Consider the following 288,358-nt stretch of genomic DNA (forward strand, 5'->3'; position numbering starts at 1 on the left):
TTCTGATTTATTCAGAAATTATTGTCTTTAGTAGATTAGCAAACCTACGACCAGGTTAGCATGGGGCACACTGACTGAGACTTTAGAGCTCCGACTAACAACTTGGCATTAGTTCAAGTTTACTTAGACTGTACAGGCTCGATATGGAATTTCCATTTAGGACTAAATTAAGTTGTCAACCAAGCTTAGATTGGGTGAAATCTAAACCTCTGGTTATTGTAATATTTTCTAGCTAAGTGTGCATAGGAAACTTATGGCATGATTATATAAAGCTATTTTAACTTAGGTATTGTTGGTCTATCTTTGTAAATGATGTCATCGGGAGTAGAAATACCTTTTAATTCCTTCTGAGCAGTGCTTCCAGTGACTTTGCTTGTCGTGCGTAGACGTAGTCATCGCTGCTCTCAGGTGTTGCCTCATTGCACAATTAAGTAACATACGACTTGAAACTGTGGCCATACAATCTCTATCTTGCTGGACGAGTTGAGATTACACTATGTTCCACCAAACACTTTAACGGATCAGAAGGAGACCACCAAGCAATCCGCATCTTCATCCGTTTGCCTGCAGAAGTGAAGAAAGAAGAAATCCCTTCCCTCTTTAATCAAGTTGACATCGCTGATTTCTCTGCCAGCCCACTGAGGATCAGCAGCCGTACTGCCCACCGACAGAACGAGGAAATGGCCTCCCGTCATCACCCGAGCCTCGAGGAACCAAGTCGGAGTCAAATGACGGATGAACACACGTTCTACATGCGTCCTCACACGATCCAAGTAAGAAGTTAACGTCTGGGCAGAGATAGAATATTTAGGTGTGTGTGGCAGGGCGGAGGGCGGGGCCGGGTCGTGATCCTACGCACCCGGTCCCGTATTAGGCTAATTATGCCTCCGTGAGGGTTAAAGGCTGACTACGGGGGACCATGCGGGAGAGAGAGATAGTTAGCGGACATGTCCGTCATGTGTGTGTTTATGTTGTCTTTTAAGATTCTCATTAAAATATTATTTATATCGTCAAGCCGGTTCTCGCCTCCTCCTTTACATTGAAACCTTTACACTGGTGCCGAAGCCCGGGAAGGAGGAGGGATACGCCATAGTAAAGTTCTCACCACTACCATCCACCCCAGCGGAGCAGCTGCGGCCATCTGCCGGGGGACGAGGAGCCCAGCCGCCTGAAAGAAGACGATGGCCGGCGACCGCGAGGGGAGAAGGGGCTCCTAGCCGACTGCCTGGAGCAGTCATTGCCTCTTCCAGGGGCGCAGGAGTCGCCTACCGGCCACTGAATCGCAGCGGGGTTTAAGACCGCCGACCGCGAGCGGGGAGGGGCTCACTGGCGGCCGCCTGGAGCGAGAGAACCGCTGCCAGGGGCGGGGGAGACCCCTTCTGTTCCCCGAGAACGCGGCGGGGTGTTCCGTCCGCCAGGGGCTGGAGGACTGCCTCGGATCAAATCAAATGTTAAACCAAATTTGATAATAATAATTAAGATTGGAACATTAATATATCCTTGGAAACTTTTATAACTGGAGTCAGATCAAACAAATGGGGATCATAAAATGAATAATATAGTTATCTAATTGGAATGAAATAACTTAAACTTAACATGCACGATAAGACAGAACACGCAGGAGACCTTCAACTACGCCATAGGATACCGTCCTTGGCCATTGGGTGGCCTCCCCCTTACAAAATTAAAATGTCTAATCATTTCATTCCAATATAAGCCTTATTTTCCCCACAATTTCACCAACAAGCTTCTTTTACCAAACTATTCTATTTACTTTTATACTCGTAACAGAACTACTGACCTAAATTATGGATCTAGCAGTTCAACAAGCAGCCTACAGACTTCTCTGCCTCAAGCAAGAGGACCGTCCAGTGGAGGATCACATTCGTGAGTTTCTGGAGCTGGCAAATTTAGCGGACTTCCCAGAGTATTCCTTGGTGGTGTTCTTCAGGGGAAATCTCAACAGTTTGTTAAGGGAGCTGTTGCCACCGGCGACTCTCGCTGGACGCTCCTAGAATTCGTGGAGGAGGCCCTGCGAGTTAGCAGCTCGTCGTTCACTGTGGGTGTTGTGGAAGAGGGTTTTACCTCTCCTCCCACAGTGGTCACCCCCCTCGACCGTCCCAGAGCCAGCGCCTGTAGCCTCGACCGTACCAGAGCCAGCGCCTGTAGCCTCGACCGTCCCAGAGCCAGCGCCTGTAGCCTCGACCATCCCAGAGCCAGAGCCAGCGCCTATAGCCTCGACCGTCCCAGAGTTCAACAAGCAGCCTACAGACTTCTCTGCCTCAAGCAAGAGGACCGTCCAGTGGAGGATCACATTCGTGAGTTTCTGGAGCTGGCAAATGTAGCGGACTTCCCAGAGCATTCCTTGGTGGTGTTCTTCAGGGGAAATCTCAACAGTTCGTTAAGGGTGCTGTTGCCAGCGCCTGTAGCCTCGACCATCCCAGAGCCAGCGCCTGTAGCCTCGACCGTCCCAGAGCCAGAGCCAGCGCCCGTAGCCTCGACCGTCCCCAGGACCACGCTCACTGCTGGCAAAAGAAGAAATAGAAGGAAGAGGGCACCTTCTCCCCAGTCAAAATGTATTTCTTTGTTTGGGTAAGAACAAAGAGTACAACTGAAAGATTTGTAACGATGGACAAGATTAAAGAAACCCATACATAAACCAAGTGTATCAATATACAGAGTTTAAAACCTATAGACAGATATGACATTCGACAGCAAACAGGTAGATGTTCATATTTTCATATGTCCAAGCATACATTATAACTATATTCACAGGTTAAGATATATTTGGTGTAAAGAGAACTGGTAAAGAAAGAAATGTGTTTAGCATTTATATTTAATGAATAGGACTGGACGTCTAAATAGTTTATGCCATAAGCCCACAAAATATAAACATTTTCCTCTGGAATTTCCTACAATGTGTGTTTATTATTGTGGCAGTTTTGGATTTATGAGTAAAATAGATTCTTCAGGTGTTTTGAGTAGGTTTAAGCTAATTGGCTGTAGATAGTCTAAGACAGGAATTTCAATTGATCACACACAGCCGTAGTCACGATTTGCGATGACTCTTCCTGCATGCGAGCACACATTGAAAGCAGCCATCAACAAGATAGCCCATGGGTTCTGAAATGTACTGAAGACGCTGCATTTGGTAAAATATATTTATATTTTAGTCTCAACTTGAATCCCAAGCAATTACAGTTTGAAATCACTACAAGATAAAAAAAAAAAAACTAAAAACGTTTAGGGCTTTACTGAAAATAGTCGGGGCTTTAACCCCACTAGCCCACCCTTAGCCACACCCATAATGGCACCGCTGCCCATCACTGTTTATGAGCTTTGTAATGTGCCCATAAAACTTCATAAATAACAATTACATAACTTGTACAATTGTAAATTTGTTTAAAATAGTTTAAAGGAATTAAACATGTTAGACCGCAGGAATTGCTTGAAATTTCACTTCAACTGTATACTTTCTGATCACTGTTTATAACAGTTTAAAAGCACAGAAGCTTGAAGCACTGCAACCAAACAGGACCAAAGAGGGTCAGAGTTGCTTGCTCCAGACTCCGCCACAACACCACCCTGCCATTGTGATGGCTTTTGATAGTAACATGCAGTGACATGGGTCTGGCTTTCTAATCCCGCTGCTCTAAATTTGAAAAATTGACCTTTCTTATGGAGGTGACTTTAGTTTGCTCTTTCTGACATTTCTAGGGCTTAGCAGAGTTTTTTTGGTTAGTAAACAAAGTCTAGAGGATGAGCAAATATTTCAAGAGTAATTTAATATCTGGAGCATGCACATGCTCCTCTGGTAATTAGGCTCTAGAAATAGCAGGGCAGTGTCGGTCAATGGCACCCCAGCTTTCAAGACTGGGAAAGGTCATCAAGGACAAGGCGTGCGACCAAAGAATATGTTGTGTGAAGAATATGTATGATTACGAAAATGACAAGATTAGAAATAAAATAGAGAAGTGGTTTTCAAATGCTTTAGGACTCAGATAAATCACACATCCAACACAGGACCTAAATTTCTTTTCTGTACAAAAGTAAACAAAAATATCCATAAAACTTATGCATGGAAATGTATTACTATTATAGTTTTGAGGATGAAGACATTTCATGCAACCTGTCCATGATGGTAATTGAAACATTTCAATGATATAAAAACATTAAACATAATCGCATAAACTCTTCCACCATACCCCTTCTTCTCCCTGAAAGGAAAGAATACTTCACCACATTAAATTTGTTTGTGACACAGAATTGATTTTGTCAAGTATAATTACCAGTTTGACACATGTTTATGCTATTAGATATGAGATGTTGTGGGCCATTTAAGTCCAGTACAGCAGGCATAGCTTTTACAGATGGGCTGATTGTATTGATCTCAGTTTTGGGTTAGACGTGGAGCCGGGGGGTATGAGTCTGGGGAGCAGCTCTCTGCCATGCTTCAAAACCAGAAGCACAAGATCAAATAAATAGTTCAGTCCAGCAAATGGTTACCAGCCAATAATTCTACTTTGTGGCACTTATATCCACTTTATGCCCGATTAATTTTTGAACTGGCTCCCAGGCATGTAAACAATACAGTAGGCATCTCAAAATTGTGCATCAACAATGCATGAATTGTATAGTGGCATATGTTAGCATTTAAACTTTGCTATATATATTAGAGAATAACATCATGCTAACAACTGTGAGTTGCATTTTGTCCTCTGATGGAGATTTGGGGACAAGAAAGAAAGAAAGAAAGAAAGAAAGAAAGAAAGAAAGAAAGAAAGAAAGAAAGAAAACATACAGAAGAATTTGCTGCCCTCTTGTGATAATAACACAACTGGAAAAATAATGTGTGATTATCTGAAAAGAATAATCGCACTGTTGCATGTGTTCCATGAAAAATGTATGCATTTTGCATGTAACACTTTTATTTATTTATTTTATTTTATTAAACTATTTGTAACAAAATGTGAAACTACTTCCTGAAAATAAGATATATTAATAATAATCGTTCATAAAGGTCAATGTTGTATTTTCATTTACATGTTGCATGGCATTTTACAGTACATAGTAATATAATACCATCTCATAGATATTTGTATGTATTAGCCTAAAAACATTTACTGTACAAAAATATTACAGTATATTGATGTAATGTTATTATTATATTATATAAGTATACGGTATAATATAATATAATATACAACAGTTTATTACAACTGATTGGACAACAGACGTTCCATGAGCAACGTCTCACACCATCAGCACTCAGAAACTTCACAGAGTGTGTATCACTCTGCTTGTGTTTGTGCTAAACTAAAGTGTAAGAGCAGTGCAGATGTTAAGAGCTTCTGTATGTGTGTCTCTTTACATGTATTTGTTTGACATAACATATGTTAGGCAGCAGGTGGTGGCAAAAGATTATTTTTGTGTGTAATATGAGCCAGTTAGGAGATGTGAAGTGAATCACGTCAGTCAGTGTTTACATACAACAGCTCTACATGATCGCTCATATTACTACTACACTACTAAAGCTAGGAAATAGCTTTAAACCGCTTTAAATGAACAACATCAGCATTAAGGCTCATCACAGCTGAGAGACACAACAGACTGATTAATTACACAAACTCAAGGCACTTACCTCGTTACCTCTTATTCTATAGTGAAAGACTTTTGTACACCGGCTACTGTGAAATATGAAGAAATACCCCCTGCTTGGATGGCTACTTTTCCACTGAGAAAGCTGACAGCATCTCTGCTTGGGACACACACACACACACACACACACACACACACACACACACACACACACACACACACATATCCATCCTTGTTTATCCAATAACTTGTTAGAAACAGCACAAGCCATGATACTTTTTCTAAAGTGACCTTTTTGAATTACTAATGAAGACTTGGACACATTATTTGGTTTGAACCAGCAACGGCAGATTCTGATCCGTCACGTAAAAAAGTAGTTCCATGCACAAATGTGTTTTTATGACCGTACTCAGTTTTCCCTAATTATTTGTATCTACTTTTTCATTGAACTGTTGTATATAAGTGATATCACACTCGCAATTTTGCTATATGGCCCTACATCAGCACTTCTGTGATTACCTACCGTGATATTGCTTAAATATTCTATTATATTGGCAATATACTGTGTATTAATTTGACTTCTGTAATTATTTAATAAAGTATGTAAAATGTATTTTTCTATATTATTTTACATGAATACAATATATTTTATCATTTTTATGTAATACATACACAAGGTCAGTATAAATGATATGTTATAACAATGTAATATATATATATGTGTGTGTGTGTGTGTGTGTGTGTGTATATATATATACATTGAAAAACAAACATTTTGAACAAACTATGCTTGAAGTGTAAAATTGCAATATTTACATAATCGTGATTTTTCACTTAGAGAATGTACTGTAGCTTGTGAAAAACCTATTAAACAAATATCATTCACTCGAAAGCCATGAAAGGCTAAAGTGAGCAGAGAGAATGGATGTGTAAAGATCAGGAGTGAGAAGATCTGGTGTGAGGCTTTAGAGCAGGATATCTTCAGATTATGACGTGCTGGCCTGCAGTTGGCTGAGAGCACATTGAGAAGTCAGTGAAAGGGTTATTGTAAGATTTGAGCATGGCTGGAGAGTTACTGCCAAGCGCTGGTAATGTTTTTATGTTGTAAGCTTCCATGCAATTCAAATTTTGAATGGTTTTTGGTTTATAAACTACGTGAGACATATGATGTGGCTGGAACATATGGAGCTTTGATTTTATGTCTCTGAAAGGAGTATATCTTGTGGTAAGATCTTTTATAATTTACTGAGAATTGTATATATTCATAAAATACATCTGAATCGATGTTATGTACAATGTTATTTCATTTTAAAATGTTAAATTGTGCAAACACATTGTTTTATTATTCATTTGAAAAATTATTAGAATTATAAGAATTATCAATTGGATTTATAGCACAGTTTTCTTTGAAATTCCCTTTAAAGCTAATCTCAAGTTACACAGCATTTTTAACATTTGACTGGGAATAAGAGGGTGACCAAGATTTTGCCAAGTAGCGCATGTTCCTGGGTCAACATCCTTCTCAGTCCAGAAAATATCCTATCAGATTTTTGGGACAGAGTTCAGTGTAGGATTGGGGTTTGGCTTAGGGACTCTTCTTACAAACTATAATTTATCTCTGCTTTTAGGAATAGTTAATGGTTAAGGGTTAGGTTCAGTTTTTTTTTTGAGTTAGGACTTTGACATTGAGGAATGTTGTTCCAGGACCACCAAAAGATGTTAATCCAGGAACACGTCCTACTTGGCAGAATCACAATGACTGAATAATTGGAGACATGTTACAAACAATGTGACTGTGATGATGGAGATCCAGACATTGCAGAGATATCTGAAACTCAGTTCCCTCTCTTTAAGCCTGCCAGACCTGCAGAGAACACCCCACTGCAAAGATGAAAGTGAAATGGACAAAGTTAGGAATGGTCTTCTTTCTGCTTCTCTCCCTTGTTATGACGGGCTGTTTTATTTGGCAGTACAGGCTTCCCAAAGTGAAATCAGGTAAAAATTACCAAAAAATTAAAAGGGCTACTGTATGAGGGTCATCAAGCATCAACGAATGGATGGTTAATGCGTATAAAGAATAAATGGTAGCATGCACTTTGCTCCAATGAATAGCAAATCAGGTTTTACTTAGCAGGTAGAAGTGATTAGACAGCACTTAAAGCATGTGGGAACATCCTTACATTTGGCTTTTTGATCTCCTTATGCTTAATTAATCGAATGGAGGGTAGGCTTTGGATTACCCAAAGCTCGACATAGTGGCTTGTAGCTTACCATTCTGTAAAGCCTGATTATCACTTGGGGGAAGGGAAAATAACTTTGTAAAATAAAATTGTTGTAAAATACATATTACGGCCTGAACACCATTCCCATGTTCTATTCCATATCAAATGCACTCTGTATTGCATAATGATGAATGTGATATGACTGAGGGTTTTCTATATTTGATAGATTCAGAAAAAAGTCCGAAAATATCAATCAAGTGGCATTCATTTAAAAGTAAAAGAGTTCTCTTTTCAAGCAAACCATTTCACAAAAAGAGTTTGTTAGCTTTTAAATAAATGTATATAAAATTATGTTTAAAATGACAATAATTGTTGGGACACTTTCTGCTTATCAAACCTAATGGAACATATTGAAGTGAAAAAGGACAACAGTGATTAATCCACTAGGACACCTGTTTAACCATGATTTCATACAGTATATTCACTAAATATTCCAGTTTTTAAGGCACCAACTGGTTTAAAGTAATTGCAAAATGCAAATTACTTGGCTGGTGCATGATAGCTGTGCAGTGTGTAAACCTCACTCTCTTGGCCTAAAGAGACACACAAGCAACCAAGGCAAGGGCCACAGCTTTTCTAGTCTCGCTAGAGGGTCTGCCTCCCATGCTGTGGAAATTTATTAAAAATAAAAAACGACTTCTATTGATTTTATATAACGCTATAGTGAATCCGGAAAGTATTCACAGCGCTTCACTTTTTCCACATTTTGTTATGTTACAGCCTTATTCCAAATTTGATTACATTTATTATTTTCCTAAAAATTCTACAAACAATACCCCATAATGACAATGTGAAAAGTTTGTTTGAAATCTTTGCAAATGTATTAAAAATGAAAAATAAATTCACATGTACATAAGTATTCACAGCCTTTGCTCAATACTTTTTTGAAGCACCTTTGGCACCAATTACAGCCTCAAGTCTGTTTGAGTATGATGCTACAAGCTTGGCACACCCATTTTTGGGTATTTTCTCCCATTCTTCTTTGCAGGACCTCTCAAGCTCCATCAGGTTGGATGGGGAGCGTTGGTGCACAGTCATTTTCAGATCTCTCCAGATATGTTCAATTGGGTTCAAGTCTGGGCTCTGGCTGGGCCACTCAAGGAGTTGTCCCGTAGCCACTCCTTTGTTATCTTGGCTGTGTGTTTAGGGTCATTGTCCTGTTGGAAGATGAACCTTCACCCCAGTCTGAGGTCCAGAGTGCTCTGGAGCAGGTTTTCATCATGGATGTCTCTGTACATTGCTGCATTCATCTTTCCCTCGATCCTGACTAGTCTCCCAGTTCCTTCCGCAGAAAAACATCCCCACAGCATGATGCTGCCACCACCATGCTTCACTGTAGGGATGGTATTGGCCGGTTGATGAGTGGTGCCTGGTTTCTGCCAGACATAACACTTGCAATTCAGGCCAATCTTTGTTTCATCAGACCAGAGAATTTTGTTTCTCATGGTCTGAGAGTCCTTCAGGTGCCTTTTGGCAAACTCCAGGCAGGCTGTCATGTGCCTTTTACTGAGGAGTGGATTCTGTCTGGCCACTCTACCATACAGGCCTGATTGGTGGAGTGTTGCAGAGATGGTTGTTCTTCTGGAAGGTTCTCCTCTCCTCTCTCCACAGAGAAACGTTGGAGCTCTGTCAGAGTGACCATCAGGTTCTTGGTCACCTCCCTGACTAAGGCCATTCTCCCCCGATAGCTCAGTTTGGCCAGGCGGCCAGCTCTAGGAAGAGTCCTGGTGGTTCCAGACTTCTTTCATTTACGGATGATGGAGGCCACTGTGCTCATTGGGACCTTCAATGCTGCAGAAATTTTTCTGTACCCTTCCCGAGATCTGTGCCTCGATACAATCCTGTCTCTGAGGTCTACAGAATATTCCTTGGATTTCATGGCTTGGTTTGTGCTCTGACATGCACTGTTAACTGTGGGACCTTATATAGACAGGTGTGTACCTTTCCAAATCATGTCCAATCAACTAAATCTACCACAGATTGACTCCAGTCAAGTTGTAGAAACATCTCAAGGATGATCAGTGGAAACAGGATGCACCTGAGCTCAATTTTGAGTGTCATGGAAAAGGCTGTGAATACTTCTGTACATGTGATTTGTTTATTTTTTTAATAAATTTGAATAAATATTTCAAACAAACTTCTTTCACATTGTCATTATGGGTTATTGTTTGTAGAATTTTGAGGAAAATAATTAATTTAATAAATTTTGTAATAAGGCTGTAACATAACATGTCGAAAAAGTGCTGTGAATACTTTCCGGATGCACTGTATACTGTCTTTTTACATCTATTTGGCTTACATATGATGTTTTTACTTCAGTGGATGAAACAGCAGCAGGAAAAACGAAAGAAGAGGAGATGTGCCCAAGGTTTCCTGAGCCTGTGCCATTGAAACACCCAATACCTGTCCTCATGGAGGCTTTGGAAAAGGTCAGACCTTTCAAATTAAACCTGAATTCATTAGTAGAAAATACAAGAATATTATTTTGTTTCCTACAAGTTCTCTCTATTAAGATTTCCCAAAATATTAAAAAAGAAGATCATACATAACTTTTATTATTTTCCCAAATGTGGAATTTGAATATCTATATGCCCAAATATAAATGTGTATATATATACGTATATAGTATAGCTACAATTCTAGAATTTATGACAACAAATCAGATTTGTGAATGGGCCAATTTGATAACCTTTAGAAATATGTTATTCTCCAGGTGGATGTGCTTTTGAGGACAAGCATTGACGCCACACGACTGCCAGCCATGTCTGCTATTGTTATATTTAATGACTCAGTATTGTGGAATGGTAACTTTGGCAGAAGGAATGGAAGTGACCCCACATCTCCACCACCAAACGAATACACAGTTTACAGGTGGGTTACAGTGGTTTTTTACATCTTTTTTTACTTGTCTTTTTGTTGTGAACACCTTGTTAAACGGTATATAGATGAAGAGGGATAACTTGTAAAAGTTTAGTATAAATTTTTCCCCCTCTATGTAGCATATTTGTTCATAAGCTGTTTAAATGGTATTGTGAGAGGGGTTATGCAATTTTGCATCTTATTTTAAAACTATGACAATTAAAAAATATAAGAATGTGTCCCTCTTTACCTGTATTTACCCTGCTTTCCCCCTTTTTTTCCTTTTCTTTTTTATCCCTCAAATCTGCGATTTAGATTAATTTAATTATGGGCTCCTTTTTGTAATTTGCTATTGCTTTTGATTACACTACCAAAGAATTGCAAGCCTATCCAAAATCTTCCCCTCCCTGATGCTGTATAAACTTTGGGAGGATGGAAAAGTGGATTCCCTGGATGACCCTTTGGGAAAGTATGAGAAGAATTTCACCATAAGGAACCCGTTTAGGAAAAGAAGGGATAATGACCACAAGTCGATCTATAATGGCATGCTCAACGGTAGAGAGGCTCAAGTCCAAACCTCATCCGTCACCCTGAGAAGGATGGCAAGTCAGCTGTCAGGTGAGACACAATGTTTCCATTAGGCCAGTAGGTGATTAGCATAGGTATAATTAGTGGATCCCAAAGTTGCTATAAAAAGAAAGAAGGTGTGAGGTGAAATCTGTAATTAGAAAACTGTTTTAAAACCAGGAGGTTCTACAGCTACCCTAATCAGCTCAGTTACCTGACATTAGATGAGTGGTATTGTCCCTGATCAGGGCCTCTAGCTTGCAATTAGTCAGGAAAGAATAGCTCTTACAGACAGTTTATATAAGATGCCAGAAATAGTGGTGCCAACCATTTTTTGTACCCATAATAGCAGCTAGATTACACACTGAAGCTCTTCTAAACAATGGCATATTGTTCTGCTATCACAATACTTATTACACTGTTAAATTACAACTAAATTATTGAAATATATCTTGAAATATTATTATTAGTATTTATATTATTATTATAATCATTGTTGATGCATTATAACCCCATATCAAAGAAATTAACTAACTATGGCCCCAAAAAGTAGCCTATTTTGATACCTGTGCAACTCTTTTAAATCTATAACATAACAAAATTTTAAAGACATATAGCAAAAACACATTTTCCTAGCAAGACATTTTATAAAATTATGCACACAATAAACATGGGTAGGTTTTGAATTATGTTTTCTAATTATAAAAATAAATAAATAACAATAACTGACATAATTTCACAATTAAGATAAAGTATTTGTACACTTTACGGTTGTCAAACTTAGTGGACTATGTCTAATCAATGATATTCAGACATTTTAAAGTGTGACAAATACATTTTGAGTAGAAGTAGTATGCACACATCCAAATATTAAGGCAGGTGCAGAACTGGAATTTTTTTTTATTAAAAAAAACAAGGAGAGAACGGCACAGGAGAGAATGGCACACTGCTATAAATGCTCCCATGTAATTTAATAGAAAAGACAAAAAACACTGTTGTCATAACATTGTTTTTTGTCATTAAATTACATGGGAGCATATATAGCACTGTGCTGTTCTTTCCTTGTTTTTCAAATAGTTTTTGGGGCCACCATAAATTAAAATTCTTGCAATATTTTTGCATTCATGATCATTTACAGGTTTACCAAGGCGACTCAGGGCGACTACATTACTCTGGAAAGGGAGCACTAAGGCTGCTGTTGATTTATTACAAGATGATGTTCTTGTGGCTGACCCTGGAACCAAGTAAGCTAGTCATTTTTTCCAAGAACTCTATTTTTCCCTCTTCAAATTTGTATTGAAAGGATGTTTTATGAATGAGAGGAGTAAATAATTCATGAAAGTAGATGCAATGAATGCACTTGTAGATTCTCTCTGGAGGAAGTAACTTTATTCCTCTTGTGTCCTTAGATGCCACTACAGCAACTTGGCCTTCTCCCTGTTGGCCCACGTGATGGCAGAGAAGGTAGCAGGGAAGGATTATCAGAGCTGGGTGTTTGAAAATATCCTGCAACCACTGGGAATGGAAGACACCGGCTTCGAAATCACCCCAGAGATTGAGAGCCAGATGGCAATAGGTGTTTACACAAGTGGGCTGCCTGCACCCTTATTTGACCTTGGCTGGTACAGACCATCAGGGCAAATGTACTCCACACTTGCCGACATGGCCAAACTGGTGATGTTGCTGCTTGGCACTTACTATCGACAGGTTCTACAGCCTGATACCCTCAAAACCATGCTGACTCCTCAATTTCGCTGTGAAAGCAGTTACTTTGCAAATCAAACCGGCACACCTTGGGAGGTAAATGAACAGTACGGCTACGACATCATCCGCAAAGATGGAGATCTAGATGGTTATTCGGCCACTATCTCCCTTGTTCCACGCCTGAAGCTGGGGTTGGTCATCCTTATGGCTGGTACCAAACCTGAGGATGAGGACCTTGTGGCCAAGGCCTACAGTTATCTAATCCCTGCCATGGAAAGTGCCTTCAGAGATGCGACTCGTATTCTCATCCCTCCTCCGGAGACCGTTCCCTATGTAGGGTACTTTACCTATAGCAACATAACGTTCTATGAGATCAAAGCTGGCACAAATGGAGTGCTGTCTATGGAGCAGTTTGGCCCACAAGTGGACACCATGGTTCCCATGAAGTACAGAATTTTGAAGCTCAGTTATTTGGAGGATAGGGTGTTCAGGGTGATGTTTGAAAAGGTGTACCCCTGTCAACTGAAGCTTAACGCTACATCTGTGTCTCTTGAGTCCCAGGACAGGCAGCTCTTTAACTTTTACACCTTTAACAAGAAAGGTCTCTCGCCAGGTTTTGATGTCCCAGGGTTAAACACTTATAAAGTTGTACGGATACCTCGCAAACCTATTTTCACTGGTTGAAGTTGGTTGGCTCACTCTTGGATTGGATTTTGTAAGAATAAAAGGTGATCCATTTAATGAAAGTGTCAAAATCAGATGAACTTTACATATGCGGAGAGCTTATTTTTTCTGAGATCTTTTAAATGAATGTATGCCTCTAAATAAAAGCAGAAAAGATTACAAATTACATATACTTTTATTTGTTTGTGTTTTTATCTTTTTTATATTGCATAGATGTGGTATGAATGTTTGTCCCTTTTATAGAGGAATCAGTAACCATTTGAGATGAACTAAACGAAAACTAAAATTCTCTCATCATTTACTCACCCTCAAACAAAGATTTGTTTAAGAATATTTCAGCTCTGTAGGTCCATACAATGCAAGTGAATGGTAGCCAAAACTTTAAAGCTCTAAGAAGCTTAGAAAGGCAGCATAAAAGTACTCCATACGACTCCAATGTTTAAATCCATATCTTCAGAAGGAGAAGTTGTGGGTGGGAAACAGATCAATATTTAAGTCCTTATTTACAATAAATCTCCACTTTCACTTATTTGTTTTTTTTTTTGCCTATTTGCATTCTTAATGCATATCAGCACCTACTGGTTGGGGCTGGAAAAAGGTGGAGATTTATATTAAAATAGAACTTAAATATTGAAACCTTTCTCATTCACACCTATTATATTGCTTCTGAAGACATGGATTTAACCACTGGAGTTTTATGGATTACATGTATACTGTGTGCGCGTGTGCATGTGTATAATAATATATATATATATATATATATATATATATATATATATATATATATATATATATATATATATATATATATATATATATATATTTGTGTTCTGCTGAAGACAGAAAGTCATACACATCCAGGATGGCATGAGGATGAGTAAATTATGAAAATGTACTTAATTAAAAGGAGTGTGCCTTTCCTTAGCATTTGCCCCATTTCCAAAGTACGTTTACATGTCACCTTGGTCCATACATTACCCATTATTCCTGTTTAGAACTGTTTAGCTATAGTTTAAAAAAAATTAAGCTATTCTTTGTTTTAAACATTTCACTTGGCATTAAATGCCAACCAGCCATGTATTGTTATATTCATCCTCTTGCTTTTAATTGGTCATGTAAATTCATGAACTGTATTTTCCCTTATATATAAATATATATATATATATATATAAATCTATATACTATTATACATAGTCAATGCTTACTACACACATACAATAAAAAAGTTACATACACAAAAAGAAAGTTTGCTAAACTTGATTCAATGAAGGATAGTGGTTCCACATGTTTGAAATTAGTTTTCTTAAATTAAAATGACCATGTCATTTCAACTTAAATACTTCAAGTATAGGGAAACTTAATCAAGTAAACCCAAAACCTTAATACAATTTAAAATGTCAAAATAACTCAAATGAAACTTTTGTAGTGATATGCTAGCTAGAGCAGGACATATTCGCGTGCTAAACACAAGCTGGTGGGAACTTGGTCACTATGTTAGAACAGGATTTGCTCAACGGATTAAGCATTATGTAGAATACTCAAAATGTATTGGTCCTCAACTAGGCTTTAACTAACTAGGCTTTAACTAATTATCTTAATAATTATGGTAACCTTCAAAACTACAACTCAACAGAAATTCTTCTAAATCTCAACACAAGAAAACAATAAACACTAACAAGTCTCCCCAATTATATTTAACTTGCACAAAAAATGTATACATACATAAATTAAAAATAAAAAAAATATATATAGCATAATAATTATATGAACATGGGAAAGTTAAACTTACAATAGTGAAAGTTCATTTTCTGAGTGTAAACATGTACATCCATTTTCATGATACCATTCGATTTGTATCCTCCAAAAAAAATTGTTGCTATTGTAAATTTAACATTTCATAAATGAAAGAATATTATAAAATGGTTTAATGAAACAATATATTGAATAGCCATGACACTACACTGACATTTACACTAATTTGGATTACAAAAGCAGAAGCTGACATAACCTATCCTTGTTGACTTGAAATAAAATGCACTTGCCACAAGAAAACACATGTAAAGTTGTACATGTACACACACAGCCCACCCAAAAGGTTGAACCTATGAAAACACTTGCAATATTTTAGCTTTAAACAAAAAGTTGGGGGTATACCCTTTTTTAGGAGAAAGACAAACTGTGTTGAATGTCTGTGTTGGATGATAAGAGGGCATTGTAACCCGCACACACACACACAAGATGAGACAGTCACAATGTCGGTGGAAACTGCTTTTATTTAATAGCAGTGCAGGCAAAAGTACAAACAAGGGGCAAATCCAGTGAAGAGTAATCAAGGGGAGCGAGAGGTCGAAGCCGGGGAATCGGAGAATATAAAAGGGGCAAATCCAAAGAGAGAGGTCGTGGAAAGCGTAGGGTCAAAGCCGGGGTAATCAGAATCAGCGAGACGGGACTAGTGGGAGCAAAAGACAGGGGAACAAGGGGAGCTGGCAAGCTAAGGGGTAAACGAGAGGAGTACTAAACTAGACGAGACTAGCGGGGGGCAAAGACACGGGAAACTAAATACAATAACCAACCAGCGGGAGACGAATGTGCTGTGATATTTATAGAGACGAGTGCAGGTGTAAACAATGACAGGTGATAGGGACGAGTGCAGGTGTATACAATGAACAGGAGTGCAGATGACGCGAGTGCAGGTGTACATAATGTTCTGGCAATAGAAGTGGGCATGTGAGCCCGAGGGGGGGAGATAGTGTATGAGCACGTGAGCTCGTAGGAGTAAAACGAGCGTGCAAGCTCGAGCGAGCAAAACGAGCGTAGAAGCTCGAGGGGGCGGAGCGAGGGATCGGGAAGCGAGCGAGTACGCTCGCGGAGTGCGTGTGTGTGCTCGGTGAAGCCAAGCGTGCGCGTGAGCTGGACGAAGGGGAGCGCGTGTGCGTGCTCGAGGAAGCGGGGATGGGGCAGAGGAGCGGGGTTCGTGACAGGCATTTTTTATTGCACTGAACTCTCTCTGTTTATGATGTACTGTTTTTTCTTTTACTGCAATTGATAAGATTGACTGTAATTGATAAAACTCTCTTTTGTTTTCTTTCGCTGTGATTGCAATGCAACCCATATTAATGCCTGTGAGATTTGTTCATTTGCTGCCTGCACAGGCTGCTGAATATCAATATTTGTACTATAGTTTGTTTTTTGTGTTTTTTTCTTTAATTTTAAGGTTTCTCTCTCAAATGTACATTTTAGTACACAATAATTTTATATTTATTTTAAAATATTTTTTGTTTATTAAATATCCGTAAGTCTATAATTATTCATTTAATGCCATTATTAAATGCTTTATTGTAAGCAAAGTTCAGTGTTATCAGCCATTATAACTTGTAAGGTATTTGTTTGATATATATATATATATATATATATATATATATATATATATATATATATATATATAAAGAGTTTGAACAACAGTGTTTGAACAACACTGACTTAAATAACACCAATCACAATAGAAATTCTTCTTCTTATTATTTTTTTTAGAATACTTGAGATGCTATGAAATGCCAAATGTGACTGAAATTACCAGGAAATGATGAACCCTTTTATGAAGAAGTTTTTTTGAGTAAGCATTATTTATATTAATTTGTAACATAAAAGCATGTTGCTGTCTCAATTTGTTTTGCATTAGTTGACAAATTATGGACAATAAATATTGCCCCTATATCTACACAATATCACAAGTGTGGGGTAAAACGCCCACTCACCACCTTTTTTAAAAACTGAATTTTAACAGAGAGTAATTAGCTGAGATGGGACACTTCTATTCAAATGTATGGGAGAAATTGGAACACCCAGCCAAGCAGCTCAAGGGCCCAACAGTCAACGGATGTAGAAAGGAAGTCCCACCTTGAAGTTAAAAGAGCCAATCACCTTTTAGATACAGACATCGCCTGTCAATCAACTCGAGCATGTGCATGCGCATTAGCTTTACAAGCCGGGGAAATAGCTTAGTTTTTTAGCTTAATCTGAGGTAAAAAAGAAAAATTTATCATACCAGTTATTATTGCTGATTTTAAATATGTTCTATGGTTGTAATCTTGACCAACAGTTTCTGAGATGTTGGTGTTTCCCCATTCAAATAGGTAGGAGCTGCACTGGCATGACTGGAAATAACCTCCTGAAAGCATTCCAAAGATGGCCGACAGTTTACTGACTTGCTAGAAAGACTATGATTTAATCAAAACAACCTTCTGTTTTTATTTATTTTCACAAAAATGATGTTGCTTCATCATTATATCTATATCTATATCTATATCTATATCTATATCTATATATATATATATATATATATATATATATATATATATATATATATATATATATATAAATAAAAAAAATTAATCTTGATACATTCAAATATTTTTTGTTTCTACTCAGTTCTTTTACTCACACTTTTGTTTTACTATTATATTTTTCCTTTTACTAGACACGTGCTTATTAAAATGTCAAACTTACAATACTTTCTCTATCAGTCTATTAAATTAATAGTTCACTGAAAAATGAAACTTCTCTCATTTAATCAGCCCTCATGCCATTCCAGATGTGTATGACTTTCTTTCTTCAGCAGAAGACAAACTAAAGATATATATATATATATATATATATATATATATATATATATATATATATATATATATATATATATATATATATCCATCCATCCATCGTCAACCGCTTATCCTGTGTACAGGGTCGCGGATATATATATATATATATATATATATATATATATATATATATATATCTGTAGGTCCATACAATGTACGTGAATGGTGGCAAGAACTTTGAATCTCCAATAATAAGACTGCAGTGGTTAAATATAAACTGTATTTTCAGAAGCGATTTGATAGGTGTGGGTGAGAAAATTATCAATATTTAAATAATTTTTTTTCTATTAATCTCCAACAGCCGCGACCAGTAGGTGGCAAAATGCACAAAGAATGCGAATAGCCAAAAAAACAATAAAAGAAGAATGTGAAAGTGAGAGTGGAGATCTATAGTAAATCTACAGGGTTTACCCACTTGAGTCATATGGATTACTTTTATGCTGCTTTTATGTACTTTTTGAAGATTCAAAGTTCTAGCTTCCACTGCATTTCCACTTGCATTGTACCTACAAAGCCAAGATATTCTTTTAAAAATCTGTATTTGTGTTATGCAGAAAAAAAAGTAATACACATCAGTAAATGATGAGAGAATTAAAATATTTGAGTGAACGATTCCTAGAAATACACGTTCAGCTGCGGACACAAGATGTCACTGTAGACAAGCTTTAGCTGAAGTAATTCTTTTTGACATTACATTGTTGCTAATTATTTCCTTGGCTGAGATCCAAGTAGCCTCTGCGTACATCCGTATTCACTCGTTGAAAATTCCACTCACCGAACACTCACGGAAACAACCGAAGTGAAACGAAAGGTCGGTCCAGAAAAACTGCTGGTGGCGGCCACAGCGCCATGTTGAACGGAATCATCACACTCCGAGGAGAGCCTCTCGTCAAAGAGCAGTTGTAAACAAAGTGATACTTATTTTCCGAAGGGGCACACCTGTCAAGATCGCCCTGGAAAAAAGAGGCGACCTAGATAATCGGAAACCCCGACCGGGGAGGGGGAACAGTCCCCCAAAGATTCAGCAATGAAAATAAACCACAATAAGCGCTAGCCGGCTAACTTTAGCCTGCTATTCTATCAATAGCCGGTTATCTCAAGCTTTTCTATCCGCTCGAACACCGGCAACTCGAACACCGGCAACCTGTTCCTACTACAAGCCCGGGTCTTGACATAACTCGACAGCAATATTTTTTCACCTGCATTGTTTTTGCGCGCCTAGCTAATTTATTACTGTAAATATCTGTATATCCGTGCGTTTGTTTGTTGTTTGTTTTGTTTTTTGCAATGAGTTTGCCGCCAAAAGCGGTGCCGAAACCCTCCGCTGGAACTGGATCCGGGCCGTCACCCTCGAATCAGCTGCGGGGCCCCCTTCCCCAAGTACCGTTTCCACCTGGGCCGCCGGTAGCTCAGCAGCCACCTCCGGTGCCGCATCCTCCGTATCCTTCTCTGAAAGCATCTTCTTCCATCACAAATCTCCATGTGTGGCGGTGTTTCCAAACCTAGTGGGATGCCTATCTAGACAGCACTTTCCAACATCACAGGCGCGCTCGAAAGAGCGATTTGATCCGCATGTGAAGCCTCAAACTGCTGTCGTTGTAGGCGGAACATTGGGGATTGAAACCGCCAGATTCGGAGTGTTTTTCTGTGCTGGCTAACTGAGTGTTAACACAACAGGAATATATGTTTGGTTTGGCTGTGGCGTTTTGGCTTAGGTTTTCAGGTTGTTTCTTGTCACGTAGGTGTTACTAACCTAATGTCAGCGGTGTAAGTAATTGTCAAAAGCCCAGATGCCGGTGCACAGCCGGTTGAGGTTGATCAAGCCGGGCCAGAGTGACGGCACCAAAGCTTTACGTTATTGACGTATCTGACTTGAAAAATACTTAAGATAGGTCGCCCCTTTAATTTAGTTTGTCGATAAATGTTACTGCATTGTCTTTATTAGGATCTCAGATGTGTTTTAGATATGCCAAGAATTTGTGTGAGCTATATCAATGTCGACAGCAGTCTGGACCTGTTGGAAATGTTCCTTACATTAAGAAGGGGTGAAATTACAATAACGTTTCTAAGAATATGTGTTCTCTGCTATGCTGCTACAATGTCTTTGTTCATGTGCTTTACGACTCAAATGTCCTTCTGTTATAACTACATGTCATTCTGTCAGTATCTTCAGTGTTCGAGCAGTTTTCTTCTGCACATGAAGCTCCATGTTTTCCGATCCACTGGCTTTGCAGCATTTAGTTGAAAGCAGTTGTAGACCTCAAATCTGCCCAATATGTCTTGTGGGTGGGTGGAGTAATAGGCTGATGTTTTCCTCTGTGGTGTAATAGACCAAACATTTTATATTTTTTGATAATGCAACTTCCCCTTGAGATGTATTAATGACACCATGTCTTGAGCAAAAAGTTTATTTATAGATTATAGGGATAGTTTACTCAACCTCATGATATCCCAGTTGTGTATGACTTTCTGTCTTCACCAGAACACATTTGAAGAATATAAAAATATCTTTGCTCAGTAGGTCCTTAAAATGAAAGTGAATGGAGATTTCTCTTTTGAAGCTCAGACAATCCAGACGATCAGTATAAATGTCATCCAAACAACTCCAGTGGTTAAATTAATGTCTTTTAACATGTTACGCTCACTTTTGGTGTGAAAAAGATCAATACTTAAGTACTTTTTAAATATTATCCAATGTAAGGTTAAGCTTCAGAAGAGGGTGGAGTCCAAGCAGCCTCTCATGTGATGTATTTGCGTTGCCATGATACAGAGGTAAACTCACGTTCTCCACTCGGTTGAGACATCCAATATAAGCACACAAACGCACCATTGTGAGTAAAGAAACAGATAATAACAGATCTAAACCAAAATCAACCAAGTTAGTGTACTGTGTTCCTCCTTTTCATTTGTAAACAGCGCTGCTCTTCCGGCTGACTCAAGTGTGTCTGTTCTCATGTGTTTCAAATGCGATTACCTCACACCTGCGTACCGCTGCAGAATGGAAGCATGATTTACAGTTAAAAAAGTACTTAAATATTTATCTTTTGCGCACCAAAAGCAATCGTGGTGCTTTAGAAGACATTAATTTAACCGCTGGTGTCGTATCAATGACGTTTATGCTGACTGTCTGTGATTTTAAAGAAAAATCTCCATTCACTTCAAATGTGTTCTGGTGAAGAAATAAAGTCATACACATCTAGGATTTCATGAGGGTGAATAAATAATGAGAGAATTATTTAGATTTTTGGATGAATTATCCCTTTAAGAAAATATGTATTTTTTTTCTCCTTATAGAAATTGTCTTATAGAAGAGTCCTGGTTGTTTTGGGAAGTTTTAAAGGTCAAAGCGTTAAATACAACATTTGATATTTTTACAGTGGAATAATAATGCAACCAGAGACAATGGCCTACTCTTTTGGTTTTATTTTCTTTCCTGGTGGGGATTCCCCAAACACATTTACAGTTAATGGTTTCTATTTCTTATCTAAAGCTAATTTTGCAACATTTCAACAGATGTTGACTTTACATGCAAAGTTTTTGACATTAAAGTTATATATACATTTCCATGCAGGTGTTAAAAAAAGCATAGGCCTACATTCATACAAGTTCAAATGAATGATTTAAATTGTACAGAATAGATACAAATATACACACATTTAACATACAAAGCTAATAGTTTTGAATTTTCCTCTTGATCACAGATTTTTCATGGTTACTTTTGTGAAACTCAATGGACGTGATTTACATTGAATTGGTTGTTGCCCTAAGGACAACTACATGTAAACATTTCCTAGTGGCTTGCTGAGAACTTAATCATCAGCTTATAACAACATGTCAGTTTTGAGTTTTTATTTGTATTTATCTCACCAATAGAAATCTGATCTGAAGCAGGGTCAGTATTTAGACCAAGATGCACTGAAAAACCAACATGGCAAGATGGAAATTTTTGAGTACCCAAATGGATTAAGGATTGATATGAATGTTTGCAAGGAGAGAGACAGAGAGAAAATGAGCAAACCTGCTGTCACTATGCTTTGTCACTGCAAACGTGTAGTTAAAAAAAACCTGTAACCTACAAACCAGTTTGAACTGCCTGTAAAAGGGTGACGTGTTTCAGGAGCACCAGGTTACTGTAACAGTTTCATTGCAGCACGCCAAGGAAAAGTTAAAATGGGTAGCTGACAGCTGTTGTTTAACCCCAGTTACAGTAAACATGACATTTTCTCTGTTTGAACTCTGAATGTTCCTGTGGTGCAGTGGAGGAGGAAGGGTTTCACCCTCTTAACAATAGCCTAGTTGTACAGGCCGAACCGAGGTGGCACTGCTCTGATGCGAGGATGGAGATGGAAGACCCATCTCCATCCTCAGCTACTGTACTCAAACAGCATGTTAATACACATAAGCAACTTGTGTCTGACAATATTGCTGCACCCTTTCACTCTTATCTTCTTGCAACAAGAATCACTTTTCCACCATCTAGTCTAATGGTATTATGTTGAATAACAGTACCAGTAGTATTTCCACTTGAGCACAGTTTGGTTCGGTATGATCACAAACCATTCCCAGCCCAGTTTTCTCAGCATGGTTGGCTTACTGTACTCAACTGTGCTTGGAATGTGCTACAGCCATACACATGCAGACGACATCCTTGGCCGATGCATCGTGTCTTGTGCTGTTTTTTAGGATCCTGTCTAGATCTGCATTCATGCCATTATACTCTGTTTTGAATAATGCGGCTCATGTAAATGCCCCCTAAGGCCAGAAATATACACAAGTATGCATACGCAAATGCTTAACGTGCCTTCTTGCACTACGGTGGCAGTAACAAACCTCAGTACTCAAGGGGGCGATTGAGTTACCTTTAAAAGTCTGTGCCATTAAACTGGATCTGTTGTTATTCAGGTAAGTTGCTATAAATATATTGACTTTTCTCTTGCTTACTCAGCAATTTTCTCTTCAAACTGTTGGTCCTCCATGACAGTAATTTGCTTGAGAGAGAAAACACAAAGGCAGATAGTCCGCTATAGCACCACTTGTGTCATCGTTGAGAAATGCAACGCGTACGTGCGTAGTGATTTGAATTGCGGTCTGACAAATTTTTTTACGTAATAGCACAGGAAATCAAGCTTGCATAACTAGAAGTGTCTTACTTGAGTGAGTTTCAGCCTATAGAATCGAGTCCAATTGGGTACAGGTGAACAGCCTGTCGGTAGAGACGGCACTTTGCGGAGGTCTGTCATGTATAGCATTTAAGAAATTTAATGCAAACGTAGAAATGGGTGTTAACCTAATTTGTATGTGCTAGCCTGTGACCTTTTTCATTGTGAAGTCATTGAGCTAAAAAGGTTTCCTTCATGCCTTTTGTGTTTTCCAACCTTTTTGCTGTGTTTGGTCTTAAGTACTTTCTGCTCCAGAATTTTCCATAATATCACCCCTAGGACTTCCAGACTGCCGCTTCCCCTGGAAGAACGAATCTTCTCCACACAACCCGTCGCGGCTGTCTACAGTGTGAGTTGAACTTCCTTTCTTCACTTGTCATTAGGCAAGTTTGCATTGATCTGATGTGGACCCTGCTTGCTGCAATCATTTTTGAAATAATTTGACAGGTTTTTTATAATATGCTTTATTGAATTAAGAACGCTTATACACTTGGTTTGATTGGTAGTAACATCCAAGTTAGGTGATCTGATGACAAGTTGACAAATACAGGTCTAGATGGGGTAAAAAATGTTTTGATCCGATCACTCATCACTGATGTATTGAGGTCGTAAGAAATGCATATGACCATTGTATATGTAGTTTAATTGCTATAGCATCCTGATGTGTCCCAGGCAAGAGCAAACTACTTCCTGCTCACCTATCAATCAACAATTGCACATTGCTGGTTAAAGATGGTCAAGACGTATACAGGGACAAGACTCCATGAATAAACTTCAGTAGGGTACATATAAAAATGCAGTCACCCAGATCATGTGCATTTAAGATACATGTTTATACCCGGAATAAATGCTAATATATTTCGCCTGACCACTTGAACCCGAGATGGATATTAATGGGATAGCTCACCAAAAATTTTTAATTCTCCCATAATTTACTCACCTTCGTACTATCCTAGATGTGTATGACTTTCTTTTTTCTGCAGAACACAAACAAATATTTTTAGAAGAATATCTCAGCTCTGTAGGTCCATACAATGCAAGTGAATGGTGATCAAACCTTTGTACCTCCAAAGTCACATAAAGGAAGCATAAAAGTAATCCATATGACTCCAGTGGTTAAATCCATGTTTTCAGAAGCAATATAGTAGGTGTGAGTTAGAAACAGATCAAAATGTAAGTAAGTTTCAATTTTACATTTGAAAGTCACACATGGTGCCTGTTTATTTTCACTTTCACATTTGAAAGTTAAAGTGGAGCTTTAGAGTAAAAAGGGCTTAAATATTGTTCTGTTTCTCACCCACACTGGTTATATCGCTTCTGAAGATATGGATTTAAACACTGTCATATGGATTACTTTTATGCTTGCTTTATGTAATTTTTGGAGCAACAAAGGTCTGATCACCATTCACTTGCATTGTATGGACCAACAGAGCACTTTTATTGTCTTCTGCAGAAGGAAGAAAGTCATAAACATCTGGTATGGCATGAGGGTGAGTAAATGAGGAGAGAATTTTCATGTTTGAGTGAACTATCCCATCAATACCAGTTGTAAACGGGGCCTAATTTGTTTCAGACCACCCCTGCCCCGTAGGTCTCTTTTCACATTGTATTAATTAGCATGTTCATAACAATATCAAGCAAAGTGCCTTTTTTTATTTTTTATTAAGCTAACCCAAGCACTCCTTATAAGCTAAACATTTCACAAAAATAAGTGTGTTATAGAGGTAGACAGATATATCTGTTTTACTGAATAATCAGTAAAAAAAAAATCTGATTGGCAAAATCTGGTTCGAACTCTAGTTTAAGTTTGAAATACTAAAATATAGACACTTCTTGCCAAATGTTAGTAGGATGTTTCCATAGATAATCTGATGAAGTACTCCTGTGGTTATTCTGCTAGGGCACCTGTGTGAACTTAAAAGGCAGCTGACTTCACACATCCATTAAAAATCACCTTGACACCAGTTGTGTAAAACTCATTGCAAAAATAGCTGAGATAAAAGGAATTTAGTGTAGGGGAAAGCTCCAGCATCATTTGTTTCCAGAATATGCTACAAGGTTTGGCTTAAATGTATTTAAGCCAAAAAAACTGTAGAGTTGGCAGAATGAGGAGCAACACAGAGAGAGAGAGAGGCTGGTGTGACCTGAGGTCTACAGAACCAGTCTAATGATGTTTGGACAGTGGTGAGGGAAGTTGAGGGGTGGGGTTCTTTTTCTGCTGAGCTGGTCTTTCCCATGTTCCTGATTCCTGAGTTGGGTCAGAGACCCCCCTCGATCTGGGAACTGTAGGGCTACGTGTGTGATCTCACGCCTGCTTACCCCACCCCCTCCTTAACACAGCAGCTCACCCTGGAAAGCCCAGGCTGCTGGATAAGCTGCGTAATCCCTGCACATAAGTGGGTCAGTTCCCACCTGCTGATGATGCCAGGAAAAGTGGGAATTTTATTTGAAAAACAGCAGTAGGGGAGAGTCAGTTGTTTGAAATTGCCGGTGTTCAGGTTAGCTGTCAGACTGAGTTCAGACCGAGATATAGTGTATGTTCCAAAACCCAGTGAGCTTCCTCTGTTGGGAGCATTTTTAGGAATCATAAATAGCTGGACACAAAGGCTGTTTCAAATGTTTGGAAAAATTATTGTGCTGCTTTAAGATAATGCATTTTGGACAGATTCTAACACCATGTGCTAACCAGACGCGATGCAGTAATATTTTATCGATACTAGGGCTGCATGTACACGGTACACGTATCCGAACCGAACTGTTACAGGGCCATCGGTATGGTACATGCAGTCAAACAAATTATTACATATCTTAGCATGTGTGAAACCAATATTAAAACAACATATAACGAACAACACAAACCGTGTAGAACTAAAATGAAAAAAGGTTGCAGAGAAACACGGGACTGCACAAAATCAAAACTGAACAGAACAGAGCAGAAGACGGTACACTAGAAAATGCGGATCAGACAAATGCATATGAAGTTTCTGCGGACATAATTTCTAAATAGTGCAGTCATTTATAAATGAGCCAACACAAAAAGAATTGTAGCCCATTAGCCTTTACATAAATAATAAAAAAACAGAAAGATTCTCAAAACTGTGGTACGTACCGAACCGTGAATTTTGTGTACCGTTGCAGTGCTAATCAAAACTGATCAACACCATCGTCAACTGACCACAGCACAATTACATCCAATCAGAACATATTTTATCTTTAAAGTAATGTTATGAGAAGATGGGGTATGGACCAGTGAGAGTGCAAAGTGGACGGGGCTACTCGGCACGGAGCTGCAGAAATAGGGTGTTTTCCAAACTACAGATTTTCTGCCTTGAAGGGTACTGCGGGAAGGGGATGCCACTCTAAGCATCGTTTCAAACAAAAGTAAGAAAAAAAATCCACATAAAGCCCTTTACATTCATACAACACTTTCATGCTCCCTTCAGAGTGCCTAGATCAAGAGATCTGTCCTTCGAATTGAGTAGGGCATAGGGATGATCACTTTCAAATGGAATTCGCCTATAAAAAGCAAGCGATCAACAGAATGTCCTTCGTCTTGTCACGGTCATTAGCTTAGCAACATGCTAACGTCAAACTCCATTGGAAACAATTGCAAATCAGGCCACGTCCATACCAATACATTTTCATTTGAAAACACATCAATTTTGCTATGTTTACTACTCTCATCCACACTGGAATCCTGTTTTCCTCCACTGAAAATTGAGAATTGAGGCCACGTCATGCATCATAGTTTTCAAAGTATGCTGTAATGGAGAGCGTTTTCGAAATGCTCAATTTTCGGTGGAGGGAAGCGCCATTCTATTGCATAAGCGGCATAAACTTATTGAAATCAATGAGTTTTCAGACAAAAATGGATTATTGTGGGTGTGGCCACTTATGAGGTTCCATCTCTGTTAGAATAGTACCTGAGGAGACAGCTGTTTTGCAACAGACCTATGGTAGAGGGATTTGTTTTAGCGTAGCTCTTTCCAGGCATGCAGGTCTGGCTTGCAGATGAATGCAATTTAACCATCACACATGCGGAAGCTGGGCACTCTCTATTTGAAGCCTCCTCCTTGCCTTTGATCTGTGAGGAAGAAGATAGTACAGCAGGTCTTCCTTTTTCTTTAATGATTTTTGGAGTTCAAAAGACTGAGCTCTCTCCCAGTTCAACCAGCAAGTTAATGTCATTATCAGTTTTGGGCTCGCATTTACAATTTGTAATTACTGCAGGGAATCCAGGGAGAACTCACTTTGACACTGCACTCTCTCATATGCCAGTATGCGTGATGATAAAGTACCGTAACCAGTATTCACTGTACCAGTTTCATGCTGTGGCTGGTTGCTACAGTATGCATGTAATGAAAGCATGCTGTAAGTGAGGCAGACAGCTGGTAGGTTTTTTTCCTCTTGACTTTGTTCTTTGTTCATTTGCTACAGACCATGGGGGAAAAGCTGCCTTAGACAGTGGGGTTAAAGTTAACATGAAGCCTTAATTGACCCTATTTACTTTCTCAATGCACATTCCTGGTTCATCTGTGCCTGTTGTTCCAAAGAGAGGAAATATTACTCGTCCTATTAAATAATTTAGGCTGATTTCACTGAAAAAAAAAAAAAACATTTGTTGGCTCAGCCATTATGTATAAAAAGAAATGTACATATTTTTAAAAAAACTTAATTTGCATTGTGTACAACACAAATATAAATTTTAAAGTGAATTTAGAGAGTTACATAAAGTAAATGACTTCGTGAATTCCTTTAAATTCTTTAGCTTACAAATCCATAGAATAAAGATTTTAAGTGCTACTTACTCAAACAATTAAGTCCTTACTGAGGTTGTGGGGAATACCCATAAGCCCTTGCGGTTGAATAATTTAAGTATATTTGTTAGGTAAAAATGAACTTATATAGGCTTTTAATTAGTTATTAATTATTATTGAGATTTTAGCTTTTTTTTTTTTTGTATTATTGATGTTGTTGTTTTACTGTAAATAGCTGTTTCTGTAACTGTGACTGTAAAGTCACCATTAGGGTGTTTTGTGTTCCATAAGTGGTCAACTTGGATCCTGTTCAATCCATCTTGCGCATGTGAAAACGTGTATGGCTGAAATGCAGCTTGATGTGCACTTTTTAAGGGAAAAATTTGTAATGCCTGACATCAGTCATTATTTTCTTTTTGAGCCAATTAAATTAAGTAGAAACATATCAATGTTTATTTGAAACACCTTGGTATGAGTTGCTAAATCATATTGATGTGACATAAATTTTTAAGTAAATAAAGTTGAATTAACTGATACAGTTGTGTATATCTAACAAAGGTTTTCTTGGTGTGCTGACATAAAATTAACTTAAGTTAAATTTACTTAAATAGCGTGATGCAGAAATGCTACATATATATTTTAAGTAAATCCAACACATAATTTTTTTTTTATTTTAGGCTGTATGGGTGGGGAAACAACAAAAAAACAATCAATAAACACATAGCTATTTAAGCAGTGTTTTAGGCACTGTTGTAGGTAATGCAACCTGCCTATAAATCTTGCTAGGGATTTTAGCAGTGACTCTGTTTACATTTTATATTTATGCATTTGGCTGACGATTTTATCCAAAGCGACTTACAGTGCACTTATAACAGGGACAATCCACCCGGAGCAACCTGGAGTTAAGTGCCTTGCTCAAATACACAATGGTGGTGACGGTGGGGATCGAACCAGCGACCTTCTGATTACCAGTTATGTGCTTTAACCCACTACGCCACCACCACTCTGTTTAACGCTAATGTCATTAAGGTTATGGTAAATAACATTGGATTTGAAAAAGAAGCTTTCCCATTGGAATGCGTCGATATGCTTTTTAACTTTTTGACCTTCAGCCTCTATGCCCCAGTCAAAAAGCTTTCTCAAACATGGGTGCCGGTGGTGTTTCCACAATCATCTGCAAACTTGCATTCAGGTTTGGCTCTGGTATGGATTGGCCACTTTTCACTCTCCGGTCAGTTCCTGGTGCATAAAATCATGTCTTGACCTACATTTCTGTCTTTCTTTGTATATTTAGTTTTACTCAGAAATCCGTCATATTATGAAACTAAAATGGGTTAAGAATGTCTCCTGTTGTCATTTAAAACAGTGATGGCTGCTCTGACTCTGAGTTTTCTTTGTTTTCTCAGGTACATAGAACCCCTGGCCCATATGACATCAGCAAGGGACACACTAACCTTGTGGGCACACCGCCGGGTCACGCATCCTCCCCTGGACTCTCTCAGGTATCAGTTTCAACAGTATCCTCTGCGCATCTGTATGGTCACCCTAAAGTCTGGGAGGCAGGAGGAGGGGTGAGTGCACCCGCAACTGCCTGAGTCTTTCTGTCTGTGTGTTTGTTAGTTTATGTGTGATTGTGTGCTTGCCAATGTTGATCAGGACATCACTGTTTTGTAGTGTTTTTTTCTCACGGAAATCACAGTATGAGTGGCTGTCTTCTCTTTATATCATGAAACTTTAAGTAGTTTTTCAATATAAATCTTGACGTCTCATGAGCGATATGAGAGAAGCATTTTCATGGAAAAACTTGCACTGTTTATAAATAAAAATCATTCAAAACGTTTATTGTACACAGGCATGATCACATTGAATAAGCCTCCAAAACGCCTTTAAAGGTGTTATATATGCAGTGAAATTGGCGTAATGGGCAAAAATCTGCCCACTGGGTTTTGCTTCAACAATTTATGACCATTGATTACTAAATAGAACACTGTTTGAAGTGTTTGTGACCTTAAAGAGTGTAAGGTTATTAAGAATAACCAGTGAAAGATCAGACATGTAAACACACATCCATTGCTTTGGTAACAAATTTTTGGTCTTTTACAACACTGATTTCTTGGACAGGACTTAAAGCCTAATGTTTTAGATAGGCTTATAAGATTGCATCATCTTTGGAAACCTGCCAAATGAAAACAGCGCAGGTTTCAGGTGTCTTAGTTTGACAGTTCTGTTTAATCATCACTGTAAACAGATAGTTGAAGTACAGTTGAAAGAGTTTATTAGACTCTTCTCTCTGCTGACATCGATCTGCTGTGATGTGTATTGTCTTTTGTTCATATTGTTAATATTTGATGGAAACCCAGCATATCTATTCTGAGTGTTCTCTATTGTAATGAGCCTATGGAAAAGTTTTAACCTGTGTGTCATCGTGTAAGTATGCTCATTACCAGTGTCTGTAGGTGTGTAATGGTCCGCCACACTCATGCCCTGTCACGCAAACACACACACTGCACCCAGCTGACTGTGCCACAGGAATAGAAAGTAAAAATCTGTCAGGGTGACTCAGCTGTTCTCAGGCTTGTTATCTGTCTGAGACCAGCGCTCACATTCCCACTCCACTCCTGCACCACACGCAACCTGACAGCGAGACTGGCTATTAATAGTGTCTGCACTAAAAATGCTCCAGAGGCTAAACTTTAATTACCCATTTAATCTCACCTCAACCAAAACATATGAATACAGAGAGCGAAAGAGAATCGGTGTGATTCATGGATGTCAGAGGTGGATGGAGATTTGGGCTGGTAACTAGGGATGCACAGTATTTTTGTGAACAGATTGGTATTGGCACATAGCAGCAGATCTTTAAAGGAATAGTTCACCCCAAAATGAAACTTCTATCATTAATTTCTCACACTAATGTTGCTTTAAACATGGATGACTTTCTTTTGTAGAACACAGTAAGGTGTGTTCCACAGGACTTTATTTGGCATAATGTAAATGTTTAGTAAGTATGGTCTGTCAAGTAAAAAAAAAAGTAATCGATAATATTCATGCATTGTATTCAAACCATACTGTGTTATCACTTTGCGATGAAAAGAACAAAATTGAAGTCTTTATTTACTCTCAAATAAAATAAAAACAATTGAGTAAATTGCTTTAGTCAAATATGGTGGCTACATCGATAACATCAAATCTCATTAGTTCTCATCACGTCTTGTGGCCAAACATGCAACGTCATGATGTTATCACCTTTTGTGTTTCATGGAAGACGGAAAGCCATACAAGTTTGGAGCGACATTTAGGGTGTGATTAGGGTGATATTAGAAGCAGAAGATGTCATGGCTAATAATTTTTGCCAATTCAAGCTGTATATTCTTTTTCTCTGCTGTGTTTCAAAAGTATGAAGCAGTTGTCCTTTTTCCTACCAGATATTTACAGTTGAAGTCAGAAGCTTACATACCCCTTAGCCAAATACATTTAAACTCAGTTTTTCACAATTCCTGACATTTAATCATAGAAAACATTCCCAGTCTTAGGTCAACTAACAAGGACTATTTTGAGATTATCGGCATCGGTGGATAACTGCATTGGCATGGCCGATTAACCTAAGTGCTACCTGCCCCTTGTGTCAGTTCCAAAATATACTTTTTTGCCTTTTGCCAATGAATATTGAAATTTGTTTAGCATTATCGGTAGGGATAGGTATTGATACAGATTTCCAGATACAATTCTGATTCACAAGCACTCGATTATATTAGATTCCGATAGGGCTGGGCGATAAAATGATATCAATATTTATTGTGATAAAAAAACTCCATGATATCGATGATAAGCTTTTGAGTAATTTTCGATATTTATCCTGTGTTCTACATCTAGACTTTCGTGTTGCTAAAAACGGTTTGGCTTTCTTATCGTATGTTTCCACTTGTGCGTAGTGAGCGAATGTGAGCAAGCGCTTTCAATTCCTTCCTATAGAAGCCGACCGTCAAGCTCGCAAGGTGGATTGTAAAATTGACAGCAGCGCGGGGCAAGCGGTTCGCTAGTGTTGGGTGTGATCACTGATGCCCTGTACCGGTCCGCACCCGCTTCCTCTTTTCCCCACATGTGAGTAAACTTGAGGTGTGTGATCCAGAGCGCCTTTAGACCATAAAGTTTCTTCTTTCTAAATTTTGTTTCATTAATCAGCCTGTTCCAAGCCTTTAATAATAAACAAATAGATTTCTGTTCTAATTTTGTGAAATTATTCAGATTTCATCATCTCTGACAAGGATGAAAGACAAAACAATTACTAGTTTGTAGTCTAGTCTTTCTCACTTTAATGAAAATAGAAAAATGGTCCATTCAGACTTTTACATTTTCAAAAGTTTCTCTGAACCCCCATACAGTATCATTCCTCAGTCACAAGGGCTTCTATATCTCCATACTTGGATATCTGTATGTAAAGAAATATAAAAATAATTTTAATGTAAAAAAAAATAAAATAAAATAATATATATATATATATATATATATATACCTTTATTATGATTCAAAATGAACAGATCATCTTATAACATTCATATCCAACTGCACTCAATTGATAAACTCTATAAAATATTTTAATATTTTCATCGAAGATCCCTCAGACACCACTACATTGGCAGTTTTGTAAAGACTATTTAGACTGCTTAGGATTTAGTTTTCTCTTCTTTTTTTGGAAATTCAAAAAAATTTGCAATGTGCAAATGTGATTGAATATCGTGATAAATATCGATATCGTATGATATGAAAAAGAATATCATGAAAATATTTTGTCGCCATATTGTCCAACCCTAGATTCCGATTTATATTGATATCGATACAGTATATTCTAGTTATAATGTCCCTTTTGTCCATATTAAATACATTCATTCTCAGCTAATTCTGTTACAGGGGACCTTCTAATTTGTTAAATTACAAAAAAAAATATTTTTATATATTCTATTTTTTGTCATTAGTTTTTCATAATTTCTCCATGTATTCCATCAATAAATCAGATTTTTTGAAAAAGCATATATTAAATCGCAGAATATTCCGAATAATAGGGGTGTAATGATTCACTCATCTCATGATTCGATGGACGATACTGATCTCACAGTTTGTTTTAGTTTACACAAAATTAAACTAAGCCTAAAGCAAGAAAATTAAGCTAAAATTACTGTTATTATAGGAACTAAATGATCCATCAGCGACTGGGACTAAAAATCACCCCTGAACAGTGCAATGGTGACACCAAATGGAAATATTAGCTAAAAATTCTGCTCGCTAAAAACACAATTATGTTTTTATACATATGCTGCTTACACACTGTCATTGATTAATTAAAATTACATTTAAAATTCTATTTTTATAAAATAATATTGTCTCTGATTACATCTACAGTAAATTTTATTTTCAAAAATGAAAATTTTTATGGACGTGCATTCCCTCATGCTGAAAATGCGCGTCTATCTCCTGTTCCTGGTGCTGCCTGTATTACATTTGCTTTTGTGTTTCAGTTTCCGCTTTCACAGTGTCAGGCGAACTCATCGTACAACACCTTTGGCTGCTAGTGGGCAATCATATTTTAGAGCTCCTTGTGTGCATTGAAGTGATTTCCATTTGTATACCAATCTCTAACCGCATATACATACTTTGTTACAGGTTTATTTTTAATATGCGTAATTTGTATTACAACCCAGATTCCGAAAAAGGTGGGAGAGAATGAAAAATGCTTATGAAAACAAAAAGGATTCATTTGTAATTATCTTCACCCTTTGCAATATTGAAAGCACCACAACTACACATAATATGTTTGTTTGTTTTTTTAATTGTACGGTAATTCAAATCAAATGATGCAACACGCTCCAAAAAAGTTGAAACGGGCAATTTATGACTAATACAAATTTGATGAGTTGAAATAACAAGTATGTTAAACAGGTGAGGCAATTGTGTCATTATACTGCATAAGGAGCCTCCAAAACAGCCTAGTCCTTCAAGAGCAAGGATCATTCAAGAGTTGTCAATTTGCCAACAGATTTTGGGCATTTCATCCTCTACAGTGCACAGTATAGTTAAAAGATTCAAGGAATCTGGTCAAATCTCTGTGCGTAAAGGGCAAGACGAAAACCACTTCTGATTGCACATGATATCTGATCCCTCAGACATCACTGTCTTAAAAAACGTCATTCATCTGTAATGGATATCATGAACATGGGTTTGGTATAACGTTAACCTTTGTTAGTCAACACCACTCGCCACAGCATCTACAGATGCAAGTTAAGACTTTACAATGCAAAGCAGAAGCCATACATCATCACTGTCCAGAAGCGCTGCTGACTTCTCTGGGCTCGGTCTCATCTAAGAGGGAAAGTAGAACCGTGGAACTGTGGTTGACGAGTCCACATTTCAAAAAGTTTTTGAAAAACTGGCCAAAGAGGAAAATGACCGTCCAAGCTGTTATTATCATCAGGTCCAAAAGCCAGTGTCTGTATGGGCCAGGGGTGTGTCAGTGCCCATGGCATGAGTAACTCGCACATCTGTGAGAAAACCATGAATGCTGACAGAAATGTAAACATTTTGGTGCAATATATACTGCCATCCAGCACTGCCTTTTCCAGGGATGTCCCTGCATTTTCCAGCACTTGTAATCCTACCTGAATTACAAGTGTATGGCTGTGTAAGCAGAGAGTGTGTGTGTGTTAGATTGGCCTGCCTGCAGTCTTGATCTGTCACCAATTGAGAATGTGTGGTGCATTATGAAGCACACTGTAAAGAAGTTCAATGAAATGGAGGGAAGAACCAGCTTAACAATATAAATAATATTCAATGGTTAACTTAAACAAAAAGACAAACACATACAGGGCAGCTGCCTATAGTTCTCTCTCTCTCTCTCTCTAACTGCTGACTCTGTTCGCCTTTATCTCTTTCGGGCTTGACACACACACACACCATCCGGCAATGAAGACCCCGAACAATTGTGCAACTAAAGCCCTACATAATGGATGAATGGGGGAAATTCCACTTTCTAAACATAACAAACTTGTGTCTTCAGTACCCAAATGCTTAATAAGTGTTATTAGAAGAAATGGTGATGTTTCACAGTGGTAAACATTCGACTGTCCCAGCTTTTTTGGAGCATGTTGCAATCATCTGATCTGAAATTACTGTAAATTAAAAAAAAATATATATGAAATTCACAAGGTAAAACATCATATAATGTGTAGTTGTAGTGCTTTTAATATAGCAGAGAGTGAATACAATTTACAAATCACTCCTTTTTGTATTTATTAGCATTTTCCATACTGTCCCATCTTTTTTTGTAATTGGGGTTGTATTTACAAGTAATTGCATTGATTTGTAGGACACATGCTAAAAAGGTACTCTCTTCAAAGCAGCAGTTCAACAAGTGTCTCACTGTGTTTTGTTTGAGAATTTAATATTTATTTTATGTTGTTTTTAATCAACAACTGAGTGTAAAGAACAGAAAGGGTATTAAAATGACAAATCAACTGCGTAGACACTCAAAGTTGTGTCGTCTTTGGACATTGGAATTACACGCAACGAATCAAACCAAACTTTTTCTCTCAACACAGAGTGAAAGAATCTCGGTACTGAACTTCTTCGGCACTGTACTACTCAATCATTGGGGTGTGAAATCTGGAAAATTACCAGTCAGTGGCGGCAAATTTGGTTGCATATGCCAGTGATTTACTAGCATTGTAGAAGGTTGCCACGTAGAGTAATAGATCAATCTTGGGATTTAAGAATTAATATTGAGATCGTTCAAATTAAGATTTGTTTTGTGCTCATATTATTTATTGCTATTAAATTGTATATATCGGCTACCGTGCCCTCTTGATATTAGTATCATCATCAGCCACTGAAAAAACCCATATAGTTTGGAGCAGCAACAAAAGATTTTTGGTATTGGCCATAATATCTCTATCAGGGCATCCTTTCAGAAAACAAAAATGCTGTAGGTTCGAAAGCCAAACTTGGCGACTCATGAGCCATCACCATTGTGCCCTTAAGTGAGGGGGACTCTCCTTGTAATACATTTACTCTTAAGTCACTTTAGTTTGGATAAAACTGTTTGCTAAACAACTACTTACTATGTTTATATCCTGCTCTGTTAGTTCTCTTTATAGTTCTATATTGCAGAGCCCAGTCACACGTAGACGCACACACATGTCTGCCCAGGACTACTCCTCTATTTATCAATTACAATTTTTCAATTTAAAAGTAATTTATTGGCATGATTGTGTTTACATACAATATTGCCAAAGCATTAATACACAAAACAGATAATGACAAGACAAATAATAATAAGATAGAATTAAAATAAGGTGCCAGGTAATGAAAAAAATAAAATAAAAACTATAATAACAATATACACTATACAATATAAAATAAAATAAGCATTTAACAGGACATTATGAACATAAGAAAATACAAGTACTGTGAATGAAGTACATTAAGGCAGTAATTGATTTCTGAGGATGTGCAGCTCAAAAATGAATTTAGCTGCAACTGATGCATGATGGTCCTCCCCCAGTAACACCAGCATCTGATTGGTTTCTGCCAAACTGGAAAACTGTGGCATGAGGTTTGAGAGTTTGTGGAGGTATCTCTCTCTCAACTCTGTAAATTTCTCACAGTGCTTATTTATTCTCTCTTTTTCTCTGCGTTGAAGGCAGCATTGAGGAGATGGCAGATTTGTAATTGTCAGCAGACCGCAGTGTTTGCAGTAGCAGGGAGTGGACACACTCTCTCTGTTACCCACACTTGTGCAGCACGCACTCACACAGCTGTAGAGATTTCAAAGGGATTTCACAAGGGAAGTAATCACAACCTTTCCTAACTGTTGTTGCTCCCTTTCTGTTGGTGGTTTTTCCTTCTCGGCCTCTTGGGGACCCTGAAACTCTACAGTCTCCGTACACACCTGGACAGAATGCCAGCACGACACCTCTTGTCTACTCTTCGCCAACACAGCCAATGAACACACAGCCTCAGAGCCGCCCCGTAAGTGCCCACAATTGTTTGCTTACTTAATCAATTCAGAATCCATTACTTTTTTGTTAACTTATTGAGTGTCACTGTAGCATCAGTGTGATCTAATTGAAATGCTAAGAAATTAATGTTACACAATACTGCTGTCAAAGGCAAAATGCAGCAACTACACACTTTTTCAGAGTCTCTTAGACTATGATTAGTCCTTTGACAAAAGAATTTGTCTAAACAAATGAAATTGATTACAAAATCCACACTAAAACCAATTTTGAAGCAGTTCCTCTTAGTTTCAGTGTTGGCATAGTTACTGCATTACATGGCAGATTATGGAGTTTTATTCATAGTGTGGTTTGTGGTGATTTTAATAGTCCTGTGTGTATATGATACAGAAAATGCCTTGCATCATTGCCACACTTCCTCTAAGGGAGTGTGCTTTTTAGTGACTGCCTGTCATGCACAGTTTGTAGTTTTACATGTTGGTGCATGATCATTCTCACCTCTCACTTTTCTCTCTAAATTTCTCTCTCACTGCCATGCCTCTCTTTGCCTTGATTCAGTTTGCCCCTGGACCACGTCCTACCCATCACCAGGTAATGTACGCAAATGTATGACCTCCTCTTTTCTCGCACATCATGTGCTCCAGTGTGTTTCTCTGACAAACATAACCCACTGATCCTGATTCTCATCCTGTGATAACTTACTGTAGCTGTCCAGTTCACTGCAATCATTCAGACTGTGTTTACACCAGGGTTTAGCTAAAGTCAGAATTTAAGAATTTGCCATTCAATTCATAGGTTGGATTTTGAAATGTAACTGATCACGCCTTACAGTATATTGAATATAAATTTGAATTGAGATAACAGGAAGAGGAATATACTGAATTGCAATTTTAAAGAAATTTGACACAGTCGCAAAACAGAATGTTTAAACTACACACTCGAATTGAAATTTCCATTCTGCATCTTGTTTGCTACTTCAATTCAGAATCATGAATGAAATTGTCATTTAAAGCTGTCACGTGTCATTTTCTTAATGCTAAAATTCATAATCGCATCTCAACCTAATCTCATGCAATTATAAATCAGTTAAAAGTAAGCCATTTGTAGGTTGATTGTTTCCTAAAATTGTAACCCTATGGCTCTGTGGCACTATTAAAACATTCCTCTATTTGTTTTAGCAGGCCATCCTGCCCAACAAAGCAACATTGGCCTGACCAATGGTGTCAGTTTGAGGCAAGACTTTTCTGTTTGTACAACTAATGGAATGTGGCGGGAGTTTTACAGTCTGTTTGAAAACAGTGATTATATTTGCAATTAATTTTGGTGATGCTAGTTGAACAGAAAGTACACACTTCAGCTTTAAAAGGCATTCTTGAATTAATTCCAAATGGATCACCAACCTGGTGTTTACATCTCTGAACTTAGGCTGTAGCTCAAATGAATGCATCCTTGAGTTAGGAAATAATAGCCAGGTATAGATAGCAGAGCAGGTAAACTGTCTGTAGATGTTCATTCTAAGCTTTCCTAAGTGATCTACTGCATTCAGGGATCATCCTGTCTAGTACTTGAAACTACCACACACACACATTCCACTTAAAGGGGTCATGATATACTCTTTATTTTATTTATTTATAGGCATGGTTGCCAGATTGCACAAAATAAGTATAATATGTTGCCCATGTCTGGCATAGATGATACAAAAATGGTTCAGGATGCCTTAAAAAAAATAAAAAATGGAAACACATGAAACACATTGGAGGTCTCCTTTTTAGATTAATAACTTTATATTGCATCTTTTAAAAGCAGCTCAAGATGCATAATAATGGCCAAAGCCGTTCATCTAGTGTAGAAAAATATTTAATTACAGATAGGCACATGAAGGTGTCCTGTGTAAGTCCAATTTGCTGTAGATGAATCTCCCATGACAGGCCCATCTCTCCTCTTCACCTGTGTGACTGATTGTGTCACTGAGTTCCAGTTGGCATGGCTAAAGGTGCAACTATGAAAAATATTTGGTGATGTCTTGCTAGAGGCAGCCATTATGTAGATGTATTTATTTTGTGACATCACAAGTTCCACAAATTCCAACCGCCCGTTTCTAGAGCCCGGTATAAATAAATGGCCTTTTTCGGTTTTGAAACTTACAGTATGTTTTTATAGTACAATGACCTCTTTTAGGTTCTAGGTGGAACTTCTAGTAATGCTTTACCATTGTAATCCCTAGATTACTGTCTTTACATGGTCATGACAGGAGTTGAAAGAATGGATAGAACTGATGCAACAGATGCTGTCGAGAGAGTTTAACTTGAACCCGGAACATTCCTTTATATAATTTTTGAATTTAAAGGTCAAAATGTAAGCATAGTTACAGTGATAATTGAAACTGTACTGTGTTCTGTAATGTAGAGCTCTTTGCATTTATAAGACCATCTAGCAATTTTTAATAAAAGAGGCTTCTTCTACCACTTTTATTACTTTGATATTCAGTTCTTTTGGTGTTCCCATCACTGTGTTTTTATCTGAGAGTCCACATTTCCTTCTCTGAAAAATAAGATTGTGATTAATATACTATTAATCTCATCTACAGTGAACTTTGAACTTCTGTCTCTTTAAATATTGTAGACCTTCAATAGTTCACAAAAACATGTTTTTCTCACATTGCTTTTTAACAGATCGTTGTGAGTGTTTGTCATGGTTAGTGGATTTCAGCATATGCTTTTTGTTTTTTGCCACATAAGGATGATGTCACTTGGCTACCTAAAAAGCAGAGCATAGTGCGCTCTTGTTTTGTAAATAGCTTTCCCTGAAGGAAAGGCTCTCTGCATGCTCTGTACTGCAGCTCTCTCCCTAAGTATGTGTGTATGTGTGTGTGTGTTGGTCTCTCTATCCCTCCATACCAATTAGTGTGTTATCCCATTAGCTTCTCTCTCTTTCCTGCTTCGCTATTCAAGGGAGGATTCAGACCCATTCAGGTAATTTGTAGTCTGAAGGAAAATGCATGACATGAAGTTCTCTGTTTCTCTCTCAACATCACCTTCTGCTTCCTGCACAGTCAACTGCATTGCAGCTACCAGTCCACCCCAAAGACAGCACAATCCTCCATTTTAGTTTACATCTTCCATATGTGTTCTTGTCGTTCTGAATGAGATTTCTTTAAAGTGCTTGCTCTATATTTGTTTAGTTTGCATGTTGACCAGTTTATGTGCCTTGACGGAATGTTGAACCTGGTTGTCGGGTAGATTTAATGCTCTAGGAAACATTACTAATAAAAGGCAGGTATTGATACTTGACTGCAAAAAAAAATCTTTGTCTTGTTTTCCAGTGATTTTTACGTTTTAAGCAAAACTTGTTTTCAGAGATTGTAACTTGTATGTAAGTGTATTTGGTGCTGTTCTGTTTGCTGATTTTACACTTAAAACAAGTGAAAAAAATCTGCTAGTGCACATGTATAGCTACAAAATTTAAACATTATACGTGTTTGGTGGGCCTGGGGAGCTCAGCAAGTAAAGACGCCGACTACCACCCCTGGAGTTGCGAGATTGAATCCAGGCTGTGCTGAGTGACTCCTAAGCAACCAAATTGGCCCGGTTGCTAGTGAGGGTAGAATCACATGGGGTAACCTCCTCATGTTTGCTATAATGTGTGGTTCTCGCTCTTTGTGGGGCACAAGGTGAGTTGTGCGTGGATGCCACAGAGAATTGCGTGACACACACTATGTCTCAGCAGTAACGCGCTATTAAAAAAAAGTGACTACTTCTAGTTTTTTAAAAGAGAAAAAGCTATTACACAGTATGTCTTCCAGCATATTTATTAAGAGGCTTAAGAGCTTTTTTCTGTAATTGTGTATTATTTTTAAGCCTATGCTCTGAAGCAATATATATATATATATATATATATATATATATATATATATATATATATATATATATATATATATATATATACTACACACACACACACACACACACACACATATGATTTTCAATATTTGCCGCAGACGTTTCAACTGTTTTTTGCATACTACTACTTTTAGTTTACCCATGTGGAAACAGAAATGAATTCTTTAACATCCTATAAGTAACACACAAAGTAAAGTTCAATTGAATAGAGACAGCACCTGCTCTATGGTTCTTTAGCACACGTGAAACATTACAGAGGCCTGATGAATGAATGAACATTACATTTATATAGCACTTTTCTGACACTACACTCAAAATCACTTTACACGGTGAACAGGGGACTCCCCTCAACCACCAACAGCATGCAGCATCCACCAGGATGATGCGATGGCAGCCATAGTGCGCCAGTAAGCTCACCACACACCAACTAGTGGTGGAGAGGAGAGAGTGGAGTGATACAGCCAATTAATGGATGATGTGTCAAAAGCAGTTCTACTGTAGAACCCTGCACTGATGCTTTGTGGAGCATTTAAGTAGGTATTATTTGTGAACCATAAACCATTACCAGCTTTGACTCATGACCCCCATAATTATTTAACCCCCTTTTAACAAGAAAGGAAAGTAGACAGTAGATAAATGTCTCATTGAGTCAATTCAGTGTTGTGATTTAAAGAGTATTTCAGTAATTGATCTTATTCGAAAACTAGACAGTTTTTAATTAAAACGTAATAAATGAAAACTGAATAATTAAAAAGTTATTCAGGCTTATCATTAAAAGTGTCATTGTTTCTACTTATGATAGAACAGGCAGCTTGTTCTAACAAGATAAACTGCACACCATCCTTAACATTTGTAAAAAATAAATAAATAATAATAAAAAAAGCCATCTTTAAGAGTGGTATTGAAATAATCTCTAGATTCCAAATGTTAACTTAACGTGCTGTGGTATTGAGACTCTCAGTAACCCATTCTGCTTGGATAAATTAAAAGGCTGGTCAATTTGAGTGCTCTGGAGCACTGTGCTGCGGTGTCTGTTACAGTTATTTGAAACCAGGGATAATTTTACAGTATTGTCAGGGTTCCTATGGTCATGGAAAACCTGGAAATATCAAGGAAGATTTAATTTGTGATTTCCAAGCATGGAAAAATCAATTGAATTGAATTTTTGTATTTTTTTCAGCTCTAAAATATTTCATTAATGTGGCAAGGAGGAGGGCGGGGCTGGGCTGTGATGACGCACGCCCAGCTTCTAATCAGGCTAATCAAGATGACGTAGAGAGAGCTACAGGCAGCTGCCCTGTATGCGTTTAAGTTTGTGTGAGGAGGCGAGAACCGGATGAAGCATCAAAGCAATATTTAATTAAACAAAAACACATAAACATATACAGGGCAGCTGCCAGTAGCTCTCTCCGTAGACTTGATTAGGGGCCGGGGGTGCGTCATCATGGCCTGGCCCCACCCTCCTCCTTTCTACAATAAGCTGTGCTCTTTATAAGTGCAATCTCTGTTAAATTATTTTTTAATTCCTTATACAGTAATCACAAATTAGAGATTTCATAGAGATTCATTGGTCAAAGATGTAATCCTTTCTTGTGTCTGTTCAAAGGCAGACAAAGGTTTAAAAGGCAAATTATGTTATGAAATGTAGTTATATTATCTGGTGTGAGCAGACTTCTTAGGTAGTTAGGAGTACTCAACAGAACAGACTCTTAAACTGGCTTGATTTGTCATCTGTGTGAATATGTAGTTCTCCCAGCCAATGAACAGGAAATCTCTCTAAAATTGACCTTGCTCTTTGCTATGAATGGAAACTTTTCTGTATTTCTCTGTTAAGAGTCATGCTCTCCTGGAAGCTCTAAACTTCCACTGCAGGGACACGAGTGCACTCAGTTTGCTAAATTTGAGCCCTTTATTTCACTCTTTTTGATCTGTATACGTACACACAACTTTTCAAAGTTTTAAAGAGTGTAAACACTGCCATTAAGTCATACTGTGTCTTGTTGCTGGCCCACAAACATTGGTGTCAATTAGAGTAGTGCCATATCTGCAGATAATGCATTTACTATCTGTGTGTTTAAAGAGCAATGTGCTGATGCATATGGTGACTGTCCATAAGTGAGCTCTGCTCGATTTGCCATTTGAGTGTCAAATTGCTTCTGGTTTACTTCCAGCACCTTCTCTTTGAGTTTCAGAGAGCTCTTGACTACTTACCTGAGGCAGGTTCCTTCCACCTGCTTTTATGATCTAAATCTTTGAGCTTAGTTGTTGGCCATTATCTCCATAATTCATTACATTTTAGGGTACACCGATTCAAATATTGCTTCAAGGCTTTTCTTTTTGGTATGTTTGTAAAAAGTTTCTGTGGCGTTGAAGTGATCTGTTTGTCATGTCAAATTCAAACTTGGGCACCTTCCATCTTAGGTTATGTTAATACTTTGTTTTTCAGTGTGTCGCTCCATCTCGCACACTGTCAAGCACCCAGCTTTTTAAAGTAGGGAAGAGCATGGTAACCATTTGTAAAAGGCTTTTCGGTTAACTGCGAGAGTTCAGGAATGATTAATGAGTTATTTGTTGGGACTTAAGAATAAAGAATGTTTTTTGCAATGGATATTCATCCATTACTCAAACACTACTCAAAATTGCAGGGAATAAAGTCCACAGTGAAGTCTGTGCCTAAGCGGCACAAAACATGGATTTTCAAATGATAAAAATAATAATATTGTTACCTCCTGCAACCAATGCAAAATACGTAATTTAAGTGCTAAAACTTAAATGTGCTCTGCCTGGATTGGTTCACATTTTTGTGAGGCAGCGAATGCTAGTATTGTCAAGTGCATGAAGTTACACTGGTGTGGTGTATTAGTTCCTCTTGGTGATGTTTTGATTTTAATGGTTTAACATTTAACTAGTGGAATTATTGTCTGCACACCAGAGCAAAATATAAAAATAAAAAAAACAACTTACTGTTTATCAAGCGCTGAAACTGTGCCAGGTAAAAAAATAATCTGTAATCATGTGTAAGAATATAACAGTCACATGTAGTCCTGAACTTGAACTGAACTACAGAATGTCAAATCTTTGTGACGCCTGCGCTAAAAAAGCTAGAATGGTGAAACAGAAGGCTGGTGTCTCAATGTATTTATAAATATTGAGGTTCTTTTTAACTTGACACAGTGTCTAAATAATGCAGCAGTCCTGCGCGATATGTTGGAAAAAAGTGAGATGTGGTGCAATGGTCAAAGATGTCTGTCCAGCGCATATTTAGATCCTGTTTTTGTATAGTACTGTGAGGCTCGGATGGGGTTGAGGAGGCATGCGTTGAATAACCGAATTGTGTTTTTGCTTTTTTTGCTTTTGCACGGTTTACTGAATAATGGCTATCTGTGCACATCCCTATTCTCTTTTCACCAAAGAACCATACAGACGCATTTGACTCAAGTGGACAGTGACTGTTTGTGAGGCACTTTTAGTCCAGTCAGCACCAGCAAACTTGACACGCAAAGACGTGAACTCTCCATGTATCTACAAAAACTAGACTGCATGCGGACAGTCCATGCGTACTGTGCTGGTGACAAAATTTGCTTTGCGCTCACTGTGTGCAAGATGTACCATCACGTGGAAAACTGAAGTGTACTTTAGACCCTTATAAATCCTTGGCAGTGTACTCATTACAAGGTTTTGGGAATGGCATTTATTTTATTGAGCCAATGGTTGAAGACACATTATTATCTAACAATTTTAAGTAAACCACCACTGACAATGGCACCTGTGTTTGTGTATGCTTGCTAAACCTATTGCTTTAAAATGACGTGCTCTCTCTGGAAAGCATTGTATGGGTTACCCCTTGACCACCAGGCTGGTGAAAGCAACTAGCAGAAAATAGAAAATGTTCAGATCAGTTCAGTGCATATTATGCAGATGTAATAACAATTTGGTTGTCACTACCTGATTTTGTAAGGGAGTGAGAATGATTTTAGATTACAATTGTATCTCATCGCTAAATAAGAATAGGTTACCTATTCTGTAACCCCAGTTCTCTGAAACATCGAGTGGAGAGATCCTCCTATGGGAAGTGGCATCCTTATCTGATCTCTGCAGAAGCATCCAATTACACCAAGTCTGGCTTGACAGACAGGAGCGTGTGTCCAATGCCATTGTAAGGCCCTGCCCTTACTTGAGTGCATAAAGGACCTACACATGCTACCTTTTCACCATAAGCAGATTCGTATCTCGGGCAGCAAGCAGTTATCCCTGATTTTTGCAGGGATAATATTTTTTTTTATTTTCAAGCACACACTGGCCAAAGCCTTTATTGGGAGTGTGTAAATGGTGTGATGTAGTGACACTGCTTGTGAACTTGACATTAAGTCTCCCTCCAGAATGAAAACTCTTTGAACTGTGCACTTGAACTGGTGCTTTCATGCATGAAATCTGAGGATGGGAACCCCTAGGTGAGGGTGGGCTGACCCCACCAACTGAGAGTTTCCTCCTTTTGGGAGTAAAGGTGGGGAAATCCGAACTCAAGTCCAGAGGGCTAGCAGCCCGGAAACCTGGACTTTGAATCCCGCTAACCTTTGCATCAGACAGGTCGCTTTCTTGTGGAGTCAGTATGGGTAGGGTTGGGGTTGGGTAGGGTTTCTTGGCCACGGTGGCAGCAAAGGACATTTTCCCCCAGGGATGAGAGGGGGATTGGGCTGCTGACCAGGTGGCTTGTTGCGAGGTGTAGGTCTACCAGCGTTGTGGTATGCAAGCCCTTTGGTCGGGGCCTTTGCAGCCGTTTAGTGGGTGCTAGGGGAGGTCCAATTTAAAAGCCTCTTCCACCTTTTTATTGTTGCAGCTAGGGCTGTAACTAACGATTATTTTTTGTAATCGACTAATCTACCGATTATTAGACTATTCTGGCGATTATTGCAACGATTAATTATTAGCTCTTAACCGACTGTTCAGCTTGTGCCCCGACTTAAATGGTTGTATTAAACATGCTTACTAAAAATAAAGAGGACACAATTAATTAAAGGGGAGTTTTTTTTTTTTAATTAATTAAAAACTCCACTGCAAAAACTACTAATGTTATCAAGTGTTTTTGTCTTGTTTTCCATTTAAAATGGTCTAAAAATCCTTAAAACAATGTACATTTACTTGAGAAGCAACATATAACATATTTAGACTTGCTTTAAGGCAATGTATCTTAAATATAAGTGTATTTTGATAAGTGTATTTTTTTACTTGTTCATACTTTCAAAAAATTTACTCATATTTAAGATATTTGCTCTAAAAACAAGTCTAAATATCTTATATGTTCCTTCTCAGGTAAATGTATTAAGGATTTTTTTATATTTAAAAATATTTAAATATTAAAATTAATTAAATATTATATCAAAAATTCTCCGATAACAATGTTTTCTTCTGCTGTATAGCTGCTGAATTAAATATACATAAGGAGTTTTAGATATTTATTTTGGAAAACAAACCAAAAAAGACAAATAAAAAAAATAGTGTTTTTGCATTGTATAATGGGCTAAGACTACACCCTCTAACCTTTTTGTTCACTTGATTTTGATCCATCTTTAATTTACAAAAAAACTAACTATTTCTTCTTTGTAGAGATGCGTATAGCTGATTTTCTTCACCATAAGATACACACTGTGACACTCATATTATAATTCACTATTTCACGAGCAATCACTATAAACAAAATCTAGCTGTAGCAAGCACGCGCCAGTGATGAGCGTCTCCGTGCAAGACAGTGTATCAGCTGGGAGAAGTTTTTTACGCGACACATATAAGCGCCTCTGACCACACAGACAAATGCCAGTTTCAGAGTTTGTGCAGAGTTTGTGCTTATTTATACAGCCCGCTTCCTTATTATTTGAACTTTAATAAAGGTTGCATTAAATACAGTATATAACGACGCACTGTTTCCTTTTTAGTCGCCCTGACAGGCAAGTTTGCTCAAGCGGAACACCAGGTACGGCTCCACTTTATTTCACAACGACATTGCTTCTGTATTTACTTATTTCGCATTTTTGAATTATAATACTCTGTGATCACCTTAATCTGTTTGGAAAGTTTGGCGTGCGTCTGGACTGTGAGCTGTTCTTTCTTCCTCACCTCAATCAAGTACGAGCTGAAGTGCTGCACTCACTCTTGGTGTAATTGGATGCTTCCGCAGAGGTCAGGTACAGATGCCCCTTCCCATAGGTGGATCTCAAACATGAGATGATAAAAGAGAACTGAACTCTGTGTACAGAACGGGATTGAGAATTGAGCATTTTTCACTTATGACTTGTAATGAGTTCAGTCAAAACAGTTACCCTTCTGCAACAGGTGATACAGTAATTCTGTGCGAAGCCAACTCACAGTTTGCTTGAATGAAAAATAGTGATTAATTGTAGTTGTTATGCATCGCTAGCCTTCATAGTCCAAAATGCTGCTGCCCGGCTCTTGACTGGTACCACTCAAGATTGTATTATATGTTTTTAAGGGGATCGATGGATTGTCTTCCATTTTGGAACAATCTATCAGGGTGGCTGTGGGCGGCTGTGGCTCAGGTGGTAGAGTGGGTTGACCACTAATCGCAGGGTTAGCGGTTCGAATCCTGGCCCGCATGACTCCACATGCTGAAGTGTCCTTGGGCAAGACACTGAACCCCAAGTTGCTCCCAATGGCAGGCTAGTGCCTTGCATGGCAGCTCTGCTGTCGTGTGTGTGTGTGTGTGTGTGTGTGTGTGTGTGTGTGTGTGTGTGTGTGTGTGTGTGTGTGTGTGTGTGTGTGTGTGTGTGTGAATTGGTGAATGAGTCACAGTGTAAAGTGCTATGGTTAAAAAGGCGCTATTTAAGGGTGCAGAGCATTTACCTATAGGGCTCTAAGGTCATTAAATGATATGCAACTGGTTATTCCTCTGACTCGTTTAAAATGTAAGGATGATTGTGCATTCTCAGTTGCTGGCCCATGACTCTGGAATTCTCTACCTCTGTATTAGGACATCTTAAATTTGGCCTTAAATCTTTTCTCCCTTGCCTATGAGATACTGTAAGTGAATCAGTTTTGAAGTTTATGAAACTGTGAATAATGTTTTTCATTTTTAAACGTGTTTTAGAAATAAATGTGTCAATGGTCTTAAGTGTGAGATGCTAGTATCATCAGGAATTTATTGCGACATGTCTTTCTATTTGAGGAATTTATTAATAGCAAGCGTAATAAGGAAATTGTCTTGGTTTTCTGGTAAGAACGTGTCCATGTTTGACAAGAAAAAGCCCTTTTCCTGAAACTCAACACCATGGGCTCTTACTGTGATTCATTCATGCATAACCTATTATAAAACCATTGTATCGGAACCCTTATTATCAGATGCTCAAACACAGCTACTTAGAGACCCTGTGAAACCAATTGATAAGTGGAGTTTTCTGTCCTCTGACAAATTTCCTATTGAAACCGCATATTGGCATATTTTTTACAAATTGTCAATAGGCTTTAGTTAAGTCATAGCCATGAATCATGGTTTGATACTTTCCAGTTGGTTGGAGTAGGTAGAACATTATCATTCTTGAGGGAATTTTAATTGGACAAAAATGTGTGTAGTCATCAACTCCTTTGGAAAAGAAAAACTGTAAATTTGAAATGCTTAAATCTGCTAAAAGTAAATTTGGTTAACATTTAGACGTAGACTAAATGCAACAAAACTCCAATTTTGACTTTATGGGGTCTTTAATTCTTAGACTAAGTATTACAGTGTAATATTTTAACTGCATGATGATGTGTTTTGTCTTTGTTTCTTGCATGCCTTTACATTAATAGTTGTTTAGATGCCTTGCCAAGTTAAAAAAGTGTTTACGTCTTCAACACTTCTTAAGGGGACTTCTTGGAAGTGCTGAAATGTGATCTTAGATACACTGCAGTACTGACATTTTACAGTAAGGAGTTCCCCAACATTTCCAAAGTTGAGCTCACCCCATTATCTTTCTCTCACAGTTTTTTCAGCGGACGCAGATGCAAACTGTTCGGCCCACCATTCAAAGCAACAACCCTCCTATTCGGCCCACGTCTCAGACCCCCACGGCAGCAGTTTACCCCCCAAATCAGCCCATCATGATGACCATGGCACCCATGCCCTTCCATTCACAGACAGCACAGTACTACATTCAGCAGGTCAGACAGCACAGTCATACTGCAGACTGGAATCACATTACACACCACTATATAAGGACCATATGTTTACATCAGGCTGTTTTAATCTCCTGACTATTTTTGCTGATTTGTATTTGCGAGAATTTGTCAGTGGGAAGTATCTCATTGGCCACACACAAATTTGTTTAAAGACAGGAGTTTGCTTAAAGATGGGAACCGGCTGAACATTCAACAAAGTTTAATGTAAAACTCAACAAACATAATCAAACACACACATGCAGCACGGCTGCGTGCGTCTCTCTCTCGAATCTCCAGCTCCCCTTTATCTCACTATCCTGCTGATCAGCTGATTCAGCGCCGGCCGTGCACCCTCACGGTTCAGCCACGCCCTCCACCTCGTCACAAACTGCATTCATAACTTTTAGAACTGTTACCATGTTTGATATTAGGAAAGAAACTGGCCTGGTTTGGCTTCAGATATTCCTAAAATCGCAATGATTCCTAAATCATTAAGAGTCTGATAAAAGAAAAACAATATCTGTTATGAAGTAGGAAACAAACATATTTTCTATAGAAGCACAGTGGTTAACTCATGAATATTATGACTAGTGTTAATAAGGTGTTAAGTTAGTTACCACAGCACCTTAAAATACAAAAAACTGCTCAGATGATCAAAAATAAATAATATTCATTACGAACATGAATTGTAACAACATATTTTAAACATTGAGTGCAATTATGTAAAAATAACCTGCATTGTGATGAACGTGTACGTCAGCTGCCACCAAAGACCATTTTTTACCCAGGAAAAACCATGGTTACTGCATTCTGCCTTTGTATGCAGAGTGGTTGAAGTCCTTAGATGTATCTCCACAAGTGCAGAATCTTCTATAACTTATTAGTGTCATGTGTGTTTCAACAGTACCGTCACAGTGCTTCACCATATGTGGGGCCTCCTCAACAGTACCCAGTTCAGCCCACTGGCCCCAGTACCTTCTATGCTGGACCAAGTCCAGGGGACTTCCCTGCACCTTATGGTGAGTTTACCACCCACAATTTATTTGCTTGGCTGAGATATGTACAGATCTGCTGCTCATATGTTTACATACAACTGTAAACAATAAAAGAGATCATAGAAATGTATTGTCTTTTTTATCCTGTTCATAAGTTTTCATTCAATATTTTGCCTCGACAAGCATCAATGACTGTTTGTAGACTTTTGTGGTAGTTGTGTATGAGTTTGTCCTTGGTGGTAAAGCTGCCCTCTGTTCTTGACATGAAGCCTCCATTATGGTTGCCTTGTATGCACTGCATTTATGAGTTATTCCCAAAGTGGCTTAAGGAATTTTTTTTTATTGTTAGAATAAAAAACAGTTAATTTCGGTAGCCAAAGGGGCTGGGCGATATGTAATTTTTTTTTAATCGATAATAGCCTTAAAAACATTTTTGCTCTATTGATTTTGCTTTTAAAATTGAATTAATTTATTGAAACATGAGAAACATAAACAAAAGACATTTCTAAACTCAAATGGCATTTTAAACGAAAAAAGCAATTAAAATAACTAGGGATGCACCGAAATTTTCAGCTGAAAATGGCATTTTTTGTTTTGGCCGAAAGATAAAATATGAGCCGATATATGTGCCTCCCTGCCCCTCAGTGCTCAGGTTTCACTCTCGATTTATCTAATCGTAATCACGGCGCTGCCAAGCAAATGCTGATGTCAGCTGTGTGATAAATACTATATAATACTAATAAGCAGTACCGCCGCAACCTATACGCATACTACGCAGTCTGCGTAGGGCACCAACTACCTAGGAGGGCACCAGAAAATCCACCGGGTGCCCTTCCTCGCACGTTATACGTTATTCAAGGACCCGAAAGCAGTTGCAGAACACAGACGATCGCTTCACGCTCATATTGCGAACGCGACAATCCACTTGACTACTGGTACATGAACAAAGGATCGCTTTCCATTGCTTGCACGGATTGCACGCAGTTATTTTTCTGCCCGAGAGAGAGAGAGAGAGAGAGAGAGAGAGAGAGACTATTCAGTGCAGCATCTCATGTTCTTGAGTTGCCTGAAAGCTGAGCAACTTTTGTTCTTGAAGAGAAACCTGCCACTTTTACTTAAATAGAAAACAGTCCAATTTGCTATGTGTATAGCAATTACATTATAATTTGTTTAGCCCTGCAAAACTTTGTTCTTCACTTGAGGCTACGTCTGTCATTTACAGTTGAGTTTGGTTTTAGTTCTGTTACTCCTGTTTTGCACAATAATTTTATATTAAAGTGGAAATAGGTTTACATAAACAGAATAGAGGCCCTCTGCTCTTCTGTGTTCTGCCTGTTGTTTTCATTAAAATGACTGTGTAGTATATTTAAACTTTTTGTATTTGCAAGATGCTAGCCTAGAGCTGCTAAATTCATTACTTGACTGCTGTTTTGCATATCATTAGAGTTTTCTAGAACGTTACATTTATTGGATAATTTGTAAAAAATTATCTGTTAAATTTGATTGTTAAGAACTGAATAAAGAATAATATATTTAATATTGTTATAATTTATTTTCTGTCCAATTTTGGTGTTACTTTCATGAAAAGTGTGATAATTTTATTGATTTGTAGTTTTTCAATTCAGATTAATTAAATTCATGAAATTAATTAAAAAGTATGATGTTAATAAAATAATATTTTTCGGTTTTCGGCCAAGTGCATCCTGAATTTTCGGTTTCGGCCCAGAATTTTCATTTCAGTGCATCACTAAAAATAACAAAGTGATCAAAAAATCTTATTTAACTACCTCGCAAATCCAAACATTTAGTATCTTCAATGGCCCCAATTGCAATCAAGCAAGTATCAGTCAACAACAACAGGTGGAAAATTACGAATAGCCTACAGATTAAGAACTGAAGACAATTATAAATATAAAGATACAAATAATCATAATAAAAAGCCTAATAAATTCATTTGTGTTCCCAAAATAATGTTGTCAAATGTGTTCTTATTGAATTTGTGTCTGTATTGCATTTTGGTAATAAAGTTAATGTTGCCCAAAGAAAAGAAAATAGTACTCAGTTTTAGGTTCAAGGTGAACGTGTCTTTTATTATTGTTTTATTTAATCCCATTCGTCTTTTGTTTCTTTAATACAAATATATATTAAACCTGCAGAGTTGCGTTCACAATGCATGTTAACCACGAACTGCTCAGTGGAAATAAAGCGAGCTAAACTCACTGCACCTCCTGAGATGATCGGAGATTATTTGCAGCATTCTCTTTGACAACATTATTCATGCAAACAGTTTTCAGATGAATGAAACAGAGAAAATAAAGAGTGAGCACTCTTGACATGCACTTGTTTCACAAGACAGGCTCGTGCTGCACGTCTCTGAACAAACAGCAAATCAGACACAAGCATTGACGGCTTTTCTTTTGTATGTTCTTAAAAATATAATAAAGTGTGTTTCTTCAAGCATGTCTTTATGAGTAACAGCATTTCTTGTCATGTGTCACTCCAAGACTTCTTACAGGTCACCGACCTGTTGCAGGTAGATGAGCAAAATTACCCACACATGAAATATATTTGGACAACAAGCTTGCAAACTGGATTCAGCCTCATTGCATTTGGCAGGTGGTGGGTGCTAGGTTCACACCCTGGCCACTGATTAATATATTTGCCGACTTCCCAGATCCATGGTTTTGCCATTTACCGATATCGTCAATCATCATCTCTTAATTAAGTGTTTCAATTGGCATCGGGATCTTTATAAGATATTGTCAATATCAAATAACCTTGTCCTATCACCCAGCCCTAGTAGACAAACGTTTTTGAGAGAATTGTGAAAATTTGGGGTCTATATGTGCTTTTGTGCTAAAAGAAAATAAGTTGGTATACTGTATTTTATGCTTTCATGTTGTTTAGTAGCATTGGACTTGGTATGAACAGACCTAATTAATTTGGACTTATTTTATTGTATGGTATGGGAGCAGCAGGACCTCCCTACTACCCTGGGCAGACCATGTACACACCATCTCCATCCATTATAGTGCCTACACCACAACAACCTCCACCTACTAAGAGGGAAAAGAAAACAGTGAGCATATACTGCTTGATCTGCATCATCTAGGATCTTAATATCTCTGTACATTTTAATATATTAAGTTTCATATAAAATGTGCTTTATCAGTTAATCCTGTGTCTGCTTATTATCCTCTAAGATCCGCATCCGAGACCCCAACCAGGGTGGTAAGGATGTTACAGACGAGATATTGTCGGGGGTGGGCAGTAGTCGCAACACAACCCCACCGGTGGGGCGGCCCTCCTCTACTCCTACACCTCCACAGGTAAGACAGCCAGTCTCACAGATCAAAAATTCTGTTTGTATCCCTATAAATGTATCTTGATATCGACCCCTTTCTAAGCTGCACCTGTTTTTCCTCTGCATCTATCTTTACTAATTCTAAAGAGACTATGTAGTAATAATAAAAGCCATTGTTACAATATTACACAAGGTTACGTAGAACCACTCAAAATAAACACCATTGAAATGCTATCTAAAAATCCCATGGACATTGAAGGAGGCACCAACACCATACAGTATCTAGGGACCAAAAAAATCTCAAAAACTTGGAGGGTGTTATCTTCTTGTGCCACAAAGCAACCACCTTAGCAACCTCCCAGAACACACTAGAACCGTGCAGAACACCTTTTAGCCTCATAGCCATGCCCTGTCATCAGCAAATGTAAAAATGCCAAGAATTTTTTTGTGAAAGTTGAAGATTTCAAGCAGGCAGTGTTTGAGCTTACTGCTCTTTTTCAGTCCTTACAATAAGTAGTTTATCTTCTTATCTAAAGCCTCAGCGTATGTGTGTGGGTCAGAGCCTTCACTGAGTGGTTTATTGATTAACAATTTGATCTCAAACTTTTACTCACTTGCCACTGATTTTGCATACTTTCATTGAACTCTGAATGTCATCTTGGAGGAGCTAAATATATGTTTCCACTAGAATATGTATAATATAAGTGTCACGATGTGGGAAATCAGGAGAAGGCAGACAGAAGGTAGGATCCAAACGCGGCTTTATTGAAACAATAAATAAACAAAACACGGGAACAAAAGAAAGGTCCACAATGGGAAAACAGAGACAGAACCTTGGAAGGACACGGGGACATCAACACGGGGAACAGGAACCACGAACGAGAGAGTAGTCACAGGGAACTGGGGCTGGAAACAGGGAGCTAACAAATACATCCATTACCAAACAACGACCGACAGAGACTGAACAAACAGACAGGGTTTAAATACATGGACATAGGACAAAGGGGCCAATGAACAAACAGAACACAAAACAAGATAACAAGGTGATAGACAGAAACCAATGGTAAATTAACGAGGGCAGGTGAAAACAATGAACGGAGAACACGAAAGCTAACAGGGAGACTATGGAGCGAAAAAAGGGACAAAAGTGAAAACTAAGGAATTACAAAAGTGACAAAAATGATAAACAAAGGGCAACAGTGAAACAAGACACGGTAATCGTGAGACAAGACACGGTAATCATTACAATAAGTATATGTATATATATTAGTATAAGTGTATACATTTTTATTTTCAGCATGTAGATAATTAAAAAAAAAATAATTAGTTTTGTGTTTTTTGATATGTCTGTTGTAGTTTTGCATCATGATTGTTCATGTCGTCCTGATCCCTGTGTTCCCTTTTATGTGACTCCTCATCTACATACTCTAATACAGCGTTTCCCAACCAGATTGTGTGAAAAATCCTTCAAACTCTTAAAAAAGTCAAAAAATGCATATAAAACATCTTAACCTGAATATCATACATTTCTAAATACATTTAATAATAATAAAATGATAATAATAATAATAATAATAATACACAACTCATTGGGCTCATTGGACGCTTGACAAATGCACAGTGTGCCAAGGAAGCAGATTACCATACCGAGTCTCTGCAAGCGAGCACCGCGATAAGCAATCTATCCTGTTTGTAATCAATGGAGTTGTCTCCAATGCAAGCACACGACGTCGGAGCGATCTTTCTTTTTGCCTTGTCACATCCTTGTGTTTGCTCATATTACAGCTGCTTTGATAACAAAGGCAGAAATAGCAAAAATGCTTTGTGTGTAATGCATCCAGAACAGTTGTAGGGTGAAGAGAAACACTTCAGACTACACGTGACACATCTCTCATCTCCATCTGACCTGTACAGGTATTTTCTGTGCTTGTGAATTAGTCATTTTAATAATAACTAGTTTAACGATTTACATAAAGTAACAACGATATTATTAATAAAATACATGTATAAAATTTAAAATATCATCTTATTATCTAGCTTTCTTATACATATTAATATCTGTTTTCAATAAACATCATAAGTGATTTAGCATCAAGGTCCCCTCTTTAAGGATTTCATCTGTACATTTTGTCAACTTTAAACTGGAGAGCATTTACTTATTAAAGGAATAACACCACTCTTAAAGGAGTAGTTGACCCCCAAATGAAAACTCTGTAATCTCTTATCTTCATGATTTGCTTACCCATATGGCTTTCTTTCATGCATGGAATTTAAAAGGAGATATTAGGCAATCTATTAGTCTCAGCCACCATTCCTTGTATGTAAAAAGATGAATGAAAGTGAATGGTGACTGGTACTAACATTCATCCAAACATCTCATTTTGTGTTTCACACAAGAGAGAAATTTCTATGGGCTTGTGGTTGAGCAATCATGACTGAATTTTCATTTTTGGGTGAACCATCTTTTTAACTACCTGTAAACATATTTGTTAAAGGTATTATTAAACAACATTATAAATGTAAAGCAGCACATGTTGACATGTCTCGCTGGAAAACAAATGACTGAATTGAAGGATCATAATGTATTTAGATGAGATTGTTGTTAAAATGGAGTGCCACAAGATTTTGTAAATTCTGAAAGGGTGCCGTGACTGGAAAATGTTTGGGAAACATGGCATCTAGTAGAATACATCTTATTCCCAGTGTGCCAGTGTAATTTACTGGGTCATGTTCACTAATAATTGCATAATGCATACCAGTCTTCTTGTGTCCGCAGAAAGGTTCTCATGCACATTTTCTGCGTGATTTACATGTTGATGAATCTGGATTATTCTTAATGAGCGAGCATGTGTCCGCAGTTGATAATTAGCATAAAACACCCCCAAACCACCTCCTTTTAAGGCTTTCTGCACAGCTTCAACTCTATGACCATTTGGCACTCTCTGCAAAAGTAACACACACTGTAAACAATTTATAACAAATGGGATGCAGGCCCTGGCCAGAGATTAGAAGACTTTGACATGCTTTTTGCCTCTAAATCATTCTGCATGTTTTTGCATTGTCCCTCTTGATGGAGCTTTCACTATGTTTTGACACTTCCTCTATATTATCTCCCTAAACGTTAACAGTGTTCGTCTCTCCTCTGCTCTCTTTCCCCCCTTTCCTCCCCATATTTCCTTATTTTCTCTTTCTTTCTTTGTTTGTTTCACCTTTCCTTTGTGTTTCTGTTTTTTCCCACTCTGTCTTTTTGCTGCATATGTGCGTGTGCCTTGTATCTCTCTGTTGCTAGTTTTTATGTCCACACCCTCATTATCCTCACATTTTCTACCTCAAATCCCAGCAGCTGAACAGCCAGGTAGCAGATCACAGGCACATCATGTTTAATGTGGACGTCACCCAGCTCCACCCTGCACACGTCGACTTGAAAGCAGGTCTGGCCACTCAGCTATTTCTTCCCATTCTCCTAACAGGTTCAGAGAGTAAATGTCTACAGTATTCTTCTGGGCTTTTAATGCTAAGCAGTGATGTCATGTAAAAGGTCAAATTAGAAGCTAATATGCTACTTAAATGCACAGATGTTTGTGTTTGTTTGTGTTTGTTTATATAGATGTTTTATTAATTGAGAACTGGCTAGTTATGAACCATTTAGGAAAAATATTAGATTTACATAATTAGATGTTTAATGTTCCATGTCATTACAGAGCAAAAGTAATGCACCAATAATAAGAAGACTTTCTTTCTTTAGCAGAACACAAACAAAGATTTTTAGAATATCTCGGCTCTGTAGGTCCAAACAATCCAAGTTAATGGGGATTTGACCTTTGTAGCTCCGAACATTACATAAGGGAAACATAGAAGTGACCCATAAGACTCCAGTGGTTAAATCCATGTTTTCAGAAGCAATATAATGGGAGTGGGTTAGAAGTAGATACAAATTTAAGTCCTTTTTTTTTCCTCCAAATCTCCACTTAAAGTTACATGTGGTGCCTGTTTAGTTTCAGTTTTACATATGAAAATGTAAGTTAAAGTGGAGATTTAGAGTAAAAGCACTTACATTTCTCATCCACACCTATTATATTTCTTCTGAAGATATGGATTTAACTGCTGGTGTCATATGAATCACTTTAGGTTTTCTTTATGTGATTTGTAGGGGTACAAAGTTGTTATCACTATTCATTTGCATTGTATGGACCTACAGAGCTGAGATATTCTTCTAAAAATCTTTGTTTGTGCTCTGCAGAAGAAAGTAAGTCATACACATCTGGGATGGCATCATTTTTGGGTGAACTATTCTTTAACATTCGGAAAGTTACCACAGATTCTTACTCTGGAATAGGGTTGTGCAGTTTACTGGTACTAGCTAAGTATCACGATACCAAAAAAATTTTAACTGTATGATATCATCATGATGCTAATTTTGGTACCATTTTACAGTATGCTGTCATTAGCAAAATGATATGAGATGTGACAAATTTGAGATTAAATTAATGGCAATTTGAAAATAAAATAAAAATGGGGATATGGCCAAGTGTGAAGGATGTAATTTAATTAAAAAATATACATTCGCATGTGCTGCACGCTACAGAATGACAAGAGGCACCGCTCTACTCTGTCATCTGCTTCACACGCAGGCATGCGCAAACACTCAAACACAGCACACACTTGTACTTAATTTTCATGCAGTGTGTTTAGAGTTTAAACGGCTGTTAACACTTAAATTAACTCCTCCGGAGATTTTGGTTTGAGAGTCGCGACGGGATTATCCCAGCATTAATCGGAAGCTTGATTTAACTAACCCATCAACTCAAAGGTCTGTCAAAATAGAAGTCCCACTAACATGAAAGCTTTATTCAAATGGATGTGTGAAATTGAAGACTATATAATACTAATATACTACTACTGTATAAAACTAATATAACTACTGTATAAAAATGTAAATTTCAAAAAGTAGCAATAATACTCATAATAACAATTATGTAGTATTAAATGGTGGTATTATTATTATTATTATTAACTGTAAGCAATATCACAAATACAAGTGTTTTATCAGCATGTTGTGATTCAGCTATAGCAGCCTTGTGCCACAGGTAATCTTATTTGTTCTTTTTCATTGATGTTTTCATTAATATTGTGAAGCTCTATTGTGCAGCATTTTATATGACCAAAAATAAAATAGCAATTAAAAAAAATATATAAATATATATAAATTATTATTATATTTGTATTTGATTAAAGCTGTATGTATCAATTTGATTAAATGCCAATTGATCATAAAATTTAATTAAAACATTTAACATGGAATCCAGAAAAATATAATGTGACTTTATGTAGTAATTTTCTGTGTAATTTCATAAAAAATCAGAGGCTTTTTATTTGTTGATTTTTGTATCGATATCAAGGTACCAGGGCTGGTATCATATCGAAGCCAAAGTTTTGATATCAGAGCATCCCTACTCTGGAATCCCTGACATGATAAAACATGATTTGTTCGCAGTGGTGACTTTATGACGTTGTATACCTTCCTTTTTCAATTAATGGGTCTAGATGACAAGCCAAAACTAGAGTTCGCTTTGAAGAGGTCAGCATCTCCGGGACTGCGGCATTCAGAGGCTCCTTTGGAAAGAAGAGATCCCTGCAGCTCAGTCCAAACGCCCTCTCCCCCACAGAAAACAGAGCTTCCCCCCTCAAGCCCAGAATTGGCCCCAAGTGTAGCTACAGCCTCCACTCCTTCCATGCCTGCCTCAACAGTGGAATCAGCTGAACCCTCAAGCCCCTCAGCTGAGCCCAGTCCTACTAAAGTTATCACGCCAGAACTAGAGAGCTCAGAGCCGGAGAAATCGTCAGAGCAACCCTCATCTCCGAGCCTGTCCACATCCCCAGCCCATTCTGAAAAGGCCATCAATGGTCTGGTGGATACAGATGCTGCTCCCTTGAGTGAGGACCTGGAATCCCATCCCAGGGAAGTCTCTCCCAGCGTTCCCCAGTCCAATTCGCCCAACACAGAGCACAGCCTCATCACACCAGAGCTGGAGGCAGAGTCTGCAGAGGTAAAGGCAGATAGCCCCTTGCCTTCTGTTGAAGACAGTGCTGGGTCTCCTGACGCCCCATCCCTTCCTGTCACAACCTCCATCACAACTGCTGCTATCTCCACCACAACTGCTCCACCTCCAGGCCTGACACATCCAGCCAGGAGATCCTCTACAGGGTTAGAGCTCAAAGAAGCAGGGATGGAGACCGAGGCCTTGTCTGACAAGAGAGGCGAGCTCTTCTTGCAGTCCAGAAAAAGTTCAATTCAAGGTGAGCACACAAAAAATAAAGGCTAAGATGAATTGCCAATTGTCATCATGTTATGATGGTCAATAAAATAACACAAGCCTTTACTCTGGTGGGTTGCTACAGCTACATCTAGTGCACCAAAGACCTGGAAGAAGCCAAAAGAGGACATGCCTGTCAGTCAAGATCAGTGTCCAGACAAAGAGGTAAAATAACATTAAAATCCTTTAATTGTCTTACTCTCCATTGTGCCACTCATACTTGCAGCTTTGTGGTGTTGAGATATCTCAGGATTTTTTTTTAAAATTTGACAAACCCTGTTGTGACTTTCTGTGCTAGTGTACATACTTTGCTATAGTTCGCGGACAAAATGTAGTTAATCTGACAAAAATTGTGTGTGTGTGTGTGTGTGGGGGGGTTCACTGTCAATTAGAGAAATCGGTTTATCCATCCATCCATCCATCGTCAACCGCTTATCCTGTGTACAGGGTCGCGGGGGGCTGGAGCCTATCCCAGCTAACATTGGGCGAAAGGCGGGGAGAAATCGGTTTATAAATAAAGAAAATAATTTTTTTAAGATCCCTTGAAATTACTTGACAGGTTCAAGATTTCTGTCCTTGATTGACATATTTTTTTTGTACTGGAAACATTGAAGAGGTTGTCCTGTTTTTAAAAAACAGCTAACGTGTTAAATCACAGCCATGAACCACAATTTGTTACTTACAGATTAGTGGCATTGGGCGTGGTTTAGGGGGAGGGACATTCTCATTCTAGAGAATATTTAACTGAACAAAAATCTGTGTAGTCCAAGATTAATCATACTGTCTCTCTCCTCTCCAAAATACAAAAAGGTTTTTGCATAACATTTGTTTGTTTCCCACTTTTATGAGCTCAGCTTATGACACTTGCTAATAGATAGGGAGTAAAAGCCGCCAAACTCCAATTTTGACTTTTTAAAAGTTCTAAAAATGCAAAAAAAAAATGAAATAAAATAAATTGTTGGGCTTAGACTTAGGATTTAAACTAAGCCCAACAATTTATTTTCTTTGTTTTTTTTTTTTTTTTCATTTTTAGAACTTTTAAAACTAAGCCTATTATATTTATAATCTAATTATGTTTGTCTTTATATAACAACATTTGAAGTCTTTGTTATGCCTTCATTCAGATACAGCGCATCCGGAATGTATTCACAACGCTTTACTTTTTCCACATTTTGTTATGTTACAGCCTTATTCCAAAATGGATTCAATTCATTATTTTCCTCATAATGACAACGTGAAAGAAGTTAGTCTGAAATCTTTGCAAATTTATTAAAATAAAAAAAACGGAAAAAAAAAATCACATGTACATAAGTATTCACTGCCTTTGCCATGACACTCAAAATTGAGCTCAGGTGCATCCTGTTTCCACTGATCATCCTTGAGATGTTTCTACAACTTGATTGGAGTCCACCTGTGGTAAATTCAGTTGATTGTACAGAGACATCCTTGATGAAAACTTGCTCCACAGTGCTCTGAAGCTCAGACTGGGGCGAAGGTTCATCTTCCAACAGGACAATGACCCGAAGCACACAGACAAGATAACAAAGTAGTGCTACGGGACAACTCTGTGAATGTCCTTGAGTGGCCCAGATAGAGCCCAGACTTGAACCCGATTGAACATCTCTGGAGAGATCTGAAAATAGCTGTGCACCGACGCCCCCCCATCCAACCTGATGGAGCTCAAGAGGTCCTGCAAAGAAGAATGGGAGAAACTGCCCAAATATAGGTGTGCCAAGCTTGTAGCATCATACATAAAAAGACTTAAGGCTGTAATTGGTGCCAAAGGTGCTTCAAAAAAGTACTGAGCAAAGGTTGTGAATATTTATGTACATGTGAATTTATTTTTCATTTTTAATACATTTGCAAAGATTTCAAACAAACTTCTCTCATGTTGTCATTATGGGGTATTGTTTGTAGAATTTTGAGGAAAATAATTAATTGAATCCATTTTGGAATAAGGCTGTAACATAACAAAATGTGGAAAAAGTGAAGCGCTGTGAATACTTTCCGGATTCACTATAGCTTTATATAAAATCAATAGAAGTCTACGGTATGTCAACAATCATTTACATTGCTGAGTAAATGTTTCTGTATTTTGTAGGAGAACATGGATCGACCTGCTACAGAGCCTGCTGCAAAGAGCCCCAGTCCTCCTCCTGTGGAGGTGGAGAAGAGGCCATCAGCAGGAACCGTGCAAGAGGAGAATGGAGAACAGGAAGAAGAGCCTCTAAAAAATGGAGCGGAACATATCTCAGAAACAGAGAGCAGCGACAGCATCCACACGCCTGTAACGAAAGAACCACTGATCAAAGCAGTGCCACGTAAGGCCTTCTCTATATCTCTGTAATGTTCAGTACTTTCCCTTATGTATCTCTGACATGTTCTTTACACTGGTGATTCTCCTTTTCTGCAGAATTGGCAGAGAAGAATGGAAAGAGGCAGTACGAAAGAGACTTCCTGTTGGGCTTCCAGTTCATGGCTGCGTGTGTACAGAAACCTGAGGGGCTTCCTCCCATTTCTGATGTTGTTTTAGATAAGGTGAGCATCTGTTACATGGACTTGTGGTCCAAACTCTCTTGGTCATAAACACTAACAGTTAAAAGTATGGACAATGATATACTGGCCAAAAATGTAAATCAAATCATCTGCATCTATACTGAATATGTTAGTATCTTAGCCACCATTTGCCTAGATTACAGCTCTGCACACTCACATTTTCTCAACTGACATGCAACCACTTAATTTTGTGTCAAGTTGGCTGGGATGCTGTCTACATTTTTTCAGGGAAACCAACCGACATTTGGCTTAGTTGTCTCTGCCTGTTACCTCGTTAAACATTTTTGTGCTGCATTTGTTTTACACTCTAATTTAAAAGCTCACCATTCACACTCAATGTGGACTAAATGCAAAAAAAATGTGTCTATTTTATCAGAAAACCTCCGAAATAATAATAAAAAGACTCCAATTATTTATAAATAATATTGTATGTGTTCATAATGTTATGATAAACAGTTGTTTTTTTTTTTTTGTCCCAAATTTGTAAGCATGTAATTCTGGTTCTGTATATCGGTTTGGTATATGTCACTCATTTTGTTCCACTAGATCACAGCAAGTACTAGAAAAATTCTCCTCTATTACATTCCATCATAATAAACAGATCTGAAATGTAGGTGGCGCTAAAACGTATTTTAGCCCTCACAGATTTGCTCGTCCATAGACATTGTCTAATTTTCAGTTTAGGCACCACCCTCATTGTTTCAATGAATATCTCAGCCTCTGAGTGAACTAGAAGCTCAATCAGGTGTTATTAGAAAGCTGAGATCCTCATCTTTGCGATAATGTATAACATTTTATCTTCAAAATGATTTGTTTTGCATGCACGCTGGATGGCATATTTTGTTATGTACATCTATGATATAACATTAGATTATTCAGCCAATCAAACTCACAGACAAGTAAAATATGGGACATTTTTAAGACAAATTCCTAAGGGAAAAGCAAAAATAAAGTTTTTAGCTATTTGGGGCTTGCAACAGCAATAATCCGTGCATAAAATAATATTTCATTTTGTGATTCTTCTGAAAATTTTCAAACTGTGGTATTAGGGCAACAAAATAAACTGAACAGTCCCTTTCCTGAGAATGAGAGTTTTCATTTGATAAATTACTTGTTCATTTAAGTGCCATGAGCCAAGACTTTTATATTAAAATTAATATTACTACCCCATTAACTCTTGGGGTGCTAATTTGCAACATAAATGCAAAAGGAATGGTATTCTCTGATAAATTCAGATTTTAAGCTTTCAAATGTTACCTCACATGCCTGACCTTACTGTATGTACATTAAGCAGGGACTTTAAAATTTTAAGTGAAAAATCACATGTGGTTTGTGCTAAATACAGGTCTAGGTGGGGTTTAAAATGTTTTGTGATCGGATCACAAAAACCACATATGAATCTGGTAAAAAACACATTTGACCACATCACATTTGAGCTGTAAATGCTAATCTGTCCTGTATGTGTCCCGGAAGCAGTGATCCAGCTCGAAATGTGGATTTTTTTTTTTTTTTGCTTAGATTAAATTTCAGATGCATCTGGGAGAAATAGCGTGCCATTTATTTTTACTTTTCTGACTTTGTTGTGTTTAATGTCATCCAGTAGCACACTGACGTAGTGATTGATGTATGTCATCATGAAATAGAGTCCCTCCTCTTCAAATCTGATCAAGTGGTTAGATGAGACGCATTTAAGTATCCAGGTGTAAATAGTGATGTCTCAACTGACCACTAAGACGCATCTTAATACCAGGTGTAAACGGGGTAATTTTAGATAATGGCAAACAAATTCAGTCAAGTGTGTCCAGACTTTTGACTGTTAGTGTATTTCAGGGGTTTTAAAGCAATTTGAATAAAGCAATTTGAATAAAATTCCCTTAGAAGTTTCTCTTTTATTTGCAGTAATTTGTACCACACTGTTAAGTTGACTACTGTGGGAATATAAGGATACTGCAACCTAATTACCTAAATACCCTCTTTTTAATCCCTGTAAAACGTATTACCAGTCTTGTACGGAGTGGTTAGTTGTTCTAATATGTAGCTGTCTCACTTGACTGCCCGTTTGAACAGATTAACCAGAATAAGCTGCGGCCTTTAGACCCTCGCGCAATCTCCAGAGGCCCAGACTTCACACCAGCGTTTGCTGAGTTTGGCCGACAGATTCCAGGGGGCAGAGGAGCACCGGTTTGTTTTTCTCTTTTTTAAAAAAAACTCATACAAACAGTATGGAGAGTTTTAATAAAAATGTTTGCCTTAAACACTATGCTAACTAAATGACTAAATTACATAGTAGTGAATTGTCTTTAGAATCATCTAAGAAACACTCATTATATATTCCTAGTATAACATAATTATGTCTGTTCTCTCAGCTGCTGAATGTAAGCATGCGGCGACCTCCTGCACGCAAGATTATTACAAACATTTCAGTGAACGATGAGGTGCAGCTCAAGACAGCAGAAAACGCCTGGAAGCCTGGCCTGAAGCGGGAAAGCGTCATTGAAGATCCAGAGTCCCAGAAAACTCATGTATGCCCTGCACTCTCACTCTGACCTGAGCCAAATACACATTTCAAAAAGCCTTATTTTCAATTAGCAGAAAGGATGTTGTGGTGTCTAGATGATACCATTATGATTTAATGGTTTATTTTACACCATACCTGTAAAACAGAGAAAATGGAGCTTAGTATTGATTCTTGCCTTGGAGGACATTCACTAATCTGTTCATTGATGTTTCCTGCAGGAGCTTTTCCGAAAAGTGCGTAGTATCCTCAACAAATTGACCCCGCAGATGTTCAGCCAGCTGATGAAGCAGGTGACCGACCTCACCATTGACACAGAAGAGAGACTCAAGGGTGTTATAGACCTGGTCTTTGAGAAAGCCATCGATGAACCCAGCTTCTCTGTTGCCTATGGCAACATGTGCAGCTGTCTGGCAACGGTGAGTCAGACATCCATTTAAAGTGATAAAATTCTGCCATAATACACTCACCTTAATTTTGTTCCAAACCTGTATGATGGCAGAATGTTAACCTCAGTCACAATTCACTTTCATTGTATGGAAAAAAGGTGCAATGAAAATGAAGGGTAAGTGATGCTGAAATCTCCTTTTGTGTGGTATGGAAGAAAGAAACTCTACTAATATGAATAAAAAAAAATATATTTCCATCTGTTTAGCTTAGAATATTTTTTGGAGAATGGAGTTTCCACATCCCCAAGTCAGTAATTTATGCTGTATTTGTAGTTGAAAGTGCCCATGATGGACAAGCCCAACAGCACTGTGAATTTCCGGAAGCTGCTGCTGAACCGCTGTCAGAAGGAGTTTGAGAAAGACAAGGTGGATGATGACACCTTTGAGCGAAAACGCAAGGAGCTGGAGGAATCTACCTCAGTAAGTGCTTCAGATTTAAAGGTATTGTTAAAATCTATTGCTAAAATTCTCGGGCCATTAAAATGGGTTAGATGCTGAATATAAATGACATATGCTTTGATCAGGTTGAATTGTTGATGTAATCTGCCATCTGCATGCAAACTATGAGCAGTCATAGACATTATCTGCTATTTGTCAGTAACTTTAGTTCTCTAACTTAAGCTCTAAACATTATTGCACTTTGGTCACAATTACATATTCCAACATAAAGGTACATGTGCTTAAAATACATTATAAATATTATCTTTGTGTCTCAAATACTACACAAACTATGAATTACAGCATTTGTGAATAAATTGTACCAAATTAACACAACACTGAAAATAAAAATGAATATGTGTTTAATAATCATATGTGCTGAATAAAATAAATTGAAGGCACTTTGACAACAATGGCTTCTCTAGGATAATTCTGATGTCTCTGTCTTTCTCTGTGCCAGGCTAGCGAGCGGGATAGGCTGCAGGAGGAGCTGGAAGACGCAAAGGATAAGGCACGCAGACGCTCCATTGGCAACATCAAGTTCATCGGCGAGCTTTTCAAGCTGCGGATGCTGACAGAGGCCATTATGCATGACTGTGTAGTCAAGTTGCTGAAGAATCACGATGAGGAGTCACTCGAGTGCCTCTGTAGACTGCTCACCACTATTGGCAAGGACCTGGACTTTGAGAAAGCTAAGGTGAGCCCAGGGTCTTCTAAATTGTGATAGAAAAATTAAAACATGACTGTTTTTGCTCATTTAAACTTCACTATAAGTGGACCTAGAAAAAAGTGTGATATGCTCCCTTTAAATGAAAATATCCTTGTAATGCTGCTTTTGCAGTGCCAGCAGGTAAATGCTGCAACCTGTGTGCATGCAATGGGACATTTACGTAGTGTGTACAAATTTGCATGTCTTTTTCTGCCTGGGCTGATCAGCAAAAGAAAAAGTCTTGCACAGAAATCTGCGAGATATCCACACTCTGCAGTGGTGGAGCTATAAACTAATATTCTTTGGCATCTTTGACTTTTTCCTCTCTGGTCCATCCCTCCTGCTGTGTGCTGTTGTGTAAAATCAAGTCAAGTCTGTACAACTCTACAGAAAATATGGGTGCAATTCAAAGCCTACAAGTTTGCTTGGAAACAGTAGTCCCTTATGAGTCAGGCACACTGCTGGCCACAACTCAATCTGAGTTCAGCTGAGAACATGATTCTCAGAACATGATTCACATGATGATTTTTTTGCAGGGAGGTGCCTAATGCACTTAACCCTTCAAAGTCGACTGACGTACTAGAGCGTCAAAGTGCGCACCCCTGACATATCTATTAATAACTTCGGAATGGATCAAGGTATTAACTTACTTTTTTTTTTTTTATGAAAAAGCTGCCATTCGACTGCATAGACTGTTTTGACTTCCGCGAATGATAAGCCTTCCGTATTTTTGTGCAAATCTATAGCATTATTATTATAGATTTTACCACAAAACAAAGACATTGTACTTTATTTTATCTAATGATATAAAAGTGTGTGTGTGTGTGTGTGTGTGTCAGCCAATCACAGACCAAAAACAAAGAATGATGTTGTCAGATGTCATTGGAGTAAAAGGGGGGGAGGGGTGTGAAATTCCTACAGCCAGAGCCTGTGGCACCTAATGACTGATGAAAAGCACATCAATCATTCAAATGCAGTAAACAGTTCCATCTAGTGGTGTTTTTGCATATTACTCCATTTATACAGAATATTCCATTCAAATGAACAGTTTTGGTCCTTTTATATTTTCTCCTGTTTTTCAACCAAAAAAAAAAAGGTATGGTGACTATAGTCACAGAAATGTAAATAGTTGTTTTGTTTCTTTATATTTTTTCACTCAATTTCTTTTGAAGTTGTTCTAAAGCCTTTGAGGAATAAATATTTGTTGTAAAATTCATTATTCATTTATGTTTAATATTTTTTTATATAATAAAAACAACAAAATTGAATTTCCGTTTTTGTATTTTTTTGGTGATATATCACATCAGAACATGCACAAATGTCTCAAGAAGTGTATTTACAATGCACCCACATTGTAGATGAGAATCTATAGAATCCAGAAATATGACTCTCTTCACTCTGCTATGAAAATTGACCATTCCAGAAGCCAAAATATCAAAATAGTGGCAGGCGGACTTAAGACCCCTTAGACCAAGAAGGAGGCAGACATCAATTTCGAGATTTGCCAGTAGAATAGAAATACTTTATATTGTAGATAGTGGTCTGTTGATGTATTCAGGTCTCGCTTGAAGCTTGTACATCTCAAGGACTGCTCTGTTACCTTTTTACTTTCAGCCACGAATGAATCAGTACTTCAATCAAATGGAGAAGATAGTAAAGGAGAGAAAGACTTCATCTCGCATTCGCTTCATGCTGCAGGATGTTATTGACCTGCGATTGGTGAGTTGCATGGATTTTTGTTTATTTTCAATAGAGCTCAAAAGTGACCCCCTACTTTCATATTCATGAGTTACTGAAGAATATTTTTGTTCACTTTCTCCATTTACAACGCTAAAAAAAACGAACAAACATGTAATTTGGAAAAAATTTGGTACTTAGGGTTGCATGGTTTACTGGTACCACTGGTGAAGTATCACTATACCAGAAAAATTTAAACGGTACTATATGAAACTATACTTGTTGCTAATTTCTGTACCATATTACAGTATGCTGTCATTAGCAAAATTATATGAGATGTGACAGTTTTGAGATGAAATCAATTTGAAAATAAAAACCTCTGAATTTGGCCACGTGTGATCATTAAACAGCAGAAGGATGTAGTTTAATTAAATATTATACAGTCACATGTGGTGCACACTTCAGAAAGAGCAACAGGTGCTACTCTTCTGTGTCATCTGCTTCACGCGCACGCATGTGCACACACACAAATGCAGCACACACTACTGGTGCTTAATTTTCATGCTGCAGTGTGCTTGGAGTATAAACGGATGTTAACACTTATATGAACTCCTCCGGCGCAGCTCGGAGATTTCGGTTCGAGAGTCATGACGGGATTATCCCAGCATTAATCGATATAATTAACCCGTCAAAAACAGGAAGAACTCAAAAGGTCTGTCAAAATAAAAGTCCAGTCAAATGGTTGCGTTAAATTGAAGACAGAAAAATATAACTACTGCATCAAAATTGTATATTCAAAAAATAGCAATAATACTCATAACAATCTTTAATATTAAATGGTTGTTTTATTATTATTATTATTATTTGTTAGCAATATCACAAATGCAAGTGTTTTATCATGTTGTGATTCAGCCATAGCAGACTTGTGCCACAGGTAATACATTTTTTTTTTTTTTCAGAAATGTTCTCATTAATACTGTGCAGCTCTGTTGAGCAGCATTTTAGTTGACCAAAAATAGAATTATACAAAAACAATTATAATAACAATTGTATTTGTATTTGATTAAAACTGTATTTTTTCAATTTGATTAAACATCATTTAATCATAAAATTTAATTAAAAAATTGAACGTGGCTTTTTATTTATTGATTATAGTATCGATTTAGTATCAATACCAAGGTACCTGGGCTGGTATCATACTGAAGCCAACATTTTTATATCGGTGCAACCCTACCGGTACTTCATGTCTAGTATAAAGGAATTAATGTACTCAAACCAAAAAGCATTGTAAATTATGTCTTTAGTCAGTTTCTGTATTTTTGTTGGTTTGTTTTTTTGTTTGTAACACAAAAGGTCCTGCGACATCCACCAAAAATGAATTGTTACTAATTACTGTTTCTACGTGCACAGTGAGATTCGGGGGAGATAAAAGACGGCCCAGTCCACACAGAGACAGAGAGAGAGAGAGATCTGCACGGAGCAAGTGTTCCAGAGTGTGATTTGTGTTGCTGAAAAGCATTAATTTCAATGTGCCCACTGAAAAGTGGAATACATATAAACTGTGAAGCTGTCAGAAATAAAGCCCTTTTAGTTGGATCTTGCCATCTCCCGCATCCTCCCTTGTCACAAAAACGAAGAACTTTATTAAACGAATCCCGGGAAAAAGGAGGAAGGTACGCTGCTATGGAGTCATCTTCACCGCTGGAGGAAGTCTTCCGATCCCTCGCCAGCATCAACAACAGTGTTTCGAGGTGCTACTTCGAGGCCAAGAGGAGGACCGACGGGCGTTGCAGAGCTTGGTGCCTCACGCAGCGACCCCGGCAGCAGTGAACACCCATGTGTTGCTCACGAAGATGGGCGCAAGACAATCCGGAGGCCTTTCTGGAGCTCTTCAAGAGTACAACCCAAGCCCTGGAATGGGCATTCCACCTCTTACCGCTGCTGACCGGGGAGGCTCAACTCGTGGCCCAAAAGCTCTTGCGGGGAGCCAGGCCACGTCAGCGGACAGTGCCCGATGAAGGAGATGGGGACGTTGGTCCCCAACAATCCACGGGCCGCACCCTAGCGAGCTGGCGTACCAAATACCTGTGAGTATGGGGGGTCTTTTTTCGAAACCAAGCCTTGGTGAATTCTGGTTGTAACCAAACCTCTATTCATCGATGCTTAGTTAAAAATGGGGCATTGAGGTGTGTGTGTGCACAGGGATATTTACGATTATCCTGCCATGAAGTCACTATTCTATTTCAGGGTCAAAAGCATAACATTGAGGCTGTGGTTAGTTCTCATGGCCCGTTTCTATTGGCCGGGCATTCACGGGGATGTTAGCCGGTGGTGTGCGACATGTAGCGAATGTCATCTGGTGTATCCGCCTGCTACTCCAATGGCACCATTGCAAGGTTCCCTTGACAGAGTTGGCATTGACCTCGTTGGGCCATTAGAATGGTCAGCAGGCTGGCATCGCTTTGTGATGGTTCTGGTAGATTACGCAACGCGATACCCAGAAGCAGTGCCTCTTCGCAACATCTCAGCACGTAGTATTGTGGAGGCACTCTTCAGAATAATCTCCTGAGTGGGGATTCTGAAAGAAATCCTCACTGATCAGGTCATATCACGTACACTACATGAGCTGCACAAATTATTAGGTATTAAATAGATTCGGACAAGCTTGTACCATCCACAAACGGACGGCTTAGTTGAACGAGTCAATAAAACCTTAAAAAATGTGATTCATAAGTTTGTGCTAGAAGGTGCTCGGAATTGGGTTAGGTGGCTCAAACCCTTGTTATTTGCAGTGCAAGAGGTCCCACAAGCCTCCACAGGGTTTTCCCCTTTTTAATTATTATATTATTAAAATTGGGAGGAGGGACATTCACAAGGCTAAAATTTATTCAATATGTTCTTGACCTGAGAGCAAAACTCACACACTGATGCATCTATCACAGGAGAATTTACTACAGGTGAAAGAACGTCAGTCCCAGCTGTATAACGGGAGCTCGGCCACGGGAGTTTACACAGGGAGATGAAGTACTTTTATTGCTGCTCACATCAAGCTCGAAATTACTTGCGAAGTGTCAAGGGCCCTTTGAGGTCACACGGTGAGTTGGGGAAGTCGACTATGTTGTAGTGCTTACGGATAGGGGCGGGGCTTATCAAATTTACCACCTCAACCTCCTAAAACCAGGGAGAGAGGTAGTCCCTGTATCCTTGGTGATGGTAGTTCCGGAGAGGGAGGAGCTTGGTACGTAGGTGAGCCTAAAAGCCAATCAGTTCACTCCGGTCCCGTCTGGAGACCACCTCTCGCCATCACAATTTGTATAGGTTGCCAGATTGCATGTCTCTGACATCCTCTCACCTCACCCTGAGCCACACTAACCTCATAGAACACCACATCGAGACAACCCCAAGGGTAGTGGTACGTAGCCATCCCTACCACTTACCCGAACACAAGAAACAGTAGTACAGGAAGAATTAAAGGCCATGCTCTATATGGGGGTTATAAAATAATCCTACAGTGATTGGGCCAGCCAGGTAGTTCTGGTACCTAAGAGCAATGGCTCTTTCTGGTTCTATTTGGATTATAGAAAAGTCAACGCGGTGTCGAAATTTGATGCGTATCCAATGTCTAGTATTGACTAACTGCTCAATCAGTTGGGCACGGCTTGACCGTGGACTTAACAAGGGTTATGGGGTTATGGATTACACCAATATGTGACCCTTCTGTTCATTTTGTTTGGGGCCCGGCTACGTTTCAGCATCTTATGGACTGTGTCCTCAGACCACATGCTGCGTATGCTGCTGCTTATTTGGATGATATCATTATTTACAGTAATGTCTGGCTGCAGCACATGCAGCATCTGGGGGCCTTTCTGAGGTCGCTGCGATGAGTGAGACTCACAGCAAACCCGAAGAAGTTTGCAATTGGATGGGTGGGGGTACGGTATCTGGGGTTCCACTTGGGGCATGGGCAGGTGCGACCCCAAATTGATAAAACCGCAGCGATTGCAACCTGCTCGAGTCCTAAGACCAAAAAGGAGGTGAGACAGTTCTTGTGGCTGGCTATTATCGAAGATTTGTGCCTAATTATTTGTACGTCACCAGCCAACTGAATGATCTAAATAAAAAGGGAGCTCCAGACCCGGTCCAGTGGACGGAGTCCTGCCAACAGGCTTTCAGACAGGTAAAAGCTGCACTTTGAGGTGGGCTGCAATAGAGAAGGCATGTTTGGCCATCAAGTGGGCGGTCTAGCGCATGCAACCTCTGACAGGCTATTAGTGCGACTTATAAATCAGTGCAACTTACCTGTTTTATTTCTCTCGACAATGCAAATTTGACCAGATGTGAATTTATTTCTGGAAAATATGTTACATAGTCTTATAGCTAGGGATGTGCAAGATTAGTCGATTAAATGGTACTGATGCCACTAGTCGACACTGGAATTACTAGTCGGTCAGTATCTTTCCCCATTAAACTGTTCAACGTTTGTACGCATTTACATTTACACAAAAGCAAATAAAAAAAAAAAAAGATTGAGCTTCAATTTGTGTCAAGTTAATGTTACATTTTAAATGTAATTAATAATACAATTATTAAAAACTGGAAATCTAGAGCAGATACATGAATCAAACAAAGTTTCAGTTCACCTCAGGCTGCGCATGCTTCATCCCTCTCTCACTTGCGGCGCAAACAGGAAAATGGCCTCTCGCAAGACGAGCAAAATACATATGGAAAGCACTTTGGTGGTGGTTCAGGAAGCAGATTTCTGAAACGTTGGCTTGTAAGTCGCTATGGATGTTTTCACATATGAGTCTTCTTTAAATCTGTGCATGTTTGCAAGTTATTTTCCTGCTGAGCGGGCTTTTTCAATTTCAGGATAATCGCCTTAGATGTGCCTTAAATTTTGCTATTAAAAATGCTCCAAGTAGCCTAGAAAATGAAAATTTTAGGTTATGTATGCCAATTCTTTTTATTTTTATTAATTTTACCTTGCTGATCAAGAAGGCTATTTTCGACAATGTGCCGACTGCTTAACTTGTAAAAATTTATTTTATTCTCTATGCAAGTCATGTTTAGAACAATACATTAGGTTTAATGAACATTTCTCACAGGCCTATTTTTTTTTTTTTATATATATATTCTAGCTCTCTTATTTTCATCGTAACTGTCATTGGTTAACGTTCTTAACCGAACAGCTGTCATATTAAAACAGGCTAATGCTTGTGAAATATGCATAACTTTTCAGCATGCTTATTTTTCTCGATGATTTTGCTTTCCTGTTAATTATTTTAACAATGTCCTGACTGTTTTAATATGTTAAGTAACTTTTACTTGGTGAATTCCGTTTAGAAGAGGATATTAGGGTTGCTTTATTGGTCCTGCACTATTCACTCAATTGTTTAATAAATACTGTATGTTGGGGGCCTGGGTAGCTCAGCAAGTAAAGACACTGACTACCACTCCTGGAGTCACGAGTTTCAATCCAGGGCATGTTGAGTGACACCAGGTCTCCTAAGCAACCAAATTGGCCCAGTTGCTAGGGAGGGTAGAGTTACTTTGGGTAACCTCCTCATGGTCGCTATAATGTGTGGTTCTTGCTCTTGGCGTGGTGAGTTGTGCGTGGATGCCGCAGAGAATAGCGTGGGCCTCCACACACGCTCTGCGGTAATGCGCTCAACAAGTGATAAGATGAATGGATTGACGGTCTCAGACACAGGGGCAACTGAGATTAGTCCTCCGCCACCCAAATTTAGGCGAGTCACTACGGAACCACAATGACTTGGAGCGCATTGGGAATTGGGCATTCCAAATTTGGGAGAAATGGGGAGCAAAAAAATAAATAAATACAGTATGCCTGTATTTGCTAACATTGAATACGTGTCATGATGTGTATACAATATGTATCATGATCATAATGCAAGGCAAGCAAGTTGCAGATGAATGCCCATTTTCAGCAGAATTTAGTGTTGGATTTGGCTGTTGGAATAGATTAAATATTTTAAATGGCTTACATAAATACAATGTTTTTTTTTTACTGCTTTCTGAGGGTTTCTTACTTTTTAGACTAGTCGACTAGTTGACTCCAAAATTTACCTTTAAACGTTAGTTGTTCCACACGTCACTACTGCTAACCTACAAAAACTCACCTCTATTCCATTTTAATGATATGGTAATGGAAACTTATCTGATTGGTGGATTTCACTTGATTGACTTCTACAGAAGACATATACCACTATTTAACAAACTTGGAGCTCATTATTTCCATGGAGCTCATTTAATATATCATATTTAACAACCTTCGATTTGTCTTGAAAGTTTTATGTTATCGCTAAAAGATTTTCTTCAACATTTTTCTTTCTGAACCCTATTGTTGAGCTCTATATAGAAAATGTTTTTTTGGAACTCAAGGAAAACTTTCATATTTTTGCCGGTCGTGCTGGGATTTCAGTTTTTTTTTTTCTCTTTCTCAGCACAATTGGGTGTCTCGGAGGGCTGACCAGGGACCCAAGACCATTGAGCAGATCCACAAGGCGGCAAAGTTGGAGGAGCAGGAGGAACAGAGGAAGGTCCACCAGCAACTGCTGTCCAAGGACAACAAGAGGAGACCAGGTCAGAAAGAGAGTTCAGCTATAGGCTAATCCTCTTATGCTTGTTTGCTCTCCTCCTTTCTCTATTGTTCTCTCTGATGAAGCAGCTATACTATGTACCACTGTGATAACTCCAAGCATTCATTCTCTTCTCTTCTCTTCATGTTGCAGTGGTGCAGAGAGAGGAGACCTGGAGCACTGTGCCAATGACTAAGAACAGCAGGACAATAGACCCCACTAAGATTCTCAAATTTTCCAAGGTAGAGTCCAGTCCATTTTATCTTTCTGGTCTGGTAATGAGATGTGTTTCACAGCTGTGGTTGTGTTTTTAGTAAAGGAGATTCTTAGATCATCGTACAGCATGTCAATATTGAGCAATATAAAAAATATTTTGATAGCACCACAGAGCCAGTGTTCACACTTTTTTGGAAAATTAACCTACCTATAATTTACTTTAAGTTTTCTGCGCATATTAAGCTGGTGTTGGGGAAAGTGTTTTTAATGTAGTCAAAATTCGACACTTTTGGCATTAAGGAAGCTGTTCAAACCACACCTTGTCATGGATTATGTACTTTGCAGTCTGCTGCTTCCAAAGCTCTTTGACCTAAAATGATTTGGTAAATATAGAAATTAAATATGTTACTCAACATCAGTCAGTGTATCTTCTGTTCATTCCATATCCGTCTTGAAATAAATAAAACGGAAAACAAAAAAACAACTTGTCATATGCCTAAAACAGGTTTTCCCTTTTTTTTTTAAATGCATTATGCAGGGCTAGACCAAAAAAATTACCAAGGAGCCATTGGTTCCTAAATTGAAACATTTAGGAGCCAAATGGCTATTTTAGTTGTCACATCACAGAACTGCTCGATTTAGATTGTTGATTAAATAGATTTTATGTATTATACATACATACGTGTGTGTGTGTGTGTGTGTGTGTGTATATATATATATGTATAATTTAGAAAAATAAATCTTAGTCTTTCTTTACTGTGACTAGATGGTCCAGACACAAATACTACAAGAGTGCAAATTGAATAAAATCCCAGATGCAGTTTGTTGTGCTACTGCAATCCCAATCAGGAAAAAAAAAAAGATTTGGTACATAACACGGGACTTGTAATTATAAACAAGCCTGAAATACACATTGGACTCTTATTTTGAAATGTCAAAGACCCCAATCAGTGAACACATTCCATTTTACCACATACAGGCATCTCGTGGGTGGCACTCTGGCCTGTAAAATGGTGTTCATGACTGAATGCATCAGTTCCGGCAGGATTAGCGCACACCGTTCAGGGGACACACATGCAGGTTCCACAGCTTGGACTGGGGATGCCAGATTGTTTCTTGCGCCTTAGTCAGGAGAGCCCTCCTCAGTGGTATTTCCCATGGCAAGCTGTATAACATCTCTATCATTTCTGGAAACCATAGCTGATTGAGACTTTTTCAGTGCAATTAACAGAACTGTATCCATGTCCACTCTGATTTTGCTGATGATAGAATCGCTGTATGAGACGAGGCCGTGAGTCACGCACATATTGTATAGGCATAGACGCTTTACATGGGGCTTGTGGAGCATGTGCCGGCACAAGGTCCTCCTCAAATTCATCCTGCTCAACCTCGCGGCCGTGCCTCTTCTTGTGATCGCTTTGGGTATCATAGAAGATGCAGTTGGGAGGGCAGGGAGGCTGAATCATCCCTCAGAATGAGAGCGATTCACGAGCGCAGCATCTTGAGGCTCATGTCCTCGCAGTGAGGGCAGTCTGTCTCCATGTGAGCTGACTCTGCATGGGCACTGCCGAGGATGCAGCTCATGCTGATCTGAGGGTGGGATGTTTCTCTCGCACAATGAACATTTGCGGAGCGACATCTTAAAAAAGAAGCTTATATTTGTAGATTTTATATAAAGAGTGATGTTCGTCAGAACACTGTAGGGGAGGAGAGAGTCTTCTCGTTGCCGTGAAGATTCCGCCCGATGACTTGGTAGTCGATGGCGAAGCAGTAGAGGGCTTCTAGATGAGAGATGAATCGCTGTCTTGAAGGAAGAAAATTCTGAGGAATGGTTTTTGCACGAGTGCTAGATTTATCGGTTGGCCGATATTAGCCTTTCACAGATACAGTACTGTGGAAGTTTTAGGCACATGTGAAAATTGTAGCATAGTGAGGATATCTTCAAAAACAATGCCATAAATAGTTTTCATTTATCAATTAACATCATACAAAGTCCAGTAAACAAAGCTAAATCAATATTTTGTGTGGCCACCTTTACCTTTAAAACAGCCCCAATTCTCCTAGGTACACCTGGACACAGTTTTTCACGGTTGTTGGCAGATAGGATGTTCCAAGCTTCTTGGAGAATTCACCACAGTTCTTCTATCTATTTAGGCTTTCTCAATTGCTTCTATCTCTTCATTTAATCTCAGACTGACTCAATGTTCAGTGGGGGGCTCTGTGGGGGAAATGCTGTACCCTGCTGGTGACTTTTGTAAGTGTAAATTAAAAATAGAAGATTTTTGCTTTAATTTTCTTCAATTTTAGTTTTGATAAGGGAGAATTGGGAACAAAAATACCAAAAGAAAATATAAATAGAAAAGGGCTAGAATTCTACTTTTTAAGAAATGAATCAATTTGGTCAATTTGTGTGTTTGTTTTTTACTTTTGCAGAAAAATAAAAAATAAAATACCTGTTTTTTGTTATCCAATTTTGAAATGAAATGAATGGAAGATACACAGATTAACATCTCCACCTGATGGTTGTTGCTTTTCTAGTAACATCTTTATCAGTATGTAAGCAATGGTGAAATATAATGTGATTGTACTGAAACCAGTTTTGCTTGTGAACCTTCTTTAGCCAACAATAGATGAGACGATTCAACTGGGACCAAGAGCTCAGCTGAACTGGATGAAGGGCAGCAGTGGAGGGGCTGGAGCCAAGGCCAATGAGTCAGGTAAAGAAAGAGTGATTGAGTAACACGTGGGCTGCTGGCCTTGTCATTGTCATGTTGTTTATGCAGGATTTTCTGCCTGTATACATAGCTACAGTGATGCAGACTCTTTTCTCCTGCTAATGCAAACTCTCTCCCATTGTTGCACCCTCCTTTCAGATGTCTCTCACCCCAGTGCCACCAGTTTGAACCGTTACTCAGCCCTGCAACCTACAGCACCACCGGCCTCCTCTTTATCCTCTACATCCCCCGACTTTGATGCCAGGAGAGTTCTCAGCAGGTTCTGTACACATGTAAAATGCAGCAATAATGGAAAGGAAGCTTTTTTTTTTTGTTATGCTACAATGAAACTCAGTACCAGTTTTTTTTTTTTAGGCGGTCATGCTTGGTTCATAATTTTCAGGAGAAAACAAACAATTTTTAAATAATAATCAACAGAAAATAATATGTTTTAATTTAGTTCAGAGATGTCCACACATTGTTATTAAAACTCCCAAAATGTTGATTTGAAAAACACATTTATTATTATTATTATTATAATATTTAGTTTTGCTTGATAAAGCCATAATTGGCCAAAATGCTTTTTGTTGTTGTGTTTCAACAATCATGTTGGAGCTTTAATAACAGATGGACATGTATTTCCTATTTTTCTTTTTTTTTTTTTTTTTACATTTTGTCTAGCAAATGTATCCAACTTGGGTTTAAATGTGAACACTACCACAGATTGTTTACTTTTAATATTACAAGTTGTTTTCCCCCAATAATTGTTTTTTAAATCACTTTGAGCTACAAAGAAAGGTGCTCTGTAACAAATTAGGGGTGGCCGATAAGACCAAAATCATGATATTAAAGGAATTGTTCACCCAAAAATGAAAATTCTCTCAAATTCAAAAATGATCAAAAATGTATATCACGATAAGAATATCACAATATAGATACTTTTTCTAAAAAAAAAAAAATAATTCTATAAAAAATATAAAATAACCATATTGTAATGCTTATTTTTGAATAATCCAGTCAGTGAATTAAATACCTTATAAAAGCTACTTCCTCTTAATTTTTCTCTTCACTTGGAACTTGACAAACATTCAAAGAAAATAAAAAGGTTTATATCCATTATATCCACCATAATGCTACATTTCACATTATGCCACATTTCAGTCTGATGTTGTTGATTAGTATTATTGTAAACTTTCCTTAAGAAATGCAGTATCTTCTCAGCGCAGTGCAACAAAGGAAATAATACATAAGTAAAAAAATGAATGGAAATAAACACTTCATTAGGCTCTTAATGATTAAAGTCATCTCTGAAGAGAATATTTGAAGGCAAGCATGGCCGGTTTGTTTCCTAATATGTAACATCATTTGAACAGAACTGTCTAGCCATTCGAGATGTTTGACTTCCTACTTTGCACTTTAAGGTAAAAAACTAAAATGGGTCACGTAAATGTTATGGTGTGTGAACCGGGTTGAGTAGCGTGAATTACCCCACTCTGCGCTCTCCTGTCTCTTGAGTACTAATGGAAAGCCTGATTAACTTGCGACAATCACGTGAAATACTGCTGTGCTTAAATGAGAAACCTATTTAGAACGCGAGATGAATGTCATTGAATTTACTTCGGTTGGCCGAAAAATTGTCAGTGCCTGAAAAACCCGGTCCATGTTTCTTCAACTGACTTTTTAAAGTCTCGCATGAAGCCGCTTCACCTTTTTCCTCTATTTCTCAGACAGAATGTGTACTGCGTTTGTGTAATGTGAATAGAAGAGGTACATATTTATTGCCACGTGGAGGTGATTTTGTGTTACTGCGATAGAGACGATAATCCAAAATGTGTACCGGTTGTCAAATTTATACCGGTTTATCATGCCTTCCAGTATATCGCCCAACCCATTACAAATTATTGTTAAATTGTATATCTATGTTATGGAGATTCCTCTAATGAATTGATAGTTTTGTTGTTCTGCTCTGTCTACTTTAAAATATTTAATTGGCTAAATATTGCTTTTAGAGTAAAACTTACTCGCCAGCCATAAGCATTTTCGGATTTCTGAGCAAACCGTTCATTTGAATCAGTTGTTTTCAATGAATAGGTCAAAATGGTTCACAAATTGGTCTGAATCGGAATGAATCAGTCCGGTTTAAAAATCCTTATCCAGTCATAACAAACTAATCGCAATAAAGGCTGCAGAAAAGTAATTGAAGTTAATTTGTCAACAATTGTGGGAAGTCTTTGGAGATTCATGTATGTACATATGTGTTTTTCTGAATTTCTCAGTCATGGAAGCTCAGGGCAGGAACACAGTGACAAGCCATTGAGTTCAGATCCCACTCAGTCAGGGCCCCTCTCATTGGGTTGCGGCAATAAGGAGAGTCCTGAAGAGGCAATGCAGGAGCTGTTCCGCAGAGACTCAAATACCTCAGACACGCCCAAACTGCCCGCCAGCGCTGCGGACCAGAGCAGACTGGAGCGTAGCCAATCCAGGGATTCTGGTGAGACACACAGATACTTATACACCCACTATAAAGATATGAAAGCTCTAGAGTTTGTGTTGTTGGTTACATTAGAGTGCAAAACATGGGTAAAAGGGCTGTCATGCATAAACTGGTGTATTATTGAAATGATTAACATTAGTTATTCCAAACTAAAGACTATTTCTCATTGCTTGAAGCACCGTCAGGTGCCTCTCCAGACAAGCCTGCATTAACCGAAGAGGAGATGGAGAGGCGGTCCAAGACAATTATTGATGAGTTTTTGCACATTAATGATTATAAGGTTTGTACTATAGGTTTGTATTCCTTTAAACACGTGCGTCTGCACTATTTATGCCTATTTATGTGTTTTCTTTGTAAGGTGGACATGCATAAATATTTAAAGTGTGTGTGTATAATGCAGGAGGCAATGCAGTGTGTTGAGGAACTGGAGCAGCCTGCCATGCTCTACGTGTTCGTGCGGGTGGGTGTGGATTCAACGGTGGAGAGGAGTCAGATCACACGAGACCACATGGGTCAGCTGCTCTACCAGCTGCTGCAGGCTGGAAGCCTTTTGAAGCCTCAGTTCTTTAAAGGGTGAGACTGCAGCACTCGCACGGCCTGACACAAGAACTGTAGGAAGCTAATAGCTTCTCATGATCTCCAGGGTTCCACAGTCAAAGGAAACCTAGAAATATCTGGGAATTTTAAAATTCTGATTTCCATGTCTGAAAACGTAATTGGAAAATCATGAACATTTCTATAGTGGGTGTAAAATATTCACGTTACCCTTAACTCTAAAATATTTGATCTGCTAGAAATGTATCTTTGAAATAGCAGCCCCATGACTCAGCTCTCTAGTTTTGTAGCAGAGCTAATATTTCTCTAATCTCTTATTGCTCTTACTATTGCTGCCTGTGGCTTCAGATATCATGCTGCAGTACAGTGCACCAATACAGAAGCATTTTATTTGTTACTGATAAATTATGTTTTATGTGTTTTGCCATTCTCTCTGCAGGTTCTCTGAAACTCTTGAATTTGCAGATGATATGGCCATTGATGTTCCTCATATATGGTTGTACCTTGCGGAGCTGGTGACCCCTGTGCTTCGAGAGGGGGGAATCTCTATGAGAGAATTATTTAGGTGAGGTTTGTTTCCCCAGCGGAGACTTACTGCAGTGTTATTGGATTCTGGCTGAACAAATCAGTGTTAGTAATTGCCTGTACACCAGTGTGGCGCTTTATTTATTTGTTTTTTATTTGTGTTTGCAGTGAATTTAGTAAACCATTACTCCCTGTGGGAAGAGCTGGGATATTATTTTCTGAAATATTGCACCTTCTATGCAAACATATGGTAAGCTGAAGTGCTTGAGGAAAACATGCATATGATTACTGTGTTTTTTCTATAATTATTACTATTTAAGTTAAAACATTCAATTTTAATGTATTTCCATTCCCTTGATCATCTTCATTTGTTATTGCAAGGTCACAGGTATTGCCATATTTGTATTGAGTAGTAATAGACTGATATATCGGCCAGTCCGATATTTGGCCATTTTGTGATTATCAGCATTGGCCAATAAACGTGTTCGCTTGGCCGCTTAACAAAGGTATTAACTTTCCCTTGTGTCAGTTCCAAAATCTAATGAATTTGTTAATTAATTCACAACACTTTCTGTTTTCAAGGTTCAAGGTTCTTTTCAAGCAAATTTGAGTAAATATTGCATAAATAAGGGTTTGATTCACTTTTTGTGTACATCTGGTTTGCTGTTGTTAAATTGTATTGTGTTAATTGGCATTTATATCTGCCTGCTGCCATCCTGCTGTCTAGATATCGGCATCAGTAATAAAAAAAACATTAGTATTAAGCATGTATTTGCAAGCATAAGGATGGTGGAATTGAATGGATTGTGTGCATGTATGTCTTGTAGAGCCATAGGAAAGTGGGATCATTATGGAGGGACTCTGGGTTGAGCTGGGTAAATGTTATACCTGAAACCGAGGATGTGCACAGCTTCATCACAGAACATGTGAGTCTTCCCTTACCATACTTCACCTACTTCAGTCGAATATGAGATAACCTTCAAGGACAATGTAAAAGACCAGTACTCATCTACAATAGGCTATTGAATTCTGAAGAAATTGCATTTGTTTAAAGAAAAGATAAAAGGTATGAATAAGCTACTCCATACTGATTGTGTTCCATTTAAAAATTTATCCCTCAACAGAAACTCGACTTCACTCTTTCTGATTGCTCAAACCCAAATGAGGCTGCCTCTAAGAGATCACTCTCACCTGAGGAATTAAACAAGCAACTTGAAAAACTATTACTTGAGGACCTGGCTGGCGATGAACAAATCTTCGACTGGGTTGAGGTACAGATTTACATGAGGCTTTTCCAACTCATTTCATTAAAGGTTGTCAGACTCTGTGAATGATTCTCATGTCACTGATATATGATAATTTATTACAGGCCAATCTAGATGAATCAGAAATTAGTTCACCTCCTTTCCTCAGAGCTTTAATGACTGCTGTGTGTAAAGCAGCAGTGAAAAGTAAGTGGCTCTATTTTGTCTCACAGAAACAACACATTTGTTTGGATAGTAGGGTGTATCATGGGTCATATTTCTCTTCAAATTCAAAGGAAAAATATAATAGGATATTATAGATATAATAGGATATTAAAGGAAATAACCCCTCTTTTTAGGAACATTCAGATTTTGCATAGTGACACACTTTTGCATATTTTCATTACAAGCACATTTTTCTCCCACTCCCTTAACTGTAATGTGAAAAGATACCATTCTCAACATTAATACAGTTGTGAAAATCATAATTTATTGTATTGATCAGCATAAGCAAAAGTTATGCTATACATAACCTTAAATGTACAAAAAACCTATGTATACAGCATATAGTAGTAGTAGTCCTTTATTGTCACACAGTCACAAGTACCAGTGAAATTGGCCATTGACCTCTTAAATGTGTCTCCTGTGACCACTTGTGTTCGGATTTCAAGGGCAGGGTCTCTGATTTCATGATGACATCCATCAGTCACTATGTCAGTGTGTTAATGCATGACATTTTAAGCACAACAAATCAGAAAGGAATGAAAGAAATGGTGCGCTGTTTCTCCCAGATGCATCTGAAATTAAATTAAGTACAAACGCAACATTTTGAGCAGAATTGTCAGTTATTTGAGTGGATTATCTGTATTAAAGGAGCTTCAGAAGTGTGTGCTCACTGCATGTTGATATGACACACATTGAAGGAGATCCACTACGTTTTTGTGTGTATGTATCTGCTTTTTTTTTTTTTTTTTGTTGTTTTTTTTGTTTTTACTGATTGGGTGGTTATTTACTTTTAAAAATGCTCGTAACCACCAAAGTTTAAACTCCTGTTTTAGCTTAGCGGTTGATTGACAGGTTAGATGAGGCACGTCACTGCTGCCAGGGTGCATTCAGGACAGATTAGCTTTTACACCTCAAATGAGATGTGGACGTGTCCATTTTTGACTACCTTCGTATGTGGTTTTGTGATCCGATCACAACTTTTTTGACCCCATTTAGACCTGAATGTAGGGCTAACCACATGCCTTAAAATCTTATTACCAAGAGTAAATGGAGTCATGAAGTCTCAGTTACTAAAAAGCTGTTGCACATTTTCACCGTTCTTGCCCAGGAAAAAAAGATAGTTCATTTGAACACATATTGACCTTTCGGAACAACAAATAAATCTTAATGGTCATCAAAATAGGCTTCATCTTTATGTAAATGTAACTTCTTTTTTCCTCTTGTTTTTTTAGGTAAATTATGACCTAGAAATTTGTGTGAAATGTTTGTGAGATTCACCCAGTAACATTTATTTGTCATTGGACAACATTACGCCTTATGATTATACTGCAAATTTTAGCACTTTACTTTGGCATTTAATGGAAGTTTTTAAGTGGGCATCAAATGTTGGCCTCATAAGATGTACGATTTCAAATGTTAAAGTGTCTAATGTCCAATCTTTGTGTCCCCTGTGTGCAGCCGAGGGCTCCTCCTGCAAAGTGGACACGTCCATAATCCAGAGGAGGTTGCCTGTATTACACAAGTACCTTAACTCTGACACAGAGAGACAGTTGCAAGCACTTTACGCACTTCAAGCATTGATACTAAAACTGGACCAGCCTCCTAGTGAGTATAACCTGTCACTTTCCACATCCCCACATAAATTAAAACCAAAGAAGCTATTCCTGTGTTAATATTAAGGAATGATTTAAAGTCAGCTGGCCATTTTCACAAAATAAACCTAGACAGGGTGAGTACATCTTGTGTAATCTTGTATAATCGTGAAAGGATTCATTTTGCAATATTTCAATGTATTTATATATATATATATATGCATATGCATAGGTCCTTCTCAAAAAATTAGCATATTGTGATAAAGTTCATTATTTTCCATAATGTAATGATAAAAATTTAACTTTCATATATTTTAGATTCATTGCACACCAACTGAAATATTTCAGGTCTTTTATTGTTTTAATACTGATTATTTTGGCATACAGCTCATGAAAACCCAAAATTCCTATCTCAAAAAATTAGCATATCATGAAAAGGGTCTCTAAACGAGCTATTAACCTAATCATCTGAATCAACTAATTAACTCTAAACACCTGCAAAAGATTCCTGAGGCTTTTAAAAACTCCCAGCCTGTTTCATTACTCAAAACCGCAATCATGGGTAAGACTGCCGACCTGACTGCTGTCCAGAAGGCCATCATTGACACCCTCAAGCAAGAGGGTAAGACACAGAAAGAAATTTCTGAACAAATAGGCTGTTCCCAGAGTGCTGTATCAAGGCACCTCAGTGGGAAGTCTGTGGGAAGGAAAAAGTGTGGCAAAAACGCTGCACAACGAGAAGAGGTGACCGGACCCTGAGGAAGATTGTGGAGAAGGACCGATTCCAGACCTTGGGGGACCTCGCGGAAGCAGTGGACTGAGTCTGGAGTAGAAACATCCAGAGCCACCGTGCACAGGCGTGTGCAGGAAATGGGCTACAGAGAAGCAGCACTGGACTGTTGCTCAGTGGTCCAAAGTACTTTTTCGGATGAAAGCAAATTTTGCATGTCATTCGAAATCAAGGTGCCAGAGTCTGGAGGAAGACTGGGGAGAAGAAAATGCCAAAATGCCTGAAGTCCAGTGTCAAGTACCCACAGTCAGTGATGGTCTGGGGTGCCATGTCAGCTGCTGGTGTTGGTCCACTGTGTTTTATCAAGGGCAGGGTCAATGCAGCTAGCTATCAGGAGATTTTGGAGCACTTCATGCTTCCATCTGCTGAAAAGCTTTATGGAGATGAAGATTTAATTTTTCAGCACGACCTGGCACCTGCTCACAGTGCCAAAACCACTGGTAAATGGTTTACTGACCATGGTATTACTGTGCTCAATTGGCCTACCAACTCTCCTGACCTGAACCCCATAGAGAATCTGTGGGATATTGTGAAGAGAAAGTTGAGACGCAAGACCCAACACTCTGGATGAGCTTAAGGCCGCTATCGAAGCATCCTGGGCCTCCATAACACCTCAGCAGTGCCACAGGCTGATTGCCTCCATGCCACGCTGCATTGAAGCAGTCATTTCTGCAAAAGGATTCCCGACCAAGTATTGAGTGCATAACTGAACATAATTATTTGAAGGTTGACTTTTTTTTGTATTAAAAACACTTCTTTTATTGGTCGGATGAAATATGCTAATTTTTTGAGATAGGAATTTTGGGTTTTCATGAGCTGTATGCCAAAATCATCAGTATTACAACAATAAAAGACCTGAAATATTTCAGTTGGTGTGCAATGAATCTAAAATATATGAAAGTTTAATTTTTATCATTACATTATGGAAAATAATGAACTTTATCACAATATGCTAATTTTTTGAGAAGGACCTATGCATATATATATATATATATATATATATATATATATGAGATTTGCTCTTACCATAGAGCAAATCTGTAAATTATTCCATACTTTTGGCCACAAGTACTTCATTGGTCATTTTAGTAAACCAAAGTGGCATTCAACTGATCACAATATATAGTCAGGACATTAATAAGCTGAAAAATTACTATTACAATTTGAAAAAAAAAAATTCAGAACTTCTTAAAACTACTTCAAAAAATCCTCCACATGCAACAATGCAGATCCTTGGCATTATAGCTGTTAGTTTGTCTAGATACTCAGGTGACATTTCACCCCACACTTCCTGGAACACTTACCATAGATGTGGCTGTCTTGTCGGGCACTTCTCACTCACCTTACAGTCTAGCTGACCCCACAAAAGCTCAATGGGGTTAAGATCAATAACACTCTTTTCTTATTATCTGTTGTCCAATGTCTGTGTTTCTTTGCCCATTCCATCCATTTCTTTTTGTTTTTCTGTTTCAAAAGTGGCTTTTTCTTTGCAGTTCTTCCCATTAGACCTGCAACCATGAGTCTTCTCTGTTGTAACTGTTGTACATGAAACTGGTGTTGAGCAGGTAGAATTCAATGAAGCTGACAGCTTAGGAAATGTGAGGCATCTATTGCTCAAACTAGAGACTCTGATGTACTTATCCTCTTGTTTAGTTGTACATCTGGCCTTCCACATGTCTTTCTGTCCTTGTTAGAGCCATTTGTCCTTTGTCTTTGAAGACTGTAGTGTACACCTTTTGTATGAAATCTTAATTTTTTTGACAATTTCAAGCATTTTATAGCCTTCATTCTTCAAAACAATGATTGACTGAGTACCTAGAGAAAGCTGTTTCTTTCTTTTTTTGTTGTTGTTGCCATTTTTGGCCTAATATTGACCTGTCTGTGTTTGTATCCAGCTATCTTTTTATTATTGCTTATCTATCAGTTTTCAGCTTTTAATCTTTAATATCTGCCATTTTTCAGCGCTCATCAGGATTCCCCCCGCATTGTTCTCTTATCGCAATTCAACTGCTTGCATTTTTCCCGCATGCATCCGCTTTCTATTTGTATCGCGATTAAACTGCTTACATTTTACAGCGCGCACCCGTTTTCTCCTCTTGTGTTACATGGATTATTGCATTGATCTCGAAGCACTGCTTATCAAGAACAACCATAAACAACAAACAAATGCATGAGGGATTCACATCGATCTCAAACCATCGCCGCACATGAACAACCAACAACAACAAACAATTGTGGTAAGTCATGGCGTCTGCTCATGTTATTGCTTCCTGCATTACATGCCACATGTTTACTATAGCTTATTTCATCAGCAGTGAGGGATTCACATGTGATAAATGTAAAGAATTGGTCAGGCTGACAGAGAAGGTTAATGAGTTAGAGACCAGCATCAGACAGAATGTAACAGGAACAACTCATTGCCATAATAATACGCTAGATTTAATTCTGTCATATGGAGTTGATGTTGATACTATAGAAATTCTACTGCAGAGTGTTGACATCTCAGATCATTACTTCGTTTACTCCACGCTATTGATCTATCTCATACACTCAGTAAGCCCCAAAGTTTAGAAGAACTTGATGAAATAACAGAAAATATAAATACAGTCTTCTCTAGCACTCTTAATAATGTCGCCCCTTTCGATTAAAGAAAAAAGCCCCGCACCATGGTACAATGATCACACTCATGCTCTCAAGAAAGCAGCTCTGAAAATGGAGTGCAAGTGGAAGAATAAAAAATTTGAGGTATTTCGCTGTGCATGTAAGGATAGCGCCTGTAGCTACAGACAGGCACTAAAAGCTGCCAGGTCAGCATATTTTAACCTTTTCGTAGAAAATAACCACAAATCATGGGTGTTTATTCAGTACTGTGGCAAAATTGGTTAGGAATAAAGCCTCAATTGAACCAGATATTCTGTCGCAGCACAATAGTAATGACTTCATGAATATCTTTACTGATAATATTGAAATAATCAGAAATAAAATTGGAATTATGCAATCATCTGTTGCACTACCTCAGAAAACAGTATCTCATAATTTTCCTCACGTGCAACTTCAATCCTTCACTGTCACAAAGAGCTAACAAAACTTATCGAAACATCAAAAGCCACAACATGTTTGTTAGATCCAATACCAACTAAGCTCTTAAAAGAGGTATTCCCTGTAATCTCAGAACCTCTTCTTAATATTATTAACTCCTTGCTATCCTTAGGACATGTCCCAAGAAACCTTAAAATGGCAGTTATCAAATTGCTTATTAAGAAGCCATAACTTAATCCTTGAGAATTGGCTAATTATAGACTGATTTCAAATGTCTAGAAAATGTTGTGTCCTCCGTATTATGTTCATTTCTACAGAGAAATGGTATATATGAAAAATTTCAGTCAGGATTTAGGCCACACCACAGTACAGAGACTTCACCCATCAGAGTTACAAATGACTTGCTCTTATCATCTGATCGCGGCTGCATTTCTCTTCTAGTGCTTTTAGATCTTAGTGCTGCCTTCGACACGATAGATCACTTTATTCTCTTGAATAGGCTAAATTATGTTGGCATTTCTGGACTTGCATTAGCATGGTTTAGGTCCTATTTAGCAGACCACTACCACTTTGTCTGTGTAAACAAGGAATTGCCTAATCAAACAAAAGTTAAGTATGGAGTGCCACAAGGATCAGATTTAGGGCCTTTGCTTGTCTCCTTATATATGCTTCCCCTGGGAGATATTATCAGTAATCTTGGAATAAGTTTCCACTTATTCAACTTTATATTTCTTCAAAACCTGACGAAATTTCACAATTCTCCAAATTAGCAGAGTTAATCAATGAAATCAAAGATTGAATGGCAGAAATTTCCTTCAACTGAATTCTGACAAAACCTCTAAAAATAAGCCTAACATTGTTCGGGATGCAGACACACTCACTGAGTTTAAGTCTAGACTAAAGACTAATCTATTTAGCCAGGCATACACCTCATTTAGTCTTCACCACACAATTAGGCTGCTTTAGTTAGGTCTCCTGGAACCTGAAACATTGATCATGATCTATAACTCTGCAAAAACTTTAAGGCATCTTCGCTAATATTATTCTATTTGTTTCCATGTTTCAACCTCGGGTCTCCTATACCGAGGTCACCAGAACCGGCCGGATCCAGCTCTATTCCTGCTTGGTATCGGACTCCACTCCTACATGATGACAACAAAACGCAGCCAGTGCCAGACAAACATCACTTCAGTCTATTACAATGGACCTCAGATGATGAACTAATGCGAACTCCACATAAGACATGGGATACTTCATATACTCATTGCCTGAACCTTGGATTAGGATAGACCTCACCGAAATTACCAGCCGGTTGAACTGCGAAGCACCTCACTGATCTCGGCCTGCAGCACATTGGTCTAATGATGGACTACACTCCTAAAATAGAATACATAGACTATCAATACATTGCCAACAAAAGCCTTCATCAGCCAACTAACAAAGGAAAATGCATCTATATGAACTTCTGCAGTTAATCCAGGATGGACTTCAAAGACATTAGTCATTAATCTTACAGTTCAAACAAAATCTTTGTTTAAACACTGGCCCTTAGCACTTACTTAGTTTACTCATTTTAAACCATGACTTGCACTGCACATAAATAAGTAATATTGGCATTATTATCATGCTGGTTAGCCAGAGGGGAACTGGCCCCCACAGTCAGTCTGGTTTCTCCCTATTTTTCTCCATTAACCAACATCTTATGGAGTTTTGTGTTCCTAGCCACAGTTGCCTTGCTCACTGGGTTTCTAAATACAATTATAATTCAATTATTTTTATACACACTTACAGTCATATTGTGTAGTTTGATTAAATATGAGTATAAGACTTTATAGATATTACGTTTTAATTTTCTGTTAATGCATGATTTTCTGAAAAGATGCTTTGAAACGATGTGTGTTGTGAAAGGCGCTATACAAATTAAAATGACTTGACTTGAACTTAAGACATGCCAGTCTATTTCATACTGTGGCAACTCAGAAACAAAGACAAAGTTAAGCTTCATATAATGAAACAAATAGTTTTTAACTGTGTTTGAAATAATGGCAAGTGATTTTCTAGTACCAAATTAGCAATTTAGCATGATTACTCAAGGATAAGGTGTTGGAGTGATTGCTTCTGGAAATGGGGCCTGTCTAGAGTTGATAAAAAATGACTCTTTTCAAATTGTGATGGTGCTGTTTTTTAACATCATTTTGTCCTGATTTTACTTTGTGATCAGTTAAATTCCACTTGTGTATTAAACTACCAATTTCCTTCCGAATCAGCAAAATCTGTACTTTATTCCAAATGTTTTGCTGCCTGTGTGTGTATGTATACATACATATTAGTGTTGCCACCTGTCCCGGTTTTACCGGGATTGTCCTTCATTTTAATAACCTGTCCGGGAAATTTATCCACTCTCCCGGGACACTAAATGTCCCGGTTTTCGAAAGGCTACAAGAATATGTATATTCAACTATCTATTTTCTCTCCACTTGAAATAGCCTATGCGTTGTGCACAGAGTGGTCCGTGTCTCTTGTGTGTAGAATCCGCTATCATTGGCTCTGGGACGTGTGACGTGACGTAGGCTACGTCATCTAGCGCGTCTGTCTTCTTGGCAGCTAGCCAGTTACTACAGGTGGCAATTTGAGAAGCAGTGTGAAGAAGATTGTACGTCAACGTCGTTCGTTAGCGTTAACATGGGTGGCGAGACGGAAGACGAAGATGACAGTGTGTTCACAAAGACGGACAGGCCAGTAAAAAAGAAAATGAAACGTTCGACATATTTTAATAATGACTGGTTGAAAAATTACAATTACTCCACATGGCTAAGCCAACACCAGGCGACCCACTTTATGCTACCTGCTCCGTATGCTCAGTTGAAATTCTGGTTAAACATGAAGGCAAAACTGCTTTGGATGACCATGCTAAAACAAAGAATTTTTTTAGCAAGGCAACTGAATCCACTGAGCTGTTGAAAGTAGTTGCTTTTGTTTTTTCCATACCAGTCAGTAATGCCTATGCAGAAAGAGTGTTCAGTCATATGGAGGATGTTTGGTCCGATAAAAGAAACAGACTGTTAGTTGCAATGGTGAAGTCTGAGCTTCAGGTCAGATTGAATTTCAAATTGTCATGCACTGAATTCAAGACATTCATTGAAGAACAGAAACCACTGATAGCTGCAGCAAAGGGAAACGCCAAGTATAGATGGAAGACTAGGTAAGCTAAGGCCCATTTATGTATGATTTTGTTATTCCAATGTCTGATTGAGACATACTAAATAAAAGTGGCTATAGATGTGGCTAAGGTATGGTAAATGCAAATCTAATTTCATCCCTCTACTTATTTCTTTAGCAAAGCAAAAGCAAGCACAAGCACCAGTATCTAAGCAACCAGGTAAGCTACAAGTTAAGATAAGTGAGAATACTTGAGATGTATAGCGGATATAGCATATTTAGCAGATCGAACTTTTTGTGTCAGCATAGGTGAATTTGTATCCTCCTCTGCTCCTCTCTTGTGTGGGGTCCCACAGGGCTCAGTCCTCGGCCCTCTACTTTTCTCTTTGTATTTGCTTCCACTTGGTTCCATACTTAGAAAGTACGGCATTTCATTCCACTGTTATGCAGATGACAGTCAGATTTATGTACCCCTTAAAAAGAAAAATGATAACTCTGTTGGACAACTACTCAATTGTCTCGACGACATAAAGGCCTGGATGGCTCTGAACTTTTTATATTTTAATGATAAAAAAACAGAAGTGATGGTTTTTGGAGGCACCACTGGGACCCCGCCTGTAGATCTGGGCTCCTTGGCACCCTATATTAAATCTAACATTACAAATCTAGGAGTTAAAGTGGACCCTGAGCTTAAATTTGACAGTCACATCAAAGCTGTTGTCAAATCAAGCTTCTTTCATTTGAGGCAGCTGGCCAAAATAAAGCCAATTCTGTCAAGACAACATTTTGAAACTGCAATCCACGCCTTTGTAACTACACGGCTGGACTATTGTAATTCCCTATATGTGGGGGTTAGTGGGTCCTCCATCACCCGTCTCCAGATGGTACAAAATGCAGCAGCACGTCTTTTAACAGGCACACGTAAACATGAGCACATTTCCCTATTTTAGCTTCATTACATTGGCTGCCTATTCAATTTAGGATCCATTTTAAAATTCTGTTATTTGCTTTTAAATCTTTAAATGGTCTTGCCCCGCCATACCTCTCTGAGCTTCTACACTCTTATAAACCAGTCCAGCTCTCAGGTCAGATGATCAGCTGCTCCTGACTGTGCCTAAAACTAAGCGTAAGCTCAGAGGGGACCGTGCCTTTGCTGTGTCTGCCCCTAGACTATGGAATGATCTGCCTTTGCATGTAAAGCAGGCCTCTTCTTTATCTGTTTTTAAAACCCTTCTTAAAACCCATCTTTTCTCTGTGGTTTTTAACACCTAGTAAGAGGTCGATTTTATTTACTCGATTTTATTTACTTGATTGTATTTGTTACTTTGTTTTTATTGTATGGTTATTAATTGTACATATGTTTATGTATATTTTTCTATATTTTTATGTACAGCACTTTGGTCAACTTTGGTTGTTGTAAAGTGCTTAACACCATGGAAATCTAGGCCCGCGGACGGGCCCTTAAATGTACAAAATAAAAGTATGCGATAAACAAAACAGCTGTGTGTTACATTGGTACACATGCCACATATCTTTGGAAAGCTACATTTCTTGATTTTCTATTGATATAAACCATTTTAAGATACAATCACAACAGCAGGTACAATCTATATCTTTGTCAGACCACCAACATATAAACAACCAATAACAAAATTTAGGCAACTCACCTATGATGCCTCATAGTTGTACACTGAGCCATAACTTCCCGACAAAAAGCGGTGTTGTTTCATTGTCAAATGTCCAAATGATCAAATCAAGTAAAATGTTTAGTCCAAATCACAGTATTACATCAATAAATATCCACAGACTCTTGTTGCATCATTTCAAAGCACCTGGCAGCTGTGCCTAATCTTTCACATATTACGGTAATAACTTCAGTTCAGATGTAAACATTTCCTATATCCGGTATCAAAATGGAAGCACGCACTCTGGCCTTTCGATTGACACCTCATTTGACCCAATAGGAGCTTCCATGTCCTGTCCACAGCCTTCAATACCCAACCACCATCTGTGTCGAGTGTAAGGGCATACCCACTTTCCTTTGTTTACTGATCAAACCAATTACATTGAAGAGTGGAAATGACTGGCGCATCGTATAGCCAATGAAATTCTGAAAACAGTGATATCGCGGCTTTAGTGGAACTATTAGATGGCGGCTCTGTTATTCCTGTGCGCAAAGTTTCCTCGAGTTTACCCCCTGCTGTGCGCCTCCGTGCGTAAATGCATGCAGAGCTGCTTTGGAACTGTTTACACATTTGGCGATTTAAATATGGTGAAAGCGGGCCTTGAAAAACAGGATTTTCACCCCAGGATGTGATATAAGAAGGCATTCATTGTCAAAATTCTGAGTTTGGAGATGAAATTTCTGAAAACAATACAGATGATTCAGAGGCAGATGGAGAGATGAGACACGGCTCTGGACAAGTAAGTGTTTTCTTGTGTTTATAACATATATTACTGTATATTCCGCATAAATAAGCTTTAGTTTGAATAATGAATACACATTTTGTAATTACCCTTTGTCGTGTGTTTCCTCAGTGAGTGTTTGAACCGTTTGTGCGTGTTTTTAGTTCATTGTTTGTTTCAGATCTATTGACATGCTATATAGATGTTTTGTATATTTACTGTAAAATATATATATATATATATATATATAGTAAATAAATCAATAAATATAAGTTGAAAATAAGAATATATGTTGTGTTTGAGAGTCTATTTGTTACAATGCTTGGGGAGGTGGGGGAGGTGTAGGGCCATCTATTTGTTACAGTGCTGAATTCATGGGGGAGGTGTAGGCCCATCTCTTTGTTCCATAGTACATTGGCAAAGTATACAGTATTTACAGTAAATATACATACAATAATACATTTTTACACACTCGAAAAGAAAAACTAATATATATATATATATATATATATATATATAGAATACAGAAAAGATGGAGAAGTTGTGTCTAGCTTTGTAAATTACATTTATTTATTATCCCCCACTCAGCAAGCGGCCACATAAAGTGGAGCAGCAGGACAGCACCTCATCAAGAGAGGAGGGCTTTCAGAGAGACCCTTGCTGAGGAGCATGGCAGAGTTGGGGTCTCAATCCACAGCCAGACCCGTATCTCCTGCTCCACGAAGAGCACATCACAGGCTGTTGCACATCACCAAATCTTGCACCGCTGGTGCGTCTGAAGTGCAGGCAGTGTCATGCAAAGACACCAGTGAAGTACTCTCCTGTGTTGTGCCTATGTGCTTTGTACACAAATGTGACTGCTACAATGACTGGCATGTTGCTAGAAACATGTACAATTTTATAATGGTTTGTAAATACTTTATGTAAAAATTAATGTAAATAGTTTGTTGTGTATTTTTTATATAAACAAATTGTCCACCATAGCACTAGTTTTGACTCTTTTATATGCACAACATTTAGTTTCAAGAAGGGAAAAGGCACTCTAATGTGTTTATGCATCAGTTACTCTGTGTCAGCAAAACTAATAGTGGATCTGGATATGGAATATGATAGCTCTAAGTGTCATCTTTCATTAGAGCCCACAATTATGACTGTACGTTGAAGCGTTCAAAAGTTGCAGCCTTTTTGTCCTAGGTTTCCAAAGTGACCTTTTGGAGTATCCAAAAGGCACTTTTATAAAACGCCTGGGTGTACCCTTAGAAAAACATGTGTAAAATATTCATTTTTTTATGATATTGTTATAACATTTGAACCTGGACTAGGTAAGGATTCATGCTGTGATCCCATTGTGTTCTCAAGCTAATAGCTACAAGTTATAGTCATCTGCAGGCATCTGTATGCAAAAAAAATTTCAGGCGGAAAAAGAAAATTCTATTTCATTGTGTTCAAACTTCTATTACTCAAAATCAGTAGCACTTACAGTAATTCTGACTGCTGGAGAAAAAACTTCAGAGTGTCCCCTTTCAAATGTGACCAAAACCATGCATGTACTCCAAACGGTTCAAGAACAGCTTTAAATTTACTTTGGGTATGCCTTGATTAGGCGTTTTAGGCTAATTTTACAGGATTGGGAAGAGGTTAACAAATAAAGTTGGTATGGTATGGTATGTTTAAAATATTCACGACTATGCACAATCTTACTGCACAACGACCAATTGTGTCTTCTGAGTCTAATGTCTAATGGACATTTTCACTTGTGAGCAAAGCGGTGGCCGGGTCATTGATTTGTCCAGGTTTTTATCAGACATAGGTGGCAACCCTAATACATATACATATATATATATATATATATATATATATACACAGTATCTCACAAAATTGAGTACACCCCTCACATTTTTGTAAATATTTGATTATAGCTTTTCATGTGACAACACTGAAGAAATGACACTTTGCTACAATGTAAAGTAGTGAGTGTACAGCTTGTATAACGGTGTATATTTGCTGTCCCCTCAAAATAACTCAACACACAGCCATTAATGTCTAAACCGCTGGCAACAAAAGTGAGTACACCCTTAAGTGGAAATGTCCAAATTGGGCCCAATTAGCCATTTTCCCTCCCCGCTGTCATGTGACTAATTAGTGTTACAAGTTCTCAGGTGTGAATGGGGAGCAGTTGTGTTCAATTTGGTGTCATCACTCTCACACTCACTCAAACTGGTCACTGGAACCCTGACACTGAGCTGCAGCACGGTGGCCAAGACCATACAGCGGTTTAACAGGACAGGTTCCACTCAGAACAGGCCTCGCCATGGTCAGCCAAAGAAGTTGAGTGCTCGTGCTCAGCGTCATATCCAGAGGTTGTCTTTGGGAAATAGACGTATGAGTGCTGCCAGCATTGCTGCAGAGGTTGAAGGTGTGGGGGGTCAGCCTGTCAGTGCTCAGACCATATGCCACACACTGCATCAAATTGGTCTGCATGGCTGTCGTCCCAGAAGGAAGCCTCTTCTAAAGATGATGCACAAGAAAGCCTGCAAACAGTTTGCTCAAGACAAGCAGACTAAGGACATGGATTAATGGACCATGTTCTGTCAACTTATTTGGTTCAGATGGTGTCAAGCGTGTGTGGTGGAAACCAGGTGAGGAGTACAAAGACAAGTGTGTTTTGCCTACAGTCAAGCATGGTGGTGGGAGTGTCATGGTCTGGGGCTGCATGAGTGCTGCCGGCACTGGGGAGCTACAGTTCATTGAGGGAACCATGAATGCCAACATGTACTGTGACATACTGAAGCAGAGCATGATCCCCTCCCTTCGGAGACTGGGCCGCAGGGAAGTATTCCAGCATGATAAAGACCCCAAACACAACTCCAAGATGACCACTGCCTTGCTAAAGAAGCTGAGGGTGAAGGTGATGGGCTGGCCAAGCATGTCTCCAGACCTAAACCCTATTAAGCATCTGTGGGGCATCCTCAAATGGAAGGTGGAGGAGCACAGGGTCTCTAACATCCACCAGCTCCATGATGTTGTCATGGAGGAGTGGAAGAGGACTCCAGTAGCAACCTGTGAAGCTCTGGTGAACTCCATGACCAAGAGGGTTAAAGCAGTGCTGGGAAATAATGGTGGCCACACAAAATATTGACACTTTGGGCCCAATTTGGACATTTTCATTTAGGGTTGTTCTCACTTTTGTTGCCAGAGGTTTATACATTAATGGCTGTGTGTTGAGTTATTTTTAGGGGACTGCAAATTATAACCCACACCCAATTCATTTCATCTTAATATTTTAAACTGTTCACTCAAGCTGCACCATAAACTATCACACAGTAATGACATGAAATATTCAAGAATGAAATTGTTTACTTATGGTTTTGTGGTCCAATATTGTTTTAACATCTCCATCTTTCAATAAATGTTCCTTTGCAAAGTTTGCAAGTGTTTTTCCCAGTCAGTGGCAGCAGCAGAATAAGACATGTATTTCAAAGTTGCACTTGTACTTCTAAAAGGTGACTCACATCGCTGGAAATGCATCAAAACGATCAAAGATGTCCATCTAGTGAATGTTTAAAAAAGACCAATAATTAAAAATAGCCTAGATGGTTGCAAACATTTTACAAAATGCCTTCAAAACAGCAAGAAACAGTGCAGCTGATTGAAACCGAATGGAGGTCTCCTTTTTAGAGTTATAACTTCACATTGCGCCTTTTAAAAGCGGCACGATATCCATGTTAACGGTCAAAGCCATTCATCTAGTGCATGTTTATATAGAAAAACATTTAAATCTAGATAGGCATATGAAGGTATCCCCTGCAAGTCCCCTTAAAAGTGTAGATGAATCTCCCATGACAGGCCCTCTCTACTCTTCACCTGTGTGACTGAGAACCAGTAGGCGGGGCCAGGGGTGCAATGATGCAAAATTTGAGTTGATGTAGTACTGAAGAGGCAGTCCTATGCAGATGTATTTAGTCCTTGTGACATCACAAGTTCCAAAAATTCCAAACGAGCCATTTCTGTAGCTTGGTTTAAATAAATGCTCTTTTCTATTAAGGATGATGTTTTCAGTTCTGAAATTTAAAGAATGTTTTTATATTACAGTGACCTCATATGTCAAAAGATCAAGGAAAATTTGATTCCTCATGTCACAACCCCTTTAAATAAACAAATACTGCTACATGTTTTTGTGTATTTGAAGTTGAAATTGAACTAATAGATTAAAATGATTATTATTATTTTTATTTTCCAGATTTGCTCCGGATGTTTTTTGACTGTTTGTATGATGAGGACGTGATAACTGAAGATGCATTTTATAAGTGGGAAAATAGTAAAGACCCCACTGAACAACAAGGCAAGGGTGTGGCTCTGAAGTCAGTCACTGCCTTCTTCACATGGCTGCGTGAGGCAGAAGAGGAGTCAGAGGACAATTGACGTGGGGACAAACAGACTAATTTGCCAACTAGTGCTGAAGAGACAATAAGTCGCTGAAACAATAACTGCATCAAATTAAAAAGTAACGGAACAAGCAACATGGATTGAGTGCAGCAAGTTGTCGAATGGTACGGTTCACTGACATGCAGCGACCTGATGACTTACAATTGCTGGAGCACTAAAAAAAAAAATTATTATTTATAGAAATGTTGCATTTAAGTTTTTTATTTTGTTATTTTTTAAGAGAAGGCTTTAATAATACAAATGTGCATCAATGAAGCAAAACAAGTTCAGACTTGTTAATTTATTTTTTGTAAGAGTTACGTACACAAAAGGGTATTTAACATTTGCAGACTGCAACAATAAGAGGTGAACGGTGGATAAGTAATAATTGTAATAATGTTATTATTAATATAATGACAATAAAAATGATTAAACAACCTCCATGATTTTCAAACTGTTCGATTAAGGACATTGACTGTTTTTTTGGGGTTGAAGATATACAAGGCCAGGTTTCAAAGGAAGATCTGCGGTTTTATTATGTCAGTACTAAGTAGCGTTTAAGGTTATTATTTTTAAAACCATACAAAATAATCCTCTGCTTTAGCTTGCTCTATGTGAAACATTTAATCTGGCAGAAGCTTGCAGAACTATGCATTCAGGGGCCTGCTGGAGTCACAGAAGAGCTCAGAATGAGCCAACAAGCAAATGGCAACGTGTACAAGACGTTTTATCCAAAGCGACTTAAAGTGCACTTATTACAGGGACGATTCCCCCGGAGCAACCTGGATTTAAGTGTCTTGCTCAAGGACACAATGGTGGTGGCTGTGGGGATCAAACCAGCAACCTTCTGATTACAAGCTATGTGCTTTAGTCCACTACGCCACCACAACTCAAATTCAAGACAAAAAGATTCATAAAAATACTAATGATGGAGTGCATTTCCTACAGTGAGGGCCTTGCTGATCACAAGCTTTCTCTTATCTTGGTAAATCAAGATATCTCTGTAAGCTATACTTTTTTTTGTTCTTTTTCATTAACAAATAAGGAGAATACTTACTAATAAGGAGTGACTTGACTTTTAAGTTACTCTGAGCCATACACATAATGCTCCAAACTGTTTTTGATAATAATTTAAAAGTTTGCTGATATAATCATATATTCTTTCCTTTTTAATTAGTGAATAAAAGTGTGTGACTCAAAGTATATCAATGTGATGGAGCAGGTCACATATGGCCCATTATCTTCATGGCAGGAAACTTAAGCTGTCTGAAATTCTCTGATGAATACACTGATTAGAAATAAAAGGAATGTGCACCACATTCAAAATACAGTTTGAGTTGGGGTTCAATACAAGTTGAGCTCTATGAACCATATCTGTAGCATGCTTTCACTTTAAGTACCTCATTCTTTTTAAACAACATACAGTATATATGTACTTACATTGGAAGTCAATGGAGCAAGATATTCCAGAGTATTAAAAAGCAGAAATCTCATATTTTTTTAAAAGCACTTATACTTCCACTGTAAGTGCATTATAAGGTGATATCCTGTTTTCAGGTACAAATATGCCATAATGACAAGCTTTATCCTGGTTCTCACTGATGGTCCTTCCAGGATGATTTAAAGAGTAGTTCCCCAAAAATGGAAAGTCTCATCATTTACTCACCCTCAGGCCATCCCAGATGTGTATGACTTTCTTTCTGCAGAACACAAATATTTTTAGAATTCAATGGTGGCTAGAACTTTTAAGCTCAAAAAAGTACATAAAGGTAGCATAAAAGTAATCCATATGACGCCAGTGGTTAAATCCATGCCTTCAGAAGCGTTATAATAGGTGTGGGTGAGAAATGATAAATATTTATGTCCTTTTAATACTTATGCTTTAATGTAGAGTTCCCACAATCATGGAAAACCTGGAAATATCAGGGCATTCTGAAATTGTAATTTCCAGGACAAGATAAGCAAAAATGTATGGAAATTCATATTGTGAATATAATTTTGGCCAAATATTTTTTGTGAGCATTTGTGTAGAGGAAAAACCTTCAAGTCTATGTGCCAATTTCATGGACCAAGTATAATCAGTTAAGTCTAATCTAAATACTTTGAACATACAAATGGAATTTTTCCCAGCAATCTCTTTAAAATTATTTCTTAAAAAACAAACTTGTTTAATAATCATGAACTACTGGAAAGAAAAAGGTGTTTTCTCAGGATTTATTTTCAAATATAAAACACAATCAGAGACTTGCTCTCAATAAATACAGAAATTTGATTTAAAAAATGAATGTAAAAATACAGAGACACAAGCTGCACTACATTTCCACACTGAAGTGATTTAGAAGAAAACAAACATCCGAGTTAACGGATCATACGGAGATGGGCTTAGATCTTAAATGTAGAATGCTTTTAGCAGTGGTTTTTAAATCTGAATACTGGTATGAAAAACTATAACTGGCAAATGGGGAATAAAAATGCTTGAATAGTTGTGTATAATCTTTGGGATATTTAGAGAAATATTAGGCACATCTTGGATAGTCATTTTGAGGACAAAATCTGAATTGTAATTGCATGCGAAATGAGGAATTTCTCCGAAAACGTCAGATGAACAAACTCGAACATGTTTACTACCTACGAACGATGGCACACTCCAAGGCTAATGGTTTATTCAATTAAATTTTCCTTGGCTATACAATAAAAAAAAATTGAGAACCAGAACTACAACACAATGTCTTTATGTCACTTGTAAGATAGAACAGTTCAAAACAGAATAGAAACTAAACCCATTTCCACACTACCATACAATTTCCCTGTCTGTAAATCAAGAGCCTTTGTTTGCACAAATGGTAAAGTACTTGTGCTTGTCTTCTTGTGGGATATCAGCAAAATGGATTGTTACCCTCTGGGCCTGGCACAGTAGAGTAAACCAGAGTTCCAGAATTAATCACAACATTATCCTTTAAGGATAAAACAAAATTCCAATTGTGACCAAAGGTATACACAAATTTCTATGGTTTTGAGGAGCAGCAATACTCAGGACCCACAGCCTTAATGAGATGAGGAAAACCAGTGCAGTGAAGTTTAGGGTGCCCTTTCCAGTTGTGAGGTTGATGGAGCAGTGGGAAACGCTACGAGTCCTTGAGCATATTGATGCGGGCAAAGATTTTCAGTGCAGGCCCCAGTTTGATGTTCATGGTGCTCATGAGATGGTCCTCTTTCAGCAGCAGCAATGCCTGCCCATCGATCTCCTGAGAGCGGAACTCTTCTGCAATCTCCTGGCAGCCTGACATAAACGGAACATTTTTAATTAACTAAACCAAAGAACAATTTATAAATTAAATGCTTAAAGTATTATTCCGGGTTCAGTACAAATGAAGCACAATCAACAGCATTTATGGCAAAATGTTGATTACCACAAAAGCATTATACAGTGCTATATAAATATTTGCCCCAATCCTGATTTCTTCTATTTCTGTGTACATCTCATACATATGTCAAAATAATAGTAGTGAGAATGATTTCTTTCATCACATTCCCAGTGGGTCAGAAGTTTACATACACTTTGTTAGTATTTGGTAGCATTGCCTTTTAATTGTTTAACTTGGGTCAAATGTTTTGGGTTGCCTTCCACAAGCTTCTCACAATAAGTTGCTGAAATTTTGGTCAGGTTTGTAGGCATCCTTACTTGTACATGCTTTTTCAGTTCTGCCCACAAATTTGAGCATTGAGGTCAGGGTTTTGTCATGGCCACTCCAATACCTTGACTTCGTTGTCCTTAAACCATTTTGCCACAACTTTAGAGGTATGCTTGGGGTCATTGTCCATTTGGAGGACCCATTTGCAACCAAGCTTTAACATCCTGGCTGTTGTCTTGAGATGTTGCTTTAATGTATCCACATTATTTTCTTTCCTCATGATGCCATCTATTTTGTGAAGTGCACCAGTCCCTCCTGCAGCAAAGCACCCCCACAACATAATGCTGCCACCCCCATGCTTCACGGTTGGGATGATGTTCCTCATCTTTCAAGCCTCACCCTTTTTCCTCCAAACATAACAATGGTTCCCCTTCTGTCGCTCTCTCCACGTTGTGTCGGAGAAGCGACACTAGGGGTCTCTCGAGCGCCGATATCCACCTCTGATCTATGTAAAAAGGCCAATGAGAGTTGGCAGCCAGTATTTGCATGTCCCGCCCCCGGACATACGGGTATTTAAGCGGCGCAAATACAGGAGTTCATTCAGAAAATTTCTTCGGAGCCAAATGGTCTGTCTGCAGTTTGCTGCGAGTTTACACACCACTACGTTCCTGTTTCCTCTGACGTTCTGCATGCTGTTGGATTTGACGGCGCACAACAGCGGCTTTCTCCTACTTGCACGGCGTGCATTGTTGCCCCTGAACGCTTCGACAGCGCAGACACACACACATACTGTGTATTAAAAGAGTTATTTCCCTTAAAAGAGTGAATTTCTCTAAAAGAGCAAAACACAGCGGCGTTGAACGTCCTTTTCAGGACGCGTCTTTTTCAAGATGCCCTTCCGCCCCTGTGTTGTTCCTGGATGCGGTGGAAGCCTCTCTGCTTCAGACGGCCACAGGCGCTGTCTCGTGTGTTTGGGCCGCGATCACACCGAGGCAGCGTTTGTGGATGGTTCATGTTCTCACTGCGAGAACATGACCATGACCACGTTAGCGATCGCGGCTTGCTTTCAACAGAAAGCAAGCCACCCCAGCTGCACCCGCATTGTTCCTTCTTCCCACGGGATTGAGGACGATGCGGTTGGCGCTGAGGGCGATTTGAGGCGGCAGCGGGTGCAGTTTCGCCAGGTAGCCCCCGCGAACCTCCCGTTCCCGACACGCTTCGCTGGTCCCGTCCACGCTTCGCGGCGATAGCGGCTCGCCTCACGGCCTGGCTGTCTATCCTCCTGAGCCCGAAGCAGATGAGCTTGCCGCCGCATCGGAGAGTGTGATGTCTGATGCCGAGGACTCCCCTGGACTGCCGCCTTTGGGCCAGCAGGCCCAGGCTGAGGCCGGCAGCTCAGATGTCTGACATGCTTTCCGGGCCGCCGTGGCGTGGGGTTGGATTGGAACCCTCCATCCTCCCCACAGCCTTCACGGTTGGATGACTGGTTCCTGGGGGCAGCGCGCCGTTCGCGCCACGCATCCCCCAGTCCCGTTTTTCCGGAGGTGCATGACGAGCTGGCGTCTACGTGGAGAGCCCGCTCTCCGCTCGTCTAGGTGCCACCCGCTCCACTCTCACCACCCTCGACGGCGGAGAGCGCCACGGATACGGGCGATTCCCCAGGTCGATAGGGCAGTTGTGTACCATCTATGCCCGGTAGCCCTACCTCCTGGCGTGGCCGCCCGTACTCCCATCCAAGCCCTGTAGGACAACATCCTCGCTCAACGCGAAGGCCTACAGTCGCGGCTGGACGCGCTGCCTCCGCCCTGCATGCGATGGCCCTCCTGCAAGTCCACCAGGCCAAAGCACTCAGAAACATGCACGGGGGTGGACCTGATCCCGATGTGCTGCAGGAACTGCGCTCAGCGACCGACCTCGCCCTGAGAGCGACGAAGGCCACAGCGCAGGCACTCGGACAGGCGATGGCCACCCTAGTGGTCCAGGAACGCCATCTCTGGCTCAACCTGGTCGAGATGCGTGAGGCCGACAAGAACCGCTTCCTAGACGCACCTGTCTCCCAGATTGGCTTTTTTGGCGACACTGTCGAGGACTTCGCCCAACAGTTCTCCGCGGTGAAGAAGCAGACGGAGGCCATATCTCACATCATGCCTCGCCGCACACCTGCCGCTATGGGCCCTGCCCCGTCTGCTCGCCGAGGGCGTCCCCCTGCGGCAAAGAAACCAGCTCCTGCTCCGCCTCAACCCGGGCCCAGCTCTCAGCCCCAGCGTCGAGCACCCCTTAGGCGGCGCACGCCCCCTGTCTCACGAACTCCCTCTAGGACCCGGAAGGCTCCCAAGCGTTCCTGAGACAGTCGACCCAGAGCCGAAGACGTTAGCTCCGAAGGTGGTAAGACCGCTCCGTCCCCCGGTGGAGGGCCGGGAGGAGAATCCTTTGTTTTTTCATTTGCCACACCCCCTGACGGGGGCTGTGGTACCCACATTCTCAATAAAAGAGCTATTTCCTTTGCCTCTGGGTCACCTGGCCCGCAAATGCCGTTCTCACGGCAATCTGCTTTCAGATTACGACAGTCCCGGTACACCGGACGTGGCGATCCCGCCTTCCGCCTGCCCACGACTGTCCCCCGGCCGGCCGGTTCAGACGAGTCCAGAGGACGCCAACATCAGACCTCCTCCTCAGTCACGAACCCGCACCCTGCCGGGCGCGCGGAGCAAGGTAAGTGCTTTGAGTCTATTCTCAGCACCTCAGCCTCAGGCCGCAACAAAGCCGCCCGACGCTGCATTACCTGTTCCGCCCCGCTGGGTACGTCCAAAATACTCGTCCCTTTGGTGCTCCTAGCGCAGAGCTGGGAAGCGTGGTTTTCGCTGAGACTCGGTTACGCAATTCAGTTTGCCCGGCTCCCGCCCCCCTTCAGGGGCGTCCGCTTTTCCGCAGTACACGGCGAGCATGCCAGTTCCCTGCGCACGGAAATCACGACCCTCTTAGCCAAGGGCACGGTAGAGCCCGTCCCTCCAACCGAAATGAGGAAGGGTTTCTACAGCCCTTACTTCATTGTACCCAAGAAAGGCGGCGGCTTACGACCAATCCTGAACCTGCGAGTTTTCAATCGGGCCTTGTTAAAACTCCCGTTTAAAATGCTCACGCAGAGAAATATTCTGGCTGGTGTTCAGCATCTAGATTGGTTCGCAGCGGTAGACCTGAAGGACGCATACTTCCACGTCTCAATTCTGCCATGACACCGACCCTTCTTACGGTTCGCGTTCGACGGCCAGGCGTTTCAGTACAAAGTCCTCCCCTTCGGCCTGTCTCTGTCCCCTCGCGTCTTCACGAAGGTCGCAGAGGCGGCCCTTGCCCCGCTACGAGTAGCCGGCATCCGCATTCTCAACTACCTCGACGACTGGCTCATCCTAGCACACTCTCGAGAGTTATTATGCACACACAGAGACCAGGTGCTCCGGCACCTCAGCCGCTTGGGGCTTCAGGTCAACTGGGAAAAGAGCAAGCTCACTCCGGTTCAGAGCATCTCTTTTCTCGGGTTGGAGTTAGACTCAGTCTCAATGACAGCACGTCTCACGAGCGAGCGTGCTCAGTCGGTGCTGGACTGCCTCGCTTCCTTCAAGCCAGGCACAGTGGTCCCTCTAAAACTTTTCCAGAGGCTCCTGGGGCATATGGCATCCTCCGCGGCGGTCACGCCGCTGCGGTTGATGTATATGAGACCACTCCAGCACTGGCTCCAGACTCGAGTCCCGAGACAAGCATGGCACCACGGCACGCATCGGGTAAGGATCACCCCCGCCTGCCTCAAAACACTCCGACCCTGGACAGACCTCTGCTTTTTACGGGCAGGAGTGCCCCTGCAGCAGGTGTCCCGATGCGTTCTTGTCACAACCGACGCCTCCCGGTCCGGGTGGGGTGCCGTGTGCAGCTGGCATGCAGCAGCGGGCCGTTGGAAAGGGGCCCCGCTGCGTTGGCACATCAACTGCCTGGAGTTGCTGACCGTCCTTCTTGCTCTCAGGAAGTTCCTCCCGTTAGTTCGGGACAAACACATCCTCGTGAGATCGGACAGCACCATGGTGGTGGCGTACATAAATCGCCAAGGCGGTGTACGCTCCCGCCACGTCACAACTCGCCCGCCGTCTCCTCCTATGGAGCCAGCAGCGACTCAAGTCGCTGCGTGCCACTCACATCCCCGGCAAGCTCAACGTCGTAGCGGACGCGCTATCACGACAACGCCTGCCCGGCAGGGAGTGGAGGCTTCACCCCAGTCGGTCCAGCTGATTTGGGAGCGGTTTGGCAAGGCCCAGGTAGACCTGTTAGCCTCCCAGGAAACCTCCCACTGCCCGCTCTGGTGCGCCCTAACAGAGGCTCCCCTCGGGACAGACGCGCTGGCACACAGCTGGCCCTCGGGGCTGCGCAAGTACACATTTCCCCCAGTGAGCCTTCTTGCACCGGTGCTGTGCAAGGTCAGGGAGGACGGGGAGCAAGTCACGCTAGTGGCCCCCTACTGGCCCACTCGGACTTGGTTCTCGGAACTCAGGCTTCTCGCGACAGCTCCTCCCTGGCGAATTCCCCTGAGAAAGGACCTCCTCTCTCAGGGACGGGGCACGCACTGGCACCCGCGCCCAGACCTCTGGAACCTCCACGGGATGCGGAAGAGCTAGCCGGCTTACCGGCGACCGTTGTGAATACAATCAACCAAGCCAGAGCCCCCTCTACCAGGCACCTTTACGCCCTAAAGTGGCGCTTGTTCGCAGATTGGTGTTCTTCCCGAACTGAAGACCCGCAGAGATGCGCGATCAAGTCAGTGCTCCGGTTCCTACAGGAGAGGCTGGACAGGAGGCTGTCCCCATCCACCCTCAAGGTGTATGTTGCCGCCATTGCCGCCCACCACGATCCTGTAGACGGCAAGTCTTTGGGTAAGCATGACCTGATCCTCAGGTTCCTGAGAGGCGCCCGGAGGTTGAATCCCTCCCGGACAGGCCTAGTTCCCTCCTGGAATCTCTCGGTAGTCTTGGCAGGACTCCAGAGACCTCCCTTCGAGCCGCTTGAATCAACTGGACTCAGGGCCATCTCTCTTAAGACAGCCCTGTTGATCGCGCTCGCCTCTATCAAGAGGGTCGGGGACCTGCAAGCGTTCTCTGTCAGCGACACTTGCCTGGAGTTCGGTCCGGCAGATACGTCTGTGATCCTAAGACCGCGACCGGGCTATGTGCCCAAGGTTCCTACCACACCATTCCGAGATCAGGTAGTGAACCTGCAAGCGCTGCCCCGGGAGGAGGCAGACCCAGCCCTTTCGTTGCTATGTCCAGTGCGCGCCCTGCGCATTTACCTGGACCGCACACAGAGCACCAGACGCTCTGAGCAGCTCTTTGTCTTCTTTGGGGGACGGCAGAAAGGGAATGCCGTCTCCAAACAGAGGCTCGCCAACTGGGTTGTCGACGCCATCACACTGGCTTATCACACCCAGGCCATGCCCCTACCCTTGCGGGTCCAAGCTCACTCAACAAGGGGTGTTGCGTCCTCATGGGCACTGGCCAAGGGCACCTCCCTAGCAGACATCTGTAGAGCCGCGGGTTGGGCAACACCCAACACCTTCGCGAGGTTTTACAAACTCCGCGTTGAGTCGGTTGCGTCTCGTGTTTTCTCAGTTCCGAGCTCGTAGAACTCGGTAACACGCAGACCGACCGGCCGGGTGGATCGCTTGCGCCCAGCGCCCTTTTCCTGACGTTAAGGTAAAGTAGTGCGCCTTCTTCCGAGGGCGCCCCACTCCGAGTCGGGCCCCTGGTTGATTCCTCCCCAGCCCTCCGGGTCCGCGGTTCAGCGGAGGAACTCGCCGACCCAAGCCACTGCGGGTACCCTGATGGCTACCCTGTTCTGGTATAGGTGCTCCACAGGTAAGGCCTCCTGCATGGACTCCCCCTGTGTGTAATTCCACGGTTCTGTCCCCTTACGAGCGGACCCCCGTGTCTCCCTTAGGCAGTTACAACTGCCCCGGTCGCCGTGCAGTAGCAACTCCCCCCTTTCGAGGCTGGATCTACCACCGCACCATACTTTCCACATGAGCCCTAAGACGGACGTGTGACGTGTCTACTACTTTTCCTCCCCAAGAAAAAGGGCAGGTGTGGTCTCCGCAGGGTCTGGGTAAGACCCGCTTCCCTATATGCGTGTAAGGGCCCCGGCCGTGATTGCTCTATGCGAGAAACATAGAGAGAAAAGAGGCCCAGCCAGGCTGGCCCGTTCCCATGTTGGCAAACATCGCCTTGTTCCCCTCCCAGGGTAACTAGAAGGATCCCGATGTTCTTATGGGGCATTGGGGAAGGGTACGTGCAGCCAGGTACAGACGATGCGCGGCACTGGATGAAATCCCTGCCCGCCTCTGTATCGGCGGTTCACGTACACGGTTCAGTGCATGGCAAGATTGGAATGGGTCCCCTAGTGTTGCTTCTCCGACACAACGTGGAGAGAGCGACAGAAGGGGAACGTTTGGTTACGTATGTAACCTCCGTTCCGCGAGGGAGGGAACGACACATTGTGTCTTTCCTCCGCCATGTCGCTGAACCGAGCCACTGTTGTGGCCGGACCATTTCTGGCTCAGAAAAATCCTGAATGAACTCCCGTATTTGCGCCACTTAAATACCCGTATGTCCGGGGGCGGGACATGCAAATACTGGCTGCCAACTTTCATTGGCCTTTTTTCATAGATCAGAGGTGGATATCGGCGCTCAAGAGAGACCCCTAGTGTCGCTTCTCCGACACAACATGTCGTTCCCTCCCTCGGGGAACGGAGGTTACATACATAACCAAACGACATTATGGCCAAACAGTTAAAGATTTGTTTTTTAATCAGACCAGAGGCCATTTCTCCAGAGGACAGACCAGAGGAGGATTTTTGTCCCCATGTGCACTTGCAAACTGTAGTCTGTTTTTTTTATGGTGGTTTTGGAGCAGTGGCCTCTTCCTTGCTCAGCAGCCTTTCAGGTTAAGTCGATATAGGACTTGTTTTTAATGTGGATATAGATACTTGTCTACATGTTTCCCCCAGCATCTTCACAAGGTCATTTGCTGTTGTTCTGGGATTGATTTGCATTTTTCTCACCAAACTATGTTAATCTCTAGGAGACAGAATGTGTCTCCTTCCTCAGTGGTATGATGGCTGCGTGGTTCCATGTGTTTATAATTGCATTTGTACAAATGAACGTGGTACCTTTAGGTGTTTGGAAATTTCTCCCAAGGATGAAGCAGACTTGTGGAGGTCTACAATGTTTTTTCTGAGGTCAAGCAAAGAGGCACTGAGATTGAAGGTAGGCCTTAAAATACATCTACAGGTACACCTCCAATTGACTCCAATTTTCCAAGGCACAGTTAACTTAGTGTATGTAAACTTCTGACCCACTGGAATTGTGATATAGTCAATTAAAAGTGAAACAATCTGTCTGTAAACAATTGTAAAAAATTACTTGTCATGCACAAAGTAGATGAGTGGTTAAAAAATGAGTTTAAGACTTCAACCTAAGTGCATGTAAACTGACTTCAACTGTATATTGTGTTTGCTCAGGTAGCCTTTGTTTTATGTAATCTTGTTTGAAGATCTAAAAGAGTTTAGTATGAAGAATACACAAAAATAGAAGAAGAAATCAGGAAGAGGGCAAATACTTTTTCACAGCACTGTATAATATACAAGAAATAAATATAATAATACTTTAACAATTAGGGATTGGCCCAATTCATTTCCATTGTAAGTGCCTAGCATTAACCCATATTTTTGCTTTAAAAATAAATTAAATCAACAATTTTTAGGTGTCGTCTAATGTTATGTTGTCATGGCAACAAAGTTGTAAAATTGGATAAAAATTGAAAGATTAGTAAGCAATTTTATCACATTAAAATCCTGTTAACACATATTGTTTCATACTGTACAGTATATGGGGGCTATTTTGAAACTGATCTACATTAAAGCTGCTTGAGTGGGAAACTATCCAATAATATATGGTATGAAATCACAACTGTATTTTCTGGCACAACACAATGAAGGGGCTCTGAATGAGTCAAATTTTCATAGAATTAAACTTGAACAGATAAACTTACCTCAAATACAATGACAAAACAGAAAACACTAGAATAAACTTCTCTAACATAGTGTGTGCAGGGATGCAGGTCTGTAACGATTTTTTTTTTTTTTTTTTTAAATCTGTTAATTTAAATGAACTGCCAGAACAAATCGATTCACTATAATGAATACATTTTTATAATGCTACATAGGGGAGATTAGAGTGCTTTTGATTATTGCCTCAGCTTGCTGGTCTGTAAAGCCGAGTAGAAGATATAAAATTCAGACATGTAGCATTTTGTTATGTTACACATGCAGCATGTTGGAAAAAGCAGCTTGTTACTGGAATATATATAAAAATTTAGCTAGTCACTCTACTAAATTTTTACAGCTCAAAGTTAATCCCATAAAATCACTAGGGTAGCTACCTGGAAGAGAGCTGATGAACTCATAAACATCCTCAACATTCCACTTGGCTGGATCACTGGCCAAGAAGTGCTGCGTAAGTAGAGGGAGCTCTCTACTGTGATCAGATCGGTTTTCATTTGGAAGCCTCTGGGCACCAGAGCTTGCTGCAGACTGTGGCGAAAGAGGCTCTTCATAGCTGGACATGTCTGAGCACTGGCTTGACTCGCCATAACTAGGATGTGAAGGGTGTGGGGACAAAATAGATGCTCCCATGGCTGTTTGAGAACTTGGATTCTGTGAAAGAACACGAGACAAAGCACATTTCTGCTCAAATCAACCAAATTGGACACTGACGTGATAAATCAGAGAACGGTAGACATAATGAATTACCTGTTTCTTGATATCTGTGGCTCTCTGTTTCTTTAGTTTCTCCAAGGTTGATTTTCTTGGGAAAAGTCCCATTCGCTTTGTGCATCCCACATTATACCTGGAAGTGAAAAACAAAAAAGTGTCAACCAACCACTCATTATCATTTGCAATAGTGTTTTAATAGTAATTATCAGAATATAGGTGAAATGTTGTTGATCATAAACTGATAAATCAGACGATATTTGGCCATTTTAAGATTATCAGCACTGGCTTTTAACTGTGCCAACCTAACAGAAGTTTCTTCCAATTCGACCCACAGCCTTGTCCAAAAGTAATGTCTAATTTCTGTTTTCAATTTTTTTTTGTGAATTTCACGAGGTACATTTTGTGCATACACAGTTACCTGTATATGTGTCTCAATTGTTATTACAAGTGTATTACATATATCACAATTTATTGCCATGCATATATATATATATATATATATATTAGGGCTGTCGAGTTAACAAGTTAATAACGCGCAATTAATTATACAAAAAAATAACGCGTTAAAATTATTAACGCATTTAATCGCATGCTTGTAGTACCACCTGTATACTCCAGAGGGCAGTAAGTGAAATGTCAGCTGTGTGAGCAACACACAGTTTGTACAGTGAAGAAAACAACACAGATATGCGTTACTAAGGGTTCAAATGCGAACTAAGGGATCTCAATGTGTTTAAAGATCGAGTATTAAACTATATTTAACTTGACACAGTGACCTAAACATTTTATTTTATGACGCAACACAAGCATGTCTGACGCAGGTCGTATAGTAGGGTGACCCAGTCCCGAAATTGGGAGCTTTGTTCCACATCCCGCAAGTCATAAGCAGTGTCCCACATTTCAATTTTGTATCTTTATTATTATTTCGGCATAATTTTATTTAATCGTCCTTTAATTACAAAATCACTATAAAAAATTGTTAATAAGAAAACACTGAACATGTGCAGCCTTTTTTCTTGCCAGAGCGGGAAAACACTGGGAAAAAAAACTGCAACAGAAAAATGGGTCTATCCGGAGCTCCCGAGAAGAAAAAGTGCCTTTGTTCGTATAATAAAGAATTGGAGAAAATATATACATGGTTAAAACCAGTTACAGGTGACCCTAAAAAAGGAGAGTGCAGGGTATGCCACCGAAGTTTCACGGACAGCTCTGCTGAAGCAGTTCAGTGCCCCAAACACGACAGCTCTGATATCTTTGGCTTTGAGCATTCCTGTCACCAACGCATTCGTGGAGAGGGTGTTTTTACTGATGACCGCTGTGTGAACCGAGACAAGGAACTGAGCATCTGTGGACCTCATCAAAAGTGAACTCCTGGTGAAAGTGAACACCTACACCTGCCAGGAGTTCTACAGTCATAATGAATGAGAAGGCCCTACTCGAAGCAGCCAGATCAGACAAAAAATTTTTAATTCAAGATGCACTAAATCCGGTAAGAACGCATTTAATCTTTCTAGTCTTTAATAATGGAATTGATGTGCTTATTTGGAAATGTGCTTTTTAACGATTAGATTATTATTTTCACTTCATTATATTTACATTGAGTAGGTCTGAGCTGTTAAAATTAGTTTGTATCGTAGACCTTATGTCATTAACATTTAACATCACTGCTAAAATACATCTAATATAAAATCAATATTTATTCACCTAGTACAAAAATAGTAAGTTATGTCTCCCTCGTGTCCCGCAAAATCAGGTCTGCTGACCTGCAACAGAGCAATAGCCAGGTGGTCACCCTATCGTATGGTCTTTACCTCACAAATATTTAATTACCGGTTAAGGATGTGTCCTTTAAACTGTTCCACCATTTTTACCCAGTCAATCTTTATTTAAGAAACATGCTCCCTGAAATAGATGCACTTTGCTCCTTCTGTAATGCTGTACATAAATCTGCCCCTCATCTTTTTTGGGGAATGTGTCCACGCAGTAGTATTTTGGATTATTTTAATTTTATATATTATTTAAATACTCTTGTACCTCCAACAACTCCAAAGCATTGAAAACCATTGCACTATGTAATGAATATAATGTCTTGGCATTATTGTAAAATATATCTGTAGTACTGTGTACTATGTATACCCCTGGCTTGTTTCTAAAAAAAAATGTCTGACGCAGGTGTTCATTGACGGGTTCTTGTGTACAAGCCCTCATAATAAATCTCCAACTGATTGACAAATTCACTTGTGAAATGGATTGCTGTGAACTGTATGCCAATGACTGACTTATGATCAATAATATGGTAGTAAACAATACATTGTATTCTAAATCCATTTTTTGTCTTATCAATGATGAACTATTCTGCTACAAGAATGTAATGCATTTTAATTATCTGATTATTTTTTTATTTGATATATATATATATATATATATATATATATATATATATATATATATATATATATATATATATATATATATATATATATATATATATATATATATATATATATAATTTTTTAATATTTAAAGATAACTATGTATAATTATTTCATCATAATGTATTGAATTATTGTTATATGAGGGGCTTTCTCAGCAAATATTTGTATATGCGATTAATCACAATTAATTAATCGGGACACCAAGTAATTAATTCTATTAAAAATGTTAATCGATTGACAGCCCTAATATAATATATATATATATATATATATATATATATATATATATATACATACATACATACATACATACACACACATCACATATATATTACGTATACATCCATCAGCCACAACATTAAAACCACCTGCTAAATATTGTGTAGGTCCCCCTCATGCCGCCAAAACATTGCCAACCCGCATCTCAGAATAGCTTTCTGAGATGATATTCTTCGCACCACAATTTTACAGAGCGGTTATCTGAGTTACCTTAGACTTTGTCAGTTCAAAATAGTCTGGCCATTCTCTGTTGATGAGAGAGGTCAACAAGGCATTTCCATCCACAGAATTCTAGATAGTTTCAATCTAGAATTTACTCAGAATGGTGCCAGAAACAAAAACATCCAATGAGTGGCAGTTCTGTGGATGGAAACGCCTCGTTGATGAGAGGTCAACAGAGAATGGCCAGACTGGTTAGAACTGACAAAGTCTACGGTAACTCAGATAATCACTCTGTACAATTGTGGTGAGAAGAGGCGCTGTTTTGGTGGCACGAGGGGAACCTACACAATATTAGACAGGTGGTTTTAATGTTGTGGCTTATCGGTGTATATGTATTATCATATACATCACAATTTATTGGCATTTTATCATCCATCAGCCACTCCACTCTAGTTATCGGCATTGGTCATTCAAAAACCCATATCTGTCTACCACTAAAATATTTTATTAAAGTAACATTATGTAACAAGTATAACTAGATAGGCATGTCTTTAAAGACAAACTTTGACATTGGCTTGACAAATCAGTGTCTGAAATGTACATGGGATTTACAATGTCTGCTGTGCAAAAAACATAAGTTTGGTCAGTTAGAAAAGACATAACACACTATTCCAGAACAGTTTGAAGGTCTATATAAAGTTTAGTGGATAGCTTAAAATCTCTAGGAGTTTGTGTTAGAAATGTTAGGCTTGGTTTAGGGATTTTGAAAGAAACTCTAAACAAAGTTTGTAGAATAAAAATATGTTGGCTTTGTCAAACCAATATAAATATGCTGTAAAAATGCAAAATCTTAAATAATGTATGGGCTGCAGAAGGATTTGTAATCCACATACCTCTTTGCACACACTGTAGAACAAAACCGCTTGGATCTCCTGAAGTTATAAGCAAAGTCTATATTTCCACAAAATTCACATGACAGCGTTGGCTCCTCATCCAGGTTCTTCAGCTCTATGAAGGAGTTTACATTACCAATTACAAATGCATGGCTGATTAACAGACAACAGTCTGTGCACTACTGATCCATCAAGTTGACCCTGTGCCAGTGTTTGCATGTGCCACTAAAGTAACCCTTACCTCGTTGTGAAAGGTCTTCCATCTCAGAATCTGCATTGTGAGAGGTTTGAGACTGAGGCTGCTTCTGCTTTAAATTCTCTATCAGCAAAGATGAACGTTCAAACTGCAATGATCAATAAGGTAGTTTAATTCTATTTATTTTCAATCACTTCAAGGACATTTTACTGCATTCTCAAATGTACCAGAGTATTCAATCAGCGTTTGCTCAAAGCTCACAGCTTTTAAAACTACTGAAATCTGTGCATATAACCCTGGTATATTGTCCACTAGAGGGAAGTGTGTCTCTTTCAATAAACAAAGACTTCAAACTGGAACAGATTTACCTTAACCTTACAAAAATCAGGAGTTCTGGCAAATCCCTGTGGCAAATTTGCAGCAAATGTGTCACTCATTTTTACACGCAAATGAGCTTTTGTGGCAAACTCTTCATTGTTGCCACAGGTTTGTCAGTAGTGAAAATTGTCCATTGTTGCCAAAGATTAGCTGCCAATCACAAGCTCATTTGCATGTGAAAATAGTGATTGGCAAATTTTCCAGAACTCTACATTTTTGTAAGTGAGGTCAACTCACAGCCATATCAGAGACTTGACAATGACATTTTTCACTGCATTTTCATAAATTGTAACTACCAAGACATTTTTTTTGTAATGTTTGCCAAGCAAAAATCCTTTCTGGCCATTTGTCGCACAAACACATACAAACTTCTACACACCCTTGCGAGGACCTCCCATTGACTTCTACAGTTAATAAATTATGCTAATTATAATAATTACACCCATAACACTTACAGACACCATGTGGCATTTTATTGCCATTATTTGGTCCTTAACAAGCATTTTCTACTTGTGAGGACTTTCACTATATTTGTGTCCCACAAAATTACAAAGAACTGTAGAAAGGACTATCCCTTTAAAGTATACTATAGTAAAAAAAAAAAAAAGTCTCATCATTTACTCGCCTCATGCCACCCCAGATGTGTATGACTATCTTCAGCAGAACACAAATATTTTAGAAGAATATCTCAACTCTAGAGATCCATACAATGCAAGTGAATGGTGGACAGAACGCCAAAGCTCAAAAAGGCAGCATAAAAGTAATCAATATTTATGTCATTTTTACTATATATTTTCCTCCCTGCCCAGTAGGCAGTGATATGCACAAATAATGCAAATTGCCAAAAACAAAAGAATGTGAAAGTGGAGATAATTATCATCTGTTTCTCACCCACACCTATTATATTGCTACTGAAGATATGGATATAAACACTGGAGTTGTATGGATTGTATTTATTCTGCTTTTATGTGCTTTTTTGTAGCTTCAAAGTTCTGACTACCATTCACTTGCATTATATGGACCAACAGAGCTGAGAGACTTGTGTGAAAATCTGTGTTCAGCAGAAGAAAGGAAGTCATACACATCTGGTTTGGCAAGAGGGTGCATTAATGATGAGAGAATCTTCATTTTTGGGTTGATTTGCCATTTGTAAATGTGTTCAGACTTACATTTTTCATGAACAACACCAAGGGCATAGATTTGGCTTGAATATTGGGGGGTTGCAGCGTGAAGCATCTACATGCTTCAATTCATGGTATAAATATGGGGGGGGGGGGGGGACTACACCCATGAACACCAGTTACATAAAACAAACCATGGCATTTGACCATCCAACAATTATCTTTTTACAGCAATGTTGGTTAAACTATTGTTATTACGAAAGAATAACCAAATACAAATAATCAGCGGAAATGGGCACTCACGGGGAAAGGCTCCGCTCCCTCCTGAATCACAAATCCCTCGATGACATGCGTGAGGATCTGGGGCTTTACTATGGCCTGTGGTGGTGGTTTGCTCTCGCCATTTTGCGGAGCGCTGCCGGTCACAGTGGGCGCATTGTTCCCGCTGCCCGAGGTCATGTCTGGAGGTGAGCTCACACCTGCCTTCACATTCACTCTGCCTGCTGGACACGAGGACAACAGCCCCATAAACACTTAACTATGATACAGCTTTGTTCATGTCTTCATAAACTGTGCTGATATTACAGTTAAATAAATGTCCCGGATCAAGTTAAACTCAATCAGCCAGCATTTGTGACATAATATTGATAACCACAAAAAAAAATCCAATAAATAAAAAAAACGACTCGTTATATAATTCGCGGGTACAGTAAGGCAGATGCAATGGAAGTGAACGGGGTCAGTGCAAAAACGTTAAAATACACACCATATATACAGTATAGCTACAAAAAGTAAACATTATACGCGTTGATATGGATTGAGTGTGATAAAATCGCTTGCTAATCATATCTGTGTAAATATATAGCCAATATTACAGTTTGTTTGTACTGACGACAACACCGTAATCTGGTAAAACCCCGGTAAATCGCTGATATTATCACACCAAAATCATATTTATACGTAAAATATTTACATACCGTGGCTATACTTTCCCAAAACTATGTATTTTATATATTTTCTTTTTTGACTGGCCCCATTAACTTCCGTTTAAAGTGGGTGAATGTGAATACAGTAACTTGTATAACACTCTCGCCCCATTGGTTCGCATACAGATTAATATAATTATGTATAAAAATACATGGACTTGCTCGTTTCACAAACTTGTAGCTAGTCCTATATGATCTGTAAGTCTGGCTAAAAGCACTCAGGAAACAGCTTTGTGAATAGGAGCCATGCACTACTATTTGCAAAGATCCAAGTCAGAAGTTTTTGTGAGCACTACCCATTTTGAAAAGCTGCCAAAAATGCAACGCCTGTACTGTAAGCAGCATTATTTCCATGCTTTCTCGAAACTGTGTGAAAGCACTCACAGTCGCGTGCAAACAACACTTCAACATCAGAAAGAATAACTAGTGTCGCATCTCTCCGTCCTGGAACAACTACCGATCACTGGGTACATTTGTAACTTTATATCCCGAACATTTAGCTGAGGTTACAAACAAACACTGCAGACAAACGCGCACGTACACGCGTTCTGTTGATTGTCAACAGCACACGCCTTTGTTCCGCTCCGATCACGCACTCTTTACTTACACTTTCAAGCGTCAACAGAGGAAAGCACGAAAGTGGATTTAGCATTCCAACGTTTCGGACAACTCTTCCATAAACCACCTGTTTTAGCCACAAAGCAGTACAACGAGTGATCCGATCCGTTGTGAACTTTTTGTATGCGTAGTTCCGTTTGTTCTAACCGATTCCCCCTATGTGAGCAGCGGGACCACACTTTCTAATCCTCTTTGTATGGGGGAACTGAATAGGAAACATTGCGCAGCTGCGATTGGTCCGCACCCTTGGAATTCCGTCCAATGGCAGACCGTATTTACAAAAACGCAGATCCGTGATTGGTTGAAAGACAGAGAAAGCGCATCTACTTCATTATATGGTCAAGTTCTTTGTACCCGTAAAATTGGCATATAGTAATAAAATTGAGTAAACATAAGTGTTCAAACTTTATTTGCAGGACAACATTACACGTTAAGACCTTATTCACAACGAGGCTGTGAGGGATAGATTTAGAGTCTCTTCAATGACACGAACGGTATAAAACTCCTAGATCACATCTGATTTTCCACAGCTCATGTTGTGTGGAGTTTTTCGTATACTGGCTGTTCTTGGACAGAATTTGTATAAATGTTTTGTCCGCGGAATGATCCAAAAACACGTTAAACTGCAGTACAGACTATTGAAGAGACTGTAAGTCTATCCCTCACAGCCTCGTTGTGATTCCCATAAAAAAAAAATCTAAGATTTTTCACAGCGCTACTGTGAATAAGGTATTTGCCACTCTTTTATGAATGCAATTTAAACTTGCCTATGGTTGCAGATGGTTATATTGTTGTGTTAGAATAAATCGCGCACACATAAGACTCCACCGTGAATTAGCCTACTCATTAAAAAATAAAACAAAATTAATTATTTCGTTAAATAATCCATCTACACTTGTATCCATCTTCAAGACTTTTTTAAAGGGACAGTTCACCCAAAAATGACAATTCTGTCATCAATTGCTCACTCTCATGTTGTTCCAAACTGGTTTGACTTAAGCTGCATCCCAAATCACATACCATTGTACACCATTTTGCCGTGTAAGTAGTGTGAGTAGTGTTTTCACGCTGAGAATGCAATGAATAGAACAGTACAATGAGTCCTTGGATGATGTTTTTAACTGTTCAACTTAAAACACACTTCATGCACTGAACGGATGCAGCTTGCTTTACGTAGCGGAAAGGGCAGGGTTACTACAACCTGATGCTGGCCTGAAAAAACAATTGCAATTAATGGATAATGTTGCAACTGAGTTAAATTCTTTACCATCATCCTACTCAGGGCCATTTCTGAACATTTTGGCACCCTAGGTGAGATTGCGATTATCGGTTGTGTAATAACATGGTGACCACCCCACTCTTTTATCTACTTAAATGGCTCAATGCATAAGAGCTCTTGAATCATAAACCATGATGTTCTTTATTGTCCCACACTGGCTCCAGATAATTTTGATTGATCCAGATAATTTATTGTGCCTTTTGTGTTAGATCAAACAAATATTAGCAGTCTGTCTTGTGTGGGCTTAAAAAGTATATACTGTAGCTATTTTCTAACCAACAGAGCTGAGTAGCTAGTTGTCTCACTGTATTGACTTAGTTCAAGTTTAAATCTAAGTGGATTGGAATAACTCTTCTTTTTTTAAACCAATAACAAAGCTAGCTGTTCGGTGTTGCCTGATCATGAAGAATGTGTAACTCGCTTGCATCAAATAAAATATAACAGCTCCAGACGTTGGTAGTTCAGTGTGAGAAAAGTGAGACAAACGCACATGTCTAGAAAAGGCCCCGATACTACTCTCTGAGAATATTTACATTATTTGAGATATAATGTAAGTGTTGGACTCAACCTGGAAATAATTCCACTAGTAGATCCACAAGGTGGCAACACTCACAATTGAGCTGATTCTGTAACAAAGAAGCACTAGAAGATGTAATCTCAGGTAAACAACAGGAGACAAAGGTGGAAACACCAACAGTGGATGTGCATGTGAAGAACATGTGTGTGAGGAGGTCAGAAGATACCTGCATTTGTATAACTCCAGTCTGAAGAACTATAAAAACATATTTATGGGTCTAAACTCCTGAAAAGAAATATGTCAGATTGATTTGGATTTTGCCGATACCGATAACTAAGGTGGTGGGGAAATGCTGATAACTGATAATCAGCTGATAGTTTTTAAAAGTGATTTATAGAATGTCAAAAACAATTCTTATTATTTTCTTACTATGACAGGCACAGGCAAAGAGTCCTAAATTAATAAAATCCCAGGTGCAGTTTATTGCTCAACCAAAATAACAAGAAAAAATTCAGATTTGGTGCATAACGTGGGACTTTTAAGTATAAACAAGCTCAAAACACACCGGTTATTTTGAAATGACGAAATTATGAAAAAACTATCTGCAACTATCGCCATAGATTTTTGCAGATTACAATAGTTCCAAGAAGCAACTATTGTCACAGTTTAATTGAAAAAACAATATAATGTTCTACTTCTAGTTTGGACAACATGAGAGTATGTAAATGATGACACCATTTAAATTATTTTAGTGTGCCTTTAAAGCTTTTAGCCATTTACTGCATTAGCCACACGATTCGCTTTTATTCAGAGCAGACACAAATGTTTCGATAAGAGGGTCTTGGGTTCCACAGGGACAAAGAGAGACTCTGTGTAACAAGGGGTGCATGTATAGAAAGTCTATCGCCCATAAGATATAGAACACCACTCAAGTGGCACCCTCATCAGCTGGGAGTCGCAACACAATGGAGTCTTAGTATTGTAGGATAAACTCACGTCTCACACTGAACTACCAATGTCTGGAGCAGTTATATTTTATTTGCTTCAAGCTAGTTAGACATTCTTCATGATCAGACAACACCACAGTTATTCCAATCCACTTAGATTTAAACTTGAACCAAGTCAATACTGTGAGACAACTAGCTACTCACCTCTGTGTTGATTAGAAAATAGCTACAGTAAATACTTTTTAAGCCCACACAAGACAGATGGCTAATATTTGTTTGATCTAACACAAAAGGAACAATAAATGATCTGGATCAAACAAAATTATCTGGAGCCAGTGTGGGACAGTTAAGAACATGACATGATTTATGATTCAAGAGCTCTAATGCCTTGAGCCATTTAAGTACATAAAAGAGTAGTTAATCATCTTTCATAATTTAATGTTTGAAAGGTTAGGCCTCCGCCACACCTGTCAGACAGCCAGAGTGTCCACCTTTATTCCCACATCCTACGGACGATGGAGTTCAGACCCTTGCCTCTAATTATCAGTCACATTCTTGCAAGTGTGTTGACCGGACAATAGACACTGGGGGTGTGATAGATCTGCTCTTCCGCTTGAGGGGAGAGATCACGTTGTTGGCCTTTGTGTTTTTGTGACTGGCAAGCCTATAGATGGCGGTTACATTGTAGACACGGTGTCTGGCAAGGCCAAGATTGCTGCTATTTGATTTGGGGTGCATAGCCTTTCCACTTGCTTTTTGTAATCTATATCAGTGGTTCCCATCTGGGTTTGCTTCAAGACCATGACATTACATGTATATTAATTGGTGACCCAACACCTTGTTTTTTTATCATATAATAAAAATGAAACAAATTTCCTCAAAATCAAACATTTAAAAGTTAGCTCCCCATCTGTCACTCACTTCGACGTTGTGTCGAAGAAGCGACACTAGGGGTCTCTCTTGAGCAACGAATATGCCTCTGATCTATGAAAAAAGGCCAACGAGAAGTTGGCAGACTGTATTTGCATACCCCGCCCCCGGACATACGGGTATAAAGGCGAGGAAATACGTCAAGTTCATTCAGAAATTTTCTTCGTAGCCAATGGTAGTGCATACATGCTGCGAGTCACACTTGTTCCTGCTTTGTTCCTCTGACGCTCTGCATGCTGTTGGATCGACGGCGCATTACAGCAGCTATTCTCCTTCCTTGCACGGAAGTGCAGTTTGCCCCTGGGCGCAAACTGCAAAATTTTAGAAACTCTAAAAGAGTTGTTTGAAAGAGTGATTTTCTTTGATTACAAGAGTATATTTCACTAAAAGAGCTATACACAGCTGCGTTGAACGTCCTTTTCAGGATGCGTCTTTTTAAAGAAGCCCTTCCGCCCCTGTGTTGTTCCTGGATGCGGTAGATTACTCTCTGCTTCAGACAGCCACAGGCGTTGTCTCGTGTCTGGGCAGCGATCACACCAAGGCTGCGTTTGTGTATGGCTCATGCTCTCACTACGAGGGCATGACCATGGCAACGTTGCGGTCGCGGCTTGCTTTCAACAGAAAGCTCGCCACTCCAGCCACCCCCCGCATTGCTCCTCCTTTCCACGGGATTGAGGATGATGCGGCTGGCGATGGAGGCAATCTGGGGATGGCAACGTGTGCAGCTCCGCCGGGTACAACCCTCGGACCACCCGCCCCCCCAGCATGCTCGTTGACTCCAGTCCATGCTCGAGGTAACAGCGGCTCGCCTCAAATCCAGCCTGCCTATCCTCTGCAGCTCGAGGTGGATGAGCTCGCCGCCGCATCGAGAGCGCGGCATCTGACGCTGACGACTCCCCTGGGTTGCCGCTTTCGGGCCAGCGTGCCCAGGCTGAGGCTGATGCGCAGATGACAGACATGCTTTCCTGGGCCGCCGCAAGCGTGGGGCTGGATTGGAACTCTCAATCCTCCCCACAGCCATCGCAGTTGGATGACTGGTTCCTGGGGTCCGGGCGCCGCTCACAGCCTCATCCTTGCTATACGGTTCGACCAAGAGCCCGAGATGTTAGCTCCGGAGCTGGTAAGACCACTCCGTCCCCCGGTGGAGGGCCGGGAGGAGAATCTTTTGTTGAATTAATTTCATTTGCCGCTCCCCCTAGACGGGCTGCGGTACCCAAATTCTCATTAACAGAGCCATTTCCTTTGTCTCTGGGTCACCTGGCCCGCAAATGCCATTCTCACAGCACTCAACAGATCCCAGCATGCTGGACGTGGATTCCCCGCCTTCAGCCCCACGACTGTCCCCCGGCCGGCCGGTTCCGACGAGTTCAGAGGACGCCTAAACCAGACCTCCTCCTCAGTCACTAACCCGCCCCTGCCGGGTGTGCGTAGCAAGGTAAGTTCTTTGAGTCTTTTCTCAGCACTAGAGCCTTGGGACGCACACTTGCCTCCCGAAGCCTTACTACCTGCTCCGCCCCGCTGCGAAGCCCCACCGGGTACGTCAAAATACTCGTCCATTTGGTGCCCCTAGCACGGAGTTTGGATTCGTGGCTTTCACTTCCCAACCCGTCACGCTGGCTGGCCCGGACCACTCGACTCGGTTACGCAATTCAGTTTGCCAGGCCCCACCCCCTTCGCGGGAGTCCGCTTTACCACAGTACACAGCGAATACCAAATCCCTGCGCGCAGAAACTGCTACTCTTTTACTCAGACGCGATAGAGCCTGTCCCTCCAACCAAAATGAAGAAAGGTTTCTACAGCCCTTACTTCATTGTACCCAAGAAAGGCGGCGACTTACGACTGATCTTGGACTTACGAGTTTTCAACAGGGCTTTGCTCAAACTCCCGTTTAAAATGCTCAAGCAAAAACACATCTTAACTTGCATCCGGCATCTAGATTGGTTCGCAGCAGTAGACCTGAAGGACGCGTACTTCCACGTCTCAATTTTGCCTCGACACCGACCCTTTCTACGGTTCGCGTTCGACGGCCAGGCATATCAGTACAAAGTCTCTGTCCCCTCGCGTCTTCACGAAAGTCGCAGAGGCAGCTCTTGCCCCGCTCCGAGAAGCCGACATTCGCATACTCAATTACCTCAAGGACTGGCTCATTCTGGCCCACTCACTAGAGTTACTATGCACTCACAGAGACCAGCAAGCTCGCCCCGGTTCAGACCATCCCTTTTCTCAGGATGGAGTTAGACTCAGTCTCAATGTCAGCACGCCTCACCAACGAGCATGCGCAGTCAGTGCGGAGATGCCTCGCCAGTTTCAGGCCAGGCACGACGGTCCCTTTAAAACTCTTCCAGAGGCTCCTAGGGCATATGGCATCCTCTGCGGCGGTTGCGCCGCTGGGGTTGATGCATATGAGACCGCTTCAGCACTAGCTTCAGACTCGAGTCCCAAGACGAGCATGGCGCCGCGGCACGCACTGTGTGACGATCACCCCCGCCTGCCGCCAGACATTCAAACCCTGGACAGACCTCTGCTTTCTACGGGCAGGACTACCCTTGCAGCAGGTGTTCTGATGTGTCTTGGTCACGACCGACGCCTCCAGATTGGGTTGAGGCACCGTATGCAATGGGCACGCAGCCGCAGACCGTTGGAGAGGGGCCCCGCTGCGCTGGCATATCAATTGCCTAGAGTTGCTGACTGTTTTCTTTGCCCTGCGGAAGTTCTCCCGTTAGTTAGGGACGAACTTGTCCTAGTCAGGTCAGACAGCACCACCGTGGTAGCGTATATAAATCTCCATTGCGGCGTACGCTCCCGCCACATGTCACGACTCGCCCATCGTCTCCTCCTTTGGAGCCAGCAGCGTGCCACTCACATCCCCGGCAACCTCAATGTGGTAGTGGACGTGCTGTCATGACAACGCTTGCCCAGTGGAGAGTGGAGGCTTCATCCCCAGTCGATCCAGCTGATTTGGGATTGGTTCGGCAAGGCCCAGGTAGACCTGTTTGCCTCCCAAGAAACCTCCCACTGCCCGCTCTGGTATGCCCGAACAGAGGCTCCCCTCGGGGTAGACGCACTGGCACACAGCTGGCCTGCGGGGCTGCGCAAGTACGCATTTCCCCCAGTGGGCCTTCTTGCACAGGTGCTGTGGAAGGTCAGGGAGGACGAGGAACAAGTCACCCTAGTGGCTCCCTATTGGCCCACCCGGGCCTGGTTCTCGGACCTCGTACTCCTCGCGACAGCCCCTCCCTGGCAAATTCCCCTGAGGAAAGACCTTCTTTCTCAGGGACGGGGCACGCTCTGGCATCCGCATCCAGACCTTTGGAACCTCCATGTCTGGCCCCTGGACGGGACGCAGAAGATCTAGCTGGTCTACCACCTACCGTCGTAGACACGATCATCCAAGCCAGAGCCCCTTTTACCAGGCATCTTTACGCCCTGAAGTGGCGCTCGTTCACAAATTGGTGTTCTTCCCGGGCCCAAGACCCACAGAGGTGCGCAGTTAGGTCAGTGCTATCGCGGCCCACCACGAGGCTGTCCCCTTCCACCCTAAAGGTGTATGTCGCTGCTATCGCGGCCCACCACATGCTTTGCATACCTATTTGGACTGCACGCAGAGCTTTAGATGTTCTGAGCAGCTCTTTGTCTGCTTTGGCGGACAGCGGAAAGGGAACACTGTCTCCAAACAGAGGCTTTCCCACTGGGTCGTGGACGCCATTTCATTGGCCTATCACACCCAGGCCGTGCCCCCCCCCCTTTGCGGGTCCGAGCCCACTCAACAAGGAGTGTGGCGTCTTCTTGGGCACTGGCCAGGGGCACCTCCCTAGCAGACATATATAGAGCAGCAGGTTGGGCAACACCTAATACCTTTGCAAGATTCTAGAATCTCCAGGTTGAGTCAGTTTCCTCCCGTGTTTTCTCAGATCCGAGCCGGTAGAACTCAGTAACACACTGACGGACTGACCGGGTGGATCTAAGCACCCTTTCCCTCGTCCGAGGTAAAATTGTGTGTCTTTTCTCTGTACAGGAATAGGTGCTCCACAGGACAGGACTCCTACGTGGACTACCCCTGTGTGTATTGTCCACGGTACGGTCCCCTTAAGAGTGGACCCGCTTCTCCCTTAGGCAGTCCCAGCTGCCCTCCAGCTGCCGTGTTGTAGCAACTCCCCCCTTCTAGTGAGGCTGGACCTACCACTGTGCCATTTCCACATGCCACATTAAAAACCCATGTGATGTATTCACCACTCTTACCTCCCCTTTAGGGCAGGGGTGGTCTCTGCCGGGTCTTTCTGGGTAAGACCCACTTCCCTGGATGAGTGTAAGGGCCCTGGCCGTTTATTGCTCTATGCGGAGAAACATAGAAAGAAAAGAGTCCCAGCCAGGCTCGGCCTGTTCGCAGGTTGGCAAGCGTCGCCTTGTTCCCTTTTTAGGGTAACCAGAAGGATTCCGACGACTGTTTTGGGCCATTGGGGAAGGGTACGTGCAGTCTGACACAGCTGGTCGCTTGTGCACGTCAAGTACCTGCCCGCTCCTGTATCAGCAGTACACGTACACGGCTCAGCACATGGCGTGATTTAAATTGGACCCCTAGTGTCGCTTCTTCGACACAACGTCGAAGTGACTGATGGAGGGAACGAGACGTTGTGTCCTCCCGACCACGTCGCTGAGCCACTGTAGTGGTCGGACCATTTCCGGCTCCTCAGAAAAATTCTGAATGAACTCTACGTATTTCCTCGCCTTTATACACGTATGTCTGGTGGCGGGGTATGCAAATACTGTCTGCCAACTTCTCAATGGTCTTTTTTCATAGATCAGAGGCATATTCGGCGCTCAAGAGAGACCCCTAGTGTCGCTTCTTCGACACAACGTCTCGTTCCCTCCATCAGGGAACGGAGGTTACATACGTAACCTAGATGTTATTATTCATTACATTAAGCCAATAATTAACTGCACTAAACATATTGTGGTTGGCACAAACCATGTCGATCCTCATTGCAAGTGAACCTGTCTTTAAATTAGTTTGGGAGTTTGTTTGTTTTTTAACTTGCATAGTTGTGTTCTTGGTTTACTGGATTGAGGGAATGTCACTCAACATGTACATGTTGGCATCTACCTATTTTGGCTAATTTGAGTTTGATAGGATGCACAAATTTTGATACCACCAACAAAAGATATGGGATGTGTTTTCAACTCAATTAAAAAATTGATGAGTGTATTAATTTTGCTATCTAAAGCTGTGCACAATTACATGGTTGGTTGTATATCAATATTTGCATTAAAGGGACAGTTCACCCAAACAAAAAGTAATCCAGTGGTTAAATTCATCTTATCAGAAGCCATATGATAAGTGTGGGTGAGAAACAGAAAAGTCCTGTTTTACTATAAATCTCCACTTTCACACTCTTCTTCTTCTGTTTTTGACAATTTGCATTCTTCTAAAGCATTCTTCTAAAAATCTTTGTTTGTGTTCAGCAGGAGAAAGAATGTCATTCACATCTGGGATGGCATGAGGGTGAGTAAATGATGAGAGAATTATCATTTTTGGGCGAATTATCCCTTTAAATGTGTTTTTTTCCTTGTTGTTCATGGCCCTATCTGAACAGACTTGCTGTCCATTTTTGTGTCACAACCCACAAGTTAAGAACCACTGGTCTGTGTTGTTGAATGTGATCATGCCTTTTTTTTAAATAGAAGGGCCTAAAGCTAACTAGTCTATCAACAGTCACTCTATTTATTGTTCAAACATATTGTATTTGAAAATCTTCAAAAGTAAAATCAACTGTTAAAGCTTTGTTGTAATTGCAGATCGGATGCAGTAAATGCATTCAGCAAAGTTACTGTTTACACTAACATTGTGTACATTTGACTGCTAGGACAAACACACATGCTGAGAGACAGAGGAAGCCAAATTGGCCTAGTTTAAAGATGTATAAACGAAAAGTGAAGCATTCTTGCAGGGATGAGTGAATTAAAACATCATTCAAAAATGCAACCCTTGCCCTTTTTGAACCAAATAAACGAAGTGTGAGTCACGAAGATGAAACAATGTAGAAATAAAGCAATACCTTCTCTGTTTTCTGTCACTCGGCTTTGATCAGACTGTTGGCATATTGGCACTAGTGTCTGTAGGGGTAGCAGCTGCTGTTGGCTCTTTACAGGGCAGAGCTCTCTGACTGGAGGAGGAATGGCACCGTCCATATCGGACCCATCCTCTTTGGCTACTCCCATCTGGAATTCATATCAGAACAGGACAAGGTCAGACTAGAAAAGAATGCCAGAACTTACAGAAATAGTTCTCCCAAAAATGAAATTGTGTAAATATAAATAAGGACTTATTCACCCTAATGTCGATACAGGTCTGTTATTTTTTTTATTTTTGTGGACTACAAAATGTGAAAAATTTTAAAAATCATTATGCAGTCCTTGCTATACAACAGCAGCTCATGACCATGTCTGTTTAGCTAAAAAGAGACTAAAAAAAAAAGCATCATGAAGGTGCTGTAAAAGTAGTCCATATAACTTGTGCACTATATTCCAATTCTTCCCAAGATCAGTCCGGATCATGAATGAATCGTTCTTTTCTATTAACCACTTGATCACAAAATGGAATGAGTGATTTGTTTACAAATCTGACTGATCTGGTTCTTAAATGCAACTCACTGACACAATGATCTGGTCAAAGTAGTTGTTGATTTAACAGCTCATTGGAAAGGATGATTATTAATGATAATGACTTAATTTTAGTCGGTTCCTCACAAAGCTATTCTATGACTTCACAAGACTTGAAATGTGGTATACAAGTAGTATGGACTACTTATATGGTGAATTTAGGGTGCTTTTTGTCCTTTTTGGAGCTTGACAGCCGCAGGACAAAATTAACTGTTGTTATATGGCAACTGCAATCCATGTAACCATTCTTAAAAAATTGTAACCTTTGTGTTCCATAGAAAAAGATAACATACAAAACAAAATAACTTGAGTAAATAATGTCAGAATACAATGAAGATTCAAAACACCTAGAAAGAAATGGAACAATGGCCATTGCATGATGTGCAACCTTTGTCCTTTCTTACTTGCGTTGGAGCTGGTTGGATCTGGAGGTTAACTGCTGTAAGTTGTAGAGGTGCTGCTTTGTTGTGGCTCAAAATGGGTGACTGTCCATTCTGGGTGAGTGCCTGCTGACTAACCATGGTGGAATGGAAGATGGTGGCTTGTTGGCAGGTAACAGGCACTTTGGGCAACACAGGAATATGGCACTGATGAGGCTGAGCTGCCAGGCCTGGCTGGATGGATACAGCTTGCACAGTGTGGGCGTGGGATTGGAGACTAGGTTGAATGGTTTCACCCTCTAAAAGCTGGGCTTGACCTCTTGGCATTATTTGGGGCTGCTGCTGTATTATAAACTGCTGCTTGTGTTGCTGGAGAAGCTGATGGGTCTGGATTTGAGTATATGCTGAAAACATAAGAACCACAGTGTTGATAGATGTTTGATGTGCGTTTCTTTCATCTGCTGAACTCAAATTAAGATTTTAAGAAGAATTTCTCAACTCTTTTGGTCCATACAATGCAAGTGAATAGGTGCCAAAACTACGAAGCTCCAAAATGCACACTAGTCAGCATAAAAGTAATCCATGAGACTCCAGTGGTTAAATCAATGTCTTCAAGAAGCGATATGATCTGGGTGAGAAACAGATCACTTTTACACTCTTCTTGTGTTTTTGGTGATTCACATTATTCATGCACATCGCCCCCTATTGGGCAGGGAGATGAATTCCAGCAAAAAATGACTTAAATATTGATCAGTTTCTCACCCACACCTATCATATCACTTCTGAAGTCATGGATTACGGAGTGGTGGTGGTGTAGTGGTCTAAGCACCATAACTGGTAATCTGGTAATCAGAAGCTGGTTCAAGCCCCACAGCCACCACCATTGTGTCCTTGAGCAAGGCACTTAACTCCAGGTTGCTCCAGGGGAACTGTCCCTGTAATTAGGGCTCTGTAAGTCGCTTTGGATAAAAGCATCTGCCAAATGCGTAAATGTAAATGTAAATGGATTATAACACTGGAGTCATATGAATTTGTTTTATGATGCCTTTATGTGCATTTTGGAGCATAGACATTTTGGCAACCATTCACTTGCATTGTAAGGATCTACAAAGCTTAATATTTTTCTAAAAATCATAATTCGTGTTCAGCAGAAGAAAGAAAGCGGGTGGGTGCGAAATGATGAGAGAATTTTCATTTTTGGGTGATCTATTCCTTTAAATCCATGTCTTCAGAAGCGATATGATGTGTCAGTGAGAAACAGGTTAATATTTAAGTCCTTTTTTACTATAAATCTTCATGTTCACGTTCACATTCACATTCTTTGTGTATAATTCCACCTACTGGGCAGGGAGGATAATTTATTGTTAAAAAGGACTTTAAAAATATTGATCTGTTTCTCACCCACATCTATCATATCGCTTCCGAAGACTTGGATTTAACCACTGGATTTACTTTTATGCTGCTTTTATGTGCTTTTGGATCATCAAAGTTTTGGCCATCAATCAGTTGCATTATGAGGGCCTATTGACCTGAGATATTCTTCAAAAAATCTTTGTTTGTGTTCAGCAGAAGAAAGAAAGTCATACATATCTGGGATATCATGAGGAATTAAATGAGAGAATTAATATTTTTGTGTTTACTATCCCTTTAACATCAACCATTGGTTTTTGATAATAAGGCATTTCCATTTAAGTAAATCCACTCAACAATAAACAGTGAATGCACATTTTCTCTCATCTACATTAACACCAATTCTGCTGCTCTATTTCTTTTATTCAAAATAAGACACTACCAAGGATGATTCAGTACACGCAGAGAGAACATGTCAGAACAGGGAAAGATTTAATGCCTTCCTCAGGCATAATGAGCACGATGTGATAGGATGTGATATGTTTTAGGATAAAAATATGTCCTTTATCTGCTGTTTTACAGAATACGAGTTACATTAATTACATCAAATGTAATTTTCAGGGTTTAACCTAGAATTAAGTGACAAAAATTAAGTTAAAATATAAATAAACTGAATTATTTATATATTCAGAGTTTATTTAACTTATAATTTATTTAATTATTTATATATTCGGCAATGTTCATGCCTTATGAAAATTATGCAACATACTGTCACCATAAATTTATAGGGTTAGTTCACACAAAAATTTAAAGGGTGAGGGTGAGAAAATGATGAGAAGTTTTATTTTTGGGTGAACTACCCATTTAAATGTCAAAAGAATCAAGGGCAATGATTTTGGTTCAGTCTTTATATTACCATCATATTTTGTAATAAATCAGAACACATATAACATATGATGGCTAGTTTAGCGCAACATCTTGATTCATTGTTCTTGCAGCTTTGTGTAGCTGATGTTAGATTAATGGGTTCAGCTCGAACAATGTCTGTAAGGGTTCTCCTCCACAATGTCTGTAAGGGGTCTAAAGCATAGTTCGGTTCATCCACACGTGAAGTACTACACAACCTGACTGAATCATATGACTCCAAGTAACCTTTAGTTGCTCAGACATACTCTGACATCTTGTGCAGTGGTAACTCCAATGTTAGCCTAACTTATGTATGACGTTAAAGGTGCTGTGTTGATGCTGTCTCCTTTCACAATTTAATGAGCAAAGACAACTATAAGATAGATATTCACAGGTTTCTTTCCCTGAAAAGTGTAAACACTGTGGTTCTTCAAACATTATATTTGCTTAGATGCCCAACATAGTAATATTGGTTCCACCAATGGCGCAACTTTGGGGTGGGACTATCTGTTTCACAAACAATAGAAGATGACACTACTTATTATTTGTGCAATTCAACTTGGCAGCGCAAGTTGTTGCAAGTTATTTGTAAACCTGATTCAAATCAATTGTATTTGAGTCTTTGAAGATGGTTGAGCTCAAGAAAATTTTATTTTCATGTCATGCTTCATCCTTAGGTGAAAAGAAACAACTTCAGTGATAAGCAAAGTGATCATGGTCTTGAAATCATCCTCCTACATTCTCAACAATGAGTCTGTGCAATGGACTGCTTGGAGGTTTTAGGAGTGTGTTTGCCTCTTGTATCTTCCTCATGCTGTTTTGTAGTGCCAAAATGAGCACAATATTAGATAGTGAGCAATATTCACTCCCTACCCTGACAGACTGCTAAATTCACAGAATAGCAACAACAAACACAGGCCTTTCTCGGCGCATTAAAGACCACATTCTGGTTTAAATTCCAACCATGTTAATAAATAATTAACTGCTGCCCTTCATGTTCTCAGGCCAGTTTAATATATCCCTATTTAAATGTCTGCAAGACTTCCTGGCCTTTGAGGGGAAAGTGCCCAAGAAATAGCATATACAATTTCTTAGTCTCAATACGGAGCACTGCTTAAGACAACAAGAACAGTCTAGAGTGGAACCAGAGACCTTCAATTTACATCTTTAGCAACATATTGTATATACTGTACAACATTGCAAGTGATATATTGTGAAACCTGAGGACCAAACTCTCTTGGGATTCACCATGTTGCGATTCCTTTGTTGATGTACTTTATTAAAAAAGAAAGTCTGGGTGGGACATATCAAATAGCTTGTCCCTTTGTTTTTAAATAGCCAACAGGCTTCAGTTACATCACAGCCAAAAATAATGATTTGCTCTTTACTAGTTAGTTGTAGGTGGTATTAGGGGAGGGATTTTCTTACTCTAGGTAGCATTTGATTAGACAATAATCTGTATAGTGCAGGATGAGTCATCAGTATTTTTGTTCCATTTCTCAACAGGAGAAAGACAGTAGGCTACATTTTAAATGTATATATATATCTGCTCAATTTTTATCAGGGTAGGGTTGGGGGGATAAATGGGGATAAAAGGGGGGGTTTGGAGTGGGGGGTTGGAGAAATTAAAAGTATAAAAATCAACAAACAAAGAGAAAAGAGAGAATTCCACAAAAGAACTGAATCTACAATTACTACCATAATTTTGTTTCTCTCCATGTGGTCCTCACTGAGAACCTTCCAGAAAGGACAAATACCTGTCCCATTTCTTACCAAACATGCCAATTCACTTCCATTCTCTATTAATTATTGTCTACGCTAGTTTGGATCCAGCTTTTAGTCAATTTGTCACCTAGTTTAATAAATTCCCCATCACCCAATTTACATAGTCTGGGGCAAATTTAAATGTATCTAAAACATCACAGATAAAATTCTGGACCCTTACCCAGAATTCATGAATCTTAACGCAGAAAAACAGAGCATGGGCTATGTCTCCATCCTCCAACTGACATCACCAGCAGGTAGGTGTGTCTTTTAAACAAAGCCTAAACAATCTAGAGGGAGTCCAGTAGAAACTTTGCAAAATCTTAAACTGAATAAGGTGTACCCTTTCATCCTTAGATATATTTTAAGCATTTTTTAAAATTCTTTCCCACTCCCCATCCTCCAATACCAAGTTAAAATCTCTTTAACAGAACCTCTTAAGAGCTGATATAGCCCTGTCACCAAGACTCTGAATCAACGAGGAATAATACAGTGACGCTTCATGCCACTTTCCAAAGACTGTGAACACCATACAGAGGGTGTCTGCAGCTTTAAGTGGCTGTGTACTACTATCAAAAATAGTACAAAATAAATGGCGCAACTGTAAATACACAAAAAATTGAGACCTAGAATTCCCAAATTGCTGTGTTATATTTTCAAATGATCTCAAAGCTCCATTGTCATAAAGGTCACCAAGTGTAGCAACACCCCCCTCCATCCATTCTTTCAGCAAAAGGGGGACATGTCAATACATAATTTGGGTTCAGCCATATGCTTGAGGAAACTTTTAGGTGAATATCAAAATTGAACAAATGGGAAACCATGTCAATTTTACAGAAAGACTTTGCAATGGTGAGATTGGGGCAAAGACCGCTTGTTCAATCGTGCACCAGGGAGGGGCTCAGGTGGAAGAGACCAATGGGTCAGGTGCCTAACAACATTTTGGGGAAGCCTAAACCTCCTTTATCAATTGGTGTGTGTAACTTAATGAAATGCAACCGAGGTTGTTTACTATTCCAAATAAAGGACTTAAATATTCCATCAAATTGTTTCAAATAAGAAAGAGGAATTCTAAAGGGAGAGACTGTAGTAGATAATTGAATTTGGGGATACAATAAATTTTTATAACACTGACCTTCCCTGCCATTGACAAATGTAAAGCTCACTTTTCCACATCACACAAGAACCGTTTTGTTAATGGGTCAAAATTAACTCTAAATATATTAAATTAGCTGAAAATAATATGGCTAAATGCTTCATGCCTTGCTTGGGCCATTGAAAGGTGCCAGGTTGGTAAGCCGTGGCAGGGCACCATGCTGTCAGAGCAAGAGCTTCCGATTTAGACCAATGGAGGGTAGGCATAGGTCTTCTTGGGTCGGAGACAAATAATAATATATCATCTGCGTAGAGTAGAAGTTTATGCACCACACATCCTGCTACATCACCAGAAAAATCATCCTCTTTTCTTATTGCGGCTGCTAATGGTTCCAGAGCAATACAGAACAATAATCCTTGCCGGGTTCCCCTAACAAGAGAAAAATAATGTGAAATGAATTCATTAGTTTGCACTGTTGCTAACAGTTGTTTATAAAGTAACATAATCCACCAAATAAAAGTGTTCCCAAACATTCACATTTCCAAAATCTTAAAAGATAGTCCCATTCCACCCTATCAAACGCCTTCTCGGCATCAAGTGAGATGGCATTAGGTCTGATCAATCACAACTGACCACATCATTTTTATAAAACTTATAATATTATCAGAAGAACTATGACCACGAATAAACCCCACTTGATCTATATGTATAAAAATTATTTGGCAAAACCATGTGGCCCCGGTGCCTTACCTGTTGTCAAGGCTTTAATTACCTCAACAAGCTCCTCTAAAGTAATATCTGAGTCAAGAAATTCTTTTTGATCACTCGTCAATTTAGGAAGTTCAAATGGCTCTACGAAGTTGCTAATAGCCTTATCGGTAGACGAAAACACGGACCTATAAAGATCTAAATAGAATTCTTTAAAGGCCTTATTAATATCTGTGGCAGAAGTAAATATATTGCCTCGCTTCACTGCAGGAATGGTGGGAAAAAACGTTCTCGGTTTTAAGTATCTGGCACGATGTTTCCCTGCTTTGCCGTCCAACTCAAAATATGTCTCTTGCCCTGAATAACAAAAACTCAACCTTCTGTGACAGAATAGCATTGTACCTATATTTTAGCTAGGTCAACCCTCTAAGACCATTGGATGACATTTGTCACTTCATCTCTGTTTCAGCACTTTAATCCTCTTTACCAATTCCCCTATTCTAGGCGGCTGTGGCTCAGGTGGTAGAGCGGGTTGGCCACTAATCGCAGGGTTCGCGGTTCGATTCCTGGCCCACATCACTCCACATGTTGAAGTGTCCTTGTGTAAGACACTGAAACCCAAGTTGCTCCCAATGGCAGGCTAGCACCTTGCATGGCAGCTCTGCCATCATTGGTGTGCGAGGGTGTGTGTGAGTGAATGGGTGAATGAGTCACAGTGTAAAGTGCTTTGAAAACCGCTAAGGTTAAAAAAATGCTATATATGTGCAGACCATTTACCATTCTATGAATTCTTGTGCTTTGATCTTTTTAATGAATAAGGCATATTGTATGATCCACTTCCTAAGAACTGCCTTAAATGCCTTCCATGCCACACCCACAGAGGACAGTAAGGACCAGTTGGTTTCAACATAACACTGGATTCTGTATTTAACATTTGTTGAAATGCTGGGTCCTGTAGAAGAGATGTATTAAAGCACCATCTATATGATTTACTTTTCTCTGTATGCGGCAACATCGCTAAACACCATGCATGATTTGAAACTAAAATGTTCCCAATTGAGCAGTCAGTGGTAGATGTAATATGTGACTTCATTCAGAAGTCTCCAAATGTCTGTAAGACCAAGATTTTTACACAAGTGTCAACGTTGCTCAAAAGGGTCAAAACACCTTTGCATCCCTATGATCAAGGACTGAATCGATTAAAAGATTGAAGTCTCTACCCAAAACCATATCATAAATGATCCCAGCTTCTTGTAGACCCACAAGATCAATAAAAAAGTTCTGATCAACAGTGTTGGGTGCATAAATATTGGCCAAAATGAGGGTTTGCCCCAGTTTTTCAGCCAAAATAATAATAACAATAACAACATTTGAATTGTAAATGCTTCCTTATCAATGTGATAACTCCCCTGCTCTTACTTGAACCAGCTTCCTGTGAAGAAAGGTGCATTTCTTGAAGGAACACTATATCATATTTTTTAAAGCTTAAGGAATTATACAACCTTCCTTCTTTTTTAGGGTGCCCCAGCCCATTAACATTCCACGTGGAGATAAACATTTGACCTATATTAAAGTGACATATTGACATGTAAATCTAAATAGTGTACCCAAGGCAAAATCATATAGACAACTTTCCAACATTGATTGTAACAATCAAATCCTGAAAAACCCACAGAACAGAAGACATTTTTTTTGCTTCAACCCCACGCACAACAGTCCCAACTGGTTTCCATCCCCCGGAAATCCGAAGGCCCATGCACGCTCACGAGATTTGCCGCAACACTATTGCTACCAGATTGCTCAAGTTCAGTGTTTTTTTTCTTTTCTTTTCCTTGTTTTGTTTTTGTTTTAACATAAACCGTGCCATTAAATTGCACAAAAATGTATTCCAGAAAATAAGCCCAAGAAAATAAATCACATCGAACCCACAAAATGAACAAATTATCTCAACAATAAGTCAATAAAGGGAGAACGAGAAAAAAGAAAAAAAGTGTTGTGCGAGAGTCAGTGGGCAGCCAACAGAATAACATACCCTCTCAGGCTGCATCTGTAAAATCCACGAAGTTTAGTCTGTATTGTTGACCGACTGCAGGCAAAATGACCCAGTCACACCATTGATTTAATGAAGGCCATAGCTTGTCGTGGGCATGTAAAAGTCTTGCGACCACCCTTGGTGCCAGTTCTCATCTTAACCGGAAAAAGCAGTGTGAAGCCGACCTTCTGTTGGTGAAGCGAATTTTTACACTCTTTGAATTCTTCGCACTTTGCTAGTGTTGCAATAACAAAGCTTGTTGTGTTGTGGTCCTCCCAGCACAACTTGTCTTTATTCCTCACGGCTCGTAGAAAAAAGTGTCTCTGTCAGCGGATCGAAAGAATCTTGCCAGTATAGATGGGGGTCTGTCACTTGCCACGGGAAGCTGACCGAAAATTTTGTGGGTGTGCTCAATTTCGAAATGGTGGTCCACAGTGTCGATCAAATTTGGAATGAGCCCATCCAAAAACGTCATATCTTGACCTTACTTTCCCTCTGGGATTCAAATGAAATGAACATTATTAAGCCTGCTCCGATTTTCCATATCCTCCAGTTTTTCCCAAACACGTTCCACATCAGCCTGGGTAGCAGGCAGGTTAGCCTGCAGCTCTCTTTTGGTCGACTTCAGAAACTTGACCCGTTTTTTCAACAATGTCCATTCTTGTGATCAGGGTGGAAAGTTTCGCCTCCATCGATGCGATCGCCTGATGTATTTCTGCGAGGTCCTCCAAGTCAGTCAAGATTTTCATCAGCGCTGCATGAATGTTGGAGATCTCCTGACCTACTTCACAAAACTTGCTGCCACCATCGACTGGACCTCTCCAATCCTGATCCTGCGAAGCGTCCGACAGATGGGAACGTATGTGTTTTTTAATGTCCCCACAGGCTGATGATTTCTAATTTTGCGACATCCTGCCCTCCCAGCACAGTTAGCAAACAAAGCTATTACAGTTCTCATGGATTAATATTGTTTTAAAGGATAATTGTTGCAAAGTTTATGTGGAGCTCGCTCAACCTTCGCATAGTGTCACGTGACTTCCGATTTTATGGAGTCTTTAAATAATAACTTTGCAAATGTCTTGTGTTAGCGAGATGTTTTCATCTAAATCTACAGATGGTTTTCTCTAAGAGGCTATTCATTTTAGTCCCAAAGTGATGGGGGTGGACTTCCTCTACTCGTGTACCGACATGATTGGTCTCTAAAGGAAAAGATCTCCTAACCCCAATTTCAGTTTTCATTGCAGCTTGTCAAAGAATCTATGGGTCCACAGTTTCAATCTTTATCAAAATGCTCTGAGGAGGCCCAAAACTTCACATATGCAGTGGTCACTCCAAGAAATGTCTGGTCCTACTTAGCATTCTCCCCAGTCGAAGTCCAAATTCTTTGTTGAGTTTCAATCTTCTGGCTATCTGCTTTTCAAGACTAATGATTTCCTTATGAAGAAAACATGGGAGATGGGAGGCAGAGCCGTTCAAACACACCATTCTCATTTACAAGTGTTAGTCTCTCCAAAGTCTATTTTTCCCCCTCTAAATATAGTACATCCACAAATATATAGCATAATAACAGATTTTCTTTTAGAAGCTACGGCCAAGGAAGCTACTACCCAAGGAACTGGGTAGATGTAAGAACGGAGAGTGCTGAGTTCAGATATCAAAGTGCCATTTGTGGGTTCGTGAAGCCACATGTGTGTAATGCAAAATGTATTGATGGATGGTGTTGCTAGTGAGTACTGACCATTTATTATGGCTCTCGTGGTTTCACTTACTTTGTCTCTAGCAGTTCTGTGTGTATATTGGTATCGGAGCTGTCGAATGAATGTTTGGTTTGTTCTAAGTGGCAGCTCGTTGCTATTAATATGACTGTGACAGATGATGCGTTATAAGATTAAATAACTATGTAAAGTTAGCAACGTGTCTTTTTAGGGTTCACACACAAGACACAGTCTTGCATTTGAAAACAGGTAGTTATATGCGGAACAGAATGCAGTGGTCTTGAGAAGCATTTTTAGAAATTGAACTGTTTTTAATTTGACATGCTGTATTAAAGGCTCGGGCATATTTACCTTTGCATGGTGAAATTCGGCAGGTGAAGTAGGCGTAGGTGGATGTTAAGCAATTGTGAAACTCTTAAAAACTTTTCCAAGCATCATCTTTCTGCACTATATACTCTGGAAGGGTACAGTTATAAAAGCTCACCATTAAATAATTTCCTCACCCATTGTGAATATTCAGTGTAACTATGTACAAATCAGTGCCTCTATGGAAGTCACAGACAAACCAATCAAATTCCTTTTGGTCAATGCTGCAAATCTGTGTGTCAAAGTTCACCAAAGCACATACAAAATGTGCTATTAGAAATCCTTTGCCACAGCAAGTCCATCAGGTGAATTACATATTGCGCTGATTCTTATTGAGATGAGTGCATTTCACCCATGGAATTTTATCATGCAAAGGAAAATGTGACCAAGCCTTAAGAACGTTACGCTCATGAAGTGAGACATTAATAAAACACTGAGACGAGATGCATGGCAAAAGACGTCCATCTGACCAACCATTTAAAAACTGCACAGGCCAAAGACAAGAAGACATCCTGTACAAGGATGCATTCTTGCGTTTAGAAAAACGAATGCAATAGAACTGAGCAGAATGCATGGGTCTCGATGATTTGCAAAGCTGAAATGTTTTTAATGTTATACTGTAATATATACTGTTATACTGTAAGTTATACTGCCGTCTTAAAAATGTGATGCTCTTCCAGCGATACACTAAAAAAACAATGAGAGGTGATGGCCAAAGATGTCTGTCTTAAGCATGAAACAACAATTACAAAATAGCACAGAAATAAGAAAGAACTGTGTAAATGTCCCCTTATAACAACTTTTAATGTGTTTTATAAATTTTATAAAAATGACCATATATGTGAAAATTGTTATGGTTTTCCTGTGATCCAACAGGAAAGAATCACTGAATCATTTGATTCAAGTAATACCCTTTTTTATTTTTTAGATAAGTATTACTTAATGAAAAAGTATTTGACATGACAAAAGACTTGAGACTAGACTGTGTGTAACATCGCAATAATTGCTCATCCAAAATGCCTTACCACACAATGACTATTTATAAAGTTATTAATGTTAATCCATAATTGTTTGCTGATAGTATTTGCCCGATTGGCAGCGCTTCAGGGGCAATTTGCTAATTTGAAGACTCTCACTTTACAAATAGCATGTGGATGAAATTGTGTGGTCAAGCTTCGCATAAGTATGTGCATCTGTCTCAGTGTTAACAGATATCCTTTCACAGAAAGGCCATGAGAGGCCTGGCTTTAGAGCAGACAAGCAAATAGAGGATTCCAGCACCCACAAATACACAGAGAGCAGGTGTGGTATTGTGAAACAGTGTGTTTCTCAAGACTAATGCCAAGGCAACCCGACCCTCTGTGTAATGCTCAAGGCCAGATGTCCTCCTCACTTGAGATCTCATTCCTGTGCTTTCACTTCTTCATTAATGAGACAAGAACACAATGTTCCATTTTTACTATCTGGATCCTCCCCTCTTCTTTATTTGCACGTAAAGACAGCACAGCAACTGGAAAGCATGTAATTCGCATGTAGGCCAGGGCTCAACAATAAATAAGGAAGGCCCAATGGCTTGGGCCAAGAGTGAGAAATTAAGGGCCAGTCGTTTTCATTACATCATCAGTTTCATTACATTACATAATTTGTTTATCATGGGTTTTTATTAGAGATTAGAAATATATTTTTCACAGATATTACATACTACAATACATACTACATTACATTATTATTATTATTAATGTCCTTATAATACATTGTGGCAGGGCGGAGGGCGGGGCCGTGTCGTGATCATACACACCCAGTCCAGTATTAGGCTAATCAAGCCTCCCGAGAGGGATAAAGGTCGACTGCAGGGGATCGTGCGGGAGTCATATCGATGTTGTTTATGCTGACTGTCTGTGATTTTTGCAGCTTCAAAAGTCTGATCACCATCCACTTCACTATTTTAATGACCAACTGAGAGAAGATATTTTCTATTTTTCTTCAAATGTGTTCTGCTAAAGAAAGAAAGTCATACACATCAGGCACATCATGAGGGTGAGTAACTGATGAGAGAATTTTCGTTTTGGGTGAACTATCCCTTTAAATAGCTTTCTGTTATCGGGGTAAGATTTAAGTAAAAAACGATCAACAAAGGCAGACTTTTGCCCATTACCCTGATTTTGCTCTGCATGGAAACACCTTTACCAGTGTTCTTATCGGCTTATTCAGTGTGCATAAGTGTTCAGTGCATGCCTATTTATGTTTTGACATCAAAAGCAGTGAATAACTTTATGGTTCCAAGTCTAATGTAAACATGTTTTTTTGTTGTTGTCTGTTTTATTTTTAATAAGCTAACTGTTGTTACAGTAGCCATCTGCGTATTGGTGTGCTTGTAAATACAGTCACTGTGAAGGCAAAAATCTTGCTGGCTTACATAGATGAGGTTATGTCAAAGTTGCGAGAATAAATAATAATAATCTTGGAAGCATCAGTTAAAATGTGTAGAAAATTATAAACAAATCAACATATTCAATTGTTCACCATAAAAACCATGTTTATAATATTATAGCTGTCATGGAGTTACATTGAAATCTAATGTTTAATAAATAATTATAAATATAGTCTATTTATTTATGACATATACATTATATACAAAAATATGTTGCTAAAAAGTTTAATTATATTTTTTTGTGGTGGGGCCAGTGAAAATATTGCCAGGCAAAAGTACAAATCTGGACCAGCTAAAAAAAAATCCTTATTATTAAGCCTTATTATTATTGCAGGCTATTGAAAAATGAGTTGAATCTGATGGGCCTACCTTTGCTGATGAGAGGATGGTCCGTCACATTGGGACACATGTTAAGCTCCTGTGTTTTGAGTTCAGTGGTTTTGTCATTGTTTCTCACTGTCTCAGAGGATATCTCTGCAGGATTGCCCTTTGCAGGAGCTCCCTTTGGATTTGGCTCTGCTCCAGGACACTTCAGTCGGGCCACTGGCTGACTGTTCACAGAGAGCTGCGCAGATGCCCCTGTTGACTGTTTCACACTCAGACTCTGTAACGGAGTCTGGGAGAGGGAGGAAGTTAACTGCCCCTGCTGGCTGCAGAGGGCCAAGTTCTGCACCTGAGCAGACACATACACAGATAGAATTTTAACACATGCACAAAGAGAGATTATTAAGGGGTACTGGTAATTAAGTAAAATGTCCTAGAAGTAATGCAACAGAAGTTGAGGTTAATAAACAAATGCCATGCTGTCACGTTCACTCAGAAATAAGAACTGGATAACATCAGAATCCAAAATACAACAAATATTATTGGTCTACAGGGTTGACAGATGTAGGTCAGGCTTACCTGTCCACTGGCTGGCGTTGTGTTGGTTGACAGTGCAGAGTTCACTGGTTGGACTGTTGTGACTGTGGCAGTTGGGGTAAAAATGAGCTGGGGGAACAAAGGAACAGCTCGTCCCAGGCTCCTAGCTACTTGCACAAGATTACTTTGTTGCGCCTGTAAGTCACACCAAAAATGGTTGATTTCTGAAATCTGAAAGTTTGATCCACAGAATAGCAATTATTAAAGGGATAGTTCACCCAAAAATTTTAATTCTCTCATAATTTACTCATCCTTATGGCATCCCATATGTGTATGACATTCTTCTTCTGCTGAACACAAACAAAGATTTTTAGAAGAATATTTCAGCTCTGTAGGTCCTCACAATGCAAGTGAATGGGAGGCAAAATTTTAAAACTCCAAAAAGCACATGAAGTCAGCAAGTCTCCAGTGGTTAAATCCATATCATCTGAAGCGATATAATGGGTGTGGGTGAGAACAGATACACTTTTAAGTCATTTTTTACCATAAATTCTCCTCCCTGCCCAGTAGGTGTTGATATGCAAAAAGAAATCCAAATCACCAAAAACAAAATAAGAAGAACGTTAAAGTAAAACGTAGAGTGATAGTAAAAAAGGACTTAAATATTGATCTGTTTCTCACCTACACCTGTCATTTCACTTCAGAAGAAATGGATTTAACCACTGGATTTTTAAGAATTACTTTTAGGCTGTGTTAATGTGCATTTTGGAGCTTCATAATTTTGACATCCATTCACTTGCATTATATGGACCTACAGCTGAAATATTCTCCTAAATATCTTTGTTTGTGTTCAGCAGAAGAAAGAAAGTCATACACATCTGGGATGGCATGAGGGTGAGTAAATGAGCAAATAATATTTGGGTGAACCATCCCTCGAGCCCTTTGGCAAATGCTTTACAGTATTTGGTAAATGCTATACTTGACACTGCACTCGTCAGAGAGAGAGCACTTGAGACATTACAGTATGCACACAGCTTAAGGGAATGTTTGATGGTCCTGCATTTTAAATACTGGAAAACCTCAAACAGTTCATTAACTCCTAATCAGTTCCTAAGCCAAAAACTGTTTTAGAGAAATAGAAGTTGATTTGCCAGTGAAAAAATGTCATAGTCTCATTGGGTTTTGAAATTGCTGCAGCTGTGCCACACAAGCCACAGCCAAATTAAAAAGATGTTGTAAAATGGCAAATATGAACACAGACAGACAATCTGTAAGAAGTAAAGCATGCCACTGTAAAATGAAGCCGTATGTCAATAATAAGTTCTCTTTTTTTTTCATTTTCAAGAAAAATACAATTTATTCATGAGGAAATCAGGGAGAAGATTGTCTAGTAGCCTTGCATTTTACAGTCTACTGGAAATATCTCCATAACCCACACCACAATGAACACTGCCATTAGGCAAACAAAATGGTCCATTTATACACAGGATTTGAAATAGAACCACTCTATGCTCTTACATACCACCAAGAGTCATGTGCTTTGTTGGGTTTATCAGTGTTTGTGTACGTAGTTATGGTTACTTAGCTGTACTTTGTGGACAAATTTGTCCCTAGATTTTGGCTAAATATGGAAAAAGTCTCGGTTACTGTCTTGTGTGCTTCTCCATAACCTTGAGGGAGCCAGACGTGACCTTTTGTCTCTAAGTTTTCTCTCTGTAGAAAAACAGATTCAGCCTAAAAAATCCACATAAAACATGCCTGGGAAGGCGTTCTTTTTCAGTTCCTATTCTTTCAGGGGGAAAAGACCCCACCGAGGCCACACCCTACCCTGAAGAGGAGAGGAGAGTAAAGAGTGGCAAATACACCATACGGGCCCAATGGACGGACATGGGAGAGGTAGTACTGCCTTTCGTAGGGGGGAGGGGGTTCTAAAACACAGCAACCGGGCAGAGAGGGCTCTGCCAAGGGAGACGCGGTTCTACCACAAGGGAGGGGGAGACCGTGCCACAGAAGATACATCACAGGAGGTCAACAAGGAAACCGAAAACTTGTGGAGCACTTACCCCGGTACAGGGCCTGTCCTCCACAGAATTCTTGAGTCGGAGGGCTAGAAGGAAGAACATCCAGGGTGCACAAGTCATGAACAGGCATGGGAGAGAAGAATGCACGGCTTCACCTTCTTGGAGGGGAAAGGCGCTATGCACAAGCGGTACACCCGGCCAGCTGTGTCCGTGTAACGGGAACCTTGGGCATGTAGCCCGGTCGGGGTCTCAGTATCAAGTGAGAGTCTTCCGGATCAAATTCTAGGCACTCTTCATTGACATATAATGTTTGCAGGTCCCCAACCCTCTTGATGGAAGTGAGCGCCATCAGGAGGGCAGTCTTCAGAGAGACTCAACTGACTCGAGGGGCTCGAAGGGGGCTCTCCGTAGGCCTGAGAGGACCACGGAGAGGTCCCATGAGCGAAAGATGTGCGGTCTAGGAGGGTTCAGCCTCCTGGCACCTCTCAGGAACCTGATGATAAGGTCGTGCTTACTGAGGGACTTACCTTGAACCACGTCGTGGTGTGCTGCGATGGAAGCTACCTAGACTTTGAGAGTGGAGGGGTACAGCTGCCCATCCAACTTCTCTTGCAGGAAGACAAGCACTGACCCGACTGCACAGCTCTGGGGTCTTCATTCCGGGAAGAACACCACTTAGCGAAGGTACACCACTTTAGGGAGTAGAGCTGCCTTGTAGAAGGGGCTCTGGCTTGAGTGATCGTGTTAACCACAGCGGGCGGTAGACAAGTTAGGTCCGCCATGTCCCATCTAGGGACCAGACATGGAGATTCCAGAGGTCTGGGCGTGGTTGCCAGAAGGAGCCCCGTTCCTGAGAAAGAGGGTCCTTCCTCTGGGGAATTCGCCAGGGAAGGATTGTGAGGTCTGAGAACCAGGTCTGAGTGGGCCAGTACAGAGCCACGGGGGTGACCTGCTCCTCGTCCTCCCTGACCTTGCACGGAACCTGTGTGAGTAGGCTCACTGGGGGGAATGCATATTTGTGCAGCCTTCGGGGCCAGCTGTGTGCCAGCGCGTCTGTGCTGAGGGGAGCTCCCGTCAAGGTATACCAGAGCGGGCAATGGGAGGAATCTTGGGAGGCAAACAGGTTTACCTGTGCCCTGCTGAATTGACTCAAAATCAGTTGGACCACCTGAGGTTGGAGTCTCCACTCTCCTCTGAGCATCACCTGCCATGACAGGGCATCTGCTGTGACATTGAGGTCGCCTGAAATGTGAGTGGTGCACAGCGACCTGAGTCCAGAGGAGGAGGTCACGGGCGAGTTGTGACATGAGACGGGAGCGTAAACCGCCTTGGCAGTTTATGTAGGCCACTGTCGAGGTGTTGTCCATCCGGATCAACATGTGCTTGCCCTGAATCAACGGCTGTAGCCTCCGCAGGGCATGCAGTACCGCCAGCAACGCAGGGGAGATCCTGTCCAGGAGCCCGCAGCTGCGTGCCAGTTGCACACGCCGCCTCAGCCGATCTTGGAGGTGACCGTTGTAACCATGACACACCTGGACACTTACTGTATGGGGACTCCTGCCCGCAAGAATGCAAGGTCGGTCCAAGGGCCGAAAAGGCGGCGAGCCATGGGCGTTAGAGCCACGTGATGTGTGCCGCGATGCCATGCATGCCTCGGGTCAACTCGCTTAGGATGCCATATGTGTCAGGAGCCTCTGAAAGTACTTCAGTGGGACTGACATTTGCCACCTGGATAAGTTCAGACAGTTCAGCACCAACTGCGTTCGTTCGTTCGACAGGCATGCCATCATTGACAAAGAGTCTAACTCCATGCCGAGAAAAGAACCGGGGAGAGCTTGCTCTTTTCCCAGTTGACCCGAAGCCCTAAACGGCTGAGGTGCGTGAGCATCAGGTCCCTGTGTGCACACAGGGACTCTCGAGAGTGTGCTATAAATCAGCCAGTCGTTGAGGTAGTTCAGTATGCGTATGCACACTTCCCTTAGCTGGGCAAGAGCAGCCTCCATGACCTTCGTGAAGACGTGGGGTGACAGGGACAAGCCAAAGGGGAGGACCTTGTACTGATACACCAGACCATCGAACACCAGACCATCGAACGCGGACCGTAGTAAGGGTCTGTGTCAAGGTAAAATCGAAACATGAAAGTACGCATCCTTCAGGTCTACTGCCGCAAACTAATCTTGATGCCGGCTGCATGACAAAATGTGCTTCTGTGACAGCATCTTGAACGTGAGTCTGTGCAATGCCCGTTTCAGGACTCGCAGGTCCAGGATTGGGCACAACCCACCGCCCTTCTTGGGAACAATGAAGTAAGGGCTGTAAAAGCCGCTCTTCATCTCGACTGGAGGGACAGGCTCTATCGCATCCTTCCATAGAAGAATGCCGATCTCCGCATGTAGAACGGCTGTGGATCCGGGGCGGACACCTGGCGAATTGAATCACATAGCCGAGTCGGACGGTTCTGGCCAGCCAGTGCGATGGGTTGGGAAGTGATAACCATGCACCCAAGCTCCGGGCGAGGGGCACTGAGGGAAGGATTGCATCCGACATTCCTGGGGGTGGGACCTCGCAGCAGGGGGAAGCATTGAGTGCCGTGTCGGGAAGCGGAGCTCCGACCCAAGGCAGGAGCATTGAGGGGACCCTCCAAGCACTTACCTTGCTTTGTGCGTCCGGCACAAGGTGAGCCAGTGACTGAGGAGGGCCTCTCCTGGCATCCTCGAAATTCATTACTGGCGGCCAGCCAGGGATGTGGTTTGTGTGGTCCAGCCGGGCACGAGAAGGCGGGGGGGCACGTTCAAGATGCCTGGACTGTAATCGCCCGGTGAACGATGGCCACATGGGCGGCAACCGGGAATGCCGGCGATCTAACCTGAGGAGAGAGGAGACTGCTCTTTTATTGACAATGTTGGTACCGCAACCCATGCGGGGTGTGGCGAACAGAAAAGAAGGGGACAAAAGATTTACCTCCCGGCACTCCACCGGGGGAGGGAGTGGTCTGTAAAACCAGCTCCTGGGTTCCTGCAGTCAGCTCCTTCCTCAGGTGGCCCATCTCAGGGACGCTTGGTAGCCCTTTTAGTGGTCTTGGCAGCTGGCCGAGAATCAGGGGCTGTCACTCTCCTGCAGGGGGCTCTACGCCAATGGCGAGTATTAGGCTCGAGCTGGGGCGGAGCCGGCAGGATCGCTGCAGGGGAACGCCCTCGGCGAACAAACAGGGTGTGCACTCTTGAGGTCGCTTGGACAAGATGTGCTGTATGGCCTCTGTATGTTGCTTAACCACCCAGAACTGCTGGGCGGAGTCCTCGAGGGTGTAACAACCACATCCAGGAACTGCACAGAGATGGAACGGCATCTTTAAAAAGACGTGTATTTAAAAAGACATTCAACGTCATTGTGCACACTTTTTTAGAGAATATATAAAACTCTTTCAGAAGCGCTGTCGAAGCACCCAGGGGTGTAGTCTGCAGCGGAATGCAGAGTGAAGAGAGACCACTGGAAAGTGCCGTAGATCCAACAGCAACGCTCTGAGAGTGAAGGTGAACGAGTGAGCAGACGACTTCAGCTTGCTGTAGCGTGACCGCTCGGCTCCGAAGAAGAAATCTGAATGAACTTGTCTGCTGACCTCACTTTTATACCCGTATGTCGGGGGAGTGGCATGCAAATTCAACTCGCAAATTCTCATTGGCCTTTTCTCAAAGATCTGAAGGCGTTTCGGGCTCTCAAATTAGACCCCTAGTGCCAATTCATCTACACAACGTTGAGTGAGGGACAGAAGGGGGGCATCCTCATTTGGAAAAAAGTTTTCTGTTAGGGTTTTGGTTAGTTAGACTGATGTTATTATAATAACACCTAAATATAATGTTATTAATAGCTTCATTAAAACAGTGTGTGTGTGTGTGTGTGTGTGTGTGTGTGTGTGTGTGTGTGTGTGTGTGTGTGTGTGCGTGTGCTTGTGTGTATGAGGTCTTACCATCTGAGCTTGTAAGTACATCTGTGCTTGGCTGGCAGTGAGAGTGGGTGTGGAGGAGTTTCCAAGCAGAATGGCCTGTTGGGCAATGCAAACAGGAGCAGAGCTCCCAATCTGGGCTCGACTGATCAAATGAGCTGCCGCTGGGGATGTGGCCAGGTTTATCTGAGTAAACATAAAAATTAAATTACATTTATTAAAGAAGATCAATTAATCTTAATCTTAATACATGGTTTTAACTTTTTTTAAAGTTCTGTTGTGAATCAGTAAATCACATTGTGTTTAATCTTAACACAAAACTTGGTTCCCAAAAAGACCCCTCATTCAGAATTAAATTAATTCAAAACTAAAGTCAACATGAAACTCCATTTACAAACCCTTTTTTCGCTCTAAAAGAAAAAAGAAGGATGGAACCTCATCCATTGGAAATTGATCGGATTGTGATGAGTAGACGTTCCATACCAGAATGGTGCCAGACCAGAATGCACGTTTTCTAAAACAATGGGTAACCTAAAAAGCTTTTTGCCTATTGGTTAACATTATCCAATAGCTGATGCTGATGTGAAGTTGTTTCAGTGATTTACAATGAGAACAGAAACAAACAATAAGATAGTAAATAGGGTCAATTTTGATTTCATGTTGACTTCAAAGTACAGTACAGGATCCAATATTGCCTGTAAAAATTTTATAAAAATTGGTTTAAAAATGGAAATTACGTAATAAGTAGTACCCACTGACATTAAGTAATACCCACTACCATTTTCTCTATTGCACTGGAGACCTGTTGAGTGAGATATAAATGTCAGATTGTATAATACTTACAGTGGTTTGGGAGGCCACAGTCTGCTGGGATGTAGTGCCATTCTGACTGCAGCTTTGTCTTCCTGCCACTATACTAGCCTGCGGGGAGCGAGTGAATGCCAGAGAGAGAGAGAGAGAGAGAGAGAGAGAGAGAAGGCAAGAGAGAGAGGTGGTAGAAAAGGGAAAGACAGAGAGATAGGTCACCAGTCAAACCCAAAACTCATTAATCAACAACAAAAGCACTCTACACCACACGAAAGAGAAAACACAGAGAGAGGGGCAGGAAACAGATTTCTCATTCCCACACCGCAATCTTAAAAGAGTTTTCCAGAAAAACATTTCTAATATACTGTGTTATTATTGTAACGAACCAGACGAGGAGTGAGGATCTACATGCAGTTTTTAATGGAAGAACAAAAGGTGAACAGGATAACTCAAAATAACAAAACAACACAGGGAACAAATAAAACATCCACAGGGGAAAACCAAAATATAAACAAGAGAAACATCCACGGAGGGCACAGGCAGGAACACAGTCAAGGACATACATTAAATGTAACAACCGACAACGAATGAACAAACAACAGGGCTCAAATACACAAGGATGATGATTAAATTAAACACAGGTGAGAACAATGAAACTGGCAGTGATGAGGGCAGGGAAATATGGGAAGTGTAGTCCGGGACAGATGACAAGTGAGAAACACAGGGCAGACAACAGGAGATCGTGACAATTATAGAGTCTACAGTGCCCCCAAAAGCCACTATGAAAATATATATATATATATATATATATATATATATATATATATATATATATATATATATATATATATATATATATATATATATATACTGTATATTGTGAGTCATTATTGACTCACTGTTTCCAAATAAAATATATTTGCAGATCAATGCACTACATCTATTCAGTGCAGTCTCAAATGTAAGTACAAATAGCTGAAGTGGTATTTCACATTAGCCAATATTGCAAAGCAAATCCCTCCTTTGATGTTAAGAAAGGATTGTTCCACTTGGTTTCCTCAAATATGCACAGGATGTGGCACACCATTGGTTAAATGGTGCAAAATGTGCCTCTGGCCATCGCAAAGACTCACACATCAATACTTGTCACAAAAGATGAATGACCCTGTCCAAGGTTTACTCACTGCACAATTAATAAAGAGCTTGTATGGTTTTCATCAGACCTTATTTGCTTTCAAATTATATGATGATCTGGATCATTTTATTATTTCTATTTGCTTGATCTTCACAAAGTATTGTTAGTCTTTTGAAAAACCTGTGCAATAGCATGCTCATGCATGCATGTTTTTTCTCTCTGTGTTTTGTTCTGAGTGAGAGTTCAGTGAGGCAGTGAATAAACTATTTCTTTCATCTGACCAAATTAAGCTCCTTAAGGACAAGACTTACTAACTCAAAAGACAAAAGCATGAATAACATGTAAAAGCTGGTCTGAGCCATGCAAATATTAAGACAAGAATTAGTGTGTTGGTTAGACCAGAGTCTTGCTTGTGGAGACAACTTTAAGGATAGGTACCAGCATTATATCTTGCTTTTTCAATTGGATTTTTCACTTAAATTGTATATCCAATGTAATTTTTTATATATAAGAAAAATGCAAAGCAGAAGCATTTTCACTAATGGACTCAGATTTTGGCCCCAACTTCTAGGTGGGTGTGCATGCCCACCTGCTGTACTGCGGCCAAACTGAGGTGCTGTTGCTGTAGTGCTGCGGTCTGGAGCATGAGGTGTTGTTGTTGAGCTGCATACATCTGCTGCAGGTACTGAGCTGCTGCTGTGCTGGGCTGCCTGTTCAAGGCCTGCTGAATCACCTGAGCAGACAGACAGAAGCAGATGAGGATTATTAAATAATAAAAGGCTTTTGTTGTTGATCTCAAAGGCTATATATACATCACACTTTCTGGTGTATGCATTTACAAAATCCATAAGTATACATTTTCTTATTCCATGTCATGTTAATAGTTTTGCATATTGTTGGGCCTGCATTACCATGGTAATATTAATGCATATCAATGTTTGATTTTAAGGACATAATTGTTTACTTCTGCATGATTAACAATTGTATATAGTTAATCTGGGTCCTGAAGCAAATCCAGTTGTTTATTTCACAGAACACTTCTTATTGTAAATCCTCACTCCTGCCTCTCTGTTTTCATCCATAAACAAAACCAGCACATAATGTACTATGCAGAAAGACAAGACAGTATTCTGTATAAACACACAGGGTCACTGGGTGTGCTTCAGCATGACTGCAAGCCTGAGTCATGACATGGCATGTGGGGTCACCGTCATCAGTCAAAGCAGCCTACAAAGTGAAAGCATAACTACATTCCCTTAAATCCCCCATAGAGATCAAAAATCCCACATAACATGATCAGTACACACTGTTCTCAGGGCAATCACTGGACTGACAACAACCTGTTACCTGAAAATGCACCTCAGGTACTGGCATTATCTTTCATTCATATTGTTTTTGTATTACTCTAGTACTCAATTGAACATTTGGTACATTTGCGCTATTTGTATTGTTTTCTATATTTGTTTGCTTACACTTGTATTATTCTCATATGTTAGCTGCTTTTGGATGTCTGCTGAATGAAAACATTTAAATGTACAAATCTTGACATACTGTATAGACAGAATACTATCTATATTTAATACATATAGTAAGTGATATTTTAGAGAATTGCTAGAGTTTAAGGGAAGGGCTCAATTCAATCATGCCTTACTCAGAAAATACACACTAAAAGCACATTAAGTTTGTATTCTTTAAATCAAATTGTGAACAGTTGTTCTTAAAAATGAATATCAGAACACAATCAAAGAATCAATGCTATATTCCATGGCAGCATGTTTCAGATTTAAATAAAACTAAAAACACATACTGGCATTATCACAGTCTACATACAGCCAAAAGACAATTGTGTTTACCCTATGAAGGACCAAATGTTGAGCTTTTCTGAATAAATCCAGCTGTGTCCTGAGACTTCTAATGCTCTGGTGCAGCTGATGAGTGTAAAATCTATTCTGACCAAATCTATTCACTCTCACTCACCTCATATATCATTCAAATGCAGCTGACATCAGAGTCCCTAATCTGTGCAGCCAATCACTGCTGTTGATTAGCTGTGGGCATTTGACTTATTCACATAGACATTCTGGACTATTAAGGATATCTAAGCATAGAGACTATATTGCACTAAAACTATTAAAGGGTTTTTCCACACTCTTGATAAACACATTACCATTACTTTATCATGCATTTGTTATAACTCACTGAAAAAATTAAAAAAGATTTTGTGGTCATGTAAATATAGCAGAAAAGATTACTGATAAATTGTCTACATTTTGCTGATTTAACTTCATTTAAATTGTAAATAAAAATGACTTTTTCAAGCTATTGGTGAGTTGTGTGTGGATGCCGCAGAGAATAGCATGAAGCCTCCACATCAGCTAGGTCTCCGCGGTAACGTGCTCAACAAGCCACATGATAAGTGGATTGACGGTCTCAGACATGGAGGCAACTGAGATTCATCCTCCGCCACCCGGATTGAGGCGAGTCACTACGCCACCACAAGAACTTAGAGCGCATTGGGAATTGGGTATTCCAAATTGGAGGGAAAAGGGGAGAAAATAAAAAAAATAAGATTGAATGGTAACACTGTTTGCCAGTTTAATTTATACTTTTGCTATTGTTGATTGTTGACATTTGGTAACTTGTTGTTTTTGTTATATATTTGTACATTTTTTTCTTTTAACGTTTTTTGTGCACATGTGTTGAGGTCTGTGTGCACGGATCTGTTTCTTGCTTCTTGTCTCACAAAAACTATGCAGCTTGCATTTTTTTTAAAGGAAAAAATATGAAACATCTGTATAATGTTTATTTAAATTTGAGTTATGTTAAACAACATCACATCAGATTTGTAAGTAAAAGTTACTGTATAAACTGAAATATTTTCATTAGATTTACTCACTGACTTCATTCAAAATAATGACATTAAATGAATGTTCAGGGTTCAATTCAAGTTAAGCTCAATCGACAAAAAATCCACAAAAATGTATTTTGACTTTTTTTTAAAGAAAAGGAGTCAAAATAAATGTTTTGGGTACTCAACATTATGCCAACATTATGTCGATTGAGCTTAACTTGTAATTGAGTGGTTTTTGCTTAATTGTCTTCCATTAAAATCTACCTAAAAAAAAAGGAAATCTTACTAGTCATTTTTTCAATTATTTTTCAAATGGGAATAAATATTCTATAACCTAGCATACTTATAAAGATTTGTTAATTGACATAACATTTCCTTGTCTAGAAATCACAATTCATTGATATTTCTATGTTTTCATTACCACGTGAACCCTGCTGTTATCTTTGATATCAAATGCTGTGTTACTTAATAAAGAACACTAAAACAAAACACACATGAATGCAAAATGAGATATTCCTTATGAGTGTTGATTGATTAAAGAAGTACTTGCAGCAAATGGCCAATAGATGTCAGTAGCGGATCATGCAATTTTATGGAGCATAGTGAAGCTTCCGCAATTGCCCAGTCATTATAAAGATAAACCTACCCAGTTAGCTTTTGTCATAATTAAAACAATAAACTGGCCATGTATGAGAGATTAATAAACTGGGTAATTAGGACTCTACCTGAACGGTCTGTCTGTCTGTAATTCCTCCAAAGACTGATATCTGAGGGACACTCTGCTGTCTGTTGGAGGAGCTTGATATGGTATTGTTGCCAGTGGAGGCTGAGGTGGTGCTGGGGATGGTGACGCTGGCACTGGAGGCCACGCTGCCCTGCTCCTTCTCCATGGGGGGCCTCCACCAGCCTGTGCCCGATCCACGGCTACTGTCAATCCTTCACGCTCCCCTCCAGCTGACACAGAAACAGCAGAAACATGACTATTGTTGAAAGAGTCTGCCTTTGAGGCACTGTTGACAATAGATTCTTCAATGTGTCATTTTGAAAAGGTTCTCTCTCATGCTTTAAGGTTGTAATACTTTTCCAATGAGTGTTTTAATAGAAGCAAGGAAATCTGACCTTTAACCTTGTGATAACTTGAAGTTAATTTATCAGTATAAGGAGTACAATCAGTTTGTTTAAATTCGATTAGTGACCTTGAAAAAAGTAAGTAATTGATACCTTAGGATCTGTTTCTACATGATCTAACCCATTAATTTACTTTTTGTTTTTCATACCCTAATTTGTCAGGTTGATTTAGTGAAAAATATTTATTTTTTTAACTTAACCTCAATAAAACATGAATCACATTTTTAGGTTACCTGACAAAATGTCTTTATAGTGTAGAACCTTAAATACTGCATTTCTTCTTCATTTCTTGTCATGATTTTTCTGTTTAAAATGATTCAAAATCCTAACACTTTCATTTAATTCCATGGTGTAAATGTGGTCTTAGACCTTTGGACTCCATTGTGCATGAATCATGTCCTGAGAAAGTGTACTGGTCCTCTAAACCTCTGCAAGGGTGTTAATTTCCATCTTTGTTTCCTCCATAACCCTGATCTTAAGCTACTCCCAAATATACAAACAGAACCACTTAGATTACCTGCAGATATCCAGCTGTCCACCACCCTGAGGAGAAACACGAGAAGTCTTAATCACTGCCTTGCACCTGTTTCCAATATAAATTTGAGAATTGCTGTGTTAAACATTCAGCATTATACATACAGTACATGTCACTCTATTCTAATTTAGTCCCAAATAGCTTGATCAGGTTTTAATCTTTGCAGACAAGTCTGCTATATTCATAAATCCTCTTATTTTTTCATTCTTACTGAATGTGACAGCTACACTGTTAGTTTGCTGGAGGTTTTGCAGTTCTTGCTTAATTGTAACACCTCACAGAATTGCAGGCTTCGGTTCATTTATGGTCCACATGCCCACACCAGCTCCAGTAGCTCTCAGCAAATGAGGGATTGAAACAACATAACACAGACACAACATCAGAACCAGAGGAAGTCCTGGCTTTGATCTGTCTGCAGATGTACCAACAGGCTCTATAGCCCAATCACAAATGCTGAAAAGTAAGATTAATGCTTTCATTTCCACTCAGGTAAATCTGCTTTTGTGTATTTGGAATGCATTTGACAACACTGCAATTGAGCTGGTAATTGTTTCATTTAGAGTCAGTCAAACATGTAACAAGCCTGTTAGCGAGCCAAATACGTTCAATATGAATGACTGAAAGATTACCTTATTTTTTTTAAATGTAAAAGAAAGAAAACGATTCTTAAAGGTGCAGTATGAAAGATTCAGATACACAAGTTGTTAATGATACCTGTGGCCATTAAGTGAACTGCAGCCAGCTGCCTGTTGCTCGTGCAAACACACCATAGGGACGCACGCGTGCATCGACCAAAACAATGACGCAGCATACAAAGAGACTGAACGTGATTCACTGACATCATGGTGACAGATGAGGTAGCATAATTAAAACTAAACTAAAACTACTTATCAGCTAACATAGCATATTGATACACACATACGGCTACATACTACCAAACTATACCAGACAGTTTAATGTTGCACTATTCAATGTTTTGTATGTCATATGTTGTACTACGATCAAGAAACCACTGTATATGTTTAAATTTATCCTGTATACCTGACTTTTAATTAGGGCTGTCGATTTAACGCGTTAATTCAGTGTGATTAATTTGATTAAAAATAACACGTTAAAAAAATATACGCAATTAATTGCAATGACCCCGGATTGTAAAAAGAAAGATTCCTGAAGAAATGCAAGCTTTTAGTATCACCTATTTACTCCAGAGGGCAGTAAATGAAATTTCAGCTGTGTGGCAACACACAGTTTATACAGTGAAGAAAACAACATTCAGCAGACACACAACACAGACATGTGTTACGTTCTTGCATTCAAAACACTTGATGGAGCGCAAATCCGAACTAAGGGATCTCAATATGTGTCTAAAGATCGAGTATTAAACTATTTTTAACTTGACACAGTGACCTAAAAATGTTATGTTTATGATGCAACACACCTGAGATGCTACACAAGCATGTCTGATGCTGGTGTAAATTGACGGGTCCTTAAACAAGCCCTCATAATAAATCTCCAACTGATTGACAAATTCATTTGTGAAATGGATATTTGTGAACTGTATGCCAATGATTGCTTATGATCAATAATATGGTAGTAAACGATACATTGTATTCTTGTAAAAAGACGTTTTTTTGTATGGCCTTATCAATGATTAACTCTTCTGTTACAGGAATGTAATGCATTGTAATTATCTGAATATTTTTTATTTTATATATACAGTATATATATAATTTTTTAATATTTAAAGATAACTATGTATAATTATATATTGATATAAATATGCTACAGGAATGTAATGCATTTTAATTATCTGAATTTATATATATATATATATATATATTTTAATATTTAAAGATAACTATGTATAATTATTTAATCAATATATATTGAATTATTGTTATACAAGGGGCTTCCTCAACAAATATTTGTATATGCGATTAATCACGATTAATTAATCGGGACATCATGTAATTAATTAGATAAAAAAATGTAATTGATTGGCAGCCCTACTTTTAATATAAAGAGAAGATCGTTGAAATTATTTGAAAGTTACGAAGCAAGGTAGCTTGTAATTCGTCAGCGTTAACAGGCAAGATCAAGTTACCTAAAATTACACAGATCAATCCTTATGGCACTATATTTCACATGCTTTGCAGTCATGTAAGCTTGCCTGTTCAATAAGAAGAACGATAATTCGGGGTCTGTTTTGATCCCCAAAAATGAACGAAGATCCCTCCAGGAATCAAAAGCCCTGCCGATGTTCACTCTAGTTTTCCCTCAAACATCATCACGTTCCTGCTTATTTTTTTTGGCTTACTCTGAGTTTGTGTAGGAGTCTGTGTTGTGCTGGGAGCCAGCCGTTAGCTGGATTCCATCTCTAAGATAACGTTAAGTAGTGTTGCAGTTTGTTGTCGCTGTTGAATAGCAGAAGAGACACTACTGTCTGAGGCAAGGCTCTCGGGAGTGCGCATAGATGTCACATACTTTGGATTTTCCCGGCAAAAGCGACCCGCTCCCTTCATATGAAAATCAGTCTACAGGCTTTAAAAGGAAGTCTGGGAAGGGCTAAATAAAGTGGCGTTACAAGCCGTTCACACACTGGCAAAAAAAAGGTGAATATTACATGACAATTGTTACATGTTGCAACTTTAATGTTAATATTTTTGCCTTGTTTTCCAGTAAAAAATGTTTTAAATATGTTTACATCAACAAGATATAGTGTATCTACCTGTGAAGCAAAATTTGCATGAGATATTAAAAGAACAGTTCATCCAAAAATGAAATTCTGACATAATTTACTCACCCTCATGTTGTTCGAAACAATCAGACTTTTAATGTTAAGAAGAATGGCATTAAAAGAATGTCTCCATCAACATCCACTTTCATTGTATTGAAGAAAAAAAAACATGCAATGAAAGTGAATGTTGATTAGGATGAATGCCATTCAGGTTTGGAACAACATGATAGTAAATGATGACAGATTTTTTTTTTCTAGGTGAACTTCCCCTTTAAGATTTGTTTTCAAAGAATGTCTCTTGAATGCAAGTATATTTTGTCTTGTTCCATTTGCAGTCGTCATTGTTTTTAAGCATAAACAAGTAACAAGAAATTTGCCAATGGAACAAGAACAAACACAATGATATATACATACACCCTCTGAAAACATATATTTTGCAGTTTTCTGTTCCAGGTGAAAGTATCTTGTTCTAGGGCTATTTCAATATTTTTAGAAGATAAGACAAAATACAGATTTATTTGCAGTGTGGAATGTAGAAATTAAAAAGTCTCCAGATGTGAAGTCTTCTAATCAAAATATGGATCAAATCATACCATACAACAACAATTCCCATGCTGCAAAAAGAGTTCACAACCCAAAACTAAATCACAGGTATGCACTGTACTCACTCAGATAGTCTGACAGCTTCCGCCACTACTTGTCACAGGAGAAAAACTACCAACAAGGAAAATCCAATCTCTCACATTTCTCTGGACAGGACTCCTCCCAAAACAAATGACTGGGATCCAATAATGTCATTAAACCAACAGACATCAAAGGCATCAAAGACTGCTGCAGGACAAATGGGGTGGATGTTTTGTTTTTGGGGGGTGAGAGGACACTTTGGTGGCCATGGCAGACCCAGCCCCACTTCCTAAACACAGATGAACAACTAGACCAACAGCGAAGCTGCTGATACACATTACACACCAAGCCAAATGGGAGAGTAGATCCTCTTCTATACAGCAATACACCTGCTATAACATGTCCATACCATGTATGAGAGATAGCATGCTTTAAAGGAATAATTCACACAAAAATGAATATTCTGTTATCATTTACTCACATTATGAGTCCGAACCTGTTTGATTTTGTTTCTTCCATGGAACACCAAAGGGGACATTTTGAAGAATTTACTGGTCACTCTTAAAAAACTAAAACAAACCAAACAAATTGTAGGCTATATTCCAAGTCTTCTGAAGTTATCTAATAGCTTTTGTGTAAGTCACATCTGATAAATGAGTCGTTCTTTCGAGTCAGATCTTTTCAATGAATCAATTTATCCAGTTCACAAAACTGGTTTGATTGATTCATTTACAAATAAGACTGATTCTTGAATTTCTCACTGATTTAGTGGTCCGGTAGCAGTTGTTCTTGAATTAAAAGCTCACTGGAGGGGAAGATAATCAGTGAATAATGAATTAACAAATGTTGACCTGTTTCTAACACAAATCTATCATATGACTTCAGATGACTTGGAATATAACATCAAGTCATATGGACCAGTGATTCCCAATATGAATATTATGCCATATATATTGGCATAATTATACATATATTATAGGTATACATATTTCAGGGGGTACATGAGCAGGTACGAGGTGGTACGCAAACAGAATTGCAATTTATGTTGAAATTATAAAAAAGTACGACATATATAAAATGGCTGGGTAAAAATTTATTTTCTATTTAATCTTAGTCTTCATTGAACGATCTCAATATCCAATCATCCTTAAAAACCCAAAATAGTTATTAGATAAAACGTTTGACTCATCAGTGTAATTTGTTCAAAGACGAGATCCACGCAATCCATTCGTCATTCATAATGTCTCTTTTAACATCCTTATTGTTCTTAACAGTTGTTGAGCAAAAACAACAAGAAGAAACATTAGTTATACTAAAGAAGCTGGGCTACTTCACTCTTGTTAAAATTAGCTTAATCAAAACAAAGCGTGAAACTGACACTGATATTGATCAGTGGGAACTGCCGGATTTCTTAAAGAGACAGTACCATTTTAGCATGTGTTCTGCATATCAGCATAAATTGTACAAATTGTGCATGCAAACACCATTTTGCATACATATATTTCATAAATTCAGCTGTAAATCAGTTCAATGGAAAGGAGGAGGCAAGAACCGGCTTGACAATATAAATAATATTTGAATGAAGAACTGAAACAAAAAGAGACACGCACACAAACACACACGGGGTAGCTGCCCGTAAATGCTGTCTCTCTCTAGCACCACCGTCCGCAGTCTGCCTTTATCCCTCTTGGAGGCTGATAAGGGACTGGGTGTGTAGAATCACGACCCAACCCTGTCACATTCCTCCCTCGTTCTCTCAGGCCGGTGAGCCCCTGGCATGACGTAACCCCCCTTTCCCTGGGGTAGGGCGTGCCTTACTCTGGGAGGGGGAGGGAAACAAAAATGATTAAAATAGAGGGTACTTCCTGTAACAGTGTAGTACCCCCAAAAAAATCACTGTAAAATTTAAGAGGGAAAAGGCCAACGTGGGGCAGCAGTGGGAGAGAGAGAGGAGCGAGAGAGAGAAAGAGAAAAATAAAAACACTTAACTCCCTGGTTCTCCGTTACGCCGTAGCTTGGTACTCGGCCACTCCTCCTCCCTCAAATGGAGGACATCCGTGACTCCCCAGGTGGATCGGATGCAGTCCTCCGGCCCCTGGCGGACGGAATGCCCCGCCGCATTCTCGGGAAAGAGAAGGGGTCTCCCCCGCCCCTGGCAGTGGTTCTCCCGCTCATGGTCGGTGGTCCTCTCTTGACCCCACCACATTTAACAACTGGTAGTGGTCACCCCCTGCCCCTGCCAGTGGCCTTGACCGCTCCAGGCAGTTGGCTAGGAGCCTCTTCTCCCCTCGTGGTCGGCAGCCGTTCCTTCGCTTCCAGGCAGCCGGGCTCCTCTATCCCCAGCAGATGGCTGAGGCTGCTCCACTAGGGTGGATTGTAGCAGCGAGAACTCCACTACGGTGTATCCCTCCTCCTTCCTGGCCAGGGCACAGCGGTGAGATTGCCTGTAATAACAACAAGCTCAGTCCGATGATGCTGTGACACACTGCCCCTGACCATGACAGACCCTCCACCTCCAAATCGATCCCATTCCAGAGTACAGGCCTCGCTATAATGCTCATTCCTTCGACAATAAATGCGAGTCCGATTCTCACCCCTGGTGAGACAAAACCATGACTTGTCAGTGAAGAGCACTTTTTGCCAATCTTGTCTGTTCCAGCGAATGTGGGTTTGTGCCCATGGGTGACGTTGTTGCTGGTGATGTCTGGTAAAGTCCTGCCTTACAACAGGGGAGGCGAGGATGATCAGCTGTCCTTCCTTTCTACCTTTAGCGCTGTCTTAGGCGTCTCACAGTACAGACATTGCAATTTATTGCCCTGGCCTCCATGCAGCATGCCTAAGGCATGTTCACGCAGATGAGCAGGGACCCTGGGCATCTTTCAGAGTCAGTAGAAAGGTCTCTTAGTGTCCTATATAACTGTGATCTTATTTGCCTACTGTTTGTAAACTGTTAGTGTCTTAACAACCGTTCCACAAGTGTATGTTCTTTAATTGTTTATGGTTCATTGAACAAGAATGGAAAACATTGTTTAAACAGTTTACAATAAAGATCTGTAAAGTTATTTGGATTTTTACAAAATAATCTATAAAATACAGTGTCCTGAAAAAGGACACTCAGCAAAAAAAAAAAGTTTTTGCATGTTAATGAACTGTCTACTACAATGACTAAAATGATGAAAACCTAATGAATATTAAATAAAATCAATAAAATAATATTTCCTAATGTACCAAGTTAGAAGATTCACTACCCTGTATAATTAACAGCATTAGACTGTTCTAATTGCGCATTAAATGGCTCGTTTGGTCTGGTTTTGTTTTTGTTATCTTTGATCAATAATCGTCATAAAAATACTGAAATATTTTTATAAATAAATTATATTTAGCTTTTGGTAGACATCTTTCATGGTGCTTTTGCATCCTTTTGAAGCATGAAAGCTTGAGTCCCTATTCATTGCAATTCCATGGAAATGAGTGACCATTACATTCATCAAAATGTAGAAAGAAACAACAGGAGGCTGGGTAAATGATGACAACATTTTAATTTTTGGGTGAACTATTCCTTTTAGAATGCACAATGTACAAGAGAGAAAGAGCTTTATTATGCTCAGAGCCCCCCCAGTCTACTCTTCTCTTGTTATTTCTCTGCCAAGCACAGCGCACTACACATTATTCCACTCAATTTGCCCTCTACCATGCATTAGAGAATGGCTCACCACACACCTTTGCATCTTACTGAATGTCTGGTGTCATCATCAGTCCTGGGTATCCTGCCCACAAAGCCCTCTCATGACTATCTAGACACCAAATTGCATTATGTACAATAAAGACAAAAGTGAATATCAGTTTAGCAACTAGAGTGAGGAGTATGCACTGAGTAAAGCAGATACTTTAGATAATGATGTTGTTATTGAGAGGATCGATCCTCACGTTAAAGTTTTTTTTACATGCTAATGAGTTTTGTTATTTATTTAGCATAAACATATTTGGATTTAGCTTTTGATGGAGGTAGAAACATTGAAATATTGAGTAATCCTGAGTATAGAGCTGATATTGGATGGTACTTTTTGGATCGAAAAGAGTAGAATTGTCAGTCCTTGTAAAGGCCAAGAAGTTAGGCCAAGGTGTCAAGATACAGATGGGTTATCAGGACAATGAACAGGCCACATCAAACATTCAGGGCTCACCCTCGGGCCGAACTGACAGCAGATGGATGAGACACCCTGTCACAGCATGTCTGTGCAAGTCAGAGCCAGGTTAAACCAGTCCACAAGGATCACAGCAAAATGGCCATCAAAAGATGTTGAGTAACAGCTAAAACCAGTTGTGTGCCTTGTCATTCATTTGTCATGTCATAACTCTTCCTTTGATTTTGCCTTAAATACTGCACATATGTGTATTTGGTTAATTGTCCTGTAGTGTGACATGCAACACTAAATCTAAAACTATTTATATTTTTTTAGGTAACACTTTGCAATAAGGTTCCATTTGTTAACATTAGGTAACAACATTAGTTAACATGAACTAACAATTAACAATACTTATTAAGCATTTATTAATCTTAGTTAATGTTACTTGCAACATTTTTAAAATCAAAAGTTGTATTAGTTAACATTAGTTAATGCACTATGAACTAACATGAACGAACAATGAACACTTGTATTTTATTATTTAACATTAACAAATATTATTAAACTGTGTAACAAATATACTGTATTGTTAATTGCTAGTTCATGATACCTAATGCATTTACTAATGTTAACGAATGGAACCTTATTTTTTATAAAGTTTTACCTTATTTTATCATTATTATTCATGTTGTGTTTATATATTAAAGAGATTACATGTATGTGTACTTAAAAATGTTTTGACATACCACAGGACAATTAAAAATGGACTATAGTAAAGAGAAAAAGGTGATTAAAATGGTAAAAGTGCAGAAAATATTAATGTTTCCTTATATATTCATATAACTTGTAACCTAAAATATTGATGTTGAAGTAAAAAAAAAAAGTTTTATGCATCAACTGAATAAAATTATTTGTTTTATTTTATCTATTTATAACTATAGAATGCATAGTGTTTTATTGTTTTAATATTACAGAACTGACTCACTTTTTGTGTTTCGATTGAATTAGACCAGAAATAAGCGTGTCATCCTCACCACACTGCTAGTTAAATTAGCACACTCTCAGGATATTAGCTTCATCACAGGATGCTTGCTGTTAGTTTTGACACTTTTGGCCAAGTGTGAATAAATAGTTCAGCAATTAAGAGCTCCTGCCCTTAATGGATCCGACAGACGTGGTGTCACTTAACAGGTCTGACAGTCCCAAGATCAACAGTGTTTTCATTCTGTCAGGTTCAATCATGAACATTTGCTCTCAGAAAGATTTCGGTGTAGTCCAAGATCTTGACACAACATGTTCACTTAACAATGTACCTTTTGAGCGCACATTAGAACTTGTTGTAAATCAGAAGTAATGAGAACTGGGAAAGAGACAGACAGATGGAAGGAGGGAGCCACCAGTCATATTAGCCCAAATCGAATGGTGGGGTCTATTTCTGTGACCGCGCTTGATGTTGCACGAAGTGTGATCAATTTTCTTAAGAGTGCTAATTCTAAGCACAATGTTTGTGCCAGCGCAAAGAGCAAATGGCAGTGGGTGGGAGTGTTTGCGCTATCTGTAGTTGTATTAGCGCAAACTGAAAATTAAGATTCTCTCATCATTTACTCATCCTAATGCCATCCCAGTTGTGTATGACTTTCTTCTCCAGAACACAAATTTCAGCTGTGTATGTTCATAAAATGCAAATGAATGGGTGGCAAAAATTTGAAGCTCCAATAATCACATAAGTCAGCATAAAAGTAATCCATAAGACTTTGATCCATAATCAATATCTTCAGAAGCGATATGATAGGTGTGGGTGAGAAAAAGATCTCACGTTCTTCTTCTTGTGTTTGTGGTGATTCACATTCTTCATGCACATAGCCCCCTACTGGGCAGGGAGAAAATTTTCAAGCAAAAAAGGACGTACATTTTCATCTATTACTCACCCACACCTATCATATCACTTCTCAAGATATGGATGAAAACACTGGAGTCGTATGGATTACTTTTATTCTGACTTCAAAAGCTTCAAAAGGTTGGCACCCATTCACTTGAATTGTATGGACCTACAGAGCTGAAATATTGTGTTCAGCAGTAGAAAGAAAGTCATACACATCTAGGATGGCATTAGGGTGAGTAAATTATTAGAACATTTTCAGTTTTGGGTGAACTTTTCCTTTAATAAATTGCAGCAAAGCACAATGTGCTATTTTCCCAAGAAATAGGTCATTGCACTAAGACATCTAATCTTGGAGCAAAGTCTAAAATCAGTTCCTGCATTTGCAGTTTGGGGGTTTCCAGAAGCAGATGACATCAAAGAGCTATTAATCACTTTTAATACTAGCCTTGATTTGTGTGTCAGTAGATTAATAATAACAATATTAGCAATAGTAATAACAATACGTTTATTTTGTGTAGAGCCTTTCCAAATTTCACAGGATTTTTAAATAAAACATTAAACAGAGAAACATATCATAAATATACATTAAAAAACAAACACTGGGAGAGAAGAAACACATATTTCAATGAGGTGAGACACGGGCGAGCAGGACAAGAGCCAACAGTCCCAGAGAGGCTGATAGAGGACATATACAACATAGGTAGCAGAGGTAACAAACAGAGCAGAAAATGCATTGTAGACAGCCCATTTAAACTTCAAAATTCTTATGAATGGGCTGTTTTTATTTATAACAACATTGCTTGACAGGAAATTAAATACTGTATATAATAATATTTATAATAGGATGTAGACAATGCAATAACGCGATAACAATTAAATTGCACTTGACTCCGCCCATAAGCGCTTTGTGCTCGCAGTTTCCTCAACCCATTTGCACCTAGACTTAGCGCATGCTTGCACGAAAATATCAAAACTTCATGGCCATGCTGACTGACTTTGCATGTATGACATATTGCAATGCGCAGCGCTTAAAGCATAGCGCTCTTAAAATAGGGCCCCTTATCTCTTTAATTTCTCAATTATTTCTACTAGACATCAATGACACTAAATAAAGAGCAAAGCCTAATTTATTAGAATAATTTTAACATTTTTCTTCTGAACAAACTAAAGCACACTTCTGTAGGACAAAGTCTACATTTATACTATATGCAGTGTTGTTTTAATATTAGTTTGTTGAGGAAAATAACTAATGGTCTCCACATTAATCTTAAAGCTCTCAACCATTATGACAACAATTGTCTCAATTGTATTTTCCAAAGCAATTTTAGAAGAAACATCTGAGACAAATTGATACTTACAGAGAAACCACTAAGCAATAAAAACTGTCCTCTGGATGACTCTGAGTCAGCAGAAACCAACATTCAGTGACAGGTTTACACATCCTGCTCACATGCTTATACTTCAGAGAGCCGAACTAGATGATCTTGAGTGATGGTTCTTTGTATCTTCTTTTAGCTCATACACATGTGTGAACAGGTTTGATTGGAGCAATGGAGGAGTCAGGAGACAATGAGGCAGGTTCAAGGTCAGTCCTTTAATTATCCTTTGTTAAACAATGAATCGACGGTAACCGTCGATAACCATTCAATATTATTTACAGTTATATTTATGTGAGCACTCTAGCTGGGACACACTCCCTCCGCTTTCGTGCTTTCTGGACACTCTCTCTCCCTCTCTCGACATTTGGCGTCCCTTTAAATGTCTCTCTCTGTATCTCTACAACAAGACACAGGTGTTAGAGATAATTACAAACCAGGTGACAAGCCTTACCGCGCTCTCTCTCTCTATCCCGCAGACCAACACACGACCACGCCCCCATGCCACAACATGCAATGTGTCATCAGAAAAAAATCTCCAGTACTTCAGGTGAAGTTCTCCTTCTTTCGAAGTTCTCAGCGATTGTCAACAGGTTACTTCACACATCAAAATTGTTGTTTGCCGTTTTCAAAGTGAGAAACTTATCTTGGCTTTGACAACCTATTGTGCAGTCCTGACAGAACTCTCTCTGTGCCTCTTCTCTGGTATCCATCAATCTCTATGTTAGCACATTCCCTCTATGTGGCAACCAGGCGGAGGGAGATTTGTGGCCCTCATTTCCTTAAGATTTACCATAAAAACTGATGGCTTTGTCTACTGGGGGAACATCATTGTTGAGCAGAGAAAGCATGAAATACGGCCCTCAGATATCACTTGAAGAGTGACAAGAACTATGGAGGGAGTGTATGGCTGAAGGGTGCAGGTGGGGGGTCTCTGACTGACTGCAATAACCTGTTTTTTTATGGCCAGTGACGCAAGACATGGAATCACACATTCATTGTATTCAACAAGCAGAGGGGATCTGAGGTTTCCAGTCAGACAGAATTCTGCACAAGCAAATACCCAGTTGGCAGAAACAAACTATTCTCAGTGATCTCTTTTCATGTAAATGGAGGACGAAATGAATATACAAACATCTGTGTTTTTGCATATTGAAAGGATCCAGGTTAAATATAGAGCTGCTTTATCGTGAGCCGCCCGACAGGAAGCATAAATGGCGTGCTGTGTAATTTCACATTGATTTGGGATACTGTGCCTTCAAAGCTACTGTTTATGATGGAAACATTAACATGTAAATTAGATGTGCAGAGCGAGATAAATTGTTCAGACTTAAAGGATAAAAGAGAAAGATAGCATGATTCTGGCCATTTTACTCTTGTTTGATACAGCCCAATGCTCACAAACAGAACGAGTATCATTTCTGATTGTCAGCTGGAGACCAAGCGTGAAATAACCTGAATTTAAACATCAGTAACATACTTTCTCACAATAACAACACAAGCCTCCCAGGCACACATTGATACTGTCATTAGCACAACAGCATTATTATGTCTCAATCACAATATAATGCCTGTATTTGTACAAAATTGCTTTAAAACATTTAAACAGCACTCTTAGGAGGCATACACTGTGCCTAAGGGATCTGAAAACTCAATGTTCGTTATGATAGCTGAAAGCAGCCCTTTTAATTCCTGATATCCTTAGGGATTATAAAGTGACATACAGTCCAGTCAGTGTGAAAATCTATGCTGCTGATACTGAAATAAAAAGAAATGTTGTCTTGAAATTAAACATGGTGCTATGGTTGATGCTCACACACTGGGATTATAAATTACTGTCGTCCAGCCAAAAGAGTTTGAACATTTCAGGCTGTATTCTTCCCCTTTGTTTCTGTGTAAAAGTCTGCAGCCAGCAGCACACATGGCCCTCAACTCTCATAGCCATAAAATTACCACAGGGAAGGAATCAGATACACAGACGCCCTAGACACCACTCAGTTTACAAAGAACCTCAAAGCCTTCCAGTCTGAGTTATTACTGGCACAACCTAAACAAACAGGTGAAAATCAGTTGTCAATGCAATGTTTGCACCTTTTCCACAATAAAAAAGCAATTGTTGAGAAAAGAAAAAAAGAAAAAAAAATCAAGGCAACACAATGCACTATATTTATGCCTTAATAATGGTCCCCAGTAACACTAATTTGTTGAGCAAAATTAAAGTTGTTCGTTCACTAAATGCAAAATGTCTCATTTAGCCAATAAACCTTTGTCAAGGCTGTTACAAATTAGCAATGCAATTAGCAATACAAAAATTCCATCATTGCATTCTTTTATATAGTATGGTTCAACATGACTCATTCACATGAAGTGAATCTTTGTCTCTGATTAAGTAAACGTCTTGCAAAGTAATGATACATCAGCAATGGAGCCTTCTCACCAGGGACTAAAAACGAAATGCTTTTCATTTCGGTTCGTTTTGAGCAAAAACTTTTCACCATGGACTAAAAACTAAATGTTTTTGTTTTTCGTTCCATTTAAGAAGTTCCATGGCCTCCTTTCCAAAACATTAGTTACCAGTTAGAACAAAATAAACGAGTGGTTAATAATGTTTTTTAAAATGAGAATACTTTGCTAATGGGTGGGTGAAATACCTGCAGTGTTGCCAGATCTCACAAGTCCAAAATAAGCCCAAAATAAGCCACTAATAGTGGAAAAGAAATAATTTTTTCTTGTGTGGTGAATTTATCAGCATAGTAATCATAACAAGCAATTAATTAACAGCTAAGTATAATTTTAATTACAGATCTGCTTCAGAGTCAAAACCTGGCATCAGCTAATCTGTATTAATGCATCATATCTAAGACTTGAAAACATCAATGAAATTTACTTTTTACCTCTAATAATGTTTTATAAATATAGTTATCATTATATATAGTTGTTATAAAAGTCTTCATTCACAGAATGCGACATCCACAACGGGCAATTAGGCAATGAAATTAGTTATAAAGCAGTTTCCATCAAGATCAAAGCACATGTTTAGTTTTTCGTGCAACATGAAGTGGTGTAGTACTGTGAGAAACCCTTTGGCCTTTAGTTTCATGAAAAAATTATTGGAATAAAATTAACCTGTTTAACCATTTACCAGCATTTAAAAAATACAGTTTTCACTGTGAAACAATTGAAAATCAATTTGTTCCGGTTTTCGGTTACGTTCTGCAAAAACGTACTTTTGGAGCAAGTCTCCCATTCACGACTACAAAAGTTTACCCCATTATAATTTACTTTCGCTTTCCAGACTGGGACATGTGAAAATGGTCCATAGCTCATGCAAACACACATAATCTCAATAATATACGTTTACTTAATCAACAAACATCATTAAATACAAATATGAACATCACAACACAATAAATAACTAACAGTGACAACATCAGACAAAAAAACAACATCAACAGCATTAAAATGATAGCAAAAAGTTATCAAACAGCAAACAATAATCATTTTGCCCAAACTTGGTGCTCATGTTTTATGTGGATTCAAATTAATTTACATTTCCTTGTATCTGTGACTTAAAAAGCTCTTTATGCTGGATAAAATGTCAATCTTTTTTTGTTTCAGTATCAAATTTGAATTTGTATTTCGTGAGCATAATTAAATCTTTAAAGTTGCTTCTTTATCTACTTACAAATACAGATTTAATAAATATCTTTTGGTCGGTGTTAACCTTCATAGCAAATGGTTAATGATAGCTTGCCAGACAGAGACAGTTGCATACATAGCTTAACACCTGAGCAAACCTTCTTGTGAAACACAGTCACCTGTCATATCCAAAGTCCTTAAGCGTGAATCTGTCAAGACCCTACTTAGCAAACGGGGATGGAGTGATGACAGATTTTCTAAGTCATTTAAGACCTCAGAGTCAAACACACTCAGATCTCTGATTTATTTCAGTACTAACATGGAAAGCCTAGTGTTACACAAGAAATGTAGAAATAACTGCAAATATTGTTGGTATGCTTTCATGTGTTATAAAAGCTCTGTCCCTCCAATTTTTCTGAAAAATATGTAATACAAAAATCTATTTGTTCTTTGAGTGTTAAAACCTCCACATCTGATAAGCACCGACAATAATGGGTTTAATTAAAGAACTTCCCTTCATTAACAAATGTTCCACTTCAGGAGTGACTTCCTTATTTGTGTGTCTCAGAGAAGTATGAATTAATATTATGTTATTCCGATTTACCCATTTATTGCTTTAATGCCTTTAAACATTCCTCAGGTTCTCTGCACTTGATTAGAAAATTATGCAAAACCTGACAATTAATTAATTTCTAAACAGGAAAAATGCATTATGTTAATGGTATAATAACTTTATACCTTTTATTTGCTCCTTAAGTATGTGACTCTTAACATAGGTGCTTATTTTATGCTAAACAACAATTAATTCCGGTCCTCTTATTCGATTGGACAAGCAGCATTCTAGGACAGCTGATATTTCATATACTGCCATATTTTAGATTTCTGGAATACTTGATTCCGATTGCTAAATCGTGCCGTTCGATCAAATTCAATTTGTGTGTGTAATGCTGACAAAAAACTGTATAATTGACCATTGTCCCAGGCAACCAATTTCCTACACAGCTGTGCTAATTTCATATCTCCCATATCTCTCGTCACTTCTCAGAAAAGACAAAAGAGAAAAATCTTGAAAACGTCATACTAATAAGCAACATTTACAGAAGCTTTTACATGTACTCTCAATGAAATGATGAACTAAGCATCCAAATCCTTGAGTTAAAACTAAACAGGTCAGAATATGCGCCAAACATCAGTGGTTGTTGCCTTTCGGTAAGGAACCATATAATTAATGCCCTAAGCGTTGCCTTTCCAAAAAAAAAAAAAAAAAAAGTAAAAGAAAGGGAGATTGATGTCAAGCAGCTGTGTGGCTGTCGGCTCCTGAGCCAGAGAGCTGAGTAAGAGGGAGAGGAGGACAGAGAACACCTGGGCATGAAGCTTAGAGGCAGGCAGGAATCACTTTCATCTGCCCAGGCAGCAGTCGAGCAGGGGTGAGAGAGAGACAGAGAGAGAGAGAGTTGTCTGCATAACACTCTCAAACAGTTACTACTGTCAGTAGCTCTCACACAGATGCTCTAAAACTGCAACAGGTTTTCATTCTCAAAAATAAGACTTACTATGTTAGGAGTGTGAGACCTGTTCACAAGAAAAAGTGAAAGGAATATTTAAATTCTGTTATAAAGTCTCTGACCGATGTCTCTAAAGTTATTCTTCGTTAAAAAAGAAGGTCAAAACAAAATTATACTGTCTTCGAACATTTAGACATAGGCCACGCCCCTAGGGGAGGTGTTTAGAGGAGCATTTAAATATGAGAGGCATGCTGCAGAGACTATTATCCCAAGATGGAGCATTGTATTATATTAAATTGGACAAATTGGAATGCCCAATATGGTAGATGTAGAAAAGGAAGTCCCGCCTTACAGCTAAAAGAGCCAATAACATTTAGATACAGGCATTGCCAATCAACACAATAACGCTCATGTGTATTAGCTGGACCAGTCTGAAAAATAGAGTTTTTTTAGCATGAACTGAGTTAAAGACGCATAATTTATGACACCACTGTAGTCAGATTTTACTGCTATATTTGAAATATGTTCTTTGATCGTAATTTTTAGAGAAATCGAGATTTCGGTCATTCAAGTAGATAGGAGCTTTAGAAAAATATTATTATATTAAGAAAAGATATCTCTCCAAACAAGAAATAATCCACTGAAATTGGCTGAAGACCTGTTTAAGATAACAGCGTGTCATCAAATGTTTTTGCCACAAATAGGCCAACTGCTTCACTTAGTACTGATCTTTTGAATTTCAAGACTAAACATTTTCAGCCTGATACAGCTCTTCAGTTGATCCATTACATCAGAAGGTTTTTGGTTCTTGAACCAGATCCTCACAAGCATACACAAGCACTCTGAAGAGATTTCTCTGAGGACAATATATGTCATTCTTCAGGCTGTGTACATATCTAAGCTTCAGATAAGTATCAGAAACTGTCAAAAATGAAAGATAGAACCCTGACACACTAGTCTGTTTTGAGTTTTTGTAAATGGGCAAGTCACACGGCAGAAAGCGTCATCAGTGATAGAAGAATGTCATGGTGAGCTTTGAGGTGAGCGCGTTCATTCTCAGAGTCTGCATTTCATCATCATGAGGCCTCAGACAGCGCAGTATGAAAACATCTTTGCTCATCTGTTACTGCTTCTCACAGCTTTCATCGATGAAGATGGATCTCCCCATTAGATGCCACATAACACTTATTCCTGAGTCCTGTATCTCTCATTAGGGATCAAGGGTTCACTGCCTGTGCTCAAACACATAGCCCCTCCCTCAAAAGAACCATCAGCAGCATGATATATGGCCTGAAATGAGCTGCTGTCTGTTAAAAGCAATTGTGTTTAGTGCTCTGTAAACTGTGCAGGACAGATTGGTGTCTTTATTTTCTTACACAAGTTCACTGGTTCATAAATTTCTGGAGCAAATTAAACTAAACAGATTTGGTGTGCTGTTCATAATGGAGGGGCTCAAACATGGGACTGAGCTTGAGCTCTGCGATCCACTGGTTGACCCAATGGTACTGTGTCAGTACGGTTGGGAACCTCAGACAAACAGAGCAGTGTTTTAAAAGAGCTACACAGCCAGCGTATTTACAGTTTTAGAGGAAATCAATCTACAAATTACTTGCTTATAGTCTATGCATATTAAGCTCTATTAGAGAGCAACAGTCTGGTTCCATATGTAAAAATCCCATTATTTACAATGATCAAATTTGCAATGCTTCATGGGATTGTAGTTCGTACCCTAGTGAAAGACGTGAAGTACACAGTCTTGAACCTTTGTCTTTTAATCAAAGTTTGTAAAGTTGTGATTCACCTCGGAGCTGATTGGTTTGGTTTATGGCTTAAAACTCTTTTATGGATAATTTTTTGAAAAGTCTATGCTAAAGATTAATGGGAAAAATACTTCCGGAACCCAGGCAGCTGAAAAAGTAGGCGGCACTCTTGCACTCTGTAGGAGAAAGTATTACACAATTCATCCTTAATCAAATGAATTACATATAGAATAACTCTACTAATACATGAACTGTTTTTGGAAGGGTACACAGATTCATATGAGCAAAATACTGCTTACCGTGCTATCATATATATCAGATACAAAATTGTGTGATATCAAACATTAATATTACTGTTATTAGCCTCGTGTAAATAGTTTAGGGACAAGGATTATCTTGAATTTACCTGTGTTTTCTCTTATCTCTTACATTGATGTGAATGCAAGCAACACAAAAAAATTTAGTTTGTTGAGTAGATCTCGAATCAAAGGCAATGCGTTTCTCAGTCACAATATTTTAGAAAGAACAAGATTCAATAAAGGGTTAAGATAGTTTAGCAGGTTTTTAGCTTAAACAACCAAAAGATATCTCTTATGTTTACAAAGCTGTCTTGTAATTAAGACCATTTGTAGTTCAGTTTAAATAATATATCCACTACAAAACTAGTTCAAAATGATTATCTTAACTTTACTTTTAAGTAGATTTTTATATTTAGGCCATGTCCACACATTTTCAGTTGAAATGCACTGACCTTGAGAGAGAATGATAAAGGAAAAAGTTTGCATATGTGTATACGTTTCAGTCTGTCTCTCTTGACTGAAGCCCATCCATGAATGCACTAGAATCTACAGGTGCTTTAAGGGGGAACCAGAGGTGTGGCCCTCCACACAGACCAGTTTGATTGATTATTTGAGTGACCCGAGGGTGAGTGACTCAAACTCATTTCGAGGCCCATGACACAGGAAAGGCAAGTGTAATACATGAGGGTCTTACTCCAATTAACATACAGAGGTGACATGCCCATTGGCGGTATGGGGCCGACAAGCTTTACTTGATTCTCAACACAAAAAAAAAAAAAAAAAGAAAAGAAAAGAAAAAGGTTGCAGAGATAATCTGGAGATGCTATAGTAGTGCAGCAATGGTCTCATGACATGTCAAATAATAGTATGCTTTTTTTATAATTAGCTTGTACAAAAAAAATAAATGAACCAACGAACAATGTTATTGCAATTTTTCATAAGTTTAAAGGAATAGTTCACCCAAAAATGAAAATTCTCGTATTATTCACCTGATGCCATCCCAGATGTGTATGACTGTCTTTCAAATTAAGATTTTTAGAAAAAATGTTACGTCCTTATAATGTAAGTAAACAGGTGCCATCAGGCTTCTGGCAATTTGATGGTCTAAAAGGCATATTTAGGCAGCATAAAAGTAATCCATACGACTGAAGCAAAAAGATAGGTTGGTTTAAGAAACAAATAGCTAATTAAATCTTTATCCTGCCAGCAGTCGATGCATCAGTGACGTGAGCGATATGGCGTATTTACAACAGAGGAATGAACGTCACGCAAGAGTTAGTTCATTTCAAACAGAAATACAGTGCTGGGCGGAAGTAACGATTTCAACTTAAAAGCATTTTAATTATCGATTTGTTTCTTACGCCAACCTATTGATTGGCTTCAGAAGACATTAATTGATCGACTGGGGTCATGTGTATTACATTTATGCTGCCTAAATATGCCTTTTGGAACATCAAATAGCTAGCAGCCTGATGGCACCCATTTACTTATATTATAAGGACTTACAGAGCTGCAACATTTTTCTAAAAATCTTAATTTGTATTCTGCTGAAGAAAGACAGTCATACACATCAGGGTAAGTGAATAATGAGAGAATTTTCATTTTTGGGTGAACTATTCTTTTAACACCCAACCCAAACCAAATAATAATGTATAACCCCATTCCCAAACCCTATACCTTACAATGACTTTAATAGTGAAATAACGTTTGTGTTTAAGATGAAAAAAAAAACATCAAAGTTTGGATCAAGACTTGGAAAGTGTATTACAGATTAATGACACACATCAGTCATTTGTTTTGCATTAATAAACATGGAATGAGTAACCAACATTACATTTTTGTATAGAGGCCAGCTAAAATGTTATGCTTGCATTGTATCGATTTGAAATTCTGTTTGTTGATTGGTCAGGTTGAACTCTATTGGAATAAAAGTCATACGATATCTTATGATTTCGCCATCATGTACAAATCATCATGAGTTGTCATGAGACTAGGTTGGAACTGCATGACACAAAACATAAAAAGGACTGAAAGACAAAACGAATAAACTATTATTTCTTACTATTCTATTGCTGTAATGAAATTACAGTTTTACAAAATAAAATGAATCACACTATTTATAGTATTCAAAATGAAACTTTTAGAAAATTACAATTCTATCATGTACTATAAAAGGAAATTTTCCTTTAATGATTCCTTTAAATAACAACTATATAAACACTAAATTGTAATTATGTTTATAAGAAGACACCAGCAAGATAACACACAGGTGCAAGGCAAGCATCACTCCTTTTTGCCTATGTTTACAGAGCATTGGGTCAAACTGGCGTGCACCAAAATAGTGCAGATGGTCATGTTATTTGAGGCGTTAGGTTAAATGCATTGTATCAGCTCTCTGGTTGTCACTCAGTCCACTTGCGCAACAATGCGCTGTCCGGGAATGCATTGTCCCCATTTGGTTTAAAAGCTTCTTGTGTACATGTGTGCTGAGCAATCTCATCAATAATCCTTAAAAACATTGCAAATGATGTGCCGTATGTCCACATTAATCACTCTCTCATTCAGCTTTGACAGAAATACTTGACGGTTGCTTCTGTCACAGTGATTGCATTGGCTATATTGAATTAAGTAATCCAGTTGGCACATCTAGGTAGGGTCTTAAATTCCTCAAGCCCACCTAGATGATGTCTGTTAATCTGTGTCCCACTCTATGAGCTCTGATGTTAGTAACCGTAGTGAAAACCAGTGCAGTGAAAACATGTGTTGGAATTCTCCAAAGTAAACACCTTTTCATTATGCCGAAACGGACATGCACAGGCAAACACACATGTGCACACATACAATTTACATAGAGACACACATTCAGACCACACATACTGTTGATATAACATACACAGCCTTCAATATCCACACACATACACAAGAAACATAGAAAAAGACAGACATACAGTCCCTCCTACAGGCTTCTGGATGAAGTGCCATTTTAATTCTCATGTAATGCAACAAACAAAAGCACATCTTAATAAATCTACATACCCTTGGCATAGGCCTTGTCTCCTTCCACAACTTTAATCGCTAGCTTCTTTCCTGATATCCAACACCATGACTGGGGTCTGCTCTATCCGACAGCCACAGACTACACCAAGCACAGAGGAGGAGTTGAGGAGAAAAAAATGCAGCATGAATTAGCATTCCTATAGCAATCATGTGACTTAACCTCACCAATAAGCTGCCTCAGATTCATTATGATCCACCTCTTGCTCTACCCTCCCTCTGAGCTTCTCCCTTGTTTCACTCTCTCATAGATAATAAAGGATAGAGAACTGTTTATGTCCATGGTGCTTTTATAATGCAATTACACTTCCAATATCCACAATCAATCACTCTCTCAAAGGAAATGTTAGAATATGTACAGAGTTGAGAATTGTGGAAATAGTGTAATGAAAAACAGACTTCTATAGAGATTGAATTACTGTAAATTGTGAATGGAGATGCACAGATGATGCAACAATTTGAGTGTAAATTAACTGAAATACAGTATATGAGAGCCGGATCCCACCACAGAATAAAATAAAATAGGTAATTCTGACTTTATATCTACCAATTGTGACTTTATAACAATTGTGAGATATAAACTGGCAATTGCATGCTATGTAGTCACAAATGTGTGATATAAACTGCAATTATGTGACATAAACGTGCAATTGCGACTTTGATATGTAGTGCAATTAAGAGAATAAAGTTCATTAATTGCAATTGGGAGATATAAACTAACAATTGGCAAGATGTAAAGTCGCAATTGCGAGATATAAACTTAAAATTGGCAAGATATAAAGTCGCAATTGTGTGACATAAACTCACAATAGTGAGTTTGATATAAAGTCGCAATTCCGATAAACAAAGTCAAAGTATTGCGAGATATAAAATCGTCATTCCAAAAAAAATTGAAAAAGCGAGTTTGAGATAGTCGCAATTCCAATACACAAAGTCACAATTGCGAGATATAAAATCACCATTCCAAAGATATTGCAATTTGCAAGTTTGAGATAGTCGCAATTCCAATAAACAAAGTCACAATTGCAAGAAATAAATTCGCGAATGGGATACATAAACTCACAATTGTGTGGCACAAACTCGCAACTGCAATTGCAAGAAATAAACTCAGAATTGTGAGAAATAGAGAATTATTTTTTTTTATTCCATTACGGGATAAAGCCAACGTACAAATGCAACAAGCAAAGAGTAAAAAAACAAAAACAAGCATAATTCACACACACATATACAGAGACTTTTGAAGCTATGTTTGCAATAGTCTCTTGAAGATGCAACGGCTTTCATAATATGATAACGCTATTTTTTAAAACTCTTAAAGCAAAAGTACACTTTGGTTATCCGCATTGCTGATCGGAGCACGTACCGTGTGCGAGATGCAAATTTCGTCATCAGCATAGTCTGCGCAGAATGTTCGCTTGGGCCCAGATTTTCTCAACATGTGAACAGTTCTTGTTTTCTGAGATTGTTTTCACTCGTGGTCAAAAGAATATACTTTATAAGGTGACGTGGTCAAACGAGCACAATTCAATCTGGTATACAAAGTATGGGCCTTGAGCCTAAACCTAAATCTCACAGAAAACTCTTGTTGGATTTAAATGTGCACTCAGTAATTTTTTGCTAATTGCTGAACTTCTAAACAGAAAACAATTTTTAGTAGAATAGTATTTTTTATTTTTTTATGTTTAATGTTTAAACGATGTACAATTACATGAGGTGAAGAATCTAGAAGATTCTAGTCACATCAGTCTCAGAGACAATTTGCTTTATTTTAGATATGGTTTAGGGTGCACTTTCATGAGTCATGTTCCTATGAGATCATATGACCAACCGAATATTGCTTGTTTTATCTTGATAGTACCCTATAATTGGACACTTTCACTCGAGAAATATATTAATCATGGCTGACAGTGAATTTTTAAAATGGCATCACAAATATGGATTTTCTGTTTATGCGTAATGCTGCATCCAAACCGCTAGGTGTCAGCGCAACATAATCATAAACATTACTGAGTGCATCTTTCAATGCAAAACATGATTTTGATGATTGACGAGCCTTTCAAATAGTCAAACAGCTTAAAATGTTGTAATAAGTTGGTTTTCGACATGTTTCATAATTTTTTAGGACATTTTGAAATATCTAGTCAAACTTGTACACACCCACACTCTGTCGTAGATGCTTTGAGAAAGCAGCTCAGCTACAGAATGAGCTGCTGCTGAGGTAGAAACTGTAGTCAAACAACAGAGTGGAAACGTTTTGTCTGCATGTGTGCTCTATCCTCCATCTTATTAAAGTCTCTGTGTCTCATTAAAGCCAGTGGGGGGTGGAAGCATAAAACACACCTCTTTCGCCTGACCCTGAATTTACGAGTCTACCTCAACAAAGGGCATTAAACAGCAATCATGCCTGAATGCTGAACGCATGAAGTACATGAATGCTTTGGAGGTGCATGTATCACTCAAGGGAGACTCAAATAGTAACGATAGGTTTTCAGTTGTAGCGTGAGGCAATAAATTGCTTGAATATGGTGCAGGATGCTTAGATACTAAAAGCTGTTAAGTGATGGGAGATGTAATAGCCTGGGACACACAGGTGCATAAGCGGTGTTGATATAATTAAACAGGTCAGAGGACAGCAAGGAGAATGAAGGAGGTGATTGTGTTATTTCCTGCTCTGATAATAAGTTCCTTATGCTTATGTTATGTGTGTGAGAAAGAAAATGAGAGAGACCATTTCCCTGTAATGAGCTTCTGCAGTGATTTAATTTTTTTTATGTTTTAAAGGAGTAGTTCACCCAAAAACGAAAATTCTCTCATCATTTACTCATCGTTACCCTCATACCATTCTAGATGTGTATGACTTTCTTTCATCAACAGAACACAAACAAAGATTTTCAGAAGAACATCTCAGCTCTGTAGGTATGCAGTGAATAGTGATCAGAGCTTTATAGCTCCAAATATCACAAAAAGGAACAAAAAAGTAATCCTTAAGACTCCCGTGCATGCTTAAATCATATATTCAGAAGCGATATATTAGGTGTGGGTTAGAAACAGTTAAAAATGTAAGACCTTTTTAACTCTAAATCTCGACTTTCACTTTTACATCTGAAAGTCAGATGTGGAGTTTGTTTAGTTTCAATTTTACATCTGAAAGTGAAAGTTATAGTGGAGATTTAGAGTGAAAAAGGACTTAAAGGACTCAGCCACATCTATGATATATATTATGAAGATATAGATATAAACTTTGAAGTCATATGGATACATTTTTATGTTTCCTTTAAGTGATGTTTGGAGCTACAAATGTCAGAACACCTTTCACAATTATATGGACCTACAGAGTTGAGATATTCTTCTAAAAATCTTTGTTTGTGTTCTGCTGAAGAAAGAAAGTCATACACATCTAGAATGGCATGAGGGTGAGTAAATGATGAGAGAATTTAAATTTTTGGGTGAACTAACCCCTTAATGAAAGCTATATATTAGTCTTGCACACAAGACTTTCAGTAGGTGAAAGTCTTGTGTGCAGTTCCAAGCAACATAGTCGTCACTGTCATGACTGCTATGTTGCTCAGAACTGCACACAAGATTTTCACCTACTGTTGCACTTGTGTACATGGTAGTGTGACAATAAAGTGATTTGATTTGATTAGATATTTAAACCATGATGAAGGTAGTGCATCAGTATTTTTCAGTTATCTCATATGAAATCTATGACAGGAGGTTGAATTTTTTGTTTGCTAAATTCCGTATCTACTTTCCAAATTTTCGATCTGCTTCCTTACTTATGCGATGCACTGCGCAAGACATGAGCAAACAATATCCGAATGATACACCTGAATTATTACATGAATATACTTATAAACAAAACCCTACACCTAACAATACCGAGACCAAAACTTTGAAAATATAGTATCCCTCTTGCCGGAAATCAAAATGGACTTGATTTTAAAGGCAAAGTACAGCTGATTTTCGAGCATGAACATTAGCCTCATGGTGGCTTGTACAAAACATTGGAGAAGTGTAAGTCACTCAAGTAAATCACATTTTTGTGACAATGCAGAGCAATAACTTTTCCGACACGTTTAATTTAAATGTAACTTGAACTTGTGTGATTTTACCATCTACTCTAGTAGCAGAGGGGAGTCTGTCAGGTGTCCCCACTTGGGATGGGCAATACCACTTTCTTTTCGATCCGAAACCAATAATTTAAAGTAAAATATCATTGATACTGATAACAATACCGATAATTCTATTACATTAATTTTTTTTAGCAATTTCTTGGGATAAAATGGGTAACTTAAAATATATATTTTTTTCATATTTGAAGTCATGTTCTTTTTTTTTTTTTTTACATTTGTGAGCCTATTTCTGTTTTCTTTACCCTTACAAAAATGAACCATTCACTATAATAACTATAGTTTAACCATGGGATTTAGTTAAACCTTAGTTACCACACAATTAACCATGGTTACTACTACAGTATTACTGTAGCAAAACCATGGTTTCAACAAAAAAACTAACAAAAAAACAACAACATGGTTACTACAATATTACTTAAGTAAAACCATGATTAACAATTTTTTTATTTACTTATTAACAACAATTACACATAAACTATTTTAAGAAATGTCACCTTTAGATATGGTCATTTTAGCATGAATTTACTCCAGAAGCAGTCTCTCTGATTTTCTATCATTACCTTCATAAAGCTCTGATCCCTCTTGTTTGAACGAGTCTTGTGATGGCGCAAACACTTGTCTACTTGTGTCTTTCAGCATTTATGCATGTTAAAATAAGCGGAAGAAGAAATAGTTCCCATCCTGCACAAGTATTTGCTAATATAGCCTAATCCTTTTTATTTAACTTTGAATGATTATTTTTCATATTCTTGGTAACAAAATAATAATATCCCAGTTACATCCCTAGTTTTTTTTTATAATCAATATTTTTTTTTTGAGGATTGAACATTTTGATACAACATCAGTAGTGAAAGTATCGATACATTAGGATCGATTCACCCATCGCTAGTGCTCACAATTGTATCTTATGTGTTATGCAGGGCTCCAGACTAAAAAAAATTACTGAAACATTAATGAGCCATAGGGCTGTTTTTAGTTACCAAATCATAGATTTTCTCAATTTAGATTGCTGTTCAGAAACCAGATAGAAAGCAGGAGGAAGTCAGCTGATAACCCATTAATCAGAGCCTTAATAAACAGTATATATAGATGAGATCCGTTTGCATTCCCTTTTGTCTCATAAATGTTCACAACCCTTTCATACAAATATAGGAGATAAACACATTTTTTATTTAGTACTACTCTTCAGAATCTACATTAGAGATATTTACTGAAAGTATAGTATGCATATAGTAGTTTGTTGTCTTCTTGAGCATCAATTAATGTTTCTCAAGTCCCTCAATTGTCCTAAGTGTCAAAGGCTTGATTATATATATATTGGATATAATAAGCCAACACACCCCTGTTAAAACAGCAGATTTTTGTGATGTAAAAAATAAAACAAAGATAATTCATATCAGACTTTTTGCACCTTTAATGTAAAAATTACAATGCCACTGTAAACCAAAGTGACACATTTCAGAGAAAAAACTTAATATAATTTAACTGCATAAGTGTGCACACCCTTTTATAATTGGGTATGTGGCTGTGTTCAGAATCAACCAATCATAAAGCTCATGTGAAATAGCACACACCTGTCTTCACCTGAAGTGACTCTGATTAACTCTAAATAAATCTCAGCTGTTCTTGAAGGAATTTTCCGACATCTTCTTGGTTGCATGCTACTACAAGTGCCATGGGCCACAAAGAGCTTACAGAGCATCAACGGGAGCTCGTTGTTAAACGGTATCGCTCAGGTGAGGGCTACAAATTGTTTTCCAAGGCATTGCCAAGATGTTCCTCCAAAATAGAGAAAACTGGTCAGGGAGGCTGTCAAGAGGCCTACAGCAACATTAAATGAGCTGCATCTCTTTCTGTCAAGTACAGGTTGCTCCCAACATATGACACTATCTCCCGTTATTCTTCATCTGCCTGGGCTATGGGATATGGTGGCAAGACGCAAGCCTTTTCTGATGAAAAAAAAAAAAAACATCCAAGCCCGCAAAAACCTATATCCAGTCTCCCAAAACCATGTGGAAAAATGTGTTATGGTCTGATAAGACCAAGATTGAACTTTTTGCCCAAAATTGTAAAAGGTATTTTTGGAGCAAAAACAACAAAGCACATAAGCAAAAGAACACCATACAGACAGTGAAGCATGGTGGTGGCAGCATCATGCTTTGGGGCTGATTTTCTTCAGCTGGAACTGGGGCTTTAGTGAAGGTGGTGGGAATCATGAATAGCTCCAAGTATCAGTCAATTTTGGCACAGAAACTTCTGGCACCTGCTAGAAAGCTGAAAATGAAGAGATCTTTCACCTTTCAGTATGACAATGATCCAAAGCAGGCATCCAAATCAACAAAAGAATGGCTTCAGCAAAATAAGATTAATGTTTTGGAATGGCCCAGCCAGAGACAGACCTGAATCCTATAGAAAACCTGTGGGGTACCTGAAGAGGGCCGTACACAGGAGATGCCCTCACAATTTGGCAGATCTGGAACGTTTTTTGCACAGAAGAGTGGGAAAATATTCCCAAGTCAAGATGTGCCAGGCTAATAGACTCTTATCCAAACAGACGGAGTGCTGTAATAAAATCAAAGGGTGCTTAATCTAAGTATTAGCTCAGGGAGGTGCACAGTTATGCAGTTAAGCTATTCTAAGATTTTAATTTTTTTTCTCTGAAATGTGTCACTTTGGTTTTCCTGTGGCATTGCGTAGGTTGTAATTTTTTACATTAAAGGTGCAAAAATTCTGATATGATTTATCTATGTTTAATTTTTTACATTACAAAAACCTGCTGTTTTAACAGGGGTGTGTAGACTTTTTATATCTACTGTATATATATATATTTTAATTGTTTTAAAATATTGCCATATTCGTTCTTTACTGCTACCGATGGACCAGACACTGAGACTACAAGAGTGCAAATTGAATGAAATCTCAAATTCAGTTTATTGTGCTACTCCAATCCCAATCAATAATACAAAAAATGGTACACAATACAGGACTTTTAATTATAAAGAAGTATGAAATATACATGGGACTCATATTTTGAAATGTCTGCACTCCCAGTTGTGAGCTCACTGATGGCTGATTCGCAGAGAAAGTGAATCTGATTCAAACTGCTTACCTGAGCTCCTGAGTTCAAAGTGATTCATGAAAAAGACCAGGTTCAAAAGTGTCATTTGTTCACGACTCTCTTGCACTGTGCTTGTTGTTGCATGCTGTGCAGCGAGCCTGTCATCACAACACACAGGTGGTGCGCGCTCTAAAGATGTATTCATGAGAGATCTGACGAAACCACATATGAACGCACACAACCCGACTGTCACCAGTGGCAACTAGATTATAAATTATTGTTGCAATATATTATTTTTGGTTGCATTTGTAACCATTTTAGTCGCAGGCTGGAGCCTTGCCATGCAGAAATCTGTGTTGTAACTCTTGTTACACTTATTACAAAGATTTTGGTAGGGTTATAGGCTACATATGGGCTGTCCATGTCTGTGGCGAAGCTCTCAGGAAACTATCCCTGGGTCAGCTACATTTTAACCATAAATATCACGTTTACAACTATAAAGACAAACTCCAACTAACTACAGTTTTAACCACCCGTTTTACAGTATATGTAAAAATTGCACACAAAAAATTAAATCAATGGCATTTCTTAAAAGCTATCAAAAGTTTGTCACAGAGGTTGAGCAGAAAGACTAAAGTTTAATTTCACTTCAGTTGTTCTGATTACCAATGGCAAACCGATGCTCAAACAAAATAAAATGCACTAGGATAAACACCTGATGTGTTATAGACAGTTTAGCACTGAGCTTATCATAGCATTTTATTTTAATAGACATCATCATTACCACAATCATAAGAAAATTAGGTTTCCATAAGTCTGGTATGGACAGAAGAGTGTGAGCCGAGACTTCAATCCACTTAAGCAGATATAAATATAACATGAGTGACTGGCACTACCCTGGCACATACCTTTCTGAAAAAAGTATAAACGTCTTTCCATGTACTGATGAATAATTGGTCATTTTCAGGAATTCACCACATCGGCCAAGCTCTTAAAATGTTTCATGATCACATCAGTTGTGATGAGCCTCTGTTTTTGCTGAAAAGAAAAAACAAATTGTGAAGGGTGCAAAAAATTGAGATACAGTTAAGTCACACCATCAACTTTTGGATATCTTGTTTCTGGTTACTCTTTCACAGACATCACATTACAATGTTCAGGATAGAAAAACTGTGATAGGGCTAGTTACCAAGTATCCATCACTCTTTATAGGGCTGTTGTCAGGGGTGAAAAAGGCTCACCCCCACTCAGTGCTGTTCCTTATCAGCCATAAATGCCCCAGCCTCACTGTAATTGCCCCCATATATATGAGAGACCTTCCCCTCTCCCATCTATCTCCGTTGTGCTGTGCTGTAAATCACTCACCGCCTCTCAATGGGGGAAGACTGCGCCTGTCCTCCGCACACATGCCATACATATGCCATGGACAGCTTACTATTCATTTTTCATGCCTGAAGACTTAAAAATTACATTGTAGGCCTACTTGCATTGAAATTTGCTTCACTGGGCAAAGAAGTTTAGATGTCTCGTCTAAAGTAATTGTGCATTCACATATGTTGTAATGAGAATCAAATCCATAAAATGTCTCTTCAGATGTTCGTAAAGGCTGAGCGTGATGTTTGTGACAGGACCCAACTGGTGCAGTGTGTTTTTCAATTTATCTGCGGTTCACGCTATTAATTTCACTGACAGTCTGGTTGGCCATGCGAAGAAAACTTTCCAGTTCCTACAGTGAATACCACAAAGGTTCAGAGTTCGTAATCAATGTTTACATGACAACAGGCGCAATTGCCTTCAAAACAATCCATTATGCAGGGCTTTCTATCGGAAATATTAATAATAAAACCTTCAGCTTCGTCTACATAATGTTAATACAGAAATATAGGGGTACGTGCTTAACATTTAAGAATACTATTTGGATTGGTTTTAAACCAAATATGTGTTGTATCTACATCTATAAAATGTAATAATTCAGTATTTTACCTGTTGAAAGATGTTTAAAATGAGCAATGGAGATAAACAGATGATAGCGACATGTCAACCTTAGTGTTTCACTGCTGCCATCTGCTGGTATTTATTTATTTATAAACATATCTTTATTACGAGGATTAACCCCTTGAGATGAAGCATCTCGTTTTCGAGGGGTCCTCCAATACATCAAAGCAAAAAAAACAAACAAACAAAAAAAAAACTTTCTCTTTGACTGTGACTGCCAAAACCTCTTCATTTAAAATGAAAGGGAGAGTTCACCCCAAAAATGTTCTCTCATCATATCCTCACCCACATGCCATTCAAATGTGTATGACTTTCTTCCTTCTGCTGAACACATACAAATATTATTTAAGAATATCTCAGCTCTGTTGGTCCTTACAGTGCAAGTTAATGGTGATCAGACCTTTGTACCTCCAACAATCACATAATGACAACATATAAGTAATCCATAAGACTCCAGTTGTTAAATCTATCTTCAACAATTATAGGGTACAACGGGGCTAAATGCTCTCTGGGGTAAAAGGCTCCTTTGATTTGATTTTCTCCAAAAACACTAAATCGCATCAAAAACTACCATAGTCATTTCCTAAACACCTGTTTGACACGATTAACTGTGTTCCTCTTTCAAGTGATAATTGCATGTCATGTCTAAAGGTTGATTTTGAGACAATTTGATCTAATATTTAATATTTTATAAATTGTTGTAAATTTATGTAGTTAATGAATATCCTGGAAAGTATCACATTTATTTGGAAACAAAAAAAATATTTTTCATTTTCAATTTTGTTCAAGGTGATTTTATATATATATATATATATATATATATATATATATATATATATATATATATATATATATATATATAATTTCAATAACTGTCCAATAAGTGAAAGGATAGTATTTAGGGTAAAATTGCTAGAGCTAAAGGCCCCTATTTGTATTTGCTGAAGCTAAAGGCCCCTATTAAACTCACTGTTTTTCTTAAGTGGGGGGAATAGATTTGTTATGGAGAATGTTTAAAGTGGGCTCACATTGACTGATCCAAATTCCAATCACAATGGAGATTAATTGGTTTATAGAATATTGAAGATGAAATGAAATGTCAAATGTGATTGAAATGAACAAAAAATTATGCAATCTTTTCTGAAGTGGTTATTTTGAATAATTATTATCTTAAATTTTACTAAACAAGCATCTTGTTGTCTCAAAATATTTGCATAAGTTGACAAATTGTCCCCTATATCTATTACCTATTGCCACTATTGTAACTACACTATACACTACACTATAACCCCTCTGGGGGCTTTTCACCCCAAGTGAGGGAACATTTTACCCCAGGTGTAGGGTAAAAGGTTTCCTCTACACTTAAAAAAGAATTGTATTCAAAACAACCTTCTGTTGTTATTTATTTTCATGCAAATTTTGTTGCTTCATCAATATTCAATAAAAATACATTTATTTCTTTAATCTTGAGACACTTTGTGACCAGAAAAAAAAGCCAATTTTCATAACATTATGTCTTTAGCCCCATTGTATCCTATAATAGGTGTGGGTGAAAAACAGATCAAAATGTAATAAATGTTTTAACTCTAAATCTACACTTTCACTTTTACATCTGAAAGTCACACATGGTGCCTGATTAGTTTCACTTTCACATCTGAAGGTGAAAGTAAAATTGGAGATTTAGGGTAAAACATTTCACCCACACCTATCATATTGTAATTTAGCAAATAAAACCTTTTTTATTAAAACAAGTGTGCTTGTGCTTTTTCTTTTTATTCTTGGATAGAGTTTTGCCACTTGGATAGATTTTTTTTTTTTGTCAAATTCAGTGACATTAATATATTATTATGATTGAATTTATTGTCAAAATTATTTTGGGGCCACAAATTGACTTTTCCCAAATATATTATTGGGCAGTTCTAGAGTTTGACACCCATTCTAAAGAAACAGATTTGGGCAGGTTCTCCCATTCTCTGAATTGAGTATGCTGAAGTGGTCTGGACAGAAGTGGTGCTCAAGATCTAATCAGATTATTAGATGGTCAAGCATGTGCTTTGCATCTCTCTCTCTCTCTCTCTCTCTCTCTCTCATTATGTTAAAATCTATTTGCTTCTAAATTCCACTGCAAATTATAGGCTACCCCAACCTGGTTAGTTATTATGATATCTCATTATATTTCCATGCAGCATTGAGAACTTTAGATCAATTCTGTGGCTTTAGAGTGGTCTTTTGGTAAGGCACTGTTTGTGCTTGGCTTCAGCTGATGATCAGTTTCTCATCCCAGATGATCTCACATCACATGATCCAAACCCTTTCAGGCATGCTCTCTCTAATGTGTGTGAGTAGTTATGTGGCAGTTTTTGGAACAAACTAATGGGACTTTTCCACAGCACAGTACAACTTGACTCGACTGCTCATTTTTTGGGGGTTTTTCCACTGTGGATATTACCGGGTACCTGATACTTTTTTAGTACCACCTCGGTCAAGAGGGGCTTTTCCACTGCACGGTACATTTCTACTCAACTCGACTCTGCTCGCTTTTTGGGGGTTTTCCACTGTAGATAGTACCTGGTACCTGATATTTTTTTTAGTACCACCTCGGTCGAGGTTCCAAACGAGCCGACCCGATACTAAATGTGACATCAAAATCCGGCAGATCACTGATTGGTCAGGGAGAATCTTCACTACCAGAGTCACTGGATTTCCGACATGCGACATCAACCCGCTAGTTTTAAAGAAGCAACAGCGATAACAGTATCATTTGTTCACGGGACTTTCGAATTGTGAAAAAGAAATGGCTGTGTGCAAAACCACACCGTGGTCAATAAACGAGGTGCAGCTGGTCCACTCGTTAGCGATGAGTGAAACGAAAAAGTCTCTCTGGAAGTGTCTCAGCTGTTGGCCACACATGGCTACCACCGGACTACCAACAGTGTAGGGAAAAGTAAAAAAAAATCAAGGAAAAGTGGAAGTGGTTCGACCAAATGGACGCTATCTAAATCGGCGAGCAATGGTAGGGAGATTGCCCTGGACTCAGCCACGATGGAGGATGGTATGTTTTGTTATGTTAACTCTAGACTCTGCTTGAAAGCTTCACTTTATGCAGTTGACCAGCTACTGGAAAGCTTGCTTCTAAAACAACCAGGCCAATTTAACTGTTACACTTGTGTAAAATCCCCATGTAACAACTGCTTTATGCAGCGAAATGAGCTAACAGCTAGCAGTCGTGTTAATGTTTATTGTTTTGTGTCACGTTTAAGATGATGTCACTGCAGTAGAGGTGCCGCAAATATGATGCTCAGCCTATAATCCCACCCACATTGAGGCAGCACTAAACAGCAGCAGAAAAGCAAGCTCAGAAAAGTAAAGCGAGCTGAGAGTGGAAAAGTGCCATAATGGGGCTGTTCTCTGTGTGTGAGCAGTACAGCATTGTGTAATGTAAGACCAGACAGAAAATTATGCCACAATGGCAACATTTGACTTTTAATAAAAAGTATTTTTTAAAAAAAAAAAAAATCCTATTTTTTTGGATAATGAACATCTTTCTCGGACTGGCGACCTGTCCAGGGTGTCCCCCGCCTTTCGCCCAATGTTAGCTGGGATAGGCTCCAGCCCCCCGTGACCCTGTACACAGGATAAGCGGTTGACGATGGATGGATGGATGGAACATCTTTCTCAAAATAGACAATTAGTTGAAAACAAAATTATGGAAAATGACACAAATGTCACAAAAAGACCAAAAAAACTAACATTATAAAATATACAACAAGTCACTATAACACAATAAAACATTATACTATAAATAAGAAATAAAAGATCTGAAAAAATATCTGAAACCTTTATCAAATCATCTATTTACAGCAGTTTTCTTTGTAAATGTGTATTTTGCAACAACAAACTATAAATAGTAGTTTAGGATTTTATAGATAATAAATATTGTAAAAATATCAGATAAAATAATAATTTAAGTAAAAAATACAATTATAAAGTCAAATTTGTTTTAAATGACATGTTTCAATGTAAAACAGAAAATAACTATTATTAGTATAAACACCACAATAAGTGCTGCAACCAAACCAATGTGCTTTGAAGAATTTTCATCAGCCAAACTTGAGGATCCATCTGTGTGAGACGGGAACAGATAGATCATATCACGTTGATGTCAGTCATAAAGAGCTGATAACTAAAAGTAATATATATTTAAATAGTGTTCCATAAAAGGAACAATTGTGAAATATTCTTACCCCATGTAAGAACCATCGGCTCTTGAAAACTGCTGTGCTCTTCTTGACAGGAGTAGTTGTGTACAGCAGAACACAATTGACATTTTAACTTGGTATGTATGGTCATGATTTGGCAGGAGATCTGTTGATGTCCCATCTAAGGTTTTCTTTCCATCAATTATCCACTTCACAGTGATTTATTTAGGGTAAAACCCCGTCACAACAAAGATGAGAGGACCAGTACATTGGCGCCTTATTGTAGCTTCAGGATGAACTGTGAACGCAGACAAAACAGACATAATCAGCGAAATATAAATGAAAAGTACAATAAGCTGAATATTATATGTTTGTAATTAAGGGATTACCACCCTGCATATAACCTGACTGGATGCACAGATACCTACAGAATAAACAACATTGGATTGATGTAAAAATGTACAAACGTATACTTGCCTTTTTGGTCAATTATTGCTTTACTGTGACTGTAGAACATCTTGAGGGGCGAGGAACACAATCACGGTGAATGTATATAAGATTATTGTGATTCCAGAGCTCAAACCTGTCAAGAATGTTCTTAATGTCAACCCTCTGGGGTCTGAGGGTGTTTTGGGCCCTGGAGAAGTTTTGACATGCCTTGACATTTGTGCTTTTTTCAGTTGCTTAATAACACATTAATGGCTGAAGTCAGATAACACTGTAATCAGCACAAACTGGGGTACAATAATATGTGAGCAACGTGTGTACATGTTTGTATTTTTGAGAAAATAACCTTTATGCATGGTTTTTGAAAAAACAAAAATTTTAAGTAATTGAAATAAGGCCATATAACACATACTAACACATCACTCATTCATACAAAACAATATAGTAACTGAACTTTTGTAAGACACTTTTAGTGTTAGAAAGGTCATATGCGAGGAGGTGTGAACTATCGTGAATATGGATTGTAATTCACACCTAAGGAGACAAAAGACCCCTCCCCTGGGCCTATCACTGAGTAATGTGACAGAAAGAGAATGAATGTGAGGAGACTTAATGATCAAAATCAAGTTTTAAGTTAAAAGAAGTAATCTGACTATACATATTCTTTACAATTTTAGACCTACACTACCATTTAAAAGAAGTCTCTTCTGCTCACCAAGGCTGCAATAATTTGATCCAAAATACAGTAAAAACAGTGATATTTTGAACTATTTTTACAATTTAAAAGAACAGTTTTCTATTTGAATATATTGTAAAATGCAATTTTTATCAAAGCTGAATTTTCAGCATCATTACTGCAGTCTTCATTGTCACATGATCCTTCAGAAATCATTATAAGATGGTGATTTTTAAGATAAGCGCATTTTACTAATTTACACCTGAACCCATATTTGCAAGTACAAGCTTTGTTGATGATAATGAGGCAGTATAAACACTAGATAAAATATAATCTAAACATTCATTATATTTTTATATCATATTACATATCATATTTATATCATATAGCAGACATGAAATATCTGAAATACCTGCTTTAGCTGAAACAGCATTTAAATGTAACTAAAACTTGCTTATTAGGACATATTTCAAATTTCAATACTCTGAATCTTGGCTGGCACAGTCCCACTAGTAAAAATATGTACATGTTTATACAAAATAGCATGTCAACTAATTAAAACTAAATTACTTGTCCGAAATTGTATCCTCGGCTGGATCAAGTCTCTCTTCAAAATACAAATGTTCATCGGAGTCCCGCTCTTCTTCTGAGGAAAATGTCAACTCTTCGTCACTATCCAGGAGTTTTACATTTACATTTATTCATTTGGCAGACGCTTTTATCCAAAGCGACTTACAAAAGAGGAAACAAGTTTTCATACTTGTGTATTGTGCTGTCTTTCAAACACGCAGAAAAATGAATGAACTTCTTGTTTTTAAGACAAAGTCGGGGGCGTTCACCATATGCATTGATCACCTCAGCACATTAGCGTATGAATGGCATGCTCTGCTGGTGGGTGTGATCACATTAGAGATAAATTAACTGAGCCAGGAAAACTGTACATCGCTTTGTTTCATACAGATTACATTGCAGGAGAATATTTGTTTTAAATTATATTTTTTTTATTTAAAAGTAGACATTTTAAGCTTTCTTTATACATATGTTTCATGTTTGTGTGATAAGTATTCGCTGAGTTTCAGTTCATATTTGTGACATGTTTCAGATATATGCTAGAGACTGCTTACAGCTCACCCTTTTTATTTTCTTTATTTTACAAAAGCACAAGGTTTTCTTGTTATTGTGAGTGTACACAAATAAAAGTAGACCCTTTATAGTCTCTAATGATGTCTTACACTTATCTGTATGCCCAAAAATGATGGAGAATTTTATGTTGTTTCCGCTGTAATGATGAAAAAATCCAGCAGGACGTGCCGGCTTTGTGGTTTTTGAGTTTGGAGCTGTTACGAACCCTTTTGTTAAAAGTGGCTACGTAAGGGTTTCACAACATAAAGAAGGACACGTGAGACTCGAGTACGCTGCGATAACATTTATTACTCACAAACATCCAAGAACACAAAAAACACGTATCACAAATAAAGAGAAATAACGAACTTCAAATAAGATGACGGTAACAAATATTAACATGACGACCAAAAAGTAATTTAAATAAAAGAAACGAAAAAACAAAAAAAAAAGGCTTGTTTGCTGGTTCTCTCTCCTCTCCCATACTCCGCTTCAGCGTCCTTATTATAGTGGATCAGAAACGACTCCAACGAGGCGCAGGTGTATAATGATACACAGGTGCAGACCCATCAGTAAACTCAGACACACAAAAAGAAACACAGAGTCATGACGTCATCACAAGTAGAGGAAAACACAAGATGCGAACCGTAACAGCAGCCATTTTTAAACTAGTTTCAAACCAGACATTCAATATCAAACCAACCCCAGGGTTAAATTTGCATATATTGAAAATAAGTTGAAATAACCAGTTTTAAAATTTGTGCAATCCCTAAGATCACTCCAGAGAGAAGAGATTCTTGTAGGCCAAAGGGATGTGAGAAAACATCAAAGCCACTTTTGTAAGTAAATTCTCTGTAATCATCAAGCATGCCATATGAATAGTATGTCTGCAAATAATCAAGTCCTGGAGCAAATGTCACATATATGACCAAGCAGTGATCCCCTGTTTGTCAAAAACACCAGAAACATTTATGCACATACAGTATATGACAGATGACACTTTCTATTACAGTTATTTTGTAACAATAAAGAAAGGGTTCTTGAAAAGTATTAATTGTCTCCCTAAAACAGGGTGTACAAATCTAGTATTATGCAACATGAAACTAACATGGAAAGTGTTACTAAGTTACTGTATCCAATGTACACTTTTACACTTACAATATTTCACAAATGAGAAATGAAAAGCAAAGGATAATTAGGCAACCCACCTGAATATTGAGTGTGTAATGCCACCATTGAGGACACCAACAAGAATATCATGGTTACTGTTGTAACCTCCGTTCCCCGAGGGAAGGAATGAGACGTTGTGTCGAATTAATTGAAACAAGGGGTCTTCCTGGGACGTACCTCTGAACCTGAGAAAAGGCCAATGTCAATTTGTCAGACAGAATTTGCATGCCCCGCCCCGGACATATGAGTATAAAGGGAAGCGGGGCAGCAAGTGCCAGTCAGAGTCCGCTGACAGGGGGACCATACCGCGGGAAATACATCACGTAGAGTTTGCCTGAAAAGGGAACTAAGCCCGTGGAGCCCGACCCCAGTATTGAGCACCTGTGACTCCTAGTGGGTCTGGCTTCGAATTGCTCCTCTTAGTGGCTAAACTGGGATAGAAGGCGCACTGGATCAACTTGGTGAAGGGCGCTATGTGCAAGCGAAACACCCGGTCGGTTGTGCCGCGTTACCGAGTTCTACCGGCTTGGATCTGACAAAACCGACTCAACCCTGAGATTGTAAAATCTGGCAAAGGTATTTGGTGTTGCCCAGCCCGCTGCTCTGCACATGTCTGCTAAGGAGGTGCCATGGGCCAGTGCTCACGAGGATGCCACACTTCTTGTAGAGTGTGCTCAAACCCGCAAGGGGGCGGGCACGGCCTGGGTGTGATAGGCTAAAGAAATAGCATCAACGACCCCCCCTTTCCGCCGTCTGCCGAAGCTGCCAAAGAGCTGTTCACACAGCAACGAAAGGGCTGGGTCTGCCTCCTCCCGGGGCAGCGCTTGCAGGTTCACGACCTGGTCCCTGAAGGGGGTCGTAGGATCCTTGGGCATGTAGTCCAGTCACAGCCTCAGGATAACATGAGAACGTGCTCAACTGAATCAAGCGGCTCGAAGGGGGGTCTCTGTAGGCCCGAGAGGACCACAGAGAGATTCCAGGAGGGGAATAGGCTAGGCCGGGGAGGGTGCCTTTCCAGAACCTGATAATCAAGTCATGCTTACCTAGGGACTTGCCATCTACTGCGTCGTGGTGGGCTGCGATAGCAGCTACATACACCTTCAAGGTGGAGGGGGACAGCCTCCTCTCCAGCCTCTATTGCAGGAATAAAAGCACTGAACGAACTGCGCACCTCTGCGAAGAAGGAAAGAAAGAAGGTCCTTCCTCAGGGGAATTTTCCAGGGAGGTGCTGTTGTGAGGCGTGTAAGACCCGAGAACCAGGCCAGGTGGCCAGTAAGGGGCCACCAGGATGACCTGTTCCTTGTCCTCCCTGAACTTGCACAGCACCGGTGCAAGAAGGCTCACTGGGGGAAATGCGTACTTGCGCAGCTAAGGAGGAGGAGGAGATGGCGGGCGAGTTGTGACATATGACAAGAGCGCACGCTGCCTAGGCAATTTATGTACGCTACCATCGCGGTGCTGTCTGAACGGATCAAGACGTACTTGCCCCGGATTATTGGGAGAAACCTCCGTAGGGCAAGAGATACAGCCAACAACTCTAGGCAGTTGATGTGCCAACGCTGCCGGGGTCCTTTACAGGGGCTAGCGGCAGCGTGTCCATTGCACACGGCCCCTCAACCCTGTCTGGACACCTGCTGCAGGGGGACTCCGGTCCACAGAAAGCAGAGGTCTGTCCAAGGGTTGAAAGTCTGATGGCAAAAAGGGGTGATTGTCACACGGTATGTGCCGTGGCACCATGCCCATCTTGGGACTCGAGTCTGCAGCCAGTGCTGAAGCGGTCTCATGCATCAACCCAAGTGGTGCGGTGGCGGCTGAGGATGCCATATGCCCCAGGAGCCTCTGGAATTGTTTTAGAGGAACCGCTGTGCCGGGCTCGAAGAGAGCGAGGCACCTGAGCACTGACTGGGTGCACTCGTTGGTGAGACGTGCTGTCATTGAGACTGAGTCTAACTCCACGCTGAGAAGAGATGCTCTGAACTGGGATGAGCTTGCTCTTTTCCCAGTTGACCTGAAGCCCTAGACAGCTGAGGTGCCTGAGCACCTGGTCCCTGTGAGCACACAATAACTCTCGAGAGTGAGCCAGGATGAGCCAGTCGTCGAGGTAGTTGAGTATGCGGATGCCCACTTCCCTTAGCAGGACAAGAGCTGCCTCTGCGATCTTCGTGAAGACGCGAGGGGACAGGGACAGGCCGAAAGGGAGGACCTTGTACTGATATGCCTGGCCATCGAACGCGAACCGTAGGAAGGGTCGTGTCGAGGCAGAATAGAGATGTGGAAGTATGCATTCTTCAGGTCTACCGCCGCAAACCAATCTAGCTGTCAAACGCAGGTAAGAATCTGTTTCTGCGTGAGCATTTTGAACGAGGCCCGGTTGAGAACTCGCAGGTCCAAGTTGGTCACAACCCGCCACTAGTAGGAGCTGTAGAAACCCTTCTCCATCTCAGCTGGAGGGACGGGCTCTATCGCATTCTTGAGGAGCAGGGTCGTGATCTCTGCTCGTAGGGTAGTTTAGTATGCGGATGGAAGTTGAGCGAATAACGCTGAAACGAGCAGGGAGTCGGGCAAACTGAATCGCGTAGTCGAGTCGGATGGTCCTGGCCAGCGTGACGGATTGGGAAGTGAAAGCTATGCATCCAAGCTCCGTGTGAGGGGCACTAATGGGACGATCGCTTTTGACGTACCGGGCTGGGCATCGCGGCGGTGGGGAGCAGGTAATAGCGTATCAGAAGGCAGAAGAGAGTCCCGAGGCTTGGGTGCTGAGAAAAGACTCAAAGCACGTAACTTGCTCCGCACACCCGGCAGGGGGCGGGTTGGAGACTGAGGAAGAGGTCCTAGGGAGGCGGGACCAGAGGCCAGGACTGTAGTGTTTTGGGGCCGGGGTGCCGTGAGAACGGTGCGCACCGGCGGATGACCCAGGGAGTGAGGAAATCACTCTTTTATTTAGAATGTGTGTACTGCAGCCCGAAGGCAGTGCAGCAAATGAAAGTAATGAAAACAAGGATTCTCCTCTCAGCCCTCCACCGGGGGACGGAGTGGTCTTGGTACCTGCAAGGTGCTCGACGCTGGGGCTGAGAGCTGGGCCCAGGTTGAGGCAGAGCTATCTGTTGTTTGGTCACAGAAGGACGCCCTCGGCGAGCAGGTGGGCCAAGCAGGGAGATGGGGGCGTTGAGAAAGCGTGCCATGTCAACGTTGCACATTTCGACCATGTTCAGCCAGAGGTTACACTCCTGGACCACGAGGGTGGCCATCGCCTGCCTGTGTGCTTGCTCTTTGACCTTCGTGGCTCTGACATTGAGGTTGGTGGCAGAGCACAGTTCCTGCAGCACGTCAGGGTTGGGACTACCCAGGTGCTGATCTTTAAGTGCCTTGGCTTGATGGACCTGCAGGAGAGCCATGGCATGCAGGGCAGAGGCGGCATGTCCGGTGGTGCTGTAGGCTTTGGAGGTCAATGATGACGTCATCCTACAGGCTCTGGAGGGGAGTACTGTGCGGCCCTGCCAGGTGTGCAACAAGGGAGAAATAACAGCCGTTCTCGGGACACAGGTGGATCACAACCGCCCTATCCACCTGGGGGACTTCCGTGTACCCATGGGCCGCACCGCCGTCCAGGGTAGTGAGAGCGGATGAGGGAAGGGTCGGTTACGGGCAGTATAAGGTGCCCTCCACAACAGCGTCAGCTCGTCATGCATTTCCGGGAAGAATGGTACCGGGGTGGGGGGGGGGCTTGGCTGTGAGCGGCGCCCGGAGCCGAGGTACCAGTCGTCAAGCTGCGAAGGCTGTGGGGAGGACGGAGGGTTCCAGTCCAAGCCCACTCTCACAGCAGCCCGGGCAAGCATGTCGGCCATCTGCACGTCCGCCTCAGTCTGGGCGGGCTGGCCCGAAGGCGGCAGCCCAGTCGAGTCTTCCATGTCAGACGCCTGGATGCTCTTCAATGCAGCAGCGATGTCATCATCCAAGTCCAGGGGCTCAAGGGAGAATGCCGGCTGGCTGTGAGGCGAGCCGCACTCATCCCGAGCTCGGATGGAAGTGAGCGAGCATGTCGGGGGCGGGTGGTTCGTGGGGATTTACCCAGCTAAACCGAGCCATCGTCATCCCCATATCGCCTTCATCGCCAGCAGGGACATCCTCAAACCCGTGGGAAGAAGTGGCATACACCTTAAGGAAGGAGAGCCGCGAAAGCAATGCTGCCATGGTCATGTTCGCGCAATGAGTAAATAAGCCATCCACAAACGCCGCCTCAGTGTGATTGCTGCCAAGGCACATGAGGCAGTGTCTGTAGCCATCGGTCTTGGATAGAAATCGACCGCATCCAGGAACAATACAGGGGCGGAAAGGCATCTTGAAAAAGATGCATCCTGAAAAGGACATTCAACTGTGTATTGTTTGAGTGGAAAACTCAAACTCTTTTAGAGAAATAAAACTCTTTTAGGAAGAGAACACTCTTTTAACAATGAAAGCACCCAGGGGCGTAGATTGCACAACGTGCAGAGAGAGAACGCCAGCTGGAAACGCACCGTAGATCCAACAGCAATGCTTCTCGCTGACAGAGGTGAGTGAAACAGTAGTGAACCTTCAGCTTGCTTGCTGCACAACCGTTTGGCTCCGAAGAAAAATTCTGACTGGCACTTGCTGCCCCACTTCCCTTTATACCCTTATGTCCGGGGCGGGGCATGCAAATTCTTTCTGCCAACTTGACATTGGCATCCCAGGAAGACCCCGTGTGTCACGTCATTTGACACAACGTCAAGTGAGTGACAGAAGGGGAACTGTAATTAAAAGAAAGTATGTAAATATAAGCCTTGCTTAGGATCAGCACCTTTGTCCTTTCTGTAATAGACAATTATATTCACGGATATGCAGTGATACTGCGGTATAGTGTTATTTTTGACATCTGAATTACAAGAGAACACACACTGATATTTGACCAGAATGTTGTGACAATCTTGTATAGATAAGACAACCCAACACTGGGTGAGCTGTCAGTGGTTTTCTTAGTTGTATTTTGCTTGATCGAGACGGCTATCACACCATCAGATACAAGCCCATCTTCAGATGTTTCTATTCGGTGTGATTAGCGACCCATGTCATTTCACCTGTTACAAACTGAAAGAAAAGTCACTCTTTGAAACAGAGACATTTATACAGTATGTTATGCATATACTGCAAGGCCAATCTCTCCTTAAAACAGTTTTTTTGGTATGTGGAAAAAGATATTCCACGAAGGAAAGCATTTTTTGCATTATAGACCCGACTTCGAAAACATGCTTGAGGCACATTTAACACATATGCCTTTGCTCTATAAATGTGACTGTTTGATAAAAAAAAATACTCACGGTTTATAGCACACAGACAAAACATTTGAAAGAACTTGTCTCGTGCCTCCAAGTGTTTCACACAGTTCTGGGAGTGCTATGTGTGTGCGTTCCTCCATCTTTGAATAACTTTACCTTGTGGATCAATAGTAAAGTACACTGGTAGTCAAAAGTTTGGAATAATGTACAGATGTTGCTGTTTCTGAAGGAAATTGGTACTTTAATTCACCAAAGTAGCATTCAACTGATCACAAAGTATAGTCAGGACATTACTGATGTAAAAAATGGCACCATCACTATTTGAAAAAAGTCATTTTTGATCAAATCTAGACAGGCCCCATTTCCAGCAGCCATCACTCCAACACCTTATCCTTGAGTAATCATGACAAATTGCTAATTTGGTACAAGAACTGATACTGGCCATTATATTGAACACAGCTGAAAGATATTTGGTTCGTTAAAAGATGCTTGACTTTGTCTTTGTGTTTGTTTTTGAGTTGCCACAGTATGCAATAGACTGGCATGTCTTAAGGTCAATATTAGGTCAAAAATTGCAAAAAAGAAACAGCTTTCATTGTTTTGAGGAATGAAGGCTATATAATGCTTGAAATTGACAAAAAAATGAAGTTTTCATACAAAGGTGTACTGTAGACTACAGTATACAGACAAAGGACAACTGGCTCTAACAAGGACCGACAGAGATGTGGAAGGCCAGATGAGGATAAGTACATCAGAGTCTCTAGTTTGAGAAATAGACACCTCCCATGTCCTCAGCTGACAGCTTCATTGAATTATACCCGCTCCACACCAGTTTCATGTACAACAGTAAAGAGAACACTCAGGGGTGCAGGCCTTATGGGAAGAATTGCAAAGAAAAAGTCAATTTTGAAACAGAAAAATGGGCGAAACACAGATATTGGACAACAGATATTTGGAAAAGAGTGTTCTGGATTTTTACCCCATTGAGCTTTTGTGGGATCAGCTAGACTGTAAGGTGCATGAGAAGTGCCTGATAAGACAGCTACATCTATGGCAATTGCTTTTTTTTGTGCATTTTTTTCAAATTGTAATAGTAATTTTTCACATTATTAATGTCCTGACTATATATTGTGATCAGCTGAATGCCACTTTGGTGAATAAAAGTACCAATTTCTTTCCATAAGTGCAAAATCTGTACATTATTTCAAACCTTTGGTGTACGTATTGTATGTATAATATATATTTTTCAAAAGTGTCAATAAACCTGCTCTTTGGCAGAGTTCAAGTTTCTATTCAACTTATTTGCTCTGCAAACTCTTTGCAGCCTTTGGATTTTCAGGACACTGGTATTACAGAATGACTAGAGCAACATTTCAGATGTGATGACTGGTCCACTGGTTCGAAAAATTTTAAATTACTTATTCAGTCACATACATTTTTTGAAGCATATGAGTTTATTCAGTTAATGTGTATCTATCATAGTTTGTGCGCATTTCTTTTAATCGAATAAAAAATGTACCACCTCATGCAAGCATATACATTTTTTATGTGCATTTAGGAGATTTTATACACATTTTGGTGTTACTATGGAGCCAAAATGATGACAAATGTATTGTGGTCATAGATAAAAAAATATATATATATATATATTATAAACGTGAATCACACATTTAATAATTTAATAATATTATAAACACACATTTAATAATATTGTCACGATTGCCTTGTTGTCTGCCCTGTGTTTCACTAGTCTTTGTTAAAAACTACACTTCCCACAATTCCCACAACTGCCAGCCCTGTGTCATTGCTCTCACCTGATCGTCGTTTGTTATCATCATGTCTCCTGTGTATTTAAACCCTGCTGTTTCTCCACTCCTTGTCGATTGTTGTATGTTTCAGATGTTTTGTATGTTTTGATCAATAGAGATGTTTTTATGTTACCTTTGCCTGTCGTGGATATTTCCCCAGCCTGTTTATTCTTTTGATGTTTTTCGTGTTTTGGTTTCCCACCGTGGATGTTTCATTTGTTCCTGTTTGTTTTGTCTTCACTCTAGTTAATAATAAAGAACCCGTATCTAGATCCTCACTCCTTGTCTGCCCTCGTCTGGAAACTTAACAGAACGATCGAACCACTATGGATCTAGCGGTTCTTCGGGCAAACTGTCGTTTGCTGAATTTGAGGCAGGAGGGCCGTCCGGTGGAGGACCATGTCCGTGATTTTCTTGAGCTGGCGAGTGCCACGGACTTCCCAGACTCCTCCCTGGTGGTTTTCTTCCGGGACAACCTGACCAGTTCGCTCAAGGAACTGTTGCCACCGGCGATGCGCGGCTGGACGCTCCGCGATTTCGTGGAGGAGACTCTGCTGGCATGCGGCTCGCCGTTCGCTGTGGGTGTTGTTGAGGTGGACCCTGCTGCATCTCCCACAGTGGTGACCCTCCAGTCGTCCATGGCTCATCCTTTCATGCCTGCCCCACCTGCCAGCGAGCCAACCCCCACGCCTGCCTTGGTCAACGAGCCAGCGCTGCCAACTTCGTCCGCCCAGGAGGAGGAGGAGGAGGAGGAGGAGGAGGAGAAAGCCCACGCCAGCCACGGTCAGCGAGCCTGAGCCCACGCCAGCCACGGTCAGCGAGCCTGAGCCCACGCCAGACATGGTCAGCAATCCAGCGTTGCCAGTCTCGTCCACCCGGAGGAGGAGAAGAAAAGGAAAGGCCTCTGCTCTCCAGCCTCCGCCTACCATGGCCAACCAGCCAATTCCTGCAGCCCCGAACGTCCCTGAGCCAGCGCCTGTAGCCTCGACCGTCCCTGAGCCAGCGCAAATTTTCCTTAAGGTGTGCCTTTAGCCTTTTTTTTTTTTTTTTATATATATATATATATATATATATATTTCACAAAAAAATGAAAATATGAGCAAAACATTTCGGAGAGAACAAACCTCTGAGTATTGTAAAAAAAAAAAAAAACATCATTTTGTTTGCAATTCTAGAGTACATTTTTTAATGTGTGTATAATTTGTGTAAAGTTAAGAAGTTCAAGCTTTTTATTATATCTGTGACAGCAATACATTTGGCATTATTTTGGTTCCATGTTTCCATCAAGCAGTTTTTATGCAATATCCCAAAATGCGCATAAAATTACGTGGATGACACATTCAGGAGTGCAAAGTGTTTTTTTTTTTTTTTTTTTTTTTTTTTTGGCTAGGTACACCTCAGACCAAACAATGTTTGATACCTATAAATACAACTGAGCTGCCATTGAATCCATTAGCCCCTAAATCTTTATTTTTCCTCGAAAGAAGGAACTATGTACACCTATAACAAGTTTTTTTATTGAAATGTTTCACCATAAAACACATGTATATATTTAAGGCATACACATAATATTAAAGCTAAATTATAGGCTACCTCAAACTGTTTACAAATCCATCACGCTAACAAACTGCTTCCAGTTCACTAGAGGGCAGCATTATACAACTCTTCCGAGTCCCACGAGGACTTGAACCCGGGATAAGTCCCGCCACACCTCATTTCATGCTTGGTCCTGTGTTTTGAGAGATACTGTCTTGTTTTTAGTTAGTCACATGAACGGTTGTTTACGCTGTTATAATGTTAATTACATAGTCAATTTTTTTTATTTGTGCGTACCAAGAGGAAAAACAACATTACCATCTTGTCACCGAGGATTTATTCCCCTATCTCGTGGGACGTTCTGACATCTGTGTTTTTTGTCGCTTTGTTCTTCATTCACTTCGCTCACCGGGGTTCTTATATAAAATATTATTCCTGATATGAGACTGTCTCTCAGTGCATAATGTTATTTCTCCCTTGTTGCAGGCTACTTCCTCTGTCAAACAGTCCCACCCAGAGGAAACAAAAAAATATATTTCACAAGTTTCTTCAAGAAGATTATGCAAAAAAATTTACATATTACCGTGTCATGTAGTTTTTTATTTATTTATTTATTTTTAACCACTTTTTGCTTTGTAACCAGCTTGTTAATCTGAAATATTTCTTATTCCTGTTTAATATATAAATGTCAGTGTAAAACTGATGCAAAATACATGCTTAATCAAGGTCTTAATCAAAGAAAAAGCATTCAACTACTACCATTAAAAATATATATTTCAAACTATTTGTAAGATTTACATACTTAAATTTCATAAAAGAAATTCCATCAAATAAAATTTGTTTTGGCCTATTCTTAAATTAGTTTTTATTATCATTGTTTAATTATGTTAAATATTACTCAATTCAATTTGATGGGATATTGTTCTGAAATTGAAATTCTTAAATCCTAAAAATATTGAATAGAAAATCCTTAAATAAATCTAAAACATCCAAAGTGGTATGAGGGCTCAGTTAATGAATCCTTGCAGACACTGTACAATATCTTTTTCAAATATTTATAAATTCCTTGAATTTCTGTGTCTTGGAAGTACATGATGAAATGCTTGTTGGTAGTGCCGTAAATGATAACATATGATCAGAAATGACCAGCTCTAAAGTGAAGTACAGTGATGATCAGGATATATACATGATCATATTTCAGGATACCAGGAAATATTATATTAAGTCATTTGTTTGGCCTTTATATACCCTGAAGCAGTAAACTGTCACCTGTTTGTTTATTTTTGTTCACTTTCATGTTTTGATTTCATGTCTTTTTTTTTTTTTATATATAGTTGCCATGTTTCCGGTTCCTGTTTATTTCCTATTCCCGCCATGTTTCAAGTGTTTTATTCTTATTGGTTCCTTTGTTTATTAGTTCTGTTTTTTTCATTGGTTCTTGTTTCGTTCTCATTATCTTGTTATCAGTTCTAGCTCATCATTTGTTGTCTTGTTATCTTTTTTGCCCCAGTCTCTGTATTTAAGCCCTCATGTTTGCCATTGTCATTTTTCCGGTATTGTTAATGGATCATTGCTTGTCCTGGTTAGTCTTAGTCTAGTTAAAGCTACACTATGTAACTTTTGGCCCTCTAGCAGTTAAATACAGCTGCATGTGTCTTGTGGAACAACATTGTTTTGGCTGTGGTTCGGCTTTGCTCCTCTGAGAATGTGGTTCAAGGCACAGGTGTACACAAGGATACAGGACATCTTATCAGAGCGAATGACAAATAAATAATGAAAGGAAAAGACGGATGTGAAAACATGTACTCTGGGCAGGTAAGTGCCATATCTTATGCTGTTGTGACTTATTGGAAACATTGATGTTTTGAAATAAATGTCATTACACAAGTTAGGCAACATTTGTTAACATTAGACAAAATGATTGCTTGTTTGATAAGGTCAAATGTTGTAAAGTTTTTATAACTGCTGGATATTCTGGCCAAATAGACCACAGTAGTAAATAATTTATAGATTGTCATTGTTGCCAACCAGTGGTCAACATCATTTCAAGACTCCCATGTCCTTGGCAAGCCTAAGACTAAAGGATTTATTTAAATAAATTATTGCCATTATAAAGAAATACACACATGAGCTTGCAAGTGAAGAGTTCTGCACTGATTACAGTATAATTATTGTATTTCACTACACACACAGATTTCTTACCTGTGTAAGAAAAAAATAATTTCTGGGTTGCTTTTATGTTCTCTCAGATCTTGGGGTTGTCGCCACCTCTGAAAAGCCAAGCCGATGTTGATTCCGGTTTTATTATTGACTGTACCACTTTCCCTTTTTGCTTGTAGACTCTGTCTCATCTTCGGAGTTTCTTTGTTTTTACAACCGGTGATTCCCTGCATGTTTGCCATTTTGAATGATCCATGGTACATTTTTCTCATTCATTGTGACAAACTTTCAGCTTCAGCTACTCCCACAAATGCGCTACAGTAGCCGCAGCTTATTTGTGAAATCTATGTAGCTCTAAACTATGTAATTATAATTTATCAAAGTGTATTTTGGTAAAAACATTGTTTGGAAGATGGTTTTGTTGCGCTCTCTCGGTAATGACATTTTTTTTGTTTTTAACAAAAGTTACATAATGTAGCTTTAAGTTCATGTTTATGCTTTGTTCAGTATACTTTCACATTGGATGTATATTGTAAATTAATGGCACTTGGATTTTTCCACATTTGTCATGTCTATATCTGCTACTGCTCTGCCAAAATCTTACATTAACAGACTCTAATTAATTTAACTGTTGACATACTGTAATAGAACCCAGAAAAAATTAACACTAAAATGTGTTAAATCGGTTGCAAATGACAGGTAAAATATTTCCTTCTGTTGTAATTTTGGTCTTCATAGTATTTTAATTCCAACAATGTATAGTCACAATTGCTACAAGTTTTTCTTGGTCATAGTACAAGGTCACAAATTTTGCCTTCAGTATATATTTACCACATTTACTGTAATCCTATTTTCAAAGGGATTAATGGGATGTTCTTACCATAATGCAAATCCTTCAATATTGAATCCAAATCAAAAAGCACTTTCATTTAGACTTACTATTGTGTCTGTGGTTGTCCACCAGGCTGGATTGCTTGACCAGGCCATCAAGAAAGTAATCCACAGTTTGGCAGAAGTGGGATTTCTGCCCATTGCACAGGGGTTTGGAGCGCTTTGTTGCCTTCGGTCTCCAAGTGAATGCTTTGTAAAAGGGCTCATTATCTCTTTCACAGATTTATATGGGTGGACAGGACAAGTCTCTAATTGGACCATGTGAAAGAGGGGGTACAGTATAACTTGAGGGGAAAAACACAAGGTCTCTCTCCTAGACTTGGAATGGGCCTCTCTATTAGTCTGTGTCCTAATGTTCCATCATTGTTAGTTTCCATTTAATCCACCAGAAGGTGCTCTTCCATTCAGTGCCATGGGGCTAAATGACCGTGTCAGCAAGGATAATGGAGATGACCGAGATGATGACACAAAGAGATGGTGGTATGGATGCTAGTCTGATCAGACTGGCCAAGCCTTGCTCAGGCCTGACTGTCTCTGTCTGAACTTTGTGAACTGGATGAGTACAAACCAACCCATTGTCTTACCCAGGGCTTTTCAAATCTGCTGGAGGGCCACCATCCAGTAGAATTTAGTTCCAACCTGGAATGTAATTTTCAAAAGCGCGGCTGAGTCTGAAAGCTAAGGCAGCTGCCTCATTGCCAGTCAGTCAAAGACTTCATAGGCAAAATGTTCCAATTTTGAATGTCCTGAATATATACATTGTGATCAGTTGAATGCCAGTTTGGTGAATAAAAGTACCAATTTCTTTCGTTAAGAGCTAAATCTGTACATTATTCCAAACTTTTGGCCCCCAGTGTACATGCATTGTTTTTTCTCCCCAATTTGGAATGCCCAATTACCATTGCACTCTAGGTAGGCTACTCATGGTGGCATAGTGACTCACCTCAATCGTTTTACCCATTAAAACCTTCAGTTTCACTCTGCTACTCACACAATGCCATTGTATGGTTTGGAATATTATAGTTTAAAATAAATGATCGTGAGTTATCTACTTGTCATTTCTAATGTTGAAAACTGGTTGGGTTTAGGCATAAATGTGCAGATGGGTGCTTTAAAATATTCATAAATAGTGTAATGTCAAATTATGAATATCTAAGTGTCTTTCATTATATTGTTGATTTATAGGTTCAGTTTAGTTGGGTTAGGGGATCTAAAATATAAATATATAGTGTGATATTACATTATACAATCATATTATATATTTTTATATATATATATTTAATAAAACATTCAGGTTAAACACAAAATAATACTCAAAGATCGATAACTGACGACAAAGTTCTCATTGAAAGCAATGGGGTTTCTCACTGCGTCAGTGAGAGGACGCCAGGGAGCACCTTTGGCGTTATCGTGCAGACGCAGACGGCTTCTGCGCAAGCATCAAAATTGGACGTTTGGGGATATGAGAGGTTTGGTCCTTAAAGCCTGATTAAAAATGCACAAAATGCTTTGATTTAAGCAAGTACTTAAATGCATAAAATGCTGTGAAGGATTTAAGCATGTGTATTAAGGTAATGTATGCTGAAGCATATGGGTAGGTTAATGCCTTGTTGGTATTTTCATTTAACATTAGCCTCTACTGTATTTCATTCCCATTTTTTTTTTTTTTTTTTGCATTTCTTTTGTTCCTTATTTAATTTGTGCATTTTTATTCTTTTTTTTTTTAAATACTTTGTTTTTTAAACAGTCGTCAGATAACCCCCTAATTATGTTGTAATATTTTATATGAAAATATGTGCCAGTTTTGTAGTATTTGAAGGACCTACAGCCTCACACATCATATCTCAATGTTGTAACTTGTGAGACAGTATTGTGATCTTACGAGGCCATTAAACTCAGGTGAGAGATAGGAGAATAATATAAATGAACACCGCTGATACAAGATTGAGTTTAGTCATGCCAAGGTGAGTCGGAGTAAGTGGTGCACTCAGCCACTTAGCTGCTGAATGCTCATAGGTCACATGACCAGAGGATTACAGTATCCTGTCCTTAAACCTTCTCATCCTTCGTCATGGCAACCATCTACAATACTATGAATTGTATAAAATGTATTAGTGTATTAGTTTTAAATCAAACTACAGATAAGCTCCATTTAATAACATTTAATTTGACTGACATTCAGTCACATTTTGATCAAAACACAAAACCAAACATTTCAGGATTATTTGCAGTTTTCATGTGCTTAAACTTGATGACTTTGTCATTCATTCTTCTCTGTTCCCATGCTGTCAGAGGTGTTGGCAATCATAGCCATGCACACAATAACGGCATTCATTAAGTCCCTCGTTCAGAAATAGCTGAGAGATCCAGTTAGAGTGTGTAGTGGACTGCAGGCACTTCAGTTGATTCAAACTTTTGCCTGCTCCGTCATGTTGTTCAGATTTTTTGTGTGCAAATTTTAATGATAAAAAGCATGCCTGTTTGAGGTGACTGCAGCAAAAGTGAGAGATTTTATTTTGAAGTTATGCTTCAGCCTCTTTCCAACATTTTCTCTGCATTCTACACTGCAAGATTTACTGTGTTTTTTGTTAATTGTAAATAATCGCACAAAGTTCTTAGAATTAAAATAAATAAATGAAAAGACATAGCAGTATAAACAAGCCATGGCATTGACATATCTTTGATTTACTGAACAATACCAACATACGGACACCCACCAATCCCACCCAGTCTTTGATCCATTATTTGTTTATTATTTATTTGCATATCAAAGATCATGTATTTAATCCTTAGGTGCCAAAGTATACAGAAATATCCCTCTCTTTTTGAACGGCGTACACATTTAGAATACAATTCAGGAGAATTTTTGCAAAAAAAAATTTCAACTGTGAGATACAAAAGTGAAGAATGTGGTGTCAGGATGAATTTATGAAACAACAATGACAAAGATTCATTACCAGACTGTGTCTTGGACATTGCAAAATGTTTTAAAGTTATTAGAATTTGTATTGTTTAACTTTATTTCAGATATAGCCTATTTTTAATTCTTCTCTCTTATAAACGGTGGTCCGCAAATCAAAGTTTTGGCAACATCAGCCAATTTTCATTCCAACATTAAACATTGTGCCCAATATGACAGAATGTCTCTGTTTCTTTACATACATTTACAGCCAACAGCTGTAACTTATGTGTGAATCAAACCATTTATATCCAAGTAGATATATCAACTTTTCTATATTTTATTTGCGTATTATCTATGCATAAGGCAATATCGGTGTTCTCACTCGTGCAAATCTAAAAACCCACTCTTGAGGATTTTCCAGATTACAACGATTGAAAATCGATAACATTTACGCGCTTCCATTGAATACTTGAAGCCAATCGGTGCGCCCATTTCCAAACATGCCTGCGTACACATCACCACACTGTCGGACGTAACCAAATAACAGCCAATCAGAGCCTATGTTGTGAGATTTATGTTGACCACTTTACTCCACTGATGGCAGTATCTTACTTGCACGCAGTTGAGGTGGAATGACAGAAAAAAAGAACAACTAACATTAGAGATTAAGTAGCCTATTATTTCAAGATGACAAGTGGAATGTTACATTGTGGATATTAAATGTATGCTTTTTTGTTAGGCGGACTATAAGAATTTTTACACGAAAACTAAAGGAAGAAATTAATTGTTTTATTTTTTTGAAAACTTTTTTAACCTGCCACCATGGAGTCCGAAAAAAGGTAGGCCTAATTCAGTGTCGCTGAGGTGGTTAGACTATACAGACTGTCTTAACAGTTTATGAATATATTTAATTATAAATGTTAATTTGTTATTTTATTTTGCATTACATTATCTAAATGGAATTGGAGGAAATTTTTACTGTTTAATGGCATATCCAAGTGTGGGGTATTGCTATTTGAACTTGTTGGACGATTTAAAAGCTAGATTTGAGATTTTATGTCTATGCATGGCAACAGCTGAGTGAACTAATTTTATTCAACTCTTTTTGTCTTTAATAAACTATTTTATTCAAGTTTTCTTCAGTATCAAATACTATTTAATACTAAATAAACCTGAATATATTAGATTAATAAAAAAATTTTTTAAGACCAAATCATGCAGGTAGGAAAAAGCAGCTTAAATTAACAACTGCACAGTTTCACTTTTTATAGAACAAAATGTCAATAAATCTGACTTCTGAAGCTCTTTAACTCACAAAGACGTCAGTTTGAGCGGAGGTTTGTGCATATTCACATAGACAGTTAGTGAACTTGGGATTGAATACTTATTTTGCATGTCTTGTGCACTGGTGTCTTTCTTTTACCAGGTTTCTTTCTTTTACCTTTTTCTTTTATTTTTTTTCTCCAGTGGCAAAAGTGTCATCAGATTAAACCCTTCTAAGTAAAGGAAATATGTGATAACATTTCTTTAAAGTGAGCTCTTTGGCCTGGCTTACACATAGATTTAGAGCAGAAACAGAATAATTAAATCAACCATTTATGTCATGCTGAAACAAATCTGCTTTATCTTGTTTATTTAGAAGTAAAGTGATGAAGAAGAGAAAGCTGTTCATAAAAGCATTCCCAGCTGTATTTGGACAGGGTTTGTTAAGGTCACAAAGAAAGAATATACATATTGTTTTGCAGAATTACAAGAAAGTGTTTACAGAATAAGAGAAAAACAATTTGTTGTATTAAATATTACTTTGAGATACTTGTTCAAATGTAAGATGTCACATACATGTGGATTGGTCACTTATTTGAGATCATCTCAATGGCCCATTATGAAGATTGACATGTCAAATTAATGTGTAACATTTAAATGGTATATGATTTTTATCTAAGAATATGATCACATATCAAAAAAGTTCATTTAGTTTAATAAAACAGTGCTTTGTACTTACAAAATATATATTGTAAACTGATCCATTTGTTAGAGCAATGAAACTGTGCTTATTAATGGTGTGTTAAAGCATGGCCACAGCTCCTTATTATTGAGCAAAGGTGCTGCTGTAAACCCTTTCAAGTCTGACCACATTTGCTTCAGTGGACTTAGTGGACCATACATTGCTCATTAATGTTCTGCATGTTCTAACATTCCCTGCATAGGGAATGTTAATCTCTTTGAAATGAATCTTAGTCACTATGATACATGGCTTGTTTTCAGGTTCAGTTTCTAAAGTTGAGGAGGCACTGTGGCCTGTATAGTTGTTTAGAAAGACTTCATGAAGTATTTATGATTCTCTATGATTAATATTTATTTGAGATGGTCAAACATTTATATTTTCAGATGAAAGTGTTATAATGAACATCTAATCCTAGTTAGATTTTCCTGTATCATAACCTCTCCATTCTGCATCATTTCAAAATAATTTTCATGAGTTTCTAAAAAAAATATATTTTTTTTATGTCTGTTACAACAGATTGGTATAAGGTTTATAGCACTTGAGGACACAGTTATCAAGTAAAACACAACTGCCGGCTCCTTTTATACCCTTATGTCTGGGGAAGTGGCATGCAAATTCCACTCACCAATTCCCATTGGCCTTTTCTCAAAGATCAGAGGTGTTTGGGGCTTCCAAGGGTGACCCCTAGTGTCACTACATTGACACAACGTTGAGTGAGTGACAGATAGGGAACACATTTTCGCCTGAATGCCCCTTTTCACCAATGGGCTGCATGAACTACTGGTCTCATGATGTCTCATGGGGGAATAGAATGCAACAGTGCCCGTCCACTTTTCAGCCATTTGGGTTCTGGGAGTACTTTTCCCATAATGTTTTGCATAGGCTTTTCATAAAACAATCTATAAATTAGTTGTAAGCCATGAAACAAACCAACCAGCTCTGAGGTGAATCACAACATAAGCTTTGTTTTGTAGAAAAAAAATATTTGAGAATCAGACAAAAAGACAAAGGTACAAGACTGTACTTACCGTCCCATGAAGCATTGCGAAAGATGTAATTGAATAAATAAACTATGGGAAAATATAAAGTTATTGATTTTAGGTTGTTGATAAGTATATAAACAATACAGTTTATTATAAAATATTCTGATATGTACAAATATATAAGTAGTTTAACCCTCCTATGGTATTGAAAACTGACACCTCCCTTTGGTATTCGTGGTCATTTTTGACCGAAAGGGTCAGTAACATTTAGTTTTTTTCTGATGATGATAATTAAACCATTTCATCTTCCCTGAAGTAAGAACATTAAAATTATGTATTTCTTTTGGGATTTTATGTATATTATTTACATATACATTTAAACATTTTACCAATTATATTAATATACAAATAAGCAAATAATAAAAAAAGCATAAATTCAGAATCTACACTTCTATAAATTGAAACATGAAAAAAATATGAGAATGTGACAAAAAATTGCAAGCAGATTGCTGCCATCTGGTGATTAAACTATAAATAACATGACTTAAATTCCATGTCATGCAAGTGACAGCCAATAGATGGCTGTAGACTTCTGTTTACTATAGTCTGATGGCTTGTTTAACCTAATTTGATATTTTATCACAAGATATGCATTTGGATATATATTTAGACATAAACTATCATTCGTAAAAGTGTATTATTTAAAAATTTATTTGAAGTGTCAGTTTTTAGCAGTTGATGTCATTATGCTTGCAATCAAAGCTGACCATGGTGTTACAAAGAAGAACCAGAATTAGCATTTTTCTACCAATAATTTATTTCAAACTAAAACATTTACGATATGGTATATAATAATGCCAAGGAAACGAACATCAAGAAATAAATGAACTACAAAATTCAGAAAATTCTATTACAGTATAAAACAGAGAATCAGAGTAAACATTTTAGCAATTTCAAACTTTCTGTGGTAAAAATGTATTGTGCAAACGTGTGTGTGTGTGTGTGTGTGTGTGTGTGTGTGTCAGATTGCTGTTATCTGCTGGAAAACCACAGATGACTTGTAATGCAAACACTGACTGTAGAGATGGCTGTATAGCTCCAGTTATTGATGCCCAGGTTCCAGATTCATGAAAGAAAAAATTAAGAATGTTCTTAGGATAACTTATAAGAAGTTCATAAGTATGTTCCTAAGTGCATATCTTGAAAAATTCATAAGAAGTCCTCAAATATTTTCTAAAGAACATCTTAATAATAAAAAAAAAAAAAGACAGGCTTTGATAATGTCGGATCAAGTAAAGCGCGAGATGTTAGTTTAACGACGTTAACCATCATAGGAGAACTTACTTGCTGCTAACCATTTGATAACTTTTAATTTGACATGGAGGGGCGCTTAATTGTGTCATGTGGTTAGATTTTTGCTGTTTAAATGTTTTAAGATGTCTTTAAAATTCCCAGTCTTTAAAATTGTGCAGTTAGGGGTTATCCTAATAATCAAGCAAAACGTCTAGGTTACGGATGTAACCTCCGTTCCCTGATGCAGGGAATGAGACGTTGTGTCGAAGAAGTGACACTAGGGGTCTCTCTTGAGAGCCTTTTGCATCTCTGATGTATGAGAAAAGGCCAATGAGAAATTGTCAGACAGAATTTGAAGGTCCCACCCCTGGACATACGGGTATAAATGGAGGGAAATGCATCTGTTTCATTCAGAATTTTTTTTTTGAGGAGCTGATAATGAGGTTCGGCCGCAACAGTGGCTTGGTTCAGCGACGTGGCCAGGAGGACACAATGTCTCGTTCCCTCCATCAGGGAACGGAGGTTACAACCGCAACCTAGACGTTCCCTGTCTGTCGCTCACTTCAACGTTGTGTCGAAGAAGCGACACTAGGGGTCCAATTTTAATCACCAGGGAGCCTAGTTCGTGGGATCTCCTGGGGTAAAGGCGCACGGTATTACCTCAGTGGAGGGAAAGGGTGCTATGTGCAAGCAGTCCACCCGGTCAGTTTGTCAGCGGGTACTGAGTTCTACCGGCTTGGACCTGAGAAAACACGGGACGAAACCGACTCAACCCTGAGATTGTAAAATCTCGCAAATGTATTGGGTGTTGCCCAACCTGCTGCTCTGCATATGTCTGCTAGGGAGGTGCCCCTGGCCAGTGCCCATGAGGATGCAACACTTCTCGTTGAGTGTGCTCGGACCCGCGGGGGTGGTGGCATGGCTTGGGAGCAATAGGTCAACGTAATTGCGTCCAGTACCCAGTGGGAAAGCCTCTGTTTGGAGACAGCGTTCCCTTTCCTCTGCCATCAAAGCAGACAAAGAGCTGCTCAGAACGTCCGGCACGTACCAGACACCGCAACGAAGGGGCTTGGCCTGCCTCCTCCCGGGGCAGCTCTTGCAGGTTCACTACCTGGTCCCTTGGGCACGTAGCCCGGTCACGGTCTTAGGATCACGGGAGTGTTTGCCGAACTCCAGGGAAGTGTCACTGACAGAGAACGCTTGCAGGTCCCCGAACCTTTTGATAGAGGCGAGCGTGATCAGGAGGGCCGTCTTCAAGGAGAGGGCCCTGAGTCCGACTGATTCTAGCAGCTCGAAGGGGGGGTCTCTGAAATCATGCTTGCCCAAAGACTTGCAGTCTACTGTCTCGTGGTGGGCCGCAATAGCAGCTACATACACCTTCAAGGTGGAGGGGGATAGTCTCCCCTCCAACCTCTCCTGCAGGAATGAAAGCACTGACCTAACTGTGCACCTCTGTGGGTCTTCAGCCCGGGAAGAACACCAATTTGTGAATAAGCACCACTTCAGGGCGTAAAGCTGCCTGGTAAAAGGGGCTCTGGCTTGGTTGATCGTGTCTATGACAGCAGGTGGTAGATCAGCTAGTCTTCCGCATCCCGTCCAGGGGCCAGACGTGCAGGTTCCAGAGGTCTGGGTGCGGATGCCAGAGAAGGTCCAAAGAAGGTCCTTCCTCAGGGGGATTTGCCAGGGAGGGACTGTCACGAGGAGTACGAGATCCGAGAACCAAGTCCGAGTGGGCCAATAGGGAGCCACTAGAATAACTTGTTCCTCGTCCTCCCTGACCTTGCATAGCACCTGGGCAAGCAGGCTCACTGGGGGAAATGCGTACTTGCGCAACCCCGCGGGCCAGATGTGTGCTAGCACGTCTGCCCCGAGGGGAGCCTCTGTTCAGCCGTACCAGAGCGGACAGTGTGAGGTTTCCGGGAAGAAAGGAACCGGGGGTGGTGCAGCTTTGAGCGGCTCGCAGACTCAAGGAACCAATCATCCAGCCGCAAAGGCTGTGGGGAGGACGGATGGGTTCCAGTCCAGCCCCACGCTGACGGCGGATAGGCAGGCTGGCCGTGAGGCGAGCCGCTGTTGCCTCGAGCCCGGACGGACGTCACAGAGCATGTCGGGGGGCGGGTGGTTCGCGGGTACGTACCCAGCGAAACCGTGCCCGCTGCCATCCCCAAATCGCCTCCATCGCCAGCTGGGTCATCCTCAATCCCGTGGGAAGGAGCGACGCAGGGGGTGGCTGGAGGGGCGTTCCTTCTGAGGAAGGAGAACATGAGCCATCCACAAATGCTGCCTCGGTGTGATCACTGCCCAGACACACGAGACAGCGCCTGTGGCCGTCAGGAGCGGAGAGCACTCTACCGCATCCAGGAACTACACAGGGCCGGAAGGGCATCTTTATAAAGACGTGTCCTGAAAAGGACGTTCAAAGCCGCTGTGTATTGCTCTTTTAGAGAAAATACTCTTAGTGAAAATATCTCTTTTACTAGCGCTGTCGAAGTGCTCAGGGGCAAAGCTGCACTGCTGTACAGAGAAGGAGAAAGCCGCTGATATGCGCCGTAGATCCAACAGCATACGCTGGTCAGAGATGAGAGGAAAACCAATTGGGGCTCGCTGCTCACAAAACCGGTCGTCTCTGAAGAAAATTTCTGAATGAAAGACGTATGTCCGGGGGCGGGACATGCAAATTCTGTCTGCCAATTTCTCATTGGCCTTTTCTCATAGATCAGAGACGCAAAAGGTTCTCAAGAGAGACCCCTAGTGTCGCTTCTTCGACACAATGTGTTCTCAAGCAGTCGCTATCTTTTGCTGCTATCGACAGCAGCTTGTTAGGGAGAGGGGATGTTTGAGAATACCCAGCAGTCCTGCAATAGATAGGAAACCAGATTAAAATGCTATTAAAAGGACACTGATACAACCTACTTAGGGTTGAGAATATCTGGTGTTTGTCACCTGTTGCCTGTTATGATGGGCAGAGCATTGTATTCTAAGAATACTACATGTTTACATTCTCAAACCTTCTGGCTAGAATTCCGTGGATTTCATATAGCCTATTTTACATCAGTCGGTTATGATATACAGTATATCATAGGGAAAGTCAGTAAATAAGTCGTAGGGATGTAGTAAACATGTGCTTTAATCGTGATTGAACAAGACTGGACAGATGTATTATGCAGAGTATAAATGCTGCAAAACACGTATAAACTCACATGCGAGTGGTAGCAGTCACATTTTACACAGTTAGTCTTACTCTACATGTTGATACTTGCATCATCTTCACGTTGTCTTTGAAGGGCTGTTGAGAGTGTTATGTAATAGCCTACAGTTGTGTGAGTGGATTGGAGCAAGAGGGGCTGGAGTAACCATAGACTTTGTGTGCATGTGTGGTTTCAGGTGCTACCAGATCTGTAATAGGATTATATTCAATAAGCAACAGGGTTTCCCTCATTCAATATTTTACATGTTAGTGCATTATTGGCTCAAACAGTCATATGGTGGGTCAACATTTCTGTGGAATAAACTGAACCATTGTTCAAACTATAGCTTGAGCCAGTATAAAGTGTCAAAAGAATTCCAGTATTGCAAACAATTTGATGTTGTATATGCCTTAAACCTATATATAGCAAAGCTTTAAAATGGATGCAAACTGTTTAGGATTTGGTACATACCCATTGAACTCCCCGTTAGTTTTTGATTTGATCTATAAAATAAACTTTGGTAGATTATAAATCTAAAATAAGCTTTTATATGTCATATTGTTAAATTCATACAGTAATTCATCAGCAAAAATGGCCATGTTAGCCTTTTGTCTTTGATATAAACAGCAGTACTTTCTATGAAGGATTGATTCAGAAGGATTCATATTGATTAATAGTCAAAATAAACTATTTCTTTACTCAAATATTGTTCTTTTACCCTTATAGCAGGTGACGCTCCAACTCATGATGGCTGTTTGTACAGCTGTGATTGGCTCCATGCAGTTTGGCTACAACACAGGTGTCATCAATGCCCCTCAGAAGGTGAATGCTCAAACGTACACTACAGACACGTGAATTGTCATATAAGCACTTATACTCTATATCAGCATTTGATAAATGTATTATAATGTATAAGATCATTTTAAAGGGGACCTATTATACAAAATTAAATTTTACATGGTGTTTGAACATAAATGTGTGTTGGCAGTGTGTGTACACGACCACCCTTTAATGATAAAAATCCACCCAATTTTAATCCCCATTAATCATATACATACATTTATCAAATAGCCATTCGGAAACTTCCTGGTTCATTCTCAAAGTTGTTACTCTGACGGAGTCTCTCCCTCATCAGGGTCTGACTCCGGTTCAAACATAAATGGCTGAACGCCACTATTTTCGCTGTCAGTCATATTGCTTATGATGTCTAGTTATCCAAAGCAGGGATGTCAAATCTCCACCCTATTCTGGATATGGGGTGGGGAGCAAGAGTGCATTTGCATTTAAAGACACACCCAAAAACAGCTCGTTTTTTTTCCCACCCAAAAATTGTCATTTTCAACATGGAATAATACATTATCTGTAGGGTATTTTGAGCTGAAACTTCACAGACACATTCTGGGGACACCAAAGTTTAAATGACATCTTGTGAAAGGGGCATTATAGGTGCCCTTTAAGATAATACATACTTAGCTAAACAGATTTCTGTCCCCTTCACACTGTATCTACTGACTACTCTGAGTGATTGACCACAAACCTAAATTATACTATCATGGGATGTCAGACACATTAGACAATAACAAGAGAGAACTTTACAGAACACTGATGGAGGTGAACAATGACTTGAGATGTGATTATTTCTCCTGATATTGAATATATTGTATATTTATTTGTCATAGTATTTTTTTAAAGTATTGTTGATGTTCAGATATTGTGGTTATTATGTAATACAGCTAATTTCAGATTAGCTGTAAACTCTATATTGTATCAATCCTCCTTGTATAGCCGGTTAAGCAATGCTAATTCACATGTGAAGAGGTCTCCAATTATAGACAATTAATACGGTTAGAATCTCTTAAGAGGAGATTCTTATAACAGTAGACCAGTGTCTCTCTTCCAGCCCAAACAAAGGCAAACATGAAATGGACCCATACAGAAATCTGATAGATGGCAACATACTCTATGTAAAACATGTATATACAGTACTTATGGTTTTCACAAGTCATATACTTGTACAGATGTAAAACATCTATTTCATAATTCTACAAAATGGGTGTTATTATATACTGTATGTAATAAATCCAGAATGCTCTTTTCCAATGATCTGTTGTCCAATGTCTGTTTCTTTGCCCACTCTAACCTTTTCTTTTTCTGTTTCAAAAGTGGCTTTTTCTTTGCAATTCTTCCCATAAGACCTGCACCCCTGAGTCTTCCCTTTACTGTTGTACATGAAACTGAGCAGGTAGAATTCAATGAAGCTGTCAGCTGAGGACATGTGAGGTGTCTATTCCTCAAATTAGAGACTCTGATGTACTTATCCTCTTGTTTAATTGTACATCTGGCCTTCCACATCCCTTTCTGTCCTGGTTACAGCCAGTTGTCCTTTGTCTTTGAAGACTGTAGTGAAAACCTTTGTATGAAATCATCAGTTTTTTTGGGCAATCTCAAGCATTGTACAGCCTTTATTTCTCAAAATAATGATTGACTGACAAGTTTCTTTTTTGCCATTTTTGTCCTAATATTGATCTTTAGACATGCCAGTCTATTGCATACTGCGGCAACTCAAAAACAAACAATGTTAAGCTTCATATAATGAATCAAATAGCATTCCACTGTGTTTGATATAATGGCAATTGAATTTCTAGTACCAAAATAGCAATTTATCATGATTACTCAAGTATAAGGTGTAGGAGTTATGGCTGCTGGAAATAGGGCCAATTAAAGTACCAATTTCCTTCCAAATCAGCAAATTCTGTACCCTATTCCAAAATGTTGGCCGGCAGCGTGTGTATATGTGTGTGTGTGTGTGTGTGTGTGTGTGTGTGATATATATATATATATATATATATATATATATATATATATATATATATATATATATATATAGTGAAAGAGTCCACAGCAGAATAAAGTAGGACACAAGAAACAGGCTTCTCCTGGCACAGGTAAGATCTTTAATTGGCAACTTCAACGCTTACAGCTTCACAAAACTCATTAGCTTCACAGGTATGTAGTTTCAAAAACTCATTAGCTTCACAGATACGAACACTCAAACTCATCAACTTCACAGACACTATGGACTTCCTTGTGCCAAGCTCTCACTCTTTCGCTCTCCACTGGTGGTGTGGCTGCTTATATACTGCTCTCCCCATGCTCACTGGAATTAGAGACAGGTGTTAGACATAATTTAACTCAGGTGCAAGCACCCTTACTGCTTTCTCTATCTCCGGACGGAAGCTTGACCACGCAACATATATTTACACTGTATATGTTCATATATGGCCTTTGTCAGATTTCAGTGTACAGAGTAAAATATATATAAAATACTTTATTCTTTATACTGTGAAATCTATTCTGTATACAGTATATTAGGGTCAGAAATGAAGGGAGGCTCAGGACAAAACTGCCACAGAAAGTGAGAAAAATGCCCCCAAATAGCGGCAAAAATGTCCCCATAATGAATTCCTCTGTTTAGACCTAATTATTTTGTATAAAGTATGAGTTGATGTTGATTTAATGTGATGGGTAAGAGGTTGTTCTCATCTAGTTAATCATATTGAGAATTTATGCTAATTGGTTGTTTAAAGGTGCAATCAGATATATTTTCCTCATTAAAAAAAGTTACTCTTTATGAATTAATGGTAATTTTAAAACAAATGTATAAAATCATGAGCATTCACTTGAGATGAAGACTCCAGTCATATCAGCAACCTTATGAAAGTTGTTTTATTCTACATGGAGAGGATCCCCTCATGGGGATTTCATGACCAGCCAAATACTACTCACTTAATATTTCACTCTTGGACTAAATTAATCATGAATAGTACATTTTTGGCATTGGTAAATGAAAACTATTGCATTTGAATCATGCTGCAACCAATCCCGTAGGTGCATATATAATTCGAATTATATAGAATTATGTATTGTATAATGCTCATACGTAATACTGCATGACATTTTCTCTTGTAGATCATTGAAGGCTTCTACAATGAGACGTGGAATGACAGATATGGAGAGTTCATACCGCCAACCGCACTAACTACACTCTGGTCTGTATCAGTTGCCATTTTCTCTGTAGGCGGCATCTTCGGCTCCTTCTCAGTTGGGCTCTTCGTAAACCGTTTTGGAAGGTAACTTGACAAACCAATCAGAACTTAAAGAAGTAAATATGCTTGTTTGCTGTAGTCCTGTGTCTTTGATATTTCTCCTTTGATCTTTTAACAGGAGGAATTCAATGCTTTTTGTTAATGTTCTGGCCTTCATCGCTGCTGCTTTCATGGGCTTCTCCAAGCTGGCTGCATCATGGGAGATGCTTATAATTGGACGTTTTATTGTGGGCCTTTACTCTGGCCTGTCCACAGGCTTTGTTCCAATGTATGTGGGAGAAATTGCCCCAACTTCTTTACGTGGAGCACTGGGCACTCTTCATCAGCTTGGCATTGTGATTGGCATCCTCATGGCACAGGTGAAATAATATGTTTCTTTTATTTTGAGAACACCTTTACCAATCATTAGAACTCTCTCATTGTTTAGACATTTGTGTGCCCTTATGATCCTGAGGGTTGTGTTGTCTGGAGCCATGTGCTCCTGGTAGGGTCTCCCAAGGCAAAGTGGTCTCAGGTGAGGGGCCAGACTAAGAATGGTTCAAAAATGACTCATGGAAAAAACGGCAAGAGGAGGAGTTACCCTGCCCGGAGGAAGCCCGGGGCCCCTGTCTGGAGCCAGGCCCAGATGGAGGGCTCGCCGGCGCAGCCTGGTGGCCGGGTTTGTCACGGAGCCCGGCCGGGCACAGCCCGAAGAAGCAACGTGGAACCCCCTCTACATCCCTTGGGCCCACCACCCATTGGAGGAACCGCGAGGAGTCGGGTGCGCTGCCATATGGGCGGCAGTGAAGGCCGTGGGCCTCGACGGACCAGACCCGGGCAGCAAAGGCTTGCTCTGGGGACGTGGAATGTCACCTCACTGGGGGAAGGAGCCGGAACTAGTGAGGGAGGTGGAGCGTTACCAGTTGGATCTGGTGGGGCTTACATCGACGCACAGTTTTGGCTCTGGATCCGTACTCCTGGATAGGGATGGACTCTATTCTTCTCTGGAGTTTCCCAGGGTGTGAGGCGACGGGCGGGTGTGGGGATACTCACGAGTCCCCGGCTGAGCGCCACTACGCTGGAGTTTACCCGGTGGATGAGAGGGTCGCCTCCCTACGCCTACGGGTTGTGGGGGGGAAAACTCTGACTGTTGTCTGTGCATATGCACCGAACAGCAGTTCAGAGTATTCGGCCTTCTTGGAGACCCTGAATGGAGTCCTGAATAGGGCCCCAGTAGGGGACTCCATAGTGATGCTGGGTGACTTCAATGCACACGTGGGAAATGACAGGGACACCTGGAAAGGCGTGATTGGGAGGAACGGCCTCCCTGATCTGAACTCAAGTGGATGTTTGTTACTAGATTTCTGTGCTAGTCATGGATTATCTATAACAAACACCATGTTCGAACATAAGGATGCTCATAAGTGTACGTGGTACCAGAGCACCCTAGGCCGAAGGTCGATGATCGATTTTGTAATCGTGTCGTCGGATCTGAGGCCATATGTTTTGGACACTCAGGTAAAGAGAGGGGCAGAGCTGTCAACCGATCACCATCTGGTGGTGAGTTGGGTCAGGGGTGGGGAAAGACTCTGGACAGACCTGGGAAGCCCAAGCGAGTAGTGCGGGTGAACTGGGAACGCTTGGAGGAGGTCCCTGTCCGTGAGATCTTCAACTCACACCTCCGGCGGAGTTTTTCAGGCATCCCCGCGGAGGTTGGGGACATTGAACCGAGTGGGCAATGTTCAAAGCTTCCATTGCCGGCCGCTGGTGGAGAGCTGCGGCCTCAAGGTTTTAGGTGCCGCAAGGGGTGGTAACCCTCGAACACCGTGGTGGACACTGGTGGTCAGGAAGCCGTCCGACTGAAGAAAGAGGCCTTCCGGATTTGTTGTCCCGGAGGTCTCCGGAGGCAGTTGCAAGGTACCGAAGGGCCCGAAGTGCTGCGCCTCGGCCGTGAGGGAGGCAAAGCAGTGGGTGTGGGAAAAGTTCGAGAAGCCATGGAGAAGGACTTTCAGTCCGCACCAAAGTGCTTCTGGAAAACCGTCCGCCACCTTAGGAGGGGAAACGGGAACCATTCAAGCTGTATACAGCAAAGATGGGACGCTGTTGACCTCAACCGAGGAGGTTATTGGGCGTGGAAGGAACACTTTGAAGAACTCCTAAATCCCAACACGCCCTCTATGGTAGAGGCAGAGCCGGAGGATGATGGGGATCAGATTCTATTTCCTGGGGAGGTCACTGAGGTAGTCAAACAACTCCGCGAGTGGCAAAGCCCCGGAATTGATGAGATCCGACCAGAAATGCTGAAAGCTCTGGATGTGGAGGGGTGTCATGGATGACACGCCTCTTCAACATTAGCGTGGAAATCTGGGACAGTACCTAAGGAGTGGCAGAACGGGGTGGTGGTTCCCCTCTTCAAAAGGGGGATCAGAGAGTGTGTGCCAACTACAGGGGTATCACACTTCTCAGCCTCCCTGGTAAAGTTTACTCCAAGGTGCTGGAGAGGAGGGTTCGGCCGATTGTCGAACCTCAGATTGAAGAGGAACAATGCGGTTTTGGCCCTGGTCGTGGAACGACGGACCAGATCTTTACTCGCAAGGATCCTGGAGGGGGCCTGGGAGTATGCCCATCCGGTCTACATGTGTTTTGTGGATCTGGAGAAGGCGTATGACCGGGTCCCCGGAGAGACTGTGGGAGGTGCTGCTGGAGTACGGGGTGGGGGTCCCTTCTTAGGGCTGATCCAATCCCTGTACGCCCAAAGCGAGGGCTGTGTCCGGTCCTCGGCACAAAGTCGAAGTTCATTCCATGTGGGGTTGGTCTCCGCCAAGGCTGCGCTTTGTCACCAATCCTGTTTGTGATATTCATGGACAGGATATCGAGGCGTAGTCGGGTGGGGAAGGTGTGCGGTTCGGTGGGCTGGGGATCTCATCGCTGCTTTTTGCAGATGATGTTGTCTTCATGTCATCATCGGTCCGGTGACCTTCAGCTCTCACTGGATCGCTTGGCAGTCAAGTGTGAAGCAGCTGGGATGAGGATTAGCACCTCTAAATCTGAGGCCATGGTTCTCAGCAGGAAACCGATGGAGTGCGTACTCCAGGTAGGGAATGAGGTTTTGCCCCAAGTGAAGGAGTTCAAGTACCTCGGGTCTTGTTCACGAGTGAGGGACAATGGAGCGGGAGGTTGGCCGGAGAATCGGGGCAGCAGGGGCGGTATTGCACTCGCTCTATCGCACCGTTAGTCACGTAAAAGAGAGCTGAGCCGAAGGCAAAGCTCTCGATCTACCGGTCAATTTTCGTTCCTACCCTCACCTATGGTCATGAAGGTTGGGTCATGACCGAAAGAACTAGGTCACGAGTACAAGCGGCCGAAATGGGCTTCCTCAGAAGGGTGGCGGGCTTCTCCCTTAGAGATAGGGTGAGGAGCTCAGTCATCCGTGAGGAGCTCGGAGTAGAGCCGCTGCTCCTTTGCGTTGAAAGGAGTCAGTTGAGGTGGTTTGGGCATCTGGTAAGGATGCCCCTGGCCGCCTCCCTAGGGAGGTGTTTCAGGCACGTCCAGCTGGGAGGAGGCCTCGGGAAGACCCAGGACTAGGTGGAGAGATTACATCTCCACACTGGCCTGGGAACGCCTCGGGGTCGCCCAGTCAGAGCTGGTTAATGTGGCTCGGGATAGGGAAGTTTGGGGCCCCCTGCTGGAGCAGCTGCCCCCGCGACCCGACTTCGGATAAGCGGTTGAAGATGGATGGATGGATCATTGTTTAGATAAAATGGATGTTTACCTGTTTTTTCCTATGTTGTTCTGTAGGTCTTTGGCATTAAAGAAATCATGGGGACCTCAACAATGTGGCCCTTCCTTCTGGGCTTTACCTTTATCCCAGCCATATTACAGTGTGCCCTGCTGCCATTCTGCCCTGAAAGTCCTCGCTACCTCCTGATCAACCAGAATGAAGAGGCCAAAGCCAAGAGTGGTGAGTTACATATTCCAAATCTGAATGGTCAAAGACTCAACTCTTCAAGGGATAGTTTACCCAAAAATTACTGACTGTCTCAATCCTTTCACTTTAATTTCATGGAAAAAAGATGCAATGAATGTGAATGGTGAAGGGTCATTGTCACCGGACATTTTGGGTGAACTAACCCTTTAAGAATAGTCCTACAACAAATTGTACACATGCTTATTACTTCTCAGCCTAACTACCTCTAACTAACTTCCAGTGCTTACGAAGCTACGTGGAACTGAAGATGTGGGTGCGGACATGGAGGAGATGCAGGAGGAAAGCAGGCAGATGATGAAGGAGAAGAAAGTCACCATCCCTGAACTGTTCCGCTCCCCACTTTATCGCCAGCCAATCTTCATTGCTATCATGCTGCAGCTCTCCCAGCAGTTCTCTGGCATCAATGCTGTAAGCTTTCCTGTTTATCTGTCTTTCTGTCCTAAAAATACCAACTACAGTAACATTATGAATTTAAGATTAGCATGACGTCTATCAAGACATGATCATTCCTTTAATGTGTACAAATGGACAGTAATTTGCATACTCAGTGAGGGTAATTGTGTTTTTCAGGTTTTTTATTATTCTACTGGTATATTTGAGAATGCAGGAGTGCCAGAGCCCGTCTATGCCACTATTGGTGCAGGAGTTGTGAATACAGCATTCACAGTGGTATCTGTAAGTTATTCAATCAAGTTTTCCCTGTTAGTATGTTCATTTCTAATGCCTGTATCTTAAAGGTGAAGAGTGTTATTTCTGCATGACCTAATGGCACCAAACAAAATTGCTGTTAATTAATTAATGACTGTTCACAGACGTTTCATACAAGTTCCCTGTCCTTAAATGTTTATCAAACAGGTACTCCCACCCCAAACTCATGCCAATGGTTGAGCCCCTGTTGGGCCACACTAATAAAAATTATACACTTTACCATTAAAGACTGATTTAGTCTCACACTTGGCCAGTTGATTGATACCCTTCTGTCCACTTCTAATTTAGCTGTTCATAGTTGAGCGGGCTGGACGAAGATCACTTCATCTCATTGGGCTGATGGGAATGGCTGCATCTTCTGTTCTCATGGCCATAGCTATGGCACTACTAGTATGTATATGTTTAAATGTATTTATTTTAAACCATAAAATGTTTTGTTGGGTATCCTAAATAATGTACCTCACATGGTAACATCTAAATGAACTGAATTAATTCTTGTCGAAATTATTAATTAATGTGACTGAATCTAAAGTAACAATTTAAGGTCAAAACTTTTGTGTAGTACTTTGTGTGTATATTCACTAATCTTTAACATTGTCTCTCAAAATCCTCTCAGGAACAAGTGAAATGGATGTCCTATGTCAGCATTGTTGCCATCTTTAGTTTTGTGGCATTCTTCGAGATTGGACCAGGCCCCATCCCATGGTTCATTGTGGCAGAACTCTTCAGTCAAGGTCCCCGGCCCTCTGCCATTGCTGTCGCTGGTTTCTCCAATTGGTTTGCCAACTTCCTGGTGGGAATGTGCTTCCAGTATGTTGAGGTATAGAAAAATGAACAAGATTTTTTCTCTCCACTGATAAAACTTTGTTTTAACAAAATGTTTTTAGTTTTTCCTTGCCACATTCACCTTGTGGACTTCAAGCCAACAAGGCATGTTTTTCTTTAAAGCTGTTCAGACATTGCTTTTTTTAGACATAAAAGGCATGATTGTCTGTAAAGCTAATTTGAAACCATGTGTATTTTGATGTGTAAGTGTTATACAAATAAAACGGACTTGACTGTTGTTGTTTTCACATTCATTAAAATGCTCCCTGTTCTGTCCTCTCATTCATTCCTTTGATAGCAACTGACGGGCCCATACGTTTTCATCATCTTCACTGTCCTTCTGCTGATCTTCTTCGTGTTCACCTACTTCAAGGTTCCAGAAACCAAGGGCCGGACATTTGATGAGATCTCAGCGAGCTTCCGCTCTGGGGCAGAGAAATATACCCGAGATGATCTCAATACACTGGGGGCAGACTCCCAGCTCTGAGCAAATAAATTAATAGCTATAGGCTAACCAATTGACAGTCCTCAGCTGTAGGATGGTGGGTATGTTCACAATGGTATGCTACCACATTATTCCTACAAGGAATACAGTATGTGTACGGTGCACATTATGCATTTTTTCTGTATGCACTGAATATCTAAATTACTTACCAATTACTACATTTGCCAAAATGTGCAGTATTCATCCAGCGCACACTCAATAGCTAGCTATCGTACTTCTCAATACAATATAGTCCATAAAAATGAGTGCCTAATTGGACTGCCAATAGCTATAATATTCATATACAAAATTGCTACAAAATGTCCGAATTTATTTCTGAGGTCATAACTGGAGACCTCTCATTGTAAACATGCCATGTAGTGAGTCATATAACATCAATGTACCATATTAGGATTTTATACATTTGCTTTTGCATACTTCTATTTCGAATACTATATAAAAAGAGCATGCAGTGTACAGTATGAGTGTAGTATGGAGTTTTCAGTATTTAGTATTCCATTCTGGGGGCCTGGGTATATCAGCGAGTAAAGACACTGACTACCACCCCTGGAATCATGAGTTCGAATACAGGGCGTGCTGAGTGACTCCAGCCAGGTCTCCTAAGCAACCAAATTATTTCTGTTGCTATAGAGGGTAGGGTCACATGGGGTAACCTCCTGGTGGTTGCTATAATATGGTAGCTGATGCAACTGAGATTGAGGAGAGTCACTACGCTGTAACGGTGGTGGCCCCTGTACTAAATTAAAATTAATTTTAAACTTAAAAATTTGGGTGCCAGACAGGTTTAGGCCTGTCAAAATTAATACCTTGCCCCAGCTAGCTCTAAAAGGCACCAATTACATGAAATAAAATAACAAAATAAGAGTATCAAATTTCAAAGCGTAAGTATATTTTAAAATGGCATAAAGAAAACAGTAAACAAAAGGCAAGGAGTCAAAGACTCAAACAAAATACCAGCAATAATCAAATACATAAATCCCAACAATAATTATTAGGGGGGGTCCTACGAACCCATGCCACTCCACTTTCACTGAAGAAGTGCAAACAACGGCTATGAAGAAAATCCAGGCCTCACTCTCTGGTGATAAGCACTGTCAGATTTCTCCCCTTGTGGTTTCTTCCTCTCTTCTCCAATCGTGTTCCTAATCCACATCCCAGTACACAAAACTAACTTTCTCCTTACTCAGCTCGGCACACCTCAACTTCACATCTAACCAGTCTCAAATCTCTCTTCTTTTTCTTTTTGACCTCAACAACCATCTTCCTGGTTACCTTTATAGAACCTTATTGTTGACACCTGGTAATATGAAGAGCAACCATTTTAGTTTGTGGCGGTGGATCCTTAAAGGGGCAGTGCGCAGTTCTGCTCTGCCACAACGCCACCACGTGGACATAAGAGCGCATTGTGAATTGGGCATTCCAAATTGGGGAGAAAAAGGGGAGAAAAATAAATAAATAAATGAAATAAAGGATTCCATTCCAAACATACCCACTGTCTCAGTTCAGAAACAGTAGAAGCATTTCTCCCCAGCAGGGCATACAAAGAGCGGCATAAAAAGTCCTACTTTTTTGCTCACATTATGAAATCAAATTGTTTAATAATAATGATAATCACTCACTTTTTGTTCTTTTCTGCATATTTACATGCACATGAATTTGACTATATTATATATTTGTGTACTACTACAATTGTAGAACATTTAGTTCACACATTTCAACTTAAAGATATTGTTTCATTTTTCTTTGATTTACATTATTATTGCATAACCATTTTAACAATTTGTTAACCAAGAGTCTTTTGTGAGTTCTGAAATGTCTACTGAAGGTAGATCAAACATGATGTAAGAATTGCATATTTTTTTAGTATGTGATTGCTATTTGATGTTTACCAAGGATTATGTCAAGATTAACTAACACATGGAATATGAACTCAAAACACATTTTAAAACTGATATAGTTATACCAGCAGTTCTCCTTCCTTTTAAAAGCATGGACTAGAGTGTCTAATGCCATATGAGGTTTAATATATTTTAAACTGGACCAAGCTTAAATTGCTATGTTATAAATAATATATATATATATATTTGATATTTTTAGATTTGTCTATTCAAAGACTGGATTGATTTTGTGCATAATGTTGATGATAATTTAGTACATTGTTCATTTTGCAAAGGTGCAATAATTGTTCACATATCCTTGTTTATTTATTCCACACATTACTAGGCATTACTAACGAAATATGCTTCTAATATATTTTGACATTTCTTGTGTAAAAATGTGTATTTGTCTATTAGGGTGTATGTGCTATGTTGTTTTCACTTAACATAGCATAAACACAGGAAAACTGTAAATAGGTTCAGTATGTGCTCAGTATTTTGAGTTTTTTAAACCTAAAAAATCCGAGATGGTTTTTCTCAGTACATCACAGAAATTGCATTAGAAATCCACAAATTGTGCCAAGATATGCCATTGTGTGAGACTTATTATATATATTTTAAATAACAAATGTATAGTTGGAAATAAATAAAGAGGATTTTTTTGTTGTTGTTTGTGTAGTCTGTGTTGAGATTAATGCATGGCAAAAATGTGTAAAAAACGAAAAAAAAAAAACCTACAATTATTCCCAACAACAGAAGATGGCAGTATTTCTCTCTACAGTAGTTTTAGCTATGCGCTATGAAAGAGCTATGATGTCATACGACGCCACAAATGTGAGTAATATATGGGATTAAATGTGAGTAATGTATGGCAACCCGTATCTAATGATTACACAAATACATTTCAGCATACTTTTTGTGCTAAAGCAAGTACAGATTTTCTCAATCACTTTGGCTGCATTCTCGAAACATTTCAAATGGCATTGGCCAATTTACTGACACAATAACTAGGTTTTGAAGCATGAATTAAATGTTTTGGGTGAATTACTACATTTTACAGATAGAGTTGTGATGTCCCATAAAACAGTTGTGACAATTGCACTTACAGTTTAGAGAATATTAAGACTGTCTCAAAAAAAAAAGAGTCAAAGCGATTGAGAAAAACTGTAACTCAAATGCAAACCTAACCTATGCGTGACCCCATCAAGGCATGGATAAAGATAATAAAAGTGTTACAATATGGGGTCAACTTTATTTATCGAGTAATGCTTAGCCATGAACAGTTACACTTGTTCACTCCTGCTCTGCTACTAAGGTGAACAATAAAAAGAGGAAACAATAAAAAGGTCTAAATCAATATAAAGGCAAACAAAAAGATGAGGCGTGTAATTCTAATGGAATAATTCATTTTAAAATGTTGAGAAGTGATAATACATTGTTAAACATTTACATATAAGAGCAATGGACTACAAATATTCACAAATAAATAAAGAATGACAATAACAATGAATAAATAATGCACAAAACTAATGTTACATACTGTTTACATGAAAGTACATTGAGAAAACGTTATAGTGTGAGACACATGAAACAGTTCTTCTCTCTTGGGTATATGGTCTTAGAGTCATAGGATAGATCCAGTATGAGGAGCACAGGGGGTGAAAATATTATACCCATTAAAACTAGGACGGTATCTCTAGTCACACAGCCAACTAAGAAGGAACAAATTTAATTAGCAGACTGTGAGGAGTCATACCACATCTCTCTCACTATTCATTATAAACACAAAACAACTCATTTTGTGGCCTAGTTCTGCCTCAGGGCATAGGATTTACTTAAAGTAATTTAAAGGACTTTTTTTTTGAATGTTACTATTTTATCAACCAAATTAAAAAAAGGGCTGAGAGAATATTTTCCGGTGTCATGCAAATGTAATGTGTTGGGAGTCCAGCTACAGTATGACTCTCTTTCAAGATTCGAGATAGAGGGGAGTTGAAAATGAGTACATGAACAGGGGAGAAAATGCAATTAATAATCTCTTCAGGAGACTCTCCGCTTGACTGAACCTGCAAACTAATAACCTTACTCTTCCTTTATTTAATTTTGAAAAATCAATTCAGGTTATGCATAGTGCACACTTTGTCAGAATTCCATCTGCACACTGTAAAAAAAGTTCTGTAATTTGAACGTAAAATCAAAATGCTACAGTAAAAAATTTAAACTGGTTAATGAGTAGTTACCGTAAAATATATGTTAACATTTTTCAGTATTTAAAAAGACAGTACGGCAAAAATGTTGGTAACAAAAAGTATGATTTTCCTGTATAATTAACGGTAAAAATGTATATTATGTTAAACAAGAGAGTACATGTACTTATTTTGGTAAATTATTCGTAAAATTAGTAAAAAAAAAACAGTAATCGGTTGTTCCCAGAATTCCCTGCATGACCCATTACATTTCATTATATTTTATGTGAATAGTTATGTTTATTTTTTATTTTTTAAATCAGTTATGTGTATAATGGGGTGTTCTGTGATATATTTGATGTAGTTTTGTTAATGTTTATTGCATAATTTGAATGGCTAAAAAATCATGAGACACCTGATGTAACACATAATGATGGTCATTACAAATCTGGCTCTGTCCATTAGGTTGAGAGAATTGTCCTTGCAATTGACAGGCTGACAAGTAAATGGACACTGTGTCTAAATGCGTCCATGTTTTTGTTTTTTCATCTAATTGAAGCTGTTGGAGATGGAAGAAATTGCATGTTGCTGAAATGTTTTCCTGTATGTTAGAATGAAACACCAATAAAGGTATAAAGTAATGAGCAAATAAATATTAATTCATGGGTAGATAAAAATGTTGTCATGGATTGTTGAAAAATAAGGATGTCCACAATCTACACTACATACCCCATAATGACAAATCAAAAACCAGATTTTTGATAACTTTGCAAATGTATGAAAAAGAAAAAACTAAAATATCACTGTGGGGATGGTCATGTGTCTGTCTGCGGGACAGGGAGAGCGGTAAGGCTTGTCAACTGGGTTGTAATTATCTCTAACACCTGTCTCTTCTTATAGTGATGGCTGAGCCAATGTTTGGAGAGAGAGAGAGAGAGAGAGAGAGAGAGAGAGAGAGAGAGAGAGAGAGAGAGAGAGAGAGAGTGACCCGAGGGCATGGTGTCGATGTGTACTGAGTGAAATCAAAATGTGTTATCTTATTGAAATTTAGCTTAGGTGCATCCCATTTCTCTGGATCATCTTTGAGATGTTTCTACACTTTGATTGGAATTAAATTGTTTGGACATGATTTGGAAAGGCACACATCTGTATATATAAGATCTCACAGCTAAAAAAGCATCTCAGAGCAAAAACCAAGCCATGAGGTCAAAGGAACTGCCTGTAGAGTTTAGAGACAGGATTGTGTCGAGGAACAGATCTGGGGAAGGCTACATTGAAGGTTACCAAGAACACAGTGGAATCAATATTTCTTAAATGGAAGTTTGGAACAACCAGGACTCTTCCTAAGTGTGGCGGTGTGGAGGATAAAGATAACACTAATACTACAAAATGAGCAAGATAGAAAAGCTGACTACGCCACCCCGTATCTGTGAACAGGGAAATTACTACCAAAAATAAGGCACACAGATTCGTTACCACAGAAGGCAGGAAACAACATGGGTATCAATACAATAATTTCAGACAATAAACATATTAAACTGTTAAAATACAGTGGTGCAAACATTCATTTAGACCCTCTACAATGTAGCTCAATGCAACAACAAACTAGAAAACCAACACAAAACAGAAAGGACGTATGAGCTGAGGTAAGCCCCTGTAGGGCAGCCAGCTGATAAGTGAGTATCCTAAGATCACACCACTCACCCAATTACACTTCACACAATCACATTCACTGCGTGAGGGAAAAGAAACACCACCACCAAAAGGCAAGGACAGCTAGCCTCCCCTACCCCGGGGCCTTCAGCTCCTGAAATAAACAAAAAGATTGCAGTTAGCCACCAGACCCACATTCATCTACACAGATTTTAATAGAACTCAAACTTAAAGAGGTACACATTTGGCATTTCACTGACAACAAGTTACCAACAAGATGTAACTCAATAGGTTCATACCAAATGGCCTGCAAAGCCCAGACACAACTGGGAAGGTAGCTAATTGCTATAAAGAAAAAAAAAACAATAGCACACTTCAAATTAGAAAAATTATTAATTGGGCTTCAGCCAAATTAAACCAGTATAATGAAACAAACCCACGATTATACAGCAAATGAACCCAAAGAAAATTAACACATCTGAGCCAGGCTTTCACCAGATACTCAGATCAAAACATTTAACAAAACAGAAATAAGCAAAAAGGCATATTTGGCGTTCTTGGGTAGTGGACAACCAAACCTTCCCACTCAGTGCCTCAGGAAGAACACACACACACACACACACACACACACACACACACACACACACACACACACACACGCATGCACCACTTGTGGTAACATAATAAAGTGGACTAACATGCACAGGTAATGGCACGTTTCACAAATTTAGTTTCTGGAACAAGAGACACTCTTCCACTCAGCGTTCGCATGAAACAAAGGACCACAAAGAAAATTAAACCAAAATGACTGGGATAAATCAAAGCAACAAATCAAAAACTATAACAGACAGAGGAGCAACAGCAGAACAAAACAATGCCGTCTCACAGCGTTGCTTGAGGAGCACTCGCCCCACGGCCCCTAAAGATGGAATGCCCTCAAATTGACGGACTAAAATAAACAAAACAGTGTTTTGGCATGTCCCTGTCCCCTCGTGTTTTCACGAAGGTCGCATAGGCAGCCCTTTCCCCGCTAAGGAAAGTTGGCATCCGCATACTCAATTACCTCGACGACTGGCTGATTCTAGCTCACTCTCGAGAGCTACTGTGTGCCCACAGGGACCAGGTGCTCCGGCACCTCAGCCGTTTATTGCTTCAGGTCAACTGGGAAAAGAGCAAGCTTTCCCCGGTTCAGAGCATCTCTTTTTTCAGCACGGAGTTAGACTAAGTCTCAATGACAGCGCGCCTCACAAACGAGCGCCTCACCTCATTCAAACCAGGCACCGCGGTCCCTCTAAAGCAATTCCAGAGGTTCCTGGGGCATAAGGCATCGGGCTGCTTCAGCACTGGCTTCAGACTCGAGTCCCGATATAGGCATGGGCATCACATACTGTGTGAGGTGCACGCCACTCATATCCTTGGCAGCCTCAACATGGCAGCGGGCGTGCTGTCGTGAAAGGCCACGCTCAGTGGAGAGCGTGGCCTGGACCACCCCCACTGCCCGCTCTGGTACTCCCTATCAGAGGCTCCCCTCGGGACAGACGCGCTGGCACACAGCTGGCCCCGGCGGCTGTGCAAGTAAAAAAAGGGAACGCTGTCTCCAAACAGAGGCTTGCCCACTGGGTCGTCCCTCCATCAGGGAACGGGGGGTTACAACAGTAACCTTGACGTTTCTCTGCTTATTTTTTTTTTTAAAGAAATACTAATACCAAATTACTCTAAAAAAAATAAATGTTAGCATGAGTAGTTTAAAGAATTTCAGCTTTGAGACTTTTAATTTTGTATTAATTTGTTTAAATCTCTCCAGACAGTTTGACTAGTTATACACAAAATGTTATGTCTCTTCATTCACCCATGTATAACCGGAGCTGGTCATAAGCACACTGCCCAGGTATGGAAAACACTCCACTCTCTCCACAACTGCCCCATCACCAATTGGGAGCTGTGGGGGTAGAGTTTCCGATTTAATACCCAGGCAGGTGCTTAGTTTTGGTTGGGCTGATGGTAAGGCCCCATCTCTTAGTGGCAAGCTCCAGGTTCATCAGCAGCACCTCCAACTCCTCCTCTGAGTGAGCAGCAATCACCAGATCATCAGCATACATAATATGGTTGATCAATAGGGAGCCCTCCCTTGACCGCAATCAACCTCCCATTATACCTGTACCAGATATATCATAGGCCTTGACCAGGTCAATAAAGCAGAGATGTTGGTCTTGCTGGAATTCCCTACACCTCTGCTGTAGCAGACGGACAGAGAATATGGTTTATGTGCAAGACCGCCTTTTCCTGAAACCACATTGGGGCTCCGCAAGCCTCTCCTCAGCGTGCCTGGCAAGGCGATGTTGAATAATCCTTGCCAGGACCTTTTCCGGCACACTGAGGAGCGATCCGTACGGTCCCCCTTTTTAAAGAGAGGGACCACCAGGGCATTCTTCCAATTCTGCGGAACCCGCCCAGTGGTCCAGACTGTTGTTATGATGTCATGTAGGGCAGTCTGTGCACAAATGCCACCCTCCCTCAGCATTTCGCTTGGGAGATCATCTCTGCCCGGTGCCTTTCCTGGTCTCAGGCTCCGGATCGCCTTCAGTACTTCCTCCAAAGATGGCACCTCAGCCAACCATCCACAGGGAGTGACTTCTTCCTTCAATATTTGAGGCACCGCAGCCCCAGCAGGGTCATCCCCACTTTGTCCCACAATGTTTTCCAGGCTGAGGGACTTCTCCTCCCCCAGGACCTCACAGAAATGCTCAGAAAATCTGCAAACCTGTTCCTGGGGGTCAGAGATTGGATCACCGTTCTTTCCCCTAATGATGGTTATAGGACACACACAAACACACACACACACTTCATTCAACAGTGCTGCGGCATCTCATTAGTAGATTGAAAAAGTTCCAGGTCAAAAGACTTCTAGTTGTTCTGGCGGCCACACATATCATCACTTATTTCAGGTGGGCATACGCAAAATCCTAAGAAAGATAGGTGGGCACTGGGCAAACAGCGTATGCCTCTATATGCCCTAGACTACACTACTGATTGGTTGTATCTTTACAGATGAGATTCTAAGGCACATTTGGTGTTGCTTTCTCCAAACCCAATGCATTTTTTCAGATGTTCTTTATATGGAAACTCATGTCAGATTCTTGAGATATATTTGTGTGTAGTGCGCATGAATGCCAATTTAAATATTTCATGCTGTTTTCAATATTTATGAAACATAGCAAGAGCAGCGTACACTCCCTGCTCTGAATTCCAGCTAAAGCGATTCATGCTAATTTGCATTTGTTTATGTAAACATTGTCTCTCCAGCTGTTCATGTCATTCACTGTGTGAATTTATTCTCTATGATTTACCTCAATAACAAAACCTTTGCAGAAGCAATGCACTGTAAATTGCAGAAATCCATAAATCCCATCGGACAAAATTCCAAATTATGCAAATGAGCTCTGAATAACAGAAATAACAGAAATCAACAATGGAGAAACACTGAATCATATTTCACTTGAGTTAACTTTATGAATGACACCAGAGAATAATAAGGAAGATAATAAGATAAGAACAGTATGAGTAAGAGAAAAACTACAGTATGTTCTTCTAATCTAACTTTATATGTTCAAAAATAAGCAAATGAGAAAGAGAAAAGGAGAAACAGACATGCACATTTACAAAAAATGTTACTAATGCAAGTCTAAATTAATATTGCACATCTTTTAGTCTTATATGTTGTTCTGGTGCAAATGAATTCACTTTTCTCTTTTCTATCATCAATAATTCACATTGAAAGTGCTGTTTCCATCAAATATACATAAATAAAGGCCAGCCTGTCTTGGATTGCTTCCTCCCAGTTAGATCTGGATTGAGAATGAATGAATGTCTAAAGCTGAGAGTAAAAATATTCAGAACAGCCTGCAATAAATTGAAAAGGCCCTTAATTCTTCATTCATGCCTTATGGGCCTTATAAAATCAGATTTGTTGCTCTGGCACATTTGCTCTTGTTCAGGGAGACTATCTTGACACTAGCAGCCCTGCTATTATTTCCCAATAATTACAGGTTGTTACAAGTTGACTTTCCAACTCTCTGGATGGCAACTATTATGAGAATAATTTGTATTGCGTCCTCCAGTCCCTGCCATGACAAATAGCTATGACATTCTGTTTCGGTATTCCTCCACATCTCTGCAGCTCTGAGGAGGAAGCTCTGAATTTTATTTAAACAAAGATTTTTACAAAAAGCTTTCACTATGCTGCTGCGCTTTTGCTAAGCGCTATGGGGAACAATCCTAGTTGTGACCGAGCTGTGAATATGTGTGTAACACGTCAATGAACATTGACCGGAATTTATAGCCTCGGCTGATGTAATCATTAGATGCACCTGAGGCCAGACTATAAATGGATGTGTCACCAGGTGTCGTCAGATCCTCTTTTTTCAGAGCGATTCTGTGGCTGTGTGTTTCACAAACCCTGTCTAAACTTTCTTTCCTCTATTAGGAGTTAGAATTTGTTAGGCAGTGTGCAGTGAACCTTTTCTCATTTCTCTTCTGTTTAGAAAATATTATATATATAAAAAAAAAGAAAAAAAAGAGAATGATTGAAAGCCGCAAACGATGCATCAGTTTTTGCTCTGTTTGTTTGGGGGAAGAGCACGCTGCTCTCGTGTTGCAGCAGGGCGGGTGCGAGCACTGCGATTTGCTTTCAGGCAAAGTGCTCCGTGCTCGCCTCACTTGCTTTTTTCTTGAGTCAGCACTCAAGAAAAAAAAAAAAAAGATAGTTTGTGGGGCTCGTGCATGGATTTGGCTGAGGAGCAAGAGAGCTCTCTCCCCAAACCCAGCTGGTCCTTCACATGATCTCGAAGCACGTTCCGACACTTCTTCGGATCATGAAGAGGATCTCGATTCTTTTACCGCCTCAGAGCTTTCCGTCTGCGATAAAAAAATCTACGGAGGAATTGCTCGATGTTGTTACTCGTGCGGTTGCCAGTGACCACGTGAAAAAGAGACCCCCAAACCCTCCAAATTAGGGGATAGATTTTATCTTCCAGTCTAAGAAAGGGAACGCCTCATGAGTCCCTTCCCTTCTTTGATAACCTCCATGAGGAGCTTTCTCTCTCATGGAGGAACCCCTAAATAAAATAAAAAAATAAAAATAATTTCCCATGTTCACATACCCTCGACGTCATTATATTTGACTATCGTGGGTGCTGAGGCACGGGGGTATTCAGTGATGCCGCCGGTCGGAGAGACGCTTGCGGGCTATCTCTCGCGGGCTCGGCATCGTCACTTAAGAAGCCCTCTCTCCCCTCAAAGCCTTGTAGGACAACCTCCACTTCAGTGGGAAGGGCTTATCAAGCAGCAGGTCAGGCTGGTGCTGCTCTGCACACTATGCTGTTATACAGGCATACCAGGCTGACAACCTGAGTGTGGGTTCTGCACTTGACGAGCAAGCCTCAGACCCTCCTCGGCCCTGTTTGAAGGGAGGCTCAAAAGCAAAGCGTGGCAAGTCGTGCTCCTCCTCCCAGGGATTGGGGACAGTCTCGCCGCCCTCGCCAGCCCCCAGAAGCAAGACCTCAGGAATATAATTTCTAGTAAGAGAAAACCCTGATGGTCTTGCGCCTAGATTAGGGGGTAGCTCCCCTCGGGATGGTGCGCGTGCTTCACTTCACCCCTCCCGGTACCCCATCGAAGCCCCTCCATTCCCGCCACCTCTTGGTGTTTTGGGTTGCAGAAGCTTCCGTCAAAATTGGGTGTTTTCGCTGTTCCTGCATTTTATTCAGGACGCGAAACACTCGACAACCCCTCAACAGGAAGTGTTAAAATCTAATACCCATCTCAGAGATCCTGGCAGCTTGGAAACTTCTGCCAGATATATTCTTTTCTGTGGGTCTTATAAGGGCATCAGGATTTAATTCACTCATCCCTTTTCCGTGTTTCAATGGCATGTTCTCACTATCGCAAACCGGATTTCTTTTTTATGTAAAAAAAAAATCAAATCTCCTGGTTAAAGGGGCCATGGTATGTGTTCCCCTTCCAGTGAGAGAGTTAGGTTATTACACTAAATACTTCCCATTTCCCATGGAGGGTGAGGGGTGGTGTCTGGCTTAGATCTTAAAGCTTGAACTGCCTGTGGGTGTTCAAGTCCTAGATGATGCCTATCAAGACGGTCATGTCTCAAGCCCTACAACTCGTTTGGCTGGTCACCATCGATCTTATGAAGCACTTCTATACTTCATTTAGAAGTTCTGCCACAACATGGAAAGTTCCTGAGGTTCGCTTCCGGAAGCGAAGTCTTCCAGTGTCAGGTTCTTTCATTCGGCCTAGTCCTTTTTACCCGCACATTCACAATGCATGATGTAGCGCTGGCTCCTTGCCACTCCGGGGCATCTGCATTCTGAATTATGTAGACGACTGGCTGATCCTAGTGCAGTTCCAGGAACTGGCAGTTCAGCACAGGGACATTGTCTTAGCTCATCTGGTTCTCTGGGGTTGAGGCTCAACGCCAAGAAAGCGTCCTCTCTCCCACTCAGAACACTGTCTATCGGGGCATCGTATGGAGTTCAATCACAATGCGGGCACAACTGTCTCCCACTAGGATTGAGTCCATTCAGATCACCCTGAGCAAAGTCAGGCTAGGTCAAGGTTGCACTGTTATCATTATCAACGATTTCCAGGTCTCAGGGCGACCGCGTCCTCAGTGATCCCTCTGGGCCTTCTGCTCATGAGACCATTTTTGTTGTGGCCCAAAGCCAGGGGATTTCTTCCAAGGGCCAAAACCCCTAGGCTAATAAGGGTTACGCGCCTCAGGCTTCGTTTCCTTTCTATGTGGTTCAGACCCCGGTTTTCTGCCTTTGGTCCCACTCTAGGTTGAGAGTAGGCTGCTAATGACAGACGCCTCCCTGGCGGGCGGGGTAGCGGCCTTAAGTGGTCGTCCAAGGGGATAGGAGAGTCGTCAGCTCGGTTGTCACAGTCACTGTCTCAGGTTGATGGCTGTATTTCTGGCCCTGAAATACCTCCTCCTGAGGCTGCCATGTCTTGGTGCGGGTGGACAATACAGCGGTAGCCTCTTACATCAAGGAGACCCACGTTCTTGTCAGCTGTACTTCTGACATGTCGGATTCTCCTTAGGGCCCAGGGAAAGCTCCTGTCACTCAGGTCAGTTATATCCCTGGATGCCCGTATGTGGGAGCAGATTTACTGTCCAGACAGAAAATACCAATGGGGGAGTTAAGAACTCCTCCCTAAGGTAGTAGTGGCCCAGAGTTCGCCAGCAAGGGTTTTTGCCTCTTACTGATAGCACCGTGCTGCCGAACAGGGCTTAGTTCTCGGAGCTAATTTCTTCCCTCGACGGCTCGCCTTGGGCGATTCCAAACAGGAAGGATCTTCTATCTCAGGCACAGGGCAATATTTTATCCCTGCCCCGAATTGTGGAATCTTTCATGTTTGGCCCCTAAGGGTACCAACTGAGGGAGAAAGGGCTTTCTCCTGAGGTTATTGAGACCATTTCAAGTGCTAGGGCTCCCTCCACTTGGAACTGATCTGGGTAGATTTTTCAGGGCAGAAGAGGACCTCTTCGCCTCTGTTGATGTCTCTACTTCTCCTCTACTTCTCCCCGAGTCGCCCAGTTCCCCCTGTGGTAACGCATACATAGCACAAATGCGCCTGCATGCGTTTCCTTCTACTAAAGTTCATATTACAGAACCAGCTAACTGCCAGTTTGCTTCAGTTCTAGATTTTCTGTAGAAAGAACTGTCAGCGGGCACTTGCCTCACCACTGCCAGGTTCTATGTGGCCACTGCGGTTTGCCACGGCTTGGTGGGCGGGGTGCCCTCTAAGAGGCATCCTTGCTTAGAGTTTGCCCCAGCTATGACCAAAAGCATTCTTTGCACCCTCACTTTGGGTGAGGGACATTATTGCCTGGGCCTACGAGGCGCACGGTCAAGCTTCACCAGTAGGTTTTAGGGCGCACTCTACCAGAGGGCTCTCCTCCTCTAAAACTTTGGCTAGAGGTCTCCCTCTGCAGCAAGTTTGTGATGCGGCAGGTTGTCCTCTCCACACACACATTCATTAGACTTTTATAGTTTGGATGTTCTGCACTCCGGGCTCTTATGCCCTTGAGTTGACATCTCAAGCTCATGTCTGATACCTCTCGTGTTTTTTTGAGTACACTGCACAACCATAGGGGTCCGGACAGCCCCCAGTGCGGCGGCATGGGTATTGCGTTCCCCATAGCGCTAAGCAAAAGGGCAGCATCATAGTGAAGCTTTTTGTAAAGGGAACGTCTCGGGTTACATGTGTAACCCTTGTTCCCTGAAAAAGCGGAACGTATCTGATGTATAAGACCAGTTTAGGGCATGAAAGGTGTGATTAACTTTCTAAGCTGTGGGACTGGGCTGAAGGATCTAGCGGAGTGCCGGTGTATTTTAGGGTGTGTTGTTCTGTGTTATTGGTTGAAAAGCAGTACTGAGGGCTAGACTTTGTTTTTTGTTCTTCACTCAGTAGAGTCAGCAAGAACATGTTAAGGGATTAGCATAGAGATAAACTCATGAAAGGATCGATGACTTATATTGCAAAAACCAAGCTAACTATTGTTTGTGTGTGTGCTGAGGGTGGTGTGCACTGATTCAATGATACACCCTATGATTAGAAATAAGGAAATGACAGACAGACAGGCAGACGAACGGATGGACGGATGGATATTCCTCTTCACACTAATGTATGATTAGTATGTTTACAGAAATGAACAAACCAGTCCTGATTCAAACATTGAGTAATTCATCAAAACTATGCTTACACAAGTTTACCACACTCGCCTCAATGCAGCATATGTCATGCACACTGTAGTCAGTGTGACTGCATGACTCAGGGCAAGGTCTGTGCAATGTACTATTTTACAGTGGCCTGTGTCATACATACATATAGTCATAGATTTCAAAGGACAACCATCCTATTAATTTAATTCCTGATGTACTGCACATGTGTGGATAGCTGAGAGAGCAGCAGGGGAAATAATGCATTGTATAAAAACCATAAAGAAAAATAGAAAGAAAATTATAAAGAATGCACGTTACAGTATGTATCTGTAGCTGTGTCATACAATCATGCAGGGGGCAGGCTAGAATGAAAACATCATGAAAGTGAGGAGCCAAAAAAAAAAAAAGAGTTAAACAACAGATAGTAGGTATACCATGAGAAAGTAATAAAAGTAATATAGAAATACACATTATGTAGCCCAAAGGCTGAGAATCACTAACAAGTTTTGTCATACAGCAATACTTTTAAAGACAAAATACTTTTCTGCTTTCATTAATGTGCAATTGTATGTTTGTTGTTTTTATATTCTAAATAGACCCTACATATCATCACTCATTCAAAATGTTATTGTAGAGAGAAATGTAGTTTACCCATTTATTAAAATGGTCATGATTAATTCAAGGTTATTTTGACAGAATAAGATTTTAACAAATATTTTCTCTGCAGAGACACTGTCCAATTATTGTATGTTTTTAGTATTACATTAAGATACTTAATAACTCATGGCTGCATTAGAAAATATTTAAATGAATATATGTCCCACCTGCATCCCTAGGATTTCAGCTGGTCTCCTGGTACTCATTACATAATGGAATCTGAGTGGTGGTGGCGTAGTGGGCTAAATCACTGAACAGGTAATCAGAAGGTCGCTGGTTCTATCCCCACAGCCACCACCGTTGTGTCCTTGAGCAAGGCACTTAACTCCAGGTTGCTCCGGGGCAATTGTATACATAAGTCGCTTTGGATAAAAGCGTCTGCCAAATGCATAAATGTAAATGGAATCTCAGAACAGACTGGGTGATCTTTATGGAATGCTGGTGTAACTCAATATGCTCGGAGTGGGATTTGAACCAACCTCGTCAGACATGGGAGGTGGGCGCGCTGACAAGGAGCCTTTTGTGTCAGTCGCTAATGCACCTCTTGAGGCCAATATTTTCTTTATAGTATGCACTGAATTCAATAAAGAGCTTACTTCTTGACTGTTGATGAAACAAGTTTTGTAGGTATGCAGATGTGTAGTATGAATACATTCCAGAATACTACATCCAGCATGTTGGCTTTGCCCTTTGACCTATGATGTACTAAAACAACAATGAAAACTTGGGTGTTGTTAGATAAGTAAGATTTAACCATGAGGGACATCTTTCTTGGTACCTATAGTAGTTACATTTAAAAAGAGCAGATGCAGTATTTCATCTGTGTATTGTTCGTTTACCACAGTGTCATGAATATGGAGTATTCAGGCATCCTACTAATTAGACTTATTGCATACTGTGTTGCAGGGAAGTATGTATTTTCAGACACAAGGTCTGTCAAACCCATCTCAAGGCCTGTAGGAGCTTTAGTATTTAGCATAGCATCCCCTGGCTTGGACTGAAATTGACAAAAAAAATGCTATGTCTGTGGTACAGGGAAGAATTTCTTAAATAATATTTTATGTAGAATCTGCCAGTAACAGCTGCTCGTGTCTCAAAATAACATCTTTCAATTGCCGCTGATTCAGCTTTTTTGTGGCAGAGGAGTATTATCTGTGTATTAAACATACTTTAATTAAACTTTTGGAAATAAATTCTCAAAAAAGATTTTAAGCACCTTAAAAAATGATCAAAGACATTGGATCTCACAGTGAAAATAGAAAAAGTAGATTGGCTTTTTTTGTTGTTTTTGCTTAAATCTGCCTGTGTGCTTACTGAATTGCAAAACACTGCCCCCACTGTCTAAGGCATTAAGTGTTGTGGGGCAGATTGTCGCTCCATTTCCAGAGTGTAAAGTCCACTCAGTGCTGGCCTGGCAATCTGGCATCCCCGGGCATTTTCCTGGTGGTTCGACGCACTTTGAGGCCGATCAGGGGCTGACTGGCCAGCGTGAGAACCGAGCGGGCCGGTGGGTCGGCCGCAAAACATGCCGAATGGGCTGCGATAAGCAAAAATGAGCCGCCACGTTATGCAGAATGGAGCACAAAGCGGTGCCATGATATGCAAAAAAGGACAGTGAACCCGCAGCCCCACAGACCCCAATCCCCCCTGCCGCTCAACAACTTTTGTATCAATTCTTCTTGCTGTGAGGTGGCAGTGCTACTCACTGAGGAATGAATATTTTATCAAATGTACCCCAAACCCCTAAACATAAATAATTTTATGTTAGAGGTAAAAATTTAACCTCCGAATCACGCTCGTCACTGATTACATGAACACGATTACGTCCTGGTTTCAACCAGGAGCTGAACCTGGGTTTCTCACACTGATGATGCAACAGACTTCCGGTCATGCCACAGGGAAAGGCAAACATGCTGGAGCCAGTGCAAAAATGTCTGATAGCAGATATGGCACTTGTTGGCGAGAAGTGCATAATTTGGCCGATTCTGGGGTACCGGAACTGGCAGAAACAACATGCCAACTTCCAGTGTGATCATGTTGTCTTAGGAGAGTATAAGCAATGTCTCAGCTATGTCTCAAATGTTAATTACAAGCACAGAAATAACTATTTTCCTTGTTTTTGTTGCTATCCCTGTTCATCCTACAGACTGTCAAAGTTACTTGGGGTTTTAGTGGGTAATTTCTATAACTCAGCCTTCACCTCAAAATTGCAAACAATTCAACCCCTTAAACCACCTTTGACATTTTAAATAACAAAAGGAGTGGTGATGTCTGCTCTGGAAATATAACAAAAACATACCTGATTTCAAAATGAAAAGAGCAATCAAGCATGCAGTTCTACACATGCATAAAAATGAATTACATTTGAGAAGCATAATTTTTTTTTTTTTTTAAATAGATGCCTCTAACTCTGACCCAAAAGCACTTTGTAGTGCAAAGTATGTCTCAGCTGCATGTGTACAGGTGAAACTCGAAAAATTAGAATATCATGCAAAAGTTCATTAATTTCAGTAATTCAACTTAAAAGGTGAAACTAATATATTTATAGACTCATTACAAGCAAAGTAAGATATTTCAAGCCTTTATTTGATATAATTTTTATGATTATGGCCTACAGCTTATGAAAACCCCAAATTCAGAATCTCAGAAAATTAGAATATTACAAGAAATCAATAAAAAAAAAGGATTTTAAATACAGAAATGTCGGCTCTCTGAAAAGTATAATCATGCATATGTACTCAGTACTTGGTTTGGGCCCCTTTTGCATTAATTACTGCCTCAATGCGGCGTGGCATGGATGCTATCAGCCTGTGGCACTGCTGAGGTGTTATGGAAGACCAAGATGCTTCAATAGCGGCCTTCAGCTCTTCTGCATTGTTTGGTCTCATGTCTCTCATCTTTCTCTTGGCAATGCCCCATAGATTCTCTATGGGGTTCAGGTCAGGCGAGTTTGCTGGCCAATCAAGCACAGTAATACCATGGTCATTGAACCAGGTTTTGGTACTTTTGGCAGTGTGGGCAGGTGCCAAGTCCTGCTGGAAAATGAAGTCAGCATCTCCATAAAGCTTGTCTGCTGAAGGAAGCATGAAGTGCTCTAAAATGTCCCGGTAGACGGCTGCGTTGACTCTGGACTTAATAAAGCACAGTGGACCAACACCAGCCGATGACATGGCTCCCCAAACCAACACAGACTGTGGAAACTTCACACTGGACTTCAAGCATCTTGGATTGTGTGCCTCTCCATTCTTCCTCCAGACTCTGGGACCTTGGTTTCCAAATGAGATGCAAAATTTGCTCTCATCAGAAAAGAGGACTTTGGACCACTGAGCAACAGACCAGTTCTTTTTTTCTTTAGCCCAGGTAAGACGTTTGACATTTGAAGCCCATGTCCAGGACCCGTCTGTGTGTGGTGGCTCTTGATGCAGTAACTCCAGCCTCAGTCCACTCCTTGTGAAGCTCCCCCACACATTTGAATGGCCTTTTCCTGACAATCCTCTCCAGGCTACGGTCATCCCTGCTGCTTGTGCACCTTTTTCTTCCACACTTTTCCCTTCCACTTAACTTTCTATTAATGTGCTTTGATACAGCACTTTGAGAACATCCAACTTCTTTTGCAATTACCTTTTGAGGATTTCCCTCCTTGTGGAGGGTGTCAATGATGGTTTTCTGCACAACTGTCAGGTCAGCAGTCTTCCCCATGATTGTGAATTCAACTGAACCAGACTGAGAGACCATTTAAAGGCTCAGGAACCCTTTGCAGGTGTTTAGCTGATTAGAGTGTGACACTTTGAGCCTACAATACTGAACCTTTTCACAATATTCTAATTTTCTGAGATTCTGAATTTGGGGTTTTCATAAGCTGTAAGCCATAATCATCAAAATTATATCAAATAAAGGCTTGAAATATTTTACTTTGCTTGTAATGAGTCTATACAATATATTAGTTTCACCTTTTAAGTTGAATTACTGAAATTAATGAACTTTTGCACGATATTCTAATTTTTCAAGTTTCACCTGTATGTATGTATGTATTTTTCAGTGCAGCATTTTTAAGCTTTGTGATGCATTTTTAACATAGATATCTGCATGCAGTAACATCTGAAAGCCCATTTTGAGTTTGAGGAGAGCTGGCAAATAGCAACAGATCTGACATTTGTGAGTATAACTGGTTTTGTGACTTAACCTTGCTCGCTTTATGCTGTCCTGCAAATTCAGAATCAGCTTTATTGCGAAGTATGCTTACACATACAAGGAATTTGTCTTAGTGACAGGAGCTTCCAGTGCACAACAATACAAAGCAGCATCACGCCATAGAAAATAATAAAGAATACACACACATACACACACACACACACACACACACACACACACACACACACCAAATCTAAATACAAATCTGCTATATACAGTGCAAGGGAATGCAATGGCAGAAGAGGTTGGATGTATTGGATAAATATAAAAAGACTAGACTAAGAATTGCACATAATTATTGCTCAATGGGTCAGTTTTATCGGTTCATGAGATGGATAGCCTGAGGGAAAAAACTGATCCTGTACCTGACGGTTCTGGCACCAGTGCTGATTGTACAGGTGCTGGAAGTGAATTTCCCCTGTCTCACAAGCTGCTGCCTGTCCATCAGAAAGCTGTTGATCCCCACGTGGGAACAGAGAGCTGGTGTAGTTTAGTCTGGAGTATAGCTGGGATGATGGTGTTGAAAGCCGAACTGAATTCCACAAAAATGATCCTTGCGTATGTCCCTGGTCTGTCCAGATGTTTCAGGATATTTCTCTCAAATGATTTCATGACCACAAACGTCAGGGCGACAGGTCTGTGGACATTAAGCACTGTGATTTTTGGTTTCTTTGGGACAGGAATGATGATTGAGCATTTGAAGCAGCATGGGACTTCACATTGCTCCACTGTCTATTGAAAATCAGAGTGAAGTTGGGGGCCAACTGGTTAGCACAGGATCTAAATGCCATCTGAGCACTTTAATTTCTTTTGTTTTCGGAAGACATGGCACACCTCTTCACAGAATTTAAGTGCAGGTTGAGTAGCGGGGGGGGGTTGCAGGAGGTGTTGGTGTGAAGTGAAGTGAAGGTCAGAGCAGTGTGGGGTGTGAGATTGGGCCTTTCAAATCTACAGTAGAACACATTCAGGTCATCAGCCAGTTGTTGTTCCACCACAGGGTTGGGGGCAGGAGTCCTGTAATTTGTAAATGGTTTCATGCCACTTCACACTGATGCAGGGTCGTTATCTGAAAACTTGTTTTTCAGCTTCTCAGAGTATCTTCTTTTAGTCACTCTGATTTCCTTATCCAGAGTGTTCCTGGCCTGATTGTACAAGACTTCAAAATGCTCTTAAGTCAACCCTGAAAAAGTGTTTTGAAAATGGAAGTACATTGTGATGGGCTTTCAGAATGCAAAATACTCCTCACAGCCAGACAGGAGACTATTGGGAGTTAAATGTCTAATGGATAATAAGTTAGTCTAATGGATGCACCTGTCACCTTGACTCTGCTGGTGTTACGTTCCTGTGTTGTCTGCCCTCTGTTCTCTGTTTCACTATCACGTTGATTTAACGTTTCCTTGTTGTCCGCTCCGTGGTTTCCTTTTCACCCGTCACCGATCCCGCTCCATGTCACGTTTTCACTGTTGTCTGCTCTGGGTCTCACTGTCCGTGTTAAACTACATTTCCCACAATTCCCGGCCTCCCCCACTGCCTTCACTCATCATTGTTTTCACCTGTGTCTCGTTCAGTCTCCACTTTGTCTGTGTATTTAAACCTTGGTTCTTTGTTTACTCTCTGTCGGTCGTTGTTTGGTAATGTTTCGTGTCTTGCATGTCGTCAAGCCTGGTCCGTGTTCCCTACCCGAGTTCAGAGTTTGTTGAGTTTGTTTCATCGTGTTTATTTCTGTCTCGTTGTGTATCAGTTTCCAGTTTTCCCCTCGTGGACTTTTCTTTGTGTTTACCTTTTGTTTCTTATTTGTTTATTCTTAATAAAATACTGCGTTTGGATCCGCACTTCTGTCTGTCCTGTCCTGCTTCCACACCCAGCATAACAGCTGGCCTTTAAAATTTAAACAAATTTAAAATTAAATTTTAACATGCACCTAAAGTAAAAAGGAAACATTTATTGTTTGTTACATAATGTAGTAATAGTGGGCTTTATCATAATAGAAAGAAGACAAAGTCCCATTATCAAAATGTAACCATGTAAAATACATAGTGAATATATGCACTTGGTGTAAAATAGCACCTGTTACGGCGCAGATATTTGCACTTCAATATCCTAGTAGAAACACAGCAATTGCAAGCAAACTTCACACCTGGTGCTGCTGCAGTGGTATAGGGTTTAATGATGTTATGAATGTCCTTTGTTTTAGTGCGGATGACCCAGCTACAAATCTGCCTTTTGTCACCCTTTTTTCCATTCTGTTTCCGGTCTCCACTTGTAAATATATCCTTTAAAAGGATAGTTCACCCAAACATGTAAATTCTCCGGTAATTAACTCTCATGCCACCCCAGATGTGTTTGACTTTCTTCAGCAGAACACAGACAAATATTTTTAGAAGAATATCTCAGCTCTATAGCTCAATACAAAAGCAAGTGAATGTTGGCCAGAACTTTGTAGCTCCAATTCACATAATGGAAACATAAAAGTAATCCATACGACTCCAGTTTTCAAAACTATCTTCAGAAGCAATATAATAGGTGTAGGTGAGAAACAGAACAATATTTAAATCCTTTTTTACTCTATGTATCCACTTTCACATTGAATTGAAACTGCACCACATGTGACTTTCACATGTAAAAGTGAAAGTGGAGATGAAGAGTAAAAAAATAATAATAAATAAAGGGACTTGACCTGTTTCTCACCCACACCTATTATACTGCTTCTGAAGACATGGATATAACCACTGGAGTCTTATGGAATACTTTTATTTATGCAATTTTTTGGAGCTACAAAGGTCTGATCATCATAGGTCTGATAGAGCGCCGAGATATTCTCCTAAAAATATTTGTTTGTGTTCAGCTGAAGACAGAAAGTCAGGCACATGTGGGATGGCATGAGGGTGGGGAAATGATGAGAAATGTTTCATTTTTGGGTGAATTAACCCTTTAAATACTACTTATAATAAATAAGTACAAATTCAGACAAAGGTTGATTGCCTCACACTGATTTGGTCACGGTGATAATTGGGGAGTTGAGAGAAAGTTGATTCACATAAGAACCAAGGGCTTTACTATATTAATGTAGTAATTGCAATAGTTAATGCGATAACCATGGTGTTACTACAGTTATATAATGTTAATACAGTAACTATGTTTAATTTTGTGGCGAGGCTACTATGGTTTTACTACAAAAAATACCTTAGTGCTGCAATGTTTACTGTAGTAAAACTGTGGTTTATTTTTGAAAGGTAAGGTTAGGGTTAGGTTAATGGGATAGGGGCTGGTGAAGGGTGTCTGTAGGACTCAAACACAATAAATTAAATGAATAAATTAATTTGAGGTGCACATAATATCTGCCACTATTTGCACCTAGTCCAAGCCTGCCATATAAATAATGGGGATATATAGATGTAGCACAAAAATACAAGGTTCTACAATAGAACTCCGTTCATTCTAATATCCGTGACGTTTTTAAAGTCTACAGGAGTGTTTTAATCTGACAGCAACACTATGGTGGGTCGGATCTGTTGCATGTAAACATCGCCGACTCCTCGGCGTCGTTTTTAGGAAGAGTAACTGTATGAGAGGGAGATTGCTATGAGCAGCAGTATCATCAACAACGCTTTTTAACCGCACTGGTAGATGGTTTTGTAATCTAGCATATCCAGGTCCCCATCGTTGAGCATTTACAGATTGTGTAGTTTTTTAATGCGTAGTGTAGTTTACTGTAACGAGGGTACGCCCAACATCACTGGACTTCACATCGAGAAGTGCGCAAGAAAGAAGGTAAGACGACAGATTCCACACCTAGCTGAATATGGAAGTTTTGCTTTGTTTTTTGCTTTAGTGACGTTTGAAGAGACATGAACGTCGCAAATATTCGCTTATTGCTTCTCTTAAGCTGTAATAACATAAACGGAATAATTAAATTCATTTTTTTTCCTTACCACTCTACATAGTTTAGGCATAATTAGCGCCTATAATGCAAAAATGCTTCTCGCGTTATTAATGCCCAAAAATGCTTAGGTAACACACTAGGTTGAGACAGCTCATATTTAAGATCGCTGCTATTTGATGGAAGCACTTTGTGGATGTCACGCGTGGTCGTGGGTGAATTACAATAGCAACCGTGAATTACAAGGTTGATAACATGACACAAACATTGGGTTTTAGAAACATTTTGATAAATGCTGTGGTTAAAGACTGGAACACTTGAATGAGACTGCACAAAATTATATATTCTGTTGTGTACACTGTAAACTGTTTTGTCAGATAACTTAAAGTGTGCTTCACAACGGAAACATCTTATCTAAAAGTAAATGGTTTATTTAATACAAAAAAAATGTAAATTCACCCATCATTTACTCACCCATATGCCATCCCAGATGTGTATGGATTTCTTCTGCAAAACACAAATTATGATTTTTAGAAGAATATTTCAGCTCTGTATGTCCATACAATACAAGTGAATGGTGACCAGAATTTTGTTGGTCCAAAAAGCACATAAAGTAATCCATAATCCACTTAAATATTGTTCTGTTCTCACCCACATCTGTCAGGAATTCAAGTCACACAAGTTGTAGTTATTGAAACCAAGTGCAAAAGGTGTTTACTGAGATTCACAGGATTTACAGGGTTAACTCAGTGAGATCAGTGGTTCAGGTGGTAGAACACAGAAGAGGAGCATCACAAACTGAAGAAGGATTCACAGGGTTTAAAGTCCACAGAGCTGAAGAAGAGTCAGGTAAGGTTACAGAATAAACAGATATCAACGAAGATCTATGAGTAAATACAGAAGGTAAGTAAACACTGCGTGAGAGCAGCGCAGTCAAACTAGTGTCCTTGGTGTGAGACTTGACAATGATCCTTTGGCATGAAGGTGAGTTATTTATACAGGCGGTGATGAGTGAGTGAATTGAGTACAGGTGCGGTGAATTAGAAATTGGGTGATAAGGAGTGGAGAGCCCAAGTGAGGCATGAAAACATATTTTAAATCGCTTCTTGGAGCTTTAAAGTTCTGGCCACCATTCACTTGCATTATATGGACCTACAGAGCTGAAATGTTCTTTTAAAACATCTTTGTTTGTGTTCAGCAGAAGAAAGAATTACATCTGGGTTGGCATGAGGAGTTGAGTAAATGATGAGAGAATTTTCATATTTTGGATGAGCTATTCCTTTAATCAACCTGCTTACATTAGGCTACTGATCAGAAGCATTTTAAAGTAACTCAACTCAACTCAATTTTATTTATAGAGCACTTTAAAAAAACAGCACTAGGTACCAAAGTGCTGTACATGGAGTTACAAAAAATAAACTCACATACATACAGCTTAAGAATGCAACAAGCATTTAAAACAGACAAAGACAGGATAAGAGAAAATGGCATAGTACAATTTATAATGCAATTAATTAAAAGCTAGGGAAAATAAATACGTTTTTAAGGCCCCCTGGAAAGACACTAGAGACGGAGATGATTTCATGGCCAACGGAAGCTCGTTCCAATGTCTAGGGGCTGCCACCTTGAGTTTTAAGGCAAGATCGAGGTACCGACAGACACAACTGATCACCAGAGCGGAGAGACCTTGAAGGTTGATGCAGACCTATTAAGTCAGAGATGTGCTCTGATGCTAGACCATGGAGAGCCTTAAATACATACAGCAACACTTTGTACTCGATTCTGTATTGGATCTGTAACCAATGTAGGGAAATCAATACTGGGTAATATGGTCTCTTTTCCTTGTTCAAGTTAAAAGCCTATCAGCTGAATTCTGGACCAGCTGCAGGCAAGAGAGAGAGAGCGAGAGAGGCCTGACTCACACCCAGATAAAAAGCATTACAATAGACCAAACTTGAAGACACAAAGGCATGCACAACCTTCTCCAAATCATCAAAAGAGTGGATGGAATTTGCTATAGATCTAAGATGAAAAAAGCTATTTTTATCAACTGCATTTGTTACATGTTGTAACAATTCAGTGTTAAATTTTCACTGTGTTAGAAATGTATGCTTACATAGTGAAAAGTCAGTCAGCTGTTAACTTGGTGAACAGACATGGTTCTATTGAACTAAAGTTTGGCCCTTTAAATTCACATAGTTTATGTGTATGTACATATTTAAAAGTCTATAAAACTTCAGGGAGAGATTGAGTTCTTGGTGTGAGTGTTTGGCTATTTGTGTGCGGCTCTGTTTGATGCTTTGATTGATATTCTTCTGATCTCTGTCACTGCACACACATCAGAGCTGCCTCTTGCTTGCACTGCCAGTGGTATTTTAAGGGGAAAAATAGCTTGCACACTCAAATATCTGCCTTTTCCATTCCCAAAACCACCTTAGCAGAAAGAATGAGGAAAAATTATAGGGTCTGGGTTGTTTGCCATTTGCCTGTGTATCTGGATGTACATATATTGTGCATAAAAGTTTTTGCTTGTGTTGCTCCACAGTGTGTTGCTCCTCATGTTCTGATTCATTGGTACTTGCACTGAAATATTCAGATTTTGCATGTGTTGTTGTGTTGGGCTGGTGGACATGCTTAAAGAAAGAATGAAAGAAAGAAAGACAAACAAACAAACAAACAAACAAACAGAGCATGTTGTAATAGAACCAGTATGTTTATACAGAACTTGTTGGGGAATCCACCTACAGATGGACAAAAATGACACACATCATCTGTAAGGCTCGCAAGATGTAGAATATTGGCAAACAAAATACTGCTGATAGGTTTTGTATTGTAACTACTGGATAGTGTTAATTTCGTTAACTATGATGAAAAATGTTTGTCAATGACATTTGTTTCCATGACTAAGACGAGACGATGACAAGATGGCTCCGACGTCATTAAACACTAACTGTGACTATAACGGCATGCAATGTTGTTGATGAAAAAAGACAAGACTAAAATATAGTTTAAAAAACTAAATCTTTACCAAAATCTCTCTTTTATTTTCGTTGAAAAAAAGGAGACAAAACATTATAGCCCTTTTTTCTAAATTACAATCCAAAGGTCCTGTTCATTGGATGGCATTAGCAGCAGTTTCCTTTTATGTGTTGTGCGCGACAGATCAGGACTAAGCAAGCACTGTGAGGAGTGCCTTTCAAGTAGTTTACAGAAAGCGAATGTTCTTTAAATAATGACAGCAACAGTTGGACTTTGGGAGAAAGAGAAGATGATATGAAGGCTAACCACGAAGAAATTGAGGTAGGTTAACGTCTTGGTGGTAAATGTTAGTTTGTTTTATTTTAAGCTATATTAAGACAACTAGTGACAACTATATTAGACAACTTAAGCTATATTAAGACAAGGCGGTGGTGTTACATTATGTAGGCTGTGTTTTATAGCTAAACCAAACTCATTAATTTAATAGGCTAGCAAATTGTTGTGAAGGAGCTGAAAATGAGCAGCAAACGTAATGTAGGCTTGAGTATAGACCAACGACTTATGTATTTTTGCATGTATTTGGTGACAAAATTGTGTTTATTTGTCCTTCACATTACCATCAAAATGAGAAGTAATTTGAATATGTTATAAAAAATAATTGCCTACAAAAACATACCTCAAAAAAGGTGTCTGCAGTAATATGCCTGCATAACCTGCATAAAGTACTTACTTTGTGAGTATAATACCACCTAGTTTTGATTGTGTAGTTTTCTTTTTCTGGATACTCAGGGTTTGTGTTATTAAGTTAAATTCATAGCAATGATTTACTTATAATGCAACACTTGGATTTCTTGATGTTGCAAATAGAAAATATGACTAAAATGTCAACAGTTTTCATTGTCTAAAACTAGACAAAAATACTGAGGGTTTTCTTTGACTAAGATAAGACTTAAATGGCCAGACTTTTAGTCAACTAAAGCGTGACTAAAAAAAACACAGGATAAGGTTGACTAAATATGATAAATACTAACAAGGACATTTGACACAGGACTAAGACTAAGACTAAATTAAAAAAGGCTTACAAAATTAAAATTACTACTGGATCAGCTGAGTGCAATTGGACATTTTGTAAACAGTTTAAGACAAGGACATGCACATACGCCATCCTCCTGTGGAGCAGATGATGTTGAGGGCAAGAGTCCTGCTCCCTTGCGCTGATTATCTAGCAGTAGCCCTGGGCTTTGCTGGTTTTCCAGAGGCCACACTTGTTTCTTCACCCGGGTCAAGTGTACTCTCAAGGCTCAAGGCACTGGCATTCAGTCCAGATGGTCCAGAAGAATTTGTTGTGTCTTCAGATCACCTATGATGTGCTGTCAGTTCTGTAGTTTGCAATGTTTATTACTTGTGCTATTACTGCTTGTGCTATTACTATCTGATGGCATTAATGTTTCTTTGTTGTCATTTGGGGCTGACTATTTATTGAAATGCTATATCATGAAGTTGCTCATGCTGAAATTATATCAGGCACTATTTTTCTTGGTTAGCATGATTTCACTGGACTCTTCTCTTTTCCCCACTTTAGCATGTCTCCCAATCAAAACTAATCATCTATTTCATTAAGGAAATTTTGGAGACTCTTTAATTAGCTCTCTTTATTCCAAGCATTGATGAGTTCCACATACAAAATCTGGGAAGAAAGCAATTTCAGTCAGGGTCAGTGTAGATTAGATTTCCAATGGTCTCTAGACACTCTCATGGCAATTTTTTTAAAAAATTGATTAACATTTAAAAATGTGTCTCTTGCATACTCTACTTAATACCCCACCCTCAGATATTCATATCCTGCAGAATGTCTAGCATAACGAAGACAGCTGAACTTCTAAATATGTAAACATTGCAAGAGAGCTTGAGTCAGCAGTAGAAAATATTGTCAGACACATATTTGAAATGTCCACACTCTTTGTACATTTCAGCCAATAACTTTACCAATTCAAATCATAGGATGCTTCTTGGGTTCTATTTCTGTGGTGAGAGTGAATATTACACGGCATACCGCATCTGTCTCTATGTCTGTTGCATGCTCAGCTGTGTTCTGATTCAACCCCAACAGCAAAACAATCTTAAACAATGTGGCCCGTCAGCAGCCAGTCTTATGTTTCCCCTCACATGATCCTGTATTTTCCAGTGAGTCATACATGGAAAAAGTATTTGGACATTATTTGTTCATTTGTGTGATGCCTCTTTGGACTGTTTGGTTATGACACATCTCTTGTTTCAAATGGAAAGATGAGTAGTGTAGAAATGACTACAGAAATTATGTTTATTTGCTTCTATTTGTGGGCTAGCCTCACAGAGTTTGCAGCTAATTCTGCTCACTTTGACTGGAATAAACCAACTTACCGACATAGCCTATAAAATGACAAATCACATATCGTTTTGTTTTTACCTACCATTGAAGGTGCACTCAGTAATTTTTCTTTTTTAACTCCTAAAGACATGAATTGTAAGTTTGCAATGTATGTAGGAAATTATAACCACTCATATTAAAATGAAGGCTCCAGTCATATCAGTAACTTTATAAAAGCTGTTTTAGTCTACATGGAGTAGGTCTGCTTATTGGTGCTGCCATTTTAAAATCACATGAACAGCCGAATACTACTCATTTAATCTCAGTAACCATCCTGTTATTTGACACTTTCATTCATTGATTAAAGTAATTATTGCTGACTGTGAATACAAAATTTCTACAATGGCATCTGAAACTGAAAACTATTGTTCCCTATCTGTCACTCACTAGATGTTGTGTCGATGTAGTGACTCTAGGGGTCAAACTTTGGAGCCACAATTACCTCTGATATTTGAGAAAAGACCAATGAGAATTGGTGAGTAGAATTTGCATGCCACTTCCCCGGACATACAGGTATAAAAGGAGATGGCTTGCATCCACTCATTCAGATTTTTCTTCGGGGCCGATCAGTGTAGACTAAATCCATTGGCGTGGTTGGGGAAGCATGACCTGATCATCAGGTTCCTTAGAGGCGCCAGGAGGTTGAATCCTCTTAGGCCACGCCTCATTCCCTCGTGGGACCTGAGGGAATGAGCCATCTTTGAGCCCCTGGAGTCAGTCGAGCTAAAAGCCCTCTCATCGAAGACGACTCTCCTGAATGTGCTCACTTCCATCAAGAGGGTTGGGAATCTGCAGGCAATTTCTGTCAGTGATACATGCCTAGAGTTTGGTCTGGCATACTCTCATGTTATCCTGAGACCCAGGCTGGGCTATGTGCCCTAGGTTCCCACTACCCCTTCTAGGGATCAAGTAGTGGACTTGCAATCGCTGCCCCAGGAGTAGGCAGACCCAGCCTTGTCCTTGCTGTGTCTGGTACTCGCCTTGCGTGTTTACTTGGACCGCAAAGATAGATGCTCTGAGTAGCTCTGAGCAGCTCTTTGTCTGTATTTAGAGGACAGAAAAAATGGAAGGCTGTCTCCAAACAGAGGATTGCCCACTGGATTGTGGATGCCATCGCTTTGGTATACCAGGCCCAGGGTGTGCTGTGCCCCCTGGGAGTTCGAGCACACTCCACTAGGAGTGTGGCATCCTCCTGGGCCCTGGTGAACAGCGCCTCTCTAACAGACATCTGTAGAGCAGCAGGCTGGGTGACACCCAATACCTTTGCAAGATATTACAATCTCCGGGTTGAGCCAGTTTAGTCCCGTGTGTTAGCAGGTACAAACATATAAATATGTGGGCAGCTGGCTGGGTGTACCACTTGCACTAAGCGCCTTTCCCCTCCCTGAGGGGATAATGTGTGCTTTTTCATCCATGTGAGTTCCCGGGACCAGAAAACCCTGGATGTCTTTCCTCCCCAGAACCCTGCGGCATGTGAATTTGGCGAATGAATTCAATGCCAGGCCCAGTACTCGTGAAGTACACCCTGTCAGGGAAGCCCCCATACTTGGGATAGGTGGTCCATATGTAGTGTTTCCCTGTCTGTAATCCCATATGAGGTGTTTTCCACAGTCAGGTTTATCGTTTCCTATGTCTTCCCCTGGGCAGAACTCTGCTCTGCCACCAGTCGCTGTGCATGTAGAGCTCCTCCCTTCCAGGCAGGACCTACCGCAGGGGCTCCTTTCCATGTGTGGTACTTCCAGGTTGGTAAGTCCATGTGATGTGCTCTCCACATGCGAATCTCCCTTCGGGCAGGATGTGGTATCCGCGGTGTCCTTTCTCCATGGGGGATAAGAACACCTTCTCCGGCTGAATTTTCATTTACAAAGAGGAAAAAAGAGAAAAGGTCAAAACAGCTGATAAGATCTATTCCCATTGTAAGTACGCCCCCTTCCCCCACCCCATGGGATACCAGGGACTATGCGAATTATGTGGGGTGTTGGGAAGGTTACGATGGGGCTGTGTGCATTTGTTACACACTTGTGTGCATTTTGTATAGGGACCCCTAGTGTCATTACATCGACACAACGTCGAGTGAGTGACAGATAGGGAACGTCTTGGTTACTGATGTAACCTCTGTTCCCTGATGGAGGGAATGAGACATTTTGTCCCTCCTGCCACAACACTGAACTACCTGCTGAAATGGCCGGGACACTGTTTCGGCTCCTCAGTACAAACCTGAATGAGTGGATACTCATTGGCCTTTTCTCAAATATCAGTGGTGATTGGGGCTCCCAAGTTTGACCCCTAGTCCTAGTTGACCCTCTAGTCCGAAGTCTTGTTTCCTCCAAGCTGCTATGTGTCAGTGTAAGTCCAAGATGACACAAAGACAAAATTACTGAGTGCACCGTTAAGGGGTGTTTAAATCTAAAATGAATACCACTATAATATAATGGCCCATACACAGGTCTGCTTAATTTAAATGGCTCAAAAGAAGAAGAGAACAGGCATTAAACTTGATCCCCCAAAGAAGTGCACATAAAGCTGCACTTCAGCTATGCACATACACATGCGCAAGGACAAATAACATGGATTGAACAGGATCCAACTTCAACAAAGGGAACACTAATCACTCAAATCGTGACTTTACACAAAATAACAAATTACAATAAAACATCTAACTAAATACTAAATCTAATTACATACTAAAAAGAGCTAAAATCGCTATGACCATGCAGCATGGACCAAAGATGTCTAAATGGACCTATAACATGAAGTAATTTGCCTTTAATACTGACCTCAAGCATACCTGGTTCTTCTCATCAAATGAGCTATGTTGCCCATTACAGTTCGGTACAGGCGTCAGAACAACCATCAGCCGTCCTCGCAGCATATCTTCGTTTATGTGTGCTATGGATGAATTCCTGTTTTGACTCCTTTACACATTTTATTAGCTCTTCATTTGTTTTCAGCAGGTAAAAATACCACCATTTATACATAAATCCAATGAGCGCATTTATCCCAGTAGCCTGCATTGTTTTGGATGTTTGGCAAGTTCCCTTGCAAAATATACATCATAAAAGCTACCTAATCAGGTTTTGACCTTATCCTTATGCCTTTTGTTTTGTATCTTTAGGTTCGGTGTTAAAAATGCCAGTGTGAATGCTAAGCAAACCAGGACTAAATGTATAATTTTCTTTTTTGGTCCGGACCAAGAGAACCAAGAGAACGTGTGAACATACCCTAAGAATGTGGTCAAAAACGCATGTGACGGTAGTGTAAACACTAATTTGTGTTTTGTGTTTTAGTGTAAACACTAATTTCTCTTGAAAGCATCCTGGCAGCAGTGAAGCTCCACACCTCACCTGTCATTCAACTGCTGCACTAAAACAAGAGTTTAAACTTTGCTGGTTACGAGTGACTTTAAAAGGAAATAACCATCTGATCTGAAAATGTGAAAAAGCGGATACAAACACAAACACAAGAACTTTGCGGATGTTCTTCAATGTGTTTGATATCAACACAGATGAGAAGCACGAACATCTGAAGCTAATTTAATAATTTAATGTAATAAACTCATTTAATACAGGTAATCCGCTAAAATAATAGACAATTCTGCTCAAATTGTTGCCTTTGTTAGAAACGCACTGACCTCATGAAATCAAAGACCCTCCCCACTAAATCCGAACACAAAGTCAAAGAGGACGCATTTAAGCGACCAGGTGTAAACAGCGATATGTCTCACCTGACCATATGTGATCGGATCAACTGAGCCGCATCTTAATACCAGGTGTAAATGGGGCCTATAAATTAAAAAAAAAACAACTACAGTAAGTAAATGCCTCAATAAGTTGTTTCTGACGAAACAAAAAAGCTTATATTATTCAAGCACAAGGGGTATGGGCATTTCCCACAACCTAATTTCTTTACTTGATCGTTTGAGTTATTAGTACTTAAAATCTTGATTTTAAGGATTTTTAAGCCAAAGAATTTCAAGGAAATCACAATTACTCTTTTACTTTATTTATCACTCTAGATCACCTTAAAATGTATATTTTAAATTGTATATTTTAATGTGAAGTAAGTAAAGCTAATAAATGTTGAAAAATATGTACGTTTCTGAGTAGAAGCTATTAATTTGCATGTGTTATGGTTGTTAAGTCAAGTTGTTTCAGTACACTTGAGTTAGTTTGGAATTGCATACTATATTTCTCTTACTATTTCTACCATTGACAGAAAAGGCAGAAGTAATATGAATAGGATGCAATTCCAAACTAACCCAAGTGTATTGAATAAAAAAATCTTTGTATATGGTTGTATTGTGTCCACTGGTTTGCAGCCTTTGGACTCCATGCTGAAGCTCAAAGTAAATTATCACTGTGTCCATGCTGTGTTTTTCACCAGAACATGGTTTCTAATATGGATTACAAATTTAAAAGACATTTTGGTGGCAGGGTAAATTGAATGTAGGAAAACAGTTTGATGTAGTGTCTTCTTCCTCCATCTTCACACTGTGCTGTATTCATGCCGGGGTTAATGCAATATGGACTGTGGATCAAGATACTGACGTTTTATTTTTGTCCCTGATATGGGGAAAGAAGACATCATTACACCAAACAGAGATCAGGAAATAAATGTTGCCCTGGCCTTTTGGAGAGGGATTTGTTTCTAATAGGTATTTATGACAGAAAAAGCTATCCAACACCTTTTAGTGAAAGGACACCCACTTCTCTGAGTTGTGATTATTTGTCCCACATACTGTAAGTCTCATTTAGAAATCACCTTTCAAGATGAAAATAGACACTGAAAAAGAGCTTACATGAAGTGCTTTGTGTTTCTCTTTGAGGAATTCATCTTTTAGGAATTCTTTATTGATCAATGTTTAATTCTTTTGTAATGATGTTGGCATTATATCTATCAAAAGAAAAATAAAGTGTGCTTCTCCGCATTCAAATTTCCACCTTTACTGAGATTCTCAGTTGTTTGAAGCTGGCTTGGTTTGTCCATGAAATAATCTAGAATAGATTTTTTGTATAATGGGAGATTATTTAACCAACTCATATTTGTTACTTTTTATTTATTTATTTTTTTAGGCTTTGCTGGCACATAAAACAGTTTCCTTACAATGTTTCTGTAAATGGTTCCTGTAAACAACTCTCTAGCATTTTATTATAGCTGAGTACATTATAATATATTATTGCATTCCTGTTGTTTTTCTTATACAAGTAATATACATATTTATGCTGCAAATTCCATTAATGTATTTCTATGTGAAAGACTCTTATTTTGACACAGAGTCGATAATATTAATGCATACCTGTTGTGAATTGACATAGCTTTTTCACATTTTTCTTTAATGTCTATCCATTATTTGCTCCTCACTGAAAGGGTTGTAACAGGGTATGCTGTGGTGGCGTAGTGGCTAAAGCACAGGGCTGTTAATCAGAAGGTCACAGGTTCTAACTCCACGGCCACCACCATTGTTTCCTTGAGCAAGGCACTTAACTCCAGGTTGCTCTGGGGGGATTGTCCCTGTAATAATTGCACTGTAAGGTGCTTTGGATAAAAGCGTCTGCCAAATGCATAAATGTAAATGTTTTCTAAATTTGGCTAATTCGTATGAAATCATGTGACTGCACTTCTTTGAATCCCTATGACTTTCACTACAGCCAATGTGGCAGGACATCGTTTCTATCTAATACGTGACAATATCTTGCTTCTGTAACACACAACAGCTTCCTATCATGTTTACACACTCTACTGATTGGTTAAGTTTAGATAAGAGGTTTGGGTAAGGGTATAATATTAATAAGTATGTCCTTAACGCCTTGTGCACGGAACTCATGCTTCTGCATTAGACATCCAGGAATTTGCACATGATGAAGTCGTACAAGTTTATGCGAACGACATAGTGTGAGACCATACGAAATATCCAACTTGTAAATTATGTACGACTTTTCATGAGATCCGGTTGGATAATTTTTTTCACTTCTTTATTTGAATGATTGTTTGTGTATGTATTTGATGTTAATTAGTTTGTCATTTGGGTGAATGTTGTAGTGATACTACTTTACCATCTTCATATTTATTTATAAACAAATATAAATACATAGCTTCCATCTATTCATAATGATATATCAAGTTTTATCTTTGACATATCACATACTTCTCCTGCAGTCTGATAAATGTATCCTTCCTTTGCTGAAATAAAAATTCTATAAGTCTGTGAAGTTTTATCCATCACATAAATCCATTGCTGGTCTCTGCAGTTGTAACCACATCCAAGTCAGATTTCACTGTAATTTAAGGCAATAGTCAGGGAGAACCCTGGAGAAGAGAGCCTGAATAATTTGCAATTGTATTTTGTTGCATTTAGTTTCCATAAAAGTTTGGCTTTTTGAAAATGACAAAATAATACGTTAGGGTTATACTTAAAATAAATATAAAGATACATACAGGTGAAACTCGAAAAATTAGAATATCGTGCAAAAGTTCATTAATTTCAGTAATTCAACTTAAAAGGTGAAACTAATATATTATATAGACTCATTACAAGCAAAGTAAGATATTTCAAGCCTTTATTTGATATAATTTTGATGATTATGGCTTACAGCTTATGAAAACCCCAAATTCAGAATCTCAGAAAATTAGAATATTGTGAAAAGGTTCAGTATTGTAGGCTCAAAGTGTCACACTCTAATCAGCTAAACACCTGCAAAGGGTTCCTGAGCCTTTAAATGGTCTCTCAGTCTGGTTCAGTTGAATTCACAATCATGGGGAAGACTGCTGACCTGACAGTTGTGCAGAAAACCATCATTGACACCCTCCACAAGGAGGGAAAGCCTCAAAAGGTAATTGCAAAAGAAGTTGGATGTTCTCAAAGTGCTGTATCAAAGCACATTAATAGAAAGTTAAGTGGAAGGGAAAAGTGTGGAAGAAAAAGGTGCACAAGCAGCAGGGATGACCGTAGCCTGGAGAGGATTGTCAGGAAAAGGCCATTCAAATGTGTGGGGAGCTTCACAAGGAACGGACTGAGGCTTCAAATGTCAGTATTCCTCTTGTCAAGCCGCTCCTGAACAACAAACAACGTCAGAAGCGTCTTACCTGGGCTAAAGAAAAAAGAACTGGTCTGTTGCTCAGTGGTCCAAAGTCCTCTTTTCTGATGAGAGCAAATTTTGCATCTCATTTGGAAACCAATGTCCCAGAGTCTGGAGGAAGAATGGAGAGGCACACAATCCAAGATGCTTGAAGTCCAGTGTGAAGTTTCCACAGTCTGTGTTGGTTTGGGGAGCCATGTCATCGGCTGGTGTTGGTCCACTGTGCTTTATTAAGTCCAGAGTCAACGCAGCCGTCTACCGGACATTTTAGAGCACTTCATGCTTCCTTCAGCAGACAAGCTTTATGGAGATGCTGACTTCATTTTCCAGCAGGACTTGGCACATGCCCACACTGCCAAAAGTACCAAAACCTGGTTCAATGACCATGGTATTACTGTGCTTGATTGGCCAGCAAACTCGCTTGACCTGAACCCCATAGAGAATCTATGGGGCATTGCCAAGAGAAAGATGAGAGACATGAGACCAAACAATGCAGAAGAGCTGAAGGCCGCTATTGAAGCATCTTGGTCTTCCATAACACCTCAGCAGTGCCACAGGCTGATAGCATCCATGCCACGCCGCATTGAGGCAGTAATTAATGCAAAAGGGGCCCAAACCAAGTACTGAGTACATATGCATGATTATACTTTTCAGAGGGCCGACATTTCTGTATTTAAAATCCTTTTTTTTATTGATTTCATGTAATATTCTAATTTTCTGAGATTCTGAATTTGGGGTTTTCATAAGCTGTAAGCCATAATCATCAAAATTATATCAAATAAAGGCTTGAAATATCTTACTTTGCTTGTAATGAGTCTATATAATATATTAGTTTCACCTTTTAAGTTGAATTACTGAAATTAATGAACTTTTGCACGATATTCTAATTTTTCGAGTTTCACCTGTATATATATATATATATATATATATATATATATATATATATATAAAGCTACATTTTTTCTAAAGTCATTTTCTGCAGTTTCCTTGTCTGATTCTATTTATTTGGAGGATGCTGAAATATTTTTAATAAGCAACAAAGATAGGATTTTTTGTAGTGTAGAGATTTATTACAGCTCTCAATTAGCGATGCACTAAAACATTTATTCCACTGAAATTGAAAGTTAAAGCGGCACCATAGTTACAGTAATAAATTAATTGCACTTTTTCCACCACTTAGAATTAATATACTGAAAAAGAAAATTTTGTTGAAACTGATAAATCAAATGACAGAAATTAAGACAAGTTAAATGGATGGAGACAAAAATTTTTTTTACAGTTTGTTTGGCTAATCTGAACATTGACAATGGCAAAAAATGGTCTTACAGTATGTGAAAAATGCATACATTTTGAGCTCAGTTTTATTTAAACTTTATATTTAAATAGTGTAATTGTGAACATGCATATTAGGGCTTATCTTAGACCTTAGATCTGAAAATTGAATATTTGCACAAGATGAGAGTGAGACCTTGCTTGTCTCTCTTTCAGATAAAGGCCCTGTCTGTCGTACAGTGCACTCAGCACTCTGCCATGTTAGCATGCTGTACAGCGACGAGATGTATCTCAGATTTACGTGCTACATTATAAGACAGCTGGATGAATGGTACTGCTGTAATTGAGGTATGAGTTCTTAACAGCACTCATCTGCACTTCATCAGCACTGACTCTTGAGTCGAGCTGTAAGCAGGAGTGAATCTGTTACTCTGGATCCTGGATGAGATGCATCAGGCTGCCTGAGGGCTGCAACTAATTGGCTGCTGGATCTCTCCAGAGAGACCTAAAGCGGTAGGCTGGGACCCGGAAAGAACTCTTTTGAATTTAAGAACAGTGCATAGCATTAGATTCCTCTTATTTATTATTCAGGGTGCACAAGTGAATTCAAAATACTGTCTCCTATGATTACATAGTGGATACATTTAATGAAAATAAGGTTGGAGCCTTGATCAGTCTCTCAGTCTTTAGTCTGCAGCATGAATGAAACATTATGCATCTGGCAGACTGCTTGAAGTGGCTGTCGTTATTTTCAGGCTGTTCATCTGAAACTCTGTATTACAATGATGAATTGTTGCTCTCCTAGAATTCTTGTTATCCCTCTTATTAATGGTGCTAGTGTGTTAAAAGGATCTGACCAACTTTTGTTAGGTGCTTAACATCTGGAAAGAGGTCCATAAATCAGTTCATGATAAGACCTCTTTAGATGCTGTTTATATAATAAATGGAGAAGATTAAAACACATTTACAGTTACAGTAATACTTAATCGCTTGCTCACAGCATAATTTTAAGTCTTTATTGTTTTAAAGCCTCAACGTGCTGCTTTTTTTGATGGCACGTCAAGCTCCAACTACACACCTAATTGTCATGAATTGGTAATTTGAGCAGAAACTAATAACAATCCATGCTGCTCTGATATAACAACAAAAATGAGACAATAATTTGCCTTGTAGAGCCAAAAGCTTATTAAAGGTCATACTCTCTCTCTCTCTCTCTCTCGCTCTCTCTCTCTGTATATATATATATATATATACTCTTACTCTCTGTATATATATATATATACTCTTACCTTTAATATCGTAACTTAATAACTATCCCTGTACTTTACATTTTGATGAGAACCCCTAATATGTATATATATTAGGGCTGTCGATTTAACGCTTTAATTCAGTGCGATTAATTGTATTAAAAATAACGTGTTCAAAAAATGTATGCAATTAATCGTAATGCCCCCGGATTGTAATAAGGAAGATTTCTGAGAAATGCAAGCTTGTAGTACCACTTGTTTACTCCAGAGGGCAGTAAGTGAAATTTTAGCTGTGTGGCAACACACAGTTTATACAGAGAACAAAACAACCATCCAGCAGACAGAACAAAACAGACATGCATTACATTCTTGCGTTCAAAACACTTGATGGAGTGCAAATTCAAAGTGATCTCAAGATGTGTTCTAAGTACTATATTGAACTTGACACAGTGACCTAAAAAATATATGTTTATGACGCAACGCACCCGAGACGCTACACAAACATTTTAATCGATTGACAGCCCTAATATATATATAAAAAAACATTAAAATTACTTACATATAGTCTAAAAGACACATATCACATACTTTTTTTTAAGTTTTGTCTGTCTATAGAGGTCAAAGAATAAATGAAACCTTGAAGTTAAAATAATGGAAAAATAAAACAGCTATTGTGTGAACAAGAAATGGTTGAACAGCTAGATTTAATGACTGTTTGTTGATGGAGATTTTATATTGTGGAAGTGTTTGTAATAGATTTTAAAGCATGTTAGGTCATTCAAGCTTAGAATGAAATACCAAAGCCACGGCTTCATTTTGCAGTTTGTTATTTTTGACCATCGTTAGTAACCATAATCTTTCTGAAAAAAATATGTATTAAAAGATACAAAAATACATTATTAGTTCCATATTTATTCCGTGTTAATAACATTAGTGCTGTTTTTTTAACATTTATTTCAATTTACCATTTGCAGAACCATTAAATGTGATTCACTTTAAAATCAGTAGTAGGAATCTGTTATGATCCCGTGGTGTCCGTACCGTGTTTTCTGTTTCACCCGTCACTAGTCACGTCCACGTCACGCTCCCTTGTCCGCTCCGTGTTTTCTGTCTCACTGCTCACGCTTCCTGTCATGTCTTCATTGTTGTCCGCCTGTGTTTCACTGTCTCTGTGAAAAAACTACACTTCCCTTCTTCCCGTCTTTTCCGGCCCCGTCACAGCTTTATTGTCCACACCTGTTCGTCATTTTGTTATCACCGTGTCTGTCCATTTAAACCCCGCTGTTTTCTCCTTCCCCTGTCGATCGTTGACGTTACATGTCTCCGCGTATGTCTGATCCTGACTCTCTCTGTTCGTGTTCCCTGCCAGTCTGTCTACCCGCTCGTTACCCTGTTATCCGTCTGTCCGTCCGAGGTTACCCCCTCCGTATTCTTCAGTATTTGGTTTGCCTTCTTTCCCATCGTGGATTTTGTTTTGTTCCTGTGTTTGTTTCTTTTATGTTTACTCAAATAAAGCCGCACTTGGATCCACACCCCCGTCTACCTTCTCCTATCTCCACACTTCATTACAGAATCGCTCTTACCTTTAATATCGTAACTTAATAACTATCCCTGTACTATAAATTTTGATGAGAACCCCTTAAAAAATAAACCAAAGTAATTTATTGTTTGATTTGCACACCAACACAATCTATTACAGTCCATTTATTACATTCTTGATAATGAAGTGTGTGGCTCTGAAGCATCTTAATCTGTATTTATACATTCTAGCAGTGATATGCTGCCAGTCTCAGCAACTTAGCTCATGGCAGTTCCCCACTGTAATGCCATTAGTGTAAGCTATGCCATTTTCACTCTAAATATTCAATTCCTTCCCAGAGGAAATTCATTCATCTCTGTCTGCAACATTAGTAGAAAGAACCAACCTGATTGCACCATATTATAATTTGAAGTATTTAATTTCCACTTTGCAGATCACTTGTGATCTGTGTTCAGTTTTAATTCAGATTCCAAATTATGATTTAAAGGTGCATTAAAAAGACATTCAATGTCAATGTGCCAGAGCGTGGCACCACAGAGTGGGGGAGGGGATATTATTAATGATAAAGAGGGTAAAAGCTACAAGGGTTAAGGGCCAAAGTCTCCCGGCACTGTCAGGAGACACGGGCCCAACCTAAGTACCCCAGTAATTAATAAAGATAACCCCTGTTAAACACTGACTACGCCACCAAGGGAGTTTCACCCAATGAAATAACAACCCAATAAGGGCGCACAGTTCTGTTCCCACAGAGAACGGAGAACTGTCTTTGTGTGATTTCTGGATGCGGTCGTTATCTCTCTGCTTCTGACAGCCACGGTTGCGGCCTCACGTGTCTGGTCAGCGATCACACTGAGGCAGCGTTTGTGGATGGTTCATGTTCTCATTGCAAGAATATGACCATGGCAACGTTGCGGTCACGGCTTTCCTTCTTCCGGGGAAAGCCACTCTAGCCGCCCCCACACTGTGCCTTCTACCCACGGGTATGAGGCGCTGGAGGTGATTTTGGGAGGTAAATTGGCGTGGTCTCATCGGGTAATTCTCCACATACCTCCCGTTCCCCAGCATGCTCGTTTGCTCCCTTCCGGTTCCGAAATGAGACCAGCCCGCCTCACGGCTAGCATGACGTCTCTTTCGGGGCCTGCGAGCAGGATGAGTCTTCGATCGCTGCATCGGAAGGTGCACTGGCGATGTCGGACGCTGATGACTTGACTGGGCTGCCACCTTCGGGTCTGCCCGCCCAGTCTGAGGATGACGCAGAGCTGACTGCAACAGAAGCATATATAAATCGTCAAGGCCGTGTACGCTCTCGTCGCATGTCGCAGCTCACCCGCCATCTCCTCCATCTCCACCATCGCTGAGGTCACTGCGGGCGGAAAGGGAACACTGTCATGGCGTCCTCGTGGGCACTGGCCAATGGCACCTCTCTAGTAGACATCTGCAGAGCAGTGGGCTGGGCTACACCCAAAACCCCACTACGGGGTCTAATATGCCCTGTACTGGGATAGGTGCTCCACAGGTGCCGATTACTCTGGTAACCCCTGTGAAGTATATTCTGAGGTACAGTCTCCCTGTCGGTGGACCTGTGTCTCCCTTGCGTAGAGCTCTCTCTGTCCCTGTTGTATTGTTCCCCCCTTTCATGGCGGGACCTACCACCGTGCCTCTTCCATGTACGGCTGCTGAGACCATGTGTCGTATTGTCACATGTTGACCTCCCCTTTTGAGCAGGATGTGGTCTCCGTGGGGTCTTTTCCCCCTGAAAGAATAGGAAAGGAAAAGAACACCTTCCCCGATGCGTATGATAGCATTAGATGGCCCCAGCCAAATCTAATACTCTGTGGAGAGAAAAACATAGAGAGAAAAGGCCACGGCTGGTGCAGCCTGCTCCCATGCTAGTTATGTCGCTTCCCCCCCTCAGGGATGTGGGGAACTACATGACGTCTTTTGGGGCATTGGGCTAGGTTATGTGCAGACCGATGCTCCTGCTATTACGCATGAAGCAGCTTGCTTGTACCTGCATAAGCAGTTCACTTAAGATGGTTCAGCTGTTGTGGCATTTTTCTATAGGGACCCCTAGTGTCACTACATTGACACAATGTCGAGAGAGTGACAGAAGGGGAACGTCATGATTACTGTCATAACCTCCATTCCCTGATAGAGGGAACGAGAATAGGAGGTGTTCGGGGCTCTCAAGAGCGACCTCTAGTGTCACTCTATCGACACAACGTCTTGTTGACTCCATCAGGGAACGGAGGTTATGACAATAACCATGACAATTTTGAATGAGGTTGCATCGTCCAAGATGACACAAACTCAAAAGTTACTGAGTGCACCTTTAACTGTGATAATTTTTCAAGTGCTTTGATGCGAGTATGTAGTGTTAGCCTGGGCTGTTGTGATTTAAATTAGCTGTTTTGAGCTGAAAGTTTTTGATAAAGAAATGAGTCGCTTTAAGGCAAGTCTGTTAACTCTGCAGCCATATTGTAACACCCATGTGAAGCTTATTCCTGTCTACTTGAATTGGAAAATACCAAAATCTCAAACTGTTGGTCAAGATTATGTTGCAATTAAAATTTTCGAATCAGTACTCAAATCTGACAACAAAGGTATAATACATTTTGCTTCATTAGCTCAAATCATGCCAAAACAATTTATTAAAATAAAATAAATCAGACTGGTCCAAATGTGCATTTTCAAGTAAACAAACAGACAGTGCCTCTGTCTAAAAGGCGACTGGCTTTGTTAGTGGGAATTCCATTCTTACAGCTAATATTGAGTGTTATGATTTCTCCCAATAATTTTTAATGAGTGGTCCATATTCTCCCTTTATAATTCATCTGGTTTGATGCAGAGCTAGTGAAGCAAATGTGCTGTCCTTCCCTCCTGAAGCATTAACACATTTATGCAGAGAGACACTTCTCTTTAAGTGGAAGATCTAGTTTTAAGAAATTAAATGTCCCATCTAATTGCCACAAATCACTCTGCTATGTGGTTTGGTTTGTATTTTTGGACTAAAGCTAAAGCATGCCAAAGGCTTCATTAATTGAATGGTTTTGTTGGCTGCAGGATGCCTGTTGAAATGGATGCATGTAAGAAAAGCTTACTCACACAGTATGAGTAACTTATTCTGCATTGATGTCATCCTCACAGTTTCACAAAATGAAATGTACATCTTTTACAATGATAACTTTTGAAGAATATTACAATGATAAAATGTTACTCTCCATTTTGATTGCTTTGAGTAATATAATTTTTTTTAGTTTTACAGCTTAACTGCAATCTTCTTTTATAGGAAAACAGATGTCAAAAAATTTAGGACAGTACATGATTATAATATCCGTCAGAAATGTATAGGATAATGAGAAGTGGACTCTATGTTGAAGTGGTCTTGACATGTTGTTGGAGGGGAGGGGTTGAAAAATAAGGGCTTGGTGATAGGCAGAGGAAGTTAATACATTTTGATAAAAGATTAGAAAGACAAGCACTTTTCTTCATTTAGAACAATATGCACCAATGAAACACAGTATGTCACAGTATGTCACACCCGGATGTGTAATAATACAGTAGCCTAAATTGGGTCAATTTTGATTTCATGTTGACATTATAGACACCATATACCTTATGGGTAATTTAATTTAATGAAAATATTTTTTTTTTAAACGTTTAGATTAAGTTTATGTAATTTTAATTATCTCCATATAATGCTTGCAACAAAAAAAAAGGTATCCAGTGTTTAGAAAAACGTTTAAAGGGTAATCTGAATGTTTTCCTATGTGTGTGAGTGTGCATAGCTTATTCTGTGTACTTTAATAGACCTAAGTTTATTTGCAACTGCCATATTGCCATCAGTGTATTTATGAAAGACAACAGGTCATCATTTAATACTAAATTGTTTAGTCATTTTGAAGTGTCAAATTAATAAATGTAATTGTAAATGTAATGGCATTGGAGCAGTCACAAGTGAACAGGTTGCAGATGACATGGGTGTACTTTCATCTTCTTTCAGTGGAACTCATCAGAATGCAACAGAAGAACACAGAGCACAAAGTCTTTAGAACACTGGAGAACAATGTTATCAATGTTTTTTTGAAAGGTCACCAGGCAGAGATGTCAGAGAAGGTGAGAGAAAGCTGGGAAAACAGACCTGCCTTTGGAGAGTGATGGCCTGACTGAAAATAGGATGGACAAACAGTGTCTGCAGCTGACAGATAGCTCCCAGTTAAAGATCTGTCCTCTTGCTCAGCTAAAAAGCCTTCTTTATTCTGAATGATTTACTGAAGTGACAGTTAGATGAGAGCCGAAGTTTACTGGCAGGCATCACTGGCAGGCATCATAGATGGGACAGTTAAGCATACCATGTCCTTCTTAAAGGAACAGTTCACCCAAAAATGAAAATGCTCTCATTATTCACATACCCTGATGCCAAACCAGATGTGTATGACTGTCTTTCTTCAGCAGTACACAAATAAAGATTTTTTGATGAAGATAGATCTCTATCAGGTCCTTATGATGCAAGTACACGGGTGTCAGAATTTTGACGGTCCAAAAGTCATATTTAGGCAGCATAAAAGTAATCCACATGACTCCAGTAGATCAATGAATGCCTTCTGAAGCAAATCGATACATTTGTGTAAAAAATAAATCAATAATTAAAATCTTATATACTTATATACTAAAAAGTGCTTCCTGCAGAAGGTGGCCTGGGGAGCTCAGTGAGTATTGACGCTGACTACCACCCTTGGAGTTCGAATCCCAGGGCGTGCTGAGTGCCGGTTGTCCCGGTTGCTAGGGAGCGTAGAGTCACATGGGGTAACTTCCTCGTGGTCGCTATCATGCGGCTCGTTCTCTGTGGGGTGCGTGGTGAGTTGTGTATTGGTGCCGCGGTGGATAGCGTGAAGCCTCCACATGCGCAATGTTTCCGCGGTAACGCACTCAACAAGCTATGTGATAAGATGCTTGGGTTGACGGTCTCAGATGCAGAGGCAAATGATATTTGTCTTCCACCACCTGGATTGAGGCGAGTCACCACGAGGACTTTGGGAATTCCAGGGGAGAAAAAAAAGTGCTTCCTACCAGCAGTTGATGCATTACGTAGCTGCTGCTTGATGTATGCGAGTCGGTGAGTTCACGCAAGAATTTGGAAGCTGTGCTTATTTACAACAGAAGAACACACACGAGTTCACACAAGAGTTCCAAACAGCATCTCGATGAAGCGCTGATTTAAAGTTTAAAACTTTTTAATTATCGACTTGTTTTTTACATACACCTATCTATTCACAAGACAAGACATTCATTGATCGACAGGAGATGTGTGGATTACTTTTGTGCTGCCTAAACGTGACTTTTGGAAAAGTGCTGGCACCCATTTACTTGCATTATAAGGACAGGACAGAACTATCTTCTTCTAAAAATCTAAAAGAACGTCTGGAATGACATCAGGGTAAGTGAATAATGAGAGAATTGTCATTTTTGGGTTAACTACTCTTTTGAGATGTACTCTCTCTGCTCCCTGCATACTCACTTTGCCCATGTAAAGTGTAAACTGTTTTTCCCGATGTCTGGCTTCTTCCTCCCTCTGCTGGCAGACTTATTTCTTGTCTCTGTTTGTTTAGGTTATGCACATTTAAAAAGCCAGAGGAATTTTGTAATCTTTTAAAGAAGTACTTAATAAGAATGCTGAATTTACTGAGAGCATATTGGGATATGATTCAAGATTGTTTTAAAGGGGTAGTTCACTAAAAAATTTACATTTTATGTTAACAGTAACACCTCAGATATTACTATTATGAAGTTTTTCACCTCATGTGTGACAGATCTGTTTTTTAAAAGGATAGTTCACCCAAAAATGACAATTCTCTCATCATTTACTCACCTTTGAAGCACCAAAAAGGAGATAAAGTCAGCAAAAAGGCAATCCATAAAATCCATGTCTTCTGAAGCAATGTAGTTGGTTTTGGGTGAGAACTGACCAAAATATACACTGTACATCTGCCATGCAGTCTGTTGGCTTGATCATGATTTCAAGCCTTATTACACTTCCTAGTGTTTCATACACACAAAGCACCAGATGGTGCTATAGGAAGTGTAATCGAGCTTGAAATCATAATAGCCATGGAGACTGCTGTCAAGATTTATCTTAAAAAAGGGGTTACATATGGTCTACTTTTTGGAGCTTTAAAGTTCTGATCACCATTCACTTGCATTGTATGGACCTACAGAGCTGATATATTCTTCTAAAAATCTTCATTGTGATCTGCTGAAGAAAGAAAGTCATATAAACCTTAGAAGGCATGAGGGTGAGTAAATAATCAGATAATTTTTATTTTTGGGTGAATCATTACTTTAAATGACTGTGGGAACAGCAAAAATCACACTCTGACATTTTTAATTTTGAAACGTGTCACTTTCATGTGTAGAACTAAATCAGTTATGTCAGATGTTTTTAAAGTGACTAGTATAAACATTCAGGTTGCAATTTAGGCATTTTTTTACGTTTTACATTTTATCTAATCTTTATCATAAGTACGAGTTTGATTTAGTCTTTTATCCTAAATAATCTATGAATTGTACTGTGTAAAGGATAACCAGAGACTATTTAGCCCAAGATGGAGCACTTGTATTATAATGAATGGGAGAAATTGGAATGCCCAATATGGCAAATGTAGAAAAGGAAGACCTGCCTTACAGCTAAAAGAGCATATCACCTTTTAGATACAAATATTGTCTCTCAGTCAACTCAAGAACGTGCATGCGCATTAGCTGGGCCAGCCTGGAAAATAGTGTTTTTTAGTGTGATCTGAGCTAAAGAAGCAACATTTTTTATACCATTGTTGTGACCAATTTTGGAGATTTCAAAAGTGAGCTCAAGTGAGTGCCTTGTGCTTTCTCACCTCAAAGACATCACCGACCCCCTCCTGGACCCCCTGCAGTTTGCATACAGAGCCAACAGGTCTGTAGACGATGCAGTGAACTTGGCCCTCCACTAGATCCTCCAGTACCTGGACTCCGCAGGAACCTACGCCAGGATCCTGTTTGTGGATTTCAGCTCTGCCTTTAACACCATCCCGGCTCTGCTCCAGGAGAAGCTCTCCCAGCTAAGTGTGCCTGACTCCACCTGCAGGTGGATCACTGACTTCCTGTCTGACAGGAAGCAGCATGTGAGGCTGGGGAAACACGTCTCCGACTCACAGACCATTAGCAGTGGATTCTTTCTCCTCTGCTCTTCTCCCTGTACACTAACAGTTGCACCTCCAGTCACCAGTCCGTCAAGCTTCTGAAGTTTGCGGACGACACCTCCCTCATCTGACTCATCTCTGATGGGGACGAGTCCGCCTACAGGTGGGAGGTTGACCACGTGGTGACCTGGTGCAACCAAAACAACCTTGAGCTCAATGCTATAAAGACAGTGGAGATGGTTGTGGATTTCAGGAAGAACTCAGCCTTACCTGCACCTGCCCCCATCACCCTCTGTGACTCCACAATTGACACTGTGGAGTCTTTCCGCTTCCTGGGAACTATCATCTCCCAGAACCTCAAGTGGGAGCTGAACATCAGCGCCCTCATCAAGAAAGCACATCAGAGGATGTACTTCCTGCGGCAGATGAAGAAATTCAACCTGCCAAAGTCAATGATGATGCACTTCTACACAGCCATCATCGAGTCCATCCTCACATCCTCCATCACTATCTGGTACGCTGCTACTACTGCCAAGGACAAGGGCAGACTGCAGCGTGTCATCCGGTCTGCAGAGAAGGTGATTGGCTGCAATCTGCCGCCGCTCAGGACCTGTACACCTCCAGGACCCTTGAAGGACTCCCCTCTGGCAGAATGCTGAGGTCCATCAGGACAAAAACCTCACACCACAAGAACAGTTTCTTCCCATCCGCCACTTGCCTTATCAACAAGGCCCGGTACCCACCCTGACACTCTCCACACTCCACCTCTGGCTCTACATTCCACTGTACTACTCTGCTCTCTTTTATTTTATACTTACTTTTAATTGATACTGCGTGGACATATTTATATTTATATTTATATTGCTTATATGTTAATTCTTGTTTCATATATTTAGAGATTGTGTGACACGCACCTACAACACCAAAACAAATTCCTTGTATGCGTAAACAACTTACTTGGCAATAAAGCTTTTTCTGATTCTGATTCTTTTTCTGATTCTTATAAGAGCTGTACTTTTATGCAGCTTGTATTCATAGAAAATAGCTGCCCAGAAGCGTTCCAAACATGCCTAGTGGACTGACTTGCCTTAATGGGACTTTTGTATAACAAAGAAATGTGCAAAAATATGTTTAAAATATATTTATGTACAATGAGTTCAATATACAGTGCTGTGAAAAAGTGTTTACCCCATCATGATTTCTTCTGTTTTTGTGTATGTCTCATACTAAATTGTTAAAAAATTCTAACTAAATCTAATATAAAACAAAGGCAATCTGAGTAAATACAAAATACAGTTTTTAAATGATAATATTATTTATTGAAGCAAAAAAGTTATCCAATACCAACTGGGTGTGTGTGAAAAAATATTTGCCCCTTTAGTTACTGTAACGTATTGTAGCTGGCAGGACAAAGGAGCAGACAATGTGTGATTATCCCAAGTGCAGTTTTATTTGAAGATGTGCAAAACCAAAAACCCTAAATATACGTGTGAACATGAGCTTGACACATAAACTAACCTAGACATAAACTTGAAACTTGACTATGAACCTGGCATGACTTGAACTCAGTTACAATAAACAATACTCAACACTGGACAATGGCCATGACGTCGAACTCTTGCTTGGCGGCCATGACGTCGAACTCTTGCTCGGCGGCCATGACGTCGAACTCTTGCTCGACAGCCATGACGTCGAACTCTTGCTCGGCAGCGGCCATGTCGAGGAGCTCTGGCTCGGCCACAGTGAACGTGGAACCAATGATCTGATATCGGGCCAGATTGAGGGGACTGCGACTGCCAGGCATCAAGGAGGAGATGGGCTCATTAAGTCCCACCCAAAAAATGTCCTTGAGGGTGACCTAATTAAAGCCCACATTGCTGGCCAGATCGCAGAAATCTGCAGCGTATTCCTCCAGGGGACGATACCCCTGCTGTAGGCCGAGGAGCTGAACTGCTGGGTTCATTGTTGTTGGTCGAGTATTCTGTAACGTATTGAAGTTGGCAGGACACAGGTGCAGATGAAAACAAAGTGTGATGATCCCAAGTGCAGTGTTTTGTTAAATCGTGCAAAACCAAAAACTATATGTATGACCATGAACATGAACTTGACACATAAACTAAACTAGACATAAACTTAACTATGAACTTGAAACATAAACTAGACTAGACTAGACTAGACTAAAACTTGAAACTTGACTATAAACCTGACATGACAATAAACAATACTCGACACTGGACTATGGCAACATGACGGCTTAAAAACATGGATATGGGGAAACATAAGCCAGTGAACAAATAGAACTCTAAACAAGATAACAAGACAATAAGCATAAACTAATTATATGAAAAAAACAATAACAAGACTAAGAACCAATGAAAACAAGGCTCATAAACATGTAGGGAAAACAGGACATCACATGACCAGGAAACGGGAACAAATCTTTTAAAAATAAAAGACCTGGAATAAAAACATGACCAAAAACACATCTAGGTATGACAGTTACTAGACAAACCAAGGCCTGATTATTGCCCTATTCAATCAAATCAGCACCTAAATAGAACGTTTTCAGCAGCATGAAGGCTTGGAAGCATTTGGTAGCAGTTGTTTATGCTTTTAGTATGAAAAATACACAATAATATATGAAGTCAGGAAGGGGGCAACTACTTTTAAGATCAATTAACAGTTAAGATCAATTAATAGCATTTGTAGAATAATAAAGATTTCCAAAAATCAAAAAACGACTTGAAAGCAAAAATACATTTTTAAGGGTTACTGTGAGGTACTTGAAATGGTCCAGTCCATAAACATTAAAAAACACAGTTTCAGAAATATAGCCACAAAATGAGAGCATTATACATGCTATCATGATTTTAGTGTGATAAAGTCATTTACTGACCATTTACTTTACTATGTCAAATATAACAACTCTGTTGCCATGACAACAAACACCTGTTATCCCGGTATTGGATACAACTTTGCATAAATATGGTTAGTGGCATGATTTTTGTGTAATAAAATTGCTTAACATGCATAATGTTTACATCTTATAGCTATATATATATATATATATATATATATATATATATATATATATATATATATATATATATATATATATATGGTGTGTATTTATGTGTTTATGGATTGGTCCCATTCACTCCCACTGTTTTTAAAAATAAAATTGCTTTATTATTCTAAATGAATGGGAGCCAAAATTGTACATTTTTTATATCTAAATTATCTTTTGTAGTGATCAGCATTATGCCGCAAACACCGTTAATTGAGCTTAACTTGTATTGAAGCTAGAACATTAATTTAAAGCATATGATAAACACGATTCTCCTAAATGTTTGCTTGTTTCAATAATCTAAATACAAATTAAAGATTAGAAACCTCTCTTAAAGGAATAGTTCACCCCAAAATGTTCTCATTATTTACTCACTTTCATGCCACCCCAGATGTTCATGACTTTCTTTCTTCTGCCGAACACAAATTATGATTTTAGAAGATTATTTCAGCTCTGTAGGTCCATACAGTGCAATTGGTGCCAAAATGTTGATGCTCCAGAAATCAAATAAAGGCATTATTAAAGCAATCCATATGACTCCAATGTTTTAATCCTTAATTCTGAAGCGATATGACAGGTGTGGGTGAGAAACAGACCAATAAAAGCAATTTTTTGTTTTAAATTCTTCTCTCTGCCCAGTAGGGGGCAGTATTCTTGAAGAATATGAATCACCAAAAACACAAGAAGAAGAGTGTGAAAGTTATCTGTTTTTCACCCACACCTTATCATATCTCTTCTGAAGATATTGATTTAACCACTGGAGTCTTATAGACTATTTTTTGCCAATTTATGGGATTTATTTGGAGCTTCAAAGTTTTGGCCTAATTATTTTGAATAAAACAAATTTGGTAAAATTAATGTGCACTGTATGGACCAAAAGTGCTGAGAAATTCATCTAAAAATCTTTGTTTGTGTTCTGCAGAAAGAAAGTCATACTCATCTGGGATGTCATAAGGGTGAGTAAATGATGAGAGAATTTTCATTTTTGGAACTATCCCTTTAAGTTTGTTTATCCTGCCCTTCCCCTCATCGTGACACAGAAATTCCTGTCTCAGTTTGGACGACAAGCAAGGATTTTTTGGAAACATTTGTAAGTTAGGCAAGGAGACTTCATCTGAAAATGTTTTTCACATGATTTTACAGCAATCATGTTGCAAGATCAGATCTGTTTTAAGTGCAGCCAATGCTTTAGAGAAACACATGAATGGTCATTTATCTTGCAAAATGCACTGCAATCATCCTACTCTTCTGTAGATTCAGCTTTCAGTACAATATATACCACACTGAAGCTAGATTATACCTAAATGATAAACAGCCAATAGATCCAAATCACTTTTTACTTTTAAGTGCAAAAATATTTGTTCTAACTCAGCTGGCAGAGTATGGTGCCAGCAATGCCAAGGTCAGGTCAGTGGTTCGATTCCCCGGAAAAGCACATATTCTGATGAAATGAATAGCTTAAATGCATTAAATTGCTTTGGATTAAAGCATCAGCCAAAATGCATATATATATATATATATATATATATATATATATATATATATATATATATATATATATATATATAAAAATAAGGTTTACTATGTAAAACATTTTTCTGATAGCTACCTTATTTCTTCCCACTTGCTCAGAATCAGTGGCTGATTTAAGCATGGCGGATTTTGCAGATTACTTGATATACAGTATATACAGCCTGATAATGTCAATCTTGAGACACACTGTAAAAGGTGGTAACCTGCATTTGTTACCTTATGGAGTTACTTGATCTCATTTTTAAATGTAGTTTTGTTGGTGTAACCTGTATCCTGGTTGATTCACAAGCACAGTTTATATTTGTTCATTGTTCATTAGACAGTGATTTATTCATTCTTGTAAGGTATGAATGACAAGATATTATTTTATGTGTTTTTATTACGTCTTCATTTAATGCAAAATTTGCGTTTACGCTTTCTTTTTACATTGAGTTCGGGTGAAATCAGGAACAGATAATTTTTTTTTGCTGCATCTGTTTAGTGCACTATGAAAGGAACTGCTTTTTTCCTTGGACACGGCCAATCCAACATCAATGCTTTGCAGAGAGGTGAATGGACGGCAGTAGTATTCAGATTGCTGTTAATACACCCGCTCGGCTCAGAAGAAAAAGTCAGAATGAACTTGCCTGCTGGCCTCCCTTTATACCCGTATGTTGGGGGGAGTGGCATGCAAATTCAACTCACCAATTCTCATTGGCCTTTTCTCAAATATCTGAAGGTGAATCAGGCTCCCAAGAGCGACCCCTGGTGTCAGTTCATCGACACAACATCGAGTGAGTGACAGAAGGGGAACTGTAGCTATGTGGTGCATTCAAACATTGCTCTGTTTTTTTTTTTTGTTGTTTTTTTTAGCATCCTTCAACTTTGGTTTAAACAGTAGCGTGAATTAGGGGGCAGGACTATCTGTCACAACAAAAGCAGAAAGGGGGGAGTGTTCAGGAAACCTGTTTAAGAACCTGTTTCTTTTTTACGCTATAGTGGTCACATATCTTGCGCTTTATCTATTTCTTTCTCTCTTTTTAGAGAGTGAGAGCTTCGGTGATATTTAGGGACAGTATATACTGCCTGCAGAAACCTCCCTCTCTCCTCCATCTTTTTTCTTTCATTATCACTTTTGCATATTTCTCTTTCTCTCTCTTGCAAGCTAGTGTTCATGTAGTTCTTGTTTGTGGTGGTGTAGAGAGCCTTTCGGGTAATGCAAACACACCTGCTGTGTCACTCATGTCTCATGATATGAATTTATGAAAAATAATGAGAGGTGCATTGATGTGCTTCTCAAATGAATCTTTTCATTAGAAAACCAAGATATAATTCTGTGCTTTTGTTTTAAAGTTACTTTTATTACTTTTTCTATTTGTACTATTGTAATAGATTTTGATTTGTTGTATTTATGCAGTACATTTGAACATATCTTTTTTATTTAAAGGGTTAGTTCACCCTAAGATTAAAATCTTGCCATCTTTACTCACCCTTATGTCATTCCAAACAGTCACATTACTTTTTTCTTCTTTCAAACATGAGACAGAAGAACGAGCTGTCAACACTGTTCCTTTTTCCATAAAATTAATGTAAATGGGGACCGAGGATGTCATTCAAAAGAAGAAAAGTTATATGGGTTGGGAACAACATGAGGGTGAGTAATTATTTATATACATATAAAATATTTTCACACACACACACACACATGCACACGTTGATGTGGCTATCCTTATGAGGACTCTCCATAGACAAAATTATAAAAATTATGGGGACACTAGAAATTTTCTCATAAACCTCTACAGAGATTATATCATGTAATTTATATAGCTACCCAGAAACAATGTGCATACTATCCATTCTTTGTTGGATGCGAGATGAGAATAATTCATGCGTCCCACATCGTAGCATATTTTATGTCCTAAAACTGCAAAAATAATTTTCTTAATCTGTAGATTTTGTCTTCATCACATGCTTGTTTTGTTTTAATATGTTCCTTGAGGTTCACAAATAATATTAATACTGTTTTTTGTTTTTTTGCCAAAAAAATGTGTTTCCTCTTGTCATGATCCCTTTTAAACAAGATACATTTACTTGAGAAGCAAAATGATATAAGATAATACATCTTATTTTCAGAGAAATCTAACAAAAATGAATGAGGTTTTAGCTTGAAAAAAACAATTAAACTTATTTTCTATTTTAATTAAGTTTTTCATATTTACAATCGTTTATAATCATATAACCTCACAAAATTTTGATATATTTATCTGAAAATAAGACCAAATATCTTGTACATGTATCCAATTTGTTTTTACTTTACAGCAATGTGTGAGCAGAGCCGAAGCAGTACACCAGACAACTTTCACAGTAAACAACGCGTGTGCTTTTACACCAGCAGCGTTTCTGCTGCAGAAACTGCTGCACTCCATGCAGAAAATAAAGTTATAAAATGGTTATCTGAAGTGAGCTATTGAAAAGTATTACATTAAGTTTTATTTACATGATGCTGGTGTAATCTAATGTAGTTTACATTAGATTATTTAATGTAATATTATTTCATGTAGCGACATTATAAATGCTTCTATTTCTAATATCATTCAGAGGAACAGGGAGGGGGAGGACAATGAACATTTGAATGTTGTTTTGCACAACAGAGGACTAGGTTTGATCACTAGGTTTGGCTCGATCACACTTGGAAATAACAATAATAAACATAAAATGTCCAAAAAGGCGAATAAATTGTCCATGGGTAATTTGTGTCCAAAATGAAGTGGAATATGGCATCCTTGCAGTGAACTGGGCTTTCTGAAGTCACAGAGTGCAGAGAAGTTGAGGTCCAGGTATAATGGGAAGGGTCCAGCAGCAGCAGTGATGGGCTCCAAACGTGGAATTGAGGGGAATAACGGCATGGCATGCTAGAGACACATGCTCCAACCCCCGGCATTGCATCTAATTCCTGCCAGGGGTTCCGGGGTGTGGGTCCGGCGATGCAACTAATTTGCACCGGACACTCCCCACTCCGTTCCTGGAGCTGTGAGGATGCCAATGTGTGCACACAAAGAGATGCTGGCTTCCTGAGGAGAGGCATGCTCTGTGTTTTAATGGCAGAATTGATGAGGCTCATCTCACATGAGGTGTGCCTCATCATACGCTGCCAAAATTAGGCTCATTAAGTTGCACCACTCCTCTCTCCAGCCCACTCCCGTTGTGAGCCAGGCTGAAGGATGGCACTAAGAGGCGGGACAATGAAAAGAGGAAGGGGTGGGTCGTTCCGCCACAATGGGTATTTCATTCAACCATTTAGACCTGCTCTCTATTTAAAAGTATATAATAAACAGTTCCCCTTCTGTCGCTCTCTCCACGTTGTGTCGGAGAAGCGACACTAGGGGTCTCTCTTGAGCCACCGAATATACCTCTGATCTATGAAAAAAGGCCAGTGAAAAGTTGGCAGTCAGTATTTGCATACCCCGTCCCGGACATACGGGTATAAAGGCGAGGCAAATACTAGAGTTCATTCAGAAATTTTCTTCGGAGCCGATGGTCTTGTATGCTGTCTGCTACGAGTTACACACACCCGTGTATTCCTCTGATGATCTGCATGCTGTTGGATTTCACGGCGCATAACAGCGGCTTTCTCCTATCCTGTGCACGGCTGTGCATTGTTGCCCCTGGGCGCTTCGACAGCGCAGATAAAAACTCGAAAGAGTTTCTTAAAAGAGTGATTTTATTTAAAAGAGTAATTTCCTCTAAAAGAGCAAACACAGCGAGCGTGAACGTCCTTTTCAGGACGCGTCTTTATAAAGATGCCATTCCGCCGCTGTGTAGTTCCTGGATGCGGTAGAGTGCTCTCCGTTTCAGACGGCCACAGGCGTTGTCTCGTGTGTCTGGGTAGCGATCACACCGAGGCTGCGTTTGTGGATGGTTCATGTTCTCACTGTGAGAGCATGACCATGACAACGTTGCGGTCGTGACTTGTTTTCAACCAAGAACAAGCCACTCCAGCCGCACCTCGCATTGCTCCTTCTTCCCACGGGATTGAGGACGGTGTGAGTGGCGCTGGAGGCGATTTGGGGGCGGCAGCGGGTGCGGCTCCGTCGGGTACCAGAGACCCGCGGACCACCCGTTCCCCAGCACGCTCGTTAACTCCTGTCCGGGCTCGAGGCAACAGCGGCTCGCCTCACAGCCAGCCTGCCTATCCTCTAGAGCTCGAAACGGATGAGCTCGCCGCTGCATTGGAGAGCGTGGCATCTGACGCGGATGACTCCCCTGGGCTGCCGCCTTCGGGCCAGCACCCCCAGGCTGAGTCTGATGCTCAGATGTCCGACATGCTTTCCCGGGCCGCCGCCAGCGTGGGCTTGGATTGGAACCCTCCATCCTCCCCACAGCCATCGCGGTTGGATGACTGGTTCCTGGGGTCTGGGCGCCGCCCACGGCCACGCCCCCACCCCAGTCCCGTTCTTCCCGGAAGTGCATGATGAGCTGACGTCGCTGTGGAGAGCGCCTTTCACCTCTCGCAAAGCCACTCGCTCATCTGCTCTCGCTACCCTCGACGGCGGAGCGGCCCACGGATACACAGCGATTCCCCCGGTGGATAGGGCTGTTGCGCTTCACCTATGCCCTGGAAACCTTACCACCTGGTGGGGTCGCCCTGTACTCCCCTCCAAGGCCTGTAGGACAACATCCTTGCTGACAGCGAAGGCCTACAGCGCCACTGGATAGGCCGCTTCCGCCCTGCACACCATGGCCCTCCTGCAAGTCCACCAGGCCAAGGCGCTCAAAGAATTGCACGTGGGTAGCCCTGATCCCGATGTGCTGCAGGAACTGCACTCAGCGACCGACCTCGCCCTCAGAGCCACGAAGGTCACGGCGCAGTCACTCGGGCAGGCAATGGCCACCCTAGTGGTCCAGGAACAACACCTGTGGCTGAACTTCGTCGAGATGCGTGAGACCGACAAGACTCGCTTTCTCGACGCCCCAGTCTCCCAGTTCGGCCTCTTCGGCGACACCGTCGAGGACGTTACCCAGCAGTTCTCAGCGGTGAGGAAACAGACGGAGGCGATCTCCCAGATCCTGCCCCGCCGCAAGTCTGCCGCCTCGGGCCATGCCCCATCTGCTCGCCGAGGGCATCCCCCTGCGAAGAAACAAGCTGCTCCGCCTCAACCTGGGCCCAGGTCTCAGCCCACGCGTCGAGCGCCCCGCAGGAAGTCGACGCCCCCCGTCTCACGGACCCCCTCGAGGACCCGGAAGGCTCCCAGGCGCTCCTGAGACGGACGACCCAGAGCCCAAGACGTTAGCTCCGGAGATGGTAAGACCGCTCCGTCCCCCGGTGGAGGGCCAGGAGGAGAATTTTGTTTTGAATACATTTCATTTGCCGCTCCCCTTAACCGGGGCAGCGGTACCCAAATTCTCAATAAAAGAATATCTCAATAAAAGAATATTTCCTTTGCCTCTGGGTCATCTGGCCCGCAAATGCCGTTCTCACGGCACTCTGCCCCCAGATCTCAACAGTCCCGGCACGCTGGACGCGGCCACAGGTCCACCTTCAGCCCCACGACTGACCCCCGGCCGGCCGGTTCTGACGAGTCCAGAGGACGCCACCATAAGACCTCCTCCTCAGTCACTAACCCGCCCCCTGCCGGGTGCGCGGAGCAAGGTAAGTGCTTCGAGTCTTTTCTCATCACCGAAGCCTCGGGACGCACCCTTGCCTCCCGACGGCACTTTACCTGCTCCGCCCGCTGCAAGCTCCGCCGGTACGCCAAAAATACTCGTCCCCTTGGTGCCCCTAGCACGGAGATTGGATGCGTGGCTTTCACTTCCCAACCCGTCACGCTGGCTGGCCCGGACCATCCGACTCGGTTACGCAATTCAGTTTGCCAGGCCCCCACCCCCCTTCGCGGGCGTCCGCTTTACCGCAGTGCACGGCGAACATGCCCAATCCCTGCGTGCGGAGATCGCTACTCTTCTACTCAAAGACGCGATCGAGCCTGTCCCTCCAACCGAAATGAAGAAGGGTTTCTACAGCCCTTACTTCGTTGTACCCAAGAAAGGCGGCGGCTTACGACCAATCTTGGACCTGCGAGTTTTAAACCGAGCACTGCTCAAACTCCCGTTCAAAATGCTCACGCTAAAGTCTATCTTAACAAGCGTCCGGCACCTAGATTGGTTCGCAGCGGTAGACCTGAAGGACGCGTACTTCCACGTCTCAATTCTGCCGTGACACCGACCCTTCCTACGGTTCGCGTTCGACGGCCAGGCATTTCAGTACAAAGTCCTCCCCTTTGGCATGTCTCTGTCCCCTCGCGTCTTCACGAAAGTCGCAGAGGCAGCTCTTGCCCCGCTCCGAGAAGCTGGCATCTGCATACTCAACTACCTCGACGACTGGCTCATACTGGCCCACTCCCGAGAGTTACTATGCGTTCACAGAGACCAGGTGCTCAAACATCTCAGCCGCTTGGGGCTTCAGGTCAACCGAGAAAAGAGCAAGCTCACTCCGGTTCAGAGCATCTCCTTTCTCGGCATGGAGTTAGACTCAGTCTCAATGTCCGCACGTCTCACCAACGAGCGTGCACAGTCGGTGCTGAAATGCCTCGCAAAGTTCAAGCCAGGCACAACAGTCCCTCTAAAACTCTTCCAGAGGCTCCTGGGGCATATAGCATCCTCCGCTGCAGTCACGCCGCTGGGGTTGATGCATATGAGACCGCTTCAGCACTGGCTTCAGACTCGAGTCCCGAGATGAGCATGGCGCCACGGCACGCACCGTGTGATAATCACCCCCGCATGCCGCCAAACACTCAAACCCTGGACAGACCTCTGCTTTCTAAGGGCAGGGGTGCCCATGCAGCAGGTGTCCCGACGCGTCCTGGTCACTACCGACGCATCCAGATCGGGTTGGGGCGCCGTTTGCAACGGGCACGCAGCTGCGGGCCTTTGGAGAGGGGCCCCGCTGCGCTGGCATATCAATTGCCTAGAGTTGTTGACTGTTTTCTTTGCCCTGCGACAGTTCCTCCCGTTAATTCGAGACAAACATGTCCTAATCAGGTCAGACAGCACCACTGCAGTAGCGTACATAAATCGCCAAGGCGGCGTACGCTCCCGCCACATGTCACGACTCGCCCGTCGTCTCCTCCTTTGGAGCCAGCAGCGACTCAGGTCGCTGCGTGCCACTCACATCCCTGGCAAACTCAATGTGGTAGCGGACGCGCTGTCACGACAATGCTTGCCCAGTGGAGAGTGGAGGCTTCACCCCCAGTCGGTTCAGCTGATTTGGGAACGATTCGGCAAGGCCCAGGTAGACCTGCTTGCCTCCCGAGAGACCTCCCACTGCCCGCTCTGGTATGGCCGAACAGAGGCCCCCCTCGGGGCAGACGCGCTGGCATACAGCTGGCCCACGGGGTTGCGCAAGTACGCATTTCCAAGGTCAGGGAGGACGAGGAGCAAGTCACACTAGTGGCTCCATACTGGCCCACCCGGGCCTGGTTCTCGGACTTTGTACTCCTCGCTACAGCCCCTCCCTGGCGAATTCCCCTGAGGAAGGACCTTCTTTCTCAGGGACAGGGCACACTCTGGCATCCGCATCCAGACCTCTGGAAACTCCACGTCTGGTCCCTGGACGGGACGCGGAAGATCTAGCTGGCCTACCACCCACTGTCGCAGACACGATCAACCAAGCCAGAGCCCCTTCCACCAGGCAGCTCTACGCCCTGAAGTGGCGCTTGTTCGCAAATTGGTGTTCTTCCCGGGCTGAAGACCCACAGAGGTGCGCAGTTAGGTCAGTGCTCCTATTCCTGCAGGAAAGGTTGGAGGGGAGGCTGTCCCCATCCACCTTGAAGGTGTATGTTGCTGCTATCGCGGCCCACCACGACGCAGTAGATGGCAAGTCCCTTGGTAAGCACGACTTAATCATCAGGTTCCTAAGAGGCGCCCGGAGGTTAAATCCCTCCCGGCCAAGCCTGTTCCCCTCCTGGGACCTCTCGGTAGTCCTCGCGGGCCTCCAGAGATCTCCCTTTGAGCCGCTAGAATCAGTTGGACTCAGGGCCCTCTCTCTCAAGACCGCCCTGCTGATCGCGCTCGCCTCCATCAAGAGGGTCGGGGACCTGCAAGCATTCTCTGTCAGCGACACTTGCCTGGAATTTGTCAGCGACACTTGCCAGCAGACACTCATGTGATCCTAAGACCGCGACTGGGCTACGTGCCCAAGGTTCCTACCATGCCTTTCAGAGACCAGGTAGTGAACCTGCAAGCGCTGCCCCGGGAGGAGGCAGACCCAGCCCCGTCATTGCTGTGTCCGGGTACGTGCTTTGCGTACCTATCTGGACCGCATGCAGAGCTTTAGACACTGAGCAGCTCTTTGTATGCTTTGGGGGACAGCGGAAAGGAAACGCTGTCTCCAAACAGAGGCTTTCCCACTGGGTAGTAGATGCCATTTCACTGGCTTATCACACTCAGGCCGTGCCCCCCCCTTTGCGGGTCCGAGCTCACTCGACAAGGAGTGTTGCGTCCTCGTGGGCACTGGCCAGGGGTACCTCCCTGGCAGACATTTGTAGAGCAGCGGGTTGGGCGACACCCAACACCTTTACGAGATACTACAATCTCAGGGCTGAGTCGGTTTCATCCCGTGTTTTCTCAGGTCCGAGCCAGTAGAACTCGGTAACACGCTGATGGGCTGACCGGGTGAATCGCTTGCATATACGCCCTTTCCCTCGCTTGAGGTAAAACTGTGTGTCTTTTTTCCCAGGAGATTCCACTCAGCTCGAATCCCTGGTCGATTCCTCCCTAGCCCTCATGGGTCCGCAGTTCGGCGGAGGAACTTGCCGACCCAATCCACTGCGGGTACTCAAATCTACCCTGTACTGGAATAGGTGCTCCACAGGGTGAGGACTCCTACGCGGACTCCCCCTGTGTGTATTTTCTGCGATACGGTCCCCTTACGAGAGGACCCGCGTTTTCCTTGGGTAAATTTCGGCTGCCCTCCGGTCACCGTGTGTAGCAACTCCCCCTCGCTGAGGCTGGATCTACCACCACGCCACTTCCACGTGTCACCTAAAAACACATGTGATGTATTCACCACATTACCTCCCCAGCTGGGTAGGGGTGGTCTCCGCAGGGTCTGTTCCCCCTGAAAGAATAGGAAATTGGGTAAGACCCCCTTCCCTCAGTGCATGTAAGGGCCCCGGCTGTCTATTGCTCTATGCGAGAAACATAGAGAGAAAAGAGGCCCAGCCAGGCTTGGCCCATTCCCAGGTTGGCAAGCGTCGCCTTGTTTCCCTGTCAGGGTAACCAAAAGGATTCCGACGACTTTGGTGGGGCATTGGGGAAGGGTACGTGTAGTCTGATACAGCTGGTCATCTGGCACATAAAAAACACCTGCCCGCTCCTGTGTCAGACCAGCGCATGGCGTGATTTAAATTGGACCCCTAGTGTCGCTTCTCCGACACAACTTGGAGAGAGCGACAGAAGGGGAACGTCTAGGTTACGAATATACTTTTTTTCCAAGGCTATTTACATATAACGACTTCTAAAATTTTGTTCTGTATGAAATCCATACGCTATGCCGTTTGTCCCATATTTTAGCATCACACATCCAAACTGTTGAGAATGTTTTACAAATTGAGAGAAATTGACCTGAAACACATACACACCATTCGTGTGAGTTTTGTTTGATATCAGCTGTTGCTTTTCACAGACGATCAGTGACAATCAGTGTGTGTTTTTTGTCAGAAGCAAGATAATTTTGTCAAAATCATATAGCATTCAAGTGCATGTTAATTAGTTAAGTGTTTTTCATTTGAAGTTTAGTAGGGGACGTTTGCACTGAATGCATTTTCGTGTCCGTCTGAGCTGTTTTTCAATGTAAAGCAGGGTTTCGCACAGGAACACCTGTAAATAGTCAAGCCAAGTGGTTTTTATTGCCGTTCAACCATATACAGTTAGTACTTTACACAGTGAAAAGAGACAACGTTCCTCCAGGACCATGGTGCTACATAAAAGAACATAGGACAAACACAGAACCACATGAGACTACACAGACTAAATAACATACCTATATAAAGTGCAGGTGCAAACATGTGCAAAAAGTACGGGACAGTACAATAAATTACCAAAAATTAACAGGACAATAGGCACAGTGAGAGACAGTGCAGCGCCGACCAGTACACAGTCGTACAAAAAGATGACAGTTTCTAAAAATGCCAAATGTAAACATAACATTCTATGAGATAGTGTTCTATGCACATAGCAGTTATTGAGGTAGCAGCCAGGTATACAGTGACAATAATTAAAGTGCAACTCAGGTTGTGTGTGTGTGTGTGTGTGTGTGTGATGTGTGAGCGTGTATTTATCACTTTGTGGGGACCAAATGTCCCCATAAGGATAGTAAAACCCGAAATTTTTGACCTTGTGGGGACATTTTGTCGGTCCCCATGAGGAAAACAGCTTATAAATCATACTAAATTATGTTTTTTGAAAATGTAAAAATGCAGAAAGTTTTCTGTGAGGGTTAGGTGTAGGGGATAGAATATAAAGTTTGTACAGTATAAAAAACATTATGTCTATGGAAAGTCCCCATAAAACATGGAAACACTACACGTGTGTGTGTGTGTGTGTGTGTGTGTGTGTGTGTGTGTGTGTGTGTGTGTGTGTGTGTGTGTGTGTGTGTGTGTGTGTGTGTGTGTCAGTCCAGTCTCTGAGTATTGAGGAGTCTGATAGCTTGGGGGAAGAAGCTGTTACACAGTCTGGCCGTGAGGGCCAGAATGTTTCGGTACCTCTTGCCAGACGGCAGGAGGGTGAAAAGTTTGTGTGAGAGGTGTGTGGGGTCATCCACAATGCTGGTTGCTTTGCGGATGCAGTGTTTTTTGTAAATGTCTTTGATGCAGGGAAGAGAGACCCCTATGATCTTCTCAGCTCTCCTCACTATCCTCTGCAGGACTTTGCGGTCCGAAATGGTGCAAGTCCCAAACCAGGCAGTGATGCAGCTGCTCAGTATGCTCTCATTAGTCCCTCTATAGAATGTAGTGAGGATGGGGGGTGGGAGATTTGCTTTCCTCAGCATTCGAAGAAAGTAGAGATACTGCTGGGCTTTCTTGGCAATATAGCTGGTGTTGAGGGACCAAGTGAGGTTCTCCGCCAGGTGAACACCAAGGAATTTGGTGCTCTTGACGATCTCCTGGCCACTCTGTGCTCTCCTGAAGTCAACAACCATCTCTTTTGTTTTGTCCACATTCAGAGACAGGTTGTTGGCTCTACACCAGTTTGTTAGCCGCTGCACCTCCTCTCTCTATGCCGACTCGTCGTTCTTGTGCTCAGAGTGGTGGTGGTGGAGATGCTTCCTGCCCAGTCAGGAAGTCCAGGATCCAGTTGCAGAGGGAGGTGTCCCGGCCCAGCAGGTTCAGCTTTCCAATCAGGTGCTGGAGAATTATTGTGTTGAATGCTGAGCTGAAGTCTATGAACAGTATTCGAACGTATGTGTCCTTTTTATCTAGGTTGGTGAGGGCCAGATGGCGGGTGGTGGCGATGGCGTCATCTGTTGAACGGTTTGGACGATACGCAAACTGCAGTGGGTCTAGTGAGGGGGCAGCTGGGTTTTAATGTGCCTCATGACGAGCCTCTCGAAGCACTTCATGATGTTGGGTGTGAGTGTGACGGGACGGTAGTCGTTGAGGCAGGACACTGAAGACTTCTTTAGCATGGGGACGATGGTGGTGGCCTTGAAGCACGTTGGAACGACAGCGCTGCTCAGAGAGATGTTGAAGATGTTGGTGTAGCGTTTTCCACTGAGGAAGGGACGGAAACAGCGACAGATTTCAGGTAAGGTTCCTTTTTAATTATAAATCAAGAGTTTTTCACACAATCTTAACACAGCAGCTTCTTGGCCTTCGTGTCGGGTTCTCCCCCTCAATGTTCTGGGGCTGCTGTTTTTATCTGCTCTCCTCACATTACTGCAATTAAACACAGGTGTTAGGCTTAATTTAGCTCAGGTGTAAGCGCCCTTACCGCTTTTCTCTCCCGGACGGGTGCTTGACCACGCCCCCGCTGCCACATACCCCCACCGCCCGACTCAGGCCGGGGCGTCATCCAGCCTGCCTACCACTCCCCCCCATTTCTGGAGAGGAAGTCAGCAGCAGCCATCTGCACCCCCGGTCTGTGGACCACCTTGAACTTAAAAGGCTGGAGGGCCAGATACCAACGGGTGATCTGGGCGTTAGTATCTTTCATGCGGTGGAGCCACTGCAGTGGGGCATGATCCGAGCAGAGGGTGAAGGCCTGCCCCAGCAGGTAGTATCGGAGCGTGAGGATCGCCCACTTGATGGCCAGACAATCCTTCTCTACGGTGCTGTACTTGGTCTCCCTCAAGGAGAGCTTCCAGCTAATGTACAGCACTGGGCGCTCCTCTCCCTCCACCACCTGCGAGAGTACGGCCCCCAGCCCTCTGTCTGAAGCGTCCGTCTGTAATACAAAAGGGAGAGAGAAGTCAGGTGCATGCAAAAACGGCCCCCCACAAAGTGCAGCTTTAATCTGTGTAAACGCCTGTTGGCACTGCTCCGACCATTGGACCGGATCTGGAGCCCCCTTTTTAGTGAGGTCAGTCAGCGGCCTGGTGACATCCGAATAATTAGGCACAAACCGTCTGTAATAGCCAGCCAGCCCCAGGAACTGCCTCACCCCCTTTTTGGTCTTGAGTCTAGGGCAAGTCGCAATTGCCGCGGTCTTGTCAATTTGGGGACACACCTGGCCATGTCCCAAGTGGAACCCCAGATAATGTACCTCCACACGCCCAACCGCGCACTTTTTCGGGTTTGCCGTGAGCCCCTCAGGATGG

General features: G+C 40.2%; 4 protein-coding genes across 11 annotated transcripts; 3 read left to right on the forward strand and 1 right to left on the reverse strand.

Moving 5' to 3' along the window:
• The first annotated feature begins 6,675 nt into the window (after positions 1 to 6,675).
• On the forward strand, positions 6,676 to 13,769 carry LOC127629242 (putative beta-lactamase-like 1). The gene is made up of 7 exons (XM_052106387.1): positions 6,676 to 6,823; positions 7,453 to 7,593; positions 10,200 to 10,309; positions 10,594 to 10,751; positions 11,116 to 11,357; positions 12,445 to 12,550; positions 12,716 to 13,769. Exons 2-7 carry the CDS (start codon positions 7,488 to 7,490, stop codon positions 13,692 to 13,694), a joined length of 1,701 nt encoding a protein of 566 aa, XP_051962347.1. The 5' UTR covers positions 6,676 to 6,823; positions 7,453 to 7,487; the 3' UTR covers positions 13,695 to 13,769.
• Positions 13,770 to 19,154: 5,385 nt separating this feature from the next.
• LOC127628707 (eukaryotic translation initiation factor 4 gamma 3-like) lies at positions 19,155 to 98,690 on the forward strand. 4 transcript variants are annotated; one of them, XM_052105515.1, is made up of 35 exons: positions 19,155 to 19,791; positions 23,767 to 23,860; positions 29,675 to 29,770; positions 37,194 to 37,286; positions 37,832 to 37,864; positions 40,225 to 40,245; positions 49,144 to 49,320; positions 50,222 to 50,336; positions 53,288 to 53,391; positions 53,516 to 53,641; positions 56,957 to 57,047; positions 59,161 to 59,913; positions 60,016 to 60,095; positions 62,032 to 62,251; positions 62,344 to 62,468; positions 64,554 to 64,667; positions 64,853 to 65,008; positions 65,223 to 65,420; positions 65,724 to 65,870; positions 66,349 to 66,585; positions 68,212 to 68,316; positions 74,739 to 74,877; positions 75,027 to 75,115; positions 77,710 to 77,806; positions 77,963 to 78,083; positions 80,080 to 80,294; positions 80,474 to 80,577; positions 80,698 to 80,870; positions 81,292 to 81,417; positions 81,546 to 81,627; positions 82,205 to 82,303; positions 82,502 to 82,648; positions 82,747 to 82,828; positions 84,305 to 84,451; positions 98,073 to 98,690. In XM_052105515.1, the coding sequence occupies exons 1-35, from the start codon at positions 19,640 to 19,642 to the stop codon at positions 98,252 to 98,254; spliced, it is 5,040 nt and encodes a 1,679-aa protein (XP_051961475.1). In that variant the 5' UTR covers positions 19,155 to 19,639; the 3' UTR covers positions 98,255 to 98,690. The 4 variants fall into 4 exon arrangements, with proteins under 4 accessions (XP_051961475.1, XP_051961474.1, XP_051961476.1 ...); XM_052105514.1 differs by lacking the exon at positions 40,225 to 40,245 and having other exon boundaries at positions 29,675 to 29,839; XM_052105516.1 differs by lacking the exon at positions 40,225 to 40,245.
• Positions 98,691 to 100,461: 1,771 nt separating this feature from the next.
• Positions 100,462 to 175,211, reverse strand: LOC127628838 (polyhomeotic-like protein 2). Of its 5 annotated transcripts, none has more exons than XM_052105760.1 (16): positions 175,105 to 175,211; positions 154,102 to 154,127; positions 153,182 to 153,410; positions 150,195 to 150,338; positions 148,507 to 148,584; positions 147,688 to 147,849; positions 141,745 to 141,897; positions 141,211 to 141,514; positions 128,498 to 128,877; positions 127,490 to 127,652; positions 116,463 to 116,662; positions 114,706 to 114,808; positions 114,465 to 114,579; positions 110,732 to 110,828; positions 110,362 to 110,635; positions 100,462 to 101,537 (listed from the first exon to the last, which is right to left on the reverse strand). In XM_052105760.1, the coding sequence occupies exons 3-16, from the start codon at positions 153,344 to 153,346 to the stop codon at positions 101,383 to 101,385; spliced, it is 2,493 nt and encodes an 830-aa protein (XP_051961720.1). In that variant the 5' UTR covers positions 153,347 to 153,410; positions 154,102 to 154,127; positions 175,105 to 175,211; the 3' UTR covers positions 100,462 to 101,382. The 5 variants fall into 5 exon arrangements, with proteins under 5 accessions (XP_051961720.1, XP_051961723.1, XP_051961719.1 ...); XM_052105763.1 differs by having other exon boundaries at positions 116,463 to 116,659; positions 154,102 to 154,167; positions 175,105 to 175,208; XM_052105759.1 differs by having other exon boundaries at positions 154,102 to 154,167; positions 175,105 to 175,208.
• Positions 175,212 to 214,712: 39,501 nt separating this feature from the next.
• LOC127628841 (solute carrier family 2, facilitated glucose transporter member 1-like) lies at positions 214,713 to 226,620 on the forward strand. Its single transcript, XM_052105776.1, has 9 exons — positions 214,713 to 214,804; positions 217,952 to 218,112; positions 218,207 to 218,447; positions 221,866 to 222,028; positions 222,276 to 222,463; positions 222,626 to 222,730; positions 223,052 to 223,153; positions 223,380 to 223,583; positions 223,887 to 226,620. Exons 1-9 carry the CDS (start codon positions 214,727 to 214,729, stop codon positions 224,073 to 224,075), a joined length of 1,431 nt encoding a protein of 476 aa, XP_051961736.1. The 5' UTR covers positions 214,713 to 214,726; the 3' UTR covers positions 224,076 to 226,620.
• Positions 226,621 to 288,358: the final 61,738 nt, after the last annotated feature.

This window comes from Xyrauchen texanus, chromosome 35 (assembly GCF_025860055.1).
Source record: "Xyrauchen texanus isolate HMW12.3.18 chromosome 35, RBS_HiC_50CHRs, whole genome shotgun sequence".
Classification (NCBI taxonomy): Eukaryota; Metazoa; Chordata; class Actinopteri; order Cypriniformes; family Catostomidae; genus Xyrauchen; species Xyrauchen texanus.

Coding starts and splice junctions, on each gene's coding strand:
- LOC127628838 (XM_052105760.1), bottom strand. CDS start 153,346: ATGGAGAAGGAGCAGGGCAGCGTGGCCTCCAGTGCCAGCGTCACCATC. Junction 150,339..153,181: donor CAGACAGACAGACCGTTCAG/GTAGAGTCCTAA, acceptor CTGTCTGCTCAG/GTGATTCAGCAGGCCTTGAA. Junction 141,898..147,687: donor TGTACTTACAAGCTCAGATG/GTAAGACCTCAT, acceptor TGTGACTTACAG/GCGCAACAAAGTAATCTTGT.
- LOC127628707 (XM_052105514.1), top strand. CDS start 19,640: ATGAGTTTGCCGCCAAAAGCGGTGCCGAAACCCTCCGCTGGAACTGGA. Junction 19,792..23,766: donor CCTCCGGTGCCGCATCCTCC/GTATCCTTCTCT, acceptor TTTCTGCTCCAG/AATTTTCCATAATATCACCC. Junction 82,829..84,304: donor GTGTAAAGCAGCAGTGAAAA/GTAAGTGGCTCT, acceptor CCCTGTGTGCAG/CCGAGGGCTCCTCCTGCAAA.
- LOC127628841 (XM_052105776.1), top strand. CDS start 214,727: ATGATGGCTGTTTGTACAGCTGTGATTGGCTCCATGCAGTTTGGCTAC. Junction 218,113..218,206: donor TTCGTAAACCGTTTTGGAAG/GTAACTTGACAA, acceptor ATCTTTTAACAG/GAGGAATTCAATGCTTTTTG. Junction 223,154..223,379: donor CCATAGCTATGGCACTACTA/GTATGTATATGT, acceptor AAATCCTCTCAG/GAACAAGTGAAATGGATGTC.
- LOC127629242 (XM_052106387.1), top strand. CDS start 7,488: ATGAAAGTGAAATGGACAAAGTTAGGAATGGTCTTCTTTCTGCTTCTC. Junction 10,310..10,593: donor TCATGGAGGCTTTGGAAAAG/GTCAGACCTTTC, acceptor GTTATTCTCCAG/GTGGATGTGCTTTTGAGGAC. Junction 11,358..12,444: donor GATGGCAAGTCAGCTGTCAG/GTGAGACACAAT, acceptor GATCATTTACAG/GTTTACCAAGGCGACTCAGG.